Genomic DNA, 288,358 nt, shown 5'->3' on the forward strand with positions numbered 1-288,358 from the left:
CGGAACAACCGATGTTAACTGCCAACTAGGCGAATTTATAACCCTCTTCATCTCAAAGATCAGAATGGTTTCAAGCTTGCGTCGCCATGCGCGTGAGTGTCAGCTACAAATTTTTTTGGGCACTGAACTTTAGCAACGCAGGCTGAGAAGCGCAGGTTCCCTGTACGCGTCTCCCCATTCAAGGAAAAAAATGCGCGCTTATTTCTTGGCTGCTCCATGAAGAAACACCACCAACCAAATTTTTCCCACGGCAAGAGCTCATCACGCACTATCTAACGCAATCAACTTTTTGCACATTTATCTTCACAGGACGACGCAATTGTGTTGACAAGTTTTGCCGACACGAAACACGAGACATAGCCTACTAATGTTTTCGCATTAAAAAAAAGTTTCCAGCTGCGTCCTTGGTGTTGAAACGGCAGCGAAAAACGGCCACGCAGGAACGCGGGTGTGTAAAACACGTTCAAGTGCTGTGCAAGCAAACGATAACATGGGGTTCCTGCGGAACTAAAAACAAAAGCTTTTAAGGTTTAATGTTTAAGGGTGATTAACGTCCCAAAGCGACTCAGGATATATATAAGGGACGCTGTAGTGAAGGCCTCAGGAAATTTCGACCCCCCGAGCTTCTTTAACGTGCACCGACAATGTAAGCGGTTCGCAGATATGTACCGGCGTTCAGGGTCCTTGCTCCAACGAAATGGAGCGAGTAAAGAGAAAGGTTGTGGAGTAATTTCGGAGTAATGTGCGGGCTTGAGGACCTGTGCGGGGCAGGCTTGGTGTGCCGCTGCTAAGTCTTCCACGGCGTTGCGCACGGGACGAACGCGTTTCGAAGCTCCCATAAAGAACTCAAAAGCCGGCAGTAAGTTTGCATGTAGTTAAGATCACCTAGAAATCGGGAATCGGGTCGCGCACGCGAAGGTTGGCTGCGTCTCTCATTCATCGACAAAGCCTCGAATTCGATTCGAGGCAGGGAATGCTCAGAATTTCCGATGGCAGAGCAGAGAACGCTTTCATTGTCGAGCAAAGCTTAACGCTAAGACCACTGCAGTGATGCCCAGAAGGCCCATTACCGGCCGAAAATTCCTGCTACACTTCCAGTCAGAAATATTGCCTCGTTAAAGCACTACCGCCTACCCCCTCGCTGCCTTCGGAGCTGTCATCACATTATGTAAGCGAACCGTAGGCCTCACCTGATAATAAATGACGTGTCGCCGGGAGAGCCAGGAGGACTCCAAGACGCCGCCGATAAATGCCAGGAGTCCCGTCCTGAGCCTTCTGATGAAGATCCGTCTGGGACGCGGACACCGCGCACAGTGGTTCTTATGCACTGATGCTGCACAGGTGTCTTGCTCGGCAGACGGCCACGTCACCACAGCCAATCACGCTCACGCACGCGAGCTTCTCTCTCTCCGCTTACTGGTCTCGTGCTCCCCCTTGCGTCGTTCTCTTCTAAATTGGTCACGAGACCTCTGCTGGCTTTTTTCCCGGTTTTTAAGGAAAAGGAATGGAACCTCTCATCTCGCTGGAAGCCAGAACCGCGCCGTAAGGGAAGGGCTAAAGGAGGGAGTGAAAGAAGAAAGAGCTGGCGGTAGTGGAGGGCTCCGGAATAATTTCCACGACCTGTGGGTTCTTTAAGGCGCACTGACATCGCGCAGCACACCGGAGCTTTTAAAGCGGAAGGTTTACTGGCCGCTAACTTGCGATTTCGCCGTGGCGGTGTCCCAAACCCGCCGGTGAACGTATTTAGATATACGGCCAACGTGGCAGTGAGACTGGTGGGGTAGACGAACGGCTGCGAACGCTGCATCGAGGCAGCCTACGAAATGGGGCACGAGCACGACAAGAGCGGAAGGCGGCGCTAATGTTGACCACGTGAACGATATGACGCAATTCACGAGCGATACCAAGGCGAAGAAGACAGAAATAAAAAGAAAGAAAACATTCATGAAGCGCCCATTATGCATTCGTATGCTACTAAAAACTAAAATAAAAATTGTTTTTTGAGGAAAGTAAATGACGCAGTAACTATCTCGCATATCTCTCTGGTCACCCGAGGCGCGCCTAATGGGAAGGAATAAAGGAAGGAGTGAGGGAAAAAAGGAAGAAAGAGGTGGCATAGTGGAGGGCTCCGGAATTTAGACCACCTGGGGGTATTTAACGTGCGCTGACATCGCACAGCACAGGGGCGAAAATGAAAATTGGTTTGAATGCCAAAGCTTTACTAAGCTATGTTCCTCGACTTTCTCTGACCCCTCTTTGACCTTAAGGTCAAAGTGAAGGTCGCTGAAGCGACCTTCAGCCGCTCCGGAGCTGCGCCGAAACCGATGAGTGGGAGCTCTGAAAGCAAAGGCGCCTAACACAACCATATAATTGCAATAATTTTACGAAACACCTTTCGTATATTGTGCAAGATCAAGACTTTAATCAAGTGGATGCGGTGTTCTCGCCCGAGACGTGAATTCTTACGGCCAACCTTTGCAATCCGTGACTATACGTTTGTGTGTGGGGAACAGCGAAACGACAACCGAGCGGCTGGGGTAGTCATGAAATTGCACAGATGACAGATATCTTAACGTTTCCCAGCGCGTGTCTGAAACCGTAGATGCTGAAACAGCGCTGTGCCGGTTGAGTATTTCAACTTGTCTGAGGTGTTGTCGTTGTTAGTGGCTACTTATTAAAAAATAACAATGGAAGGAACAGATGTTGCTAGCCGCGGCATCTGCCATCGAAAGCTGAAGCGCCTGAGCTGCGACTAGCGGGAATAAAAGGACCGGGAGAGGGAAAGAAAGAGGGAATGACAGTAAATATGGATATGAGTGGGGGTATTATACAGTATGTGCACTGCACTTATTGAAGCCGTGCAAACTGTGGGATCATATTAGGCGTTCCGATGGAAGCGAGAAGCAGGAGACGCCTGCGCGGTGATGTGTGGTGTCAGTACACGTTGAATATCTTCAGGTTGCTAAAAGTATTCCGAAGACTATTCCGGAAGGCGCGCAACCTGTACACATTTCTTATTGTTTAAATAGTTTGTGTATATTACCTCTGCCCCTATCTTCTCTTCCTGTCCCCTCACCTCTTTCATTTCATTTCTCCACTCTTCCTGCTATCATTTCCTTTATTTCCGCCTCCCCAGCTCAGGTGGTTCAGACGGCAGATGCCGGTGTTAGCAAAAATCTCATCCTTCCTTTTATAATGATTTTAATAAGCCACTACTGGTACTGTACTGGAATATTCGGAGACCCTCCACTACGCCACATCCGCCTTCCACCTTTCCATCACAGAACGACACTGGACCGGGTTGGTCTCAGCCTCGTGGATGATTGGAGCCCATATCTGCCAACACGTGTACGATAAGGGCGACGACTGCTGGACCCGCCGCGGTGGCTCAGTGGTTAAGGCCCTCTGATCTACTGATCCGGTGTACCCGGGCTCGAACCAGACCCCGGCGGCCGCGTTTCGATGGAGGCGAATCGGAAAGGCGCCCGTGTGTTGTGCGATGTCAATGCATGTTAAAGATCCCCAGGTGGACGAAAGTCCACAACACACCTTTCTTCCTTTCTCTCCGTCCCTCCTTTATCGCTTCCTTTACAACGCTGTTCAGGTGTCCGCGGATATCTGCGAAAGATAACAAGCCCTACACCTTACATGATTTCTCTGCGCATGCAGGATCACATATATCAGAAGCCTCTACCGCGCAATATGAGCGCTAGCCTCCATCAGGGTAGGCGGCGGGCTCGAGCGAGCTATTACACCAAAACATAGAGCAACCCCGCCGATATCCTTTATGTCGACGTGGCAGAAAATTCTAAAGTAGGATTCTTCACGGCAGTCGCAGCCCATGAACACGGCACTGTGGGGGCCGCCGCCACTATCCGAACTAATTCACCTGCTGAGGCGGAAGGAGCCGCCATCGCACGATCAGGCACCCAAACGTACGCAAGATGCCCCATCGGTCCTTTATACATATCATCAAATCACCGCATTCTACAAACTCAGCCGCATGGCATTACCACCACCCCACTGTACTTTGTCGCCCTTATCCAGTGCCACATGGCGACAATTACAGACGGGCTGCTTTATTTCACCCTACCGTCTCTCATGCTTTCATCCCACCTTTTCTCCTCATTGTAACACCTGTGGCGTGCTCAGATCCACACTTTTTTACTACCTTTGGGAATGTCCTTCCCACAGGCAGTACCCCCCATGCCCAATCCCACTCAATCTTCCTGGGAGGCTGCTTTACGGACCGCTCAGCCCGCCGGCCAGAAAAGGGGATCGGAACTTACGTGATGCACAAGCCCGTGGACTCCTGGACCTGTAGGAGACCACCCTGGAAGATTTTTCTTTCCTCTTTTTCTAATAAAAGTTGTTTCCATCCATCCATCCAACCGCGACATTTCCTTTCCACAAAAAAGCTTTCAATTTTTGTTCGACCGCTGGCCCCCAGTATTGGGCAGAGTCCAAGCGGGAGAGAGCTACTGCGTCTTTAATTTGTCCGAGTTCAAGCGGGAGAGGACTACTGCGTGTTTAATTTGTCCGAAACGCATTTATCTGCAGGTGGAAGGGCTAGTGCAGGTTATCTGGAGGTAATGCGTCAGACGCCGTGTTACCCAGTGTTTCGCCAAGACGTCGCACTAACAGATACCGCTGTAAAAGATGGAGACTTCAACATAAACAGGTACAAACGTTTTTATTGGAAAGATGCCGCCAACCAATAGTTTCAGGCGAATTTTCGCCTGGTATCGAAATTGTCCCAACTTGGCAGGCTGGAATAGTCGCCAGTGGGACAGCGAAGGCGCTTTATTAACGGCGTGCTCCGAGCGCACATGCTCGTCACGGTCACTCTTCTGCACCAATAGCTTCTCGCAGAAGCCGCGCAGGCAGTCGCCGCCGGTCCTATGGTCTACTGCGCGGGGTGGCCGAGCCTGTGCGGACGAGCCCTGCGCTGCTCTTCGTTGAAGAGCCGCGCCCTGATGTGCGAGCCCATGTGCATGGCCATGATGGTCTGGCTCCTCTTGCTGGCACACGTGACATACCGGAGCGTAGCAGCGGGGAGCGTCGTTGGGATCATGCACGTATACTGTGCAGGTTGCAAGCCAGGGGGAAGGTTGGAAGTTGACTCGGCAACCGGAGCACTCGTGGATGGTCCGCTCCCCAGGCAGGACGCACTCGAGCATCCTAAATTCTGCGCTGGTACATGTGGAGTTGCTGCATGGGGAAGAAATGGGGTTTGTAGGTCAGTACGCAGTAAGTTCACATTCATAGGTTTACCCGCCGCGATGGCTAAGTGGTTAAGGCGCTCGTCTACTGAGCCGCGGAGTACCCGGGCTCGAACCCGACCGCGGCGGCCGCGTTTCGATGGAGGTGAAACGCAAAAGGCACCAATGTGCTGTGTGATACAAGTTCACGTTAAAGCAGCCGAGGTGGTCGAAATTATTCCGGAGCCCTCTAACTACAGCACCTCGTTCTTCCTGTCTTCTTTCACTCCCTTCTTTAAATCTCCCGTTACGGTGTGGTTCGGGTGTCCACCGACATATTTGAGACAGCTAGTTGCTGCGTCATTTGCTTTCCTCAAACAAATTTTCATTCTTTTAAAACAGAATCTTTACTACTCTCTTGGGTAGGTTCTTCGGCGTGTTTTTCATATGCCCTTAACAGAGGAGAACCACGTAACGTCGCCCAGCCGCAGCTGTGCTGAGACCGAAGAAGATAGGGCGCGCTTCTCATCCACTGTGGGAACGCACTCGACGTTACAGACGCCAAGCTGTGTCCACCTGCCCGATACACCCTAGGTTCCGCTCACTAACCAGGTTCAGCAGTGGATAAACCGCAGCCAATTTTTTTACACCATGGCCACAAGCCCGGCTATCGCCGCCAGTGTGTGCTAAGACACACATTACATCAAAATAAATTGGTAAAAGCCGATGAACATCGGTGAAAAAATTGAGAAATGAGTCAGTCGCATGTGTATACTCCGACGTAGCGTGCAACGCTGTGAAAGGTATAGGGAAGAAACTGGTCCGCTCGCAAAAATAAAGGAACGTGTGTTACTCAGCGCAGCAAATTGTTTTAGCTGTTTTTTCTGAACAATGGAAGTTGCTCACGTCGTCGTTCAGACAACTGCGCTTCGTGCGGAGAGACTGCACTTTATCGGCGCTTCCGATGGCACGACTTCACTTTCGAACATAGTCGCCTGAAGCAAATATACGCCAGACGACCAGTCGCGTCCAGTTGAACTGGCTGCGGTCGTCGGAAGAAAGTCGGTGCTTACCTCCACAAAGGAGGACAAGTCGGAGTCGAAGCTGCCTGCAGCTGTCCTGTGCCTGGCTTTCATTTCCACCTCGGGAGGACGGCTGGCAGCCAAGAGCGAGGCGGTGAGCTGCGGAGCCATGCCACCGGTCTTCTTGCAACGCTTGAGACCCGGCAGTGCTGCGTCGCCGGTGAAGGTAGATAGATATACGGCCAACGCGGCAGCGAGACTGGTGGGGCGGACGAACGGCTGCGAACGCTGCGTCGAGGCACCCTACGAATCGAGGCACGAGCACGACACGAGCAGACGGTGGCGCTAATGATGACCCCGTGAACGATGTGACGTAATTCACGAGCGATACCAAGGCGAAGAGAAGAAAGAATTAAAAAGAAAGAAAACATTCCTGAAACGCCGATAATGCGTTCGTATGCTACCAAAAACTGAAATGAAAATAGGTTTTTGAGGAAAGGAAATTGCACAGTAAATGCCTCACTTCTCTCGGTGGGCACCCCGACCGCGCCTTAAGGGAAGCAATAAAGAAGGGAGTGAGAGAAGAAAGGAAGAGGTGCCGTAGTGGAGGGTTCCGGAATTTAGACTACCTGGGAGTCTAACGTGCGCTGACATCGCCCAGCACACGGGCGAAAAAGTGGTGGTGGTTGTAGTGGTTTTTTTATAAAAATAATAGTAAAAAGGAAGGAAAAGATTTTTGCTAGCCCCGACATCTGGCATTCGATGAATTTCCATGAATAAACTAGAACTGAGGAAGTGGGACCGAAGACACCGCGGTGGCTCAGTGATTAGGGCGCTCGGCTTGATCCGGAGTTCCCGGGTTCGAACGCAACCGCTGCGGCTGGGTTCTGAGGAAGTGGGACCGAAGACACCGCGGTGGCTCAGTGATTAGGGCGCTCGGCTTGATCCGGAGTTCCCGGGTTCGAACGCAACCGCTGCGGCTGGGTTTTTCTGGAGGCAAAACGCTAAGGCGCCCGTGTGCTGTGCGATGTCAGTGCACGTTAAAGATCCACAGGTGGTCGAAAGTATTCCGGAGCCCTACACTATGGCACCAGTTCTTTCCTTTCTTCTTTCACTCCCTCATTTATCCCTTCCCTTACGCTGCGGTTCAGGTGTCCAATGATATATGAGACAAATACTGCGCCATTTCCTTTCCCCCAAAAAACAATTATTAAGAAAATAAATGATGCAGTATGTGTCTCGCATCTCTGTCTGGTCACCTAACCAAGCCTAAAGGGAAGGAATAAATGAGGGACTGAAAGAAAAAAAGGAAGAAAGAGGTGCCGTAGTGGAGGGCCCCGGAATTTAGACCACCTGGCGGTCTTTAACGTGCGCTGGCACCGCACTGCACACGGGCGAAAATAATAATAATAATAATTGTTTTTTTGGGGAAAAGAAATGGCGCAGTATCTGTCTCATATATCGTTGGACACCTGAACTGCGCCGTAAGGGAAGGGATAAAGGAGGGAGTGAAAGAAGAAAGGAAGAAAGAAGTGCCGTAGTGGAGGACTCCGGAATAATTTCGACCACCTGGGGATCTTTAACGTGCACTGACATCGCACAGCACACGGGCGCCTTAGCGTTAAGAAAATTGGTTTCAATGCCAAAGCTTTTGCTACGCTATGTTCTTCGACTTTCTCTGACCCCTCTTTGAACTGTAAGTCAAAGTGAAGGTCGCTGAAGCGACCTTCGGCCGCTCCGGAGCTGCGCCGAAACCGATGAATGGGAGCTCTGAAAGTAAAGGCGCCTAACACAACCATATAGTTGCAGTAACTTTTCGAAACACCCTTCGGATATTGTGCAAGATCAAGGCTTTAATCAAGTTGATGTGTTGTGCTCGTCCGAGACGTGATTTCTCCCGGTCAACCTTTGTAATCCGTGACTATGCGTTTGTGGCCTCAAACTCACCGCTCGAGCCCAGGGCATCTCCCAGCAAGCCGCGCTGCGTCTATACAATGCCGCAGCTTAGGGGGCGGTGCTCTATGCGCTGCCGCTCGTCACGGTGCGCAAACCGTGCTGGAAGAAACTCGAGCTCCAGCCCCGCAAGTCCCTGCGCGTGTGCTTAGGCCTGCCCGAAAACTAGCAGTGCGCCGCAATGTTGGCTGAGGCAGGAGCGTGCCGCTTGAGCTCCAAGCAGCGCGCAGGGCATTGAATCACATTGACCGGCTTCACCGTGCACCGGACGGCGGCTCGCTGCTGTAGCGTATGCGCTCGTACCCGCGCTCACGAATGGGCGCGGCGCTACTCGAGTATGAGCAATTGACACAAGGCCCACCCCCTACGGCTCCTGCGCGCCCGGGCCTGCTGCCTCGGAGGTACAGCGAGAGATGCTGTGCAGCAGCTGGTCAGAGCCGTCATACACGAGGAGCTCCAGGACCATCTCCACGTGTACACCGACGGCTCAGTGGCCCGCGACAGCTCCTCCTTTGCTGCGGCGGCCACCCCGCCCCCCCCCCCCCCCCCCCCGCGACTGCACAGCCAGCAACAAGCAGCCTTCCTGGGCTCCTCCACCACGGCGGAGTTGATGGGGATCCGGCTGGCGCTGGACCTGCTGCTCCCCTCGGCCCTCCGCCGCCCGGGAGTGCTCTGCTGTGCGACTCCGTCGCCGCTCTCAGCCGCCTGCAATCAAACTCCCGCGGTACCCCACTAGTGCGGGAAATTCGCTCGCGCAGAGGTTGTGCCATGCGTGCTCAGTGGGTGCCCAGTCACTGCGGCATCGCAGGCAACGAAGAAGCTGACGACCTCGCGACCGCTGCACTCCAACTATCTACCAGCGATCTGCCCCTTGCGCTGGAGGACGTGCGTGCGGCCATCCACGACCATCTCCGAAAGCAGCATCCCGACCCACGCATCACGGGAGGTGAGCGCATCGACAGTGTCACCGGCTGTCGCGCACTTACACGGTCACAACATGCAATGATCCTCCGCGCGCGCATTGGCTGCTTGTGGCCCGGGGAACGACGGGTGCGTCACGGAATCGCGACGAGTGATGTGTGTGACGGATGTGGTGCAGTGGAAACATTAGAACACCTGCTCCTTCACTGTGCCGCGTTCGCCGATGCTCGTCGCGATATGCTTGCGGCCTATAGGGTGCAGGGCATACTACCAGACTCCATCAAGACGCTATTGTGGCCGCAGGGCAGTGCGCGCACTCGTGAGCGAACTTTGGTGAGCCTCTGTTCATTCCTCTAACACACGTGCTTGACGTCCCGTCTGTTCTCCGTCAGGTAGTTACACGCAGTGACCGAACGCTCCGTGAGTTCTACCATGAACGATTAATAACTGGACGACCCACTCCAGTTGTAACCAACACAGTGCTGTGCGCGTGTGTGATTTAATTCCTCTAAAATGAACTAATCACGCGCACAACCTGGACACATTTATTATTGTGTAAATAGTTTGCACATATTACTTCTCCCCATATCCTCTCTTCCTGTCCCCTCACCTCTTTCATTTCATTTCTCCATTCTGCCTGCTATCCTTATTACCGCTGCCCCAGCTCAGGTGCTTCAGTATCGATGGCAGATGCCGAGGCTATCAAAAATCTTTTCCTTCCTTTTTACTATTATTTTTAATAAAACCACTACCACCACCGTCACTTACATCGCACAGCACATGGGCGCCTTAATGTTTCGCCACCGTCGAAACGCGGGCGCCGCGGTCGGGTTCGAACCCGGGAACTCCGGATCAGTAGCCGAGCGCCGTAAGCACTGCGCCACTGCGACGGGTGGGTATAAAATCCCGGCCCGCAATTTTGTTGTTGCGTGATGCCAGATTGATGCCAGCATGTTTCAGCTTTAGGGCGACATAGCAGTTTGCATCAGCAGCTATAATGCCTCTCGGCGCGTGGAAGCTGCTGTGCTTATCCACGAATGGTTTTTGTTGTTGACCTCACTTTTCACCAATACGGTGTCTACAAAGGTGAGTTACCGAGAAAACTTGAGAAGCACAAAGACGCAGAAAACGATGGGAGTCTCGGTAGCTGAGTTCTATATAAACAAATAGTGTCATTTGCTTCTATGAACAAAAATGTGCTGCAGTTTAATTACTGCTGAGTCTCGACAACATCACGTGACACGCCTCACACACCAACATATTGACGATCCCGAGGCCCTCATAAACACACTTCAGAACACATACACCTCTCCGGGTGCCCCCACACCTCTACCCACCTACACAGGACTAGCCTATCCAACACTCGACACAGACATCACTGAGACGGAAGTCAGAGCGCCCTCCTGACTCTGCGAACCAACTCCGCACCTGGTGCAGAGCAAATCACAAACTGCGTGCTCAGTAATCTGGACGACCAATCGATAGCCCAAATTACGCAATACTTCAACCAGTGCTGGAGGGAGGTATCCTCCCGCAGTCCTGGCGCCACGCGAAGGTAATATTCATACCCAAACCCAAAAAAACACTTACACTTCAAAACCTTCGCCAGATTTCGCTAATCTCATGCCTCGGAAAGCTCTTTGAGCATATTGTGTTAGCAAGACTCACAACGCACATGGCGGACAACAATCTATACCCGCATAGCATGGTGGGAGTCCCCCCCATCTATCCGCACAGTACGCCATGCTGCAACTCACACATGACATTTTCGACCCGCTTCTGCCTGGTCACACAAAGGCAGTCTAAGATTTGGATCTCTCCAAAGCTTTTGATCGCATCGAACATCAGGCGATCATGACTGCCCTATCTCCATTGAATGTGGGAGCGCGCACGTACGCCTACATTCAAGCATTCCTCACTGACCGCATGGCTGAGATACATTTTGGACCTCTCTCTTCCCCCTCCTACACGCTTCAGAGTATCGGAACCACTCAAGGGTCCGTCCTCTCCCCCTTCCTCTTTAACATCACCCTCATCCCCCTCGCCCGATAATTCGCAACTATCCCCCACTTAAGCACACTCTTTATGCCGACGACATCACACTGTGGACCACCCACGGCAGTGACGGCGACATAGAGAACACTTTAAAGGAAGCAGCCACCGTCACCCAAACTTATGCACAGAACATCGAACTGTCTTGTTCCCCAGAGAAGTCCGAACTGCTCCTCATCCGGCCAAAGAACCAACGCTCCCCCCGCTCCCCCATTGCCATCGAACTGCATGGGGACCCGGTACCAGAGGTTGACACCCTCCGCGTATTGGGCCTGCATATCCAGAACGATGGCAAGAACACCACCACTCTCAAGAAACTCAAGCAGGTTGCAGGCGCGATATCGCATCTCATCCGCAGAGTTTCGGGCCATCATAGAGGCATGAAGGAGCGCGACCTCTGTCGCCTCATTCATGCTTTTGTCCTCAGCCGTGTGCTCTACACTACACCATACCTAGAACTATCCAAACACGACATAAATACTTTGGATGCCTTGATCCGCAAGGCATTCAAAGTCGCACTTCATCTTCCCCTAAACACCCCCACAGACTGATTACTAGGCCTGAGCTTCCACAACACGATCGGGGAACTCGTGGAGACCCATCGACAGGCCCAATACATAAGGCTTACACAAACCTCCATCGGCCGGTATATCCTGGACTCCCTCGGAATCAAAATACCGACTAACGACCCAACCCTCCTTCCCATTCCTCGATCCCTTCACCGAGAGCTAGTCATCAAGCCACTGCCAAAAAATATGCACCCCTCCCACCATGAGCAGCGCCGCAGAGACCGTGCGAAGGCACTCCACCGAGTGTACGGCTCCGAGCGGGACGCTGTATGGATGGACGCCGCCTGCATTGGTGACGAAGCAACCGCAGCCGTGGTGGACTGCTCTTCATCCGCCCTCCTCACTCTACCTTTCCCCCCTGACACCACCCCAGAGGCTTCAGAGGAAGCCGCCATCGCAATTGCCATCACCCGCACGGAAGCCCAGTACATTTTAACAGACTCTAAAACTGCAATTCTAAATTTTGCGCGAGGCCGAGTCCACGTCCCTGCTTTTGGCATACTGGGCTCGCCCGGTGCACCCCAACACCGCCATGTAGAGCTTCTATCGGTGCCTGCGCACTCCGGGAATCCCGGAAACGAGGCCGCCAACCTTTCAGCCCGAGGTTCTTTAAACCGGGTTCAGGTGGTCTCGAATCGGGGATTCGCGAGGGAGCGAATGCACTCGTTCAGCGAGATGACGCAGGCCTACAGAGCCTCGCGCCAGCTCTACCCCCGCCCCACCCCTCCCTAGATAACAAACACGCAACACTCTGGCGCAAACTACAGACACACACACTCCCCTCACTCCTGACCCTAGCCCACTATCCCCCTCCTTCCCCACTCCTGCCTGCACCTTGTGCCCAGAACCATTCGCCTCTTCTCTCCACATCCTCTTCCTCTGCCCGGCGGACCCTCCCCCGCGCGGCCTAGAGGACCTCAAGACCTGGGAGGACTGGGAGACCCTGCTGCGCTCGGAGGACCCGGCCGTGCAGACAATCGCCACCAGCCGGGCTGCCAGTGTTATGGACCTTAGGGACATAAACACTTGAGTGCAGTGGGGTCGTGCGGAGACCCAGGGGCGTGCCCCGACTTCCTCTCCAACAATAAAGTTTCTCTCTCTCTCTCTCGTTAAGTAGACGCGGCTTGGCGTCTGTAACGTTGAGTGCACCGACCCTGCCACTCAGGCATGTTGATCGCGAGAGGTTGGTCACCCAATGAACGCTGCATCCTATATCTGCCCTGCCCCGTGTCTCCAAACGTTGTCAGCGCTAATGCATGCAGCCCACATCTCACCACCGCCACGTACTCCAAAGCGCTACTGAGGTGTCCACTGACCAAGGAAGGGTGCCAGTTATGCTTCCTTCATTTCCTCAAAATCATTGGCGTCTAGAACGTCTACGCCAGAGAACGCAATGAATGCCGATAGCTTTCGGTTTGTATATACTGGATTAGGTCAGCTAAGTTACAACCACGTGACATGTCACAGCTACGCCAGGAGTCGGAGCTGCCGCATCCCCTCCTTACGGTGCGGTTCGGGTGTCCACCGAGATACCTGAGACAATTACTGTGCCATTCTTTCCTCAAAAACTAATTTCCAATTTCTCCACGGTGGCTCAGTGGTTAAGGCGCTCGGCTATGAATGAATGAATTAATGACTGAATGAATGAACTTTATTCCCGTCACCACGGGGCCTCACGGTCGTTGCGCAGCAGTTCAGAGGGAGTGCCTCTCAGGCGGCTCTCAGCACCGGAGACCGCGGAGAGAGTCTTGTAGTAAACTGTCTCCGCCTGACGGATGATGAACGTCTTTGCTGATCCGAGCGTGGCTCCGGATCAGCTCTTCCGAGGTGGCAAGGTTTGGGATGCTTTGTGATTTACCCCCAGGAGAATCCTGACACTCCCATATTATGTTAATTTGCGGTCATTCTTTGACAGCTACTGTAGAGCTCAGGCTCCCCAGTGTATTCATCATGTAGTATAGAGTACGGAACGAATCTGTTTACCTGAACCCTCCTCCAGGCCTTGCATTCCTTTGGATTGAGTAACCTATCCAGAAGTGAGAGTCTGTTCTCCTATCGAGTCTAGGTGTTTCATTTATTTATACGTTATGAGAGGGTCTTTATTCTGCTCACAGCCTCGATCGAGAATTATACTTCCGAGGAACTCTGGAAGTTCCCTACACTCGGCTACTGATCAGGAGTACCCGGGTTCAAACCCGACCGCGACGGCCACGTTTCGATGGAAGCGAAACTCGAAAGGCACCCGTGTGCTGTGCGATGTCAGTGCACGATCCCCAGGCGGTCGAAATAATTCCGGAGCCCTCCACTACGGCACCTCTTTCTTCCTTTCTCTCACTCCCTCCTTTATCCCTTCCTCTACGATGCGGTTTAGGTGTCCCGAGATGTAATAATAATAATAATAATAATTGTTTTTTGAGGGGGAAAGGAATTGGCGCAGTATCTGTCTCGTATATCGGTGGACACCTGAACCGCGCCGTAGGCGAAGGTATAAAGGAAGGAGTGAAAGAAGAAAGGATGAGAGAGGTGCCGTAGTGGAGGGCTCCGGAATAATTTCGACCACCTGGGGATCTTTAACGTGCACTGACATCGCACAGCACACGGGCGCCTTAGCGTTTTTCCTCCATAAAAACGCAACCGCCGCGGTCGGGTTCGAACCCGGGTACTCCGGATCAGTAGCCTAGCGCCCTAAGCACTGAGCCACCGCCGCGGGTACTGAGATGTAAGAGAGGAAAACAATTTTCAGGTCCCACTTCTGCAATGCAATGAGGCGCGGTACACAGGAAGCGATAGACGGGAAGAGGAAAACTTTATTGTAGGATACTGGGCGTGCTGAAAGAGCTGTGCCCAGCATCCGATGTAAAAGCCACACTGCTGTTTTCGGTCCTCCCGACATTTACAGATCGTCATTAAGCTTAGAGATTGAGATTATGCCGGTCGAAACTGTCCAGTCCCAGCTCCTGATCGAACTCCTCCCACACAGCGCGAGCACATTCGTAGATGCGTTTTTGAAAATTCATCCGGTTACGAACAACCTGATTTTCCAGAAGGAACACAGCGCGTCGAAGTCTCCATCCTCCCAGAGAGCCGCGCGGGAGGCAAAAAGCTGTGAGTCCAGGTAGCGAGATCTCCAGTCTCCGAAATCCAGCCACGAAGCCCGAATCCTCCGCTTCATGTCGCGGATGAGGCTCTCGCGAGCTTTGCCCATCTGTTGTTAGCGCCCTGACTCGGTGGTGTTGTTTTTGATACGGTTGGAGAAATCGTCCACGATGTCATTGTACATGTCGGTGATCTCTGTCTTCAGCCGACCGTGGGCCTGGATCCAGCGCGACTTGATGTATTGGTTGATGCTGCCAAGCTTGTCGTTGATAATCTTCTGGTGGTGGTGGTAGTGGTTTTTTTTATTAAAATAATAGTAAAAAGGAAGGAAAAGATTTTTGCTAGCCCCCGCATCTGCCATCGATACTGAAGCACCTGAGTTGAGGCAGCGGAAATAAAGGATAGCAGGCAGAATGCAGAAATGAAATGAAAGAGGGGAGGGGACAAGAAGAGAGCATATGGGGAGTGGTAATATGTACAAACTATTTACACAATAAGAAATGTGTACAGGTTGTGCCCATGTTAGCTCATTTATCTATTTTTATTTATTTATTGTGCCCTCAGGGCCAAAGGCATTACAGAGGGGAGTGGGTTTAGGATAAACAACAATGAAATAGAATACAGTGAAAATAGGTATTACAAAGAAATTTCCTCCAGAATAAAACAAATAACAACATCCAGAAAACGTAAATAGTATAGAAACAATGTATACAATACAGTGAAACCGATAAAATACACAACCAACTTACTTCAGAATAAACAATATTAGCTACAGCGTTATGAAAGATTTTATTATCAGGAATGGCTGCAATATCGGGGGGAAGGTGGTTCCATTCCACAGATGTGCGGGGAAGATAAGACTGAAAAGAAGATTTGGTGTGGCATGTTGGGATGCCAACCTTGTGGCGGTGATCGATGCGACGTGAAATGTATTCGGGGGGTGACATGAAATAGTTGTGAAGCGCAACGTGATAATATAGCTTGTGAAAATAGCGTTAGGCGACCAATTTTGCGGCGAGATTGTAACGGTGGGAGGGAGACGTTAGATTTCATGGCTGTGATGCTTGTCGTACGGTTGTAATTTGAAAGAATGAAGCGAACGGAATTATTTTGGACTACTTCCAAGGAATATATGAGGTTTTCATGCGTAGGGTCCCATATTGATGCTGCGTATTCTAGTTAAGGACGTATGAGTGTTTCATAGAATTGAAGTTTAAGGAAAGAGGGAGCGGTAGAGAATTTGTGACGTAAGTATCCTAACATGCGGTTAGCGTTATTAATCACGTAGTCAATATGAATAGACCATAATAAGTTTTGAGTGATATGAATTCCTAAGTACTTATATGTTTTTACCCAATCAAGAGGAGTGCCATCAAGATAATATGAAGGAAGAGCGTTAGATGTCCGTGAAACACGCAAAGCTTTACATTTATTAGTGTTTAATTTCATATTCCATGTAGTGCACCAGTTTGACACCAAATTAAGGTCTGACTGGAGTGTGTCAGTATCGTGGACGTTATTTATTTCCCGAAATATTACACAATCGTCAGCAAAAAGGTGAATGTTAGAAGATATGGCAGAAGGAAGGTCATTAATATAGATTAAAAACAGGACTGGCCCAAGGACCGATCCCTGTGGAACACCAGATAGCACGTTAGCAATCGGTGAATTAGTGTTATTAGCATGCACAAATTGCCAACGATTTAGAAGGAAAGATTTAATCCATTGAAAGACGTTAGGATCGAGATTAAGATGGCTCAGTTTATGTAGTAGCAATTTATGGCATACTTTATCAAAGGCTTTGGAAAAGTCCAAAAAAATGCAGTCAGCGCAAGATGAGTTGTCAAGTATGCGGTACAGCTTATCAGTAAAGGCAAGTAACTGAGTTTCACAGGAGTATGTTTGATGAAAACCATGTTGCGCAGGCGTGAAAAATGAATTCTCATCGAGAAAGGTAACGACATTCTTGAAAATGATATGTTCTAGTAATTTGCAGCATGTGCTGGTGAGCGAAATGTGACGAAAGTTTTGAGGGCAGTGCTTACCACCGGACTTGTGAAGTGGAACAACCTTCCCAATTTTCCAGTCGATAGGAAAGCTTGCTGTGTCGAGTGACTGTTGAAAAAGTTTGGTTAGTATAACTGAACTATAAGCACAAATATTTTTTTAGGAATTTAGCGCTAATCGCATCAGAAACAGGTGAAGAATCATTTTTTAAAGATTCGATTAATTTGGCTACACCAGGCGGATCGACAGTTATGGGTGGCATTGTCGGGAACCTGTGGTGCGGTATGAATGGAAGATTAACGTTTGAAATGGAGGAAAAGCTTTCAACGAATGTGTCATTCAGCACGGAAGCACAAAGATCATTGGGGATAAGTTTACCGGAGGCGTCTTGTAGTCTAATTAATGGGTCGTTCGCAGGATGTATAGCGCGCCAAGATTTTTTAACACTTATTTTCAAAATTGTTGGTAATGTGGCAGAGAAAAAGTTATTCTTTGTAAGTTTAATCGCGTTGACGTAAGCGACGGAAGCAGACTTGTACTTCACCCATCGCGCATTAGATGGTGAAAGCTTCGCGCGGCGGTATAGACGTTTCTTTTTGTTAGATAAACGTCTGATGCGAGAGTTGTGCCATGGTGCTTGTGGATTAGAGGTGACGATGCGCTTTGGGATATACTTATCAGTTAGTTCGTGAACCTTCGTTTTGAATGATATCCAGTTATCCTCGACAGAGCAGCAGTCTGAGTCTGCAATAAAGTAATCAACAAATGTGCCCAGCTCATTGTTAATAGCGGTAAAGTTGGCGCGTTTGTAATCTAGAATGACTTTTTTATTTTCTTCACTTTTGGACGTGGTATATACTAATGCAAAAATTGAGCAGAGCGTGATCGCTTATGCAGTGGCTTTTGTAACTAACTGAGTTAGCGAAAATGTGGCGCATAGTTCTAAGAATTTTTTAGCTTGATGCGAAGGGGGAGATGAAGAAGGCGGCTGAGCAGTCCATAAAACAGACGCCAATAACCAATTTGAGATGACCTATCACTATTGACGCAAAACTTAGTTCTAGTTCGCTGAAGACTTGGATACATGAAGATGGAATGTCTTTGGAAATGGCAAGCAAAGCACCACCGCCACGCTTGGCTGTTCTATCGCAACGATATACCGAATATCAATGAGCGTTATGGAAGATTTCGGAATCTGACACGTGCGTTGGGAGCCAGGTCTCCGTTAGCGCTATAATGTCAGCTGAGCATGTGTCTATGGCAGAAGATAAAGAAGTATGCTTGTTAAGTAGGCTTCTGACGTTAGTATAAAGAATTGATATCGATGATGACAACTGTCCACTACCCCTCGCGATTTTCTACGGTGAAGCGGAAGATCCAGCTACGGAATCCAATGCAGACGATTCCAATGCAGAGGATTCGCCACGTGCCACGATTTCTTCCACAGTGTCCGTGGTAGGGTTATACATGAAGCATTTTTTATTGATGTGCAGCTTGTTATATCTTATCTTAAAAGAGCGAGGGCCAGCGTGATTAGATCCGAATTCAAAAAGTTTTTTTCGAGCCTGGCGCGTAGCAGGTGAGAAATCTTCACTGATAGTGATGTTATCTGTTTTAAATTGGTTACGAAGGGTTAATATCATGTCTTTCATTTTAACGTCCGAAAATTTAGCTATGATTGGTCGACACTTCTTTTCTGAAAAAACGCCGAGGCGATGTGCACGTTGAATTGGACTCGAGGAGCATACTTCGACAACCTTAGACAAGGCTTCCAGGAGTTTAGATTCAGTATCTGCCCAAGTCTCTTCCGCATCGGGTATACCCCTAAATATTAAATTTTCACGTCGCGATCTATCTTCTGCTTCATCAAGTAGAGACTGCAGCAAATCATTTCGAATGCGTTGGTCTTCTACAGATTTCTTTAAAGATAAAAGTTCTTGACCCATTTCGCTGAATTTCTTTGCCTTTTCCACGACTTCATCAAGCCTCTTGCACATGCCAGCTAACTTTGATTCAATGTTCTTCTGACTACTCCTAATGTCTTTTATATCAGCTGCTAATTCGACCTGATCTTTTCAGCTTTGCAACGTACGAGAATGTACATCCTTGAGCAGCTTAAACAGAACTGTTGGAGGAATTAAAACACACGCGCACAGCACTGTGTTGGCTACAACTGGAGTGGGGCGTCCAGTTGTTAATTGTTCAAGGTAGAACTTGCGAAGCGTTCGGTCACTGTGCCTAACTACCCGGCGGAGAACAGACGGGACGCCAAGCCCGTGTGTCCGAGGAATGCACAGAGGCTCACCAAAGTTCGCTCACGAGTGCGCGCACTGCCCTGCGTCCACATGATCTTCTGGCCGATGGTCATTCGGGTGTCGATACGGTGTTGCTTATGGGTCGGCATAGCTGTACTCCGGCGTTCTTGGCGTGGCAGCACAATCCAACGCACAGCGACCTTCGGCGCCGGATTTGTTGCAGAAGAAGGGGCGTTAGGTCCATCCCCCGACGCCTGGCACATCATTCGTTGCCGCTGGTCTGGTCGTGCGCTTATGCTTTCTCATCTGTGTAATCCTGTTCCCCCGTGAAGCGCGCAGCCAGTTCCATTCCTCCATCTTTACCCTAATCTCTTCCATCGTCCAATCTTCACGGGGACTGCTGGCTTTCGGGATACAGGAGCAGAAAAGTGGTGCCCGCTTCTCTGTGTTATTGTTGTGGTTGTTGTTGCCTTGGTCACATGGCACATACCGACGACGGGGGATTGGCCAGGTTTCAGTGGGGAGACCCCATAGAATAGGGTAAACTGGTGTCAAGCAAATGATTGTGCCTTGGGTGAAATTTCAGAGTAACTTAAAATGTGAAATTACTCTGCGTTATCCATTATTTGACCTCTGCGTCGTCGTCTTCTGGGTTAGCTCTCATGCGTGGCGTGGAACGAGTGTCACGTGGCACGTTATTATAGATTCCTAGTATAAAGAGTGCTCAGAAATGCATACCTCAGATGTATGCATGCATGTATGCATGTACCTCAGATGTATGCTGCCAAAGGAATACGTGACATTTTTCACATCATTATTGAATAAAAACGAAAAATGAATAATAATTATTATTCAGAAAAGGAATTGACGCAATTGTCTCACATATTTCGGTAGACACCCGAAACACGCCGTAAGGGAAGGGATAGAGGAGGGAGTGAAAGAAGAAAGGGAGAAAGAGGTGCCGTAGTGGAAGGCTCTGGATAATTTCGACCACCTGGTGATCTTTAACGTGCACTGGATGGAAACAGCTTTTATTAGACAAAAAAATCTTCCAGAATGGTCCCCTATTGGTCCAGGAGTCCACCGCCTTGCGCGTCATATAAAACATGCACTGACATCGCACAACACATGGGCCCCTTTTTGCGTTTCGCCGCCATCGAAACGCGGCCGCCACGGTCGGGTTAGAACCCGAGTACTCCGGCTCAGTAGACGAGAACCTTAACCACTGAGCCACCGCGGCGGATAATTATTGAGTCCAAACTCCATCGCAACTATTATACCGATTGCGACGCGTTTTGTTTACATGGCAGCTGTGCAGTATCTGTCTCATATATCAGCGGACACCCGAACCGCGCCGTAAGGGAAGGGATAAAGGAGCGATTGAAAGAAGAAAGGAAGAAAGGTGCCGTAGTGGAGGGTTCCAGAATAATTTCGACCACCTGGGGATCTTAACGTGCACTGACATCTCACAGCACACGGGTGCCTTAGCGTTCTTCGTCCATAAAAACGCAGCCACCGCGGTCGGGTTCGAACCCGGGAACTCCGGATCAGTAGTCGAGGACCCTAACCACTGAGCCACCGCGGCGGGTCCATTATCGTTGAAAAAATTGGTTTTTGGGGAAAGGAAATGGCACAGTATCTGTCTCACATCTCGGCGGACATCTGAACCGCGCCGTAAGTGAAGGGGTAAAGGAGGGACTGGGGGATAAAGAGAGAACGAGGCGCCGCAGTGGAAAGTATTGAGAGGGTCTTGAGTGGAATGACCCGGAATAAGTTCGACTGCAAACATGCTCCCTTCTGAATCCGGAAGTGCTTGCCCTCATGTACCCTGGACAGTACGACCCAAACTGCCATAAATGTGGTGAAAGGGGCACATACGACACATTCTAGGTAACTGCGCAAATGAACCGCCTCCGGTGGGCGGCCGCGCTGGTCAGCTCGGACCCCAAGATTCAAGTATGGGCAATCGAGCGGGCCACTGAGGTCGCCGCCAGCCATGGGCTAGCGGCCATCTAGTATGTGTCTCCTGCAACCTGCTCTCGACGCAATAAGTGCTTTACAATCTAATCCAATCGGCCACGTGGTGATCATTAACGTGCACTGACATCGCACAGCACACAGGCGCCTTTGCGTTTCGCCTTCATTATCGTTGACGAAGTTTTTCAGTGTAATGCTCTCCATTTTATTGGACTAAAGTTCAAGTTTTTTTCTATCCAAGAGAACGAGTGAGAGAACTTAAAGGCAAGGACAGACAGACAAAAACTTTATTCAGCAAGTGAGTTTTAGACCCAGCTGGGTCCCTGGTCCACCGCGCGGTCCCGCACTGCATCAAGTAGGTCATGCCGGGACATGACGTCGGCAGCCCGAGTCACCGCAGCAAGCTGCGATGTCGGATCTGCAGACATGAGCAGGACCTCCCAGTCCTCCCAGCTCGAGATGGCGTGCTGTCCCCGCGGGGGAGGGTCAGCAGGGCAGCCGAAAAGGATATGGGAGAGTGTGGCGTGGGGGTCACCACATAGGGAGAATGCAGGGGATGTGCCGCAATAGTGGGATAAAAGCAGAGGGGATGACAGAGAGCGGGTCTGGAGGCGTCTGAAGAGGATTTGTTGGGAGTGCGTAAGAGAGGGGTGGGGAGGAGGGTAAGTCCGACGGTCCAAACGGGGTATTTGCGTGAGCTCCGCAAAGGTGTGCGCCCGCTCCCTCGAGAATCCTGGATCGAGACTGTCCTGAGCCCGGCAAATCAGACCTCCGGCCAATTTATCGGCAGCCTCGTTTCCAGGGTTCCCAGAGTGAGCCGGCACCCACGTAAAGGCAAGGAGGTTAACAATGGGTGGTTATCAGGAAATGATAGGCGCGGTCCGAGTGGTGTTTGAGGTAAGGAAATGGCGCAGTAACTTCCTCACTTCTTGGCGGACAACTCAAACGCGCCGTAAGGGAAGGCAGGAAGGTAGGAGTAAAATAATATAGTGGAGGGCTCCGGAATGAGTTCGACCACCTGAAGATGAGATCTTTAACGTGCACTGACATTGCACAGCGCACTGGAAATTGAAAGTGGTTTTTGAGGAAAGGAAATGACACAATAACCTGACGTAGTGCTTGATGACGCAGTTAGCATCATCAAGCACTGGGGTTTAATTCTGAGCACTTTGACACCATTGAACCCCTCGTTTTCATTTTTATTTCTTCAATTAACTAACTACAATTATTTCATTAACTCGTAATCAGCTATCACACACCAATCAATCATCACTCACTGGAACTACAAATTACCATGATGCGATTTTTTTTGCTTAGCTCCCGATTATTTCCGACACGCGGTACCGACTACTACTGCTCCGACGTGTTCTCGAGCGAACGAGCTGTATAGTACACGCTATCGCGTAATATGCTTAAAGGAGAACGTGCTCTGGACCGGTTGACACGAGTGGGCAATAAAAACTTGGCATGCGTCGCGACGGGTCACGGTTTCTCTAGAAGGCTTACGTTAGACCGACACTCGAGTAGGTTGTCCTGTTCTCTGGTACCGCAAACTATAAAAGCTGAAACCCTTAGCCTTACTGGACAGACGTGCCCTACGGCTCTGCCTCGGGCTCCCAAAATCAGTTCCAAACGCGGTGCTTTACCTGAAAGCCCGTATCTGCGATCTTAATTCCCACTTTCAATTTCTAACCGTGCTTACTTTCCTCAGGTCATTTGAACCTGCCTCCGGCGTTAGTACTCCCATTTTTTTCTCACAACCACACCTGTTTTTCTCTAATCATTGGCCGCGGTATCAGAACCTCTTAGTCAGCTTCAGGGCGATCTGAGCTCCATGCAACGTGTTGGCGACACGCAGGCTCACCTTACCTTGTCTGCTATGATCACCATAATTTCCCCTCCAATGCGAAACATGTGCCCGCTAGTATTCAAAATGGTCTTCTTGCTGATCACCTATAGAGAACTTTTTCCATTACACTCATCTCTCTACTGATGCGTCCGGGAGCTGTGAGAAGGCGGCGTTTGGGACATATTATTATTATTATTATTATTATTATTATTATTATTATTATTATTATTATTATTATTATTATTATATCCGCAGGATCTGGCTTGAACTATTCCGTCTGTATCCTAGGTTACACTGCTATATTCTTTTCAGAGTTTTTGGCTGTTGGTTTGGCTCTTCTCCAAATTCCGAGGTTTCTCAGGTTCACATCCTTGCAGATTGCCTCTCTGTTTTAGTCTCTCTGGGAACTTCAGGAAAAGCTCTTTGGAGCCGTTCCCTTCGGTTTTTTTGTCCGACGCACTGTGAAAGAGGTCATTTTTGTCTGGGTACCTCGTCATTTGGGTGTCTCAGCGAGGTGGCTGATTTATTGCCAAGGTCGGCTCTCAGGTCTCTTGTAATATATCCCGTCCCTAGCTTCATTCTACTGGAGATTTCCAGTTTCCAGCGGATCCAGATGTCTCGGCCAGCTTCCGTGACTCGTTGCTCAATACCGCGGATTTTCAGCACTTTATATACCAATGGAATACCCGGCCATGTAAATCAAGGCTGTGGAGATGTCGACGACGCTCCTGCGATGCCAAGTCACCCACCTAAATTAGTATTTATGCAGATGCGGGTACGCTCCGACCAACCTTTGTGACACATACGAACAAGTTGAATCAATAGAACATTTTTTCCTCTCTTGACGGCAGTTCGCACTTCGGAAAAAGACTTATCTATTGAGGTCCCTCTTTCGAGGTTAGGACTCCCTGTGTCTCTTCCAGTTGTTCCCTCGTTCGGTGCGAGCTCCAAGGGATTCGCGTTAAGTAGGGTTTGCGGATACCTTCATGACTACGTTATTACAGCTGAAAGGTTACCTTGTTATCTGTACTTCAAATTCTTCCGCATGTCTAACAATATTTTTTCTATTCCTGGAACTTCAAAATTCTCTTCATTTCATTTCTTTAAATTTTTTCTAGTTTCAGTCATTTAATTTAGTTCTCCGCCTCATGCCTTTCTTTTCCTTGCAATTACCTATGTGATTCTCCTTGGCGTTAACCACCAGTCATTGGTCAATCCCCCACGTGGGTATGTGAGGTCAACAACAACTGAGGTCAACAACAACAATTTCCGCATTAAAAAAATATTTCAGTGTAGTTTCGAATGGGCGACCATTTGGGGCGCGGCTTGTGTCCCATCGGCTCCGTGGAATGGCTATCTTTTCTGTCGGAAAATGGCAATAGACTCTTGAAAAAGTGATTGGCATCCGGAAGTCCTTTATCCTAGATGAACGCACTGCAATAGCATTGCAGATCTACTCCACGTGCTCTGGACATGCCTTTCCTACAACGGCCCAAATAGAAATGTGGAATCCTGGGAGACCTTATTACTCAACCACTTTGCAGAGGAGCAACGCAAAGTCATCAGTCTCACCCTGACCGCCGCCAAGTCCCAAGGGGTTCCGGCCGACAGTTTGGGGAATGAATAGGGGCTTAGGCTAAACGGGAGCCTTCTCTTTTTGACGGGTGCGAATTAAAGTTGTTTCTCTCTCTCTCTCAATAATTTTCATGCATTGAATTTTCTGATCTTGTTCCCCGTTTTTTTTTCTCTTTAAATAACCTCTCACTTATTCCACAAAGCACAACAATTGGCTTAGCACCAACTTACCTTCTTCTCTTTGTCCTCGTTGCTGAACCGTGGCTAATCACCAGTCGTGGGTTATTGCAATGATACTAAGGCAACAACAACACCACCACCGACACCAAGCATCCCGTGCTCGCGTGCCCGCAGGCAAAAGAAGATTGCCACGAGACGCGGAGCTCCGCCTTGGCCGATCCTCCAGTGTGGGTATGTGCCATCATTTGAAAGGCTAACAACAATATTTCGAAGCTTGCACCACAGGGTAAGTGAGGCAGGGAGCACGGAGACCTCCAGCCATGGGCGTCGTGCCCTCCCGTCAACCCAAGCGTCGGCCGCCACCGCCCCGGGTGATCAAGTTCGTGCCCGAGGTGGAAGCCGGCCCGCTCACGACCCTGGACGAGCTCCTGAGCTACAAGGACCCACTGCTGTGCGCCGTCGAGCCTCTGAACGCCACCATCAGGCGGGGGAGGCCGGAGGACCCCAAGATCCTGGTCTGCCACGATATGATGGGCGGCTACCACGACGACAGGTGGGCACGAATCTACACGGGAGCTGTCGTCTTTTGCACGTATGCACAGCGCTACAGCTTTAAGCAAACTGGGTTTTGGAACAAACGCGAAGTAACAGTATTCTAGCTAAGTTCCTGAAGAGGAAAAAGGTGCGGTCAAGACATGCAGTGCAGACAACACATGACGTACGGTCGCTTTCCGAAGAAGGGCAAACGTATACCAGGGGCCAACAGAAGGTCTGGTATAGTCTGATACAAAAGTGTGCAGCGAAGCTCCGCCCACATTCGGGGCCGCCGCACTGAATTCCTCCACGACAAAAAAGTAGTCCGTTGTTAAATCTTTTTCGTTACCTAAACAAGAAGCTAATTACAACAACAAAAATTACAAGCTCAAGCGCATGGCTTGGAACACAAGAACAAGCACATGGCTTGTTTAATATAGTGAAACGTTACAAAGTTTATTTCTTTTATATTTGGCCAGCGTAGTAATATAGTACTCCGCGGACCGTGGCGCAGTGCTAGTAACTGCTGTCTAAATGTCTAGCTACCGGACATACAAACGTCTAGTATACGTCTTAGGAATATATTTCGACGTGTACTGGACATAGCTGCGCTGACTGGACTGCACGCTCGGGTGTAAATTGCTGCCCCTGCAGGTTCATCCACGGCGGCGAGGACAGCGGCTCGTACCGCTTTCATCATTGGCAGATCATCGACACGTTCGTGTACTATACGCACAGCCTGGTCACCATACCGCCCCCCGGTTGGATCACAGCCGCCCACCGGCACGGCGTCAAGGTCTTGGGTGAGCAGCGGCCATGTCCAGCGCGTTTTCGTGCACTGAGGCAGGCTCGCATATCACATCACCCCAAACTGATCGCGAAGCCAGCGTGGGCCGAGACGAGCTTAGCGATGGCTACGCTTTTCGAAGGCGCTCATTCCACTCTCTACATACAGTGCGATACAAGTTGAGAGCACTATCGCCTGGTCACCATGGGGCATGACTTGCACTCGTAATCATTATCATCATCATAATTAGCCCAACTACTTCGAGCAGGGCAAAGGCATCTTCGACTGACCTGCCTTGCAGCCAAGCCCGTTGTGCCAACCGGCGGTGCGGGCCGGACACTTTTATTCTTTCTTTTCCCCGCCATTTCTAATGTTTGTCTTGTGGCTAGCTGCGGCCACCGCATCACCGCAAACTAATAATCTCTTGATAAGGTTCCAAGGATGAGAACCTTATCAGGACATGAAACCCGTCTGCATTATGGGATATCGCAGTTGACGAACAGCGATAACGTAACACTACAAGTTTCGAAGCAGAAGTGTCGTTCTACGCGAAGAAAAATAAGAAGAATCACTGGATGTTTACCCTCGAGATAATATGAATTTTAGCGACAGCTGTATTAGTTCCAATTCTGATGTCACTCGGAGTATTTTGCAACTCTGGGTAGGGTTCAGGTTAAGTGCGCGTCACGCAAGGTCACACACTGCTCCATACAAGACGGATGTCCGGTGTGACAGGCGCAACGAGGGAAGTGGGCGAGGGAAAGAGATAGAGAGAAAGGCGAGGGAGCAGAAAAGGGGGACAACGCGGACGACGTCAACGACGACACGATTTCTCCTATAGCGTACAGCATATACAGCTGTCGCTGCGAAAAACCCGCCGACAGACCTATTGCCATCGCCCGATGCCAACAGGTTATAGGCGTCTCCCCAAGTCTCCTCTGCCCATACATTGATGAGGACACCAAATCCAACATCACAGCATGGCATATAGCACATGCTGATGTGCCGAAGGCCATAGCAAGCAGCGCTAATAATAATAATAATAATAATAATAATAATAATAATAATAATTGGTTTTGGGGAAAAGGAAATGGCGCAGTATCTGTCTCATATATCGCTGGACACCTGAACCGCGCCGTAAGGGAAGGGATAAAGGAGAGAGTGAAAGAAGAAAGGAAGAAGAGGTGCCGTAGTGGAGGGCTCCGGAATAATTTCGACCACCTGGGGATCTTTAACGTGCACTGACATCGCAAAGCACACCGGCGCCTTGGCGTTTCTCCTCCATAAAAACGCAGCCGCCGCGGTCGTGTTCGAACCCGGGAACTCCGGATCAGTAGCCGAGCGCTCTAACCACTGAGCCACCGCGGTGGGTGCAGCGCGATTGCAGAGTTAACTTCTTTCTGCTTTTCAGGGACCTTCATGCTTGAATCTGACGAGGGACTGAAAATCATCGAGGCGATTAGGAATGCTGGGCTTGTGGCTCAAGTTGCGGAACAATTGGCCCTCGCCGCCTCGCTGGGCAGGTTCGACGGTTGGCTCGTCAGCATTGGATGCAAAGTGGTTAGTGTCCCTTCCTCACCTTTCAGCGTAACTTTGCCTGCCGCGCTATAGTTGCCGCTGATGTAAGAATTGAGGCGTAAGATGCACAGGTTATATAGAATTACACCAGACGGCAAATGCTGTGAGATTGACTACAAATATGGTTTTATTTCTTCCCGAACCATCATGTGAAAACGGCCATGTTTTTTTGTTGACGAGAACAGAAAACTGGGCGAGTTGGAATGTAGTCATCTTGAAGCAGCGCGAAACACAAGACAAGAGGAAGAAACATGAGACGACACGAGCGCTTTTCTAACAACTGAACTTTTATTTTAGAACTTTTATTTTTTTTGTTGGTCTTAATTCTAATTCTTTTTAGAAAACTTAACTCTATGTTGAGTCGAATATAAAAATGAAGACAAATGAACGTGTTTTCCAATAGTGGAAAACATTTCTCCGAGAGTGAATATTTACTGCAAAATTTAATTTATGAAACACGGAATTTTATAAGTTCGGAAAAATTTTGGCTAAGGTAAGCTTACATCGCAAAATGAAAAAAGCGCGCAACATAACTGGATATAAAAAATACCAGTACCACCTTGAGTGTGTGTCCCCGGTCAGGAAGGTCCTGTTGCAGCGATGAGCATAACGACCTCGTTATCCGTATTCAGGGGATAAGCTGTGTGCCGTTCGTCAAGGACCTCCTCGCGGCCATCACGGAGAAGACCCACCGCGCCATTCCCGGTTCGTTGGTGATCTGGTACGACGCCGTCGACACGCGCGGAATGGGGAAGCCCCACAACGAGCTCAACGAGAGGAACTCGTGCTTCTTTGGCCTCTGCGACGGCATCTTCCTCAACTTCCGCTGGAACGAAGACATGCTCCAGAGGTCGGCGCAGCTCGCAGGCGACCGCAAGGCCGACGTCTACGTGGGGGTCGATGTATTCGCCAGAAACACGCCGTACCTCGGTGGTTTCAACACGCCCCAGGTACTACGGCATGCATGGCACGGACTAAAGAGTGCGCATTGTAAATCCTGCCATTAGCAGCATTTGTTGCAACGCAGCGGCTTTTTCCCGTCAAAGGACCCCCTTCCAGCCAATGGCGTCGGCCGGTTTTCATGACCCTCCTAGTGTGACAAAGCAGGGAGTGCATGGTCGGGGATAGACCCCTCTCACCATTATGGCGCCGCTCCCTGCATTGTCATGCAGGGCCATGAGGGTCATGAGATTCGCCTGACGCCATTGATAGAAGGGGGGTGGGTGGTCCTTTGACGGGGAAAAGCCGCTGCGTGTTGAGTTGTATCCGACTATAATACGTTCGGCCTTTCGAAGGTGAACGCATTTATACTTAATCCATGTGAAGCCTTGATAGAAATTTTTCAGGCCATAGGCTACACTTCGAGCCATGTAGCGGGCAACCTCCAGCGCCTGTGAAGCTGCAAAGGTCCTGGGGGTGAGGACCTTCCCCGCCTCTTCAGGGATATTGCATTTTAGGGGCGCTATCACAGCTCGAAGCCTTAAAAGTAAACTTCGAGGCCTGAAGACTTTCGATTAAGTCTGTTCATGTCTTCTCGTGTTCGCTTCTTTTCATACGTTCTCGTTTGATGCTACGTATATCATTATAACAGAAAAGAGGAGCACTCGCCAGAAAAAGAAAAAAGGAAAAACAATTGACGTTTCGGAGCCCGTACGGGCCCTTGTTCACAATGGCAGCGGATGGACGAAGGCGGTGATTTATGTACGGTGCAGGTGGCGTAATGAGCATGCGTAAATCTCAGGAAGGTTACCCCGCGTTCGGTTCAAAACATGTGGTGTCGTTTGTATGTAAAGTCATTCTAGAAGTAAGCGGGATGATAAATACTTCTCCGTCGCGATGACTGAAGCGTTGTTCCAATCGATGGCATGTGATGCAGATTGATAGTGTTCAGCCAAGGCATTTTCATTCGTGCGGCCTTTGGCGACATCATTTTGATATTGTTTTAAGCGCCTAATAACATTGCTTGATTCGCCGACGTATGCAGCTTTGCTTTGCAGTCCTTGCAGGGAATCTTGTACACCACTCTGGGGAATCTTTTTCTTTCAACCCGGTCTTTAACTCTGACAAGTTTTTGTTTCAGCTTACTTGGCACGTGGGCGATATGGGCGTTATAGTCCTTGAAGACCCTGGCTAAGGCCTCGCTGACTCCTGGAGCGTAGGGGATGCTTGCCCGCTTGCTTTTCTCGGTTTTCTGTTATTAAGCTCCCTCCTCGCCAGACGGTTTGGTTTAAGGGTGTTTAACGTCCCAAAGCGACTCAGGCTATGAGGGACGCCGTAGTGAAGGGCTCCGGAAATTTAGACCACCTGGGGTTCTTTAACGTGCACTGACATCGCACAGCACACTGGCCTCTAGAATTTCGCCTACATCGAAATTTCGACCACCGCGGCCGGGATCGAGCCCGCGTCTTTCGGGCCGGCAGCCGAGCGCCATAACCACTCAGCCACCGCGTCGGCTGTCGCCAGACGGGATTCCGTCAAACAGTCGACTACGCATACCATTGTCAAAATGTCCCTGGCAATGTCGTTTGTTCTACTGTTGAGTCTAGCTACCGGGCAGTAACTCCACCCCTGAACCTCTAAATGCTTAGAGGGGTGTGAGGATGGCAGTTCGTAGCGCCGTCCAGAAATCTGTTGCTTCTGAGCTATCAAAAATGATCCACATGGCCTAAACGGAGACCCTGCGTTCTGCACCACTTTTCTCAAAGCTGCGTATCGTGTAGTGGTGTTCACATGAGGCCACTATTAAACCACCAAATCATATACCAGTTGCGAAAAAAAGTGCTCCTTGTAACCAGAGAAACCGGGCATATTAAAATGATTGTAATATTAAGAGCAACGTCATAGCGATTTGTTTTTAGCACGACTAGAAGTTATGCAAATTATAGATGCATCTAACTACACGTTCGCATACGCTTTCCATGCGATGTGCATCTTAATGGTATATATCACTTGCACTCTGTGCAGTAAAACAGTTATCAAATCTGATCATTGGATAGCGCCAGCAATTATGATCAGGAGGTATTTGGTCTTGATGGGCCTTATGGTCACAGGATGGTTCCTTCTGAAGAATGCCTGTGTGACAAGATAACGTTTTCTCTCAACCGGCGCTGTGGCAGAATGCCTTATTTGGAGAAGGGTGCATCATCATCAGCTTCACCAGCCCACTTTATGTCCTCAGCAGCACAGTCATTTCCCTTTGACCTTTAGTCTGTCCCGCAATAGCTTCAATCAACCAGCAAACTTCTTAATCTCATCTGCTCTCCTAATCTATCGCACGCTGCTGCGCTTACTCTTTCCTTGAATATAATCCCTTATAGACTAAGGTACCATTGGCTATCTGTGCTCCGCTTTAGAGGCTTTGCCCGAGTCATCAAGTTGCTCTTTTTGATTTCTAGCTAGGATCTATACATATTTAAGCGATGTGTCCTTTCCAAGTCCAAAGCTGCACAAATGTCGCTCTCCTTTGTAAGGTTTGCTTTGCCAAAGTCCCGAAGACGTATCAAAGACGTCTCTTTTTGATTTCAAGCTAGGATCTATACATATTTAAGCGATATGTCCTTTCCAAGTCCAAAGCTGCACAAGTGTCGCTCTCCTTTGTAAAGTTTGCTTGCCAAAGTCCCGAAGATGTCCCATAGACGTCGTCAGCTGCAGGACGTTGGTGTTAGGAGTCGGTGATGCACAGACCTTGGTGAAATTGCTGTGGCATTCGCGACAACACTTTTACTGCTTTTTTTGTTTCAGGTGGTGAAAACGGTCCGTGCGCACGGTTTGTCGTCCGCCGTCTTCGGCCCCGGTTGGGTATATGAGAAAAGGTTGAAGACGAATTACATAAAGAATCAGTACCGGTGAGTCGTAGAGAGTGCGCAGCAAGGCGACTCGTGCTCTGAAGCACAGAGCCAGAGGACCAGCTCGAGTTAATTCATGGTCTTTTGCAGTGGATGAGCATGCGCAACAATACCGGGGGAAATCTTTATTGCTCGTTTTTTAACTGAGCGTATTGTCATGAAGAAAGAGGCAAATAGTCTAGGAAGGCATACAATTGAAGGTTCATATGTCGTCGGTTCGAATCCCTGTCGCAAGCTCCGTCTCCTAATTGACGACCACATGTAAGCTATATGCAACTAAAAATTGTGTGACTCCACCCGGAACGCTATACGACAGAACGATTGCGGGGCTTGCTGTGTGCGTCATACGGCCGCTTGATGACGTCACCCTATTTTTTCTTGCCATTGCTGGGATTTTCTGCACCATCTCACAGTACACACACTAACACATGCCTCTGGCTTTTGTCATACAGGGACTAGTAATACTTTCGCATTAAAACACCACTGCACAGCAGTGTTTACTTTAATCTGCCCTGATAATTAACACATGGCTATTAAGGGAGAAGCTGCATGTAATGGAACAGAAGAAAATGAATATTGTTACAAAAAAGTCTCTGAAATGACAGGTGAAGGCTTGACAATAATAAACGAAAGCTTTGGATTCGCATTTTACAATGCCAGCCTAATGACTCCACGATCAATGTGACTGGACATGTAGTCCTTGATGAACATCAGACGAAGGTCTGACTAAAAAAAAAGAAAAGAAAGCTTTGGATTCGCATTTTATAATGCCAGCCTAATGACTGCACGATCAATGCGACTGGACATGTATTTCATGACATATCTCGTAAGCGTGAGCCAACCAAATGGTTTTCTTGCGAGATTCTGAGGACGGGTGGGAATGGTTAGGTTTCTTTGCGACGATGCTCAGAGTATCGATATGGTCTGAAAGATAAAATTCACGCAAATAATTCGGCACAAGTTGCTGCTATATTCTTGGTTCCTGAGCGCAGCTTACACCACGTTAAGGCACCAACTAAGCCAACTTTACGCCTTGAAGTCTCACTGATTATTTATGTATTTTTTTTTGCTCCACGCTCATGCTCGTGCCTCATCTTCAGGCTGTGGGACTTGCCGGACGACGTCTGCTCCGAATGGCGCCTTACAGAGCCCCCGGTCTCCACTAGCTTCTGCCAGGGGTTTGGCAACAGCCGGTTCTCTGCTGGCGTAGTAGGTCGCTTTCGATTTTGTGTCATTCGTCATCGCCCTAGTCGCGCAGTGAGCTTCATGCGAGATTGTTTGGAGCAAGCTAGCAGCTGTTGCACTAGAAGAAACATACCTATTAGCTTTTTTTTTTGAGCTGTGCATAAGACGGCAGCCAGGGGAATGCATTGCAACACCGGCAATATATAAATACCTATTCTCGAGAAAGTCTCATAGTATTTAAGAGTTTCACTAAGTTTTGATTCATTTCAAAGACTTTGCCTAATTTCTGTGTACAAACGCACCTTCATGCGAATTCCAGCGAGTAACAAGTGATACAGCAGCCTCCCTGTCAAGTCCCCTTCTAATGAGAAGCCCTGAGCACATGTGTCGAACACTTAACCATAGTCGGTTAAGATCCATAAATTCAAGTGTCGGACACGCGAATTTAGGAAACGATTAAGACATAAATAACGAACGATCGAGAGAAGACCAGCGCAGGGGTTTGAAGTATGGCGCCAGTAATATTAATAATAATTGGTTTTCTGGGGAAAGGAAATGGCGCAGTATCTGTCTCATATATCGCTGGACACCCGAACCGCGCCGTAAGGGAAGGGATAAAGGAGGGAGTGAAAGAAGAAAGACGTGCCGTAGTGGAGGACATATGGCGCCAGTCCATTCTTGTTGTCCACGCATGTTTCGTGTCTTTTCGCGCGGTGAACGCTACTATATGAGTTTGATCGTGGACGTAAAAAATTAACTGATAAAATTGGTTTTGGGGGAAAGGAAATGGCGCAGCATCTGTCTCACATCTCGGCGGACACCTGAACCGCGCCGTAAGGGCAGGGGTAAAGGGGGAGTGGAAGAAGAAAGGAAGAAAGAGGTGCCGTAGTGGAGGGCTCCGGGATAATTTCGACCACCTGGGGATCTTTAACGTGCACTGACATCGCACAGCACACGGGCGCCTTGTACGTTTCGCCTCCATCGATCGAAACGCTGCGCTCCAAAAAGACACGTGGTCTGGGACTCAAGTGAAACAGAGCGAGTGCCTCTTGCGAAACGCGTGCGCAGAAGGAGTCCACCAGGACGTGGTTCAACCTGTCCAAGCAGCAGCTGCAGCCCCGGGACCAGGGAAACAGGCTGTGCAGCACCTGCGGCTCGGCCACCGTGTACCTGGATGACGCGTATAACGGGGGCAGCTGCCTCCGTCTGCTGTTCAGGGCCAACGAGCGGCATCCCAATGAAGAGCCCTACTTCAGGTGACACTGCCGTGATTGCATATACTCGTCGTAATATGAGGTACTGTACTTTGGAACTTCAGTTCATCACATGATAGCTCAAGCCCCGTCATGTCTGTTCAACATGTGACAGAGCAAGCCGATTAACATGCATTTCAAATGGCGGTAAGCTACTTGTGAACATTTATGACCACTCGTAAAAGCGCAATCAACACATATAAGCACATATCTGAGCCTACGAGGAGACATATTTTCCTTTTGGCCTCGCGAAATTAAAAACTTCGAAACGAGCAAAAGATATTAGTCATGCATTTCTGAAACCAAATTGTCATATTCTAAGCGATTGAAAAAAAATTAATAACAATCTACAATCACTGGTCTCAGGAGGATATAAGTGCACCGTGAAATGTGTTTAGCTGCTTAAACCGAAGTACAGTACGCAGTGAACAATCGATAGTTAATCGGAGACGAAGGACTTTTTTGCTGCGCGTACGTTGTCACTCCTTGCTGCTTTCTTTTACACACTGGTTTAACACCAGAGCAGGGCAAGTTACAACGGCAGCTGCTCACCAAGTTGTTTGCGCCAAATTCGCCTCCGACAGGCTCTTCAGCTGCGACTTCCCGGTGGGCTCGCTCACCATCAGCTACACCTTCAAGCCGGTGAGGGACGAGACGTCAGCCGGTCAGGATTTGGCTCTCATCTTGAAGGCCAAGACAGGTGCCGGAGAGGCGGAAGAACTCTCGCTCGGCTCAATGGTCACTCAGCCCGACGGGAACAACTACGTTCTCAGGCGAGAACTTTCTGGCATCCCTGACGTTTCCTCGGACGCCTCTACAGCTAAGTGGGTTACCAGGTACGCTTCCAGCCGAATGTCCACTCTCTTTGTTCAACGGTGGATGATCCTTGACCAGTGTTGTGAATGGGCTTCGTCTTTGTCGAGTTTCCATATGCCGGATACAACTAAATAACGCAAGAACTAGGCGCTCCAGCTAATGGTGTTGATACGCTAGGTGGCTTGAGTCATCGCCCGACTTAAATGATTCAGCCTTATCCGCCCGCCCGTCCGTCCGTCCTTCCATCCATCCACCCATTCATCTTGCATCTTGATCTTTCGTCACGACGTCGCGGGCAAACGCTAATTGTATTTGGCACGACCTTCATCAGGAGCACGCCTGCAGGTGCCAGGCTGCAATTGACCGCGAAGCCATGACTATTGATTGAGGCATTGGACAGGGTGTGTGAGGGAACAAACGCTGTTTAATGACATCCTAATCGAAATCAAGAAGAAATGGGCTTCGGCAGGGCACGCAATGCAAAGGCAAGAGGACCGCTGGTCCTTAATGGTAACGGAGTGTATTCCAAGAGAAGGCAAGCGTAGCAGGGGGCGGCAGAAAGTTAGGTGGATGTATGAGATTAAGAAGTTTTCAGTGATACGGTGGCTGCAGCTGGCAAAGGACAGGGTTAATTGGAGGGACACGGTACAAGCCTTTGTCCTCCAGTGGACGTAGTCAGGCTGCTGATGATTGGTTAGGAAGGTCACTTTTGAGGGACATTTGCCGCTTAGGGGTGACAATATAACTTTACGCGCACTGTAAGTGCTATGCAAGTAGCCGTAAGCGGCAGTGGCAATGAGTTTAACTGGTACAGGTCGCGCTGTTCTGCAGCATCAGCTGTTTTTGAAAAGGTATTGTTGTGGATATAGCGTCGTTCGGACTGTGCGATATCAGTGCGCGTTAAAGAATTCCAGGTGGTTGAAATTTCCGGAGCCCTTCACTACGGCGTCCCTCATAGCCTGAGTCGCTTTGGGACGTTAAACCCCGATAAACCATACCGACTTTCCCATCACGTGAGCCTGTTTGTCGACTCCAAACAACAAGCCTGTTTGTCGACTCCTCGACAAACAGGCTTGTTGTTTGAAATAAACTTCGAAACAGAAAATTCATTTCTACGAACACAGCCTGCACGTCCCAACACCATGTGACGCTTCTAAGTGAACGGGACTGCCTGACTGCGCAGAAACAAATATTGTTCGGCGAACCCACACCCCGCAAAGTTTTCGCACTGTACTGTACTACGTGCAGCACAGTACACGCACTCTGTGTGCGTGTGCCTGCGCGCGCGCGCGTGGGAAATTACCAAAGATGGTCGTTGTTTTAATAGCCGTAAACATGTCACCACAGAAAATCCACCACCTAAAGACAGGTAAATCAAAGCAAGTACAGCCATCATAAACAGACATCATGATTAGTATACAGCATTTCATTCGCCAGCTGGCACCAATGGCCTACCCAGCGAAGCCCAGTTGAGGTGACCCTTTCCAAGGAGGCAATTACCGGGCTGAGCTTCCCCATTATTCTTCCATCCCCATCCTGATGTGCCTCCTCCAATCGAGAATCACAATATCTCCGTAAAGTCTGGAATGCTGCTAGGGACACTTCTTTCGGGCATGCAGTCAATAGCAAAGAAGCGGCTTGTACCTGCGGTTCTTTCACCACTGATTGCAAGGGTGTCATCTCTCCACATCAGCGCGAAAAGTGTCCGCTTTATTAATGCGAAAGCATTATACGGCTTACGAGGCGGAAAATCCGGCATTGTCGTCGTCCACACCAGACGGTACGAAAACCCACTTGAACTCATGACGTCATCGGGAGTGCCCACATAATGAGGAACGAAAAAAAAAAGCGCTGGCCAATTCATTTGAGCACTGCGCTATCACTGAAGCACTACACCCCGCGCGCTGAACTGCGTCTCTCGCGCTGTGTTTTGGTATCGTTGTCTACAGTTAATGAAGCGGCGCGAGCAGATCAGCTTTTCTGGCCACTGAATTATAGTAGTACGCCATTGCAAGCAGCCGTCATTGCTCATGCTCTACCACACTTGTGGCTCATAATCGCGATACCGACACCCCACCCGAGCGGGCTACTGAATCTGCCAGCCTCTACTCTGGCTTTTTCTTCCGCGCTTTGGGCTACCCCGTTGTCTTATCTGCTACGTTACAATAATAACGGCTTCTCTGATACGTCTTTGCAACTCGTGCTGTATTTTTCACATCAGCGGATGTCATATCTCTGCCTGTTAATTCTGTCCTCAGGAAGTACTACGTGGAAGACAAGAGGGGCGTTCAAGGGGCTACCCTGGACGAGATAGGCGTTCGCCTGTTCTGCGCTGGCCCCAACGCCAACGTGTGTCTGCTGGGACAGCTAGACGTGAAGCGGCCGGTAGAAAGCAGCGCCGCCGAAGATCCCGATGCCGTGGCGGAACTGTCGGATGTGGACTACGAACCGGAAGAGAAGCGGTCACGAGTCCACAAATCCGAGGAATCAGTGGCCACTGCCGAAACCACCGAGTGATATTACATTTGTTTTTGCACTCATTTGGTATCATGTATTCACAATTTGTAGGAATATTATGCAGTAACCCTTATCCTCAGAGAAAATCAATTCCCAAGGAGACAACTGCATGCGTCACGCCCATCAACTCAGAAGTAACCTGCACTAGGGATAGGTGATCATTGGATACTGGTAGTTACTGTATATGCTACCAAAGGTAGCTTTGGAAACATGTACAGTAACTCCACAAGTGCTGGTAGCATGCCTCGATAAAGGCACCCTAGACACTCAGTTCGCCTGGTGAAATTATGCATTTTGGAGAAATATGCGTAGCAATCCCGCCAGGCGCTCCAATTTGGAGATCAATAGGAGTGTCCTTTCTCCGGCAGCGGATATAGCCTGGAACAGAACTCTGCATATAGAGAGTGTTGCGTTGCCGAGAAAATGGGAAAAAATATTATCCCGGATGAACTATTATTTTTCATAGAGGTACAATTGAGTGGCAATTTGCTTTATTCTATGGTTGGGTGGGGTGCTTGCTTGAATCGGCCACAATTAAGTTCGCATCGCACGCGACGATGGCACTAGGCCAAGAGAGTTTTGCAACAGCTGTACCGGTAACTCCGTTGGGGAACGCTCATAGTTTCGCTAGTGTTCTGGAACACTATACTTTCTCGTTCATCTGCTTTCCTTGTTCTGCCGCCGCTATTAGCTGGCGCTGACTGTATAACTTATGTGAAACAACCCTCTTTCGTCCTACACCATCTCGCACAATGCGGACTTTCGGCTAATTCTAACCGTTTCAGGCGAAGCACCCCACCCGTCCGTAGTATAAAACAACACTTGCCAAATGCCACCTCGTACGAAATTTGAGCCCGAAAAGAGCTTTTTTTTCCGGTTTTCTCTGGGCAATGCAGTGCTCAGTAGGATGGACTCAGCAATTGATTGCGGGTCACGAAGAGAGTCACTGTGCAAGTATTTCAACTGCCTTAGGTTTTTGCCATGCACTGAAGATTGCAGGCTGTCTGGCATTTTACCTTTACCTAAACATGGCGGCCACTGAAGGGCCAGAAAATACTGGTCAATCTCCAAGGGCTGACCATGAATGGAAAGCGCACAGCACGTAAAAACATGTGAACAAGGCTGCTACCGCTCGTTAGGATGGGGATACATAGAGTAGGTGCTCTAAACTTATCACGTTGCTTTAGGTATGGCTGACTATGTATACATAAACAGTTTTGTTACCCTGGCAAGAGAAAAACTGGCATCACAGTGCAGCACTGAAGAAAAATTGCGCTCAGGTGAAATGGGATACAATCCTGCAATTGTCCTCTTCACGGCGTCATGCCCAACAACACTTCCTACCAGCGCTAGCAAGTTGCAATTGCATTAAAAACATCCGTAGCAACATGTAACAGGCCCAATGCAAATATTTGTGCACTCAGTATTGTATTGGGTTTTATGGCGCAACACATGGCATAATTTATTTCAAAAATAGGGTGTCCTCAGCGAAAGTCCTTGTCCGGACAAGGACTCCGAGGAGCCCATCAAATTGAATGCAGGCCTCGGCCTTCTCAGGACTGAGAAAATGGATGAGGTGCGTCATAAAATGCGCAAAGGCACGGGGTAAAAATGTTTAGAATGAATATACTGTACGCTTAGCTAAACAATCAAAACCAAAAGGCTCTGTGGGTACTCATTTCACCAGCAACAAAATGCTGTCATGTGAGAATGTAGCTTCAGCCAGCAGTAGGCTGCATCAAAGCTGCATCAACCCATACAAGCCAGCACACTGGATGCCACAGGCGATGTCTTTATTCTGTTTGGAAACAATGGCCGCGATGCGGGGCTCAAGCCTTGTAGCCACGGCTCTTCCTTCGGCCACGGGCACGCTCGAACTTGCGTCCCTTCGATCGCACGTACGGCCTAGTAAGAAAGCAAAGAAAAACGACAGTAAGAAATATGCCAAACCAATTGAAAACAGAACTTGCATTCACATGTGAAACACACTCTGAATACAGTAACACCTCGTTGATACGTTCCGGGTTCATATGCTCAAGTTCGCGGCTGTTTTTTGTGGCAGTCACCCGCCGTGGTAGCTTCTCTGCAGTGCCTCGATGCAGCGAAGCGAAGCACCAGTAGCACGACCAAGAACATAAAAATTAAAACGACCCACTAGCATTCACGACTGTCGTTTCTGCGGTGACGAGATATGAAGAGAAGTGCTGAGGTTTCTTCGCGGCGCATAAGGGAAAGGAGGCAAAGCTTCTATGAACTAAAGCGATGCGCTTCTACAGTCTACAACGAATGTCGCTTCAACTAAATATTTCCAACTCCCTGTCAGCTCACCATAGAAAGTAATGGAACAAACTTTTCATTACAACGAACCATTTTTTGGGTGCGTTTGCGCTAGAACGAAATTTTTGCTATGCGAAGCTAGGTTTAAAAATCTAGCGATAAAACAAGCATATCGCCGCCCATCTGTGCACTCCCGTAGGTCCACGCTGCTTTGTTTCAGTGAACTTATGCTGGAACCAATTGATCCACTCATTCAAATACACATGAAGACCGCCATTGTTTGGTGGTGATGACAATCGGGCCGGCTGCCTTGCGACAAGGCGCGGGTGCAAGTCCCTGCTTTCTTCCAAGCCAGAGCCGCAACCAATCCATCGCCACAGGACGCAGAAGCTTGGCACAAGCAGCAGCGCATTTGCCCTAGTTTTTTCACTCGTACTTGTGTGCTGCTATCGACACGAGCATGACGACTTTGTCTAGGCAGCGGACATTCCTTTCCTCCGAGGAGCTGAGTGATGAAGCCATAATTGAGGGCATTCGCCACAGCGACACACCTTCGGATGATGACAGCGACACAGAGGATTTAGCACCACCATCTGCACTAAATGTGATGGAAGCATTTGATGTGCTCCGCAGATTTATTGGCGCTCATGATGACGATCTCGCGGTGCAACTGCTGACCGAGTGCGAAAGTCGCACCACGGCACTCGTGGCAAAAAAAATATAAAAAAGCAGAAGAAGCTGACAGACTTCTTTGGAAATAAATAATGTTTTGGGACTATGTTGTCCAACCTGACAAGTGTTCTTGGGCTGTTTCCGCCTCAACGAAATTTTTCACGTGCCCCGTCAGTTTCGTTGTAGCGAGGTTCAACTATATACAAACGGCCAGGTCTGGGAAACAGCTTAAACAAGCAGAAACACTGCGAAAATCAGCCGCCGCGGTAGCGTTCCGACAATAGTTGGGCGCAAAGCATCCAAAAATGACAAGGAAGAGAATTTGGTTACTTTCATCGCTGCCACCGATGGACCGGATGCGTTACGAATTTCCTTCCTCGCAAAGTCGGCGCGAACGCGGACTGAATTCAATGAGCATCGGAATAGGATCTGTTCAGCTCCTGTGCCAAGAAATGCCATTTGACACTTTCATAAAGTGAAATTGTCAATGAATATTTTTTTACCTCATTCAACAGTTACGTTTCTCAAAATCAGGCGGTTTGGACCGCGCCCTAAGGGAAGGGATAAAGAAGGGAGTGAAAGGAAGAAAGAGGTGCCATAGTGGTGCCCACAGCAGCCCTTGTGCTGTGTGCAGGTGGTCCGAGCCCTCCACCACTCCACTACGGCACCTCTTTCTTCCTTTCACTCCCTCCTTTATCCCTTCCGTTATGGCAGGGTTCAGGTGTCTGCCAATATACGGGACAGATACTGCCCCATTCCTTTCCTCAAAAACCAATTACCATTATTATTATTGGATCATACGTTTTTGCCGCAATTAAAAATTATCAACGAGGTTTTACTGTATATAGGATGCCAAGCAATAAAATACCGCATACAATACGAGGTTTTTCCCCATTATTAGTGTCCTAAATTTATGCCTCCTACTATTTGCGGATCCGTACAAAACTTTTCGAAGTTGCCCTCGAAGTTTGGCGCCGTTATTGCCGTGTGGCCACGGCTAAGCTTTGTTATTATGCTGGCTATGGCTTGGCTTCGTTACCCTAGTGCCACGGTGTCGTTTCTTTGTTGTTGAGCTGAGTGCGCAGCTTCACAGCGAACGTGTAACTCACTCATCCTGAAGTGCACATTCCTTTTTCCGTAGTGAAGGAGTACGATGTCTGGGCCACGAAAACGGTATTCGGCTGTTTTCAAGTGAAAGGTGATTTTAGCTGCTGAGAACATCGGCAACAGTGCGGCCTGGAGGCAGTTTGGTGTCACCGAGGGAAGCATTCGCGGCTGGCGACGACAGAAGGAAGCCCTTTTTACGTGCAGCGGGACGCGATGAAGCTTTCGCAGCACGAAGAATGGCACATTAGCCATGCGAAAGACTGGATGAACGAGGGTCTTGCCCTCGAATGGATGAAGTCCGTGTGGAGTAGGCGGCCAAGTGCACTATGTTTTTCCCGTCTATCCTCGTACTGGATGCCTTTCGTTGCCATTTGGCCGACTGTGAAGAGGCTGCTACGCAATTGCGACAGTGAACTCGTCGTGATCCCGAGTGGGATGACCTCACAACTGCAGCCTCTTGATGCCTGTGTTAAAAAACCCATGAACGAAGCAGTCAAGCGGTGCTACGCAGAGTAAATGCGCTCAGGTGAGCCTGCAGTGATGCTGACCGGGCGGCCGAAGCGGGCATTGCCAGCCACGCTGTGCAAATGGATTGTGGACGCATGGGCGACCATCCCAGAGGACTTTGTGCGCCGTCCTTTTAAGAAGTGCAACATATCGAACGCCCTCGATGGCACAGATGATGAGTACCTGTGGGATGATTTGGTGGACAAAGAAATGTCCGAAGAAAGCGCTGCTGAAGATGGAAGTGATTGAAGTGCGGGGCCTGATTTCAATAAATGCCTTCTCCGTGCTTTCATAACTTGAATTATACGCGGGTAAATCTTTTTTTTCTCCCCATTTCGGGTCTTTAAATTTTCACCTCGTATTCGGGTTAGTATTATACGCGGGTTTTTGCAGCACAATTCAACTGACTGAAAACATGTATTAAAATTATGAATTACCATGAGTCAAGAGAACATTACTATGTCTATGCGCATGCAATACCTGATCGAAGCAAGAGACTAGTACTCACTTGGTGTGACTGTGGGGAACTCCTGGAGCTGGTCCAAAGTGGCGGCAGGCCTCACGGGCATTACGAGGTCCTGCACAGATCAGAGGCCATATTTCTATATTAGACCAGAACATTTTCAGCCGTTTCATTTCACTGCACAGGTCACATGAGCTTTGTCAGGGTGCTCAAAGAAAAATTTGTAAAACATGACGTTTAACATCAGGACTGACACATGGACTATGGGAAAAAACAAAGGAGGGCTCTATTATTTTAGGACCTCAGGGTACTTTAATGTGTGCTGCCACTGCACAGCACACAGGTGCTTTTGCAATCTGCCCCCATGAAAATGTAGTTGCCACAAGCTGGAGTGAATCTGCGACACCTTGGAGTCAGGAGCCAAAGTCAAAGCCACTGAGCCACCAAAACAGGTCTACCCTAAAAAAGTTCTCCACTTAAGGGGGGACACGGGTCTTTCGGGCCGAAAAATCTCGAAAAAATCAGTTTTTAGAAAATGTTATTTTCGAAATCAGCAGCCATTTATCTACCTCTCTGTTAAATTTCTCGCCTCTAAGGTCAGTATTTTACTCACAATACCAATTTATATAATCCATGTCGCCCGAATTTGAGCTGAAATCGGCGCCGAAACAGCAGTATTTCGCAAAGCGTAGCTCCCGTTTCATGCGCGGCACCGCAGCCATCTTGGTCTCATTTGAAAAAGCCGCCTTTCGCCTTCAATTTCCCGCCACCACGGCTTCCGTTCGCCCATTGGTTGCCGAGAAAATAGCAAAAAAGAAAAGGTAGTATTCAAAATCCTATTGGCTGCCGCGGATCACGTGACAGCAGGTCGTCATCCGATTGGTGGAGCTGGCTGGCAGCGTCTGCTTGATGCGCCTGAGCCGCGGGGAGACGCGACTCTGTGCCGGACCGTGCAGTGCAAGAAACGCGCAGCGATGCCTGGTTCAGAGCGCAAGGTGCACTCAAGGCATAAATTCGGCAAGAAAAGGAAGAAGTCGCTGGTCGATAACCTCAAGAGACGCCCTGCTGTGCGCCCCGACAATGATGAAACTCCTGCGCTGAACGATCGTGTCGGCGAGGCCGCGCAGTTAGGCCTAACGCGCTCCGCAGCACGGGAAGCTGTAAGCGGCAGCGCCCGCATCCGCCGTGATACAGTGATGCTGGAGCCCTCAGATGTGCTCCAAAATAAGACGAAGACTGAACAAAAACTGCGAGAACTCGCCTCAACTCCAGCAACGAAGCGGAAGTCTCGTTGTTTACGTGACGGCAGCGCGTCGGACTGTCTGCTCGACGAGGCAAGCTTCACGATCGTTTGTTTGGAATCGCTCAACAGTTTGTTGAAACTTGTGAAGTGTAAAACGTGTGGCGGCAATGACTTGAGCTTCGTAAAAGATGAGCGAGAATACGGCCTTGCCGTTAAACTTTCTCTTCAATGTGCGAGCTGTGGAGACGCATCGCCTGCATGGAGTTCGCCGCGGGTACGTGGCGATCAGAAGATCAACCCTTTTGTGGTGAATGTGCTCGCTGCTCGTGCAATGCAGAGCACTGGCAACCAGCAGACAGCTCTAAATGACATTTTTTCATCGCTGAACGTTTCGCACCGCGGTCTCCACAATAAAACGTGGCAAGACTATGTGAAAAAAAAGTTGACACCTGCAGCAGCTCGTGCAGCCGAAGAAGTTACACAAGAGTGTGCGCGGTCGGTTCGAGAACTTTATAATGAATTGGACCTTGGGAACCCCGGCAATATTGCAGTATCATACGACGGCACTTGGATGACACGCGGCCACACATCCCACATTGGTGTGGGAACCGTCATCGAACTGTTTACCGGGCTTGTGCTGGACTATGTTGTATTGTGCAACTTCTGTGCCGGCTGCGAGCGAGGCCCAAAAGAAGGTGACCCATCATACCAGTCCTGGAGGGCTGGGCACCTATGCCAAAAAAACTCAGAAAAAAAGGCTGGAGAGATGGAAGTTGAGGCAGCCCTTATTCTTTTTGAAAGGTCGTTGAAGAAGTGTGGCCTTCGCTATACCACAATGCTTTCGGACGGTGATAGTCGGGCTTTTCTAGCTGTGCAAGAGGCAGATGTGTATGGATACATCAAAGTAAAAAAAGAAGACTGCATAAACCACGTGCAGAAACGTATGGGAACAGCGTTGCGGACTTTGTTGTCCAAACACAAAGGTGCCGAAAACCTTGGAGGAAAAGGCAAACTGACAGGCAGCCTCATAACGAAGTTAAGCTCCTATTATGCCTGGGCTTTAAAATCCCATAATGGGGATGTAGAGGCTACGCAGAAGGCTGTGATGGCCACCTACCACCACATTACTTCTACTGATGAGGCATCAAACCATAGCTTCTGCCCATCGGGACTGGACTCTTGGTGCCAGCAAAATGCGGCAGCAGCCCGAGGCGAATCTGCTCCAAAGCATCGGTACAACATTCCACCCCATGTTGCTAAAGCATTGCTCCCTGTCTATGAGCGACTGTCGGATAGGAAGCTCTTAGAGCGGTGCCATAGGGGTAAAACCCAAAACAGTAAATAAAGCCTACACTCTTTGATATGGGCCTTGGCACCCAAAGAGCGCCACGCATCATTGTTTACTGTTGAGGCTGCCGTGGCTGAGGCAGTAATGCGGTTCAACGCAGGCAGCAAAAGAACTTCTGCAGCAATATTACAGGAACTGGGCCTCAATACGAATGCTATGAGCGCAAAAAGAATGCGAGAGAAGGATGAGCGCCGAGAGCAAAAGTGCGCTCGAAAGCATTCCATTGCGGAAAATATTCAAGGAGTGCTCAAGAAGCGGCACCTGGATACTACTGGCAATCAAAAGGACTACATTCCTGGTGGCTACTAGCCATTTCCTATTGTAAATATATTACTGCACTTGTAAATATTTATTAAACTGTCCCCTGCTTGTTTTTGGGGCTTTTCTCAAAATGCATATGGTTGACTGCTAGCAGTCTTGAGGCCTTGATATCTCAGCAACCAAGTCACATAGAGCTGAAATTTCGGTTGCAATGGAAAGCCTAATGTATGCTGTGTGAAATGTTGGGAGCAGTTTTTTTCATTTTACCTTAAAAAAATAATTATTTTCGTTAATTTACCATTACTTGGTACACACATTTTTTATACTGAAATTCAGAAGGTTGTAAAATGAGTAATAATTGACATATCAAAAATCTGCTCTCAACATTTCATAATTCACTATTCTGGCTATCTAACCATGCCTTAAAATTAATTTTAGATGAAATCATTATTTTGCTATTTGGGCCTCAAACAATGGGCATTAATTGTTAATTATCTTGAAAACTAATTGGCCTACACTTAAAATAAATGCATATTTGAAATCAGCATAAAAATTTGAATAAGTCTATGCATTTTTATTAAGATTGGTCAAAAAACAACAAAAACAGCTTTAAGACCAGTGTCCCCCCTTAACACAAACCGCTGCCTGAATGCCCCAACATGCACTTGTTTAGCTTTACTAGAGTTACAGTTCCACCAAAAGAACCAGATTTATTTTTATTCTTGAACTGAATTTCAAAAGGCTATAAGGAGGAAGCAGGTGCAAGTTGGGAAAAAAATCTTGAAAAAAAAAAAACACAGCTGAAATCATCTCACTCTTGCTATGAGAAACCATTAACTAATGAAATGATCGACAAGGTTGCTCACAAAGAATCGCTGAAACGTTTCTATTATGCTCGTCAGGAGTAGACAGCATCGTTTGAAGGACCACTACACCTACCTTTCTTGCCAATATGAAAATCCGACTCCTATTCGTAGCTAAGACCAAAAATAAGACAAGTGGCTACCAGCTGTCACTTGGAAGAAATATATCCCATTGTTCGATGCTTTCTTCACAGTAACAGCTCAGATGGGTGACACCATTTTGAAAATGCCACAGCAGCATGGCTGCCGAGCAAATTCCCATGATATGCAAACACTTTGGTAAAAAGTATAAAAGAAGCTCTGGAAAGCAAGCTACTCAGTTCATCCAAAGCTGAGTCAACAAGTGAGAGAACAACTACGAAAGATTAACCAATGGTCAAGACGACTTCAGCACTCGCGTTGTTCGCCTAGTACAGAGTGAGCTGTGGACGCAGCAAAAAAGTAGCACAATGGCAATTTTTTTCAGGAATGATTGCAAGAGAATTCAGTGCGCTGTAGCAAGTTACAGCCTTGTATGAGATTGGCAGCAGCGAATCAACTAAAAAAAGAACTACACAAGCTGCTCTAGTGGCAGGGATGTTTTCATTAAAAGACAGGAGAACAGTAAAGGCGGGTTCATATGCAAGTGAACGAGCGGTTGAGTGGTGCGTTGCAGCGAAAATTTCCAACTTGTTGAAACTCGCCACTTACCGCCACGACGGTAGGGCCCGCTAGTGTTTTCACTTGCATGTGAAACAGGCCTAAGGAGCAAAGAAGCGTCACGAAACAGCTCGGAGTGGACGAGCTCCCAGCAGGCGAAGTGAGTCGGGCCATATAGAAGCGTTTTTTACCTTGCACCAAAGTGAAGCGAATGGAAAGACAGAACTTGAACACTGTATGCAATTGCACCAGGGCTGCTCCAGCTAATCCAAAAAGTTTGAAGCAAAAATGACCAACTGCATTGCATGCGTGTACAATATTGCACACGCTGCATGTTCAACAGGCAGCTACCATCAAGCCCAAACCTGAATATAAATATGAAGGTACAATTATCTGCTACGCTCACGACAGCAAAGTGAAAAGAAAAGCATGTGAGGCGGCTCTCGCCTCGCACAGATAACCACAGCTGCCGTGCACTAAGTGTTGCTGTGAGCCATCAGCCAAACAGGCATTAACGCCGAGCTCCAAATACCATCGCTATATGCAGGACTGTCCCAATTCCTATTCAGGGTAAATAGGGGCGGGATGACATTTTGCAATGGAAATAGCCTGGTTTATTGCAAGCAGTTCCTGCCAGTAACTATCATCCACAATTCAATGCGTGCTCTTCATAAATGCTCCCTCAGGTCCACGGTCAATCGATAAATGGTTCAGCAACCGGTGGGTGTGCCGACGGCGACAAGAAAGCCAGGGACGGGAGCTGGACAGCTATCACTGTAAATGTGCGGCCCCTACGAAAGTTTTATGGTAATTTCTTTTGCTATGTCAGTCACCTCATACAGAGGTCCCCACTACAAAGCTTGATACCAAACTGAACCCTATAGCAACAACGGCTGTTGAAAAGGCCCTCCGCAGCTTTACTTCCACAGTGCCCAGGAAGAGTGGTCATCCATTTTGGTGGCACATTGATGACTAGGGGTCACAAGTGCCACACTGGTGAGCGTAAACTTATCAGTACAGCTCTTTTGTGTTTTTGCGTTTCGGAGTTTTTAGTGTTCCCGAGCATTTGTGTGACCTGCAAGCGTGCACAGCCAAATGAGGATCCTCTAGCACCTAGTTTGGAGGCTAGACAGAAAAACGGGTGCCAAGAGAAACACGAAGTAAACTGGGGCCAGATGAAGGTGGAGGGTGCACAGCTGGCTCTGCTTGGACCTTTGCTCTTGTGGTTCGCAGATCGCCATGCTCTGCGATGGAAACAGCACCCTTGGTTCCATGCAGTTGAAGAGGGGAATGTTCATGGGTTCAAGCCTATACGAAAGGAACGCTGCCATATGTGAATATACGTACTGGGTTCTCTTCCAGATAGATGGCTGCAACATCATGAACGTCCTCACTCTTAAAATGTAAGTGGCAGGAACCAAGGGAAATGAAAAATCGCCGCTGTGAACACCAACCACCCTCAAAAGTGCCGAATGAAGGGCAGCAACGGCTTTCCTGAGCACTCTTTTGAAAGCAACCACACGGCAGCTTGCAGGGGCGTATAGCTGGACTGTCCACAGTGTTCTCCCCACGGTGGGCGGCAGTGGTTTTGCCGCCCACCTCTCAGTCCGACCGCCCGTGTCTCCAACCACTTGCCCACCTCTCGGGCTTAAATTTTGCTACAGTCGTGACTCGGGGGCCACTTTCTGTTGATGTGGACGCTACGAGCGCGAGGCGCCGGCTTCCACAAGTATATTCTAGTGGACATACGGTCCCTAGGGACTATAGTGGACACAAGCGCGCTGTTCGTACACGCTCACAAACTAGAGACGCAGGCTGTACAGCTGGCGGCACGGATTGTTGTTGTTGTGACTGGGAGAAGGATGATTAAAGGATATTGCACGGGCCTGCCTACTGGCTCGAGCCGAGCCACCACCGCTGCCGCGTGCAGATAGAGAAGAATTATAGGATAAGAGGAAAGAGAAAAAAGAAAAGAAAAGACGCGCGTCGCAGCAACAACCGCGCCCGCCGAAGCGGACGCTGCTGAAAAAACAGATAAGCGGCCGAAGCCGCGATCGCTGGTACGTCCGGGTACGTGACCTTCACGCACGCCGATACCGATCGTGCTGCTCACGCTTACGGCGGCTTTCTTTTACTTGATTTCATTATTGTTTATGTTTCTGGACAGCTGCATTTTTCTTTTCGTGCAATAGCACAGCGCCTATTTGTCTTCCGCATTTACACTTTCAAAACGTTCCGTTTTTCACCACAATGCGGCGCCACTGACCACTCCGCATTCGGACTTGGCTTTGTGCGTTCTAGCGCTAGCGAGGCGTCCTTAGCCCTTAGCGTTCACATGTGAACAAACCAAACAAAGTATTTGGAGTTGTGCCGTGCACTGAAGATGGGTCCGAAGAGAAAAGTTGGACAGCCGTCTGTGCTGCCGTTTTTTTCTCCGAAAGTGACCGAAAACGTTATTGGCGGTACCGAAGAACAACATGCACAGCCAATGGCAACCGATGTGGATGTTGAGCCCCCGACATCGCCCACGTCGAAGAGGCAGAAATCAAATACATATAATGATGGCAGTTCAACATCAAGCGTTGAAGCAACATGCAGTGTACCAAATACTGGCGAAGACAGCAAGCACGCATCGGTATTCAACGCATCTTGGATTATTGACCGTCCTTGGCTTTTCTACGACAACATCAAAGGTGGGATGTTTTGCAAGCTGTGCATAAAATATAATAAGAGGCCTTTCGAGAAGCCAGTGTGGAACACAAAGCCTTGCAAAAGGATCCGGCTCGAAAGTGTTCGTAAACACGAAGCGTGCCAGTCGCACCGCGACGCTATAGCCCTTGAAGCACACAGCATAGTGTCACCGCTTGAGAAATTGCAGTTGCCGGTCTCTCGCGACGCTATGAGGCACGCATTCGCATCTATGTATTACCTGTGCAAACACAGGATACCGCACACTACGAACTTCGAGCCGCTTCTCAGTCTGCTCTCGCTGCTTGGGCTTGATGTGAAAGCACAGATAACAACCGGAAAGAACGCCACGTACTGCAGCCAGAGGTCTATTCAGGAGATGGTAACCTGCCTTTCGGATGTTATTGAGGACAAAATCCTACACGAACTTCGGCAGAGTGAGCATTATGCACTTATGTTCGACGAAACAACCGACTGCGCAACACTGGAGCAGCTTGTCATCCACTGCAGGTACATGTTCAATGGGGAATTAAAAGTGAAATTCTTGGCCATGATTGATGTGCTGCCAGTGCTGGACATCCTCCAACCACATCTTAATGATGAAAGAGCATTAGCTCTCAATGCTACCAACATTGCATGTGCCGTGGAAGGTTTTATGGCCAAGAAGGGCCTGCTCTTTGACACCCTTCGCGGAATTGGAACTGACGGTGCACCTGTTATGACAGGAAAGAAGGGTGGAGCTGTGAAGTTGTTAATTGACAAGCAAAAGGCTCTAACAGCACCCCAGAGCTTTCAAGCTGTAGGGATACACTGTGCGGCACACAAGCTCAACCTAGCAGCAATTGTACAACTTTTATGCATTCAGCCCAGTTCGAACAGCTGGACTGAGTGCTGTACAAAAAATTCTGGAGCACCAAGGTGGAGGAAAGATCATTGAGCCATCTACCACCCGATGGCTAGGCGTTGGAGGGTCATGCACAGCCATCCACAGTAATTTCTCGGCCATCATAGTCAGCCTGTCCAGGGAGGCAGAAGAACGCAATGACATCAAGGCAGCAGGACTGCTCAAGTTTGTGATGAATGTGAAGTTTGCCAGCACCCTACTGATGATGTGTGAGCTTCTCCCATCCATTGATAGGCTTTCAAAAGCACTTCAGAAGTCGACCCTGCACGTGGGCATTGTGCAAGATCTTATCGAATCTTGCATAAAGACCCTGGAAGCACAGGGCAACAGTCGAACAAAGGTGAATGACTTTTGTGTTAGCCATGACATACAGCTGACAGCCACAGAAGAATCGGAGGAATGGCTGCGGACCACCAAAACAACATTTATTAACAAGCTGGTAGAAAATATCAAGGACAGGTTCCAAGACCGCCCTATACTGGCAAGTTATTCTACTGTGTTTGCCCGCAGCAACTACGAACAGATGGTGGGTGGCGCAATGGCATTGAAATTGCCAATGCTCTGGAGAAGCTGTGCCCCACTCTTGGCAAGTCCTATACCCAGGACATGCTTGCAGAGTGGATTGCATTTGCAAACTTCGTGCTTGTGTCTGAGCACGTGCAAAAGATGCCAGCAGAAGACTTCTTGCTTTTTGTGGCACATGAACTGAAAGAGCTGTTCCCACTTATGGCGCATATAGCTGGGTCGTACCTTGTTTTCCCACCACACACAGTAGACTGCGAGAGAGACTTCTCAGCTTTGAAGCTTATTAAGACTCAACTGCGAAATCGCCTGAAAGAGAAGTCGTTGGACTGTCTGATTCGTATCGCATGTGAAGGGCCTGAAGTCAACAGCTACCCATACAATATAGTAGTGGAAAAGTGGGCCAAGATGAAGAATCGGCGGCTGAAGGTGTGATATGCAAAATATGCAGAAATAAATGCATCTTGCATAGTGCGACTGTGCTTGGACGTCTGCTGTGTTGTCATTATTCTTTATTACACCCCCCCCCCCCCCCCCCCCCCCCCGCTGTCCTCAAATGTCCACCTCTCAAAATTTTCTGGGGAGAACCCTGACTGTCCACTAAGATTCCAAACACGACAGACTAAACAGTTCTGCGTAACCCACTATGTACCACATAGCCAACTCTGGGCAGACTGCACTCAACTAGCTGCACATGCTGCAATTAGGTGCCTTCAAGCCCCACAATGCATATCCACTGGCTCAGAACAGCTATTAGAGACACTGCTTGGCTCCACCCTCGTGATACAAATGGAGACATGTTACAACACAAACAAGCTGTGGCACAATGAAGAATGCTACAATGCTGAAAATGCTTGCCACTTCACCACAGGCAAGTTACTCAAATTCACGGGCACAAGTTTGCCCTTATCAGCTTTCTTTCAAATCCACTGCACTTTATTACGGTTCCACCACACCCGCGTGACTATCCTGCTGTTACACTGCAGTGGTTACTCTGATGACAGGACTGGTCACCCACCTAGCCCTGGTATACAAATGCAGTCTTACTATGCAGGCAAACATGGTGTGCAATGGCTGCTGTTGATGAGCCGTTAAGACAGGAAATGTAGGCAGACATATACGTGATGACCCTATGCTTTCGGGATGCCATCACACCTGGTACTGCCAAGGCATCAGTCGCAACACCCCATCAACGTTTATGTTGGTCTGTAGCCGACCACCCACGCAGCCACGGCAATCAAGGGGGGCCTACGGGTGCGGGGTGCTGTCGCAGACCGTGTGCCGACAACTGTGCAGCTCAAACACGCACACATTTATGCGCAAAACGCCGGACCTAGACATTTTACATATAAAAATGACAGCGAAAAAAGGTCCAAGACATACATGCTTCGACCCCAAATAGTAGTGCAGAAGTGACTAAGCGACAGGTGGATCTGCTTCTATGCTGTTTCAAAGGTAAACTCACAGCATGCATGATACAGTAATTATGCAAACGGCCTCTACTACATCGATCAGAAGTGGATGTACCAGTGTTGGAACCAAGGGGAACAGCTTGCCGGTATTGTGAACTGAATGCCATTGTTCCAGTCTATGTTGGACAAATAGCAACCGGTATAGCAGCAAGATAGCCCCATAAGATCAGGCACCCAGAAGCCGAAAGACCTATCAATTACAAATGACCCTTGCTTTAACATACACTTATACAGCAAGTTATCAGATAAAAATTAAAAAGCAAGGTTTATCACCCACACCGGGAAAAGTGAATGCCTTGAGCTTAGTGAACTACCCACGGGGAGAAAGAAGTGTTGCCACCAGCCGAATGGAACATGATCGGGCAGTGACAGTTCAGTGGTAACATTTAGTGATGATACTTAGTCATGTGACCTGGCAAGGACTGTACCTGATCATGTATACTCATCCCGGAAGCCCCACCCAAGCAACGGTGGCGGGTGACCATGCTCAGCCTGCGGCCGTGTGCATTCTTGAGCACCTTGGCCCTCTACCCCAGTAAGCAATTTCATAATCTGTTATATCATGGAGAGCATGCTGTTGCCTGCATTTTCACTATGAGTGCTTATGCAGCAAGCAACATCTGTGTTGCACTGATTGTGTGGAAAAAGTGCACACTTGCAAAGTGCAAACTGAGAAAACGTATTTTTTCAGACACAATGGATCATGGACTAGGCCATTGTTCCTCATGTTAACAAGTTCTGCACATTTTTCTTTCGCCATCGCAGTTTGCATGCCTGCATAATTAAACACTCACCTAAAAAGACTTGCCATAAGCATGAACACTATCGAATCAATCCTTGTTCGTAGAACGTCTATAATTATTCATTTTTTTTCTATCACGATCGCAGACTGGAACGCACTTCTACATGATTTTCTTCAGCTTGCCTCCGATCATTGATATGAACAGTCGGTTGGTGTTGTTGACATTGTGTATCGTTTCCTTTCTTTTGTGGCTTCTTTATGCTTGAGTGCATCTCATGTGGTGTTCTACAATTATGCATTGTCCATATCTTGTATTTGCTTTGCCAATCGGAATCTATTTTTTTCAAGGTCGGCGTTTTTGTATCATTTTTTTCTAACTCTACTGCTTGGACTGCATTTGGTCCACATAATGTGATAAATATAAGTATGTTAATGCAAATTTAAGTACACTTTTAAGACATCAGTCATAAGAAATTCATTTTTGTTTAAAATTTTACTCGGGTACAATGAGGTTAGACTCCGGAATGACTGACCAATGAAGTTCTTTTTGCTGCCGCAGGTTTGGATGAGGTGACAGGTCAAGGTGCTCGATCTTTTCACAGTTGACACTGGTCTAATACTTAGCAAACATAATTCTAACTGCTCAATCAAAGCACTGTGCTTGTTTATGTAAAATGTGCAAACGCAGTCAGGAGACCTGAAAACATTCAGTAACAAATCTAGCTGGAAAAAGGAGCCATCACAACGGCGGCCACAGCCACACCTCAAGGAACACACACACAAATGCGTTAAGACCACAGCACATGGCTGTACCATGTTGTAAATCGAGGCTAGTATATGCCACATGCACAGGCTGCCCACGGGGGGTGAAAAAGTGGCACAGAGAGGTGACCAAGGGCACCCACAACCACTCACCCTGCATGAGCACAGTGCCCTTGCCCTTGGGGGCCTTGACAGCCAGCTCGTCGAAGGTGAGGATCTCACCACCAGCCTTCAGGATGCGGGCGCGTGCCCTCTCAGTCACCCGCAGCGCACAGACCTGCATGGCAAAATCCCACACAAGGTTCGTTTGCAGTTTCTATATCTAGCAATGAAGGAAGCCCTTCCTACCCGAGTAAGCATGCATGTTCGAAAGGTAACACTGCAGGAACAGCAATAAACATTTTCTATCCTTCTTAGCGATAACCTACGGGCTGTGCCATAAACTATAAGATGTGAAATTTAGTGCCCCATACTAGCTGGCCTACGAAAACCACTAGCACTTAGTGCGCATGCAGCAACTCTCGCAGTCTGGCGATTCACTCCATCACTCATCAAACGAAAAGTGGGTGCTTGTATGATTTTGACATCTCAAACCGACTCGGGCTATGAGGGATGCCATAGTGGAGGGCTCCGGAAATTTCAACCACCTGGGTTCTTTAGCGTGCACTGACAAAGCACAGTACACGGGCCTCTAAAATTTCGCCTCCATCGAAATTCGACCGCCGTGGCCAGGATCGAACCTGCGTCTTTCGGGACGGCAGCCGAGCACCATAACCACTGAGCCACCATGGCGGCTAGGTGCTTGCTTGTGTGGCATCAAAAAAAAAAAAAAAGTGCGTACAAGTGCATACACACTCCTGTGGACTTTGAAATTCACCACAGTTAGAAGATTGAACATCGGGTCCCTTATATTACAAGCATAACAATGTACATTAAACAAGAAATGAAAAAGCCAGAATGTCATGGAGCACATTAAAGCAAGAATAGAGGCTGAAATTTGCTATACTATAATGGCTTAAAAAAAAAAAAGCAATGAAGAGCGGAGAGTGCTACTTGCAATCCAAAAATAATCCACACTTGAAGTACTGTCCCCGTTCAATTTGGTAGCTTACAGGAACTTATGTCAAGAAAGCAACAGACGAAACTCATCATGCAGGCAAGTGCACAGGCTTAGAACGGATGCCAAAGTTGTTTGAACCCGTTTGGAAGCTGTGAATCACCTCAGCTGGCTATCCCTTGCATTCAGAGAACAAAAAACAAAAACCTTCAGCTGCACTTGTCACCACCTCCTCGTCTTTGTCCAAGCAGCACACATCAAATTACTGCCTAAGCTCTGGCTCTGACGTACTCGCACATCAATATAGAGAAAAAAGTCCGAAGGCGTGAAAACAAGGGACAAACACCCACAGTAAAGTACCTGCGGAAATTGCACTACGATCAAGTTATGCTATGGACAAGTGGCACATGCAGGTGGCTACGGCACTACCAATGTGCCCATCTCATGATGGGTACGAGGCTTTGAGCAGCCCCCACAACACAGCACTGAACGAAACCTCGCGTTTATGCACCTGAATGCCAGGAGGCCGTCAAACACCGGGTGCATGAGGCGCGCAGTAAGTAGACACCGCCGGAAAGCTCGTCAAGTGGAACGTTTTTGCACACCGAAGGCGAAAACGCACGCCAAACCTCACGTTCTCCTCGACCACTGAATGATCCCCATTTAAATCCTAACAAAATGCAGTACCGTAAACATGAACGAGCACCAGCGCAGCCAATCCCGTACAAAATGTTGAGGCACGCCACAAACGGTACCGATGTTAAAGCGGCCGGAGAGGTTTGCCATATCCACATTTGCAACTGGTCAGAGAACAGAACCCCCCCCACCCCCCCCCACCATCACTGCATCCCCGACTAGTAAGTAGGCATGCGAACTGATAGGTCGTGGGTGGGATCACTTACACGGAGCTTGGGCAGCTCGTAGATGCGCAGATCGTCGGTGACGGTGCCGACAATCACGGCGATCAGGCCCTCCCGTCCGGGCTTCTTCATGAAGCGAGCCTGCACCAACAAGAGGGTCCGCATCGTGTCAGCAGCACCGTACCGGCGTGCGTACCACCAATGGCCACCGACTACCGAACAGAGAAAACACGCACCACACGTGCCACCGAGACCGACGGCCGGTTGATTCTGCTCATGAAGAGACGCTTCAGGACAACTTTGTTGAACTTTGCACCAGTCCTACGGGCCAAGAAGCGGTAGACCTGCGTAGCGAAGCGACAGTGAGCCGGTTACCACAGGGAAAACTCCTGACAAGCTCCATTACTAGCAACGACTCATCAAACGCACAAAATACCAACCATTCTAAGAGCAATGCGGCTGCACACAGGTTTAATGAAAGCAGTCTTATATTCTTTTTTAACTCACCTTAACCAGCAGGCCGAGGTAGACATTCTCGCTCTTGGGCCGCTTCCTGACGACCTTTCGGTCGTATTTGTGGCATATATCGATACCCTGCGCATGGAAAGCACATTACGGGACATTTCTCTCTGCGCCAAGGACAAGAAAGCATCATATTTGCAGAAAAATTAAACAGATTCGGTCGATTTAGAATTCACGATACGAGACGGCACTCACCATGGCGGATATACACGCGAAGAGAAAGGAATGATGGGAAGAACGAAGAAACTTATGATCTGGCTTGGTGTGGCTGTCGTTGGCCGTATCCACCCGATGACTTCTTTCTTTAAATATTACAAGTAACAACATAATTAATTGAAAACTAAAAATAAATAACTTAAAACTGTGACTATAAAGTTGTTTGTCACAAAACTGTTGTTTAGGCAATTTTTTTAGTTTTTAACACTATTACTAGGTGGCAGGAGTGTAGAAAAAAATTCAAGCAACCAAAAACATCATATTATCCACGCAACTTTGATAAGAGTCAGCATCATCAGGTAGGCTTGCGAGAGCGACGCTTTTTCTGTGCGGTTTGTTCGTTTCTCGGGCGAGTCAGCTGCGTGCATGCAGCAGCGCGTGCTTGTTTCCTGTAGGAGCGGTCGAGCATTTAGCTCTGCTTCAGCCGACCGCCGACATCGGTTTCCCATCCGTCTGCTCGCAGCCATGTCGTCTGTCTGACCCCATCACACGCTTGTCGTCTGCCACCGGAGACTACACAGCGGGAGCGCAGCAGCGCCGGCAATGAACGTAGCCAGCGCAATGCCGCAGTGGGTGCTCAAAGACACGTTCCGGCTGTATCCAAACCCCGAGGACGACTACGAGGTGACACTTTTCGAAAATTGCCTGGTGTTCGAGCCGCGCGTCAAGGGCAAGGGACTGCTGCCGTACCGGCAGCGTACCGAGGTGAAGCTCGACGATGTAATCGGCTGTCATGTCATGCGCGTCGGTGAGCGGGCCTCGGGACTCAAGAAGACGGTCTCCTATTTCTGCGTCTACGCCTACCACCTGGTGCAGAAGCGAAAGAACTGCGGACACCGGCGCCAGAAACGGACCTACGTGTTCGCGGTGGACAAGGCGGACGACTACGAGGCCAACCTGGCCGTCTCCCGGCACTGGCAGTCGGCCTTCCTCTGGCTTCTCCGAGGCGTCAAACTAGACCGAGCTGGCGGCGGTGAGTTTCGTCTGCGTGCTCGTGTGGCGTGTAACTTCGCGTTTTATTGAATTTTTTTTTTATTCGCACCGCCCTTACACATTTCGATTAGCTCCCTGCAAGTAGCAGAGTAGACGGACCTTTTCTGTATCGCGTGGCAGAACGCGCAGACAGTGCGCTTCTCGAAATTCAGACGGATGTGCTGCGGGCTTGGTGGCGCGGAAGTTGCTTTGCAGACAAAGTCGGCCGGCGAGTTTGTTTTTTTCTGGCGAACCGCGCCTACAGTCGGTTTCTTTCCTGATAAAACCGCACGTACAGCTGAAGCATGTTTATCCGCGCGTCGTTTGATGAGCGCTACCTGCAGGTTGCTGTGTTGTTTCTATTTCTGGCTCCAATTCCCCGTCGAAAGACCGGGATTTCCGATTCCCCCACGGCGTTGCTGTAGGCGGAGCCCACCGTCTTCTGGTTACTTCGTGGAGTACCGGAAAACGGAACGGTATCCGTCCTTTACTTTTCACCATCCTTTCGCGCGCTGGAAAAGCTTCGCTGAACGAGACAGGGTGTAGTCGAGTTTACCCTGCACAACACGGTCGTCGCTTACGGAAGCCGAGCCTCTTTTTTTTTCTTTTTTTATCGCCTTATCTCCTACGGGCTGCGATGATGCGTTTGCGTGCACCCGGGTGCGTTTTTCTGCAGTCATCAGCTGTGAGACCGTGGTGGTTTCGAGCCGGTACTTCGCCGAAATGCGGGAGCCTTATCGTAACCTCGCTTCGTTCTGCCATGCCACCTGTTCTCCGGCAGTTCGCGTTATCTAAGCCAGTGCACAGCTAAAAATTGATAATGCGCTATGTTCCCAGAAACTAATCGGCCGGTTCTGACAGCACCTCATAGTGCTTTATGGACACATTGTTCAGTGTATACCTTGCTGTTGCGTATTGTTTGCCAGCGATTGTCATTGAGAGCGTCGACGCGGGTTATCCGAAGGCGTAATTTAGACTCTGCTGTCTCACCTGCCCGCGAAGGCCGGAATACGACGTGATTGATTCAATGAAACGAAGAATTATATCTGAAGGCTAGGAACCGAGCCTGGGCGGCACCAGATAGCGGCCTGCTGGTTTAGGTTTTCGGTCGAATTGAATATCGGCGAGATACCATGTCGATCTCTACCAAATAGACCCGCCGCGGTGGCTCAGTGGTTAGGGCGCTCGACTAATGATCCGGAGTTCCCGGGTTCGAACCCGACCGCGGCGGCTGCGTTTTTATGGAGGAAAAACGCTAAAGCGCCCGTGTGCGGTGCGATGTCAGTGCACGTTAAAGATCCCCAGGTGGTCGAAATTATTCCGGAGCCCTCCACTACGGTACCTAATTCTTCCTTTCTTCTTTCACTCCCTCTCTTATCCCTTCCCTTACGGCGCGGTTCAGGTGTCCAACGATATATGAGACAGATACTGCGCCATTTCCTTTCCCGAAAAAAACCAATTATTATTATTATCTCTACCAAATAGAACATGTAGTTGTGTGTGGATATTCGGAGAGCCCCTGCTTGTATGGCTTGCGCGTTCATACAAGTCTTTGGGCCCTATGTGAATGTAAAGGGCGTGAACGGAAAATTTTGCAAATTCCACCTGGAATCACTGCATTGTGTTTAAAGTTCACGCAGTCGAAAAATATAGGGCATTTTTCGAATAATAATAATTGGTTTTTTGGGGGAAAGAAAATGGCGCAGTATCTGTCTCATATACGTGTCCGCCGATATATGAGACAGATACTGCGCCATTTGCTTTCCCCCAAAAAAACAATTATTATTATTCGAAAAATGCCCTGCAGTATCAGAATACTCATTTGGCACATTCCTCCCGATTGTGCAAAATGGGTATTCTGATGCTGAAGGGCATTTTTCGACGTGCATTTAAGGCGCCCGGGTGCTGTGTGATGTCAGTGCATGTTAAAGAACCCCAGGTGGTCGAAATTGTCCCTAGCCCTCCACTACTTCTTTCACTCCCTCCTTTATCCCTTTCCTTAAAGGGGGGTTCAGGTGTCCGCCGATGTGAGAGACAGATACTGCGTCATTTCCTTTCCCCAAAAACCAATTTTCATTTCTTCATTCCTCCCGCCTAGAGCAAAGCAAAATAAATAGACTTCGGCGGCAAAAACAAAGAAATGCACAGCTCGCGAGCTTCGGTCTCTTTCCTGAGCCAGTGTTTGCGAACTTGAGCGGCGACTTTCGCAAAGTGATGACGTGCAAGATCGCAGTGGAGAGCGTTTATTCTGTTTTTTTTTTTTTTTAGCGGGGAAGGTCAACGTTACTTAATTTTTAATTTAGCCGCCGCGGTGGCTGAGCGGTTACGACGCTCGGCTGCTGATCCGAAAGACGCGGGTTCGATCCCAGCCGCGGCGGTCGAATTTCGATGGAGGCGAAATTCTAGAGGCCCGCGTACTGTGCGATGTCAGTGCGCGTTAAAGAATCCCAGGTGGTCGAAATTCCCGGACCCCTTCACCTCGGCGTCTCTCATAGCCTGAGTAGCTTTGGGACGTTAAGCCCCCCATAAACCATAAATTTTTCATTTATTTATTTACACTGTTTCCTGCCGCGCCGATGCATTAAAGCAGGGGCGCGGACTGCACAGTGCAATAGATAACATCATGTTATACGATTCCAACAAATAAAAACAATAAAAGTGCAAACATATATTACGAGGCAGAACAAAGACAAGAGCAGTAAAACAGCGGAGCCCTGTCATTGCGCCCTTGCCGAGCTGCTTTCGCTATACAGCCTCGGAGAGCACCGTTTCGTCCCCCTCCCCGGTTGCTGTTCCTGTTTAATTGCCTTCAACAAGCGCTGTGCATGAAAATCTCCGTTGAGGAGACAGTGCCTGCGAATACCGTGACACAGCTGCTGCAGCGTTCAACGTATACGACTCGCCCGCTGGTATGAAACTAAACATAGTTGTATATATATATAGGCCTGGGTAAAACTACACCTCACGGAGCAGGTGGTTAAAGCTTACGCTTATTTTTCCAACGTGCACAGGAAACGGTGACAGCAAAAATGACGGCCGCAGGTTGCCATGCCCACCTGCTATAGAGAGGGCGGTATAGCTGAAGTAACGTTGATACGGGTGTTTAAATGCAACAGAAATGCACTTTAACTAGATTTGCCATGTGAACCCGCTCACAATCCCCTTCAGTTGGCGGTGAGAATTCTTTGCGACTGTCATCCGTTCGCCGGCTTTTTTAAAAATATTTTTTGTTTATGCAGACTTCTCTTCGAACTTAATTGTTTCGAAGCCTGCTCCCACATCTTGTCTGTTGCGGCTAGGCGTATAATTAGCGATGGATTAGTTCCTTTGTATTCCTCACCCGGCAAAAAAAAAAGTAATCAAGGTTACGCCTCTGGGTTAGTTGTTGCAAATACTGAAATTTCACAAGGCTCTCATCAAAGAACCATACGACTTTTGCGAACGCGCCAAACGATTTGTTTTTTTTCTTTTCATGACAAGCAAGCTTGGGTTGGTTTTAACGTCTTTAACATCCCAATGCGACTCAGACTATGAGGGACGCCGTAGTGGAGGGCTCCGGATATTCCATACTACCTGCTGAGGTTCTTTAACGTGCACTGGCACTGCGAAGTGCACGGACCTCTAGCATTTCGCCTCCATCGAAATGCGACCGGGATCGAACCTGCGTCTTTGGGTTAGCAGCCGAGAGCCATAACCACTGAGCCACCACGACGGCGAACAGGCTTCGAAACGTGTGTTTAAAAAAGGCCATTCCAATGGGCCCGCGACCGACAAAGTCACATTCAGTGCTTCCGCGGTGTAAGAAATTATGTGCAGCATTTATATAAGCTAAAGAAAATGAAAATTGGTTTTGGGGGAAAGGAAATGGCCCAGTGTCTGTATCACATATCGGCGGACACTCTAACCGCGCCGTAAGGGAAGGGGTAAAGGAGGGAGTGAAAGAAAGGAAGAGAGAGGTGCCGTAGTGGAGGTGCTCTGGAATTCTTTCGACCACCTGGGGGACTTTAACGTGCACTGACATCGCACAGCACAGCCTTGGCGTTTCGCCTCCATCGAAACGCAGCCGCCGCGGTCGGGTTCGAACCCGGAAAAAGGAACAAAAAAACTATAAAGAGCTGAGGTCGGTTTCCGTCTACGCTACGTGGTGGGGCTATTGTAACATCAGTGGAGAGTTGTAACTTTTTGAGATGTGTAGACGAGAGTTCTCCTCGCCCCCTGATTAATATTAAGGGCCGTGATGGGTATAATGGGATTAGTTACTTTCAAAGGAAACCGTGTTCTACGCGCTTCGCAATGTGCGATGGCAGGGCCCTCTGGCGGGCGTGCGACGCATAGTCCACTAGTGGTGCACGACGCATTTACTGTGACTTTCCTTTGTGGCTGAGTGTCACGCACTTTTGGGCTGAAACAAAACAAAAAAAAAGCTGTGAATGTCCCGCGGATTCATTTTTTCTTTAAATTCCGTGAAAAGGAAAGTTAAAAAATTGGCGGTGGTTTAGCCCTGGTTAAACCATGGAGTGGCACGACAGCTACAGCTGGCCGAGGGAACTTGCTCTGTTGAATTGCAAATTCAGTCTTTCGCCGCTCCGTTTCGCTGGGCGTTCCTTCTTCACCTTCGTCCCACTTGACACGGCGCATGCGCACAGCTGTTAATAATAAAAGTAATAATTGTTTTTTTGGGGAAAGGAAATGGCGCAGTATTTGTCTCATATATCGTTGGACACCTGAACTGCGCCGTAAGGGAAGGGATAAGGGAGGGAGTGAAAGTAGAAAGGATGAAAGAAGTGCCGTAGTGGAGGGCTCCGGAATAGCTGTTGCAGCTCGGTTTCGCTGGCGCGCCGCCGGCAGCAGCAGCTGCTCCGCACCACGTGACCAACCTCGTGGCTGGTCACGTGACCAGTCACGTCGCCGCGCCGCCGGCAGCTGCTCCGCACCACGTGACCGTGGCCGCGCTGAAGGCTCGAAATGCTATCGTAATGTCGCCCCGCCGCGGTGGCTCAGTGGTTAGGGCGCTCGGCTACTGATCCGGAGTTCCCGGGTTTGAACCCGACCGCGGCGGCTGCGTTTTTATGGAGGAAAAACGCTAAGGCGCCCGTGTGCTGTGCGATGTCAGTGCACGTTAAAGATCCCCAGGTGGTCGAAATTATCCCGGAGCCGTCCACTACGGAATCTTCCTTCCTTTCTTCTTTCACTCCCTCCTTTCCCTCTTCCCTTACGGCGTGGTTCAGGTGCCCAACGATATATGAGACAGATACTGCGCCATTTCCTTTCCCCCAAAACCAATTATTATTATTATTATTATTATTATTATTATCGTAATGTAGCTATCGCTACAAAAAAAAAAGCGCGCAAGCCGAGCGTGCGGTGCGACAGCGTCACGATCGGAATGTTCTATAACTACTCGTCAAGCGCTGACTTTGCTATCATTGTGCCGTCGCTTGCCGGTTGTCATCCATCGATTAGAACCATTGTTTCAACAAGGGGCACGCCGCCGCCGCTGTGGCTGAGTGGTTGTGGCGCTCGGCTGCTGACCCGAAAGACGCGGGTTCGATCCTGGCAGGATACCTAAAAAGCTCTTGGGCATAGTAGCTAAGTCTATGAGCGCCAGTTCCTCCCTAAAACATCAGAAAGCGTGGGCCTCTGGTCACTCGGGATTAGGGGGCAACGAGGTCGTGGACCCACTAGCTCGAGGACATGCCAACCGAGCGGGCTCCAACCCCGACTCAAGCTTTCTTCTCGAAGTCCCCGTCACCTATACAACACACGACTCCACTTCCTAAGGACATAAAGACAGCACTTCCCCCCTCCCCATAAGATGCTTAACGCTCAGGAAGCTCGGGAGTGGAGGCAATTAACTCCACACCGATACAGTCCCCAATATTTACAAATACAACATCGTTTTCCCCGAGCGCTACAGAGGCGAATGCCCGTGGTGCGAAGACCGGCCCGATGCATACCACATTACATGGGGGTGTAAGGGCCCGAAACCCCCGCACATCGCAACACATAGAACGAAGGAGCAGTGGGAGACCTCTCTTGCTCAGCTCGGAGCTTGATCAGCAGCGCACACTCGTTGCGCAGGCCAAGGCCAGTGGAGTCTTGAAATGAAGACACCACCCATTGTTTAGTCTTTGATTTATCTTGTCAATAACGTTTTCTACTATTACTACTGGCCGCGGCGGTCGCATTTCGATGGAGGCAAAATGCTAGAGGCCCGTGTGCTGTGCGATGCCAGTGCACGTTGAAGAACCTCAGGCGGTCGAAATTATTCCGGAGCCCTTCACTACGCCGTCTCTCATAGCCTGAGTCGCTTTGGGACGTTGAACCCCCGTAGACCAAACCTTTAAACAAGCAGCGGTTGTTCCGCTGCATGTAAGGACACTGGATCCGTTCGTAACCGTAACAAGCCACTGGCGAAACTGTGCAGATACTTCACACACACACAAAAAAAACCCATGTTCTGACTTTCGCAGACGGTCCAGCGGCGCTTCAATCGCTGTCATCACGCCGACCACGTGATACGCGACCCTCTGGCTCCTGCTTGAATCTTGCTGTGTCTATTTTTCGTTCTTTGCGATCCGTATTTTTCACAAGACGTGGCGCTCTCTGGTGAGCGGCGAAAATTCGTCTGCTACTGGCTGAAAGCAATCGCACGTGGGAGACGCAGGCAGGATCTGATTCTACGGTGAGCAGCTGCGCCTGTGAAGCGGCAAGTGTGTACTGACAGCTAGCGCCATCTGTCGCATGCGCCTGTCACTAACGCTGCGCATGCGCGGTAGGAGCTGGCGGTTTTGTTTTCAACCAGTGGAGCTGGAGTAGAAGAGGCGCGCATGCGATGGGCTGCCGCGTGAGGAAGGCTGATTCGAAACGTTGTTTGGAAGAGTTTGCTGGTCTCACAGTTCGTTCCCTTAGCCAAGCAAAGGACAACGTGTGTCCCAGCAAGAATGCACATGCATATTTGCTGCAGTCGGGTAGTGATTCCTTGTTCCGCTTGAACCAACGTGTCAAACGTGGGCGTGGCTCTCCTGTTGCGTTCGCGCGTTTGTTTTTCGTTTTCTGCGTGTTTGGGCGACCCATGTTTTCGGAAACGAATTTCCACTTTCGTTTCCTGGCTCGATAACTGAACTTTTCCTCACTGTCACTTTTCCTTGTATAGCGATAGCAGTTCGTTCTTCGAGCACTGCTTTAAGCACGACCACATGTGCTTTAATTGCTGGCACGTCAACTGATCGGGCTATAACAAATGAGTCGAGATAAACTCTAAGGGACTTTTGATTTCTTAAGGACAGCTCACGTGCACGCCGCTGAAAGGAAGTAAAGAAAACGATAAGAATCGTGTTTGCTAGCTATTACTGATACTACTACTGCGGAAACAAACACCGGGAAAAGTGAGCTGAATTTTGAAAAAAAAAAGGTAACAACCGAGCAGTACAACCCCTGCAGACTTTTTCACAAATGCCTTTTTAGGCGCAGCCATATTTCCTCTGCGCAGTGCCAGCGGCGTTCTGATCGGCGGATTTTATATAGGCATCTACTGCGCATGCGCAACGCAGTCCAAGGATAGGCACGTGCGCTTGCCTAACTTCAATATTTGAAGGCTGCCTTTCACTCGAGCGTCCGTTCGGGGCTTCGAATTGGGGCGCTTCACGTAGACAAATTGCATCTGAACATGCGGAGTATGCACAGAGTTAGATGCGGGATTGGCTATATCCTAATATTTACGGGCAAGAGGTCACGAAAGAATTACGGGAAAACGTGAATAAAACAAACAAGGTATTTGACTTCGCCGTTCGAGGGCACGGTGATCACACCTGTTCCGAAGTTTGGTTAGAGGAATTTAGCGAATTGGTCCCCATCAACGCCGAGTCGAGTTCCCTCGTATGTGGAGCATTCCTTTTTGAGTTTTCATTTTTTGGGACGCGCGACGTTCATGTTCTTCCCGTAAAAATTTTTTTAGACAGTCTATAGACTCCATTGACTTTTGTCTATAAAGCTTATAGACGCTCTTTAGACAAACCCTAGAGAACAGTCTATAGGCAAAACAGTCTATAGACAATCTGTAGATCTATGGCCATACTCCTTTAGTAGACTTTTGTCTATAGCCTACGAACAGACAAAAATAACCATCTCTACACACTAGACAAATTCTCACACTTTAGGGTGCAAATCAGCTGTCCCCAGACGAACACCCTTTTAGGTGCTAAAAAGGGTGCAGAGATCAGCACCCTTCAGGAAGGGTGCACAGCATGAAAGTTTAGAGGGCGCGCGTCAGTCCAAGGCTTTTGCTTCATGGGTGAATCAATGTGGAGCCCCCTTCCAACATGCATTAGTAGAGGTGTTATGGAAAAATAATACCCTTTCATGAGGGTGCAACCATTACATCTTTTAAAGTATCATTAAGAGCACCCTTCCTTGTGGGTGCTGATTGCTGCACCCTTTTTTAGCACCGAACAATTGGAAAAGGGTGCTCGTCTGGGGACAGCTGATTTACACCCTTAAGGGTGAGAAATTGTTTAGTGTGTAGGGAGGAAATTTATAGTCTATAGGAAGTCTATAGGCTTATATAGACCATTTTCGTAAGGGTTGAGTGCAGTTAAACCTCGCTGTCGTGAGGTGAGAGGGGTTGCCAATATTTCTTCGGTTCCACCATTGTTTCGTTACGTCCACATGCGACCTTCAGCGCGAATAGGATATTTTAATCGAGGCCGGTCTCGCGTAACGGCTGAGCGACCCCGCGTGAGGCGAAATTTCAACGGCATTCATTTCTACGCGACGTGGGCCGCATGGGTGCAGCGAACAACGTTGCATCACACCGCCAAGAATGGAGGCGGAACAGCAGTTTATGAATTCTTTGCCTCAAGAGAAAAAAAAAAAGCGGTTCGTTGCAATAGATTGTTCGGAGCGCTTGTTGAGGAACACGTAGATGTCTTCTGCGGGGGCTTTAGGCGTGCAGAGCGTGCGCTTCTTCGGTCATCATCGGTCATAATTTATTCACCCTTAAAGGCCGTAATGTTGGAACATTACTATGCACAAAGGGGGGGGGGGGGGGAGATTTGTAACATATTAAAATGGTCAACAGCAAGAGCAGCCATTGGTTCGTTGTATACGTTTGAAGGAAAGATATTCAGAATGGATAGTTGAGTTCAGTGGCGTAGCCAGAAATATTCTTGAGGAGGTTTTATAGGCGCGCCCGGTAAATAATAAAAAGTGACCTTAGTGGAGCCATCTGGTTTAAGAACAGGAAGCATTTTTGGCAACAAACCGACACTCTTCTGACCGACTCTTCTAATTTTGTTCTTAGATTTTAATAGATCGATGTGTTAAATGGTGAAAAAAAAAATGCCGAAAGGAGGGGGTTGCAGCGCTCAAAAAATTCCCTTAATTCCCCATGTTGGTGTGTTTCCTTGTGCACTGTCTTTCGCCCGTTCGCGCGGTTTTCAACCTAAAATGATATTCAACGGAGAAATAAAACGTGGCATTCACAGGCATTGTTCGCGCTCCGGAAACATATCACCACTATCGTGACCATCATCATCTGCACACGTGGTTTTGCCCGAAAGTCCCTATGGGATTGCGAGTTTCTGCAAATGAGGCTGGCGTCTTCAAAACCGCGCAAGAAGGTACTTGCGCAGGAGGGCCACGAGCGTTTCGCTCACGGTCGTGATGGGCATGACCTTTACTTTTTTTTCACTGAGCCGCTGGCACGACGGCCAGAAGGAATTCTCACAAGTGAAGGCTAGTCCGCCGCGCAAAGTACCGTCTCTTCGAGCGTCGCCGTAAAAAAAAGGGGGTGGGGGGAGACTATAGTTTGAGCACTCACCATTCTGACCTTCTGTAATAATAATAATAATAATAATAATAATAATAATAATTGGTTTTTCTTGGGGAAAGGAAATGGCGCAGCATCTGTCTCATATATCGTTGGACACCTGAACCGCGCCGTTAGGGAAGGGATAAGGGAGGGAGTGAAAGAAGAAAGGAAGAAGAGGAGCCGTGGTGGAGGGCTCCGGAATAATTTCGACCACCTGTGGATCTTTAACGTGCACTGACAACGCACAGCACACGGGCACCTTAGCGTTTTGCGTCCATAAAAACTGACCTTCTGTAAAGTCGAACCCGACCGCGGCGGCTGCGTTTTTATGGAGGAAAAACGCTAAGGCGCCCGTGTGCTGTGCGATGTCAGTGCACGTTAAAGATCCCCTGGTGGTCGAAATTATTCCGGAGCCCTCCACTACGGCACCTCAGTCTTCCTTTCATCTTTCACTCCCTCCTTTATCCCTTCCCTTACGGCGCGGTTCAGGTGTCCAACGATATATGAGACAGATACTGCGCCATTTCCTTTCCCCAAAAACCAATTATTATTATTATTATTATTAAAGTCTAAAATTGAAATTCTTAGCAATTTTGTTCCGTTTTTAGTTTTGTAGCTTTAACGTCCCAAAGCAGCTCAGGGCATTAAGCGGTAACCGCATGAGGCGATATTCCTTCGCGATACGTCGCGCGATGACGCCGCCGCTGCCCATCGCTGCCGCTGGCGCAAACCGCACGAAGCGACGGGACTCGGCGTCGGAGCGGCGCGTTTTCAGTGTTGCTCGATTGCGGCAGCTTCAGCGTTCAGTCATTTTGCGTTAATTAACGAGTAGAACAACGCTCGTAAGGCTTCACACAAGGCAAAACACAGCAAAAACATTGAAAAATATATTCAAGTAATAATTTTATTTTTAGTCTTCTATATACACACAGTCGGATGACGCAGAAAAGCGCGCCCGAGGGACGCTGCGATGCGGCGCCAGGCGACATTCCGGCGCTCTTGTGACTTATAGTGCGTGTAGGACATATCCCGCAGCACCCTTTCCTCTTGAACTTAATTAATGAGCCTTTCATTGAATTCTTGCATAGCTGCCATGGTGAGGGATACGTCGGCTGCTGCTCCGCTGAAAGCCCGTTGAAAAAAAATCGACTTTCGCGCGCAAAACGGATAGGATAGTTACGCACCCGCAAGGCCTCCCGTCATTGGCTAGTCTCGCACGGCACTTCCGGGCGATGTTCTGCAAACCCAGAACCTGGGCGACGCGATAAACGACAGTGCTTCGGCGGCCCTCAGCCCATCGCGCGGCGTGTCGCCTCATGCGGTTAGCGCTTTAGAGACTCCATAGTGGAGAGCTCCGGGCAGTTTCTGCCACCTGGGATTCTTTAGCGACCCGCCGCGGTGGCTCAGTGGTTAGAGCGCTCGGCTACTGTTCCGGAGTACCCGTGTTCCAACCCGACCGCGGCGGCTGCGTTTTTATGGAGGCAAAGCGCTAAGGCGCCCGTGTGCTGTGCGATGTCAGTGCAGGTTATAGATCCCCAGGTGGTCGAAATTATACCGGAGACCTGCACCTTTCACTCCCTCCTTTATCCCTTCCCTTACGGCGCTGTTCGGGTGTCCGCCGATATATGAGACAGATACTGCGCCATTTCCTTTCCACAGAAGCCAATTATTATTATTAGAACATATTTCTCTCGGCTACTGATCCCGAGTTCCCGGGTTGGAACCCGACCGCGGCGGCTGCGTTCTTATGGAGGAAAAACGTTAAGGCTCCCGTCTACTGTGCGATATCTGCACCTTAAAGATCCCCAGGTGGTCGAAATTATTCCGGAGCCCTCCGCTACGGCACCTCTTCCTTTCTTCTTTCCCTCCCTGCTCTATCCCTTCCCTTACGCGCGGTTTAGGTTCCCGCCAATATATGAGACAGATACTGCGCCTTTTCCTTGCCCCCAAAATCAATTATTTTTCTTTAGCGTGCGCTGAAATGACACTGTACACTGGCTTCTTTAGCAGTTCGCCTCCATGCAAATGTGGCAGCCGCTGTCAGGATTAGTCTGGTCTTTTGGGTCAGCTGCCGATTACCAAACGCACTGAGTCTCCGCAGTGGCCTCAACAATTTTGTGGTAGTGCTATTCTGGTTACATTTGAAGGGAGTCGTCTGTCTTCGTGCAGGAGTATGTGTTGAAAGCATTTTTTTTTTCACTGCAGATATATTCCACTCTTGCGTGTTGACTTCTGTCTTCCCATATATCATTCTTGTTCAGCTCAACGGTTTAAACTTCCGCATTGCGGTCATCCTGCAGCTCATCTCGCCATGTGCTCGCTACCTGGGTTTCGCGGAAAAGGGGGAAAAAAGAAATAAAGCTGGATGTATGGGAATTTCGCGGGTACTTTTATGACTCCTGTGTTTTGAAGCGGTGTAGCGGAACCGTACTGACACGACGATTCGATGCAACTTCAGCGAGCGAACTTGTGTCTGCTCGGTGAAATCCACAAGTGACGTTTATATACCGTACCGTGTAGCGTGCCATGTACCGTGTACTTTTCTGTGTACCGTACCGTGTACCTTACGCGTGTTCCGTACATTATCGTACCCCGTTTTCATATTAGACAGTTTTAGTATAGCGTATGCAAAACCTTTGCGTACGCAATAAAATAGCGTATGTAGAATGCGCAGAACGCTAAAGGAAGCTTAGCGTTTAGCGTAGGCATGCAATTTTCTGGAAATAGCGTACCGCCTCTGCGGTGCTTACGGAGGCAACATGGCGGCACCCTGTTTGCCGGCTTCGGCTCGAAAATACCTCGTCATTGCGTTATTCGGCGCACAACTTGCTGTAAATGTTGCATTCGCTTCCGCTTCTTGTCATCTCACTCGGACACAATTGTGATGACCCCCATAATGCGCAGGTCCACACGGGACGGAGAGGCAAAGAGACACCGTATGGCTCAGTTTAAACAAACAGGTATATTCAATAATTACACATGGTTAAGGTTATACATCAGAGGCTGGGGCGTCCGAGCTTACGTGCCGACGACTTCATGGGGGCGATGGAGTGGCTCCGGAGTTGGGCTCGAGCGGTTGCTGGCAATTGATGATGCCGCTGTCACGGGTCTCCGTCTACGCCGCGCCGTCGAACGTGGACCCTCGCAGCACACACGGAATGTCACACTCGCTCACCCTCCAGAAGAATGTTCTCCGAACATTTGAGTCCACGCAGCTCCCCTTGTCTTTCTGAATCGCCTCGCACAGTGCGTCCGACAAAACACTTTTCGCTGCACTCAACACCACTGCACAACACCATATGCCTCCGCTGTCAATACTGGCGTCTCCAGGGGCAGCACTGATCTTCTTTTACAGATAAACATGAAACTCAGCACCCAAGCCTCTCCTTTCTAGTCCAAACTGGACGAAATAAATTTACCACAGTTACAAAGGAGCTCCCACTTCTAGCACGATCACGGCACAGACAAAAATATAGATAACGAAAGGAAGTAGGGCAGGTTCTGCATGCGCTCCGCATGCTCTCCTGTGCAGGTGTTACTTAATGACAGAAAGGTTTAACTACCAACTCCGATAACTTAACACATAAGCACATAGCAATGTTATGAGCTGCGGCATTACACAATTCTAACCAGTTCACAACTCCGCTCTGTTTACGCCATTAGTCCGACTTAGCTTTCCGATTTCGCAGCGGATATCGGCCTTCATGATTCATACTAAGTAAGTCTGTGCCCCTTTTTCTGCTTTGGGACTCGCGAGGGCTCGTGGCAGGAGCCTCTCCTGGCGTTATCTGCGCGGCAACCTCGCGCGCTTCTTCTTCTAGCAATGCATGAAGTAAATCCGGTGGCATTCCGGCCGTCACCTCGGGCGCCTGCCGAACAAATGCAGGAGAGGGCGTTTCTTGCGAACTATCTGCGCGCTCCGCTTCACTTCTGTCCCCATCAAAATCCGCGCTTTCCCTTTCCTCATTTCGCGAATACTGAACCGGTGCCGACTTGAGGCGATTTGCGTGTATCCTTATCAAACGCCGGTTCACGTCTCGGACTCTGAAGTTTACCGGAGAAAGCTTCTCGACAACCTCGCACGGTCCTCTCCACTTCGTCTGGAACTTACGAGCTAGCCCAATCTGCCTTTGGCAGTTTTCAATGTACACGCTGTCCCCCACATCAAACGGCGCGTCTCTAGCACTGCGATCGTGCACCTCCTTCCTGCGCTTCGCCGCTTTCTTTAAGGACTCCTTTGCGATGTCCCTCGCCACTTGCAAGCGCGATTCTAGCTCAACCTTATAGTCGTCCAGTGAAGCGTATGGGACACGACGGGGGCCCTCTGGCACTTCACTAGGCTGGTCCGGGTCTCGGCCGTAGAGAAGAAAGAATGGCGATTCGCCCGTGCTCTCGTGTGCTGCGGAATTGTAGGCAAACATTGCATACGGGAGCCACAAATCCCAGTCCCGCTGGTCGCGCGAAACAAAATGCGACAGGAACCCGGCCACGGTTTGGTTCAGTCGCTCCACCGCGCCGTTGCAAGCCGGATGGTACGGTGTTGTCTGCTTCTTAGCGATCTTAAGCAGCTCGCAAACTCTCCTCATTAGCTGCGACACGAAGTTCGTTCCCCGATCTGTCAAGAGTTGCCTCGGGGGTCCATGTCGGAGCACGATCTGTTCGACAAATGCTCTTGCAACCGTGTCTGCCTTCTGATCTGGGAGTGCTACCGCTTCCGCGTATTTTGAAAGGTGGTCGACAAATACTAAAATGTACTTGTTTCCGGAAGTGGTCGTGGGCAATGGGCCCATTATGTCCATACCTGTCCGCTCGAAGGGAGCAGAAACCTCAGGGAACGGCTGAATTGGAGCTGGTCTTCGTCCCTTGGGTGTTTTTCTTTCGAGACAGGAATGACACTTCGCACAGTAGTCTCTAACATCCCGTCGCATGCCACTCCAAAAGTACAAACGCTCCACACGCCTGCGTGTCTTCGCTACGCCAAAATGACCGGCGCATGGCGCATCGTGAAACGCGCGAAGAACCCTTTCTGTCCACGACCGAGGTATGACGACTCTCTCCCAAGCGGTTTTCTCTGGTCTCCCTTTCCTGGTTGGCCTCGTGCGCCGACACAGGGTGCCGTCTTTGCCAATGAAATAACCTAGCTGTTCGGGGTGAGACGGTGCGCCCTCTAGGCTTTCGATTATTCGCTTCAGGTCAGGATCTTTGCACTGCTCTGTGCGTAATTCGGCGGGGTCGACTACGGGGACAAACTCATCTATAGCTGCCACGGCAGCTGTGCGGCTGAGTGCATCAGCATTCAGATGTGTCTTTCCTGACTTGTGCTCAACTTCAAAGCAGTATTCCTGCAGGTGTAGATTCCATCTAGCGAGTCGCGAGCTAGGGTCCCTGACACTCATCACCCATTTCAGAGGATGGCAGTCTGTGACTAGCTTGAATTTGCGGCCGTAAAGGTAGCATCTGAAGTGCTTTACTGCCCAGACAACGGCGAGGCACTCCCTTTCCGTAGCTCCGTACTTTTGCTCTGTGGGGCTCAGCTGTCGGCTAGCAAAAGCAACGGGATGTTCTTTGCCCTCGATAACCTGAGATAGCACGGCACCAACTGCGAACTTTGACGCATCTGTGGCCATAACGAAGGGCAAATTAAAATCCGGGTGGCGCAACAGCGGTGCACTCATTAGCTTCCTTTTCAGGGCCCCAAAAGAATTCTCCGCGTTTTCGTCCCAGCGAAAGGCGACATTTTTGGCTGTTAAGGCGGTGAGCGGCTTAGCGAGCTTGGCGAACTCCTCTATGTGCCTTCGGTAGTAACCGATCAGGCCGAGAAACTGCCGGACCTGGCGGACGCTAGTCGGGGATGGAAAATCTGAGACACACCTTAGTTTCTCAGGGTCCGGTCGCACGCCGTCAGCTGAAACAACGTGCCCGAGGTATTTCACCTCGTTTTTGAGGAATTGGCACTTAGAGGGCTTCAGCTTGAGACCCGCTGCTCTTAGTCGCACCAAAACCTGCTCAATATCGCGCAAATGGTTATCAAAACTGCCACTGTATATGATAATGTCATCCATATACACGAAGCACAGCCTCCCCAGAAGACCTGCCAGGATAACATCAGCGGTTCTCTGCCACACAGCAGGGCTGTTGGCCAGACCCATCGGCATTCTTTTCCATTCATAGTGCCCTGAGGGCGTGTTGAATGCCGTTTTCTCGGCATCTGCCGGATCCATTGCTATCTGCCAGAATCCCGCCGCCATGTCCACTACCGTGAAGTACCTGGCAGAGCCCAGCTGAGATAGCGTCTCCTGTATATTGGGGATGGGGTATGGATCGATGCGAGTTACGGCATTTAGTTTGCGGTAGTCCACTACCAATCGATACGAGCCATCTGGCTTTTCCACCAATAGTGCTGGTGCTCCCCAGGGTGACTTTGAGTGTTCGACAATGCCGCGATCAATCAGGTCCTGCACCTGCCGCTCCATCTCCTCACGTTGGGAGTAAGGAATCCTGTACGCACGCTGGTAAACGGGCGATGAAGTGCCGGTTTCTATCCTGTGCTTTATAACGCCACAGCAGCCCAAATCCAGGTTGGACGCGGCGAATACCTCCGAGTAGTCGTTCAGCAAACCAGCCAGAGCCTCCCTCTCCCTGGATTTTACGTGAGAAAGATCGAACGACACCTTTGGAGCAGCCGAAGGACTAGCATGCTCTACAGTTGCGAGTACCGTATCGGTGGGCTCACGTTGCTCTATCGCAGAGGTGAAGAAAGCCAATGTTTTGTTCTTGGGAAGGCTCAGTGGCTGCTGGCTACAGTTAACCACCCGTAGGGGCACTCTGTGGGCGTCATTAACTGTCACGAGGCACGCGGCTGCCTTCAGGCCATTGCTGAGAGAGTCGACCGGCTCAAGCACTCCCACGGCGCCGCTCTCTACATCTGAAGGCACAAACGCGTACAAAATGTGCTCCGACCAAGGAAGGACGACCGCCTCATCGACCAGCCTGACGGCAACCCTCGAATATACCTTCTCCAATGATCCCACTGTTTGACGGGTGTCAATATCGGTAATGCGAATCTCAGCCCCTCTCCTGTTCAAAAACGGAACTTTTGATCCGCCCGCATTAACCTCTTCCTCAGAGAATGAAACTACTACCTTCCCTTTTCTCAAAAAATCCTGCCCTAATATACCTGAAACTCCGTTTGGCAGAGACACCGTGTCCGGGCATACGTAGCAGGGGTGCTCCAATGCAATTCCGCCGAGAGAGAAGTGTAACCGGTAGAGTCCACTTATGCCAAGAGGATCCCCCGTTATGCCTACAAATTTGGTTGCCATACCACCAGACGCTTCCAACACCTCGCGGTCCCCCTTCCTTCGAAACGTGTTAAAACTGCTCTCCTTAAGCAATGTCACCTTTGACCCCGTATCTATCAACAATTCCATACAACAACCATTTAACTTGCAACGCACAACAGGGCATGCCTCGTCGGCCACACAAACTACCACCACCGCATCATCTACTGCTCCCTCCCCACGCTCCTCAGGCTGGGGAGGACTAACTAGTTTTTTGACTCGGTATCTGGAGCCCCGCTGTAGGCTTGCTTAGGGCGTGTCTCGCCTGCTTCTCTTTGTGGCTCCCCACGGCGCACGTTTTGGCAGAACCTGGCGATGTGTCCGCGACCCTGGCAAGCGAAGCATACGATTTCTTCAAAATCTCGCATACCGCGCCTGTAGCTTTGTGGCGGTCTCCGGTTTCCAGCGAATGGGCGCTGTTGAGCGCGCGCTTCAACCTGGCGTTCTACCTGCTGAGTTAGCAGCTGTTCCAAGCGATCTAACCGCTCTGTCAAGAGAGCAACCTCAGGGTTGAGCACCGCTCTCTCTATGACGCGTACTCTCGCTGCGGCTGTCGTTAACGCCTCATTTCGTTCCTCATCCAATGCGGCCTCCACGGCTTGGTCGAAATTGCTCGGCTTGCGCGAGAGCACGAACCGGCGCACGGGGTCTTGCAGACCAGCCACGAACAAAGCGGTCATTTCCTCTTTAAGTATATCCTCCGCGTATTTCTTCCTTAACTGGTCTCCTTCCTCCTCCCTGCTTAACGTATCGCGTGCTAGGCGCTGAAGCCGCGACGCAAATGTTCGCACGTCCTCCCCTACCATCTGTCCGGCGTCACGGAACCTCTGTACCCGCACGTGACGTGGTTCAGTGTCGAAATGCTCAAACGCGAGCTTCTTAAATTCCGCAAATGATTTTGTGGATTTTACTTTTTCGTCTCGCCAGGCAAAATCATGAGCAGCTCCTGCCATCTTACACCTCGCCATTCCCAGCATTTGAGCATCGGACCATCCCCCCATTTTCCCAATCTCTTCTAGCATGGAAAAGAAATCGCAGATTGGAACCCCTGTCTTATCTCCCGTAAACGTCGGAATGACGCTTCCTAATGCCAGCATGCTTGCTCCGAGCGACGGCTGTGGAGTGGGAGCTCCCTCAGATACAGTCATTTTTTTTTTTTCAAGCCCTCCAGTGCCTCAAGCCTCTCAAATGGGGGTAAAAGTCCCACAGTCAGTCCCGTGATTCCCTTTTGATTACAATTTTGAAGTCATGAATGTCACAGCATTCAGAGGACATTTGCTTTTGAGACCCCACTTCTGACACCAGTGTGATGACCCCCATAATGCGCAGGTCCACACGGGACGGAGAGGCAAAGAGACACCGTATGGCTCAGTTTAAACAAACAGGTATATTCAATAATTACACATGGTTAAGGTTATACATCAGAGGCTGGGGCGTCCGAGCTTACGTGCCGACGACTTCATGGGGGCGATGGAGTGGCTCCGGAGTTGGGCTCGAGCGGTTGCTGGCAATTGATGATGCCGCTGTCACGGGTCTCCGTCTACGCCGCGCCGTCGAACGTGGACCCTCGCAGCACACACGGAATGTCACACAATGTTATATGTGATAAGTTGTGGGTAATTTTGAGATAGCAGTCTATTTTCAAGCCTGTAAGCCTAACAGCAGACTGTTAACACTGTCGTCATGGCAACGGCCGTGTGTCATTTTTGTATGGCTTGAAGGCATGGCGTGGAGGTTGGAGGAACCATCTGCAAGTTCTATCCACCCTACGTCCGCCAAAAAAAATAGCGAACGGCGAAAAGCGCGCCCTTTGCCGTGGCTTAGTTTAGATCATATTGGCCTCAGTTTTTTTTCTGACGTGTGGTGGCGCTAGGTACTTACCAAAACGTGGCTGAACCTGTGTGTTGTTTGTCCACTGAGCGCCTGTTGCGGAACGGTGCGCAAACGCTCATCTAAAAGCGTCGTTCGCGCTTTGGATTTAGCGTGCGCAACAGTCTTGCGTCTCGCGTACGCAAAGAACGCAAACTCTACACTAAAACTGTCTATTGCTGCTATGTATACTGCTCCGTTTATCGCTGATGCATGTCGGCGGCGTGGTGTTTTTCATCTGAGGAAGCGTTGATACCACAGAGAGGCAATGAATCTTTGTGCCTAATCTCGGAAGGGGGAGGGGCTGGGTGCAACACACTATAGATATCCCGCTCCTTGCATATCGCGCACTCACGGCATCACGTACCCGGCCTCTTCGTCGTGATATGTTCCGTTTACTTCAGCGCTCCTGTATCCGTTTACGTCCCCCGTAGGCAAGCGGGGCGTATACTTAGGAAGGCCCCGTCGACCAGGAAAAAAGACGCTCGTCTAAATGCCAGTTTCGCATCCCGTGCGGGGCATGCAAACAAGCGCGAGCAGTAAAAACGCAACAGCGACTTCGCAGCGCAAGCGCGGAATCTGTTTATGCCTTCCGACTCGAATGATAGGTGGCGAACAATGCGCCACGTGTGTAGATAAAAAAAAAGTAGTAGAAAAGAAATTGCGGATGAACGCCGGGCGCTTTGAGCAAATGCCGCGGAAACGCATTGCTATTGATTGCTTGTGCGAACCGTTGTACTATATCGACGCTATCATATTGTTCCTGCGCTAATTTATCAACTCCCTATCCGAAGTTTGCACTTCAAAGGATAGCCCTAACAACATTTTTGCGGTCTCTAGACTGTACATAGGCTTTCGTCTATAGTGTCTGTATACTTTCTATAGACAAATCCTGTAGAGTAGTCTGTAAGGAATAGAAATCCTATAGCCAGTCTATAGAACATCTATAGATTTATGGCCTTGCACTTTTAGTAGTTATCTATAGAGTGTATATAGACTTAGAGTGTAGAAAAGGGAAAATCTATAGGAAGGGAGTAGTCCATAAGAAGTCTATAGAAAGCCTATAGGCCATATTTATAAGAAACCACTCCGTCCGCCTACGCGCGGGTGCAGCCATGTGTGCAGTGTATGTTTACAAACACGTGGGTGCTGTTTGTTGTTACCCAGGTGGGCTCTTGCGTTGTGGACGCTGAAGTGCTGTTGCATCGTGGATATGCGGCGTACAAGCCTAGCTGCATGCATTTTTTGCATAGAATAAAAACTAAACTATGCTTAACGCGTAATCGTTCGTTGGCAGCATGCTAATTAGATGCGGCCACCCTTTCGTACCTGTTAAGCCCCCGTCCTTGCCTAAGGGAGGGGGCGGGGGTTTCTAGGTCCGGCCGTCGCCGAAGAACAGACACTGCACCTTCCTCCCCTCATTACGGCAAACCGGACGCAGAACGGCGTCCTTCGATGACGATCGCGTCCTCCTTCGCGGCCATTCGTTTCACTCCGGCCGTGGCGAGGAGGAGAGCGCGTGTGTATGCACCCAACGACGCGCGCTGGTGCCAAGGGCGTCTCCTTTGTGTGTGTTCGCCCTCCTCTCTCTCATCCTTTTCTCTCGTGGTCTGTCTTTTTAACCACGCGTGACTTTCCCCTTCCGTGCACCTGCAGTCCGTGTGTGTCGCGGCTTCCCCGTCTTTTTTTCCTCCTCCTCTCATGTTTTGGTGCTGCTGGTCGGCCGCCTTTTCCCTCCCCTCTTGTGTATCCCTTCCCTCTCCGCTTGTGTCAGCTGTAGTGGATTGGCCTTCGGACAGTTGGGTGCAGTGCCTGTGGCCTCGTGTCGCAACGCGGCGCCTGACTGACCCCCACCGCGCCAGATGACGTGGCGGGTGTGCGGCGGGTTTTGCAAACTGGCTCCCTCCGAGTGACCCGACACGGCGTGCGCTGCTTTCGCTGTGTCGCACTCTTCGTAAAATGGGCCACGCGTCGTGTGGCAAACCATGTACCGATTTCTTGCGCTGGTAATGACAAATGATTGATCGGGTCAGAAATTCACTCTTTTTTTTTTAGCGCGATAGCGTTAATGTTCATGTTCTGTAGAAAATCGGACGTAGTCGCAGGCGTCGCGAGGGAAAAATATAATATATAATAATTGGTTTTGGGGGAAAGGAAATTGCGCAGTACCTGTCTCATATATCGTTGGACGCCTGAACCGCGCCGTTAAGAAAAGGGTAAAGGAGGGAGTGAAAGAAGAAAGGAAGAAGAGGTGCCGTAGTGGAGGGCTCCGGAATAATTTCGACCACCTGAGGATCTTTAACGTGCACTGACATCGCACAGCACACGGGCGCCTTAGCGTTTTTCCTCCTTAAAAACGCAGCCGCCGCGGTCGGGTTCGAACCCGATAAGTCCGGATCAGTAGTCGAGCGCCCTAACCACTGAGCCACCGCGGTGGGTAAGGGAAAATCCCCGGAGAAGATATTCCGTCCGTGAGGAGCTAGAGAAGATTTGTGGTACGTCGCAGCCAGCGGCCAGCTCCCTCATGAGCGTTATCCGCGAAGAGGTGCAGCAAGCTATCAGGCCTCCGTTACTACACGCCGATCCACAGCCTACCCAGACAGACTGCTGCCGCCGACGTATACGCTGACGCTCTGCGACGCGGCAGTTTTTCCAACCCATCACGACGTCCTGCTACCCTCCGTGCAGCACCGCTTTCCGAGTGATCGAGAATCCCTCAGCAGAGCGGACGTCTGGCGTGGCCCTGAACGCCGGCGTTTGTGCTTCCACTGTGGGGAGCCCGGTCACCTGTTCCGCCGGTGCCCATATCGAGAGCTTGGCCTGCAGGGTTTTCCCTCCGATGCGCCAAGTCCCCGGTTTGGCCAACGGCCCCGTGAGATTGAAGAGTACGTGACCCAGCACCTCCGCCACAAAATGTCGGAAATAGATTGCAGAACCGAAAGGGCTAGGCACAGACCGCAAGCAGTTTCCCAGCTGCAAGAGCACGCGCGTCTCTCACTTCTTTCTCCTCAAGGCGCCGGGACACCTAGCGGCGATATCTAGGGGGGGGGCACCTAGGTCACGTGACCCGAATTAGTACTCGTTGCTGGACTTGTGCATGGTTTTGGCAAGAAGACAGCGCAGCATAAACCGAACCCAAGAGAGGTGGACAGGACGAGGCGCGTTGTCCTGTCAGTGTCTCTTGTGTCCGTAATATGCTGCGCTTTCTTATGACCCAAATCACGTGGCCTTGTGGCGTCATCACAAGGCCTACGCGGTTTTGAGCGAACTGACCACCGTGGCAGGTGGGTGTTGAATTAATGATTGGTCGCCAGAGGGTTCTCGGGAAGAGCAACCTGAGTCGCACATGTCCCACAGCCACCGGTGGCAGCACCTGCCACCGCAGGGCAGTGGCGGATCGCTTAACCACAGCACCGCTTCGCCAGGAGCGGTATGGTTTTTTGTAATAGGCATCTATGAATTTAAATTTTAGAGTGACCAATTCCGCATATACCCATTCGCCATCGCGTCAAGGCGGAGCTTATGTGTCCTGTCACTAGTTATGGCGCTCGGCAGCTGACCCGAAAGACGCGGGTTCGATCCCGGCCGCGGCGGTTGAATTTCGATGGAGGCGAAATGCTAGAGGTCCATGTGCTGTGCGATGTGAGTGCACGGTAAAAGAACCCCAGGTTGTCGAACCTATTGCCGGAACACTCCACTATACGGCGTCCCTCGTAGCCCGAGTCGTTTTGGGACGTTAAACCCGGTGAAAAATAAACGAAACCAGTTTTTTTTTTGTGACTACTTTTCTTCAGCGGAAGCAAAGGCACTGCACTACGCCTGAGTGGACGCAAGACGTGAGTGAGAACAGAGGCTGCTTCATTTCTTTCTTTGGTATGCTGCGCGAAAAAGAAAGAAAATAATTTTTTTTCTTTTCACCTTTTCCTCTTAGCTGCATTGCAGCGTGTGCTCGTTTTGTTTGTTGTGTGGCGGCGCCGTCATAGGCCCCACTAGTCATGTGCGTGTTGGAGAGAATGACCAGCTGATATAGACATATGTGAGGTAGACAGATGCGCAGACGCAATGATGGACAGATATTTGGACAGTCGAAGACAGTGGTGGGACTGCAAAACGAAACAAGCAACGAGACCCGGCCCGTTCCGCAGAGTATACCAGATTAACAGGCACATATAGATCAATCGCCAGCCGCCGTGGCTCAGTAGCTACGGCGTTCGGATGCTTATCTCGAGGCCGCGGGTTTCGAATCCCCTACCGCGGCGGCCACATGATGATGGAGGCGATATGCCAGAGGGCGTCCGTGTGCTGTGGACTAAATGTCTCCGGAGCTGTCTAGACCCTCAGTGTGCATGTCACACCCTTCTTGGGGACGAAGGCGAAGCAACTTCGTCGCGCCTTTGACCCGTCAGCTTCTTCACAAGCATCTCATAGTCTGATAAACCCCACAGTACCATTTACCGGGTTGGTTGATGATAGATAGATTCAGGCGCCGCGCAGCACCACATTTAGTAGGGCAGCGATACCGCTTCGAGCGAAACGCGTCGTACAGTCTGCGACTCAGCTATGGTCGGATACAACTCAAGAACGAATCTGATTTTACCTGACAAAGGACCCCCTTCCGGCCAATGGCGCCGGCCGTTTCTCATCACCCTGCTATCGTGACACTGCAGGGATTGGCAGATGAAAGGGTATAGTCAGCTCTGTGCATTAATCGCGCTATAGCAGGTTCATGAGGATCGGCCGACGCCACTGGTTGGAAGGGGGGGGGGGGGAGCAGATCCGCTCTTGAGTTGTATCCGACTTGTAAGCCGCGTTTACGTGAATGCGACAGAAGTCGACTCCCTGCAGGCCCCTTTATGAGGGAAAGAGCAGGTTTTGAGAAGGAAATGACTCACTCCTCCTCTACTCTCTTTTCCTCAACGTTTTTTTTTTCACTTTCCCTCAAAAAGCGGCCTGGAGTCGACTTCTATCGCATTCATGTAAACGCGGCTATGCCAGTTGCTGCCTCTCTCCTCGACTGCTCTATACCCTGCTTGGTGTGCGTAGAAAACTGCGGTACATGCCTTGCGCGCTTTGTAGGTAAAATGAAAAAGAATATAAAAAGCCAGCTTGTTTTCCCTTGCTCTGGATGGATGGATGGATACGGCTGAACCCTTTACATCGGGCGGTGGCTCAAGCCACCTAGCCATGTCTTGTGAAATTTTACTCCTGTCTTGCTTTTAGCCACCAATCAGATTACCTTCGCTTGGTTACTTCTAACCTCTTAAAATCCACTTTCCCTTCACTATCCCTAAACCCCAATGCCTTGGGTAAGTCAGCCCCGCTGCCTTCCACTGTAGGGTGAAGCCCTTTACAGAAAAGTATCAAGTGTTCAGCCGTTTCCTCCTCCTCTCCGCACGCAATGCACAACGTGTCCATCTCCTGGTACCTGACTCTATACGTCTTAGTCCGCAAAACTCCAGTCCTGGCCTCAAACAGCAAAGAACTTCCCCTACAATTATCATAGATATTTTCTTTGACAATTTCCTGTTTAAAGGTCCGGTATGTTTCCAGTGCCGATTTCGTCAGCATCCCTGTTTTCCACAACGCTCTCTCTGTTCCTTTAACCTTTTTCTTAACCGATAATTGCTGATTTGCCCCGCTACTGCTGTCCAGATATTTGCTTGTCAATTTTCTAGTTCGCTTTGTGTGCGTGCGTGCCCTCTGGTGGCACTGCGCGGAAGTAAACGTGGCGGAAGTGTGTCGCCACGCTAAACGAGCGAGGCCCGCCCCCTGGCCGCCGCTTCCCTTCTTTTGTGGGTCAAGCGCCCCCGGGAGTAGGGACTTGAAAACAAACGCTTTTGTGAGTGGGCTCGTCCTCGCCTCACGGCCATTGACTGATTCGGCTCGGCTCAGTGTCGGCAAGGGGTCCCGCGTGTTGACAACACCGCCCGGGCTTTCTCGCCTTCTCAATTAAATGTCTTTGTATGTATATGCGAAGAGACGGTTGGCTGCGCCGTTTTGTTCGCAGTTAATTATCGCTGAGCGCGTCGGATCGGTGGTGCTGATTTGCGCGTCGCTGTGTCGGCGGCAGTCCAGAGTAGTGGCCACAGGAAACGAAGTTGTTGACTTCGCTCTTTCGGCGCAAACAGCGAGCTCTCGCTCGTACCATGGGCGGTTTGTTTTTGGTCGAAAGTGGATGGTAACCAGGACAGGTGCGCCCGCTACAGAATAGACCTGCGGGAAGTGGAGCGGTCGATTCTTTGCGGACGTATTTCGGAACGTGTCGGATCGGCATTTTAGCAGCTGTGCGCGGACTACAGCGGCGGTCGCGCATAGCGTCGCATTCGAAGCAGCTGGACAGCGCAAGTCGAAGCCTTTTGCATTTAAAACGCGGGCCCATAGAGAGAGCGAAATTTTTTCAATGCACCGCATTGCTTCTATCCACGTAGCAGGGACTGAAAGGAGTATGGCTTTCGCCAACTAATTACTTCAGCACAAAATAACCACGGTTCAAGTACCGAGCCTCTTTGGCTCCGTAGCCACATTAGGAAACTTGGACGCCTGGTTGGACAAATGAAACTTTGATGGTGTCGTGCAATAATGATCTTGAGATTTTTTTGCACTTTGTTTTCAAAAGTTGAGAGCACTGCAATCTTCTGCATTGGAGAAAGCATTGCGTTGTTGCTGCTGTTGCAGTGATTGGGCGCTTCGTTTGCACACGGTCACGCGACTTTGAATGCATTGCAACTTTTCCAAGTTGTCATATGACCCTTGAATAACGTTGCAACTTTATTCAAGTTCGTTGTCACGTGACACTGTCGCGTGACTCAAGTCATTATTGTCAAGTGACTTATCACTTGACCATTGGACGACGTCATCACCTTTTTCATTTTCACAAATAATCGTTAGTCACATGACACTTGTCACATGACGCTTAGATGATGTCATCACTTATTTATGCAGTTCATCGGTCGTCACACGACACTTATAACCAGATTATTCGTTTTCGTTTACACCACCGTCACAGAATTAAATCTCACACATGAGATGTACCACTTCCTGTGGACACGATCCGGACAACTTCCGGTGGCGGCTCTTCGCTCTCATGTGGCATATAATGCTTTCGCATTAATAAAGGTTGTGCACTAGCCATGCTTGCAATGAGGCAGCGAGGAGGTGTCGCAAGAGCACCGCTATGGTAATTAATTACTGGGGAAATGGGAGTCTGTTGCGCTGGCTAAATTGGACGCCGATCTGCAGCCTTATCCTACGAGCCTGCGGCACTTGTGAAAGTAATGCGACGCTATATGAAAACGCTTTTCGTCCACCGCTGTGGCAGCGCAGCGCATACGCAGTGTTGTTAAAAAAGGAAGTCTGTAAGTCTATTTTTTATTTACCTAGGTAAGCGTTTTTTAGCTGGACGTCGCAATGTGACTGTTGTCACAAGCATGTGTGTTTGCTATGACAGCTGATTGATGGTCGTTCAATATAGAAGCTGGTTTGACGCTTGCCGGAATGATAGCAATGCATTCCATCGTGCGCACACACACGCACGCACGCACTTAAATAATTTTTCTGCTAATTTACTCACGCAAAGCTGCCAACAAAAGTCAGTCTTATTCACATCATGAAGCACTGATTTTATATATATATATATATATATATATATATATATATATATATATATATATATATATATATATATATATATATCCGCTGTGGCTGAGTGGTTACTCGGCTGCCGGCCTGAAAGACGCGGGTTCGATCCCGGCCGCGGCGGTCGAATTTCGATGGAGGCGAAATTCTAGAGGCCCGTGTGCTGTGCGATGTCAGTGCACGTAAAAGAACCCCAGGTGGTTGAAATTTCCGGAGCCCTTCACTACGGCGTCCCTCATAGCCTGAGTCGCTTTGGGACGTTCAGTCTCCTATACACACACACACACACACACACACACACACACACACACACACACACACACACACACACACACACACACACACACACACACACACACATATATATATATATATATATATATATATATATATATATATATATATATATATATATATATATATATATATATATATATACCTATGAAGGGAGCTAACAGTCACCGAAACCAAGGTGCATAGGGGAATGTTTTTTTATGTGTTGTACTTATCAGTGGGCTATTATAGTACTTAGATTAATAAATCGCTTAAAAATTAATTATAAAGCAGCAGAAAAAACAACCATGCTTAAGAGCTTAAGAGGGCTCTCGCACAGTTTCCGCCCTCGCCGTTAGATGACGTTCCACGTCACACTCGCGGTATTACAGGACGTGCTACGTCCGCCGCTATGGTCGAGGGTGGCGCTGGTGAACACTCTCAAGGCTCGCTTACACCAAATAAACATAAATACCCACGAGAGCAGCAGATTAGACAGGCGTCGCCGTAGCTCAGTTGGTAAGAGCACCGGACGCAATATTCGGAGGTCGTGGGTTCGGATCCCACCGGCGGCATGGTTGTTTGTTCTGCTGCTTCATAAGTAATTTTCTTTAAGCGATTTAGTAATCTAAGTAATATCATCCCACTGATAAGCACAACACATAAAAAAATAAAAATAACGTTCCCCTATGCACCTTGGTTTCGGTGACTGTTGGTCAAACGGTTGTTGTCAAACGGGACACTCATTTACTTTACCTTGTCTCTCGCTCTACATATATATATATATATATATATATATATATATATATATATATATATATATATATATTGCCGTCTCCTTGTCATGAGCTTTCGCTTCTGGACGTTAAACCACACGATTAACAATTTAAATTGGGTTATTTAGACGGTCATCGACGCAGCGCACTCAGATCAATATAAGACACTCCGGCCGGGTGTTCTGCATACGGCGTGGTCTTCGTTTGACGTTGCACAGTTGGGTTTAAACGCTCGCCGTTGGAACCCGGCGCCGTAGCTTTGTGGATGTATCGTGCTCACCTGCGTTATCTTTTTACTGTTTTACATTTTTTTTGTCATGCGCAATACTGCCGTATGTTTAAGCTGGTTAAAACCTTATCCTATGTCTGTGTACCACCGGCTGGTTCAGTCCCGTATGTTCAGCGCCGCTTTCTGTACTTTTTATTTTGTTTAAAAGCAGTTTGCAGGCTTTTCTTAGAGCCCTCGAGCTGCGGTCGGCGGAGGGAAATATTCAGAATTTTAATTGTTGATGGTTTATGGCTGTTTGTTTAACGTCCCAAAGCTGCTCAGGCAATGAGGGACGCCGTATAGTGAATGGCTCCGGAAATTTCGACCACCTGGGGTTCTTTACCGTTCATGCAGGAAGCGGTTTTCACAGGCAATCCTTGCGCTCGAGCGCTACCAGAGAGCTCCGCGAATGATAAACGCACTAACATAGTGCCGCGAATCTTTGCACTGTTTGTGTGTTCATTCTTCAAAGCTGCGGACACGCCGCTTTATCGCTTCGCTTGCGATGCAAGACGCGACCAGATTTATCTCCGTTGTTCGCATCCAGGCAGAGCTGATTCTACCTCTATCCGGAATGTTCTAGTAACTTGGCACGCTTATCTCGAAGGTTTGCTATCAACTTTAAATTGAGCATGGCTGACAGCGACGGGCATTGTGTTCGACGACCGCCGAGCACGTTTGTTGCTACGCCGCCGCCGAGTGATTCAGTCCCTTGTTGGCGCAATTCAGCCGAAATAAAGAGTCGAAATAGAGAGTCGAAATAGAGAGTCGAAATAGAGAGTCGAAATAGAGAGTCGAAATAGAGAGTCGAAATAGAGAGTCGAAATAGAGAGTCGAAATAGAGAGTCGAAATAGAGAGTCGAAATAGAGAGCCGAAATAGAGAGAAATAGACGCCATTTTCGCTGTTGTTCTGCTCACCGGATAGATGTCACCACTTCGTGACGTCGCATAATTAATTAGCGCTAAATAAGATAACTAAGTTACGCTGAGACTAATTACCATAATTAGTGATGACATCATATGAGTGTGACATCATACCAGGTCACTTAACAGCGACGTAATGTGCCATCAAACCTAGTCAGGTGACGACACTGTAATATGACGTCACACCTACTCACGTGACAACGATGTAATTTCTCGTCATACCAGACCCCCTTCCACCCCCATTTCAAGATCCATATCGATCCCACATTACTACACATGCGCGCATGACGCATTACAAAGAGTGACCACAACGCGGTCCACATTAAAGACATTCGGATTGCCCAGCAGATAAACGCGTCAGTTCTCATGTATGACATACTGCAAAGATCATGCAACTGCACATGTCTTTGGCTCTCGAGATAACGATGATGATGATGCTAACAATGTATCCTTATGAGCCCGGTGGAGTCTGATATTCCGCTACCAAATTAAAAGTTGCCAGAATATTGATTTAATATTGTTCATTACCCAACAACCGAAGACAATTATTGTGCGGGAAAATAGGAATACCTGCAGCTAATAATTAAGGATGATGATGTTGATGTTCCTGGTATGATGTTCCTAGGAGGTCAAGACCCTCCCCCGTTTCCGCCACTTCCCTGCAGGTGGCGATGGTAATGGTTTCGAAATCCTGGGAATTCTCCGGTGACTCGGTAAACCCGTGGCATTTTGAAAGAAAGGGCTAGATTAGTCTTCGAACAATGTGCCGTCTATTAAAATCACACAGGTCAGAACAACTGGTCTAGAGTGGGCAGCGTGAACCGCGCTCTCTGTCAAGAGCACCATGGCTCTCCGCTCAAATTTCCCTGCAGCGAAATCCTTTCCCGAGCCCCCGATCCCCGCAGAAAAAACAGAAACAAAAAACGTTTAAGTACTCATACGGCTCAACAGAATTCTGGGCACCATTTCGTCAACCAGTCTGAGACAAGCTGCCTTAAGTCAATCACTTTGTTTTTCTTCAAAATTGAACTAATCAATGATACGCCAGCATCCTGGACGTTTTTATACCCGTGAGCACCGCGCGAGCATTCTGCGAAGCCAGTTAAAGTGAACCATGGGTCACTGCAATATAGTTAAAGGAAAGATAACGTGTAGTGCCTGGTCGTCTGCAAGGCAGGCCGCCAAACTAACTGATTCCATACGAGAAAAGAAAAAAAGACAATGGTTAGAAACATACAAAACAAAAATCGCACACTAAAAACAGAAACGAACAACAGTGTTCCCCATTAATCGTCATAATAGAAGGTTTGAAACAGCGACTCAGCAGCACAGCGCCAGCACGTAATCGCTTCTATTCATACGTCTTCATTGAAAAAAAAAAGGAAAATGAATCAGGTACCACATCACCATACATTCATTATAGTTTTGCATTTTTTTCGCCGCTGCAACACCGCTATGCTGGTGCGTTCGCCTCGTGTTGCAGTGTTTCGGCATAATAAGCGAATTTCCGAGAAGGAACAAGGAACCGGAGACCAAAAGAGAGGTTATTCGGAAGGATAAAACGTGAAATTATATTTGCCTTTGCTTGCATTACGGAACAGGAATTTGTATACAGAATTAGTGCGAGATTCGAAAGGGGAAGTCAGCGATCAAAAGATTCGGCGGTGTTATACATGTTTTTCTGGCTTCGTGCTTTTTTAATCAGTTCAGCAGGTGTCCATGTTAGGAACCACCTGAATCACATTCTCTCGCCTGTGCCGACTACTCCAGTTTCTTTTAAGTCGGCTTGGAATGTACAGGAGGATCCCCTTTATTCGACTAGGCCGCAGCGGTGGCTGAGTGGTTACGGCGCTCGGCTGCTGGTCGCGAAAGACGCGGGTTCGATCCCGGCGGCGGCGGTCGAATTTCGATGGAGGCGAAATTCTGGAGGCCCGTGTGCTGTGCGATGTCAGTGCACGTTAAAGAACCCCAGGTGGTAGAAATTTCCGGAGCCCTTCACTACGGCGTCTCTCATAGCCGGAGTCGCTTTGGGACGATAAACCCCTGAAAACCGAACCTTTATTCGACTGCAATGCAAGAGCCATGACGTCAGCGCCGGCAACGAGCATGAACACGAGGCAGTCCTGCTTGGTACCATCCGCGCTGCGACAAATTTATTGCGTGCTTGTCGGACTGAACTTATTTGTTTGCGGCATCAAACAAAGCTACCACTGGTCAACGTGAGTTACGTGCTTTGCGCGCTCCCGGGAGTTTGAGCCGACCGGCAGGCAGCCGTGTGCTACGCCAGCGGTGCAAGGGGGAGGGAGAGTGGCGTGCTGTGACAGTAACACTCCTTCCGGGAAGGCCAGAGGGGGGCGCCTTCCTGTAGGCTCGGACTGAACGGACATTGCGGCGCAGCACCGGAAGCTAAGAGGGAACTGTGGCATCCGGTTGTCCAAACAGGGAAACCGAATACCAAGCGTACGTCATTGCATGTACACTGCGGTGATGCGCTGCAACTCCGCTGCGGAAGCGGCACTCGTCGGAGTAAGACGTGGCAACTGCAAAACGTCCCAACCTCAAAATTTCGACCTCGCTGAATGACGACCTCACTCAACCTCAAACTCATGCGTGAGGTTGAGGTCTGATTTGCTGACCTCACTCACAAAATTTCGAGCCGTCGCCGACCTCACCTCAACCTCACCTCACGACGTGAGGTTGAGGTCGACCTCATGAGGTCGAAACCTCATGAGGTTGCCCACCTCTGGTGAGGGCAGTTCGTTGGGCTGCAATTAAGCTCAAAAGCTCGGTATGGGATCCCGGCCGCGTTTGGTTTGAGTCGGAATTCATAAAGCCGCAGCGTGTGCTGTGCGATGTCAGTGCACGTGAAAGGCGCAATGATAACAACTCCGTCTATCATATTGTTCAGAGTAGTAATTGATTCTGACTCTTCCTGGATGGTTTGACGCGATTGTCTGGCATCAAAAAACTCATTTATCGGCGAGGAAATTGAAGTTGGATGTCTTCCCGTCAGTCTATTCATATCCGTGACGTCTACACCAAGGACTTTCCACAAGTCGCCGCCGTTTTGAAGTCAATGGCGGTACACCGTAACCCATTGAGATCCGCGCAAGCATGCAATTCACTTGAGAAATCTGCTGGTGAGGGCGACACCTGGATTTCTTTTTCTGGTTTTAACGCGATAGCATGAGAGGCCCCGTTACGCAGAAAGTCAGGCCTCGGCGTTGTGAGCGATAAATAGGGTGGCGTAAGGTGGACCCGGCAGCCACCCCAGGAGAAGCAACCTAGATGGGCTGCGTAGGTTACGTGATCTTGTGGGGTCTTCACAACCTACCCACCGGATTGTGAGCAAACTAACCACCCTGACAGGTGGCAGTAAAGTTACTTGGGTCGCACACAAGACCCACCGGTGGCAGCACCTGCCATCGCAGGGCAGTGGCGCTTCGTTTAACCGCCGGACCATTGCGCAAGGAGTGGAACGGGGCCTCCCAGGGACATGACTGTAAAGTTGAATGACCAGTTCCGTATATGTGGCGTTAACTCATTAACGGTATCGCATCATATCCTTAAGGCGGAGCTCGAAAGTGTCCCCGACAATTTTTTTTTCTAGCTTATCAAAACTCAGTTTTCGGTGAGAGTGGCCTCTTCGTGATTAGATCGTGGTACACCCTGCAGACACAGTCCAAATTTTGTCGCTCCTCAATGTCCCTTTGAAAGAACGCCAGGTGGTCGAAATTTAGCCGCAGCACTCCACTGCGGCGACTCTCGTGGTCCACGCGCATTGCCTCACATCGTCAGACCCCCGCATAAGGAGCCCGAGAGGATGGAACTGGTCCGGTGTCCCGCAAAGTGTCCCGCATCCCACCTGTTGCTCTGGCCCGCAGAAGTGCACTAATTATCCGCTATCACTGTGTACCTCTTCAGTACGCGCTCTCAAAGCCGCCTCCCGCTTTTGTCTGCTGTGTTCCCCTGTACAGCTGCGCAGATTGCTGCTTGTCCTTCAGGCGAAATGACTTTGGCACGCCCTGATACACGCGTGTATGAAGGTGTACGCGGAAGAGATGATACTATATTTGGTCCTTTTGTGTTTTTTGCTTGCTTGCGCCCTAACGTACCACTGAGCCACCGCGGCGGGCGCCCGTGTGCTGTGCGATGTCAGTGCACGTTAAAATCCCCAGGTGGTCGAAATTATTCAGGAGCCCCCCCACTACGGCACCTCTTTCTTCCTTTCTTTCTTTCACTCCCTCCTCTAACTTTTCTCTTACGGCGCGGTTCAGGTGTCCAAAGATATATGAGACAGATACTGCGCCATTTCCTTTCCCCCAAAACCAATTATTATTATTATTATTATTATTATTATTATTATTATTATTATTATTATTATTATTATTATTATTATTATTATTGTTGTTGTTGTTGTTGTTGTTGTTATTGTTATGGTTGTTGTTATTGTTGTTGTCGTTGCTTGCGCCGCAATGTGCGAATGCGCCATGTGTGAGAAAAGCGTTATGACGAAATGGGCTGTCGTTATTTTTTTGGTTCTTTTTAGAGCGAGAGCTCAGCTGCTCGAGGTACAACTTCCGATTTCGATGTGAATGAGACAGTCACCTTCAATAGCTCACAAGGTCAAACCGAACTTACCTGAGTGGTGGTATGGCCCAGGCTATTGTAGTATCAGCACGGGATCATATGACTATCACCATTAGTTGCTCTTACCATGACCTTGACATTTGATTTGAGACAGTAAAGACCATGCTTAACAGAGCTTTCGCTCATATAAGTTCAAGCCACCTTAACCCCACCCATTTTTTTTTTCATTGAGTCCTTTTTATGGGTGGCTGTTCGGAGAGCCATGCTTTTTTTGTTTTTGAAAGGTGGATGGCTGGCGAATGGTGCTGTGAGTATGTACAAATGAAACTCCTTTTTTTTTTTCGAGGATGGAAGAGTAAGTTTTGTATGTGAATCGGTAGGAAGTGTTCGTAGAGCCTAGTATTGGTAGCGAACAGCAAAATCTTACGACTGGATAAACATTAAACCGAAAGTTTGGGCTAGTTCCGCAATATATTTGTAGTTCATGCGTCTTAACTTTTTTTGGAATACGCGGAACGTAGATACAACAACGGATGTTTGTCCCATTCCTGTGTATGCTGACTGGTGAACATTCTCAATTTTAAGAGCTCTCAAGCCAACAAGGATCCGGCACCTGATGGTAGCGGGTCTTTCACCAAGCAACCCTGCTTCATACATTGCCTGGCCGCAGGGACCGTACCATCTTCTCTACTGGACTTCATCAAATCAGCTAACCTTCTTCCATTCATTTAGATCATTCACCACACCTTCACTCATCATTGATGCCCTGGGGCAATAAATTTCGCTTTCAAAAAAAAAAAAGACCGTTAGTTCTTACTCATCACGTTTCTCGATTTCTTTGTGTCTGCTACCACCTCCCTTCGGCGTGAAATTTTCAAAGTCCCAGGATTCAAGATGGCCACCCCCATAGTAAATCATATAGCAACCGAATTGGTGATTGGGGACGTCATTAGTATATCGGATTGGTGATTGATTGGTGACGTCACTTATATATTCAATTGGTGATTGATTGGTGACGTCAGTTATAAACCCGACATGTCAAATTCGTATTTCCGTTGGTGTACCTCACTTTAATCTCCTTCATATCAATTCTAGTAAGCCAAACAGATAGCGCTCGTTATTTCAACGTTTTCCAGACGGTGGCGGCATCTTTTTCTTCTTTCGAGAAAAAATCCGCGTATGGCGGTCGACTCGGAAGATGCTTTCAAAGGGCGCAGTATCCGGCAATGCCTGCCGCCACATATCGTTCGCACTTCCTCCCCTCTCTTTTCTGGCGCGTTTTGAGGGAGATGCAAGATATCAAGCGCAGCTTCCGCACGCTCCTCCTCCGTGACTGCTTTGAATCCGCAGCGCCGTTGGCGTCCTTCCAGAAGCTCCGCTGCCGCAACGATGCTGCGTTGAATAGATGCTCCGCGCATTTATTTGATGGCCCAGGCTCTGTGTAATGTGCGGTCGCTGAAGCTTACGCGTAGGGTGTCTGTCTGTTTACTGACATCTTCGTTTCGATGGACGTTCCGTGCGGAAAGGGCTTCTGTTCACGTCACCATTATCGTTGGTGCGCGGGCCGCCAAATGGCGCGACGCGCTGCCAAGCTGTCCGTTTTTGTTATTTGTGCGTTGTGTTTTCGAAGATCTTGCTCGTAGTTTGACTCGTCCAAGTTCACCTGTACGCTCGGTGCAGTTACATGGCGGGCTGCACTTAGAGGGAACACTATAGCATGCTGTTCTACGTTCTAGTTCAGCGCCATCTGCTGGCACATCGCGCAGCGCTGGCGCACTTCCGCACTATCGGTGGCCGCACTGTCTACGTGAGGCGCTAATAATTAGCGCTGCGCGAGCCGCATAACTAGGGTACATGCTAAGCATGGTCCACCCTGTACGTCAGCGCACATCTGTTCTAGTGGAATGACAAAGCAGTTTTGTTGTGACGTCATCGGCAGCGCCGAGGCCATTGCTCGTGCGTAATGTGCACGCAATGTATGGTCTACCTCCCCTTTCCAATTCTTGGAACAAAAATGTGGCAGGGTTTTAACGTAGTTAAACCGAGTAGACGTGTTTAACATGGCTAATGGTTTGGCTTTGCTGGGTCATGGGCACGTCTGACGACTAGATTAGTTCGATAGTAGTGAAAGATGGTTTATTGAGACGTGGGAAGCGCAAGCGACAAACACTCTTCCAGGTCTGCAGCACAAGCGTTAGCCGGCCGCGTCAAGAGCTTCAGTCGTTGGCGCCGGCGATATTAATATTCATTCCAGTAGTATTAGTTGATGAAGACGACGATGTGCCGTGCACAGCGCCAATGTGTGTATATTAGTTCTGTAGTAGTATTAGTTGTTGAAGACACGTAACTATGTGCAGTGCACAGCGCGAGAGTGTCCATATTAGTTCCATAGTAGTAGTATTAGTTGATGAGGACGATGCAATGCACAGCGCGAGAGAGTGTTGCAGTTTAACACGAGGCGTGACCTGCTGCGGCGATATCATAGTGCTGTCGTGCAGTGACCAGCGAAGCTGGTCTGTTCACGCCGCCGCGGGCTAGAATCTCAGTCGCGGCTGTATTTTTTATTTATTTGTTCTTTGCCCATGGTCACCCTCAAGGTCATGCTTCACACAAACTCCGTGAGCCGGTTTGACCTCGTGAAGTTGTGCTTTCGGACTAAAATCGACTCATTAACATTTTGTCGTCAGCGTTCTGGATGAGCTATCAGCGGTTGCCTCGAGTGAATTGGGATCTGTTTGCTAGATTTCACTCTCGCCGCTAATAAGGATCGTCATCGTCCTAACTACCTTCAGTTAACCATGTCCTGTGCCAGCCGCGGCCATACATCTAATCACCGGAAACTCTCTAATCTCATCCGCCCATCTGACGCTCTGTGTAAGCTTCGTGCTGTCGCAGTACTGTACAGCGTGTTTAATTCACTAATGCTCTGCTGAAGAAATGCGGGACATCTGTCATGTGTATACTTTTGAAAACGAGATGTCGTCCCTGGTAGATTTTGCAACCCACCCGTGGACTCCGCAAGCGTTGGCTTGTCTTTTATCCTGGGACAATGTTATCGCGGGGTCCCGTTTCAGACGGCCAGCTGACACTCCAGCGGCGGATATGAAAGTATAGCCTTTTTGTTCCGCTCAAATATAGGCCTTTTGTAGATAGCGCTCCGCGCTTCTCGCTTGAGTGCACATGTGCACACACACTTGCTCACTGCAGCCGCGAGTTTACATAGCAAACGCAGCGGTGTGAAAAAGAAAACAACATTCGCATCCTGCAGGCGCGCATCGCCTCAATCAGGGTCTGAATATTCAGTCTACGTACACCCTGGCTCATACTGCACCCATCAGTTTGAGGCTGTATGCTAAGACAGCGATGAGTTCTGTTTTTCGCAGCGATGCACAAAGGCGAAACTCGACCCTTACAATTTTTTTTAGAAAGGCTTTAGACTGTTCATAGTCTTCTGTCTATAAAGACCATAGACTGTGTATAGACAAATCCTAGACAATAGTCTATAGGTAATACAAATCCGATACAGTCTGTAGACAATCTATCGATTTATGGCCCCACTCCTTTAGTAGACTTTTGTCTATAGGCTCTCTATAGACTACGAATAGACAAAAAGGAATATCTATTGGAAGGCGAGTCTGTAAGAAGTCTATAAACTGTCTATAGACCATTTTTATGTTGGCATAACCCACGGCTTTGCTTTGGGGCCTTCAAATCCTGTCCGTCGTCAAATATACGTGCATGGAGTTTGGTATGCTCCGTGACCGCTTTGGGGTCACAACAGTGTGCAGTAGTATTTCCAGCAAAGCAACATGTCTTCGCTATTTTGTTATATGGACGGGTTGTGGTGTGACGCGTGTATAGTATATGCCCCGACGTATTAAGGCTGTAAGCTAACTAACGCATTAATATCCCACCTCTCAAACTAACAAACTGACTCACCATCTTTGAAATCAACAAGTTAATGTGGGACTAAGTTACCTGAGCATATTGTGAGCTGTTGTGGTGCAGTCATTTGGCTAGAGTTCATAATGGGGGCGACATCGTGTTCTTTCTGTTTGTTTTTTTCGCTGCTGTTTCGCCCGTTCTAGATGGAATTAGGGCACGCTTCCAGTGTACGCTGATGCCTATTAGGTAGGGATACCCATGCCCACCCTTGTCCTCATAGCCTGAGTCGCTTTGGGACGTTAAACCCCCATAAACCATAAACCATGCCCACCCTGGGCCTACTGCGCCTCTTGTCAGAGCATTCATGCAGCTGGCGGAAAACGCAGCCGTCCCAGCGCTCTTAGTATTATGTATTATTCTCATTCAAAAGCGCCCCGCATATGCGGGTGCGTATATATGTCTATGTCCGCTGTACTAATCTACGGTGACCCCCCCCCCCTTTCTCTGTCCATCGTGTGAAGAACGTGCAGTATACGTCAAGTGGCACTGCGGGACGTTCCTTCCCCCTCCCTCTCTCGCTATCGCTCAGCTGTACATTACCTCTCAATTTGTTTCATCGATTCATTTCGGTGTGCGGGCCTCTAATTAATTCGTCACTTGCTTTGCAATTTCATCTCGGGAGCGTCGTTGCGCAACTGACAAATTGCCGTGCTTTTTTTGTTTTAAGCGCTGTTTTTTTTTTCTCGAATGCGTGCAATTGCGACAGGAGAATGGAGGCTGTAAAGAGGAAACGTCCTCTCCATCCGCCCTGTTGCCTATGTAGCTTTTTTTTTTAGACCTGCAATTGAAGCGATGGGGATAGCAACCACACCGCTTCGTAGCTGCACTTTTCATGCTGCCGTATAAAGGGTGACCCCGTGGAAGGCGCTTGAAAAAGCGACAATTATTGACTGCTCGTACTGAGCATGCAAACGAAACGCGCAGTCTATAGTGCACAGGAACAACACTTATAAAAATGGTCTATAGACAGTCTCTTATAAACTGGATTGCCTTTCTGTGGATATAGTTCTTTTTGTCTACTCGTAGTGCATAGACTGTCTATAGGATTTGTATTGCCCGTAGACTGTTCTTTATGGTTCGTCTGTACTCTTTAAACTTTATAGAATATAGAAAGAAATTTAGGCACAGTCTATAGACTGTCTAAAGAAGTTTTTGTAAGGGAAGAAGCCCATTCAGGGCCATGTACAGGTAGCTCCAACATTAAAGGAAACACATTGTCCGCATTCAGCCAGTGATTACTGATTGGGCGAAAAGCACTGTTTGTTCTAAACAGCTTTCTTTCGGACGGATAATACCCAAGAGACATTTCGAACTTCACTGCACAAGTAAGAGTAGAATTCGTTATTGTGTGAAAACTGACTGTTCCTTTCACGTTTGGGTTAGGTGAGCGTTGTGACTTTCTTGGGGTCTGAATATGCTATTTAGATGAAAAAAAGTACTTAATTGTTCTAGATGGAGCTGCAAATTGACGCCTGCGAGAGCTAACACGGAGCTGCCGTCCGCGTTACTTCGGTTGCCAGCCGTACCGGCGGAATCGGAACGGACCCTATCGTTGTTTGCAGCGTGGGCGTGGTGAAGGCAAGCAACGGCTTGGCGGCCGCGCTAATAGTGCGCTCGCTCTGACAGCGTTGTGGATTCCGTCTCTGGAGTCGATTCCGTTTCTGGAGAGTCGAGTCCGTGGCGTTCGGCGACTTCTGGGGGATTGACTCTCGGCCATGGCGGCCGCGTTGTGATAGGAAGGTAGAGAGGAAACGAGGCGCCTGTGTGGTGTCTGATGTAAGTACATGTGCCTGTTAGAGAAGTCTTGTTTGTCGAAATTTATCCGCAGCCCTCCACTACGACTTCTGTCATAGCTCATGTGCAACTCGGGGAAGTTAAACCTTACGTATCGTATAGAGTGTCGTATCGACTGTTATATCGTTTCGAGTGTCGTATCGTGTATAGTACATAGTATCGTACAACATCGTATCGCACCTTACCATATACTTCTTCCAGCTAAGTGCCGGTGTGATGTGCCGTTTCCCAATCCTGTTCCATGCTCATCGCCCTGCCGAGCCGAGTGGCGGTGGTGCTGGTGATTGTGCTTGTAGTCAGTGAGGCAGTCGAAAAGAGCGAAAAAAGCATATTTGGCGTACTGTCCTCGTATTATCCCAGCTGCTGCATCGAAGTGTCGTCCCGAAGCTTTGTCGGCCATCACATCGCGGGCGCAGTTCCTTTAGCAGTTTCATGTAGGCTTGGAAGAAGGGGGGGGGGGGGGTGAGGAAAGGGTGCGTCTGTACAGCTTGAAACAAAGCGTATTCTCTTTCAACGCGAACGTACCCACGTGAAGCAAACTAGTCTACAATGAACTAGTATATCTGAGTATAACTTTTCTCTGCTCCGTACTACGAGCCGGTAGCGGTGTAAGCATGTATAATATATTACGTTGTGCATGCGTTAGTGTATAACGATGGAGTAAGACCGCAATTATTGAGTCGACGCTGGAAATGAAAGGCTGTTTCTGCTACTTCCTACTAACGCCGGCGAGCCTGCGATTTCATTCTGCGTGGAATGCTGTATATAGTATGAGCGCCGCAGTGTGCGCTGTAGCGATTCCCCTTCTCGTGGCAGTGATCGATTGGCAGTACCAGCGGTTTGACTGACGTCACGCGCGTGTACGGCTTCTCCGTTTGACGCCGCTCATGTGGGTCGGCGCCGCATGTGCAGAGTTGGTGTCAGAAGTGCACGCCGTTACGGAGGGGATGTAGGTGGTTAAGGGGGGCGCTGGGTGGTTGGAATACGGCTTCTGTATAACCTGCGTCCCAATAACCGCTGCGTTTGCTGCAGTGGTGGTCCTTGCGTAGCTGTAGAACATTGGTTGCGGGTTGGAATCTGCTATTCGAGAAGGGTGGTGGTAGTGGTTTTATTAAAAATAATAGTAAAAAGGAAGGAAACGATTTTTGCTAGCCCCGGCATCTGCCATCGATACTGAAGCACCTGAGCTGGGGCAGCGGAAATAAAGGATAGCAGGCAGAATGGAGGAATGAAATGAAAGAGGTGAGGGGACAGGAAGAGAGGATAGGGGGAGAACTAATATGTACTGTGACGTTCCTTGTGTGTGCTACGAGGGTCCGCGTTCGACGGCGCGGCGTAGACGGAGCCCCCAGTGGCGGCGAAAGCACAACCGGACCCCCTTTCATGTTTCTACTGTATATGGCTGCAAGCAACTTGAGTGAGATTGCTTTTGGGCCTGCCGCCGTGGACCGCACGGAGACGACCAGAACGAAGGGGTTTAAGCACAACCGGATCCCCTTTCCATAGTGTCGGCACGAGTCGAACGCCGCCGCCGCCGCGGGGAGACGGGCGTTATCTTCCCCAATTGCCGTGGCCGTTCCAAGGGGGCCTCGTTTCGGCGGGCCTGGCCCCGTGGCAAGACGGCGGGCATCATCAATCAACCCTCCCGAGCACATCCCAGGACAAGGGACCACTTTCCCGGTCTTTTAGTGACCTCGCGTTCCGGCCTTGAGGGGCGAGTGTCATTTGATGGAGAACGGAGGCCGGTGACCCGCGGGAACCGACAGCGGGCCAGAGCGCGCCTTACCACAGCCGACGCTATGCGCTACCTCGACGACAACCTTCTTTCCCTCGGACTCAACACGTGAGGGGGGCGAGACCATAAGTGCGGTGGTGTGTTTGTGCGCCCAAGTGAAAGCCCTAGCCCCCCCCCCCCCCCCCCCCCCACTCCGGCGTGGGCGTCCTTACCCTAGGGAGTGGGGGGGTAAGAGGATATAAAAAATCGACAAGGAGTACCGAAGAAGCAACGCTCAGGACGACATCGTTCGCCAAGGGGGCCTTCAGCGCCGAAGCCCGAGGGCGTGCAGCTTCTGCCAGCAACCGTTCGAGCTCAACTCCGGAGCCCCTCCATCGTCCCCATGAAGTCGTCGGCACGTAAGCTCGGACACCCCAGCCTCTGATGTATAATCATAATCATGTGTAATTATTGAATATATCTGTTTGTTTAAACTGAGCCATACGGTGTCTCTTTGCCTCTCCGTCCCGTGTGGACCTGCGCATTATGGGGGGTCATCACAGTACAAACTATTTACACAACAAGAAATGTGTCCAGGTTGTGCGCGTGATTAGTTCATTTTAGAGGAATTAAATCACATACGCGCACAGCACTGTGTTGGTTAGAACTGAAGTGGGGCGTCCAGTTATTAATCGTTCAAGGTATACAACTCGCGGAGCGTTCGGTCACTGCGTGTAACCACCTGACGGAGAACAGACGGGACGTCAAGCCCGTTTGTTCGAGGAATGCACAGAGGCTCATCAAAGTTCGCTCACGAGTGCGCGCACTGCCCTGCGGCCACAATAGCGTCTTGATGGAGTCTGGTAGTATGCCCTGCGCCCTATAGGCCGCGAGCATATCGCGACGAGCCTCGGCGAACGCGGCACAGTGAAGTAGTAGGTGTTCTAGTGTTTCCACTGCACCGCATCCGTCACACACATCACTCGTCGCGATTCCGTGACGCACCCGTCGTTCCCCGGGCTACACGCAGCCAATGCGCGCGCGGAGGATCATTGCACGTTGTGACCGTGTAAGTGCCCGACAGCGGGTGACACTGTCGATGCGCTCACCTCCCGCGATGCGTGGGTCGGGGTGCTGCTTTCGGAGATGGTCGTGGATGGCCGCACGCACGTCCTCCAGCGCAAGGGGCAGATCGCTGGCAGGTAGTTGGTGTGCAGCGGTCGCGAGGTCGTCAGCTTCTTCGTTGCCTGCGATGCCGCAGTGACCGGGCACCCACTGTGCACGCACGGCACGACCTCTCCGCGCGACGCACTCGATGCGCGAGCGAATTTCCCGCACTAGTGGGGTACCGCGGCCGTTAGATTGCAGGCGGCTGAGGGCGGCGCGGGAGTCGCACAGCAGAGCACTCCTGGGCGGCGGAGGGCCGAGGGTGAGCAGCAGGTCCAGCCCGAGCCGGATCCCCATCAACTCCGCCGTGGTGGAGGAGCCCAGGAAGACTGCGTGTTGCATGCTGTGCAGTCGCAGGGCGGAGATGGTGGCCGCCGCAGCAAGGGAGCAGCTGTCGCGGGCCACTGAGCCGTCGATGTACGCGAGGAGATGGTCGTGGAGCTCCTCGTGTATGACGGCTCTGGCCAGCTGCTGCACAGCACAGAGGGGTGTGCTCCGCTTTCCCGCAATGCCGACGATCTCTCGCTGTACCTCCGAGGCAGCAGGCCAGGGCGCACAGGAGCCGTAGGGGGGTGGGCCTTGGGTCAATTGCTCATACTCGAGCAGCGCCGTGCCCATTCGTGAGCGCGGGTGCGAGCGCATATGCTGCAGCGGCGAGCCGCCGTCCGGTGCGCGGTGAAGCCGGTCGATGTGATTCAATGCCCTGCGCGCTGCTTGGAGCTCAAGTGGCCACGCTCCTGCCTCGGCCAACGTTGCGGCGCACTGCGAGTTGGGGAAACGCGAGTAGTGCGAGTACAGGAGTGCGGACCTGTGCGTAACGCCTTCGCGACTGGGAATAGGAAAAAAATACCTATGGAGGATGGTGGCTGCACAGGTAATCCCGCACACCGCCCGTTGGCTTCGGGGAACTTCGTTTCACATTTTACGAACCAGATTAGTTGCTTGTCGTGGGCCTCCGGACGCATGTACTCTTTTATGTTTTTTTTGTTACTATAGTATCTGTACAAACGACATTTTCATTGAATTTGGTTTCATTCTTACTACTTTTGCGATTCGTTATTGCCTTCTCGCTGTCGCTGGAATCGGTCAGATGGGCGAGTGGTAAGGATAGAATGGAATCGAGGGAAAATAATTGTATCACAGCGGCCTTGCGCGGACTGCATTCATTCCATCCATGCACTGCTGCGGCTGCAAGAAAACGCAAGGCGCGGTTGATGGCTTCGAGAAAACGGTGCGCTGAGAAGACGGCCTCATTGTGGTTACTTTCAACCTGTACGCACGATTAATAATAATAATTGGTTTTTTGGCGAAAGGAAATGGCGCAGTCTGTCTCACATATCGGCGGACACCTGAACCGCGCCGCGCCGTAAGGGAAGGGATAAAGGAGGGAGTGAAAAAAGAAAGAGGTGCCGCAGTGGAGGGCTCCGGAATAATTTCGACCACCTGGGGGTAACGTGCTCTGACATCGCACAGCACACGGGCGCCTTTGCGTTTCGCCTCCATCGAAACGCGGCCGCCGCGGTCGGGTTCGAACCCGGATACTCCGGGTCGGTAGCCGAGCGCCCTAACCACTGACCCACCACGGCGGGTGCTGTATGCGGCCCGAATCGAAATTCACTTTCGTTAGCCTTTGAGCTTGCACTTGCCAAGCGATGAGCGACTATATCAGAAGTTTACGTTCCTGTTAAGTGCGCGGAAGACCGTATACGTTCGCAGAAGTCTCCGCGAAAGGCTCGCATAATTCGTTGAAACGCGGTTTTTATTTTTATGGAGGAAAAACGCTAAGGCGCCCGTGTGCTGTGCGATGTCAGTGCACGTTAAAGATCCCCAGGTGGTCGAAATTATTCCGGAGCCCTCCACTACGGCACCTCTCTCTTCCTTTATTCTTTCACTCCCTCCTTTATCCCTTACCTTACGGCGCGGTTCATTTGTCCAACGATATATGAGACAGATACTACGCCATTTCCTTTCCACAAAAACCAATTATTATTATTATTTGTTTGGGCGATACGGAAACGCAGCTCACGTAACGGCTGGCAGCCCGCGTTTGTTTTGGAAGCGGAAAACGCGGAAAAGTAAGTGGCACCCATGGGGGCTACTTAATGCTTTGCGGGCCCTCGCAACCCGTCGGGGCGAGAGGCTGTGTTGCTTTCGACGCGAACAAAGTTTCGCTTTCCAGGCGTAGATAACTTCCGCCTCCGAGTCTCTGTATCGTTCTCGGCCATCGCGCGCATGACTGCTGGTCTCGAGGTCGTGTCGGCGTCCCCTTTCTCACGTGCGTACGCGGTGAGCGACTTCGACAGCAGCGACACGACAGCAAGAAAGTTGGCCTACATTTCGGGAGGTTACCTCGTCGTAACAAGCGGGCTGTTTTTACTGAAAAGCAGTAATACCGGGACAGCATTTTTTATGTGCGAATCGCCCAATAATAGTTGTTCTGCGGTTTTCTCTTCAAGTGTGCGCCCTTATGAAAAAGTCTATAGACTGTAGATTCCTTGTACACTCTATTGCCTTCCTTTAGATATTTATTTTTGTCACTTCATAGTCTATAGACAGTTTATAGAAAAAAAAGTGCATCAGAAGTGTATGGCTATAAATTTATGCATTGTTTATGGACTGTCTATAGGATTTAATTGTTTAGCCTGTAGATTAGTCTATAGGATTTGCCGATAGACTTTATATACAAAAAGTTTATGGGCAGTGTATAGACTGCCTAAAGAAATTTTTGTAAGGGTGAGATCGCTTTCACACTGTTTTTGTGTGCTTGTTTCGAAAGATTAGGAAGTTTGCAGGATGCAGCAGGCAAAGGACAGTGTTAATTGGCGAGACGTGGGAGAGGCCTTTGCCCTGCAGTGGGTGTAGTCAGGCTGATGATGGTGAGGATGATGGTGATGTGCGGGCCCCTATTTCGCGGTTCTCGGCTTAACTTACACGTAGTGAACGTTTTGCAGTAAGCAATGAGCATGCGCAGTTCGAGTTCGCGTCGTTGATCGTTGAGGCTTCCGAGCGCTGTACCTATATACGTGATTGGCGCTGTGTATGGGAATTCCTCCTTGCTTTGTCATCTGGCTGCTAAACGCGAGGGTGGATCGTGGGTTAGATTGCGGGCCATGGCTTGGGTGGAGATGAAGTTGCTACATGATCTGTGTGCTTTCCCTTTCCTGTATTTCGATTTCTGTGTACTTTAGCGTACCTATGTTGGGCCAAAACCAATCCGGCGCGCCTCGTAGCTTGCATTGCTGGCTTGGCTCGTGAAACGCCATTAACCCTTTCCATACTGCACCAGCGATCCTAATCACCTGCATACTGTCTCATACAGCGCGATGGGCTATACTTTGGGCTGATTTTACGTACATGCTGACTAATCTGTTGCGGTACTCCGTACGGATGTTAGGGCGGCCCTGTTGTTTTGAGAGCGAGTGACGTTAGTGTTAGTATAGTATTATACGTTTTTAGCATGCCGGACGCCTCCTGTGCACGCACAGCAGCCCCGCCTGTGTGCGCGGGAGGCGTCCGGTAAACCGGTATACGTCTCCGGTATGATGAAGGCGTTTGTTAATGCTTATTTGCTGTGGAGGTGACATGTATAGCGTGGGAAGAAGACAGACTGCCGAGAACTGTAAACTATAAGAGCGTGTGCAGAAATTGCGGGCAATTAACACTGCGTCTGGCGCGTTTGCTACTGGCGTCTACGTCGGCCCAGAGAACCGTATGTCAGCAGAGGGTGCCCCTTTGCGAACCACCTTCGCGTGGGGTGAATGCATTCACGTATAGGGAACGATTGCTCAAGCAGCAGAATCTCGGAAAGGTCGCGCTCTCTTTCGGATCCCCGGTGCGCATTTCATTGAATTTTTAATGGAGGCAGCGTATAAGTGGCGAATACCAGCGTGTGTCTGTGCGCGTGCCATTGCGTTAACGCTATCCGCGTCCCTGTCCTCTTCTTTTTTTTTCTTCTCCCTTTCGCAATCGACCCTGCAGTCGCCTGTCAGGCGTCGTTGGTGTAATGCCAGCGGCTCGTGTTAAAGTTGCAGTCAGACGAGCGACATTTTCCTTTGGATTTCTTTCACCGAGTGGCCATATACGACGCACACAGCTGTCCGAGCACCAGCATTTCATGCTTTCATACACACACACACACACACACACACACACACACACACACACACACACACACACACACACACACACACACACACACACACACACACACACACACACACACACACACACACACACACACACACACACACACACACACACACACACACACACACACACACACACACACACACACACACACACACACACACACACACACACACACACACACACACACACACACACACACACACACACACACACACACACACACACACACACACACACACACACACACACACACACACACACACACACACACACACACACACACACACACACACACACACACACACACACACACACACACACACACACACACACACACACACACACACACACACACACACACACACACACACACACACACACACACACACACACACACACACACACACACACACACACACACACACACACACACACACACACACACACACACACACACACACACACACACACACACACACACACACACACACACACACACACACACACACACACACACACACACACACACACACACACACACACACACACACACACACACACACACACACACACACACACACACACACACACACACACACACACACACACACACACACACACACACACACACACACACACACACACACACACACACACACACACACACACACACACACACACACACACACACACACACACACACACACACACACACACACACACACACACACACACACACACACACACACAGTTTTATTCTCCACAAAGAAGTGGAAGGAGGTGGAGGGAAAAGCCGTACATTTGTGGCTTGAAAAATCCTCCGCCCCCTTACAGTGCGTACAGCAGCAGAGCGGGACAATAGGCAGTCACATTTGTTTTTTTTTTGCCAAGAGGAAAAAAAAATAAACAGCACTATATCGCATCACAAAATAAAATAAGCCTAAATAAGAGTTTCAATAGAACACTGGGTTTGGACTCCTGGAAAAACATTTTTTTTTTGAAAAGTAAACAATGCAATGTAATTGAACATAAAGATAGACCTGTGCGTTCATTCACAAAAAAGAGTATGAGTAGCAAAATATTTGTACATATTTGGAAGAGACATATTGGATACATCAGCGCCTTCTTTTTCTGCAGCATTCAATAATCGCGGAAGGTTATACCGGAGTGTTTGTTGTCCATATGCATGTCGTTCGTCTGTATGTACACCCCACTGGCCGACTCCAATGTGGCGCCAGTTTTCCCGACAACATTTGTACCAAAATTATTTGGTTAAGGGGATTTAACGTCCCAAAGCGACTCAGGCTATGAGGGACGCCGTAGTGAAGGGCTCCGGAAATTTCGACTACCTGGGGTTCTTTAACGTGCGCTGACATCCCACAGTACGCGGGCCTCTAGAATTTCGCCTCCATCGAAATTCAGCCTGGATCGAACCGGCGTCTTTCAGGTCAGAACCGTTCGTCGTTGTAAGGTTTCTGGCGACAGCCGGTGGTCTGATTCAGCTGCCTATTCGGCCAGGACACCTGCAGCCGGGGTCCCTGCACGGCGATAGGTATTTTGGTTCCCACGCTCGGTCCTCGCGAGGTTTATTGGATTCGAGACGGAGGATTCCACTGTGTGTGTGTGTGTGTGTGTGTGTGTGTGTGTGTGTGTGTGTGTGTGTGTGTGTGTGTGTGTGTGTGTGTGTGTGTGTGTGTGTGTGTGTGTGTGTGTGTGTGTGTGTGTGTGTGTGTGTACGACAGCGCAAGTTAGGCCACGCCCAACCTGGCGAAGACTTCCTCGAACCTGGGGAATCCTAGGGACCGGACCCTTTTTAAACCGGACGACGAGTGCCGTGAGAAGGAATCCTCGATCATCCTCAGATCTTCTTAGATCCTCCGACCTTCCCCCATCACCCTCCAATGGGTTCCAAAATCTTGTAAATAATGTAAAATAAACCCCCTGTACAGTTTCCTTCATAACCAAGTCCGACAACGTCATTCGGAGAAGGGACCTGCGGCGCTGAAAGAGTCAGCTCACTCAAGGACCCCTCGTCCCCAACATCGTACAGCGTTCCGGGTTTTGTCAAACGCGTGCGAATGTGTGGGTTGTGTCACTGCAGCTATAATAGGGAGAGCAATGCTTTCGGTTTCCGAGACAAAAGCCTGTCTTAAGTGTCTCTGCCGAATTTTTTTTCGAATTTCTAGTCTCTATTTGTTTTTAATGTATTCGTAGTTTTGTATAGCTTTTTTTTCTTCATCTAGGGAATAATGTCCGTTGGTGGGGCAGGTGCGCTGGGGTTCTCTTCGTTTCGCGGCTTTCCGCCCGTTGGCGACATTCGCCCATTGTCTCCGGGCTGCTGTGTACGTCCGTTTTAATTGGCCGCTTCGTGCATTGTTTGCGAGGAGCCCTGGCCATCTGTTCGACACTTGGACGTTGTGAGGGAGTTAGAGGGTGCACGTTTCGGCCTCGCGATTGTCTTGCTTCTCGGACGCCGATCGCGCGAGTGTTTTCCCGTAATGCAGCTGTGTGTGTGTGTGGTGTATGGAGTCGTGGACGGGCTGTTTTAGTCATTCCGCTATATCTTTTCCGTGTCACCGCTACTTTTAGCACCCGCGTATTTTGCGAGGGTGGAAATGCAGAAAGAGAAAAAAAAATTGCCAGTGTCTTAGCTCGGCTGTGCCAGGATACATGTAGCGAAAGCTAAGGCATAGCTTTGTTAGCCTTGGTTAATCTTGATTGCAAGTCCAGGTTAGTCTGGTTGTCTGGCTAGTTGTTGTCACGTGGTTGGTCACGTGGGGAGGTGCGACCACGGTGGGAATGCCAGCACGGCAAAACGGCAAGTTCGTGGCCAATGTGTACCTTTTGCTACAAAACGACATATATATATATATATATATATATATATATATATATATATATATATATATATATATATATATATATATATATATATATTGTAATCTTTCTCTCTCGTCGACGAGAGGGGATGTTAGCATGAAATGCTTTGCAGTAGCTGCACTCTAAACACGAATACGCCTACATGGGAGTAAAAAAAGGGAGTGAGCTGCCCTCTAGCGCACTCCTCTTTTAGGGGCAGGGTATATGCTTCCAAAGTTCCGGGGGCAGATTTTTGATCACAAAAATATACACGTTCCTCACTGTTGGCAGCGGAGGTGAATTCCTACTGTAAAGCATGGTAACTTGATGCAGTTAGCAATGGGGAGAGGCATATTCTCTCTGCTGTTCTCGCCGCGTCTCCCGGACGACGTTCGCTTGAGTCTGCCTATAGAACGGGAGCTGAAAGAATTTCATGCTGACAAACTGCCGCCCAGAGCCTATATCGTTCGAGCTACGAGTCTCACTCTGCCATGCTTCGTTGGTGCGATCTAATTGTCGGGTCGGGTGAGAGGCGGCATCGAGCTCTCTCTCGGTCTCCACTTTCCGCGCGTTACTTCCGGATGCCGCGACATCCGCGCCGAGACGGCCGTTTTATCGCTCTCTGGCGGAGAGCATATGTGGACCTTCAAACACGGAGGCGTCGACGCCGTATCGAACGCCGCAGACTGTGGGGGCAGATGCCTGCTGGTGGGAAGAGTTGGGAACTGGAAAGGGCTCCTCCCGCACGCTTTGCTGCTCACGTCCAGTCCAAAAACCACGTGTTCCGAGGGGGCCGAGCACGTTGCATGCTTCTGTCTGTTTATGACCTCGACAATGCAATGAGGCCCCGGCATGTGTGCGTGCCAGTAATGCGCGCAGAGCTCTGTCATCATACTCTGTGACTACCTTGCGTGTGTGTGTGTGTGTGTGTGTGTGTGTGTGTGTGTGTGTGTGTGTGTGTGTGTGTGTGTGTGTGTGTGTGTGTGTGTGTGTGTGTGTGTGTGTGTGTGTGTGCGTGTGTGCGTGTGCGTGGCCTCTTCCCATCAGATGCCCAAGTAGAACGAAAAAATGAAGGCGAAGTCGAATGCACAAGCGGTATGGGAGGCGGTGGTTGTAGAAGCGAACATGAAAAAAAAAAGCGAGGTGTAAAACCAGTAATGCTCTCGCAGATTTGTTGCATCGCATCGTATACGATCTCCCGTCTAGCGCTCGGCAAACGAAACAGCTGTTCGCGTCCCGTGCCTCGGTGACGCATATCGCCGCTGACGCGACCAGCGGCCGTTGCATGCTCCATGTAATCATATCACCGCTGGGTCTGGGGTCTTGTTTTTCTTCCCGTGCCTGAGAAGGGGGAAGAAGCCCTGTTGCGTGTGCCGAGTTGCGTTGTGTTGTGCGCCGAGCGGCGCGGGCTGTGTCGAAACTCCGAGTTGTCGGCCTCCTCGACCACGTGACCTTGTGCTGGGTCGCTCTTCAGTTCGTTCGTCGCGCGCCGTATGTGCTTCTCCCCCCCCCCCCCCCCCCCCCCCCCGCATGCCTCTGTTTGTGTGTCGTACGTCGACTCCGCGTTCGAGGACGAATCAATCGTGGCGTTCATAGGTGTGCGCGCGCGCGTCCGTCCGGCAGTTATTCGCGCCGAGGGCAACATTCCTGTACTCGCAGAGTAGGAGCGTTTTAACGCCACTTAATGGGCGAGGAATTGCAACATTTCCCTGTAAGCACAGCTACATGTTTAGACATTAGTTTTTGCAACGCACACCACCACCATCATCATCGCCACCATCGTCATCCCAATCACGATCTCCACCAACACCACCACCGCCATCATCATCATCATAATCATCATCATCATCAGGGTCGGCGTAATGAAACGGATTAAAGCCAATCTTGGAAGTCGTATACAGACGCCAGGAACGTCATTGAACTGATTTTATGCAGCACTCGCGTCGGAGATGCACACACCTTACTGGCAACGTTATACGAAACAAGAGAAACTTCTATGTGGAGATGTAGTCACGGTGAACCGCATTTATATGCTTCATCAAAACCTGAGAAGCTCGGAAAAAGGATTTAACTGCGTTTCCCGATCAAATCACTCCATTTCGCACCATCCTTGATCTAAGGAAAAAAAATGCTATTGTGGACTTCACATATGCTGAGGTTGGTAGCAGGAAGAAAATGTTGTAAACCAGCAGTAGATTTTGGGTGATTGAATGCAGTGAACGCACATTTAAACCCTCTGTTTGGCCAAGGATAGCCTTGTCGCTTACGCGCCTCAACACAACGAAACCAACTAACGTAGTACACCTTCGCTTTAAAGGGATCTGCCATTAATCGGTTATTGACTCCATCCAGCGTCATCTGCGGTCACCTTATCTACGGAGGCTTTGATTTCATCCTAATGACATGCACACTTTGACACGTTATATGGAGCTCGCTTAATTCGAACTGTTCATTAAAAGTGTGCAGGCAGGGCGCTTTATTTTTCAATATTTTTTTTCTGCCCAAACAAAGCCCTCGCGAACAAATGTGTTCGTTCCATTCTCGAGTTGGAGTTAGTTCACCATATATCAGTTAGCATCTACGCTTCGGGCGTTCGCTGTGAAAGCAGCCACAGATATCGTGGTCGGCGGCGTGGTACAAGCCACGTTTTATAAATAGTTTCATTAATCTATGCATGACTTTCATTTTTCCAGTGAGCTGACCTTTAAATGGAACGCTTGTTGTCCCTGAATACGAAGGTGCTGGAACGTAAATCCTAGCGCTTTCCATGAAACGGATGCTGCCGAACATCTTGTGCGTTTATAAAGAAGCTTCATCTTATTATGCAGTAAAAGAAAAACTAATAAAGGGGGATTGATTATGAAACATTTTTCAGTGCTCAGTGGGAAGTCTTGAAGCCTCGTTTTAGCCGTGCGAGTTTGCAGGGAAGGACTGACTGCTTTTCGGGAGAAAAAAAAAAGAACTAAACCGATTCCGACCCGCCGCGGTGGCTCAGTGGTTCGAGCGCTCGGCTACTGATCCGGAGTTCCCGGGTTCGAACCCGACCGCGGCGGCTGCGTTTTTATGGAGGAAAAACGGCAAGGCGCCCGTGTGCTGTGCGATGTCAGTACACGTTAAAGATCCCCAGGTGGTCGAAATTGTTCCGGAGCCCTCCACTACGGCACCTCTCTGTTCCTTTCTTTTCACTCCCTCCTTTATCCCTTCCCATACGGCGCGGTTCATGTGTCCGCCGAAATGAGACAAGTACTGCGCTATTTCCTTTCCCCCAAAACCAATTATTATTATTATTATTATTATTATTATTATTATTATTATTATTATTATTATTATTATTATTATTATTATTATTATTAAACCGATTCCGTAAGAAGTTGAACGGCTCTTTCTTGCGGTTTTTTTTGTGGATGTTCAGCGGCAGTGCATCTTTCAGTGCAGGCTCAGTGAAGTCGCATAGTTGTTGATCGGTGCGCTTTCTTTATAATCGAAAGTGTCAGCCGAGGACGCGCGCCGCCGAAAACTCGGTTCCATCGGAGCGCCTGTCCGTGATCCATTGGTTCGAGCCGCTATTGTTTTTCAAACGTGCTTCAACACCACCGAACTACAAGTCGGGATGGAAACTTGGGTTCAGTACTGAACATCTTGTGCGCTCGGCCGCCGAACTTCTCTCAGCGAAACACGCCGGCATTTATATCGCGTACACAAGAAAGCTTTCGGAGCAGCGGCTTAGCTTTGCAGGCTTTAGTCGGCACTACCGTGAATGCTTCGCGCTTGCGTTAAAAGGGTTCTTGGACCAAGCCGTTGAACCCATGCGGTGGCCTTATGGCCGAGTTTCCGCCTCGCATTATAGGGAAGCGCTGGTTTCGATTTCCACCGGTTCTTTAATGGGCACAAGGTTTCCCCCGGCCTACTTTAGGGGTGGAATCCTTGGAAACGGGTCTTTGACCAGCCTCACCTCTTCCTCGATGCAAAATCTGCCAGAGACCGAAAACCTCCCTGTGCGGGAAAGTCTATTGTGGCGCTTTAATGTGCTAGTTAATTCATCAACTAGCACAATTCGTTTTTTGGTATTGATATTGGTATTGATATTGGTTGGTATTCTTATTCCTGCGCTCTAAAGTAACTCATCTAGCTGTGTAACAGAATCCAAAGTCTCTCACAACGGCGATGTCGCCTGCAACATTTAGTAAACTGTCTGATCGTGATGACACATTTTAATAGTTACGGCTACATGTACGAAGCGGCAACCGCTTTATGCCTGCTCTTGGGGCTCCCGCAAACCCCCTCGTTTCTTCGTGGTCCTTGATGCTCAAAAGTAATAGAATTTGCAACTCTATAACGATATTTATAATATCTTAAAATGCTCTCTAACAAACTTCAGCTCGTAAAACGATTTCAGGACAGTGCCAGTGTTGTCGAAGTGATTCTGTACCATCTTCGCATTGGTCGCGCACACACACACCTTTGGACGGCTTCGTTTTCTCGAAACAGAGCATGGGGAAGCGAATTCAGCCATAGTAGAGCATTCATTACTTTCGCGCAAAACGCTTTGTTAAGTGCAGCACAAAGCATTTCTCGCAGCTTTACGTCGAACAGATTGCGCTCCGGTCTGCCTTGTGTTTGCGCGGCAGTGTAATTGTAGATTCCTGTCCTCCTTCAAATTCCTATCAGTTAATGTATATTTTACACGAACTGCAAATTTGGAGTACCTTAGTTGCCCCGTCGCGGTAGCTCAGTGGTTAGGGCGCTCGACTACTTATCCGGAGTTCCCGGGTTCGAACCCGACCCGTGTGCTGTGCGATGTCAGTGCACGTTAAAGATCCCCAGGTGGTCGAAAATATTCCGGAGCCCTCCACTACGGCACCTCCTTCTTCCCTTCTTCTTTCACTCCCTCCCTTGTCCCTTCCCTTACGGCGCGGTTCAGGTGTCCAAAGATATATGAGACAGATACTGCGCCGTTTCCTTTCCCCCACAAAACCAATTATTATTATTACCTTAGTTGTCGCGTGATAGCCTTAATCGCTATTGTGCGCTGTAGAACACACTCGCACACAACAACACACAACTCAAAACAATACGCAAGAGTACGGTATTTACGTGGTGTATCGCGAGGCACGTTCGTCTCGACTTTGTTGTCGTGGTCCGCCTTCTTTGTTCCGCATTGTTCGCCAGATAAGCAGCGTTCGCGTCGCCCGGCAGCTGCTCGTCATCAAATTCGCTTCCATGCAGCCGCTCTGCAGTGCATCGCCCAGCTAGACCGTCCTCTGCCCTGTCGCATTGTTCTCTTTGTTGTGCATTGCATCTACTACACGAGCGAGCCGCAGCAGCGTCGTGATCGAAGCTACTGGGCGTTATTAAGGAATGAGCGCAGCAGCGCATGGGTGCAGTGCCTGTCGCGTGCTGCGTGTCGCGCAGTTTTATGCATGAGCTTCCGGCTCTGTCACTGTGAGTGTATATTTCTGCATATAACTCGCCTTCCTGACGCACCCAATCCTCGGATACCTGTGTTTTAGCGGAGCTATTGTGTGCGGGCTGCTGGGGCCGACTTGTTACTATTCCGTCTTTTCCTGCGCGTCCGCAGTTACGAATGCTGGTTATTCCGTCACATATGCGTGGCTCAGCAGTTGCGGGGTTTGGCTGCTTAGTGCGATGAGGTAGCAGAATTGGGTCCGTTGCTTCGGCTGCGCGTTTCTATGGGGGCGTAATTCAAGGACGCCTGTACAGTGTGCGGTGCGAGTGAGCGTTACAGGATACCATGCAGCATGGTGGAAATCGGGAAGCGAAGGCGAAAACTTCATTGAGATGCATCTGTCCCACCCGCTTTTCACATCTTCCCCCTCCATCCCTTTCGCATTACGGCGCGCTTTGAGTGTCGTCCAAGAGTGAGGAAGTACCGGCCCACAATAAGCCCATAGGCTTTTGAGAAAAGTGTAGTGGAATAAAGGCTTTTCGGAGAACCACTTAATGTCTTAACTTTACTCTGGTTCATCAAAATGGATGTCAGTGCGGTCGTTTCAGTTCAGCGGGCTTCCACTTATAGCGGTCCCCTTAAAGAGGCTCTGAAACGCCTTCCGAGGAGAGCACATTAACTCACTTAATCACTGCATTGTGTTGCCATGAAAACCAGAGCCAAACAATACTCTTCTACACGCAGCAGACGACCCACAATCACGTGTCAAAGTTGACGAGCCCTTCCCTACGACATTTTATGCTCCCACCCTCATCCGTCCCCCGCATCTGCGTAGACAAGGTGAGAGGTGTCCATTGGTTAGATTCTTTCAGACGTCAGGCAGCTACCGTGGCCGCGGCCAGTAAGCCGCTTAGCTCCGGCGGGTTGGGAAGCTCCGCTCCCAGAGGGGGGTCGGCGAAGGAGCGCCTACCTTCCAGCGTGCAAATAGTGACGATATGAGAGGAAAAGGCGCGAAGACGCTGCAATTCAAATTTTAGCTACAGATAACTCAGATTCTACAAAGCGCATTAAAAGAAATTCTTGCTGGACACTATTCGTGAAGCGGCGTGCGTCAATATCCCATGCATGCCGCAACTTTATTACAGCACCCTTCACAGCCCCTTTACTGTCGTTCAGGTGGTGCGCTGTATTCAGTTGTCAGAAATTGGAAAAGTGTCCCGCGATGTCGCGTTCGTCGCATAGCCCGCAGTGGTGTGGTGCGTCTTTGGGACGCCAGAAAGCCATTTTCTTCTTTGTACAGGTGCGCATACATATGCGTAGTACATATGTGGCCTTCCCAGAACGCCAGCCAATAATACATTTCCTGTTAACGATTAGTCTGGCGTCTACGGCGCGCAGCGAGTCCTGGATGCGGCCCTTTAGCTAGCGACAGCGCAAAGGTAGCCTCGAGTCTATCTCAAACAGCCGTGTGTGTCGTAATGGGCACTCTAATGTCTGTCGGGGAACGCGCTATCAGCGGAGGCGCATATCATTTCAGAAGTTGCGGCGATTTGCATCGCTCTTTCGGCTAGGCGTGCGGCGAGATGTTGGCGCCCAGGTGAAGGTGGCTTTCTTGTAAACGCAAAGCTGTGGAGCCAATCTATTCTCGTGGACAATTAATCCTCTTGGTACATGCCGGAAGCGGTGCGTAAGGGAACGCTTGTTAGCATGCAGCTAACGATTGACCCCCACCGCGCAAGTAATGTGAGAGCGCATTTTTTTTATTCCGAGCGGTTTGCATTGAGGCGCGTGATCTCTGTAATGGCCGTTCAAGGTTCGATACGAAAGTAAAAAGTTAACGCATTAAATGTACGCATTCAATCTGCGCAATAAATGTGCGCATTAAATGTGCGAACCAATAATAATAATAATAATTGGTTTTTGGTGGAAAGGAAATGGCGCAGTATCTGTCTCATATATCGTTGGACACCTGAACCGCGCCGTAAGGGGAAGGAATAAAGGAGGGAGTGAAAGAAGAGAGGAACAAATAGGTCCGTAGTGGAGGGCTCCGGAATAATTTCGACCACCTGGGGATCTTTAACGTGCACTGACATCGCACAGCACACGGGCGCCTTAGCGTTTTTCCTCCATAAAAACGCAGCCGCCGCGGTCGGGTTCGAACCCGGGAACTCCGGATCAGTAGTCGGAGTTCCCGGGTTCGAACCCGACCGCGGCGGCTGCGTTTTTATGGAGGAAAAACGCTAAGGCGCCCGTGTGCTGTGCGATGTCAGTGCACGTTAAAGATCCCCAGGTGGTCGAAATTATTCCGGAGCCCTCCACTACGGACCTATTGTGTGCGCGAACTAAGGCACGACGTGCACGAAAAAAGAACGAACAGACTTGCGCTAACTTGGACATTGCTCCTTTGTACTGACGCTCTCTTCCACGCGCTGATATCCACGCATGGCGCCAACATATTTGTAATTGATTTTAAATGTTGCCCGGATGTTTGTGGAAAACATGTCTACGTGACGTGATGAATCCTGCAAAGCGAAGTGACGTTGCTTGAGCCCATGAAATAATACCCCCTCCCGTGAAAAGTCTTCAGGCCGCAGTGTTCATTTGTAGTGGGGTTGAACGTCCCTTGAATGCTACGTTTAGCGGAGCACTCAAAGTACGCGTCAGTCAAGGTTCTCTACGGCGAGAAGAAGCCTTCTCCTTGCATTTCAACATTTAATGGTGGCTCCACTCCTGCGGCCTGAGGACTTCTGATCCAGGCTGTACATATACGAGCGGAAACAGCTTCCGTGAGCGCTCACAGCGGGAACTATATACGCACTAGAGCGTTCCTTTTTTTGTGTGTGTTAGGTATACGGAAAGGAGCCGCCGCCGTTCCTGCTTTCATGTGGAGATAAACTGCTTGCGCACGCCTTGCGACAGCCGTTGTGGTTGTGCCCCAGCTCACATCCGCATTCAGGGCGTTGTCTCTGTCTCTCTATGTACGGTCTTGCTATCACCTCTTCCTGCGCTCTTTCGCCCTCCTCAACCCTCCTATCTGGGAGAGGACAAAGCGACTTGATTCCCGGCTGAGACACCGACTTGCTCAGCTAAGGCCGTTGCTTCTTCCGTCAAGCTTTAAAAACGAATGTCGCTCCGAAACGTTGTCTTGACACCACAGTGCCGCGGAGATGCGAACTAGGCTGCGCTGTCATGATGCATTGACACTCTTGCCTTCGCCTCTGTGTATACACAGCAGATAGCGAGGACGGTACCTCACTGTGCGCGAACGTTCGAAAACTTGGACGTCAGGTGTACTTTAGAGCACGCGATTGTAAACTCTTTTGTGGCGATAGCTACTTTGCGGTAGCATTTCGAGCCGTCAACGTGGCGGTGCCGTGGCGATGGCGGCGCCGCCACCATGTGGCTGCGCCGCCACGCTGTCACGTGATTGGTCATATGACCAAGTTCCACTCTATCGCGTCACTCCAGGTTTAACCAGAGCTAAACCACTGCCAATTTTTTTCCACGCGGTCACGTGCTCCTTGTTTTTGGCGCAGTTCTTTTCCATGTCCCAAGTGAAAAGTCTCTACTCACGACTGGACATGTGATTTTCCGGAGATTTTCCGTTGACTGTGCCGGGATGTACCCGTGTACTCTGGTGTCGGTGCACGTTAACTTCAGGTGGTCGAAATTATCCAGTGCTCTCTACCACCTTTACAAAAAATGGTCTAGAGATGGTCTATAGACTTCTTATAGACTTTATTGGCTTCTTATAGATATTTTGTCTATTTATAGTCTATAGACTGTCTATCGACAAAAGTCTACTAAAAGTGTGTAGCCATAAATCTATAGATTGTCTCTAGACTGCGTACAGGATTTGTATTGCCTATAGACTGTTCTCTAAGGTTTGTATGTAGAGAGTCTATAGGCTTTATGTACAGAGGTCTATGGGCAGAGTTTAGACTAAAGAAATTTTTGTAAGGGCACGGCGTCCCTCACAGCGTAGTCGCTTTGGGACGTGGAACTGCATAAACCTAGCCTGTACCGGGGTGTACTGTTGAATCTGCAGGGCTCTGGTAGCAGAAAAAAAGAGAGAAAATAGGGTGGCGGCACCCTGGTGATCGTCACGGCGACTTTCCGCGGTGCCGGCTTGCGTTCACGCGAGCTTTATCTGTGGGCTTTGTCTGGCGCCTCCTTTGTCAGCGTGACTGCAGGTATATATACACATGTCGTCATGTGCTGTGGAAGCACAGGTATGCCACGCGATTCTTTAGGGGGCCTTCGTCCGTATCTGTAATGTTCGCGCAGCCGATATACTGCTGGCACTTTTCCTTTTGTTTGCGCCGTTATCGGGAGGCACGTGCTTTTATGGTGCCGGCATTATTGACTTCGGAGTCAGTCACGCGCGTTTCCGCCGCTTTGCCGTGTTGCCGTGGGCTGGTTTGGTTGGGTGGTCGCGCACTTGCTGGGCACCCCAATCAACGCTCCTTCTCTGCGAAAATAGAATGCAACGACAAGAAAGAAAAAAAAAGATTGGTTTAGAGTAGTTTGGCCTTCTGTAATTCTCAATGGACCATTGTTTTGATTAGATTAAATAATCTGGATGCGAAGTTTCCGCACAGGCAACTTGGCGTATACATATAGTTTGTGTTGTCAGGTATAGGTGTAGCTCCAGTGTGAGAGGGAACAATTGTCTCGCACACAAGAACGATTGCTATACTTTTACGCTGAAATTGATGGCGTCCCGTGGGCGTTACCTGTACACGGGAAACTGTCCAGAGGAAAGGAGGATCCTCGTTCTAGTCTACATGCATCCTTGTGTTACTTATGGCGCTGTATAGTAAATCTGGGAACATATATCAGCGAGGACGAAGAACCTCGGCACTTGTGAAGGTTCTTCATATTCACGTGCACAGCGAGAGGCGTTTCGAGTGTTCAGGGTCTGTTTTCTGTTGGCCGAAGCTTAACAACTATTTACACAAGATGACTTTGTTGAATCCTGAACTCCGGACCGGCTCGGGGCTTATCTGGCAAAAGCAGAGCACGGGGTCATGTTGCGGACAGGTCCGTCCAATAATAAATGGAGCGACTAGTTTACACAAGATAAAATTATCTGCTAGAGTAGAAACTGACTTCTATACGGCAGGAGGATTTAAACTAGCTGGAAAACAGGAAAAAAAAATGTGATTTTCGCACATAATTGTGGAGTAAACATTAAGTGAACTCTAAAACTTCGTTTCCTTTGATATTGGAGGCACCTGCATACTTAACAGGGTTGATTTACGTGCAGAAAAGGAACGAGATTCCACACTACGTCGATGCCATCACCTGTCGTTCTGCGTCCCACATTACCAGGAATTGGGGACATCTCCGCTAAGCTTAGCGGCCTATACCACGTTCTGTTCTGCAGCCGCTCGTTCATTATATTTCTTTTTTACGTCGCGAATGATGTCAACGCGCCATTTTTGAAAGTTCAAAACTGTACGCCACATAGTGACAGCCAAGGGAACTAGGAGCGCAGCTGTCCCGAAATCGCGGTATGGTGGGTCGCTGCTGTTTTCACATAAGAATCAGTTTGTTTTTTTTCACTTTGTTATTCAGCTCTTCATGTAATGCGTAAAAATAGGGGGTTTTTCAACGTACTAAATTAAATCAAATGAACTGGTTGGTACAAACATAGATAAAATAAAGTGCACTGATGACGCTGATTTGTACAGGTAGGTACTCGAACAAAATTCTCGTTGAAGTGCTTGGATATCAGATCTCAAGTAGGTACTATAACGTCACAACCCCCATTACTAGTGGCCGAATTCCATTTCTGTATATGTAACACCTCTTTCTTCCAACATCGCGTGGCTTGTCATATATGCAGTGAGTAGTCGCACTGGCCACCTGTACAGGTTCGTTAGTTGCGTCGTATTTGGATTTTATTTGCCATTTCTTCTTCATTATTGACAAGACACTCTGAAGCGTATGAAGAAAGCACCTGCGATGTTATCTTTTCATTTCGCCGCTGTGTCGTTGAACAGAGCTGATTGCAGAATTCCTTTAGCTTGGTCTAGAATCCTCTTTCCGATACGTGACGGCACTCCATGTTACGCTTTGACTTACAGGCGCTGGTGTAGTGTAGGTGTATAGTTACGTGGCTATCTAGGAACTAGATAACAGTGGAGATGCGGGCTCTTTCTCTGGGGAGAAAAATAAAAACAAATGTCGGACGATGCGGACACAATACTGAAATGGCCCCAACGTACACCGAAACTGCGCTCTTTCTGTCCGTGCTACGCACAAAAATATGCGGTTGGTGTGATAAGCTGTAGGAAGTTTTTTTTTTTTTCCTTGTCGAGATTACTTTGTTTTACACCGGTCACAGTGCAACGCAGCCGACCGTGCCGGAGTTCATAGCTTTTGAGACATGCCGACTGCGTAGTCGATAACATTAAACTACTTTTGTTCCCCAGTGTTCTGTGGGGTTGAATTCGGGTGGAAGCCTCATTTGAAATCCTTCACAGGGCAGTTTCAGATATTAGCGCGGGTACAGCGCTGCCGTTATCGTACAAACAAAGTATACAAGCACTGAATTGCGACGCGTCAGAGATGAGATGTTGTGCTCCCCGCCGTGCTCAAGAACGAGCAAAGTTGCGCCTTGAAGGTGCTCTTACTACTTTTTGAACATTCGCAAAGACAGCTGCGGTTGTTGTACACGTCATGAACGCTAACAACGCCCAAGGCATGTGCGCCCTTGGCCAAAAGCATTAAGGCCGGCGATTAAATTTTCTGTTTAGCCGTGTTTCTGAGCACCAAAAGGTGATGTCGTGACGATGGTTCCCTACCATCGCACAGTGTAATACCCGTGCCACACGCAAATTTAATGTCATTCCCATCGAATGATATTAGCTCCAATGCCATTAATCGGCTGCTACACGGGAATATTTAATGTCATCAGGTTGGAGTGACAATCGCCATCGAATGAGTTTGGGGAACTCATTCGCATTCGATCTCGAACCGAATGTGTACTCTGGGCACCACATACGCTGCAGAAACAAGCGACGCAAAAATATAGCGTGCGCACTGCCAGAGTTAGAAATTGTATTTATTTAGTTCTGCTAAATAAATATTAATTTTGGTGCGAACCTCTTGACACTAGAAGCTGTCGTGGATAGCTGCTACTCTCGGTCCCAGCAGCAGCAGCCAACGGCAGCGGCCGACCGTGTAGCAGCTGGGGCCTTTCTCGCGACCGCCGATCTTTTTTGGTTGCGTGTGTCTTGTTGGTTGGCGTTCCGTGTTCCTTTAGTTCGGAAGTACTTAAAGATGTAACTGAGCTCTTCACCTTTTCGAAGTCATTTCCACGCTCCGCGCGTCTGTGCGCTCCGCCGCGTCAGCCATTTTGTTTGTTTACATTTACGGATTTGTGGTTGACTTTGTACTTGGCTTGGCTTTTTATGGCGAAAGAGCTGTAGAACTGCCGGAAATAATATTTAAAGCTTATATTATTGTACAGAAATGTTCTCAGCCGCTTTCGAAACACGACATAACAATTTCAAACATCTTTTATGCGCGCTGATGTCTTTCAAATGTACTATTTTTTTTTTCACTGCCATCATTTTCGAATTACATTATTTTTTACCGTGTAGAACCGAAGGAGACCGAATGACATTCGATGCATCAAATGACATTAAATTCGCCGTGTGGAAGGGGTATTAGAGCGTCAGGGTTGCCAAAGATACTTAATTACCATGTTGCCTTAAAAGTTAAGAAAAAAACGGTGCAATGCAGTTAATGTGGCTTCAGGTTCGCACCATGGTACAGCAGCCACTCTGCACAAACGCGTATATACATCCGCTGTTTCACAGCGGAACAAGATTGTGTAAACACGTCCGGCTGGCTTCTCTTCCGAGTCTAGTCTATATAGCAGCCCCCGTCGTTTTTTTCTTTCTAGTTACGTTCACACTGCCGCAGTGTTTCATAAATTATAACCAAGTCTTCAAAACTCCCATTCTTCGCAGAAAATCCGCCTAGTTTGCGTTTCGCAAAAATTTATTTGCGCGTTGCCAAACAGTTGGCTGATTTCGCAGCCAATTTTTCGCGCCTCAGTCGCGTTCGCGTTTCCTGCAAAGTTCTACGGCGCACGAAGATCATGAAGTGAAATGAAAATTCGTACACCAGTCCGCAAGCGGGTTATGAGCTGCCCAACGCCTGGATAACGTCTGGATAACACTTGTTTTTTTTTTTGTTTTTTTTTGTGTTCCAGAAACTTCTGAGGTCACCGACGCTCACGCGAAGTTCTCTCCATTATGTAGTGCAGACCTTAAACGCAGCCACCCTCCGCAAGTGTGCTGCGAAAAGTGCAGAACATCCGACAAATAATCAACGGAGCATTGCATTGTTTATTAGGAAGAGTCGACTGCTCTGCTGTTCCTATACCGCGGCCGTTCTGCACTTCCGAGGTTCCTCGTGCGCTGCTTCTTTCCCACTCATCGATCTTCTCTCGTCGTCCAAACTCGGCGCAGTTCCTCTCCTTCGCGGCGCACGGTATTGATATAAACCTCTTTTTTTTTGTTTTATTTCGAACCGTGTTCTTCCAGGAAGAAAGGGGGGGGGGGGGTGCTGTTGAGTGCGTGTTTTGTTTGCGACGGCGCGGCGCGGTGAATGTGGCGTGACGAGCCGAGGGGAGGGAGGGGGGGGGGGGGCGGAAATCGACGTGTCGGCGATGCGTCCATCGCGGCTGCGTGTGCGCGCGCGGAACACACCTGTGCACTAACAGGCTGCCTTTGTGTGGCGACGACGATCAGTGCCTGTTGTGTGACCCATTTACTGCCGTTGTCACCCCCCCCCCCCCCCTCCCGCCCCGTTCCGTGCCTTTCTCTCCATTGATTCGCGGCAGGAGAGCTGAGTATCGAGCTGCCCGTGCCGTACACGAAGGCGCGTTTGTTCTTTTTCAGTCTCCTCTCTATTACCAAGTCTGCCTCGAAAAACGAGCAGGCACACCAATTTTTTGTTAATGCGGCGGACGTCAGTAGACATGGATCTCCGCGTGAAATAAATTTGCCCAACCCCCGGTAAATCACTTGTAATTTAATTTTTTTTTTAAATCGCGTCGTTTCGGTTTTGCTTCCAAGAGTACACCGACGGCTGAGGCGTCAGACACGACTGGACAAACCGATATTATTTCGCGTTTTTTTTTATTCCTCACGTGACCTCAACTTGTTCCGCTGCTTGATCCGAATCGGGAGCTGCAAGAAATAAGAAATTCAATAAGTATATGTACCGGCAATGGGCAAATTTTACTGGTTGTTTGCTAACAATTTATTACCATTCCAGAAACAAAAACACGTACAGTAATGGCAGTAATAGTAGTATCAGCAGCCTGTGCCTTTCCCCCACTGCAGAGTGTACTAAACCAGATTAGTCTCTTTATCCCCTCCGGATTTTTTCTTCTTTTATTGTCTAACCGCAAAGCAAATGTCACAGCTGGCGCTAAATGAATGCGAAATAGTTTAGCAATATACGGCTCCGCTTGATGCAGATATGACCTCTCATAACCTCGTACGCATGTGATGCCTTGCTTTAAATGAAGAAGGCTAAGGGGGTTAAATGACACTGACCCTTGGTGAGCTGTGCAATATCAGTGCACGTTAATGAATCCCAGGTGGTCTAAATTTATCTGTAGTCCTCTTCTTGTAGCGTCTTCATAGCCAGGGTATAGATTCGGGGCGTTGACCTTTAAAGTTATGGTGCTCGGCTGCCGGCAAGACGCGGGTTCGATCCCGGCCGCGATGGGGGCGAATTTCGTGGAGGCGAAATTCTAGAGGCCCGTGTATACTGTGCAATATCAGCGCACGTCAAAGAACCCCCCAGGTAGTCGAAATCTCCGGAGCCCTCCACTACTGCGTCCCTCATTGCTTGAGTTGCTTTGGGACGTTAACCCACTATAAACCATACATAGTATCGTACATAGTATATATCGATAAGTTATGGCAAACATCGACCGTAGGCAGAAAAAAGAAAGTGAAACTTTGGGCGAAACTCACCCTGTTTTTTTTTTTAATTAGTGCCAATGCTTGCCAAAATCACTTTTCTCTCTCCTTTGGATTTGTTGATATATTTTGCTTGAACAAAGCGCATTAGAACGTTTGCACAGACATGTGATGCCAGCGACATGTATTGAGACTAGTTTGGTTTATGGGGGTTTAACTTCCCAAGGCGACTCAGGCTATGAGGGACGCCGTAGTGAAGGGCTCCGGAAATTTCGACCACCTGGGGTTCTTTAACGTGCACTGACATCGCACAGTACATGGTCATCTATAAATTCGTCTCTATTAAGTTCGATCGCCTCCATCGAAGGGATCGAACCCGCGTCTTTCGGGTCAGCAGCTGAGCGCCATAACCACCGAGCCACCGCTGCGGATAACACAACATAATGGTATGTAATGTTATATATATATATATATATATATATATATATATATATATATATATATATATATATATATATATATATATATAACTCGGTCTTTGATAGTGCCGTAATGGCTCTGTTATGCGGCTGAAGCGAAAGGCCTTTGGCCTGAAGACTTTTGACCGAGACCCTACATGCTTCATCTCAGCACGTGCTGTCGTTAAGCGAGTCCGACAGTTAGCGGGGGTCAATGTACGTTCGGAACTATAAATTACTCGCACACTCTGATGCCTGTGCCACGCGGAAAATTGAACATAATTTTCGGCTAGTCGCATCCGCCGCTGGTGTGTCGTGCGGAAAAAAAAAACACTTAATAGCGTTCGCTGGAAACGGCAATCGCATTTCAATGAGCTCGGGGATCACGTTCGCATTAGTTTTGGTACCGGATGTGTTGTCTCAGTTTCTGCGTACTGCAGCTGCACGCGTGTAGGAATTCGAACTGAAACATAAGGAATGGAATAAGGGTCATACCTTTGGAAGTTTCATTTTAATGGCAACGATTTTGGCACCTTTGACGCCTCGCCGGTGCAGCCTTCATGCCTTGCACGGCTTTCAGCTTGAACAACGAGGATTGCGTCGTTGGCCGCCCCTAGCGTTTAGCTTGCATTTGGCGGCGTCTCGGTGACACTGCTATTACTAGACGGCTGTGCCGTACCAGGGCGAGCTCTGCGCGTGCACAAGCTTCGACGCAGGTCTGGATTGACCTTTTTTTCGTTTTCGAGCTGCTCTTTACAGCCTGCCTAAAGCCAAGCAGCGGACCAGTCCGTGACGTTTTCATTATAGGGTGTCACGTCATGACAGGTGGGCAGCAGTACTTTATGGGGAGGGGTTATTGGTCAAGAAAAACTGTGCTATAAGCGTATATACGTGCAGTGCGCAACACCTCCACTGCGCAGTATTTTTATCCTGACTGCTGACCGACGGGGCTGGGCGCTGTTTCGTGCGGTGCGTTTATCGGCGGCTGACAAGTGTCGCGGCTGCACAGCGTTCTTTGTGCTGAACAGGTAACGGCGCGTCGCAGCTGAGGCTGGAGGAAGGAAGTAGACAGACGCGGCACTCGCTCACAACTGGGGATATTTATTGCTGTCAGGCAATAAATAGGCGAAAGCGAGAACATTAAACTCGTGACATTGCAAAAATATTGACAGTGTAGGACAAAAATGGTTGTGGTCTAGCTCTGGAGTGACGCGGTAGCTATACAGCTGGCTGAGTGAAACTCGATCAGTCGAAATGCAAAGTCAGTCTTTCGCCGCTCCGTTTCGCTGGGCGTTCCTTCTTCACCTTCGTCCCACTTGACACGGCGCATGCGCACAGCTGTTCCGCACCACGTGATCAACCCACGTGACCAACGGCGCCGCCACGTCGCTCAAGTGGTGCCACGCTAAAGGGTCGAAGACGTAACGTAGTGTGGCTATCGCTACAAGAAACATAAGGCCTTCCTTCGCCCTGCCTCAGTTGCGTATAACTGTACAACATGCACCGACTAGCTCGACAAAGTTTCCTTTTGGAATACTTCTCTTGTGCTTTGTATTTATTAAGGCGATAGCCTTTAATGGCTCATACTCGCGGTGCCCGTCCGTCCGTGACACATACTCGATAAGAAAAAAAAAATGTTTGTGCACGATGGGATTCGAACCACAATTCTTCCGTTCCGCAGCTAAGCGTGCTAGCCATTACGCTACTTCCTGCCAACGTATATGCAGTTCTCCTTGTCTAGGACGCTGGAGAGTGTTCGCGGAAAGGCGTCGGATCAGATGGGTGCCTCCCAAATGCCCTCCATGCAGTGCCTCCACCATTTAATATTCACAAACAATTGTATACTTGATTAACATCTTAACCACACATCAGTGACACAAGCAGCAACACCGCGCTAAAGGCGTTCGCCTCACCGCACCTTAGGTCAACAAAGCGCCCCCCCCCCCCCCCCCCTTAAATTTTTTCCTTTTCCTTCACTGCGAGGAGCATCGGGTTTGTGGGGTGATGGCTGCTTGCGATGCTGGTGGTGTGGTGCGTGCGTTTGGTTCGCGTTGATATATACGTACAGGAATTTGCGGCATGCACTGCGAGAAATGCAGCTGCGTTCCCCGTTGCGTATTGGATAAAACGCAATACCCGTTTGACCGTATTAATCCTGCACGTGTGCCTGTCTGTTTGGGCAATGGTATTTTATTGCTATTTTGCCTACACTAATTTGTGTCAGTTTTTCTGTCGCGGCTATATGTATTTTTGGAATAGACAGGCGGGCTAGATGGTGGCGCGAATTTGAATGCATGTATTGTAACAGCGCTAGCAAAGAGGGACCCAGGACGACCCCTTGTCGGTTTTTATATTCCTCCGGTATGTTTCTGTATGATCAGCAGGCCGTCGGCTCGGCCTCTAGTCAGGTTTATAATTGCACATTGCCCAAAGCAGAAGCTGCCGCCTTAGTTCATGCTGTATCCACGTAGTAGGCGAGCGCTTCTAACAACGGGTGATGTGCGAACCACACATGGTAAAATTGCCTTTGTAAAATAATTAATTTAATTACGTTACTGATTACTTTGCTGGAAATATCGCGAAAGGAATTAAATTACATTACAAATTACTGCTCTCAGTAAATGACGACATTACATTAGTTACTTCCCAAAATTAATGAATAATGATTTAAAGTTATTTTTTAATTTCTACGCATGAAAAGGATTTACCGGAATAAAATGCTGCAATACCCGTTGTTTCTGCTGAAAATAAAAACTTTCCATCTGAAGAGATCCAGACCTCGAAGAAGATAGTTTTAATGTGCAAAACACCAATGCGCAAAATTTCGTGCCAAGTGTGTCGGTGGTTGGAAGTCGTAAAAGCGAAATACCAGGACTAGTCAGATAAACATGAGCAGCTGAAGTAGTTTTCTTTTTGGAAGATGCACATGACGATAGAAATGAAAAAAAAAAGTTTTGTGAATAACATACTCGTCGCAAAATCTGTTGGCATGACGATGGCGGAGTACATGCTGCCATAAATCTAATCTTTTTTGAGGAATGTAGCCACGTGTATTGTTCTGTGTGGCGCCTCTCGTCGCTTCCGTCAAGCGTGCCGCCACGTGCCGAGGGGACGCGCGGCCAACAGGTGGCGCCATCTGCGTCAGAACGCAACGAAGCGGCACTCTATACAAATAGCGCGGAGACACGCGGTATCAGGCATGGTGTTCACTGCGTTCGCTGGCTGGCATACAAAAAGCCCTGCGTTCTCCTCAAATGAAGAAACCAGTGCAGCACCCTCCGAGAAGAAGCATTTAGAGTTCTCCCTGTACACACTTGTATAGACCTCCTGCATGTTTGTAAACGAACGAGGTGGCGCTGCAGTCGCTAGCGAGCTCGTGGTAGGCAAAAGGTCGGGGAGTGGCGTCGCGGATAGGTGTTGAGCGCGGGTTTTCAAGGCTTGTAGGCGCGATTCCAGTTTCTGCGAATCGTAGCAATGGTCGATGCTTCCAACTTTGTAATTTGTTGAAGTACACGAGCCCGCGTTGGCCACGTGCGGCCTATAATGAGAAATATTTTGCCACTGTATTGTACATATGGTTAGCAGTAAACATGTAGAAAGCGTTCCTGCCGTTTATTTATGCGCTAGGCATTGAATAAAACAAGTTTTGACACTCTGCACTAGTGTCACTGCACTAGTTTTGCACTCTGCACTAGGACAATAGGGAGGGGAAGTGCTGGCCTTGTTTCGTCGGAGCGGACATGCGCTCATCGTCTGCTGACATACGTACGTGTCGCGCTGTGCGAAAAGTGGGGACAGCGTCGTGTCCCCGATCTCCTGTCTCGCTAGGCGCTGTTTTTAGCCGCACGACCACGCACCAGCCAGGCCGACTTGTCCTCTAAGAGTGTCAAGCTGGTCGATTTGGTGAAAATTGTTGATTTCTAGAATTATTTTTTTTTCTAGCCCTGAAGTCTAGTTTCGTGACGAAAAATTATAGCAAAATATTGAGTACAAATTTATAAATTACGCTATTTAGAAGTGTGGTCGTCAAAAATTGTCAGGCAATTTCTTTGATTTCAGTGCCTGCCGCATTTCTTTGACCAAAGCGAAAGCGAAGATGCCATAAACGAGGAATGAACTTTAAGGTTCGTTTTCTGACCTCTCACATTTTCTGCGACTGGATCACTCACCTTCGTAATTCGCATGAAAATCAAATGATTCCATTTGTCGCAAACTATTCTGAGACGTTGAGGAGCGTAATAAATCTCTCGGTTTTTTTCCCTACACGTGCAGTAAGTACTGTGTTAGTTATTTCTTGTAAGAAACGTTTTCATGTAACTATGCATGCATAAGTACTGATCATATATAGAAAAAGAACTAATCGCGTCATCGTACAGAACAGGGCTTATGTACATGCTGACATAAAAAAACTGCGCACTATCTACTCAATTATTTGAGACCTTGGGGGGACTTGACGACGGTGTTAATTATAATTACCCAGAACTGCACCAGGTATCGCTATAAATAAAAGAAGTTACTGAAACTAGCGTAGGAATTTCATATTTGCACCAAGTTTAGTTACATATTGCAAGAATGAATAACGAAAACACTTTTCATTGCCGCGTCCCTCTCAATCTCGCCACGTGTCTGTTAGTAGCACGCCTGCGGCTGCTTCTTTCCAAACAAGCTTCGCGATCATGTACTACCTCATGAAACATGACACATGCATGATGCAATGAAAAAGCATATGGCGTTTAGCACCACTAAGGTACGCTATTCTAAGCACACCAACGCGACCGCGCAAGATTGACACAACTTACCAGACTCCTTTCTACTGGAATGAAATACTTACGTCGTCATATCAAGAAACAGTTTCAAGTAAATAATAAATGTCACAAAACGCGCCATTTAAACATGGTGTGCTATTAACAAAAAAAAACGCATTCCTTGGGGGCGAGTGAACCTGTCGGCGCCCCGTGCACTCCGGCTCAAGGTGATAAGTACGTGTGCAGCTGCATATGTCTTTTTTTTCCTTGAGCAATTATCAGCCTACTATCCTGAAGTTCAGGTGAATGAACGCAGTAACTTGCATGCTATTAAGTGCATTGAGTGGCAGTGCCTATCGAATCCTAGACTTCGCGCTTTACTACCGTGGCCCAATGCCTGTTAGCCAGTTTTCCGAATGCGGAATTTATGCGCGAGAAACCTATTGAGGCTAATCTAATATTTTTATGCTACTACGCGGATCAAGCAGTGACGCAGCTGGTCAATACATGCTGCTTCTGCAGTGCACAGGCTTGAAGGAGCCGCGGGGTAGCTGCGGCAGCTGCGGTAGGCACTGGCAAGCGGAACCTGTTTTGCCTACCATGCGAAAGTCGCTGCTAACATCAGCGCCACCGCATTTTCGTGACGTCGCGGGGTGAAGGAGGTCCATACGTTTGCCTTTATAAATGAAGTCTATAGACAGCCTATAGACTTGTTATGGACTCTGTTGCTATAGATATTTCTTCTTGTGTGCCTATTCATAGTCTATCGACTGTTTATAGACTGCCTATAGGATTTGTATTGACTATAGACTACTTTTAAGGATTTGTGTGTAGAGCCTATAGATTTTATTGAAACAAGTCTATGGACAGTCTATAGACTAAAGAAATTTTTGTAACGGTAAGGCCCTTAGTTGGTTTTCCCCACAGTGTATTGTGATGACCCCCATAATGCGCAGGTCCACACGGGACGGAGAGGCAAAGAGACACCGTATGGCTCAGTTTAAACAAACAGGTATATTCAATAATTACACATGATTAAGATTATGCATCAGAGGCTGGGGCGTCCGAGCTTACGTGCCGACGACTTCATGGGGGCGATGGAGTGGCTCCGGAGTTGGGCTCGAGCGGTTGCTGGCAGAAGCTGCACGCCGTCGGGCTTCGGCGCTGAAGGCCCTCTTGGCGAACGATGTCGTCCTCAGCGTGTATGCAGTAGAATTTCAATAGTCGTCCGTTTCTTCGAGGATGGTTCACAAACCCTTCCTCTAGTGTCGTTCGGCTTGGAAGATGAACAGGAGGCGAGCTTGTAGATGATGACAGCAGAGCATAATTTTACAACATACATATACAGAGAGTTAAACTGGAAAAAGCAGAACTGAATTTACAAAAGAACAAACTTTGCACTACTTTACTCATCGACCGGGCAGGTTAGTGCCTAAGTAGCATCACATTACATGCTAAGCATGGAGCCCCAGCTCAGACTGGACTGCATCCGTTTACATGCGCTTTTAAGCACTTGATTAACAAAGGACTAAGGGCGGTCATTTTCAGTGGCCCGCCCAAAGCATCAATTCTCCAATCAAAAATAACATGCGAGATGGGGACAACCCCTTGGGTTGGGCTTAGCCTCGAACCCAGAGTCTTGTTAACAACACAAACTAAATAAACAAAAACGCCACAACTCTCTCTCAAGTGAGAGTATCCACAGTCGCTCCACCGCGCCGTTGCAAGCCGGATGGTACGGTGTTGTCTGCTTCTTAGCGATCTTAAGCAGCTCGCAAACTCTCCTCATTAGCTGCGACACGAAGTTCGTTCCCCGATCTGTCAAGAGTTGCCTCGGGGGTCCATGTCGGAGCACGATCTGTTCGACAAATGCTCTTGCAACCGTGTCTGCCTTCTGATCTGGGAGTGCTACCGCTTCCGCGTATTTTGAAAGGTGATCGACAAATACTAAAATGTACTTGTTTCCGGAAGTGGTCGTGGGCAAGGGGCCCATTATGTCCATACCTGTCCGCTCGAAGGGAGCCGAAACCTCAGGGAACGGCTGAATTGGAGCTGGTCTTCGTCCCTTGGGTGTTTTTCTTTCGAGACAGGAATGACACTTCGCACAGTAGTCTCTAACATCCTGTCGCATGCCACTCCAAAAGTACAAACGCTCCACACGCCTGCGTGTCTTCGCTACGCCAAAATGACCGGCGCATGGCGCATCGTGAAACGCGCGAAGAACCCTTTCTGTCCACGACCGAGGTATGACGACTCTCTCCCAAGTGGTTTTCTCTGGTCTCCCTTTCCTGGTTGGCCTCGTGCGCCGACACAGGGTGCCGTCTTTGTCAATGAAATAACCTAGCTGTTCGGGATGAGACGGTGCGCCCTCTAAGCTTTCGATTATTCGCTTCAGGTCAGGATCTTTGCACTGCTCTGTGCGTAATTCGGCGGGGTCGACTACGGGGACAAACTCTTCTATAGCTGCCACGGCAGCTGTGCGGCTGAGTGCATCAGCGTTCAGATGTGTCTTTCCTGACTTGTGCTCAACTTCAAAGCAGTATTCCTGCAGGTGTAGATTCCATCTAGCGAGTCGCGAGCTAGGGTCCCTGACACTCATCACCCATTTCAGAGGATGGCAGTCTGTGACTAGCTTGAATTTGCGGCCGTAAAGGTAGCATCTGAAGTGCTTTACTGCCCAGACAACGGCGAGGCACTCCCTTTCCGTAGCTCCGTACTTTTGCTCTGTGGGGCTCAACTGTCGGCTAGCAAAAGCAACGGGATGTTCTTTGCCCTCGATAACCTGAGATAGCACGGCACCAACTGCGAACTTTGACGCATCTGTGGCCATAACGAAGGGCAAACTAAAATCCGGGTGGCGTAACAGCGGTGCACTCATTAGCTTCCTTTTCAGGGCCCCAAAAGCATTCTCCGCGTTTTCGTCCCAACGAAAGGCGACATTTTTGGCTGTTAAGGCGGTGAGCGGCTTAGCGAGCTTGGCGAACTCCTCTATGTGCCTTCGGTAGTAACCGATCAGGCCGAGAAACTGCCGGACCTGGCGGACGCTAGTCGGGGATGGAAAATCCGAGACACACCTTAGTTTCTCAGGGTCCGGTCGCACGCCGTCAGCTGAAACAACGTGCCCGAGGTATTTCACCTCGCTTTTGAGGAATTGGCACTTAGAGGGCTTCAGTTTGAGACCCGCTGCTCTTAGTCGCACCAAAACCTGCTCAATATCGCGCAAATGGTTATCAAAACTGCCACTGTATATGATAATGTCATCCATATACACGAAGCACAGCCTCCCCAGAAGACCTGCCAGGATAACATCAGCGGTTCTCTGCCAGACAGCAGGGCTGTTGGCCAGACCCATCGGCATTCTTTTCCATTCATAGTGCCCTGAGGGCGTGTTGAATGCCGTTTTCTCGGCATCTGCCGGATCCATTGCTATCTGCCAGAATCCCGCCGCCATGTCCACTACCGTGAAGTACCTGGCAGAGCCCAGCTGAGAAAGCGTCTCCTGTATATTGGGGATGGGGTATGGATCGATGCGAGTTACGGCATTTAGTTTGCGGTAGTCCACTACCAATCGATACGAGCCATCTGGCTTTTCCACCAATAGTGCTGGTGCTCCCCAGGGTGACTTTGAGTGTTCGACAATGCCGCGATCAATCAGGTCCTGCACCTGCCGCTCCATCTCCTCACGTTGGGAGTAAGGAATCCTGTACGCACGCTGGTAAACGGGCGATGAAGTGCCGGTTTCTATCCTGTGCTTTATAACGCCACAGCAGCCCAAATCCAGGTTGGACGCGGCGAATACCTCCGAGTAGTCGTTCAGCAAACCAGCCAGAGCCTCCCTCTCCCTGGATTTTACGTGAGAAAGATCGAACGACACCTTTGGAGCAGCCGAAGGACTAGCATGCTCTACAGTTGCGAGTACCGTATCGGTGGGCTCACGTTGCTCTATCGCAGAGGTGAAGAAAGCCAATGTTTTGTTCTTGGGAAGGCTCAGTGGCTGCTGGCTACAGTTAACCACCCGTAGGGGCACTCTGTGGGCGTCATTAACTGTCACGAGGCACGCGGCTGCCTTCAGGCCATTGCTGAGAGAGTGGACCGGCTCAAGCACTCCCACGGCGCCGCTCTCTACATCTGAAGGCACAAACGCGTACAAAATGTGCTCCGACCAAGGAAGGACGACCGCCTCCTCGACCAGCCGGACGGCAACTCGCGAATATACCTTCTCCAATGATCCCACTGTTTGACGGGTGTCAATATCGGTAATGCGAATCTCAGCCCCTCTCCTGTTCAAAAACGGAACTTTTGAGCCGCCCGCATTAACCTCTTCCTCGGAGAATGAGACTACTACCTTCCCTTTTCTCAAAAAATCCTGCCCTAATATACCTGACACTCCGTTTGGCAGAGACACCGTGTCCGGGCATACGTAGCAGGGGTGCTCCAATGCAATTCCGCCGAGAGAGAAGTGTAACCGGTAGAGTCCACTTATGCCAAGAGGATCCCCCGTTATGCCTACAAATTTGGTTGCCATACCACCAGACGCTTCCAACACCTCGCGGTCCCCCTTCCTTCGAAGCGTGTTAAAACTGCTCTCCTTAAGCAATGTCACCTTTGACCCCGTATCTATCAACAATTCCATGCAACAACCATTTAACTTGCAACGCACAACAGGGCATGCCTCGTCGGCCACACAAACTACCACCACCTCATCATCCACTGCTCCCTCCCCACGCTCCTCAGGCTGGGGAGGACTAACTAGTTTTTTGTCTCGGTATCTGGAGCCCCGCTGTAGGCTTGCTTAGGGCGTGTCTCGCCTGCTTCTCTTTGTGGCTCCCCACGGCGCACGTTTTGGCAGAACCTGGCGATGTGTCCGCGACCCTGGCAAACGAAGCATACGACTTCTTCAAAATCTCGCATACCGCGCCTGTAGCTTTGTGGCGGTCTCCGGTTTCCAGCGAATGGGCGCTGTTGAGCGCGCGCTTCAACCTGGCATTCTACCTGCTGAGATAGCAGCTGTTCTAAGCGATCTAACCGCTCTGTCAAGAGAGCAACCTCAGGGTTGAGCACCGCTCTCTCTATGACGCGTACTCTCGCTGCGGCTGTCGTTAACGCCTCATTTTGTTCCTCATCCAATGCGGCCTCCACGGCTTGGTCGAAATTGCTCGGCTTGCGCGAGAGCACGAACCGGCGCACGGGGTCTTGCAGACCAGCCACGAACAAAGCGGTCATTTCCTCTTTAAGTAGATCCTCCGCGTATTTCTTCCTTAGCTGGTCTCCTTCCTCCTCCCTGCTTAACGTATCGCGCGCTAAGCGCTGAAGCCGCGACGCAAACGTTCGCACGTCCTCCCCTACCATCTGTCCGGCGTCACGGAACCTCTGTACTCGCACGTGACGTGGTTCAGTGTCAAAATTCTCAAACGCGAGCTTCTTAAATTCCGCAAATGATTTTGTGGATTTTACTTTTTCGTCTCGCCATGCAAAATCATGAGCAGCTCCTGCCATCTTACACCTCGCCATTCCCAGCATTTGAGCATCGGACCATCCCCCCATTTTCCCAATCTCTTCTAGCATGGAAAAGAAATCGCAGATTGGAACCCCTGTCTTATCTCCCGTAAACGTCGGAATGACGCTTCCTAATGCCAGCATGCTTGCTCCGAGCGACGGCTGTGGAGTGGGAGCTCCCTCAGATAAAGACATTTTTTTTTTCAAGCCCTCCGGTGCCTCAAGCCTCTCAAATGGGGGTAAAAGTCCCACAATCAGTCCCGTGATTCCCTTTTGATTACAATTTTGAAGTCATGAATGTCGCAGCATTCAGAGGACATTTGCTTTTGAGACCCCACTTCTGACACCAGTGTGATGACCCCCATAATGCGCAGGTCCACACGGGACGGAGAGGCAAAGAGACACCGTATGGCTCAGTTTAAACAAACAGGTATATTCAATAATTACACATGATTAAGATTATACATCAGAGGCTGGGGCGTCCGAGCTTACGTGCCGACGACTTCATGGGGGCGATGGAGTGGCTCCGGAGTTGGGCTCGAGCGGTTGCTGGCAGAAGCTGCACGCCGTCGGGTTTCTCGCTGAAGGCCCTCTTCGCGAACGATGTCGTCCTGAGCGTGTATGCAGTAGAATTTCAATAGTCGTCCGTTTCTTCGAGGATGGTTCACAAACCCTTCCTCTAGTGTCGTTCGGCTTGGAAGATGAACAGGAGGCGAGCTTGTAGATGATGACAGCAGAGCATAATTTTACAACATACATATACAGAGAGTTAAACTGGAAAAAGCAGAACTGAATTTACAAAAGAACAAACTTTGCACTACTTTACTCATCGACCGGGCAGGTTAGTGCCTAAGTAGCATCACATTACATGCTAAGCATGGAGCCCCAGCTCAGACTGGACTGCATCCGTTTACATGCGCTTTTAAGCACTTGATTAACAAAGGACTAAGGGCGGTCATTTTCAGTGGCCCGCCCAAAGCATCAATTCTCCAATCAAAAATAACATGCGAGATGGGGACAACCCCTTGGGTTGGGCTTAGCCTCGAACCCAGAGTCTTGTTAACAACACAAACTAAATAAACAAAAACGCCACAACTCTCTCTCAAGTTAGAGTATCCACAGGCTCTCCCTTCGGAGCTAATCCTTGCCCCATGCATGCATACCGCCACCCACCATCGGTCCGCGTCGCCCGTCAGCAACAGAGGAGGGGGCGAAAGGGCCCACGATGCTGCCGGGCTACCGACGGCGGGACACAGCTAATAAGCATGAAGGGGTTCGTCTGTCGCTCCGGGAAACCAGATTAAGGGTCGCCCCTGTCTTCCCACATTCTTGGCGAGTCTTGCCTGTCCGCCATGACAGGTGTCCGTCACGGCCCTCCTGGGAATGCGCTTTTGTTCACTAGCGCCTGTCTTCCCACATTCTTGGCGAGTACTGCCCGCGTCGTAAGGGGGGGGGGGGGGGGGGAGGGGGTCCGTGCGTCAAGCGACAATTTTCGTTCCCCGTATGTACTCGGGGGCTCTCGGTTTCCGCGTGTGCCGGCGTCCTGCTTTCTGCAAAGGTATGCAGCTGGAAAAGAGGGGCGGCCTTAAGCCCCAACTCGATGCACACACAAGGAATGTACCTCGTAGCACACAAGGAATGTCACAGTATTCTTGCACCGGGAACGTATTTCATAAAAATCGGCTAAAACCTGGTTTATGTCTTGAAAAAAATGAGCCTTCTAAACCATCTTTATTCTCTAGTTCTCAAAGCTGAAGACACCTTACGAAAAAAAATTTGTGTATATCTGGTGGTTATTCAGGGGGGGGGGGGGGGGGGGGGGGCGGAGTCTTTTGGTCAGCTGGGGATGTTAGCTCTTTTAACGCTTTTTTTTCACGAGGCGGATAAATTTGAGAATAAGTTCGAAAAGGGTGGTTTGTAAGAGTGGCCAAGACATGGCTACAGACCAGATGTCTTATCAGAGTCACTGTATTAAGCACTACTCAGGCTAACGACAGCCTGGTCCAGGAACGCTTAAAATGGTCGCTGTGATGTCGATTGTTTCCTCAGTGTACAAAATAAAGGCAGATAGGTCTTGCTCAGACGGGAGAGTGCTCCGTAGGAGATTGGTAACATACATTCCACTAAGCATTAGGAATAGATCATGGAAAAATCTTAATTGGTAAACATCCTTCTGATGGAAAATTTAAAATTGGTTTTTGGGGAGAGGAAATGGCGTAGCATCTGTCTTGCATATCGGCGGACACCAGAACCGCGCCGCATGGTAAGGGATAAAGGAGGGAGTGCTAGAAGAAAGGAAGAAAGAGGTGCCGTAGTGGAGGGCTCCGGAATATGCTGTTGTTAGTGGCTATTTATTAATAAAATAACAATGGAAGGAAAATATGTTGCTAGTCGCGGCATCTGCCATCGAAACCTGAAGCACCTGAGCTGCGACTAGCGGGAATAAAAGAACAGGGAGAGGGGAAGAAAGGGGGAGCGATAGTAAGAAACGATAAGGGGGGTGGGGGTAATATACACTATTCCGGAGGGCTCCGGAATAATTTCGACCACCTGGGGATCTGTAACGTGCACTGACATCGCACAGCACACGGGCGCCTTAGCGTTTCGCCGCGGTCGGGTTCGAACCCGAGAACTCCGGATCAGTATCCGAGTGCCGTAACCACTGAGCCACCGCGGCGGGCCATCCTTCTGATGGAACCTGCAATTTCCGTATGTTTTTGAGATAGCAAGAAATGGGGCAGTTTTGTCTAGCAGAATAACGAACTGTGATGTGCAGCAAAAATTTCCCGAAAAAAAGCCCCCGAACTACTGAACTTTTTCCCAGAATAACCCGATTTGCATCCGAATTTCAGCTCTCAGAATATCTCCCGATTTTTACCCGCCTAATTACGGAGCATTCTGAGATTCGCAACGCTGGCAGACAGCAACGGATGCTGTTGTGCGTCCTCCTTGTTCTCGTCCGTTGTCTGACAGCGCTGTGCTTCTGAGATGTTTCTTAACCAACTTGCCCAGCAATACACCTCGCCCTAATTCCGGAAAATGAAAAATCAAACCCGAAAGCGAAGGGTTCTATTAATAACAGCTAGCGCTTCAAAGGGGTAACAACTTTTCCGCCACTCCTAACCCAGCCTTACGGGGAGGACCGGGCGCTTTTGACATCCAGCTAGCTGCACCTTTAGCCACACAAAGAATGTAGAGCTCTCGAAAGCCGGTCGTCGGTGCCTGTTAGCGCCTTTCAGATAGCGCAGTCCGCGAGCCGCCCACTGGCTGGATCCTCTCTGTCGCCTTATCCTTTGGCGGCTTCGGCTGATCGCTGCTAACAAGGGTGTGCCAACTGAGACAGTCTTTCCCTCTCTAGCTGTGTTTCTGTGCACCTGCACAGCAGACCTTTGGACTTTGTTATCGCGGGCTTTGCGTTGAAGGCGAGGGCAACGCCAGTGTAGTGATTTCAGCTGTGCACTGCTGTTCGCTTTCCCCTCCTCCGCCCCGACTTGCTGCCACCTCCCCCCCCCCCCCCCTTCTTTTTTGTTTCCTCCTCCGTCAGCAAGTGCAGTGCACTCTGTCCACCTCACGGCTTGCAGGGGCAAGATTGTCCTTGGCTCGATAGGGTTTTTAGAGCGAATGCACTGCTTCAGGAGGTCTAGCCACCGGCTCACCGAGTTTGTGTGAAATAAGCTTGGCCTTTACGGTGACATTGGCCAAACCATAAACAAATAAAATATTGCCGCGACTGAGATTCGAACCCGCGCCGGCGTGAACGGACCAGCTTCGCTGGCCACTGCACGACAGCACTATATATACTATCCCCGCAGCCGATCACGGCTCCTGTTAATCTACATCACAATCTCGCACTGTGCATTGCGCGTCACCGCCTTCATCAACAAGTACTGCTGTCGAAATAATGTGCACACTCGCGCTGTGCGTTGCACATTGTCGTCTACATAAACTAATGCTACTATCGAACTAATATACACACTCTCGCGCTGTGCATTGCACATCGTTGCCTTCACCAACTAATACTGCTGTGGAACTAATGTGCACACTCGCGCTGTGCATTGCGCATTGTCGTCTTCATAAACTAATACTACTATCTAGCTAATGTGCACACTCTCGCGCTGTGCATTGCACATCGTCGCCTTCATCAACTAATACTACTATCGAACTAATATCGTCGCCAGACGTGCCGGCGACCCCGCAAAGCAAAATCATGAGCCAGCCAAGCTATAAACTTATTCTTTCGCACGTCTACTGGGCTTAACTATGCGTTAAAACACCACCGCATTTTTGGTATTTATTTATTTATTGTACCCTCGGGGCCAGAGGCATTGCAGAGGGAAGTGGGTTGCAAAAAAATAAACAAAACAAGGAATGCAGCACAGTGAATGTTATTGGAACACAAATTCAGCTTTCTCCCGAAGATGCAAAGTTAGCTGTTGCATCGCGAAAACATGGGTTATCTGCAGTGGCTGCAATATCAGGGGGGGAGGGGGGGGGGGAGCACTTGTCCGAAATCCAGGGGGGGAACGGTGGCGGTTTTTTTTCTTCGCTTGTTCTCCCGATCTCGGGCCTGTGCGGTTGCTACAAAGCGAGGCGCTTTGCGAGCTATTCTATTATAGTGCCCGGTCCGGTTAAAAACCTGTCCTTTAGCAGGGAGACCCCGCTCCCCCTTTGTTGTAGGAGCCTGGCTGGCCTTTCAACGCAATAGGCGTGTCGGCGGCAGGTCCTTCAGCTCAGAGGAGGAAAAAAAAAAGCTGTTTTTTGTCCCTTCAATTTATGTATGGAACGCCATTGAACAATAGGAAAACATTGGCTTCCCCTGACAAAGCGAATTCCGAGGCTTCCTGCACACAGTTTTTCTGGCCTCTCTCTCAAATAACCCCCTACTTCCTTGAAGGAACCCAAAGCAGAATGATGATTTGATTTTTAAGAGCGAAGGAGCATCTTTTTCCACATGGACTATACATTTTTAGACTATTACAAAGCTTTTGATTGTTTCCCACATAATAAACTAATCAAAATGAAAATGACAGGCATTCTAGATGACATAATTTATTGGGTCATATTTACCAAAACGGAAGCAGTTTGTCGACATCGATGGAGCCCATTCACGTTTCTTAGAGGTTTACTTATGCATATACCTGAGGGATCGGCTTTGGGTCCAGTACTGTGTAATATCTATATAAATGGCCTCGAACAAGCTCTTGAACCCTTTATGTCTGTTAGGATGTTTGCTGATGACTGTATTATATTTAACACTATAAAATCAGTGAATGATCAGCTTATTTTTAACGCAAATCTGCATCTACTAGCAAAATGGTGTGACAAATTGGAAAATGTTTACTAACTATGATAAATACATAACACAAGATAAACTATGATAGACACATTGGTAACATATGCACCTCCTCACGAAAAAGCTCGGGTTTCTTAAGTTTTGGATGGGCAGTTCCCTGTAGTACATTGAAACTGAAGACATACACATCCATTGTAAGGCCCTGATTTGCGTATGCCCGCTTTGTATGGGACCCATACACAACAGATGACACTCCAAAACTCGAAAAAAAAAAATAGACGTTGCGTTGGCTCAGTCGTTATGGCGCTCGGCTGCTGATCCGAAAAACGCGGGCTCAATCCCGGCCGCGGCAGTCGAATTTCGATGGAGGCGAAATTCTAGAGGCCCGCGTACTGTGCGATGTCAGTGCACGTTAAAGAACCCCAGGTGGTCGAAATTACCGGAACCCTTCACTGCGGCGTCCCTCATAGCCTGAGTCGCTTTGGGACGTTAAACCCCCATAAACCAAACCAAACCAAAACTTAACAAAAAGAACAGCGTCTGGGGTCCGCTTCATCTTCAATCGCTACAGTCGCGCAAACTCTCCCTCTGCCGTGTTGAAGCTTGCGAATTTGGATCCACTGGTAGATAGAAGAAAGAAAGCCCGCCTCAGCTTCTTACAGTCATTAATCAACTCCTTACAGCTCTTTAACGTAGCCTGTTTATTGTTCCCTTGCTTGTTAATGTTCCTGGTAGATGTTTTTTTTTGCAGTGAACCCCCCTCCCCCACTGTTATGTAATACCCCCGAAGGAGTGTCTTTAGGGGTATTTTAAATTATACTCATCCCGAATTGGTATCCGACCCGAAAACCACATCATCAAGGATTCCACACGAGTCTCCCGCGATAAGGATGGCTTTAGCCTGAAACCTATTTTTGCGCTTACCAGTACATAAAGTTTTCATTGTTTTCCAAGGACAGCTTCCGAGTGGAGTTCTCTACCTAACAATACCCCGTTTTTTTCACCCTCCTTGATTGATGTGTTCTTAGCTCGGCAGTTGTTTGTGTTGTCTCATTTCTTTCCCAATCGCATTATTGTATTGTGTATTATTGTGGTGTGTATTTACCATAAATGACGGAAGCCAACAGTCTCCGAAACCAAGGATCATATTCCTCATCATGATGGTAGAGCACCGGACGCGAAATTCAGAGGTCGTGGTTTCGGATCCCACCTGCGGCATGTGGTTTTTTCTTCCGCTTTTATTAACCTCCCATTGATAAAAACTTCAAAGTTAAAAAAAAGAGTACCCAGCTGAGTTTCGCAAATTTGACAATATGGCTTTGCGAAAGCCATATTGTGAGGGGTGAAAAGTTTTTAATCCAAGAGCTCTGTGATTTGAGAGTAAATGACATGTTCCATGAGTTTGCAGGGCACACTGGTCAGGGATATGGGGCGGTAATTTAAAGAACTTTCGTTACATGATTTGTGCATGGGAACGACTTTCCCCATCTTCCGGCCATCTGGCAGCAGACCTGTATGAAGTGACTGTGTGAACAGCAAACGTATTCAGCAGTTATAGAGTTAGTGTCCTTTAAGATCTCCGGGTTGATTTCGTACTGTCCAGCTGATGAGAACGGCTTCAGATTTTCGATTAGACATCCGGTACCAAAAGAAGAAAATATAATGGGTGACATAGCAAGAAACATGTAAGGGCTTAGAATGAGATGTGATGTGTCGGTTTCAGTGATGAGCACAAATTAGGAGGCAGAATTAAGTATGCTGGCGCACTCAATATCAGTTATGGGTTCGTCGTTATCATTTCCAAGAGAAATAGTACGCTTAGATTGCGGATTTATCACATTTCCGAATTTAGTAAGGTTTGCTGTTGGCATCTTTGGTAGATCAGTGTAAAAACACGAGCGTTTCGCTTTTTAGATGACAGATACATATTCGCGTTCGACCTCACAGTACACTTTTGCCATTAATGATAGTGAGAAGTGCGTTTCACAGTTCGGTAAAAATGTATATCCTTGTTACCAAACTTTCTTTTTTTGCTGATAAGAGGAGAAACTGTATTATAGGATGAACCTCTTCATTAGTTAAATATTTTGTTCCAAAATATTTGTTCCAAAAATATTTTGTTTGGTTAAAAATGACCAGTTTTCGTGCATGGAGCGATCAGTGAAAGATTGAAAAAAATTGGCAAAGTTTAGTTCAGCACCAGTAGCCGACTAATTGCCTTTATCGTAAGGAGTGATTGTTATTCTTACATCACGTTTTATTAATGGCTTAGAGCTGAAACCGCCAGGGAGTTTTTTTTTATCGTCATCGCTGATTTCCTTTAGATATAAGATCGAAGCTAGGTGCTCGGGATATGTGGATAAAATGAGGTCAAGAGTATTTGAAGTCTTTTGATTGGATTGTAAGCTGCGAAAGGTTGAAATAAAGGCTCGCATCTTTAAAGGCTCGAGTCTCTTCGTGTCAGGTAGTGGGATTAGCGCGGTCACCCCAGATAATTTGAGGCTAATTGAAGTAGCTAACAAAAATACCTGTGCATTGGGGATATTTTAAGTTGATTGATTTAAAACATTATTAAGGTTATCGGCAAATTCGACGCTGTTATTGGGCGTTCGCGGGTGTCTTGAGTGCAGGTCATATATCGATTACGGCCAAGGGTTACCTGCAACTGATCAAGGCAGTGGCGAACGAGAACGGTGTTCGATCGGATCTGATGCGAAGATTATCACCTAGGGATCAACCTGCTCGAATGAAAGTCCTCTATACGTCGTCTTCTATTCTTGCGAGAAGGCTGAACGAAATTCGCCAGTATATATAACTGCTTCGTGGGTTTATCTACTCCTAAACGTATCTTTTGGCGATAGCCAGAGTACTAGAAAAAAAAAAAAAACTTGGGGCCGACGCGAAAACGACCACCCTCACATTAGTTCTTAGCATACAAGATAATAACTATAAACGTGAATATAGCCATATTCACGTTTATAGTTATTATCTTGTATGGGAGGGGAAAAACGTCTCCGATGTGCTAAACGTCTCTATTGATTCTGACCTCAGACGCAGCTGTTCCCGATATTCAGCAGAGTCCGGATGGCAACGAGGCACCACGCTCCCTCTGTGCACCTTTGCACTGTTGTTAACAGCAGCGGTGGCTCGGTGGTTACAGCGTTCGGATGCTGACCCGAAAGACGCACGCTTGATCCCGGCCGCGGCGGTCGAATTTCGATGGAGGGGAAATTCTGGAGGCCCGTGTACTGTGCGATGTCAGTACACGTTAAAGAACCCCCTCGTGGTCGAAATTATTCCGGAGCCCTCCACTACGCCGTCCCTCGTAGCCTGAGTCGCTTTGGGACATTAAAACCCCATGAACCAAACCCTTTCACTGTTATACAGCTTGATTGAGCGAGCGTACGTGTTGCACTGTGCTGCGCAGTGGACGCCTGTATGAAATCCGCCAATCAGGACGCTTCTGGAATTATGGCTGCCCACACACACACACACACACACAAAAGCAAATGTGATAAGGGTTATGCGACAGAGAAGCCAGTTTGATTCGTAGCGGCTCTTATCTTGGTGCGTCGGTCACGCCGAAAAGCGCGTGACACGTGTGTCATATGCTGAGCGCGGACGGTTGAACCTGGAAGCGTGCGATAACGGACGAGTGGGGAAACGTATATACCACTCGGCTTTCCTGTGCGGCAGAAATTCCTGCGCAATGGCGATGACTCTGGGGCGAAACTTAGGCGCAGGTTGGCATATGCCCTGCGCGAGAAGATGGGATATAGAGATGTTCCGGCCGGCGTTCTTGAGCGGATTAAGTGTAGCATTATCACCGTGGGGGGCGGCAGGTGTTTTCGGAGATGAAGCCAACACATTAGTCAATCAGTCAGTATCTGTCTGTCTGTCTGTCTGTCTCTATCTGTCAGTCTCTGTCTGTCAATCAGTCAGTAAATCAGAGGTGATGCTTCTAATGCCGCGAAGTAAGCGTATACGCCGCCATTGTACAGGAATTTCTACCGCACAGTGAAGCTGGTAGCGTTTGCTAGAAATGACCGTTGACAATCGATGTTACCAATTGGTGTTACCAATTGATGTATACGTGTAAGAAGCAGCCACCTCTGGCGTATGCTTGTGCTGTCAGCGTTGTTTACGGCTGTATCGAAGCAGCGCTTACAACGAACAATTGTACGGCCCTCGACTTTCGCAGCATAACCGTTCCAGCAGCTTACGGCTGCGCTGCGCGCGTCTGGTTGATGCAGGCTTTCGCAATTTGCAACAAGCTGGGACCGAAGACAGCGGCGTTCCCTCCTGGCTTCGAAACAATGGAATCGCTGTGAGTGTCTGGTATACCGTTTTGTACATAACCTCCGAGATCATCCCGATTGTATGAGAATCTCTGAGGCCGGGTCGGATCGTATATTTTTTGTCGAAATCTCCTATTTTGAAGTCCCGCGCGAACCGTCGCGCACTCCGATGATTTTTTGACGTGCGATTTTTTTTTTACATATCGACTGTGTTGAGCAGCCGGGAGACGTTTGCACAACCGAAAGTCCGTGTTTAAGAAATAAAATCTTTGCTTGGGAATTTTTTTTCTGCCTTGTTACATCTGTTGGTAACAATGCCTCCATGGCCAACACCGTCATTCGAAACAGTGAAAGCGCAGCCATTTTGAACCGGAGTCGCGGTTTCGCGCAGTTGCGCTGTCATTGTGAATAGCAACACTCCTCACCTGGTTGGACGCGGCCTAGACGTGGCGTTAATTTCGAAACATGAGGCCTGCTATTTGGAGATAATAAATAAATAAATAAAATAAACAATGTTGTACCCTTACAAAAATTCCTTTAGACAGTCTATACACTGTCTATAGACAAACCCTTAGAGAACAGTCTATAGGCAATGCAAATCCTATAGACAGTCTGTAGACCATCTACAGAATTATGGCCGTACATTTTTATTAGACTTTTGTCTATAGACATTCTATACTAAAATATCTATAGGAAGGCATGAGTCCATCAAAAGGCTGTTTTCCTATAGACCATTTTTTACTAGAGTACGTCCATTTCGTGCTCCAAAACAGCGGCGGTCTTCAAGGCACTCTCTTTCGGCACTTTTCTCATTAGGATGGATATGTGCCATGTTAAGTCTGTATACCCATATATAGAATGGGCTAAGGACTCTTATCTGACCGCTCAAACATGGGAGGCAAATAAACGACACTGCACGATCTGCGCCCGTATCTTATTGTTACCGCTTTCAGCAGGATGTTGAAGCGCGGCGTCCTAGGTTTTGGAGTCTAACCAAACAAATATTTCTGATGCGTTAGCATTAGAACACCGATCGTCGCTAAATGTGTCCGGCGTTGGCGTGCGCTAACCTGGTGGAGAGGAGGCAGATGGGAGAGGGGTAAAGAGGAATGAGGAAAAAGGAAAGTGGAAGAGAGGGTGGCAAATGACAGGTGGCGAGAAGAAATGGCCGCCAATCAGAGTCGCATGTTGTACGGCGGGTCACGCTGTGATTGGTGGATTAAATAGGGACTGAACACGTCAGCGGCAGCGCCGTCCGGGGGAAACTCTAATGCTAACGCATGCTCTGCCGCGTGAATTGCATTGATCGTCAGTGATCCTTTATTTTTACACATGTGTTGGCTACCCCAGGGCCAAGGAGTCTTGGGAGTGTGCGAAGGCGGTGCCGACGTAAGTATTTGCTGAAGTGCGAACGACCAACCGCTGGCGCGCTGTTAGTGCAATGTCCCTGCTAACGCAGTGCAAGAGCCAGCCTTCAAGCTCGCCCCGTCTGCCCACTGACGTCATCGAGGTAGGGGATGCGCGGGGAGGTGTGTTGCCCTAGTCGGTTGCGAGTTACTGGGAGCAGCGATTTTTTAAAATTATTTTTATGCTGTAGGATCCACGCAGAGCTTCCAGATTTGACTCGAATACACACAAGGACAACCTGTACAAGTCTGTTGCACTAGAATGTGCCGATCGAAATCATTTCAGGGTCCCTTTAGTAGACCGCCTCCGTATTGCACCACCGACCGGTCTCTTCCTATATATATACCGACTCCACACCAGCAGTTAGGGCTCTACGGCACTTAGCGAGTCCCATGGGCATCGTTGTCGATGTGTGCACCATTGTGCATTCGTATGCACGCCCTGTCCGAGTTGTGTGCGCTCGACCAACTACGCACGATCTTAGGGAAGCGGACAATTCGTCCCATCCACTGCAAGCGGCATACCCGCTACTGAAGTTATCCGCAGGAGACGCCGTACTGCCTGAAAAAGAACATTTGCACCGCTCCATGCGCTCTTATACCTCCGGGAAGGTTGGATCCGTGCGGTGGAACTCGCCGTGAGGAGATGGCGTTGCGGAGAATCCGGGAGGGTGCTTAGCTTACGCCTGCGGTCACAGCCTCCTCAAGCGTCAGCGCAGCACCCTCCCGCACATCACTCCTCTTCTGACCTGAACCTTCTGCTCTGCTATCGCTACAGAGGCCTCGTTAGCTCACTCCTTGCTCACGTGTCCCGGACTTCGGGAGGCACACCAGCGACACCTCGGCAGTCAGTGTTACCATGTACCCTAGCCGACCACCAGACACACGAATCTGGACCTGTGGGCCCCAAAGCCTGGCTTTGTTGGCATTTACAGCATACGCAGGCCTGCCCATGTATATACGACGCTCTTATGCCGAAGGGCACATTGGCGCAATTAAAAAGAAAAAAAAGTGAAGCTCTAAGAAAGTATAGCAAGCCTTCCTGCATTACTGCAGCGTAAGGTAATCCGTATACGCAAGCTGTTCTCGTTGTTTGTCGGTTCTTTTTCCGTGTCCCGTATGTTGTTGTGCGAAGTCTTCAAGCCCCATACCTTCCGGTTCGCGGCCTGCTTCTAGCCATTAGACATCTTTAGCATACCGTGTGCCGTGTTGTCGGTACCGGAGTTCCGGGAGCCCGCGCGCAATTCGCCTTGACGGCGCCAGATGGCGCCAGGTAGCCAGCCGGCAGCTGCGCATGCTCCTGTAGCATCTGGACCAATCAGCGCGTGCTCAGCGGCGGTTCGCGGGCTCCCGGTTCTCCGGTAACGGTAACACGGTATGCTAAAGGTGCCTATTAGAGGGTTATAGCATAACGCGATCCGCTACCGTGATCCGCTTCCGCGAGGCGCCACTGCGCATGCGCAGATTGCCCTGGGGGCGCCAGATGTCACCACATGCCCGTGAGCTGCGTGCGCGCCAGACGCGTCTGGACCAATCAGCGTGCACCTAGCGGTGCCCCGCGGTAGCGGATCACGGTAGCGGATGCTATAACTCTCTATTGTTTTTGGGCTCCGCGGTGCGGCGCTGCTGCGCAGAGGCGGGAGAAGGGCGACGGCGGCGTGTTCAGGCCCTTCACGTTGACTCCCGACAAGCGGAAGAAGTTCTCCTGGCGCCGGGAGTTCCGCCTCGAGGATTGGCTCACCTCCAGCGCCGAGACCAGCGCGCCGCGGAGCCGCCGCACGCTGATGCTCGACAGTTCCTCGTGCAGCCACCAGGTGTCCACAGTACGGGCCAAAACATTGGCGGTTTGGCGCGTTTGCCGATATATACAGGGTGTTCTCACCTGACACTTTACGCACTTTTGAAGCGAAAGCTTCACTACGCTAGGTAAAGCCGATTTCGTCGTGCGTTGCCAGTTGACCTTCGAGTGAACCAGAGGTCAAGTGTGGCTATTGTTATGCCTGGCGTGCCTTCCAGCCCAAATGAGTAAAGACGCGGACTCCCCTACCAGGATTTCCAGAAAACCAAAGAAACGTGACTGCAAAGACTGGCGTTCGCGGAGGGAATGACAGGGGCAGCGACGACAATGGCGTCCCCTCGTAGTCGAGTATTCCATCGGGTCGACGAACCGAGTGTCGTCCTCTTCAGTCACGCTGGGGTTGGAAATTGACCGAGAGTTGCGCCTTTTAATAATAATAATAAACACCTTTATTTTCAGACAGCACATTTACAATTCTTAGGACAAGTCTGCCCAAGCCATAAAGGCTTGTCGGGCAGTACTCGGCAGTCGGTGAATGACATATGAAAAACAGGTGTGACAAGCAAGCAAACAATGATAAACCTTAATATGAAAAGCAAACAAGAAAACGAAAACAGATTAAATAACCGACATATGGGTTTTTAAGAAGTTCCTTAATTGTGACAGCGAAGAAACTGAAAAGATCGAATCAGGTAAAGAATTAAAAATTTTGGGTATGTAATAATTACGAGTGAAGTGGCCATAATGAGTGTAGCAGCGAGGTACCGTGAAACGGGGGTGATGTCGAAAAGAACGAACAGGAATGAAAGGAACCAAAAATTCGCTCTCCCAAAAGTGAGCACGAATAACTACATGATGGAAGAGGGCAGCTGTAAAAGCGAAAACAAATTGCAGTCAGGTGAAGCATCTGTGTTGTATGCCACGGATCGAAGGATGTTTCTTAGTATGGCATTTAACTTCATTCGCCAAGTTTTTGAGCAATGATAATATACAGTGACTCCATATCTGAGGATACCATAAATAAGAGCATGCGCAACAAGCTTGCGAGTCTGAAAAGGTAATAAATATCGAACATTGTATAGTACACATGATAAACCACGAAGCTTGTTACATACTACAGTAAGGTGACTGTTCCAAGACATATCTCTGTCAAAAAGTATACCAAGGTATTTAACACTATTTGAAAAATTAATAGGAATGCAACAACAATTAAGACAATGCGAAGAATTTAAGAACAGTGGTTCAACAGACGAAAGCTTTTTATGGGGATTATGAAAACACATGAGTTTAGTTTTTTGTTGATTAATTGAAATCGAATTATTTAAGAACCAGTCCATAACATGCACCACATCTGTTCTAAGAGCCTCCATGGCCAGAAGCAACGAAGCATTTGTTGACAACAATAACGTGTCATCGGCGTATTGAAAAACATAACATTCTGTCACAGCATTTGATAAATCATTTACAAATAAATTGAAAAGCAAAGGTGATAAAACAGAGCCCTGTGGAACACCTGCCGACAGAAATGATTCAGAACTTCGATGCCCGCTGATTTCAACAACTTGAGCCCGATTAGAAAAATAGACTTTCAGCAAATTATTAAAAGGACCCCTAAACCCCATGACATCAAGTTTCTCAAGCAGTAGGTCATGCCGAACACAATCGAAAGCTTTGCTAGCGTCCAAAAACAGACCACATGCGAGTTGGTTATTATCAAAACATGAGTAAATAATATCAGTAAAAGTTTCTAATAACAAAACAGCTCCTTTACCTGCAATGAAACCAAACTGTGCCTCTGATAGGATATTATTCGTGAAAACAAAACTGTACATAACTTGGAATAGGTGCTTTTCAAGAATCTGCGCAATCGCAGGTAGAATTGAAATAGGCCTGTAATTTTCAATATCTTTTAAAGAACCACTTTTATGTAATGGTTTAACTATGGCAACATTTAAATTGTGTGGAATGAAGCACTCAGTAATGAAACCGTTCAACATAAAAAGAAGTACCGACTGCAAATTCGTAAAATTCCGTTGGAGGTCACTCATTCTTATATTGTCAATACCTGCAGCTTTCTTCGAATTGAAGCTAAAGATTATGCTGTGAAGGTCCTGGGGTGTAATAGTCGGGAGAAAAGCTGAAGAAGCTGTGCAATACAAAGACCGTGGAACCTCATAGTGGGATAAAGGAAACTTCCTGGAAACCTGAGAGAAAAATGCATTAAACTCAGAGGCCGCAGAGGGCAAATCTTTGAAGGATTTGGCAAATGAATCGCTAATGGATTGTTTCGGGTTCCGCGTTCCGGTCATCAAACGACGAAGTGCAGTCTTTCAACCCCTGCTGGCAAACAGTCTGGCATTGCTGTGCCACATGGGCCCCCATTCCTGGGCCACATGGGCGCATTCCGGACCAACGTGGAAGCTGTGTTGACGACAACGTGACCGTGTTCTGTTCCCTTTCCATTGACCGAACTGCGAGAGAACATCAGGACCGCCCTGCCGTAGGCGGTCCCACCAGTGCCATCGCCTGCACGTTTGATTGGACATCATCCTTCGAACTGTATTCCCCAGCCAGGGATATGGGAAATATGGGAAATACGAAGGGTATTTAACGAGCTGCTGGTTTTGTACCAGAGAGCCCCTCTTGAGAGAGACCTTTTGTGTGAGACACTCCCGACCGCGAAGAAGCTCCCTTTACTGAGAAGCACTCTTAGTTGCTCTCACCTGTACAATATGTAAATAGTTTTGTATAAAGTTTTCCTTGCCCTTCTTTTCGTAACCACGTCTCCGATGCTCCTCGTCCGTTCTCCGGCCCGATTACGCTACCCCATCCCAACACTACAGGCCTTACCATGTGTGGTCCACCATGGTGTCGCACCCTTTGGAACATCGACCTTTCGATTCGCCGGTAGAGGGCGGTAGAATAGGTTGCAGCGTTCATTGGGTGGCCAACCTCTCACGATCAACTATTAATTTAACTGCCACCGCCAGGGTGGGCGCGCTGCCTATCCAGTGTGCGGAACGCACTAAACGTTAGACGCCAAGCCGCGTCTACTTGCCCGATACAGCACAGCTTTCGCTCTCTAACCAGGTTCAGCAGTAGTTAAGCAGCAGCTAAGTTTTTTTAGTCTTTTTGAGTTAGAAGATCGCTTAATATGTATAGAATTGTCAATGGTATTGTACATCAGAATTCAGCTAAAACGGGCTATTGAATAGTTATTGAATAGTTAACTTTGAACTATTGCGCTAATGAACCTTAATTACTGAGTGGCGTGCATTCCGCCGTATGTAACATCCATAGCAGCTTTAAACTCCAGTTACCCTCGTCGCTGTGGCCCAACAGATGGCAACATGCACGCATGTACCCTTATGCTTATGTTTTTAATTGTTCCGCTTTGCTTGACATCTCAGAAATAATTCTTTTTACCTCTAACTCGCATCCCGTGAACTTTTCTCTCTGGCTGCACATTCAACGCGTGTGACACCGCTGAAAACGGGATTTCGGGTGCATTGACACTAATTCTGGCTTCAGCGCGAGCTCGCAATACCTGAGACGATTGCCCTCGCGCACTGTGCCGTCGCAGGCTGCCGAGCCGGCCTCGACTCCGGCGACCGCCGAGTCGGCCACATTCCGCGTGGAGCGGCTGCTGGAGCCACCCACCAACGACCGCACCGCCGTCACCACCGAGCTGCCCATCGCGGCCGACTCGCCCGTGCTGTGGCCACGGGCCAGCAGGGACGGGTCCATCGACTGCCTGGAATGTTCGTGTTTACCGAAAGAGCTACCGGCGGCTTGCTCCGGCCGTAGTCGGATGAACTCAAGAACGCAGCGGCTTCTCCCCGTCCAAGGACCCCCTTCCAGCCAAAGGCGTCGGCCGATTTTCATGACACTGCTAGCGTTGCAGAGCAGGGAGTGGTAGATCAAAGGGGAAGATTTTTTTTCCCTCTATGGTCGGGGATAGACCCCACCTCACCATTGTGGCGCCTCTCCCTGCTTTGTCACACTAGCAGGGTCACGAGAATCGGCCGACGCCATTGGCTGGAAGGGGGTTCCTTGACGGGGAAAACTGCCTTCTTGAGTTGTATCCGACTGTAGATCTTTCGATGGTCGACCGTGGCTGTCGATCGCTTAGTCTGACAGACAATAATGGTTGCTCTTTGAAGGCGTGGTGGTTAACGGGGTTTTAATCCCCGAGAGACTAGCCCCTGCACATCGTTTAACCCTTTCGGCCTGAGAGTTTGTAGCTAGTATACTTAGTAATGAATAGGTTCGTCGTGATAAAGACGCCACTGTTGGGCGGTGGGTTACACGGACTTGGCCTGGATGCATGCTGACTTCATCGCATATTCTCGTGTGCCCCGCGCCGTCATCCACCTGCACACACGTACAGCCATTTTCAAAATGCCTGGACTGCAGCCGCGGCGTGGGAATTCATTCGCGCGTGTTTGTGTGACAGCTGCGCCGTGATGCCGGCCTCTCCTGCAAGGCTGGCTCATCGCGCTGTCGCCGTTATGCAGCCGCTGCGGTCGCTTTCTGTTGCTGCCCATTGCATATGCACGTACGTGATTGCGGCAGGGGTTTCGAGTTTCAGCACTTCTCCTACGGATGGGGTTCCGAATGCCGTCACTCCTTTCCGGACTTTGGGCGAACTCGCCGTACTAGCCGAGGAGGCATCGGCTTTCGCACCTGGCGCCAACGGATTCGATCCGTAGATTGTGTTGACGCGGCGTTGATGATCTCCGGTGATTTGTTTTTTTCCACGGTTTCGTCAACACGTCCAGCCTTTATTAAGCGTGAAATTGTTTTACCTTTGTATTCCCGGCAAGTCCAGGCGAACATGATCCGGGAACTGCGGTTAACCATGAGGTCAGAAATTAAGCCGAACTTGTGCGAAAACACGCCGAACATTTCAGATCGAATGGCATCCCCCTTACAAAGGTTTCTTTAGACAGTCTATAGACAAATTCTAGAGAATAGTCTATAGGGAATACAAATCCTATAGACACTCTATAGACAATCTATAGATTGATGGCCGTACACATTTAATAGACTTTAATCTTTTGTCACTCTATAGACTGTGAATGACAAAGAAATATCTATGGGAAGTCTATATTCTGTCTATATACCATTTTTATAAGGGCCAGTAGAAAGCAGCTTTGTTAGTCGATACGTTGGCCACTGGGCCATCGCGGCATTTTTTTTTCTTCAAACATAGTATTTATTGCAGGCCGCGGAGCAACTCTTCCTCCGTGTTGCAGGCCTTTATGGGATGCAGTAAGAGGCTGCATACAGAGACTAATTACAAAGCAGCCCTTAAGTAGCTACGTAGCATTGACGTAACAAAAGAACAAATAAATACGCCTAACTTAAGCAACTGAAAAGAGGCCGGGGGAAGGAAACATGACACATCAGCGTTGCATATCAGTCCGGTTGTTACCGGATTTGGTCAAAAATGTTCTTCAGCGGGAGCACCGTCCGATTGAAATGTGTTTTAGGAGCAACAACAGGGTCGGCATTTGGATTAAACGTGCACGTTTTCCACAAGCTGTCCATGCACTCCAAGGAGAAATATCTTATCGTACAGTTCATGATCATGTTGAATGGCAGTAAGGTATGTTAGGCTATGGGGATATAAAACGTATTATTTCTTTGGGTTCGTATTTAACACTTCCCAAAGCAAAATGCGTCTTTACGGTTGATAAAGCAGTGCTCGATCTTTTCTGGTACATCACACACACAGCAGTTAACAGTTCACAAAAAAAAATTGTCCCGTGTAGCCAGGTTTTGACGGGTAATGCCTCGGTGTGTATAGTTTATTGCCGTAAGTCCTGCGTTACTGGGATTAATGCTGGAAATTTCTGCTTCGGTGCGCGATGGTCCGCTTTTCTATAGATTTTATATAGAGTAGAGTACGATCGGTATTGGTATTCATGCTGTTTCCGCTTCCGCTGTGTCGCTTTCTATTCTTTTGTCTTGAGGGGCGTGGTGTGTGAACGCGAATGCGCAAAGTGCCGATTTTGCCTTGCTCTAAAACCTTTATCGGCCATCGCGGCCGGCTCTCGTGCGGCGTGATTTATTGATGATTGATTGAAAATTGATCATCATCGTCTCTCATCTATTCATGTCGCGCCGCGAAAAATTAGTTTTCAGAAAAAGACATGCGTATGTGTAACTGCTTGATACTTCTGGGAGGACACCTAAACCGCGCCATGAAAGAAGGTTTGGTTTGGTTTATGGGGGTTTAACGTCCCAAAGCTACTCAGGCTATGAGGGACGCCGTAGTGGAGGGCTCCGGAAATTTCGACCACCTGGGGTTCTTAAACGTGCGCTGACATCGCACAGTACACGGGTCTCTAGAATTTCGCCTCCATCGAAATTCGACCGCCGCGGCCGGGATATGAAAGAAGGGAAGCACACGTCTTGAATAAAGGGAGATGGAGCCAGCACGCGCTGCTTGGCCGAGGCCGAAATTCCTCAGAACGTTGGGACTTTCGCTGCGTGTAGTGCGCTCAGAGCACACTACGGGACACTATATACGCCGTTTCATACACCGGGAGCAACGCTGTCAACGATATAGCGCTCTTGTTTGTGCTGCCTATACATCCGCGATCAAATGGTAGTGAGCTCCTTGTGGTGAGCGATAAGCAATAAATTCTTTGCCCTGTATGTCTATTACATGACACATTTGGTTTATGGTGTGGTCTATGGGGGTTTGATGTCCCAAGGCGACTCAGGCTATGAGGGACGCCGTAGTGGAGGGCTCCGGAAATTTCGACCACCTGGCGATCTTTAACGTGCACTGACATCGCACAGTACACGGGCCTGTAGAATTTCGATCACCTCCATCGAAATGCGACCAATGCGGCCGGGATCCGGACGGGCATCTTTCGGGTCAGCAGTCGAGCGCCATATCCACTGAGCCACCGCGATGGGCATGACGCAGTCGTCACGAGCTTGATTAACCGCGCGCTGTTAGCGCTGACGACACGCTGCGCTTTGTCGTGTCTTGGACCGCTCGGCCCCAAAGCAAGCGCAGAATAACACGCCTCTCTTAATTTTTTCCCTGCGGACTAATTCCGTACCTTTCACAGCGTCGCACCTGGTGTATGAAACGTGCATTGCGCACGAGGCGACGGAAGCTGACAGCACTTTGCAGCTAAGGCTGATGGCGGAGGCTTTTCAATATAGGGGTGCAGCTAGCTACCACCATCTATGAGGCACCGATTAATGACATGCATTTCTTGCTTTACATGTGCCTTGACGACGAGATTGGCTTGCCAATTTTTTGCCAGTTTCATGCATGCGAAGCCTGTCCCGTGTACCCGGAGGTGCTAAACATACACTTCGAGGTGTTACAGCTCACTGGAAACGGGAAACAGCGCGAAGGCTTTAAAGAAAGCCTCGCATCGGTTCGGCAGAAATCGGCGAAGCACTTCCGGGATATATTCAGCTTCCTTGTGGCATTTCGTTTTGTAACACGCGTCAGGAAATCGGAAAAACGTGTGCGCCGCCATGATATGCCGACGCTTCCTGCCTGCGTTGGGAGGTAAAAAAAAATGGCACATTGGGGGAATATTGGGCCCTGATAACGGCTCTTCCAACCTTGCAGACGAGCGACTAAAGAAACTGATTTTGAAAAAAATTTATCGTGTGCACCGCAGTGATGGCCTGTATTAGTTTGAACATGCACCTCGAAAGTGGGAGGTGCGGGGTTCGATCCTACAGTGCCGCTGGGCACCCACCGGTGACGCTATGGGTGCAAGCGCTGGCCTTGTGTTCGGCTTTTTTGGGGTGAAGTTGCTTGGGAAATGGGGTCTGTTAAGCCACCTTTGTTAGACGAAGAAAAAAAAAACTTGTGCCATGGCGCTCTTTGGCCACAGATGCCCTTGCGCCATAAAAATGCTTGATCCTCACCGTAATTTTATGATCTAACCTCCGATTTACGGCTTGTATTGTATATGTATAAACATAAACTACCGGTGCGTCGTGCACGAAAGCCGCTTTTGCACCTATTTCATGCGGCTATGCGTACGGGCAGTGGGCAGTTGCCCACCCCCCACCCCCCCCCCCAATCTCCTAATTAATGCACTTAGCGCGCAGGCTGGAGGCAGATTGTATTAGTCGACTACTCCGTTTTGTGTAACTCTCGTGGCACGTATGTGTTCCTATATGTAGATGTCTGTCCCTAAAGTTGGAACTGAGCCCGCATAATTGTTCTGGCAAGATGGTGACTGTCGGCGAGAAACACTTGCTTGGCATGAATGAGCTGATGCTTATTAAGTCTGTTCGATTTCGCTAGGCGAAAATGAAAGGGGAACAGTTATCTGTCTCACCGGTTGCCCTGCGCCGTTGTGAAACCGGACGACGCGCGCAGCAACCGCGTCACGGTGACGTAAAACGTTTGCGGCGACAGTAACCGGTTTCCTTGTGTGCGTAATCAGAACGTGGGTGGGCTGCGAAAATTCCGGCCTGTCCAACAGGTTATGAATGCGACCAGCTCTAAATTTTCGGTGTGAATTTCGATGTAACTGAGGTAATTTACATTTCGTTGTGGATTTTAGTTGATAGGATAGAGGGCGACATGTACCATCTCACCTGATGTCCGCGCGGTCTCATAACATTGGTGCGGGAACGGCTTTCGGAGGCTGCTGATATCGTTTAGTTTCCAATACGTTATGCGAGCCTGTGCGACCGCCTTGTGCACTATAAAAAAAAAAAAAACGCGCGCGCTAAATTTTAACGCGGCAGCGTTGCCGTTGTCATGTCGAGTAAATCTGTATTGGTCTAGAGGGTCGTGACGTCACAACCACATGGCCTCGCGCGTGTAATTCAAATACATCCACAACGATCACACAGGGCAACGATGATGACATGGCTACGCAATTCCGCGTTGGTGTATACAGCATAAATAAAATAGAACGAAAATAAAGAAGAAAAAACGCACATAATAAAAGAACAGTGGTCGTGTTTGCGAAGTGATATGCAGAGAGGACCCTAGGCCATCGGGGGTACCCATTAACGCTATCGCGTCACGCCCTTAAGGCGGAGCTTAAGTGTACCGCCTCAGTTGTTAATTCCTTGCGCAGGGCGGACGCAGGGTGCTGCGGGGTCGATATTTCTCTCCGCTGTTGGTTTTCGGCCCGATAAATCAATCCGTTGGTCGGTGCAAAAACAGGCCCACGGTGTGCTTCGAGTCGCCGACTGCGTGGTCTTTGGTCTTTTTATTTGGAATTGCATACGGGCTGGATAGCGATCTCTTCTTCCCTTCTTTCACCTCCCTCGGTAAAACCTGCATACGCGACGGAGCGTGGCGGCCGGATAGCTTTTTCTTTCCTCTTGACTGCCAAATATGCCTGTATGAAGATTTTGCTGCTGCTGCTGCTGCCGCCGCGGCTGATTGCATAGCGAGGCTCGCACTTTGTTCGTATAAATAGTTAGAAGGGCGTCGTTTTTATGGTTACGCGTCGCGCGTCTAGTTTTTGACGTCGCCCCGCGCGTAGGCGTCTTTTTCTCTCGCCGTAGGAGGGGAAGCTCGTCTACAGCGTCTAGTAGCGTGTTAGCCGCTTCGTATGCAGCCGGCCTTGAACCACCCGTTTCAGAGGGTGTCGCTCTAACTGAGCTAGGTGATCAATGCCCCTTTATGGTTATTGGTCAATTAACGTCGAGCTCTATAGAGGGTGTTTCGCCTAAGACTTTACGCAATTCTTTTAAGATGGGCTTTTTGAGTTAGAAGAGAGCTTTTTTCGCCATAGTGTTATCGGCCGTGCAGCACATCACAGTACAGCGAAGTGCTGACTAGCAGGCTGGTTAACTAATATCGAATAGTTAGCTATTACCGTTGGGCTGCTTAATTACTGAGAGGCGTGTAGCCTTACGTACTTAATATCTATATACGTTTTCAGAATTTCGAAGACGCAGTTACCGTCGGCACTGTGGCCCCACAAATTTTGCCTACATCGCTTTTTTTGTGTGTGTTAATCGTCTTTTCGGAAAGCCCATATACGCTGTTCCGCGTATAAACGTTTTCATTTACTGCTGGTATCGTATCGTCCTGTGCTGGTCACCAGACGTGGCGTACGTAGTACTTATGCTTCCCAGCCTCTGCTCAGTCTGGCGTTCACATATCACAATAACGTTAATAATAATAAATAATAATTGGTTTTTGGGGAAAGGAAATGGCGCAGTATCTGTCTCATATCGGCGGACACCTGAACCGCGCCGTAAGGGAAGGGATAAAGGAGGGAGTGAAAGTAGAAAGGAAGAAGAGGTGCCGTAGTGGAGGGCTCCGGAATAATTTCGACCACCTGGGAATCTTTAACGTTCCCCATCTTCTTTTTCTCTGTATATACACAGATGGGGCGGCGATGGTCCCCCAGGAGCTTCCTGCGCAGCGGCACTACCTGGTCATCGTGAACCCCAAGAGCGGCCCCGGCCGCAGCCTCGAGATCTTCCTCCACAGGGTGCGCCCCATCCTGGCCGAGGCCGACATCTCGCACCTGCTGCTGGTCACCGGTGAGAGGACAGGCCGTGTGGGTTAGGCGGGAACAGGCAGATTGCCGCCGCGGTGCCTCGGTGGTTTATGGCGCTCGGCTGCTGACACGAAAGACGCGGGTTCGATCCCGGCCGCCGCTGTCGCATTTCGATGGGGAGGCGAAATTCTAGAGGCCCGTGTGCTGTGCGATGTCAGTGCACGTTAAAGAACCCCAGGTGGTCGAAATTTCCGGAGCCCTCCACTACGGCGTCCCTCATAACCTGAGTCGCCTTGGGACATCAAACCCCCATAGGCCACACCATAAACCAAATGTGTCACGTAATACACACACGGCCCATGAACCAAAAAACAGGTTTACATTTGGCGGGACCTGTGCAGGTATAGAAAATATGAAGAGGAACCCTTAGTTTGCGATCAAGAATCATTCATTTCTGCTTTTTACGCAGAGACCTGAAGATGGAATTAATTGGATTGCGCGTCTAGAGGCAAACATAAAAAAAAATTGGTTCTAAGTGGTACTTGGACAGTAGTAGTTGACATCAAGCTATTCAGCTGTTCCTTTTTGTATTGCTTGGACTTGCACCTACACGAATGTCAGCTACACAAACACGCAACAAGAGAGACAGGGAGACCATCCGGGGCCAAGCTTTGTTTCCATGGTCATGACGAAGGTGACCGCATTGCGCCCCCTTTTTTCGCAGAGCGCCAGAACCACGCGCGGGACTTTATTAAGGGCCTCAACCTGAAGCAGTGGAGCGGCATCCTCATCATCTCTGGCGACGGGCTGCTGTACGAGGTGCGTCTTCTCCTTCAGCCTTTTCCTTACGCTCGTGTTGAAGTTCGGTGCGCTGTACGCTTCCCCTACTTGACCGAGGGCAGCCTTCGATGTTAGCTAAACGTTGCCAAGGTCTCGGTTGGCAGCGGTTGTAGCTCAGGCATTGTTTTTAAGACTGGTATAGGAGGTAAGTGCTTGGCCCGGGCTGCCGTCCCCGCTCGCCCACTGACGGCATCGGCCCACTGACGTCATCGGGGTAGGGGACGCGCGGTGAGGTGTGTCGCCCTAATCGGTTGCGAGCTACTGCGAGCAGCGATTAAAAAAAATTCTAAATTATGGGGTCCACGTCATAGCCTTCAAATTTGACTCAAATGCCCACAAAAACAAGCTCTATATACTGACAGGTTGTTGCACTAGAATATCCCCATCGAAATCATTTCAGGGTCCCTTTAACGCGCGTGCCAGATGCACAAATGAGCGGATGGTGGAAGCACTGGTGGTAGAGCTAAACAGAAGCGATACCTTTAGGCTTCCTGATGTCGGCTGTGAGCGATGGGGTCGTTATCCACTGGTAGCCTTTTCTTTGTTGCTCTCGGCGGGAAAGGTTGAAAGTAAAATATAAGAAGCTGTACACCCGGATTAGCGCTTTGCCATTCGCAGCGGCGTTTACGTGCACTTTTTTCAGTGCGACTTATTTTTTAAATGCGGCCCCACGAGGCCGCAATGCGTCGTCCCATTCGCCCATTTCCTGGAGGGAATTAAGTGACTTCAGCTCGTGGAGCCTTGGGGCTGAGTGGCCAGTTCCGCGACTGACTCCTAGTGAGGACGCGGGTTTCCCCTTCTCTCACAGCCTTTGTGTAGTGCTGCCCACTTTTTATTTTTCACCGTCTCGGGTCCTAGAATACGTTTTGGTGATCCTCGCCAAAACTCTCGGTGAAATTTTTCCAAACGATAAATAAGAAATGTACCGGTCACCCTTGGCGATAAGAATAAAATAATGGTTGCTTGCTTTGGATTCGTGCAGTCACTGCATTCTGGCGTGGGAGGTGTAGGTCCCATGTCATTGGTGGTACCTGCCGGGGTATGCGACTCCCCGAGACCCTCCTGACTTCAAGCATTTGGTGGAGAGCATATGGCAGTTCCTCTCAGATCATGAATGGCAGTTTACCAATATCCCTCAAGAGAAAAGTGTTCCAACAGCTGTATCTTACCGGTGCTCGCCTATGGACCAGAAACGTGGAGGCTAACGAAAAAGGTTCTGGTTAACTTATATAAGGACAACGCAGCGAGCCATGGAAAGGAAAATGATAGTGCAAAAAACGGGCTTGGCCAGGGCATGTAATTCGAAGGCAAGATAACTGCTGGCCCTGAGGGGTACGGAGTGGATTCCAAGAGAAAGTAAGCGTAGCAGGGCCGGCGAAAGTTAGGTGGGCGGGTGAGAAAGTGAGAGAGAGTAATTTAACGAAGGGAAAGATGGAGAGGTCGGCCGGCGGTAATGTGACTGTCACCGTGGCCTGCTACTTCTCTCTGGGAAATGGAAATTAAGAGGAGAATGAGGGTGCTAATGGAGCGTGTTATGCCATAATATACAATGAGTTGCTTGGGTTGGTCTGGATAACTGAGGGGACCACGCACACACTGGGTGGCCTTTGCAGGGCAGGTAATTGGAGAGACATGGGAGAGGTTTTTGCCCTGCAGCGGGTGCAGTCAGGCTGATGGTGATGATGATGCTTCTATCCTTTGCTGATTGTCCTTGGGGGTTTTACACCGGCCTTGCTGCGGCGCAAGCAGTTTCTAAGCGTCGTGCCTCCCCTTTTTTGGGCGCGCAGGTGTACAATGGTCTCATGGAGCGGCCCGACTGGGAGCTGGCCGTCAAGATCCCCATCGGCATCATCCCCGGAGGATCGGGCAACGGCCTCGCCCGCACCATCAGCCACGCCGCCGGGTGAGCGAGGCCGCAATCCTATCGGACAGTTCGGGATTACAGTATACGGTGTGTGGCACTGCCGGAATGTGACTTGCCTGTATGGGTTCATTATTTTTTTGCTGCTGTGCGCTTTGCGAAGCGTGCGGGATCTGGGGAGATGTCAAACAAGGAGAAGAGCACTGCTGCGCAGCGTGTGCGATGGGCCGCGCAGTTGTAAGTGCGGCACAAGAATGACAGCATGGGACGTCCAGCGCCGTTGGCGGGCCGTGAAGTCTGGTGGCGCCGGTATGCTCCTACGCCTGTCAAATTGAGCTCTGAAACAAGTGACAAAAACTGACACTCGTGTGACGGTTCAATCATTTCCAGCTTCTTGCCCTTTTAGCGCGCTTCAATAAGCCCGGAATCCGTTGAGGCAATGCATTTGGACCCGCCGCGGTGGCTCACTGGTTGGGCCGCTTGTCTATAGTGATCCGGAGTACCCGGGTTCGAACCCGACCTCGGCGGCCGTCTTTCTATGGAGGCGAAACGCAAAAGGTGCTGTGTGCTGTGCGATGTCGGCGCACGATAAAGATCCCCGGGTGGTCGGAATTATTCCGGAGCCCTCCTCTGGAACTCTTCTCTGTGGCACCTCTTTCTTCATTTCTGCTCTGAGTCCCTCCTTTATCCCTTCCCTTAGGGTGTGTTTCAGGTTGCTGCCGAGATGCGAGATAGATACTGCACCATTTCCATTCCCCAACAACCAGTTTTCAATTTTCAGTGCAGTTGCCCTTGCATTGGCATGGGCAATGCCTCAAGGGCAAAAGTGGTTGCCTGTAAATATTGAAGCGAAAGCTTCACTATGCTAGGTAAAGCCGATTTCGCCATGCGTTGCTGGTTGACTTTCAAGTGAGCCAGAGGTCGAGTGTGGCCATAGGCCTTGCCACGTGTGGTCCACCATGGTGTTGCAACACTTGAACTTTGACGTCTGACCTTTAGATTTGTCTGTAGAAGGCGGTAAAACAGGCTGCACCGTACATTGGCTGACCAACCTGTCGGGATAAACCATTTATTTAACTGCCACGTGCCAGGGTGGCAGGGTAGGTGTGCTGCCTATCCAGTGTGCGGAACAAACGCACTCAACGTTATAGACGCCAAGCCGCGTCTACTTGCCCGATACACCACATCTTTCGCTCTCTGACCAGGTTCAGCAGCAGTTAATCCGCAGCTAATTTTTTTGCTTGCATGTTTTATCCTTTCCAGAAGACTCCACAAAGGACTATTTTGGCCTGCAGCAGTTTTGGCCCTGACACTGAGGCCAACTCCGTCCAAATTTTGTTTGCAGTAAAAATTGATTCTATGACTCTTTCTGGTTATGTTTATATTTGTCCAGTTGCAAGAGACTTATTAAATTGCTGAGAAAATCAGATTTGAAGATGGGACATTCTTCTGCCACCATTCGATTCCAACTCATGACGTCAAAACCAAATGCTAGACTACGTAATGAGTGAAGGAATTGTATTGATTGTTTTCAAAAGAATAACTTCATATACTCCCTGTTGTTTACAAGCAAGCCTCACAAACTTTGTTGTACTATCTTTTTTTACAGCGAGAGCTGTTAGGCGCCTGTGAATTTTTCCCCTTCTCATCTCTCCTCGGGTTCCGTCGCAGTGAGCCGTACGTGAATGACCCGATCCTAGCGTCGACGCTGGGCATTGCCAAGGGTCGCGTGGCACCACTGGACCTGATGAAGGTGGAAACTCCGGCGGGACCTCTCTATTCCTTCCTGACCGTCGGCTGGGGCATCATGGCTGACATCGACATCGAGTCCGAGAAGCTGCGTGCCATCGGCGAGATTCGGTTCACCCTGTGGGCTTTCTGGAGGGTCTTCAGTGAGCAAACCCCTTTCATGTAGTCCTCCGTTGGCCGCTTCATACCGCACTTGTCTGCAAAGCATTAATCTGTAGTGTTATTGCTTAAAATCTGCCAGATCACTTTCAGTGGCATACAGATAACTTTGTGCACCTTTGGAACAGTACGATGGCAGTTGCACCCCTTTTCGTGCTTTGCAGTTCATGGCCGTTGTGTGGCATAGGGCTTCATTACAAGAATACAGGGAGGAAGCTTGACGGGATAGTCTGCTGTAATGTCATCAATATGGCACTTGGGGCACCATGTAACAATTATGGGAAGCATCTAGGTGTAAATAGAGTTGGCTTCTATTGTATGCATTGCTTCAAGTGCACTATGGTTTTAGGTGGGTCGGTTAGAACAAATAGGACATTTTGATAAACAACCCTGACGTAACCTTTGCATTTCTAACCGGATGTTTAAGTTTATCCTCTTTGCACTATTTTTGTAGGTGAAGTTTTGAAGGGGACTAATCCTTTAGAAACCGAAACAGCTGCAGCCATGTTTGCTGGCACTGGCATAACGATTCATGCACAGAGAAGTGCACATTGCTTAATAGTTCACTGCCATTTGGTAAAGCAGTAAATTAATGTGGTGAACAGATAGTGTAGGTGTCTTATACCACCCAGAGTGTTTGATGCACATAGCACTCCTAATGCCAGCTGCCTGGAAAGCACCCTTACCACAAGCTCTGGTGGCATTGTGTGTGCAGCTTTAACTTCAGCACAGTGCGAAATTTTGTGTATGTTAGCAAATTTTTCCCAGCTTCTAAATTGTACTTTTTGTATGGGAAATGAAATGACACAAAATTAGTCAAGTACATGTCGACCAAGAGGTGGGCGCGCATTGTTTTTCAGTCACCTTTGCATGGAATAGCACTTGACAGCACAACTTTCGGACAAAAAAACTAACTGTGGATGGAACGTTGTGGTACTTCCAAGGGGGCCTCTTTGAGTTCCGACGCTTGCGTGCGGTGTCAAAAACGAGATTGTAAGTGGCCGCATACTGCATGACTGCCAATGTTAGCACGCATGCTCTCTACATGCGCATCGCGCAGACCTGCGGACGTACCACGGCCGGATATCGTACCTGCCGGCCACTGACAGGCTGGGCAAGAACAGCAACGGCATGATCCCACGGCTGGTGCCCACGCCACGCAATGGCACGTCCTCCGGCGCGCCTCCGCCCCGACATCAGTCATCGGGCGTGGACCTCACTGGGCTCTGCAGCACACAGAACGGAAGCACCAGGCTGCTCCAGAGGTAGGGAGCCTATAGGATAGGTCTTTTATACGTCCAGCGAAATGCGCTGAGGAGTTGAGAAGCTCGCTGCTTGTGGCATTGTATTTGAGTTTTACTCAGCAGGCACATGCAGAGGCTTGTAGTCATAATTCCATTGGCCACCGTGGTGGCTCAGTGGTTATGGCGTTTGGCTGCTGACTCGAAAGAGGCGGTTTCGATCCAGGCCGCGGCGGTCGAATTTCGATGGAGGTGAAATTCTAGAGGCCCATGTACTGAGCGATGTCAGTGCACGTTAAAGAACCCCAGGTGGTCTAAATTTACTACGGCGTCCCTCATAGCCTTAGTCGCTTTGGGACGTTAAACCCCCATAAACCATAAACCATCTCCTCACCCCTGAGCAATGGAAGGGTATCAACGCAGTGTGATCCGCAACCTCTTCCCAAAGGCTCCAACACTTAATGTGCAGGTGGCCCAGAGGGGTTAGGTGTGGGCGCATTACCTGCCGCTGCACATGCTCTAGCCAGTCCCTTGCAAGCAGATCACGGTGGCGGAAAGCACCTCCTAAACTCCTTAATGTGTCTGTACAGTGGTGGTGGCGTCAGGGTATCCCTACTTGTGTTCCGGAGAGGAGGGGGCTATATTTATTGCACACATTGTTCCACAAAAGTTGAAAAAAAAAGAACACAAATTGGGTGACAAGAGCATGGTGTATTCATTTTCCAGCCATAATTGAACGTAGGGACTAGACGTTTTTAAGGTACTGTCGTGAGCAAAAGTGGTATACTCCGCTCGGCGCGTGGCAGAGCGAGCGAAAACTGCATCGCAATGCCATCTACAGGCGACGTCTGTGGTCGACAGGCGATCAGGAACCCTTCCTAATCTGCAGGCTTGTCGCCTGACTCTCTCGGTTGCAACGCCCTGCAACACGCCGAAATGCTGAGCATCGCTGCTGTAGGAGCGATCCAGGGATCTTCCGCTTTGTTTTCTTTTTGTTTTCGCTGCGCTTTCGGTAGATATGTGCTGGCGCACCGCTCCATGACTGCACAGAACTTTTGCGCCCTGGATCGCTCCTACAGCGGCGATGCTCAGCATTTCGGCATGCTGCAGGGCGTTGCAACCAAGAGAGTCAGGCGACAAGCCTGCAGATTAGGAAGGGTTCCTGATCGCCTGTCTCGACCACAGACGTCACCTGTAGATGGCATTGCGATGCAGTTTTCGCTCGCTTTGCCACGCGCCGAGCGGAGTATACCACTTTTGCTCACGACAGTACCTGTTAGTGAACAAAATCAACTCTTCCTCAATGAGTGAAAAAAGCTCCTGCCCAATTTTCAGGGCCGTGCCCATCTGTTTTTGTGTGGGTCTTCAAATGCTGTATGTTTGCTGGTCATAATAAGAAACAATATGGAAGTGACGGGTTTAACAAATCCAATATTTTTTTTTCTTGTTTATTAAAATTGTATTGTTGCATACCTTATAGCCTCCTTTGCAGCGCTTCCATGTTTGTGCGAGACCTGCCTGCCTTGCTTTGAACACTGTTGAAGTGTTCATTCAACATCACAGCAACCATTTCAAACGCACAAAAGCCTATGAGTAGGATGTCGTTAGCATGGGTAGCGCTTGGTACAGTGATGGCAATAAGGCATCAATTCGGTACCTGTGTTTTGGCTTATCGCTTCGAAAGTGTACTTTTAGTTCTCTAGCTTGAGAGCTCCCATTCGCTGATTTCGCCATTGCTTATCTCTCTATAGCTACACTATGCCCACTGTGGCAGGTCGTAGTTTAATTGATTGATTGCGAGAGGTTGGGTCACACAAGCTCCATGGGTGGCAGCATATGCCATCGCAGGGCAGTAGTTCATCGCTTAACTGTTGCACCACTGGGCCAGGAGTGGTATGGGAACTACCAGCGATGTATGAATACAAAATAGAGAATGACCAATTCAGCATATATGGTCATCAACCCATTATCGCTATCCAAACAACTTCCATCCGTGAACAATAGATCTGAACCCGACAACCGAAGTGCTAGGGCACCTGGTTTGCATGTGGCATAACCCGGCAAATCGGTCATTTTTTTTCGCATATTTTCTCTCTTTTTTCCTCTGCAGGTCTGAAAGTGCGCCAGAGGGCCACACGGGCGAGTATGTGACGCCTCCTGAGGGAGCCAACGGCGGCAGCTTCGAGCATGCCACAGTGTGTGCTGTCCCGGGGCCAGCCGATCAGGTCACGGGCGAAGAATTGCCACCCGAGCTGGAGCTGGTAGCAGACTCCACTGTCGAACGTGCGCCGGGGCCCAAGCAGCAGGTACTGCATAGAATAGACAAGACCTTTTTTCCTAAATAAAGATGTACACTTTACCTGAGCACGTTTCATTACAGCTGGAAAGTGATGGTAAGGCCTGCTAAGTTACAAGGGCACTTAGGGCTGCCGTAGCCAATTTTTGCCTTTAGTGGAAATTGATTATTGGGCCCCTTGGGACAGTGTTGATGTTTGGTCAGCAGCAAAAGACTGACTTATCGTTGAAAAAAATGAATTTAAAGCTGGAACATTTGTTTTTCCCACCGCACAATAAAAACTCATGGTGTAAAGACAGAAAAGCACTCCATGATCTCCATTTGGAAGGTAAAGGCAGTGTAGCCGAACTTTAGGGGTGTAAGGAAAAAGTGTCCTGACATCTTCGCAGTCTGCTTGTGAAAATGGCCAGTGGCCGCAATACTATTGTTTCATCTTTTGACCTTTTCTGGCTGCTAAAAGTGACAGTAGCTTTCTTGTGGTTAGAACTTTGTAATCTGTTGATACAGGCCAACTTGAATTTTTTCTCACTCTCCCTTTAAGGTACGCTTTTGGTTACGTTCATGCTTTTTAGGCGTGCCAAAAATATTGCTCATGGACGACGGACAGAATAGTATCGTCTCAAATATCGTCTCTTTCATATTCTCTACCTCAATATAACACCAAATAGCAATACCTGTAAGGTATAGCAATAACTTTCTAGCGTTGTGTTATCTTCTCTCCTTTCGTCCTTGTTATTTAGCGCTACTGCTATGTCCTCTCAATACCTTAAGAGCAGTCGCTGAATCACGTTGCACAGTGGTAGCAGTCCGGTCACTTTTTTAGGTGATTTTTCCAGAAAAGTAAAGGCACACACATTATAATGGAATTTGCTTTAAAGCGAAATGCACTTCCAGCCTACAACTTCCATGTTACAACTCCTGCCGGGCGCCACTGTGTGGCTGTTGTGTTGCTCTATTCGCATGCGAACAGCCGTTTCACATGGTGGTGTCTATGAATTAAAGCGCATGTCCAAACGTTCGTGCCTCCTCCACCAACAGGAGCCCGTGCTCTCGCCGCCGGATGGCTTCCCAGCGCTCACAGACCCGGTGCCAGATGACTGGACGGTAGAGGAAGGACGCTTCATTATCTGCTACTCGAGCATGGTCAGCCACCTGGGCACCAACCTGTTCATCGCGCCAGAGTCTCGCCTGGACGACGGCATCGCCTGGCTCCTGCTCATCCGCGGCGATGCGTCGCGCATCCAGGTGCTCAGCTACTTCAAGGCACAGGAGGCCGGAGAGCACGTGGACCTTCCTTTCGTGCGCCTGATCCCCGTGCGCGCATTCCGCCTGGAGACCTTCACCGACAGCACCATCACCGTCGACGGTGAGGTCGTCAAGACCAAGGTGAGACTGCCGGAGAACACTCTTGTGCTGTTCAGGCAGTAGTTGGCTGCTGTTCTTTTAACTTCCCGTCGTGTCTCTAGCGGTCCTTGGTCCTTTTGACTAAATAGCCAAGTATAGCATTTCTTCTGCCTGCAGATTTCTCTTGATGTGGAAAATGAAATGTACCATTATTTTGCAAATGTTTTACTGAGATATTGTGGAAGCGTGATCATTAAAAAAACATCATTTTCATCGCATTTTGTGCAAATACTTGGAAGCCTTTGGATATGAAGATGCTGCGCTATGCCTCAGACATTCATTAGGCAGTGGCCTTTCCTCGTTATTCGTGAAGACCAAAATTGTGCTTACTTTTCCCTGCTTGTATTATTGTGATGCCTATGGATCTGTGGACAGGTCCTTTATATTTGGCGTAAACCTACGATATTTATTCACGTAATTTGCACAATTTTTTTAAATGGGGTGTGCAAATCAGGGGGAGATTTTGCAAACACACCCTAAAAGCTCTACAAAGTCCATTGCACGTCACACATTCCATATATTGTTGCCTATATGTCGACACCCCTTCTCGCACCCCTCACTGGTAAAAAAAAAAAAGTTGACTCCAAATATAAGTCAACACATACCCAGCCCGCCCTCCGCCCTGCCACGCCTCACGTTATGCAGGTTCTCTCAGGATAGAATGATGGCAAATGTGCAAATAAAAACAATAATTGCACAACAATACAATCACAAAGCCAGCATTCAAATGAAGATAAAAAGTGATGAAACGGCGCCCTCGCATGTGGCGCAGTTGACTAGCGGCAAACAGAAGAGCAATTGATTTGGTAGTTTGATTGTGGTGTGTACCGGCAGGATAAATGGTGTGCAGTTAGTTTTTTTTTTTTTATGAGAACCAATTTAGTACAAAGGAACTGACTTTTTTTTTTATTTGAGGAGCTCCCTATGTTTCTTGCTAGTAATGGGCAAGGGCACAGGCTCTGTGTTATTCACAGCTGGGATGAAAGTAGGCTAGACTCGGCATATAGGCCAGCACCACATACATATATATGAACCTCCAATTTTTAATTATTGTTTCTCTAAAAAAGAGTCCGCTTGCACTCGGCAGTATGCGGTATATTGTGCATTATGACCTTTGGATTCCTAAGAGAAGGATGTACTGCGATGTGGTCATTGCTGCCGTTATTTCTTTCCATTATATCATTGTTATCTCCTTTACGGCTATTTAGCTGGTGCCGACTCCTTTCCACTTGGGGGAGGCGCTGTTATCAAGGTTATTGAAGCATGTTGGTTCCCATGTCCTAATCTTGCACTCTCAACCCCCCCCCCCCCTCCCCCCCAAAAAAACTGGTCATGCTCGCAGCTCGCATGCATCAGGTATGAATGACTTCACTTTGGCTTGGCCTCAACAGTGACACCTTCCTTAGAGCAGTATGGCTGGCTTTGCCTCGCCACTCGCACCTTTTGCTTGGTTTAAAGTATGGGTTCGCAAAATATGAGAGTGAATATGGTATTTGTGAATGACATGGCTGATTCAAAAGCACCCCTGCAAGTCATATGTCTGGGAAATGTAGCCTCAGGGAGAATTGCATGATCTGCTCTTGTTTAGGTTCACTGTCTGAGCAAGTACCATATTTACTGGCTTATAACCCGCACCCCTAACTTTGAACTGCACGAAAAAAAGAAACCTCGCGTATAACCCGCACGTTTACCTGAAAAAAAAAAAAATTAGCGCCAGAAAGATACAACTGCACACTCGGTGATAATTTTGTTTTCAGAACATTTTTTCAAATGACCACCACCACGTCACTGGTTATCAGATTCCGAATTGTTGCCACTCTTACTGCTGCCATCCGAGACTTCATCGCCACTCTCAAAGACATAGCGTCCTTGGAACCATCCAAGCTGTTACTGATGGCACATTTTTTAAGAGCTTTTATGCACCAAGTTGGCTGGTATCGCCTTCCACACATCCACAATCCACTGGCACAGCAATGGAATATCGAGCTTTCGCACGTGTCCGTCGGTGTGAGGGTGTAACTTATGGCTCCTAAACAAAGTACTCAAACAGGCAAACCCCCACATTTTGAACGCGTTTTTTTTTTTTCAAATTTTGGTGCGGGTTATACGCGAGCAAATATGAAACAGTGCCTGACACTAGGCTCAACACGCTGGCTGAAGAAAACATGGTCAATTGCATGGGGAAGAATATGCAGACTATGAATGTCGATTTGGCTATGCCTTTCGTTGGCCTCTCATTGGCTTGACAAGCATCGATGACAGTGGGGATCGCGTACTACATGCGGGAGGCCGCCGCACGTTGCCGTGAAGCCCACACCTCCACCCCCTCCCCCACCCCCCACCCAAAAAAAAGATCAAAATTCAGATAACTTGCACCCCCCTGTTAAACTGGTTTTATCAAATTTTGGTGCGGGTTATATGCGAGCAAATACGGTAAGTTAGACTGCTGTGTCTGCAGCTTAGTGCTGCTGTATTGCAGGGTAAAATACAGACATAAGTACCAGTGCTCTCGAAATCTTCCCCATGCTTGTTAACAAGGTGAATTGTGCAGGACCAGACTTGTCACAGTTAACGTAATGTGAGCTCATGAGAAAGAAGATGCACTTTCATGTATAAAAACTGCTGTGTCCTGATGAAGCAACCACTTACAGTGGAGGTATATATTTTTGTCTTTTCTGGATTCCAGATTCTACAAGCTCGAGTGCTACCTTCTCTGGGACGGATCTTGACCTTCTAGGATTCTACAAGACTTCCACTAGGCACTTTATTAAGAGAAGGCACAGGCCCGTGTTAATTCCAGGGGAACGATTTATCTGGCAATATGTGCAGTATCTGTATTTTAAGCCGAAAATTTTCGAAGTATCATGTGGAATATATTCGTTTTAATGCGCCAGCTGCCAATATGACTGCCTTTAGTGCATTCCCAGTGTCGGTAGGCATGTCAGCGTGACAAGTTTGCACGAAAGTAATCTTACACGTGACTGTCACACAGGACTCCAAGTCAACCCCTGTCATGTCAGTAGGCTTGGAGAGAATTTGTGGGTTATACTGAAGAGCCTACATGCATAGCTGATTTGGGGCTGACAACGATGCAAGAGAAGGAAATGGACTCTTGTGTGTTGGTGCGTGTGCAACAATCTTCATTCCATTAGCTGGGATCAAAAACAGACTTGATCCCTCTGATCATGAGCCCATACGCGATGTATGATGTTTGACGTGGTGTGCCACCTTGGTACACAATATGTACATTCATATATATAGTCTCTAAATAGCATTTTTCCTAATATTTTCCTCTTTGTAGTTCCACTTCTGAGTCTGTCATTTGTCTCAGAGCCACTATTTTCTTTTTTGTGTGTGTGTAGCAAGAACCTCCAACTTTGTGACTGTGATGTGGTTTTATTCCAACAATCCTTCAAGTCTTCCAATCCATGTACTGGCTTTTGTGCTCAGGTTTCTTCACAGGATCCCGATTGCCATCCTAACGACCCTGGTAGGCTTGTTGTTACGTAGTAAGCAACTAAATTCAGTGTCACTGAGAAGGTGCCAGATTGAATTATGTGGCTGCTTGGTTCCCATATTGCATCTCACTGATTCAACCTTGTTTAGATTGTTCTATGGTTTGTCAAATGAGAGCTGATTGTGTTTGTTGCATCAGTAGGGCTTATAAAAACCTTCAGCACTTGCTGTATGCAGTGCTGTTTACGACTGCTATAGTACAGCAGGCATACAAATGCTTCTGGCATTGCAATGGATGGAATTTACAATGTTGCGAAGCTGCCTTGTGTAGATATGCAGCTGACATTTGCTCCTGTTTTTGGTGCTGATGAAGCTGATTGTAGGGGGCAGACTATATAACTGAAGTGGATAATGACACCTGAAGAATTTTCTTGTGAATGTAGAGACCAAATCCTTTCTTGCAGCTCAGAGACATCAATTTCGTGCATTTTTTGAGCTGCTTGTGCGAGGCATGGTTTTTGGTGCTGCAGTATTTGTAGGAGATGTCGTGTTTAATTGTGCGCATAGGTCATTACTAAACAGCGCCAAAATATAGAGGGAAGACTGAGAAGAAGACATGAGACACACATAGGTGCATTAACAATTGGTAGCTTATTCTTGTCACACAGCATAAATAACAGTAGCCAAATGATAGCAGTGCCATCATGCACAGCGCAAAAAAAAAAACGCACTAAAGTACCATTTTTTTCATTTATGCACCACACACAAAGTATGGGAGCCCCCGTTCTAAGTGAAAACTTGTTGAAACAGGGCTTAGCAGACAAATGTATTGCAGGACTTCAGATTTCTTGGTGACTATTTAGCAATTTTAGATTATGGCATTTCAGGATGTGGTAAACCAGTCACCATTAGTATTGCCAGTGTTTAAAACAGTATTTTCTACATTAATCCTGACTCGTTAACCTCCAACCGATAATTTTTTAAGGTTTTTTTTAGAGTGACCGCAGTGATGCCCAAGTGGTTGAGCATCCGCCTCGCATGCGGGAGGTGTGGGGTTCGATCCCCAGTGCCTCCGGGTACCCACCGGTGATACAATGGGCACAATTAAGCTTTCCCCGTGTCTCGTGCTCGGCTTATTTAGGGTGAAATGATTGGAAAATGTGTCTTTGACCCTACCTTGAGTAGAAGAAAAAAAACTTTGTGTCATTGCGCTCTTTGGCCACAGATGCTCTTGCGCCATAAAAATCCATAATCATCATTAAGGTTTTTAGATTTAAGTGTAAGTTCATTGCTCATACTGTCAGGTTTGCTGGAGGTTCAAGCGAAGAGCTAACAAACCTATCCTTTACTTCAATTCATCCCACTCAAAAGTTAACGCATGACACGCTTAACAAGTCGTGTATGCATTGATTGCAAAGGAGTTTTCACCATCGGGTCAGTCGTCACCTGAATGAGGTGCGTCATCCTCACCATGTGATGGCATTTGTTGCAGAAAAAAATGCTGAGAAAGCTCAAGAAACCCAACAACATTGAGCATCTGCCTCGCAAGGTGCGGGGTTCGTTCCCCTGCACCTTAAGGTGCCCACTGGTGACACAATGGGTTCAAACTTTCTCTTGCCTAAAGTGTGGCTTCTGTAGGGGTGAAGTGCTTGGGAAATGCGTCTTTGAACCCACCATGAGAAAAAGAATAACCTTGTGCCGTGGCGTTCTTTGGCCACAGACTCCCTTGTGCCATAGAAATTCATCGTCATTGTCAAGAAACCCAGCATATAGACCAGGTTCAAGCAGCAACTTCTAGAACAAGACTTGTAGCCATTCCATGTATTCGCGCCATATCCCACAGTCTGAGAAATGTGGACGAAAGGACTTGCGTCAGGATTTCATGTTCCGCTCTGAGACATCTGGGAAAGATGCGTGCAAAGGTGAACAGAGAACATCGAAAAAACAAGCAGGTTTGTCGTAAGAAACACGGCCAGAAGCATGCCAGTTGTGTTAAGAAAGCAGTGTACTATTTCGTTCCTCTGTCATGTGGTGCTACATACGTTGGACAAACTGGCAGATGCTTATACGGCAATATTACAGTATGAGCATCAATACAAGACTGAAAATCGGCTTTCGGGCTACATGGGCTGGCGCGGTGCCTCAGTCGTTATGGCGCTCAGCTGCTGATACGAAAGATGCGGGTTCGATCCCGGCTGCGGCGGTTGAATTTCGATGGAGGCGAAATTCCAGAGGCCAGTGCTCTGTCCGATGTCAGTGCACGTTAAGAACCCCGAAGGGTTGAAATTTCCGCCATCCTTCATAGCCTAGTCACTTTGGGGCGTTAAAATCCAATCAAATCCTTTGGTCCTCATGAGTGCTCACTTTGAGGCTCCTGAGTGTGTCCCAGACTTCGACGAGACCTCTGGACAAGTTTATCACTTGGCTGCAGTTATTTATTCTGTGCAACAAGAATAAATTTTCAGTTGTTAGTGTGCCTATGTGTGTCTTGAATCGTCTTCTCCATCAGCAGTCTATATTTTGGTGCAGTTTAATAGAAATGTCTAACCAGCTCACCCACCAATACGTGCTTGTGCATAGATGGCACCACGCAAGGTACAACAGCTACCTCGAACTACATTGTTTATTTTGAGTACTCCCTTTCCCAATGTGCTTTGAGTGAGCAACAAATTACGAACAAATGGCTCCTTTTAAACATTGGCACATCAATTATTTGCAAGTACGTGTGCAGAATCCTTGGGCTTTGGTGCATGCACAGTGGTCTGGACTGTTGTCGGGGCAGAGAGTATTTTAATGTAAGATATTTTTGCAAAGTGAGTACATGCCTAATGGCAGCTGTGCATAGCCAAGCCATGGGGAAACCACTGGTAACCAAGAATGTTTTTAACCGCGCACATGTATATAGAAGCGCCAGCCATCTCCTCCCGAATACAAAGGTGCCTTTTTGATGAGTGGTCTCCATTCTTCCGGCATGAACTGTCATGAGCAGCTGTATACATCAACTATAAATAAACTGAATGAAATATGCAATGCATTGTGTTGTCCATGGCTGCCAAGAATGTGCAACATTGAGAGAATACATGTCGCAAGGTAAAAAGAATTTGTGCATGTGTGCAAGCCTTTGTGAACACTTTGCTTCTGAACTTTGTAACAGAAGTCTGTTGGCACCTCTGGCACTTCAGTGCTCTGATAAAGTGAGGTGGAAACTTGTTTACTGCCTAATGAGTGTATGTATGTGTACGTACAAGCAGTTCTTTGTTTCACCTAACGGTGGTGCAGCAGATATAAGCAGTGGATGTCTGAGATTTGATTTGCTAAAGTAAAATTGCAATTCTTATAGACATGGTGTGTAATTTATGTGCTGTCATGAAAATGTATTTGCTCGGCGAGCATGATGCTAGAACTCTGAACGTGGAGTTGAAATAAATGACTGTGTATCCACGTTTCTTCGAAACCAGTATTAAATGTGTGAACTGAATTTAGAGCTGGCCCACTGCATTGGCTGCCATTCAACCCTTTGCCATAAATCATTTTCAAAAGGTGGCCCCTGAAATGCCTCTCCATCGATCACCGAGAATACCTTGGGTGGCTTACGAGCAGTGCAGTCCAGGCTGTCTTTGCAGGGTGTCACCTCCTGGAGTGTATGAAATCTGCAATAGATATGTCTTCTACAGCATGAAGTTTGTGACTGATTTGACGTATTCTGCTCGTATGTGCACCTACTGCCAGGGCCTCTTGGATTACTGGGCCACAGACTGCACGCTGTTCGGACTGTGGTTGTTCGCTTTCGCTTCTCGAGAAGGGCACACAAAGTCAATGGGGGGGAATAAGCCTCGGTGTGGAGGCTCATTTCGAATGATGGCTGAAGCTCTGACCTCCCCTTTGCATAGAATTGGGGTGGGGGGGGGGGCGCTGCATGCAAGTGTGCCCTCCCTCAGATTCGTCCGAGCATTGAGTCATACAAGCAGCAGCATGTGTAGCATGGGGAAGTTGAGAGAATGAGGAGGCTTCTTTATTTGCACAGAATGGGTCAGCAGAATCAGATGTTCATAAAGCAGTGTTGTAATTACAGTCTGCAAGCAATCAAAGGACATGCCACCACTACATATTAATGTTTCATTTAACTTCAAGGCTCTGCTTTCTTGGCATCGAGTCAATCTGTTACTGAGATGGCGATGTTAATGGAAGGCCTCCTTTGACAGGCACTTGCTGAACGGTCGCAATGCGTATTCTGCTCTATGAAAGTTAGGCATGCAATTATATTGTCAAGAACGTATAATACTTCATTTAACACTGCAGACGATTGCAACTGAATGCGACAGGTGTTATCTAAATTGCCCCATTTTCTTCCTTTCTACCGGAAACTTTCAAACTGATTTGGTACACACGGTTAGAAAGAATTGGAGCTCGCAAAAATATCGGTTTCAAAATGTTTCGTTTCGAATCTTGAAAAGGTCGGCACCTGACATGTTCTGCTGTGCCTAGCGTGCCATTCACATTAGTTTTGAATATCCCCTCCGCATTTCGGTATGAGCATACAAGGTCCGTATAATATAATTCCTTTCCGAAACGATTCCTTTTTTTAATTTCCCGCCTTTCGTTATTAGGTGAAGTCATGCCACGCCCTAGGCTTCTACCAATAAAGAGCAAACGCAGGGTGAGGCGCCAATTCTGCCGCAGATTCAATTCTGATTGTAAAAGACTAGTTGCATACACTTTGCATGAAACCATTCTCATAATTTCGCCTCTTTAAAGCTAAGATACTTCAAAACAAACAAAATGAAAACACGAACCTATGCGTGAAAAGCTTTGATGTTCGGGAGTGATGTGTTTAGAAATAAAAATTCGGAAGAGACAATTAAGCTCCGCCTATGACGCGATAGCGTTGATGGGCGAAGTCCGTATGGGGAAGTGGCCATTCTCTACGTACATTCATTTCATTTTATTTCCTTAAAGGCCCCATGACTGGGGTATTACATAAGGGGTGGGGACTAATAATAAAAAGAATTCTTACAATGGCACATAATTTTTTGCATTTTCAGTTAACTTGGATGAACAGGTGATGGTGTCAATGTCACCTGGAAGGCCGTTCGTCTGCAGCTGTGCGGGGAGGAGGAGGAGGAGGATAAACTATTTTCACCGACCAAGGTAGCAGTTAGTGTGGGGTTATAGCCCCATCAAGTGGCCATGAGCCCGTTGTGTCCGGCGACTTATAGGGCCCTTGTCACAACCCGGATCTGCGTGTCCGAGTCGGAACTAGCAATGCGGCCTCCCACTGGTCTGGATTCGAGAGCTGCAAACCTCGCGGAGTGGAGTCCTGAGGGCAAGCCCAGATAAGGTGGGATAGAGTGGCATGTTGGCCACATAGTTGACAGGAGGGAGAGTAGACGGGAAAAAAACGAATTGGTGAAGGTGACAGTACGCGAGAGTGGACGGGCAACATGAAAATGACTGGTGCGGAGTGAAATGCGTGCTGGGGGAGGGAGAATATAAGGAGCGGTGTGCATAGGGCTATTGAAGATTTTCTGGAATAAAGATAAGCTGGAAGTACGACGAAGGAGATAAGAGCGGTAAACCGGATGCCGTTTTCAAGGCGGAAACGCTAATGTAAGCATAGGATGCGTGAATAAACCTTGCCGCTCGATTTTTCACGGACTCTAGAGAATGAGATAAGCTTGATGGGGATCCCAGACTGGTGATGCGAATTCCAACTTTGACCTAACGAACGATTTATATCCTAGTCCTCACAGTCCTCATACACTAGTCCTTATAATCCTCACCACCTTGGTTTAAAACCTAGTCCTCATACTACTACTGGAGCTGTATACTTCAGCGATTAAGCGATGCGCCACAGCCTTGCCATCGCAGGTGCTGCCATCGGTGGGGCCTGTGAGACCCAGGTTTCTATTCACGAGCAACCTCTCGCGACCAATCATTAATTTAAGTGCCATCTGCCACGCTACGCAGTTTGCTCACAGTCCGGTGGGCAGGTTGTGTGACACAACCTACCACCTAGGTTGCTTCGCGTGAGTATTTTTCGTAGATTTGTCACTCACGGTCAACGACGCCAACGTCGACGCCTGGTTTTGCAGGCTCCTTAACGCTATCGCCTTAAAATCGTGTTCATAAGAACACGTTAGCGCCAGAAATTAAAGGGTTCAGGTGCGAGGACTAGTACTTATTGTTGGCCTGCTCTGGACAATATTATTGAGTGTTATACGCACACACTGTTGTCAGGGTTGTAGAATGGTTTTTGGGGAAAGAAAATGGCGCAGTATCTGTCTCATCTCCGCGGACGCCTGAACCGCGCCGCGTAAGGGAAGGGATAAAGGGACTGAGAAGGAAAGGAAGGGAGGTGCCGTAGTGCAGAGCTCCGGAATAATTTCGACCACCCGGGGATCTTTAACGTGCACTGACATTGTACAGCACACGGGTGCCTTTACGTTTCGCCTCCATCGAAACGCGGCCGCGGCGGTCGGGTTCGAACCCCGGTACACCGGATCAGTATCCGAGCGCCCTATAACCACTGAGCCACCGCGGCGGGTAAGTTGAGTTGGTTGGTTGGGTTTTGGGGAAAGGAAATGGCGCAGTATCTGTCTCATATATTGTTGAAGCACACGGGTGCCCTTGAGTTTCGCCTCCATCGAAACGCGGCCGCCGCGGTAGGGTTCGAACCCGGGTACACCGGATCAGTAGCCGAGCGCCCTATAACCACTGAGCCACCGCGGCGGGTAAGTTGAGTGCCAGATTCTGGCAATCCGTAAACAGTTTCGCAAACAGCTTTGCAATATGTTAGGGACCTGCCGCGGTGGCTCTGGTTACGGCGCTCGGCTACTGATCCAGAGTTCCCGGGTTCGAACCCGACCGCGGCGGCCGCGTTTCGATGAAGGCGAAATGCTAAGGCGCCCGTGTGCTGTGCGATGGCAGTGCACGTTGAATATCTCCAGGTGGTCGAAATTATTCCGGAGCCCTCCACTGCGGCACCTCTGTCTTCCTTTCTTCTTTCACTCCCTCCTTTATCCCTTCCCTTAAGGCTCGGCTCAGGTGTCCAACGATATACGAGACAGATACTGCGCCATTTGCTTTCCCCAAATCCAATATCTTGGGGATCCATGGTTCGAAAACAGTTATGCAGACAGGTAGCAGTTCCGCCTCAGCATGCTTTGCTGGCTACCGAGTGAGGGCGCCAGTGAATGTTCGCGCGTAAGGTGCCTCGAAGCCAGCGGCACTGTCATCGAGGCACCATATACGCGCGAGGGAAGACGAAGAGGCCACAGCCACCATAGCCACGACGAAGGCATCGGCGTAGACAGGCCGCAAGAACCGGCTCTTTCTATCAGTGGGTGAGTGATGGTTCAGTTTGCCACCATTACATTACGTTCGCAGTGGTGACTGCCTAATATCTCAAACTGCTGTCCTGGCGACCGAAGGGACTGATGTCCAAAGATGAGGCTCCGTCGATGACGATGCTTTCAGCCGTCGTCGGGTGCCACTGGCTCTTAACGCGCTTTGTCGCCCCTGTGCTGTGCGATGTCAGTGCACGTTAAAGATCCCCAGGTGGTCGAAATTATCCCCGAGTCCACTACAGCACCTCATTCTTCCTTTCTTTAACACCCTTTATCCCTTTCCTTACGGCACGGTACAGGTGTCCAACGATATACGAGAGACAGATACTGCGCCATTTCCTTTCCCCAAAAACCAATTATTATTATTATTCCTCTTAAAGCGAAAGCGTTAGGCAGCTCGTGTCGCAGAAAATCCGGCGTCGTTGGTAGTGAGCGAAAAATCCCGAAAGATTTATAGGAGGTAGGTGGGCCAGCTAGGTCAGCAGACCTTGTCAGCAGATCCTGCCCCCCGAGAGGTTGCTCTGGATCGCACATGTCCCACCGGTGGCAGCGCCTGCGATCGCAGAGCAGTGTCACATCGCTTCACCGCTGTACCACTGTGGCAGGACTGGTACGGGGCTCCCAAGAATCTGTGAATGTTAAGTAGGAAATGACTAATTCTGCATATATGGGCTTCAACCCATTAGCTCTCGCGTCACACCCTTAAAGGCTGGTTCACATGCACGCGGATGTGCGACTGAGCTGCGCGTCGCAGCGAAATTTCGAAATGTTTGGAACCTCGCCGCTGTGACGACTAATAATAATAATTGCTTTTTGGGGAAAGGAAATGGCGCAGTATCTGTCTCATATATCGGCGGACACCTGGACAGCGCCGTAAGGGAAGGGATAAAGGAGGGAGTGAAAGAAAAGAAGAAAGGTGCCGTGTGGATGGCTCCGGAATAATTTCGACCACCTGGGGACCTTTAACGTGCACTGATAACGCACATCCCACGGGCGCCTTAGCGTTCTGCCTCCATAAAAACGCAGCAGCCGCGGTCGGGTGAGAACCCGGGAACTCCGCGGATCAGTAGCCGAGCGCCGTAACCACTGAGCCGCCTCGGTGGGTGCCGTGACGACTCAAAACCAGGTTTTTGCATCGCGGCTGCAGGATTCGCTAGCGTTTTCGTTTGCATGTGAAACAGGCTTAATGAGGAGCTTAAGTGTTCCCTCCAATATTTTAATAAAATTCAGCGCCATTTAGCCTTTTTTAAACCTCCATGTTACGCCTCATCAGCCGTGTGCCACGGTACTCCGAGGAAAATATTTGTGCTACCTGGAAATCAAGCGAGCGGCCGGCCTTCGGGCGATCATATGTGCCTCTACTAGATCTACGGTTAACAGCTACCTCTTGGACGCCGCCCCCCCCCCCCCCCCCCCATGCAACACCCTCTAAATACTTTCTTCAGGCCTCTCCAGGCCCTCCTTTCCACACGCGCTACGTCACGCCAAGTGTCCGGTCAGGCTGCTCACCAAGCGCGGCTCCGCTCCGCTCGGTTGTCTCCCTCGATGTGCTCGCGCTTGCCCGGGCAAGCACAGACACGAACGCAGTCTTGCAGTGAGCGTCTAGCTGCTGCTTGAGTCTTTCAGCCTGGCGTTGGGTGCATTTCCGTTCGCTCCTCGCACGGCTGTGTCTGTTTCGTGTGGCCGTTTCTTGTGTGGCGTGCGTACCTGTGCTAGCGCACGAATGGGAAACTGATTGCCTGCCGTGTAGCGAGTGCAACTTCGTGAAACATGGGCCGGTGCTGTGTTCCCGGGTGCCGCGGGAACTACCAGAATGGTCCCAAAGTACGTGTTTATTGCTTCCCAAGAGACGAAGTACGAAGAAAAGCCTGGTTGCGAGCCATTCCACGGAAGGATTTCACACCTACAGAGCATTCGAGGGTAAGACTCTGAAATATTGCTTAATAGGCGCTGGTAATTATCTTAGTTGTGAGCTGTCGCTCCCGGAAAGGCATGCTCTCTTTGTAGGCAATGATATCACTTCTTACACTTATGTATGAATTGTCCAGGAAGCATTTAGTTCTGTGGATGTGCATAAGGCTTGTGTAAAAGCTGTGTAAATATGTAAAAGCTGTTCACTATTCAGACTCTTTTTACTTAGTGTTTTAGGCAATGGAGAGTCATGGCGAATGGCCTTGCTTCATTTTCTCGTGCAGGTGTGTGAACTGCACTTCCACGCAGGCGACTTCATTACGACGTTGTCACACCAAGATGAACTGACAGGGAAAATAATAGAGGTGAAGCGTGACAGGCTACAGTTGAAGATTGATGCTGCGCCTTCTGTTTTTCCAAACTGCCCAAAATACTTGTCCTCAACGCCTGGACGGAGTGAATCGCCAGAGACGAAAAAAGCAAGAAGGGAAAACGCTGCTTTGCAGGAGGCTATGAGGAAGTCACTTCAGTCTAATGAGCTTGAACAGAAAAGAAACAAAGTTTCATCTTACGAGGAGTTCAAATCTAAGTTGCCTGGAATCTGCAACACGAAATTCTGGACCGTTTCTGTCGATGAGCAGTGCGTTAGGTTCCTTCTCATCGAGAATGATCCTTCACCTAATGTGAAATGCGCCTTGGTAGTTCTCCCTGATCTGTCACTTTCTGTTTTCTTGAATGGAGTGAAGCTTCTGTCGCTTCCTTCAGGCAGGATTCTGCCAGCTCAAGTATGCGACACCTCCAGCCTGTCCTTGCTGCTAGAAGAACTCGAGATAGGCTTGCATAATATACCTGAGGTGACGAAAGAGTCGAAACATACTAAAGTATTGCAGTTTGTCGGTTCACTGCTTGCAGACCTCATTGAGGACAGTGATACGACGAAAGAACAGTCTTCTTTGCTGAAATTTCTGGTTGAGCAGATAGAGCTTCTCCTCGCGAAACAGCATGTGTATAGCGCAGAGCTGCTGGTATTCGCCAGTATTTTGAATTCAATTTCTCCTCACGCATATCACTTCACAAGAGCTGCATCAAGAATCATTCTGCCCCATCCTTCCACACTGCGCCGTGTTTGCTCAAATTACAAAGCTGACCCTCTTGTGGAGCAAAATCAACCGCACTGTCTCTCCTACATCCGAGAACGAGTCAAATCAATGAAAGACCACGAGAAGACAGTGACCCTGATGATCGATGAGATCCACATAAAACCATACTTCGACTACAAAGGGGGCACAATAGTAGGATCGTCGGTTCATTCAACGGAACCAGCAACAACAGCCCATGTGTTCATGGTACAATCACTCCTTTCTGCAAACAAGGACGTCATTCACATATTACCTGTGAGCAAACTGAGCGCAGAAATTTTGCACGAGCATGCTAAGAACATAATCATTAATGTTGAGAAAATGGGGCTCAAAATTATCGCTGTGATAACGGACAACAATGCTCTGAACCGCAAGATGATGTCGTTATTTGCTACAAGTCCTCAGGTGAGCATTGTCTATCCCCATCCAGCCGATAACGCTCGCCCTCTTTTCTACGTGGTCGATCCTGTGCATCTCTTGAAGTGCATTAGGAACAATTGGATTAACCAGAAAAACCCTGGAACATGCCTCTATTTCCCTGAAGTGGACTTGAGTGGAGCAATGCCCGAAGGGCCTCCTCGTATGAAAGCTGCTTCTTTCGCAGCTGTGCGGCAGCTTTATTCTTCAGAGAAGACGTCGCTTGTGAAGGCTGCTTACAGACTGAACGCAAAAGCCGTGAATCCAACCTCAATGGAGCGGCAAAATGTAAAGCTCGCTCTCGACGTCATTAATCAGTTTGTTTCAAATGCCCTCAGGACACATGGTTCCGCGTTCAAGATTCCTCAAGCTGAGTCGACTGCTCTTTTCATTGACGTTATCCTCACATGGTGGCAAATAGTCAATGTTAAGACCCCTTGCAAAGGCCAGAGGCTAAGGGACAGCATGCAAGACCCTGTAAGGTCTGTTGATGACACACAGTTAGCTTTCCTGAGCGGCGTTGTGGACTGGTTGGACGCTTGGGCAAGAATAAACATCACCAGTGGCTCGCTGACGAAAGAGACTCACAGTGCTTTGCGACTGACATGCTATTCTCTGGTAGAACTCTCGCGCTACTGCTTAGAAGAACTTCACTTCAAGTACGTACTGCTGGGCAAATTTCAGACGGATGCGCTAGAAGACCGGTTCGGCCGTTACCGCCAGCTGGCAGGATCACAGTACCACATTTCCGTGCGTCAGCTCTACGAATGTGAGAAGAAGCTTCGTCTTCAAAAACTTTTGACATTTCCACGCGAGGAAACAGAGTTTGAAGACGTAAGTGAGGATCTTGTCCCATGCAACTTTTCTGTGGCTGTCAGCGACGACGATATTACACACGCCCACTCTGACATGGATGCTATTGTCTACATTGCAGGATACGCTGCTCATGCTGCTTTAAAGAAGCTTTCATGTTCTGCTTGCTTCAGCACATTGGTGATTGAAAATCGAGAGATCGAAGCGGAAAATACTGCCATGATAGCTAACCTGTCGAGAGGAGGGCTGAAGTTTCCCCAGCCATGCACAGTTCACATGGTACTGATGACTAAACTAGTTGCAGAGAAGTTGTCTTTTGGAGCAACCGCGGAAGATTTTCTCTCCTGTAGAAATCAACGTGGTGTCGTGATTTCACAGACGATTTCCCTCCTGGACGAACACGACATTGAGACATGTGAAAATGGCCACACTGCACAAACTCTCCTGCGCTTGGTAGTACGCGTTGCAACCAACGTTGTTCTAAACAACTTTTGCAAACTAAGAAATGATGCCATACAAGACAATGCGCAGCAGAAGGCCGCAGCCCGGAAAGCAGCAACGCTTAAGAAGAAGTAAGTTTTATTCCCAAGCAATAAAAATGCTTTGCGCACACTTCATTGCTGGTGTCTCGTCGTTTTTTATTGTAAGGGTCAGATTAGCTGTACAAATACTCAACAGCGCAACATTATTGTGAGTGTCATTATTGCTGCGTGTGAAAGCTTTAAGCAAAACACAATACAGAATAAAACTAACACAATGCGCAGTAGACGGTGTTTTTTTTTTCAATGTTCACGAACTTCTACTTTAACAACTAGATATACGCATGTGCGGTCTGTGCGGATGGATTTTACCGCACGGCAGACATCATGTACGTGATAGAACCTAATAATTAGATGATTAATTGAAATTAACTAATCAATTTTTTATTATAATGACCAATAATGCGAAATTGGCGGCCGTATGCTAAATTGTTTATTATAAAAAACTGTATTAGCAGCTCGAACTTTCTTGACAATAAGGTGTTCTGCAATAAAAAAAATATATAAAGCAGATAAAATGATAGCCTAAGGCGCGCACAAACTAGCGAATTTCTTTTCTGCAGCAACGACAAAAATGAAAATGAAGGAATCACTTATAAGGCAGCTACGTACGGCAGTACCCGAATAGTGCAGACGGGCGCGGCGCGCTGAAATCGCGGAGCGCGGGGCCTGCACGGTCCCTTGGCGTGACGTCACGCGGCCGGTGGAGAGGCCTTAGCATTGAGAGGGTGTTGCCCCATGACGCCTCTGGGTTGGCTGTGAGACGTTCGTCGCTTTTTGGTGAGAGAATTGTTCTAAGTGGGTTGGCCTTAATACGCGAGGCATGCCTTTAAAAAAATTGGCTAAACTGAAAACTTCAGTCATAGCAAGACGGGCAACGGGCCACGAACACCTTGGCTCCTGCCTCTCTGTCGATGTTATCCATGCATTGCAGTCGTGTTCCTGCAGTTTTCGACTTGCATTATGCCTAGAGCAGTGTGACAGGCAACGCGTGGTGCTAGCGGTACTCATTCTAGTGCGCGTATACAAGGAGCCACCAATTACTATTTCAAGTTATTCTTAAAGCGTCTCTTTCACCCGCAGGCAAAAATGGCGGACCCTGAATGGCGCGCCGAGGAGGCAGCATCGCCACCCGATCCTGACCCTGAGCAAGCAGTTCCGAAGTCGTTAGCCAAGCTGGAAAACGCCAAGGGTTGCTTCTCTGGAGCGGACATAGACTACCGCTGTCCCTGCACAGCTACGCAGTACAACACTTGCCAGATCTCCCGGAAATTGCCCTTATGGAACGAGTTCTTGATTCACATACGCCTCCATCTAAGCTTATTACCAGGAAGAAGTGGAAATCTCTGCCTGACTCCCATCCCTGGCGACCACCTCAGCCTGCATGAGCTAGAGCAACCTCAAACGCACCGAGCTTCTACGCTTCTCTACTGGTTGCTCAGGAATCACCACTGCGTGACCTTCGTACAAGTGCACCCGCTCGCGTTGAGCATTCACGCTCACATTTTTGCCAATGCCCTGCATTCCAACACATCCGTGAAAGTACTGAAACTGCACTTTTCCCACTACTGCATGCCGGAGAGCGTCTGCACAGCCATCCCCACGCTCAAAAATTTGGAGGAGTTGGAGTTCAAGTCCAACGGCATGTGTCCACCAAACATGGCGCCAGTACTATCAAGGCTCGTCCGCACGACAGCATCCCTAGTGAGCCTGAACACGTCTGAAGCACTGTTAGATAACCACGAAGGCGAAGTGGCCTTCTTCACAGCCCTCGCAGCGAACTCGACTCTGAGAGAACTGTCCGTACGTTACCGGCCTAGAACCGACGCATACCGGCGGGCTTTGTGCCATTACTTGAAGTCCACCGCCACTCTAACGACGTTGAAGATTGTGGCAGTCCTTGAAATGAATACTCAAAGTTGGCTCAGCTCTGTTCTCGAGGGAATCGTGGCGAACAAAACCCTGTCATCCCTAACCCTTAAATATTTTAGAATTGATCGGGAGTTCGCGCAGTACTTAGCGAATATCATTTTAGGAAACAAAGTACTGCGCATTCTTCATATTGACTCATTTTCGGGGATATCGCAGTCTCAACCTCTCAACGTCTGTGACTGCTGCCTCGAGGCTGTCATAGGAAACGAAATACTCGAAGAACTCAGCCTTCCCATCCAATTCTGGCAGCCTGAAAGCTGGGAGTTGCTTTTCAAGGAACTGCCTCGTAAAGTCATGCTGCAAAAGGTGACCGTTCAGTCTTACATGTGGGACAGAGAACCGCTTCGGCACGTCTGCAAGGTGCTGAGCGGAAGCGGTGCTGAAGAGAAAGTTCATCTGGGAACTTACTACCATGACGGTAACATGAGTGGATGGGAATGCAGAGGCTTTTCAGAAGTCTGGTTTTTCAACCGCAACCTTCGCAGCTTCGAGCGCAGCACCCTACAGCGCCTGACTTCTCTCAGCTATATTAGGACCGTATGCTTTACCCTATCCGGAGATGACTTCTCGCTCGCTCCGATCATCGCCGATTACATTCGCGAAACGTTAACACTGCGCGTGCTTAAACTCTTCGCTTCACCTAATGACAGCGACCCCAATGTCCCGAATACCTGGTGGAGCGTCATTCTCGAGTCGCTGTCTGCAAACAGAAGCATAAGTGAACTGATTGTCACCGTAACTAACGTGAACCTTGAAGACGTCGAGGGCTTGGCGGACGCAGTGATGTTGAGTGCACATATAAGAAGACTCGATATGTGTCTTCGGATTCCCACTGGACCAAGCGCCTTTGTTCGGAGGCTGTCGGCGAATATTGATGCCAACTACACGATCACTGGGGTCATTCTCCGTGCCGGAATGAGGCCTACAAAGGACTGGTTTTCAGTGTTGAATGCGGTGCGGCGCAACTCTGACCTCGTGACCCGAGCTACCTTATTTGCGACGGCTACCATATGTGACAAGTAAGTCTACCTGCACTGTTGGGCATGCTCTTGCTTACGCGCAAAAATGACAGACGCTTGATTTACATGATTTAGAGAAACAATACCCTATATGTCGTAGCAACAGTCCTCATAGAAGCCTTAGCTGCTGTAGATATTGCCATAAATGACGATGCAGTCTGGCGGCGACCGACGCGTTAAGCAGAAACGCGCCACCGCAATGCACCAATGTAATATTTACATAATTGTAAAGCAAGAGACATGAAATAAACGATTAGTTAAGGTGCCATGAGTACCGTTTACGTCTGGGATAATTGTACAAGCAAAACAATGAAAAGACTTGTGCTCGTGGTTGCGATTGAATCTGAGCATATCAGTGTTCGATGTTGCCATCGACACTCATTCTGCACTTGAACTACTACTCTCCAGCGAAGTCATTTTGAGGGGCTACAGCTGGTAGTGCTTAGTTGTGTCTTGCAGTGGAGGTAAAATTTTAAGTTAAAAAGAAAAGTATGAAAGCATTGCAAACTTTGTCTTATAATATGAATTCTTGACGTGTTAACTTTCATCACTGCCCAATACCACATTCTCGCATGTTATATATTTCCAGAAAGATCGATAAACACCGAGCACTTTAGAAGATGACATCGGGGTGGGGGAGGGGGTTAGGTGGGTGTTACATTTATTAGTGAACAAGAAACGCATGCCACATAGCTTTGGGGTTTGGGGACGATATGGTGTAGCTTCCAGCGAGGTAATAGATTTTAGGCAGAGATGTGTTCTCAAATGAGCTCAGGAGCAAGTACTGGGCCAGACATTAGTGCTATTGAAATCAGTGATGAGGGCGGTGGAGACTCACTGTAAGGAAACGAAATGTCTCGCTATAGGCAGATATTAATCTCTGGCATCTGTTAAAAGTTTCGTTCCTGCGTAGCCATTTTCGAAGCTCATGCTCTGCTCCCGCGACTGGCATGCAACAACCTTCAGCCTGATACATGTGCAGTCTTTGCGAAAACTACACAGGCCAAGGGGTCTGCTTCTGAGCCCTGCAGTAAGGCTGCTCTTGAATACGTAGGGACCCCAATATCACGAAGGCGGAAGGAACTTAAGTCCCAAACCCTCCCAAGCTTGCGACTGTAAAATGTGCTAAAGAGGCCCCGCTATATGACTTGGGGTGAGACCCCTTGGACTGCATATATTTGACGGAATTGGTACTTTCGACATATTCATGCTCAACGTAATGGCGTAAACCACCTGCTTTGCAGGTTCAACGCCATTGCTCTGGAGGTGGTGTCACAGCACCCTGCCCTTGTTCGAGAATTTTCGGAAGTCTTGTCGACAAGTGAAGCCGAGGGCGCATCTATGATTCGAAATGCTCTTCTCGTCATCCAAGGCATCCACGACTTCATGCGAGTGGCTGGCGTTGTCAAAGAGCGAGTCGTGTGCCAGCCGCGTGCCGACGGCAGTATGCAGCTGGACGAGCTTGACTCGGACAGCTGGCGACACGTGAGACAATACCTGTTGGTGCAGGACATCAAGGACTCGGACTGACTTCTGCTGAAACCTTAATCTCGATATTTCCTTGAACGTTGTAGTTCCGAAGCTGTCGGGGAGTGAGTTGGTACGTGGGACACAAGTGGAGACATCACCTGCGCGTTCCAAGACCAATGTAGACAACATAGCGAGATATTTGGCTTTCCTTCGAAATTCTATCATGTCGGCAATGAAGGCTGTGATAACGTATAACTATTATGCTTACGTGCGGCACAGCGTCTTCGCGATTTTGGAAGCCCGCGTTTGGTTCGCACAAAATGGGCTGCAACTTCACAATGGCCGCGAATAGACTGCTGCCTTGACAGTGACTGTGCCTAGGGTAGGTTTTCAGGCCGTCATCAAGAGGTCATAAAAATTATACCCTAAATTACTGCCTTGCTGCAAAACGACAGTTCCTCTCAACGCGACTGCCAATGACAGCTGGCTCCCGGAGCCGCGAGTAGCCACGTAAGAAGCATCGGTGTGCGCTACTCCATGTGTATTGAAGGGGACACTATGATGAGGGAAGAGGAAGTATATGTACGAAGGTTACAAGACTCCGGAGGGAAGATAATAGGGGAAAAGGCCACATATCCCATATGGACATTAAAACTCCCGTGGTGCTCTTGCGGACGTTCAGGACGTCCGCAGGACATCCAAGGGATTTCCAGTGCCGATTGGGTAGATGGGGGAATAGTATAGCCTGGTTGAGAAGCCAACGCCCGTGAGCTGTAGTGGAAAGGGGAGCCACTTCTTGGTCGCAATGAAGAGAAAGGAGAGTTCGATGAGGATGGGAGAGACCTGTTGCGTAAAGTTTATCTGTGGAAGTGGTTATGGGGAGCCGGGGTGTGTTCACCTGAGTATGGATGAGGGAGACATGGGACATGAAGTAAAAAAAAAATGTTAAGGGCCAGCGCGTGAGCCAGTCGACTGGCTTTATACATACTGCTTTTTTCTGCTTACAGCTCTCAAATTAAACCGAGTTCTGCATCTTGTGCGTGCAGGAAACCAGAAAATATTTTCCTGTCTGGAGCTGGACATTCTTTCATATTATGCAGTGTTGTAGAAAGTTCTCCTTTTAATGTTTCTGCCACTGACTTCAAATTTTTTCGTGTTTCATAGAAATGCGATTTTTTTGTTTTATTACATACCTTCTTCCTGGACACAAATCGGACCAATAGCGTCCTACATAAATCAATTACGACAGCGCGTCATAGACATGGTCGTTTTAAGCAGAAAATTTAAAAAAAAGAAATTGTTCTCGAGAGGAGTTCATTCCGAAAATAGCTCATAGTTTACCGTGCCTTCCTCACTGTTGGCAAGCTCGTCAACCCAGATTTCTTACAGATGCTATTTTGCAGCTTGGATTGTTAGATGAAGTACTTTTTCCAGGGCTGTTCATGGCTTAAACAGCACTCAGGTGGAATAGGTAAAACCACCGTGATGGCTGTCTGCAGAAGCTGACAAGCCGCGGAAAAATGTAAATGTGAGAGAGGCAATATTCAATCGACATGCATGTCACCTAATTCAACAAAGCTGCTTAAATACGTCACCGGTGTCTGCTTAACGAGCTTCCCAACCCCGTTCTCACGAGAGAAAACACCCTCACCGAGCATTCAGCACTACATGTATAGTCTTCGTCAAAATTGTACATCCAAAGCGGTCTGCTTCTGAGCCCTGCAGCGCGGCTTCTCTTGCGTACTCAGAGACCCTAATCTCACGAAGGCGGGGGGAACTAAAGTCCTCGACCCTCCCAAGCTTAGGACTGTCAGATGCGGCTAAGAGTCCCGCTTCAAGGGCTTAGAAGCAAACTCCTTGGGCTGTATATTTTTTTACAAAGACTGTACATACGGAGCAATCGTAGACGCATTAGCTGATGAATCCCTTTTTAAAAAATTCTTAAACGCGTGTCATCACGAAGAAAGTACACGCCGAAACTGAAATAAACCAATTCTCTAACTAATGACTTATGCCATAGCTTATTTGTTAATCGGAAGGAATACTCTGTACTCTAGCATCTTAGAGCGAACTTGCTCTACAACGCCGCACTACAACTCCCAAAAGTCGTGTTTGGTGCGCGTTTGACCTCGAACCGGCGCAGCGGTGGCGTAACAAGTGACCTCATGCCACGTGACTCGCTGCGGAGAGGCGCCGCAGCTGCGTTCGCTAGGAGACTAGCCTATACAGTACCACGTGACTCGCCATGGATGGGGCGCGCGCCGTACAGATTCAGGCGCCAAACCATGCGTAACCATGCTTGCTTATCAGAGCTTTCGCTCGTATCACCACGTTTAACAAGCGCTAAACCTCTGCGAGTTTTTTACCGACCAGAAAAGTGGCGGTTGTCTGCTGCCAAGGATACCTTTCTGGTGTACCCAGGTGCCCGATTATTCATGCATTTAAGAAACAGGGCTACCTCCTGTCTGTGCTTTTTCCCCGTCATCTTTTGTACATTTCTAAAGAGAACGGTCTCAGTGCGCGAAAGGACATTGCGAATCATCTGCTCCTTTGTGTGGTTAACTGCCACACCGTGTGTCATGTATGGAAGCGTCTTAGCTGTCGCTCGGCTGTGGGCGGTGGTGCTTATGTAATGACGGGAGCAATAGCGCTGTAGAGGTTTTAATAATACCATTTGAAATAGCGGGAACGTTTTACTCTGTGGGAGGGTGTTTGTTGCAAAGGTGTACTCGCCAGGATCGCATCGACAAATTTAGCAGCCACTCTTTCTTATTGCGTTGTTACATGATTATTCCATTATGGATGGCCGCCTCTAGTGCGTTTTTCATGAACCTAGATTAGGATTGCGAGGCCAAGAAACACGATGTTCGGCGTGTCAGCCAGCCCTTACAAAACTGATCTATAGGCAGTCTATGGACTTCTCGTATACATATACATATACGTGTATAGACTCAACAGGTACGGCCACTGGCCACGATCTCGACTACTCTCCATACATGTCTCCCAAATACCCTAAAGTTGGTTGAAACATGAAAGGATGAGATGACAGCCGTGCAAATGTTATCCAAGCGAACGATCAGCGTAATGAGGAGGAATATTTCGTCAATGCGTGACTAAAAGTCTGTGCAAACTTTTTAAAACAATTTATAACTATCAGATGGCATAATGTAACACTAGGCGGGATAGTAGTGTAAATAGGAAAAAAAACCTGGAAAGAATAGGAATAGTGTTCTTCAGCGGCTAGTTGACTGCAGATAAAATAAAAACCTTTTACAGTGACAACGTATCTTACGGTAATATTTCGCCAGTTTTGCAAAAAGATTTGTCGCAAGTTATACAGCACTCCGGTTTATTCTTGCAGTTCAGACGCTCATTTTCTCTAAAAAAAATAATGCGAAATCATTCTTATTGCTAACTGGTATTCGGCATCTTGTAATTAAAAATATCTGTGGCATTAAACAACCCAAGGGCGGACGACCTTGTTATGGCCATACCTCCAGTGCTCCCGGTAGAATTTTTGTCTTCTGCAGAAAAATAGAAAAGGAAGTCATGTGTACACTACTGGACAGGCATTGCATGCTTGCCGTTGAAAATTTTTCACGAAAGCTCATTACATCAGATTTAATGTTTTTCATGTTAAATAAATAAATCCATTCATCATATATTAATAATACTTCACCGTACAGACGTCTGAGTGCAGTTTAGAAGCGAACTGATTCATGCTGGCCCTCAAAATACTTGAGTTGTGCTCCGGGCTTCGCAGCATTGCTGAGAAAGGTTTCGCCGCTCTGTGTAAACAACGAAAAACGCAAGAGGAATTTGGTTACAAGTCGGCGAAACGCTCTCAGATGTAACAATACTTTGCGCGCAGTTCTGTTATATTCCAAAGCAACTAATGAATGTCGTTCTAACTGTGTGTTGTTCCTTAGTTCGTGAAGGAACCCTTATAGGAATGGCGCCTTTCGAAACATGTCTTTAACACACCGACTCTGTTTACACAGAAACAAAGCGTGTACCGGGTGTGCTGAATGAAATTCTTAGTATTCTGTACCTCGAAAAAGACTGCTTTTTACTATCTGGTAAGCAAGCCATTTCTCAGCTCGACTGTAGGAAAACTAGATTTATCAGATGGATAATCATATAAACACTTGATTGGAAGTTCACCTTCAATTTTGTCATCACAATTAATTATATACACAGACAACACGCTACAAAAAAAAGTAAAGTTTTCAACATTTAATCAGCATTCTATGTGTCCATCTCTAAAACTATTCCACAAAATTTACCACGTCGAAGCCAGTAAGCCTGCGTCAGTGTGAAACCCAATTGTTTTCAATGATCCGTGTTTTGTAGAACATGCTAGCCGTCCGTATATTTTTTTTTAGTGTTTCTTGGCCTTCGCTTTCTCACCCTCGCCTCAGGGCCGTTTTGAGCAAGCACACGTATGTGATCCATAAAAGCGACTGCGGTGATTCAGTAAACCCTCAGCTGCTAATGCAGATCTTCGTTGTCTCCTTCCACCATCCGATGTTGTTTAGAGATTATCGACGCGACAGCGTTAAGGCTGCCGAGCAGCAGGTAATCTGGGCAACCTAGGTCACGTGACATTGTGGCGTCATCACAACCTGCCCACTGGGCGGTGAGTAAGCTGCCCACTGTGGCAGGTGGCAGTTAAATTAATGACTGGTCGCGAGATGTTGCTCGAGGAGTGCAAATTGGGTCGTACAAGCCCCACAATGACCATACAAAAATGGCCTATGGCCGGCTATAGGATATTGGCCCAAATAGCTATAGACCTTTCCTATTTCTGTCTATAGTTGTATATACAGGCTGATATATTTTTCTATAGACAGCTTAAGACAGTTGTATGGATCAAAAGCTATAGCTTTAGTGGCATATATTTTTCAACAGCTGGCAATAAGCACCTCTGTGGGTGCTTATAGACGTTCATAAAAGGCCATAGACGGATATATCTTTTTCCACAGACGCCCGTAAGACGTGTTTGTATCGTGGCAGCACCTGCCATCACAGTGCAGTGGCGCATCGCTTAACCGCTGCAGCCCTGCGCCAGGAGGGGTATGAGGATTCCGAGCGATCTGTGGATGCAAAGTCGAGAATAGCCATTTCTGTATTTATGGGCATTAAGGCTACTGCGTCATAACCTTAAGGCGGAGCTAACTATCGCCTCCAATTTTGGAGCAGGCTGGCGTAAGAGTTCGCTTGAAATAAAACGAAAAAGCTGCGATTTGTCGCTGTTTTTGCACACCTCATGAGATGTGAATGTTATCTAAACACGTCGCTGATGTCAAAGCCACCATGTGACTGTTGAAATCGGTGCACAGAGCTTGAGAAAACAAAATACAACCTTCCTGGGCTCCTCCACCACGGCGGAGTTGATGGGGATCCGGCTCGGGCTGGACCTGCTGCTCACCCTCGGCCCTACGCCACCCAGGAGTGTTCTGCTGTGCGACTCCCGCGCCGCCCTCAGCCGCCTGCAATCTAACGGCCGCGGTACCCCACTAGTGCGAGAAATTCGCTCGCGCAGAGAGGATGTGCCGTGCGTGCACAGTGGGTGCCCGGTCACTGCGGCGTCGCCGGCAACGAAGAAGCTGACGACCTCGCGACCGCTGCACACCAACTACCTGCCAGCGATCTGCTCTTTGCGTTGGAGGACGTGCGTGCGGTCATCCACGACCATCTCCGAAAGCAGCACCCCGACCCACGCATCGCGGGAGGCGAGCGCATCGACAGTATCACCGGCTTTCGCGCATTTATACGGTCACAACGTGCAATGATCCTCCGCGCGCATTGGCTGCGTGTGGCCCGGGGAACGACGGGTGCGTCACGGAATCGCGACGAGCGATGTGTGTGACGGATGCGGTGCAGTGGAAACACTATAACACCTGCTCCTTCACTGTGCCGCGTTCGCCGATGCTCGTCACGATATGCTCGCGGCCTATAGGGCGCAGGGCATACTACCGGACTTCATCAAGACGCTATTGTGGCCGCAGGGCAGAGCGCACACTCATGAGCGAACTTTGGTGAGCCTCTGTGCATTCCTCGAACACACGGGCTTGACGTCCCGTCTGCTCTCCGTCAGGTAGTTACACGCATTGACCGAACGCTCCGCGAGTTCTACCTTGAACGATTAATAACTGGACGCCCCACTCCAGTTGTAACCAGGACAGTGCTGTGCGCGTGTGTGATTTAATTCCTCAAAAAAGAACTAATCGCGCGCACAACCTGGACACATTTCTTATTGTGTAAATAGTTTGTACATATTACTTCTCCCCCTATCCTCTCTTCCTGTCCCCTCACCTCTTTCATTTCATTTCTCCATTCTGCCTGCTATCCTTTATTTCCGCTGCCCCAGCTCAGGTGCTTCAGTATCGATGGCAGATGCTGGGGCTAGCAAAAATCTTTTCCTTCCTTTTTACTATTATTTTAATAAAAATCACTACCGCCACCACCACCTTGAATTATTCAGCAGGCACAGACAAAACCCCAGTAGCGATCATGCCTCTATCTCAGGCCCCATTTCAAAAAAAAAAACAGGCAAAATTTTTTTTTCTACCTCTCCCTTAATATCTTGGTGCGTAAAGGAACATCGTAGGATCCTGTGACTGGTGAATATGTTTTCTTTGCAGGTATCGCAAAGACATGATTCCATGGCGGGAGCATATAAAGGTGGAACCAACAGGTCACAGTGTAGACATCCAAACACAGATGGCTTTGATGGTTTCGTTCAAGTGGTGTATTTCCTTGAAAACGATGGTTATTGGCTCTTAGCTTCCATCGAACTGTGTAGTTTATGGGGAGCCCGATGTAAACTTCAGGTGCATTAAAGAACGCTGATTCTAGCTTCAGTAGGAATAGACACACATAACGCACTTGAACAGAGTGAACGCCCCTTCTTTCGGGGAACCGTATCTTTAGATGTAATATGGGAAGTCCACTCACTAAGAACTTCGGATGCAACGACTGCAACCCGCGTGGCGGTCAGGTTCGTTATAAGTGGGCTCGGCTGTATACGCTTCCCGACTCTCTAATTATCCAGCGTCATTAACCGGCTACAGCACGACTGCTTCCGCGAACGTGGACGTACTCAGTGAATGTAGCATACATAAAGGGTGGAAAGAAACGATGATGATGAGTATAAGGACTTATGCACAACGTCTTTTGTGCTAGTCCTAAATGTGCACCTCGTGTTTTTTTTTTTTTTTTTGCAGCCCGGTACTGTACGAAGAGCTTCGTGATGCTTGAAGGTGGGTTTGAAAGTGTATTTCTTCAAAATGTATTTTATGTTTTTCGCACAAGGCAAGTTTAGATCTTAAATTCGTGCTTTATTTGTTTTTCAATTGATGGACAATGCTATTTGTGGTCAAGCATAGGAATCGTTCGTAGTCTTCCTGAAAGCTGCACACTGGCGCTCGACAGTAACTGCAATGGGGGAACGCCCTGGTGTCGAAGCGTTACCCAGCCATATGCGTTCCCTGATTTCATTGCTGAAAAGGAAATCTCTGAAATAGAATAGTCGGAAGCTTCATTGTGGCCGCTACCGATCACATCACTGCATTTTTCTCGCTTTCTGTGCGCGTATTTCGTTGAGATTTGGAGGCACTGAGGGCTTGTTTACATAATCAGCTCATATGAATACATTCAGGGTGTCTCACCTGATAAGACTTTACACTATTTTTAAAAATAGGCTTTTTGAGTTAGAAGAACGCTCTTTTCCGCATATAATTGAAAGTGGTGTAGTGCATCAGAATACCGCCATGACACTGGATGCGACATGTCAGCTATCGCGAATAAAACATCGGACAGAGACAAAGGAACAGACGAGATACACGCTGGACGTCAACTGAGGTTTAACACACATTAAAGAAAAGATTCTCAATTTCGCCAAATCACGTCTTACAAAGTTGAATTTTTTGTGCATGCGCAGACGAGATTTGGCGAATTGAGAGTCTTTTCGTGACTGTGTGTTAAACTTCAGTTGATGTCTGGCGCGTGTCCCGTCTGTTTTCTCGGTCTCTATACGATGTTTTATTCGCGATAGCTAACATGCCACATCCACAGTCCCAGCACCAACAAGTCCATCCTTCTTGTTTAACAGCTCAGCGGTGCTAACTAGAAGCCTGGTTAACTAATATTGAATAGTTAACTTTTGTCGCTGTTAATATTCGGCTAGTTAATTATTCAAAGATCTGTAGCTCAACGTAATCAATACCCACACTAGTTTTTAGAAGTTCGAAAACGCAGTTACCCTCGGCAGTGTGTGTGTCAACACATTATGGCCATTTCGACGAGTTACGTGCCCTGGAGAGGTTGCTTCGCCTTCAAGCTTCTAGCAAGCGCATGTATTTTGGCGTGATTCCACATAATTTGCTGGGCCACATCGCACAAGGTAACCGCGTTTCCGAAATTCTAGAAACGTACATAGGTACTATTTACCGCGCAATACAAGGCTTTTAATAATTTAATAGCCTAAATGTATTAGTTTAAAAGTTTACTAAACTTTAGATACCAGCCTGCTAGTTAGTACATCTTAGCTGTATTCTGGTGTATTACACCGCTGACAATGCTATGCCGTAAAAGCGCTCTTCTAATCAAAAAGCACATTTTAGAAATCGTGTGAAGTCTCAAATGAAACACCCGCTATATATTAAGACTTATGGTCCATGGGAGTTTAGCAACCGAAGCGACTCAAGGCTATGATCGAGGGACGCCTTAGCGAAGGCCTCCGGAAATTTCGACCACCTGCGGTTCTTTAACGTGCGCTGACATCGCACAGTACACGGGCCTCAAGAAGTCAGCCTTCTTCGAAATGGAACCACCGTGGCCGGGATCGAACCCGCGTCTTCCGTGTCAGCAGCCGGTTGCCATAACCATTGAGCCATCACGGGGATGCCTTCCCAGACTTCCGCAGAAGAGTTGGGATGCACCCGGTCCGGGTGGTGCAATGCGCGTGTGTGCGTGGTCGTAACTCAGTTCGCACACCGCATACAAGCGTCTAGGTCTTGCGTCCACGCATATAAACTTCGCCAACCTCACCGCCGTGCAGCGAGAGGCTCCGCAAATACGTAGAAAACTTTCATTCGTTGTACAAACATGGCACGCATACAGTGCACGACACACAGTGTGATTCTACATCCGTAGCGATATCTCTCGCCACTCTCCAAATAATGTATTCGCGAAGCCATCATCGCAAACACAATAAGGCGCGCTGGTTCGGTTGCGATTTTCGACCGAACCCTGCCCCCTCGAAAGGCGAAACCTCAATTCAAACCATTTTACCTTCTTTTCTTTTGCCCCGCGCAAACTTCTTTTATCAGAGTCAATAAAAGCACGGAAAAGCTGAAGTGAAGGCGCGGAAAACACAGAGGATTTTTCTCCTAACCAGAAGCACACAAGCGGCACCAATAGCTGCCCCACTCCCTATCGTCGCTGTCTGTTGCTGCCGGGAAGAAAGAAAGGAAAGTGCACAGGCCTGCTCACTCGCTCAAGCCGAGCCACAATCGCTACCACGTGCAGATAGAAGGAGAGTTGAAAGAGGTGAAAGGAAGACAGGATAGTAAAAACGTGCTGAAGACAAGGCCGATCCCGGAGGTAGTGCAATACCGGGCCAACCGTGGCGGGAGTGAAGCATCCTTCAAACTCTCCGCCACATTTCCAAAAATAAGTCCATCTTGGACCCGCAACATACTCCACGGGTCCGGGCAATCGTCGCATGTGCATGAACGCACCCACTCCTGCATTCTCTTAATAATTAATAATTGGTTTTGGGGGAAAGGAAATGGCGCAGTATCTGTCTCATATATCGTTGGACACCTGAACCGCGCCGTATGGGAAGGGATAAGGGAGGGAGTGAAAAAAGAAAGGAAGAAATATGTGCCGTAGTGGAGGGCTCCGGAATAATTTCTACCACCTGGGGATCTTTAACGTGCACTGACATCGCACAGCACACGGGCGCCTTAGCGTTTTTCCTCCATAAAAACGCAGCCGCCGCGGTCGGGTTCGAACCCGGGCCTGCATTCTCTTAAATTGGTGGTGGTGGTAATGGTTTTTTTTAATAAAATAATAGTAAAAATGAACGAAAAGATTTTTGCTAGCCCCGGCATCTGCCTTCGATACTGAAGCACCTCAGCTGGGGCAGCAGAAATAAAGGATAGCAGGCAGAATGGAGAAATGAAATTAAAGACGTGAGGGGACAGGAAGAGAGGATAGGGGGAGAAGTAATATATACAAACTTTTTACACAATAATAAATGTGCCCAGGTTGTGCGCGTCATTAGTTAATTTTAGAGAAATTAAAACAAACGCGCACCGCACTGCGTTGGCTACAACTGGAGTGATGCGGCAAGTTATTAATCGTTCAAGGTAGAACTCGCGGAGTGCTTGGTCACTGTGAGTAACTACTGACGAAGATTAATTGCTTCGAAGATTTATCCGGGCGGTTGATTGCTTCGAGATAACGGTGCGCTGAGAAGACGGCCTTATTGTGGTCGCTTTCCACCTGTACACACGATTAAAAATAGTAATTGGTTTTTCGGGGAAAGGAAATCGCACAGTATCTGTCTCACATATCGGCGTACACCTGAAGGGCGCCGTAAGGAAAGGGATAAAGGAGAGAGTGAAAGAAGAAAGGAAGAAAGAGGTACAGTAGTGGAGGGCTCCAAAATAATTTCGACTTGGGGATCTTTAACGTGCAGTGACGTACACAGCACACTGGCGCCAAAGTAAAAATTTGTTTTAATGGAGGCGAAACACTATGGCGCCTGTGTGTTAATTGCGCGATGTCAGTGCACGTTAAAGATCCCCAGGTGGTCGAAATTATTCCGGAGCCCTCCACTACGGCACCTCTTTCTTCCTTTCTTTCACTCTTTCCTTTATCCCTTTCCTTACGGCGTGGTCCAGGTCTCAGCCTATATGTGAGACAGATACTGAGCCAATTCCTTTCCCCAAAAAACAATTTTCAATTTTTCCGTTGCCCCGCCGCGGTGGCTCAGTGGTTAGGGCGCTCGACTACTGATCCGGAGTTCCCGGGTTCGAACCCGACCGCGGCGGCAGCGTTTTTATGGAGGAAAAACGCTAAGGCGCCCGTGTGCTGTGCGATGTCAGTGCACGTTAAAGATCCCCAGGTGGTCGAAATTATTCCGGAGCCCTCCACTACGGACCTATTTGTTCCTCTCTTCTTTCACTCCCTCCTTTATCCCTTCCCTTACGGCGAGGTTCAGGTGTCCAACGATATATGAGACAGATAGTGCGCCATTTCCTTTCCACCAAAAACCAATTATTATTATTATTAATTTTTCCGTTACGGCACCTTTCTTCATGAGGATTCATAGCGAACAGAATACATGCTAGTGGGTAATCAGCATGAATCCTCATGCTGATTACCCACTAGCCCGAACCCTGACCTTTCCACCTTTCTTCCTTTCTTCTTTCACTCCCTCCTTTATCACTCCCCTTAAGACGCAGCTGTCATGGTCGGGTTCCCGTATTCGAACCCAAACCGCCGCGGTGGCTCAGTGGTTATGGCGCTCGGCTACTGATCCGGAGTTCCCGGGTTCGAACCCGACCGCGGCGGCTGCATTTCGATGGAGGCGAAACGCTAAAGGTGCCCTTGTGCTGTCAGATGTCAGTGCACGTTAAAAATTCCCATTTGGTCGAAATTATTCCGGTGCCCTCCACTTGGCACCTCTTCCTTTCTTCTTTCACTCCCTCCTTTATTCCTTGCCTTACGGCGCGGTTCAGGTGACTGCCGATATGAGGCGTACTGCGCCATTATATTTCGCTAAAAAACCAACCAACCAAAAGCAAAGGAAAGGCGCTTAACTGGCGCCCTGAGAAAGTGGGCACCTCAGTGGTCACTTCTCGCTAGTGGGTATGTGCCATCTTTATTTCAGGCCAAGCAACCAACCTCACTCGCCATTTAGGCTACGTGGCGTGGCGGTAGTGACAGCTGTGCGCTGCATGCGTTGGGATTGACAACGTTGTGGCAGGACGAGGAGAGGATATAAAGCTTGCTTGTAAAATTGGTTTCCTGGGGAATAAAAATAGCGCAGGATGTCTCACATCTTCACACCTGAATTCAACGTAAAATTGATAATGGTGGTGGTAGTGGTTTTATTAAAAATAATAGTCAAAAGGAAGGAAAAGATTTGTGCTAGCCCCGGCATCTGCCATCGATACTGAAGCACCTGAGCTGGGGCAGCGGAAATAAAGGACAGCAGGCAGAATGGAGAAATGAAATGAAAGAGGTGAGGGGACAGGAATAGAGGACAGGGGGAGAAGTAATATGTACAAACTATTTACACAATAAGAAATGTGTCCAGGTTGTGCGCGTGATTAGTTCATTTTAGAGGAATTAAATCACACACGCGCACAGCACTGTGTAGGTTACAACTGGAGTGGGGCGTCCAGTTATTAATCGTTCAAAGTAGAACTCGCGGAGCGTTCGGTCACTGCGTGTAACTACCTGACGGAGAACAGACGGGACGTCAAGCCCGTGTGTTCGAGGAATGCACAGAGGCTCACCAAAGTTCGCTCACGAGTGCGCGCACTGCCCTGCGGCCACAATAGCGTCTTGATGGAGTCTGGTAGTATGCCCTGCGCCCTATAGGCCGCGAGCATATCGCGACGAGCATCGGCGAACGCGCAGCAGCGAAGGAGCAGATGTTCTAGTGTTTCCACTGCACCGCATCCGTCACACACATCACTCGTCGCGATTCCGTGACGCACCCGTCGTTCCCCTGGCCACACGCAGCCAATGCGCGCGCGGAGGATCATTGCACGTTGTGACCGTGTAAATGCGCGACAGCCGGTGACACTGTCGATGCGCTCACCTCCCGCGATGCGTGGGTCGGGGTGCTGCTTTCGGAGATGGTCGTGGATGGCCGCACGCACGTCCTCCAGCGCAAGGGGCAGATAGCTGGCAGGTAGTTGGTGTGCAGCGGTCGCGAGGTCGTCAGCTTCTTCGTTGCCTGCGATGCCGCAGTGACCGGGCACCCACTGTAAACACCCACTGTGCACGCACGGCACAACCTCTCTGCGCGAGGCACTCGATGCGCGAGCGAATTCCCGCACTAGTGGGGTACCGCGGCCGTTAGATTGCAGGCGGCTGAGGGCGGCGCGGGAGTCGCACAGCAGAGCACTCCTGGGCGGCGGAGGGCCGAGGGTGAGCAGCAGGTCCAGCCCGAGCCGGATCCCCATCAACTCCGCCGTGGTGGAGAAGCCCAGGAAGGTTGCGTGTGGCTGGCTGTGCAGTCGCAGGGCGGGGATGGTGGCCGCCGCAGCAAGGGAGCAGCTGTCGCGGGCAACTGAGCCGTCGGTGTACACGAGGAGATGGTCCTGGAGCTCCTCGTGTATGACGGCTCTGGCCAGCTGCTGCACAGCGCAGAGGGGTGTGCTCCGCTTTCTCGCGATGCCGACGATCTCTCGCTGTACCTCCGAGGCAGCAGGCCAGGGCGCGCAGGAGCCGTAGGTGGGTGGGCCTTGGGTCAATTGCTCATACTCGAGCAGCGCCGCGCCCATTCGTGAGCGCGGGTGCGAGCGCATACGCTGCAGCAGCGAGCCGCCGTCCGGTGCGTGGTGAAGCCGGTCGATGTGATTCAGTGCCGTGCGCGCTGCTTGGAGCTCAAGGGGCCATGCTCCTGCCTCGGCCAACGTTGCGGCGCACTGCGAGTTTTTGGGCAGGCCTAGGCACACGCGCAGGGACTTGCGGTGCTGAAGCTCGAGCTTTTTCCAGCACGGCTTGCGCACCGTGACGAGCGGCAGCGCATAGAGCACCGCCCCCAAAGCTGCGGCATTGTATAGACGCAGCGCGGCTTGCTGGGAGATGCCCTGGCCTCGAGCGGTGAGCTTGTGCACGGCGGCGGTGATCCTCTTCATCTGCAGACAGGCCTTGGTCGCCGCGGGGCGGAAGGAAAGGCGCCAGTCGATGTCCAGGCCAAGGTACCGCACCGATTTACGCCAAGGAATCGGAGTCCCGTCCAGTGACAGTGGCGTAAGGTGCGCGCGCGAGCGCGAAACGCAGGCCATGGCCACCGATTTGTCCGCGCTCAGCGACAGACCAAGGCCGCGCAATCTGGCATCGATTGTGGTCAGAGCTCCCTGAAGGCACCCCCGCACGCGGAACGCCTCGCCCGGTGGTCCCCGGCACCACAGATCTATGTCGTCTGCATATATGGACATGTACACATGGTGTCGCCCGCTCGTGGGGAGGGAGGCCGGCACCACCGACATGGCCACATTAAACAGAAATGGTGATAGGACAGAGCCCTGCGGCACGCCCATGTCGACCGGGCGAGGCTTGGAGAGCTTACCCCTTACTCGTACGCGCATGGTGCGCCGGCTCAGGAAGCCATGAACGTATCGCAAAAGGCGCCCGCTCACACCGGCCCCCTCTAGCACCGCGAGAATTGGTGCGCGGTGAACGTTGTCAAAAGCGCCCGAGACGTCCAGTAGCAGCAGCAGCGCGACCTGGCCTGCTGCCCTGGCATGCTCCAGCGCTGTAACAACGTCCGATATAGAATCAGCCGTGCACCGCATCTCACGGAAACCCGTCTGCCGCTCGTCAAACAAATCAGCCTCCGCAGCCCGCTCGTTCAGACGCTGCAACGCCATATGCTCCATGAGCTTACCTGCCGCCGATGTTAATGCCATTGGCCGGTATCCGCTCAGCTCCGTAGGTGGGCGCCCTGCCTTTCGGATGGGACAAACGACCGCGGTTCGCCAATCCTCCGGTAGCTCCCCGCGTTCCCACACCAGGTTGATCTGCTGCAGGAGGATCTGTCGTTGCTGCGCATCCAGGTTTCGCGGTGAACGGCGCATCACATGGACCTTCCGAGGCGACGGGCGAGGGACTGGCGTCGCTTCTGGGGCTCTCAGGAGCAGCTATGTTAGCGGCGTTTGCGGGGCTGGGCGGCGCGAACCGATCGGCAAGCCGCTCTGCCAATTGTACAAAGCTGAGCCCGCTGGAGATTGCGAGGGCGGCCAGCGGTTGACGGTTTGCCTGTGGTTCGGTGATGCGCCGCAGGGTGTCAAACAGCCTCCGCGAGCTGACATCTTCCTCCATCCGTTGGCATAGTGAAGCCCACTGCCGGCGGTATAGCTTGTTGGCGTGGCGACGAGCTTCTGCGTCCAAGCGGTTGTAGACAGTCCAGTCGGCGGCTCTGTCTGTCCGTCGCGCCCGTCGCTCTGCGCGATCTCTCTTCTCGCGCAGATTGAGAAGCTTCATATCAGGTGTGGGCTGCCCTGCCCTTACCTCTGCTCGTTGGGTGGCTGCGAGAGCGCTTCGGACTAGATTTGAAAAGAAATCTGCGCCAGTGGCCGCCGCCTCGACGACCGCCCGCCTGAACGCACTCCAGTTGGTAATGGAGTAGGCACGTTTGGGGCGCGCCTCCATCGCAGTGGGTTCAATTAGGATCGAGTAATGATCCGAGCCCCAGAGAGATGGTGATCGGCGCCATGTCGCCTCGATGCCTCTGGATGCGAAGGCAACGTCGATGCAGGAGCCGGTTTTTCCACGTCGTCGAAAGGTGGGCTCGCCGGTGTTCAAGGGGGTGAGTCCCAGCTGCGTTGCTGCGTCGTGCAGGTCGTCTCCACGCGCGGAGTGGTGCGCAGTGCCCCACGCACTATGGTTGGCGTTAAAATCACCACAGATGATTTGGCGCGGGGCACAGCACGAAGACACAGCACGAAAACACAGCGCGTTCCACGCGACAGCTGGACGCACATAAACACTGGCCACCGACGTGTCAACACCACCGACGCGCACTGTCACCACCACGCACTCCTGGGCGTCAGATGTCGCCGCCGCCGAGCCGACGAGGGTGTGCTGGACGTCCTGCCGGACGTATATCGCGCACCTTGATTTCCCGGGGCGATGAGATGTGACACAACAGGGCACTGCAGCACAGGTGGGTTCCTCGCACGTGGTGGCTGAGTGGTAGCCAATGTAGCCAGGTAGCCGCATCTGGGGCTCCCCGTCTCATATATCGGCGGAAACATGAATAAAGGAGGGAGTGAAAGAAGAAAAGAAGAAAGAGGTGCCGTAGTGGAGGGCTCTGGAATAATTTCGACCACCTGGGGATCTTTAACGTGCTGTGACATCGCACATAACAAGGGCGCCCAAGCGTTTCCCCTCCATCGAAACGCAGCCGCCGCGGTCGGGTTAGAACCCGGAAACTCCGGATCAGTAGCCGAGCTCTGCAGTTTTGGGGCATCTTCAGAGATGTTCTCTTCTTGGTTGTATCCGCAGGAGTCTTTTCTCTTGTGGCAGAAACGTGTCACTTCAGCTACAGGCATTCGTCGTTCAATGTGTTCATTGGCGTTGACACCATCCTAGACTCCAATGATTTTGAGGAGAGGAAGAGAGCATAACTGGCTCTCTGGGTCATTGTGTCACTCGCCGTCCACTGACCCAGGGAGCCAGTTATGCTCCCTTCCTTTCCTCAATATCAGCGGACGACTCAATCGCGCTTTGACGTTCGTGGTGATATATGAGACAGATACTGCGCCATTTCCTTTCCCCAAGAACCAATTATTATTATTATTATTATTATGTTCGTGGTGATGGTGAGATATGTGGGCTGCATGCATTAGCGCTGACAACGTTGTGGCAGACAAGCGGCACTGCTGCAATAGGCCGCAGCCTTGGCATGGTGTGCAACCTCTAGCGATCAACCATAACTGCCACCTGCCAGGGTGGCAGGGTGGGCGCGCAGCCTATCCAGTGTCCAGAACGCACTCAACGTTACAAACGCCAAGCCGCGTCAGCTTGCCGATGCACACAACTTTCGCTCTCTAACCAGGTTCAAGGGTAGTTTGAGCGCAGCTAAATTTTTTAATTGAACGGTTTACTGAATGCTGCGATTACTGAATGCTGCAGAAAAAGAAGGCGCTGGTGTATCCAATATGTCTCTTCCCAATATGTACAAATATTTTGCTACTCATACTCTTTTTTGTGAATGAACGCACAGGTCTATCTTTATGGTCAATTACATTGCATTGTTTACTTTTCAAAAACAAAAAATGTTTTTCCAGGAGTCCAAACCCAGTGTTCTATTGAAACTCTTATTTAGGCTTATTTTATTTTGTGATGCGATATAGTGCTGTTTATTTTTATTTTTATTTTTTTTTTAATTTTTTTGCCTCTTTGCAACAAAAAAAATGTGACTGTCTATTGTCCCGCTCTGCTGCTGTATGCACTGTAAGGGGGCGGAGGATTTTTCAAGCCGCAAATGTACGGCTTTTCCCTCCGCCTCCTTCCACTTCTTTGTGGAGAATAAAACTTGTATGTATGTATGTATGTATGTATGTATGTATGTATGTATGTATGTATGTATGTATGTATGTATGTATGTATGTATGTATGTATGTATGTATGTATGTATGTATGTATGTATGTATGTATGTATGTATGTATGTATGTATGTATGTATGTATGTATGTATGTTTCACTACGCTAAGTAAAGCAGTCTTCGGCTTGGCACCACAACGGCTTTGAACGACCATCAGCTCAACCAAGGATAGCCGTCTATGGCCATACGTCTTACAGTTATGGTGTCGAACTCTTGACCCATGACCTTTGGTTGACCCTTGGTATTGGGTGACCTTCGTGTTGACCTTTGATCTTAAGAGCATGCGATGTGGCCATATGAAGCCTCGTGAAGACATCCGATGGGGGTGTTGTAAGACCACGTGATACCACGTCACAGCCACGTGGTCGTGTGGGTATATATCGAACGGATGTCGCGAGCGTGTAGCGGATCTGCCATAGACGAGCCTTACACGCTTAGCAAGCGTGCTTTCTTTTCGCTGAATTCCAGGGTTAGCCAAGAAAAGCCAGTGCCATTTCTTGTTGCTTTATTTAAAACAAAGTTGTTACCACCACCATCTCTGGAACCCGAGAACACGCACCCAACTCAGTATATTGACTGGCGAGATGCAGGCGCCAGGGCTCTCCACAAAGTAAATGGCTGTGGTCTAGCTCTGGTTAAACCTGGAGTGGCACGATAGCTACAGCTGGCCGAGTGGAACTTGCTCAGTTGAACTGCAAAGCCAGTCTTTCGCCGCTCCGTTTCGCTGGGCGTTCCTTTTTCTTATTTGTCCCACTTGACATTGCGCATGCGCACAGTTGCAGCTCGACTTCGCCGGAGGTGCTGCTCCGCACCACGTGGCTGGTCACGTGGCCAACCACGTGACTGCGCCGCCATGGTCACGTGCCGCCGCCATGGTTACGTGCCACAGCCGCGCTGAAGGCTCCAAATGCTACCGTAATGTAGCTATCGCTGCAAAACCAAAATCTCGAACACACCACAAACGTCGACGCCGCTGAATTCAGCGAGAGCTTTTGCTTCGGCAGCTGTATCCCTATACTGGCTCCCTTGAATCTGCCACAGTTCGTACTCCCACGCCGGAAGAGGCAGTAGAATGTGTGAATGCCATGACCATAGCTTCCACGTCAAGTACTATTATTCTTAGTACTTGTGCTTTTACTAATAAACCTTCTTCCTACTACTCTTCTACTTGGATCAGAAAAGACAGCGTGACACCAGACCACCGTTTGCGGAGAAGGGTCTGCTTTCTCCACTTCACGGTGTCAAACCCAGCCAAGAATCCTGTACTTTGCATGACCTTGAGGGTGCAAAAGTAAAATACATATTGCCGCGACTGGGTGTCGAACCCGCAGCGGCGCGAACAGATCAGCTTCGGTGGCCACTGCACAAGAGCATGTTATCTCCGCAGCCCATCACTCCTCGTGTTAGATTGCAGTGGACTATGAACAATCATTTCCCCGGCAACCTCTGCGACTACCTCCGCGAAACTTTTCTTCACAGCTTTTAGCTTTCTATCTCCTGCATTCCATTCTCCTTTTCTCAACTGATACCTCATGGCACGCTTCTCGAATAAAAAATTGGGTGTGCTTTAATTAGCTCTGATTAACCTTAGTTGAATTGCGAAAGCTTCGTCTCTCGGCACGTCATCTACGCAGCGTCTCATTCTGACGCTCTCGAGAACTCTAACCGGTCTGTTCCGTAGTTGAAAATTCACTCCGGAAAGTGGCACGACTTCTTATAGCCGCATCTTCGTTACGACGCTTCTCGAATCGTGCGGCGCGTTCTTCTGGCGTCTCTTGAGCGCGTTGTCTCTTCCTCGCATCGTTCCGTCGTTGTTGCGTCTCTTCCGCGCTCCCTATAACGACTACTATACACTGAGGGGAAGTTCATATATATATATATATATATATATATATATATATATATATATATATATTGAAAGGGGGTTTAATAGCTCAAATACCACCAGAACCCGGAAGGCAGGACCAGGCGCAGAACGAGGCCTTCTAGGCGTCCGCGGTTATTCTAGAGCCCGGCAGCAGCACGCGCTCAGCGATAGCACTGCCGCTACCTCGCTGTCACATCTTCGTCTTTACAATGGCCCCCGGGGATGAAAGGAGCCATCCTGGCGACTCAAGGCGTAGTGCAGATCAAGGGGTCATTGTAAGGCTTGAGGCGACTGACATGCACCGTTTCACGGCCACGACGACGAAGGTCAGAGGAGGGTGTCAGTGGTTCGACGACATAGTTCACAGGGGAAGGTTGAGAAAGAACACGGTAAGGGCCTTGATATTTGGCTTGTAATTTGGACGACAGGCCAGAAGAGCCAGCAGGGATCCAGAGCCAGACAAGTGAGCCAGGGGAAAGGGGTACGTGAGTTTGACTACCGGAATCCCGACGCTCTTTTTGTCGATTCTGGTCAGCGGACGTGAGGGAACGGGCGAGCTGGCGGCATTCCTCGGCATGCTTGGCAATTTCAGAAGCAGTTGCTCAGTCAGATGCATCAAGATGGTAGGAAAGAATGGTGTCAAGCATGCTTGCAGGTTCGCGGCCGTAAAGAAGAAAGAACGGAAAATAGCCTGTGGTGGACTGGACGGCGGTATTATATGCGTAGGTGACGAACGGAAGAACGAGGTCCCAGTTGGAGAGAGAGAGAGAGAGAGAATGAAAAGGAAACGCAGGGAGGTTAACCAGATGTGAGTCTCCGGTTTGCTACCCTACACTGGGGAATGGTCGGGACTGATATACATGGTGAGCATGTCACCGAGTGTCCTGTTAAACCGTTCGGTGAGGCCGTTGGTCTGAGGATGGTACGCTGTGCAGGTTCTGTGAACGATGCGGCACTCTTGCAGAAGCGCCTGGACAACCTCGGATAAAAACACACGGCCGCGGTCGCTCAGAAGCTCACGAGGGGCGCCGTGGCGGATAATGAGCTGGCGGAGAATGAAGAAGGCCACGTCTCGCGCTGTAGCCGCCGGAAGAGCCGCCGTTTCAGCATAGCGCGTGAGATGGTCTATGGCGACTATAACCCAACGGTGACCTGAAGGGGTAGAGGGCAGGGGCCCGTAAAGGTCGATGCCGACGCGATCAAAGGGACGGGCAGGGCAAGGTAATGGCTGCGATGGGCCAGAAAGGCGCTGTGACTTAGACTTGCGGCGTTGGCACGCAATGCATGAGTGAATGTACTTGCGTAAAAAGCTGTACATTCCACGCCAGTAGTACCGGTGCCGAAGTCGAGTGTAGGTTTTCAAAACACCAGCATGAGCAGTCTGAGGGTCGGCATGGACAGAGGCGCAGACTTCAGCTCGTAGTTGGCGAGGGATGACGAGGAGCCATTTTCGACCGTCGGGCATGTAGTTGCGACGATAGAGGAGACCGTCATGCTGAGTTAAGTGGCGGGCTTGTCGCCGAAGTGAGCGAGAGGCAGCTGCCGTAGGGGGCCCAGACAGATGGTGCACGAGAGATGTAATCCAGGGGTCCTTGCGCTGTTCCACAAGCATTTTACCGGGCGCAGCGAGGGCAGCTCGGAGTCAATGCTCGAGATGGTCGCAGTGTCGGAAGGCAGCGGAGACCGGGAGAGGGCGTCAGCGTCAGAGTGCTTACGGCCAGAGCGATAGACGACTCTAATGTCGTACTACTGGAGGCGCAGAGCCCAGCGGCCAAGGCGACCCGATGGATCCTTCAACGATGACAGCCAGCACAAAGCGTGATGATCGGTGACTACGTCGAAGGGGTGGCCGTAGAGGTATGGTCGGAATTTGGTTATCGCCCACAAAATGGCCAAGCATTCTTTTTCTGTGACGGAGTAATTGATCTCGGCCTTGGACAGCGTGCGGCTCGAATAGGCGACAACGTATTCTGGAAATCCAGGTATTCGCTGGGCGAGCACAGCACCAATGCCCACGCCGCTAGCATCCGTGTGTACTTCTGTCGGGACGTTAGGGTCGTAATGGCGAAGGATGGGAGGTGAAGTAAGGAGTCGACGTAGGGTAACAAAAGCTTCATCGCACTCAGAGGACCATGACGACAAAGGAGTTCTGGGCTTGAAGCCGCGTCAAAGGCGAAATGATTGTAGCGAAATTTCGGATGAAGCACCGAAAGTAGGAACAGAGGCCAATGAAACTCCGCAGTTCTTTGAGAGTAGAGGGCTTTGGAAAGTCGGCAACAGCGCGAAGCTTTGCCGGATCCGGAAGGATGCCCGCTTTGGATACGACATGGCCGAGGACGGTCAGTTGGCGAGCGCCGAAGTGGCATTTCTTCAAATTTAGTTGCAGGCTGGCGGCGGTGAGGCAGGTCAACACTTGGCGCAGACGAGTCAGATGTGTGGAGAAGTCGGCCGAGAAAACAACGATGTCGTCGAGGTAGCAAAGACACGTCTTCCAGCGCAAGCCGCGCAAGACGTTATCCATCATGCGTTCGAATGTTGCGGGGGCATTGCAAAGACCAAATGGCATGACGTTAAATTCGTATAGTCCGTCGGGCGTGACGAAAGCAGTTTTTTCACGATCGCATTTGGACATGGGTATTTGCCAGTATCCAGAACGCAGATCCAGGGACGAAAAGAATTCCGCACCTTGCAGACAATCGAGGGCGTCATCGATGCGTGGTATAGGATAAACCTCTTTCCTAGTTATTGTGTTTAGGCGGCGATAATCCACACAGAATCTTATGGAGCCATCTTTCTTTCGAACCAGCACGACCGGGGATGACCAAGGGCTGTGCGACGGCTGTATAATCCCACGCTCGAGCATGTCGTCCACTTGCTCGTTGAGGACTCGACGCTCTGTCGCTGACACGCGATATGGGCGCTGTCGCAGAGGTGGATGGGAGCCAGTATCGATGGTATGGTGGACATGTGAAGAACGCCCGAGGGGAGACTGGCACGCGTCAAACGATGAACGAAATTGGCGTAACAGGTGGAACAGCTGGTCACGGTAGGGAGAAGTGAGATCTTGATCGATGGCGCTATACAGAATGTCAGAGGGCGGTGGGGGTGACAGGTGAACAGGAGTAAGAGAGTCCAGCGATGGTGGGAGAGCAGCTTCTCGGTCGTCGTCAAGTTGCAGAAGTTCAGCCGGTTCGACGCACCCAAGGCATTCACCATGAATCAGGGTCACTGGAGATGAGAGAGGGTTGCTGACGATCATGGCTGTCGTTCCGGAGGTCACCGTGAGCACAGCGAAGGGTAGCGGCATGTTCTTGCGGCGAAGAAATAACTCCGAGGGGGTAAAGAGTACAGTTACAGCAGGTTGGTTGCGTGGTGAGGAGCACGAGAGGGATACAAGGACAGAGGAATTTGCCGGGAGCTCGACATCGTGAGACAGGTGTACTTTGGCCGGATATTCAGGAGACGGTGCGGCCGGGTAGGCGTTGGGCAGGGCAGAGAAAGTAACTTCGGCGCGGGCACAATCGACGACGGCGGAATGCTCAGAAAGAAAGTCCCATCCTAGAATTACGTCATGGGAGCAAGAGGAGAGGATCAGGAATTGAATGATGTAAAAGACGTCTTGAATAACGACTCGCGCGGTGCAGGTTGCGAGCGGCTCGACCTGTTCGGCGGTAGCAGTGCGAAGAGAAACTCCCGAAAATGGCGTCATGACTTTCTTCAGTTTTCGACAAAATTTCGCGTCCATAATTGAGACAGCAGCTCCGGTGTCCACGAGAGCACAGGTTGCAACACCTTCGACAAAAACATCAATAACGTTTGTTGGTGAAAGCAGAGGCCTTGTAGAGTTCCCAGGGGACGCAGCTCTTGCTTCGGGAACTGCGCTCATTAGTTTTCTGCAGCGGAAGGGCTGGCCCGACGGCGCATAGGAGATAGGGAACGGCGCCGCGGAGAAGAGGAACGATGACAGGTGCCAGCCTGGCGGTTTGTGGAGAAGGCAGGAGGCAATGGGTCCGCTTGCACGCGGGGCGGCTGTATGTAAGACCCATACGCAGATGGTGGCAGGACGTCAGCAGGCGAAGAAGGACGTCTGCGGCAGTAGCGGGCTACATGGCCGGCTAAGCCGCAGGCAAAGCAAATAGGCCTATTGTCGCGAGTACGCCACAAACGACCGTAGTGCGAGACTGCCGGCATGAAGCGAGGCGACGGTTGTGCCACCTGAGCCCGATACGAGAAATCAGGCGGGGGCGTCGAAGGTGGCGGCGCTTGAGTGGCGTCTTGAAAAGGGCTCAAGGGATGGGATGGTGGTCTGGCAAGAACGGCGGCGTACGTAAGAGGGGCAGCCACAGGTTGCTGGGGCATTGGTGGCAGGGCCTCCGCGACTTGGGCTCGGATCGTCTGCTGAAGGATGGGAGACAGCGCTGGCAGGGGGTTCCGAACTCCAGAGATGAGCGCTAGTTGGCGTGCGATCTCCTCTCGAATGAACTTCTGAATGTCATGCCTGAGCTGCTGCCCTCCTGCGGTCTCGACATCAGCGGACAGGACGTCGGCAGGCTGTACGGTGCGACGAGTGAGGACGCGTCGCTTGCGGAGCTCCTCGTAGCTCTGGCACAAGCTGATGACGGAGGCCACGGTGGCCGGCTGCTTGGCTAGAAGCATTTGGAACGCATCTTCATCGATACCCTTCATGATATTTTGGATCTTATCAGCCTCGGTCATATCGCTGTTCACGCGCTTGCAAAGATCCACCACGTCCTCAATATAACTAGTAAATGTCTCGCCAGGCTGCTGAGCCCGTTCGCGTAAGCGCTGTTCGGCGCGAAGTTTGCGCACGCCAGGACGGCCAAATACCTCAGTGAAGCTCGTTTTGAACGTGGACCATGTGGCGATATCGGCTTCGTGGTTACGGAACCAGAGGTTGGCGAGATCAGCCAGGTAAAAGATGACGTTGTTTAGTTTCGTGGCGTCGTCCCAGCGGTTGTGCGTGCTGACCCGCTCGTAGTAAGCCAGCCAGTCCTCGACGTCAGAGTCGCCGAGCTCACTGAAGACAGCCGGGTCCCGTTGTCGAGGTGTGCCGGAGCAGACAAGCGGAGCATCTGGTGGCTGGGGAGCCAGGGGGGCGTTATTCGGCATTGCTGACGTTACAGTGCCGCTGCGGAGCTCCAGGACGGGATCAGGAGCAACCTCCACCACTTGAAAGGGGGTTTAATAGCTCAGGCACCACCAGAACCAGGAAGGCAGGACCAGGCGCAGAACGGGGCCTTCTAGGCGTCCGCGGTTATTCTAGAGCCCGGCAGCAGCACGCGCTCAGCGATAGCACTGCCGCTACCTCGTTGTCACATCTTCGTCTTTACAATATATATACACCCCGCGAGGCGACACCTCCTCTCCCTCTACCCCTGCGGAGCACATCTGGTGGAGCTAGCGGCGACGGCGGCGCCATCTGTTGGAGTGCGGCTGCAGCGTTGCTAAGCAACGGCGGCTCAAGGTCGTTCGTGGGCCACGTCACGCGGCATACGGCTGAAATGCGCCACATTCCGAAATGGCTTGCTGGCTGGCGTAGTAAAGCTATCGCTTTAACGAGAGGGTCCGCAAATACGCAAAAAAAATTACTTTCTTTCATGTGCAAATGGGGGGCGCAAAGAGTGCATGACAAAAAAAAACAGACTTCCTCTACACCCGTAGGCAAATATCTCATCCCTCGAGGTTCTGCACCGCTAGATCGCGAAGTGCAGCGCAGTTTTCGCGAAGCCATCGTCGTAAACAAATAAGACGCGCTGGTTCGATTGCGATGTTTGACCGAATTCTGAGAATTCTAGTAGCGAAAAGTGCATAACGCTGTCAGACATAGCAGATGTCACTTTGAGCAAGGCATATTTTCCCTCCTGCTTAATTTAGACACGAAAAATTCTTCTGGTCCTGATTCTATTCCAAATGAGTTCCTTAGACGATATGCCGAATGGGTAGCTAAATATTTACTCATCATATTTAAGGCATCTCTAGAGCAGCATTCTTTACCAAATTATCGGCTGCACGCTAGGATAGTACCAATACGCAAATCTGGAAACAAGCACATTCCCGATAATTACAGACATATTTCTATCACTTGCGCCTGTTGCAAGATACTTGAGCCTGTCTGGGCAAACTGCTTATCCGACTATCTTGAGGGCAACAACAAGCTAAATCCCAATCAGCATGGTTTCAGACGGAGGTTATCTACTGTTACCCAGCTTGTTCAGGATTTTCCTAAGCAATAAACAACAGGGATCAAGTGGATGCAATTTACCTGGACATGTCTAAAGCATTCGACAGTGTCCCACATGATGAATTTATTTATAGGCTGTTCGAGCTTGGCATAAACAGGAATATTGTACGGTGGATACAGGCTTATCTAACTAACTGAACCCAGTTCGTGGAATTAGGTGGCGCTAAATCAGACGTCCTGGGGGTACCCTCGGGAGTCCCTCAGGGATCTGTGCTGGGTCCCTTGTTATTTTTATGCTACGTCAATGATATCGCAGTTTCTATTCCGCCCCACGTTACAGTCCGGCTTTTTGCGGATGATTGTTTATTTTACTCGGTCATTTCAAATCGAGAAGACCAGTTACTACTAAATTCGGCATTGAGCGCTATCAATCAACGGTGCATATTATCCGGAATGGAAACAAATTATGCAAAAACTTCCTTTGTTACAATTTCCAATAAAAATAAAAATATATTTTCTTTTGATTATGAAATAGATGGACAGTACATAACTCGAGTCCACCATTTCAGATATCTAGGCGTCACTATAACTTCATATCTAAACTGGCATACACGCATCAATAACATATGCTCAAAGGCCGAAACAAAACTGCGGTTGATAAGAAGAAAACTGAAGCTTGCTTCCACAAAAGCAAAACTAACAGCCTATCTCGCGCTGGTACGACCGACACTGGAATATGCGAGCGTCATATGAAATCCGCAGCAGAAAAACCAAATTGACAGGATTGAAAAAGTTCAGAGAAGGCCGGCTAGGTTCATTTTGTCAAAATACAGATTTACATATTCAGTGACTGACATGCTTCGTGAACTAAACTTGCCTCAACTTTCAATGCGAAGGAAGGTTGCCAGGTTAAAAAATTTTCATTTGTTATATAATAACCACTTCAACTTGAACACAAGCAACTACTTGAAACAGCGTTCTTCTAGAGCTGTGAGGTCTCCTCACAAAGATCATCTTACACCCATGACGGCCCGACTCAGTTCCTTTAAATACTCCCTCTTCCCCAGAACCATAGCTGAATGGAATTCCTTGCCTCAGGACATTTTACAAGCAGACAATCTACACCAGTTTGAAACTTATCTGTCCCGTTATTTAAGCCTATAGAAACCATTTGCCATTGCTGTTATTCATTACGTTCTTTACCTGCGGGTTCTATCCTCGGTGGTCTGACGCCGAGCGTATTATTATGAACACTTACCTATCTGGCACACTTGTGGTTTTATCTGCTGGCAAGATGATTTCATATAGTTGTATAAATTTTGTACTTGTGGCTGTGTGTGCTTCTTGAGTTGTATGCATCCACCCTGTAAAGGCCTTACGGCTGACAGTATCAATAAACAAATAAATAAATAACCCTAGCCCCTCGAAAGAAGAGGCGACCGTTCAAACTGTTTGCCTTCTTTCGTTTTGCTACGCGCAAACTTCTTTTATCAGAGTCAATAAAAGCTCGGAAAAGCTGAAGTCAAGGCGCAGAAAACACACAGGATTTTTCTCCTAACCAGAAGCAAACAAGCGGAAAAGCGGCACTAAGCTGCCCCACACCCTATCGTCATAAGTGCACAAACGCGCCCACTCCTGAATTCTCTCAAGACGCCGTTTATTGTAAAGCGAAATCTTTACTGCCCGCGTGTTGAGCAGTTTCGCGTGATTCCTGGAGAGCCGTGCTGCGCATGCGCGAGGAGCAGTGACGTCACACGGCGCATTTCTCTCTATCGCTCCCTAGTCACAACTGCGCATGCGCCACTAGTCAATACCACCTAGACTAGCTCTAGGTGGTATTGCACTAGTAGCACCGAGCCACAGGTGTGTTCCACCGCTGCGCAGCGCAGCGACTTTATTTTATTTTTAACAAATATTGCAGGCCCTAAGTGGGCCCAAGCAGGAGGGGCGCAAAAAAAAATGCAGCATTGTGAATATCAATTCATCGGGGGAAACATAAGCAAAATACACTGAGACATGTTCAACTCTTACAATAAAACATTGATAAATACGAAACACGCCTATAAGGTAGACTACAAATTTTTTCAATGGAATCAATGGACATCATTACATCAGAAGGCTGCTTGTTCCATTCCTTGATAGTGCGTGGATAAAAAGAATATTTAAAGGCATTAATTTTAATTTGATACGGCGTTAAAGAATGTCACATAATGATGCCTTGTGGGACGAGTTGCAAGCGGTGCAAGGTTAAGGTCTGAACTCATGGCGAGTTGGTTGTTTTTAAGCAGGAATAGATATTTAAGTCTCTGGATTTTTCTACGCATTTGCAGTAGTGGGATGGCATTTTCTTTCATTAGAATGGAAGGAGACTCAGATGTACGATATTTAGAAAAGATGAAGCGCACGGCTTTCCGCTGTACAGCCTTCAATGCCTCAATATTCTTTTTGGTATAAGGGTCCTAGACTGTGCAAGCTTGCTCTAGTTTGGGACTTATGAGGCTGTAGTATGCTAACTGCTTTATCCGGAAAGGAACGTTTTTAAGTTTGTGGTGAAGAAGTTCAAGTTTTCTGTAGGAGGATGAGCATGTATTGGCAATATCATTGTTCTAACTTAGATTTGAAGTTATGGTAACACCGAGGTATTTATATTCCTTAACTTCTACAAGAGGATGCGATGGGAGGTTGTAAGGAAATGTTTGTAGAATGTTTTTGTTGGTGATTTTCATAACTGTTTTCATGGAATTAATTAAGCTGCACATCCCAATTACTGCACCATTTGTCAATTTTCTGGAGGCTAGAGTTAAGGAGGATTGGGTCTTTAGGGCTGTTAATTTCGTTGAACAAAATGCAATATATATATATATATATATATTTATATATATATATATATATATATATATATATATATATATATATATATATATATATATATATATATATATATATATATATATATATATATATATATAACAACGGACTTAGCACACTACCTTGTGGAACACCTGAAGTAAGTGGTAAAGAATTTGATTGATAACCGTCAATGCTAACAAAATGTACACGGTTGTTGAGATATGACAAAACGCGTACGTGAGACAAAACTCTGCTAAATGTATATGGCCATAAATCTATAGATTGTCTACAGGCACTCTATAGGTTTTGTATTACCTATTGAGTGTCCTCTAAAGTTTTTCTATAGTCTACAGACTTTACAGACAGAAATCTTTGGACAGTCTCTAGACTGTCAAAAGAAATTTTTGTAAGGGTTGTGCATCATCTTACGCGAAAGCAGCAGTAAATATCGGCAGGAAATAAATTGACAAGGCCGAATTGTCTTTTCCAGGCAGCAGGCCTAACTCGGGCGGAGGTAGTATTACATGATTCATGTGCAACTTCTTTACGTCATGCGGTAGAAGGATATGAAATGACAAGAGTTTGCTTCTGATCTAACTTATTGGCGCCCGGCAACTTCGGCCCTGTCGGGGGCAAGAGTTTCTTCTGACGAGCTCTATCCCGGAAAGGTGCACACCTCCTGTGCAAAATAAACGCCTCTAGACTTCTTTTCCTGACGGAGTGCCCCCTTTGCGCAAAAAAACATCTGCTACCAGACCCACAAAGTGACACGTCGGCTTCGGGGAGACGTGGGAGCAACAGACCCATTGTCTACTGTATAGCACTGCGCATCACTCCGTAATCGTGCGGTCGTCTTGCACGCAGGGGCACAACATTATCAAGACAGCAGCGCACGGAGTAGCGGAAACGGATCCCCGCACTCTCCGACAGGGTCGTCGAAGTCGCCGTCCGAGTAGATTGCGCACATGGGGTCCGCCTGCAGGTCCAGGCCCTGCCATATCGTGGTGTAGTTGTGTGCGTTCTGCGCCACCTTCTCCAGGGCTCGGTACCGGAAGACTAGTCCGCCGCCGCTGCCCTGGTTCTGCGGGAGCGGCAGCTCGCCTACACGGCACTCCTGGAAGTTGCCGCTGGACTCGAGCTGGCAGAACGGGCTGCGCTGCGCCATGCCCACAAAGCTGCAATGGTGCAGTGTACATACTGCCATGTTTGACGAACATCGAGAGACAACAGTCGACGGCCAGTAGAGACGCGCTTGCTTACAACGAAAGACGATATTGTCAGCCTGAACTATGACTTCATGTCCAGCCAGACCCGACATGGGGAACGGACGAGACAACTGCGCAGCGCTTATCACACGTTATACGCCGCACATTACAGGCTTCAAATTGGTTGTGCTTGGTTTTATGGCACATAGGCCAAAAGAAACAAAGACTTAGAAGAAACAGTGAATGAAGTTCTTTTAGAGCCAGCACGCTTTTCTCTTCAGGTGGCGTTATTCGCGCTGTGTAATTTCATCATGAAAAAAAAACATAATGACTAATAGCTGCTTGTCCAGCATTCAAAAAATTAACGACCTCCAAGAAAGGCCTGCTGGAGCTATGGCTACGAAAGCTCCCTAGGAGCTATTTCAGGAAAATGAACTGTGCAGTTACGATACATTAAAGTCGGTATCAAATAAGGTGATTTGCACAAGCACGTGTGAAGCTGCATATTTGAAATCACGTTGGGCATGCACTGAATGTCGTTGCCACTCTAGCCCAGCAGCAAGTGGCGGTTAAGCATTACCTCATTCGGCTCCCCTTGGCTGCGACGACCCTGGTGAACGTCTCGACGGCGGCCGACACGGGCCAGCGTATGGAGAACCTGGCGGATGCGTCCGACTCGCGAAGCCTGCGGAAGAGCGCGTCGAAGCCCGTGTCCTCGAGGCGTCCGCAGTGGTCGCCCTCGAGCAGATAGAAGTCGACCAGGTCCGCCGGCTGTGGCGGGGTTGCGGACAGGGCGACCACCAAGGGGACGCGGTTGAGCGCGGCCAGCTCGCGAAGGTGCCGCACAATCGTTCCCAGAGCGGCGTCATTTCCGGGCCGGCTGCACAGGTGCGAGTCGAACCCTCGCCAGTCCAGGTGGACGCCTGAGAAGCCGTGCTCCAACACCCACTCCAGCAGGTTTGCCGCGAAGCACCTGGACCACGCAAGTCCAGCACAGCACATACAGAGTCGTCCACTTCTACAAGGTGAACAAGTATGCTCCATGTGTCGGACCTGCGAACTAACCATAGGAATGTCTCCGCGCTTTTTTTTTTTGCGCACGAGGTGCTCATTACTCGCCTGTGTTATTCTGCGAAACTGTAATTTGACTTTTATCGCGCCCTACCATATTCACGTAGTCCTTGGCAAGTAATATACGTAAAGTGCGAATTCCTCGATTTCCCGTCTATTTTGAGGGTGCGTTTGGTTACGTACTCAATATTGTCCATCTCTTTCGTGTTGAGGAACCCACAAATAGTGCAAGCTTGTACTCAGAGGCGCACATAGGTCACATACACGCAAAACAAGAAAATTAATAGTTATTTAAAGAAACACATGATTGGGCCTTTAAGTATATACTAGGGGTGCCTTGAACTCGCAAGCTAATGTGTACAAAGTACGATTCTATCCGTGCGAGTATTTTGCATCTATTAGTGGCAGTTAAATTCCCGCAAGATCCACGGCAGTGTGGTGCAAAATTTCGCTTCACACTGTTGCTGACGTCGTCATCATTAGAGACATTACTCGCCGGATGTCGGAACTTTCAGAACAGCTAAAACAAATCGCTGCCGACATAAAATCTATAAAAGAAGAACGACTGACGTCGATCGAAGAAAAGCTAGAACGTCTAGCATGCCTTGAAAATAATGTATCAGCCTGCACTAAACAAGTCGCTAGCCTACAAAAACAAGTGTCATCACTGGAGTTAAGAATAGATGACCTAGCCAATCGATCCAGAAGATCTAACCTCATCGTGTATGGTATGCCAGAAGATGAAGAAGAAAACTCTGAATCCCTGGAACAGGCAGTGAACGAAAAGGTCATTAAGGATACTTTAAAGTTAGATGAGGTCTCAATCGAACGGATCCATCGATTAGGCAAACCGGAGGTAAACAAAACAAGGCCAATAATTTTAAAGCTGTTAGATTTCCGGGAGGAAACAAAAATTTTCCGAAGCTGTCACAAACTGAAGGGGAGCGACTACGTAACCAGCGAAGATTTTTCACCCCGTATTCGAGACATTAGGCGGAGGCTATGGGAATATGGGAAACCAAAGAAGAACTCTGGTGATAAAGTGGCTTTGGTTTATGACAAACTAAAGATCAACAGTCGCCTTTATTTTTGGGATGAAGAAAAAATTGCGGTGTCTCCCATAGTATCCACTTCTAAAAAACCAAAAAACCAGGACCCCGATACGCGCAACCTGCGTCCACGCCGCCCCCAGTGTCCAAAATAACCTTCGTTAATGTTAACGCTCGAAGTATAATTAACAAGCTTCATCCCCTCGAATCGATAATATTAAATTTTGAGCCAGAATTCATCGCCATAACAGAAACTTGGCCAACCAATGACATCAAAGACTTTGAAATAACTCCCCCAAACTACGTCATTATTCGCAAAGATCGGCCAACACGAGGCGGAGGCGTTGCTTTGTTGATAAAAAAGAAATACCGTTCATTACCTTGCCTGGCGTTGAAGGAGTTGAAGCAGTTTTTTGTAAACTTTGCCTTGTAGATACTACCATCACTGTGGGATGCATCTATCGCTGTCCTTCTTCCGATCTGATTACAATGCAATCTTTGTACGCGTATATGCATCAGCATGTGAAGGGAAACATGGTGATATTACTGGGCGACTTCAATCTACTTGACATTAACTGGCACACACTACATCATCGATCACCTTGCGCCGATGTTCTTTTTGATATCATGCTTTCTTTCGATCTAACCCGGATAATAAACGAGCCTACGCGGGTACAAGGATCTAGCTCAAACATTTTAGACTTAGTATTTCTTAGTAATCATTTGCCTATCCATGAGGCAAAATCCGAAGTGTCAGCCGGCCTGTCAGACCACAAACTGGTCTATTGTGCTGTCCCATATAATGGTTCTCTACCTTCTTCATGATCAACAATAATGTATAAATATTACAGCAGAGCCGAGCCGATGATACAGGCATCATTGATACACTATCACTCGAACTCTCATCCTTCCATCAACTCGCACACGATACAAGCACAAACATCGAATCCCTATGGCATATATTTAAAACAGTTGTGTCATACTGTGTCACTAACTACGTACCATTGAAAACTAAAAGGACCCACAAACATAACCCCTGGATAACTCGAACCGTAATCCACGCAAAAAGAAAAGTTCGACGACTCAGAAAGAGACAGAAAGACCATCCGTCACAACGAACAGTTCTAAAACTTATTTCCGCTGTTGATGATTTGAAATCAAAAATGAAGAGGGCCAAAACATATTATTTTACTCAAACACTTCCTAAATTTCTGAAAAATTCTCCCCAAAAATTCTGGCGTTATATAAACCCCAAAAAACAAGGTGAAAGAAAGACATCGCCAGAGGATAACAGAAATGCAGCAACTACTTTAAATAACTTCTTCTGCTCCATCTTTACAACGGATAACGGAGAGCTACCAGGAATGAACCCTAGCACAGGCGTGACAATCGAGCCACTAACGGTAACTGAACCAGGAGTGTTAAACCTTTAACTAAATCTGGACACTAAGGAAGCACCAGGGCCTGATAACATCTCTAACATATTCCTACATAGATATGCCGAGTCGATAGCTAAACTCCTAGTACTACTTTTTAACAAATCATTATCCACTTGCACCCTCCCTAGGGATTGGAAAACCGCCAAGATAACACCAATACACAAATCAGGAAATAAATCCGACCCTTCGAACTTCAGACCTATATCACTAACGAGCACAGTATGCAAGTTATTAGAACATATTGTTTTACAACACATAAACGCTTATCTTCAAGTAAATGACATTTTAACCCTGTGTCAGCACGGCTTTCGTAAGGGTCTTTCTACTATTACTCAATTAATTGAATTAATACATGACATATCCAAGACCATTGATAACCAGAAACAAATTGACCTTATATTTTTAGACTCCTCGAAAGCATTTGACCGTGTGTCGCATACTAAACTTATTGCAAAACTTCAACTTATTTTAGGAACTGGCCCTATTATAAACTGGATTAAAGACTATCTTAGCAATCGCATGCAATTTGTTGAAATTAACGATGAGAAATCAGCGACAACTAATGTTACATCGGGAGTACCTCAAGGAAGTGTCCTAGCACCAGTACTCTTCCTAATATTTATAAATGACCTACCAGCTTGTGTTTCACAGGATATTAAACTTTTTGAAGATGACTGCGTCCATTACAAGGAAATTAACTCTTTTGATGACCATATAGTTTTAAATAACGCCTTAACAGCAGTGTACCAATGGTGTCAGGACTGGCAGATGGACATCAATTTAAATAAATCTGTTCTTTTATCTATAACTAGGAAAAAACACATCAGCTTTTCAGTACACGCTTAATAATATTCATCTTGCATCTGTCCTTGAGCACAAGTACCTTGGTGTGACACTAACCTCTGATTTCAGATGGGATTCGCACGTTAATATCATCAAATCTAATGCACTAAAACAAGTCTTCTTCATTAACAGACGCCTTAAACTAGCACCCTCTGAAACAAAGTTACTACCATATAAAACTATTGTCAGGCCAATTTTAGAATACGGCAACACCGTTTGTTTTCCCTTTACTAAAAAGCTCATTAAAAAACTTGAAGAAGTGCAGAGAAAGGCACTAAGATGTGTATAAAATAAACACTCCCTTAGAGACTCACCAACACAATTACTAAAACGTGCAGAACTCCTAACCCTGGAGAACAGAGCAAAATTCGCAAGACTTAAAATTATGTATCAGCTAATACACAACCAACTAAAAGTGCCCGCTACAAAATACATAACGACCACAAAAACTAGATCGACTCGCCACAACCTCACACACAAATTAAACGAGTTTCCATTCCGTACTGACATATTCAAATACTCATTTTTTTCCTCGAGCTACACGAGATTGGAACAATCTAGACATAGATATTACTAACAGCTCATCATTAGATGCGTTCAGTGCCCTGGTTATAGATCACCTGTGTGTTTCCCAGTAGTTAGTCTCATTTCCACACTTTTCTGCCCTGTTTATTTTTACCGTTTTGTTTGTGCCTAGATTGAAAATACAACACTAACTGCAGCCGATTTCCTTTTTTTGGTACGCTTGTCATCATGTTTGCCGCCTATTATTTGTACCTCAACTTGAATTCTCTAACCGATTTTGTAACTATTTTTGTTATATGTTATTGTTCAAATTGTTTACTACTAACATGTGCACTACAACTGTATCATTCAGAGCCCTTCCTGTTACAGTCCCTGATGGGACTTCAGTATCAAATAAAAAAAACGACAGGAAAGCGACGGGACTACACACCTGTTTTAACACTGCAAGAATGTCTGCTGAAAGCATCGTAAGTTCGTAGAGTCCGTGTGCGGAACGCAAGAGTGAAGGGCAACAGGCTTGTAAACGAACTGAGGGAGCTCAATGTGTAGGTTTTGTCCATGCCAAGAAATTCTGGACAATTGTCCATAATTAACTTCCCGTTGAAAGAACGCACTTAAAAAACTTCTGGAAACTGTTTATGAACGCAACTTTTTCGCATATTGCAAGATGACACCATGATTAACAATCATATCTGCAGATCCCGCCTCGGGATGCTTGTAGTTTTCTTGTATTTAGTGCCAAAAATGTACCCCATTTGTTTCGAATGGCGATCTTAGCGAGCAAGATTTTGTCATGCATCGGAATGCGATACCGTTCCCATAAAAAGGTTCATAACAGTATTTTACAATATACCACAGTTGCCTCAATTAAAACAGACTTCAAAGAGAGCTGGCCTTGATGTGTCTTGAATACTGTACAGTAACTCGAGAATCAGAGAGGTAGAAACAGCATACCGTTACTTTTTGTGCATATGTTCCCTGCGTGTGATGACCATCGGATGTGGTGGCAGCGTACAGAACAATAATGAAAGCATTGAATATTTTAGCAATACCACAACAACGATGCCCCATAGTTGTCGCTTTCACGCAAGTTGCAATTTCTGCAAATTCTCAATGATTATTTTTGTGCGTGTTTAAAATGGAAGCGTCACGCGACTCGTAGCGCATCACCTGGCGTTCCCCGCCGATCGGCGGAGGTCCGTGAACTCGCAGCGGCCTCTGACGGAGACCAGAAGGGACGACGACGCGTTCTTGCCACCGGAACCCCTGAGTTGTTCGATCAGGATGACGTCACGAGCCGTGGTCTTTATACTGGCGGTCCAGCCGTCCAGCCTCATCGGTCCATAGATAACGTAGCGGCAGAAGGAGAACGGCACAGACGCCACGCCGAACCTGAAAACATACGAGTGCACCAACGGCAAGTCGTTAGCCGCTTCACTTACCTAGAAAATTGGTTTTGGGGAAAGAAAAATGGCGCAGTAACTAAGCTTACTTCTAGATGGACACCTCAACGGCGCTGTGAGAGTGAATAGAGCGGGTCGCTGAACATGAAAACGCTGGACGATTCACGTGACATCGAAGTTAGCGAAGCCAGGAGCTTGATTTCAACCGAAACTACCATTTGGATGTAACATATACCAGTAGTAATAGTGTTACTCGTTGTTGAGTACGTACCATTAAAATCAGCAAATGATAATAATGCAGGTAACAATATAATATTTTGTGGAACAAAAGAGGCGGAATGTTCCTTTGTTACAGAACACACGCCATTGACTCGCTCACGAAGGTCGGTGTGATGGCCGTACACCCGCTAAACCAGAGGTCAGCTAGCTATTTGCCTATAGACTGTTATCTTGTCTATAGAGAGTCTATAGACTTCATAGACAGAAGTCTACGGACTGTCTATAGACTGTGTAAAGAAACTTTTGTATCGGTTTTTCGTCATGTGAAGCATTGCACCAGCGTAAAAGGTGAAACGTGAAGTACAGAGAAAATGCTGCCCTATTGCCGCTTTATGCCACTTCATACAAGGGTACAAGGGTACAATGGTGCAATGTTCTATAGGCTGAGCCGACTACCGTTCAGTTCGCTTCAAGGCATAGCTTCCCACCGTGCACATACCACGACTGGCCTCCCTGTAGCCAGGTGACGCGACTCTTGATGTAGTAGCAGAACACTTGCAGAGCCTTTTTCGAGCCCGGCACCGCAGGTGCGGCTTCAAGGCCAGCGAGTTTAGGGGCGTACTGCTTGGCAAGGTCGAAGGTCAGGTTAGTCGGCTCCTCGGGCAGCAGGCAGCGCGGCGGAGCCCGAACCGCAGTCCGCTCGGGGGCCACGTATTGGTCGCGGAAAGGCAGAACCGCGACCATGGCGCCACCTGAGCGCGGGCCCTCGTCGGCGCGAAGACTGCGCACCAGGAGTAGACCTCCGGAACGACCAGTATGGCGAAAGTCGCAGAGCACACGGACCAGCAAACGAAGAACGCGTTGTGCACGGGAGGCGCGACTCGGCAGACATTGTCGCTGAATAGGAAGGAAGGAAGGAAGGAAGGAAGGAAGGAAGGAAGGAAGGAAGGAAGGAAGGAAGGAAGGAAGGAAGGAAGGAAGGAAGGAAGGAAGGAAGGAAGGAAGGAAGGAAGGAAGGAAGGAAGGAAGGAAGGAAGGAAGGAAGGAAGGAAGGAAGGAAGGAAGGAAGGAAGGAAGGAAGGCCTCAGACGTCGCTGGCACATACCCACTACGAGGGAGTGGCCAAGACACAGGCGGTTAATTACTGGATACAGGAAAGTTTTGACGGGAAAAGGAGTAATAATAGCATGTAGTCTGAGAGATTGGAAGCGGGAAGGAAAGGGGTCCAGTTAACTTGGAGATCAAAGATGGGACAATTGCTTAATGTGCATAATAGTACACAATGCCTGTAATGTTGCAATGTCGTACTGATTGAGGGCGGGAAAAAGAAATTAGAATGGGAGTCGCTGCGTTTCTTGAAGAAAAATTTGCACAGCAGAGCGCACACTCCTGTCGCTTCGTCCAAGAAAAGAAGCGCCAATGGAAAGAACAACCGCGGAAGACACAGGCAAGCCCCATTGATGAAATGGAATCTGCAAAATACTCTTCCTCAATTGATAAAAGCGGCGGCAACACAGCAGGAAGTGATCTATTGTCTCAGGTTCGGCACAAAAAGGGCACAGTGGGGAAGCTGCCAGGCCAGATCTGTGAAGGTAGAAATTTAGAAGGGGAACCCGGCAACGCAAGCGCGTGAAAGAGACCTCTAGTCTGCGTGAGCGCCAGTCTTTGCTACTCCAAGGATGCAGAAGATGCTGATATTCGGGAGATGATGTAAGAGCCGAGGCAGCAAATTCCTGAAATATTGTGTAGCTGCGAAACCTCACCGCAGCTGTATATGCACATGATGGCAGGACAGCAACAATTGGGCCGCTGAGAGAGGCTCTTGCTAAGGAATCTGCAACCTCATTTAAGTGAAAGCCCATGTGACCGGGTACCCAAAGCAACCTTACCGAATTTATATGGAGCGGAATCAGGAACTTAAAGAGGCGTAATGGCCGAGAGTCAGTGGGTGAGGATAAGGAAGAGCAAATGGACAGAGAGTCTGTCATAACCACGACCTGGGAAACTGTAGATTCTAATTTTCGTAAGGCTAAGATTACTGCTAATAATTCAGCCAGAAAAATTGGAGTGAAGTCACGAAGACGGAGAGAAAAAAACCAATCCAGTGAAGGCGAAAAAATTCCCACACTTGCCTTTTCGCGATCCTGCGAGGCATCGGTAGCAATAAGAACATGAGAGGGAAAGGACCTTAGGTGGTCCTGCAATAGACCCTGAAGAGGCGGGAAGGGCTGCAGCTTTGCATTCGATGGGAAAATATCATCGGATTCAATCTGGACAGATGAGGAGTAGTTATATATTTGGCGGACATCTGTGAAATGAATATTTATGCGATCAAGGAGGGGACTGCACGTAACACATCTGCGGGGTATGAAATCGAGACCAGGCAGCACTAAAAAAGGCGGAAGGTTGACTAAGAAATATACCGGAAGCGTGAAGAGGTGAGTCGCACAATTTTAAAAATGTTTGAACTGTTAAAAGGCGAAACCTAGCTGATAACGAAGGCATTCGCGCCTCAAGGTGCAGAACAGCATTGGCGACATATTTTGGAAGCCCCAGACAAAGGCGCAACGCCTCACGCTCCAAAAGCACAAGAGGGCGAAGTTTATAGGTCCGAATGCGAGTCGGCCATCTTCCTCTTCTTTGTATGCATGGCCAGCCCCTTTGTGGGTATGCGGCGTGCATTTCCATTCCGTCAAAGATACAACCCACCAGCTCCTGGTCTTGTCTCCTGGCAGGTCTGAAATCTTTTTGAGCGGCGATTTTTGCTCCAAGCTCATCACAATAGAACCTATATACAAGGTAACACACACCGCGACGGAAAATAGCAAATTATTTGCGGGGGGGCGCTAATTACTTGTTCTAATAAAGGAAAGGGCCAGCAAAACTGCTTTGAACTGAGTGGCTTAAAGAGCTATTTCCACTCGCATTTCAGAGTGCGACCTAAAAGCCAACAGACAACCCGAGGGTAAAATGACAAATGATTTGTGTGGTGTGAGTACTGAAAAAGAAGAAAGAAACCATTAAAGGTAATTTCGAGTAAAAATAGGATACGAAGTCTAATCCATTGCGCCACAGAAGCAACAATGATGTGCGGTGTTAACTGTCCACTTAACCGTTCTCATAAATATTCTATACTCCGCTAGGTGGCACAGCTAAGTTGGTGCGATTAGAGTTCCTGTATATGCTCCCGGAGAGAGCATGTATATCCTCCCTGCGGGAGCATATACAGGTACCCTAGGGTGCGCGTAGGGTGCCTCGATGCACTACATAGAATCACACCAGATGCGATGTACCGTTGACGGTTCAGGAACACGTTTGTACGCGCCATTTGTATGAGGCCAACGGCAACAAATTTTCCTCTCTTTTTTGCCAGCCAGTGTCAAGTAGGGTTTGCGGATACGTTCACGACTACATTATTCAAACTGGACGATTAACATGTTAATTGTATTCGAATTTCTTCCCCATGTCTAAAAATATGTATTTTTTATTCCTGTTTTAATTTAATTGTTTTACTTTTCATCGATTTTATATTATTATTTTTCCAAGTTTGAGTCATTTCCCTATTCTGCTCCTCCGCCTCATGCCCTTTCTTTTCCTTGCAATTATCCATGCGATTCTTCTTGGAATTCACCACCATAACCTTGGCCAATCCCCCCGCGCGGGTCTGTGCCGTGTTTACTGAGGTCAACAGCAACCACATTCTGCTGGTCGGCCGAGCGCAGGGCATCGCAGCCAGCGCTGGGCTTGAGACCATCCTCGATGACGGAACTGCATTAATAAATCCTCTCTCTGGATTTCAGGTGAACTTTTCTCCTAAAGTGAAATGACTAGGACAGCACGAATCGATTCAAGCGCATTTGGCACGTACTCTCAGCTGCGAACAGCCCGTTCTTGGACCCGATCTGCAAGTGATCGGACCAAGGTGCGCCGCGATTGTTAACTCGCTGGTATCGAGGCCCGACGCCTATCTCGACCCGCCGCTGTCGGGTTCATGTAAACGAGGCGAGGGACTCCCAGGATGCTTCTGCATTTAAAAGAAACTTTCTTTTCTCACAGCACGGCCTAGCTATAGTTGCCACTCCGAGTGAGACAGCAATGGTCGAGGTCATCACGTTGGGCCGACTTTGGAGTGCCCGAAGAGAGAAAGCAGAAGAGACGACTTCAAGAGGCATTAGCTGGCGGAAGCCAGAAACATGACGTAACGCTACCTCCTGAGCGAGTTTTTTTTTTTCCTCCATGCACTCTTTTTCCAACATCGTCTTTCAGCCCTATAACGACTGTCTGTAGACAACACTGCACAACTGAAATGCCACTGCGATTGCTCCAGTGAATGCCAATGCCAATGCGATTGCTGCAGTCTTCAATTTGGAGTCGCCGTTCCGAGTGCCTGGATGTGACTTGGCAGGTATGTGAGAGATAAAAGTATATATATTGACATTCTGTGCATGGAAACAGCGCAGCAGACGGGACCAAGAAAGGAAGACACACACACGGGCGCTGACTATCAACTGAAAGAAATTTATTGCAGCATCGTTAATATATAAAACCCATACATATGATAAAAGCATGAAACTAGGTCACAAGATTCTTCTAATCAGCCATCGAGAAATCTGATTTCTTTTCTTTTCAGGTTAAGAGAACAAGTGCTGACGCACTTTTCCCCTCGTTGATGTATAGCATACGCCTAAAAAAATTCGCGGTCAAGCTGGTTCTTGTAGCGTTTAAGAACCTTGGTCCTGTCCAAAGTGGCAGTGCACTGGCATGAGGTATGCTATACATCAACGAGGGGAGAAGTACGTCAGCACTCCTTCTGTTAACCTGAAAGAAAAGAAACAGATTTCTCGATGGCTGATTAGAAGAATCTTGTGACCTAGTTTCATGCTTTTATCATATGTATGGGTTTTATATATTAACGATGCCGCAATAAATTTCTTTCAGTTGATAGTCAGCGCCCGTGTGTGTGTCTTCCTTTCTTGGTCCCGTCTGCTGCGCTGTTTCCATGCAAAGAATGTACCAACTAGCCCGGCTTACTCCATTGTTGGACATTCTGTGCCACGTCTGGAGTTCGCGCTGACGCGCTGCCTCTATGCCACACATTTGACAGCAGCAGGGTAGATGAATCTTTTCTTTTTCTGTTGAAAGGGGCAAGAAAAAAAAAGAGAAGCTCCGCGGGCAACGTGACCGCAACCCCCGCCACTGTTACGGCCACACCCAGGTTTGTTTTTTTCTATTCTCACAAGGTTGGACAGCCAGAAAAACCGGACTTGGCCAGGACCGTCGTGATGCTCTGAATCGGTTCGTCCGTTTAACGAAGCGATTGCTCAGAGAAGTGTTGACGCTGGTTAGAGCGTACGAGCTTTGTAGGCTTTGCCGGCACCTTTGCAGGCTGAGTGTCCGACATTGGGTTCGCCCCCGAAGGGGCGCAGCGGTGTTTGCGGAGCCTCCTCCAAGCACACACATCGAAAGGCCGGGCGCCGGGCCGGGTGGTGGCTTGTACCCACTTTTAACCGGTGGGATTCGAACCAACCACCTCCCGCAGCCGAGGCGGACGCCCAGACCACTGTTCCACGACTGCGGTGAATGCCAAGGCGCTTCCCATGAAGCTGGGTTATTGTTAATGAGGCGTTCTGCGTAAGCTGCAGACGCGTTTTGCGTTGCACTATCTCACAAATTGCCGCATGCGTTTTCACTCATCGTTTCACACGTCCCTTCGTGTCACGTATCCACCTAGACAGCTCCCGCGGGCTCGAGGTATCCGCGGAAGTAGTTTTCTGTCCCGTCACTAGATGGCAGCACCCGTCCTAACAAATATTGCAACTTCGTTTGGTTTGCTCGCTCGCCGTGCACTGGTGTGACGCCATTTCGTTTTCTGGAAAGCCAGCAATTAAAAATTTTTTTAGGAATTCGTCATATCCCAGCTGGTTCCCGGAACCCAGCGGTCCTTACACGGCCGTCCGTCGCTCCCAAGCATAGACCACACCCCGTTTGGATGACACGATGGCAAGACGGGCGAGTTGGTGATACATACTTAAGCGAAAATAGCGCAAAGGACGAGGACAAGGAAAGAAAACAACAGAACCAGCGCTAACTCACAACTGAAGGTTTATTCACAGAAAGGAAGGAATGTAAAGGGCGCGAACAAACAAAATAACAAAACAAACAAACGTGCAGCTACGTGGAAACGAACTTCACTGTCATGCAGGCAAACCGCCAGGCTGTTAACGCACAATCTAGTTTATTTTTCCTTATTTAGAAAGCCTCCATAATCTCCCTAGTTAACTGCGTTCGGTGACTGTACAATACATCACTGTGATGAAAATTAGGGATGCAAGATTTGCAGCCTCTAGCATAATCGACTAGATTAGTAGGTTTATTAGCCTCGAAGGCATTAGCATGCTCAGTTAGGCGCGTGTTAATACAACGACCCGTCTCGCCAATGTAGACTTGTCCGCCGGAAAAACGAATTTTATAAACAACTCCTGCAGAGCATGGAGCATGCTTAGTTTTATGTTTAATTCCACAGGTACTTTGGGATTCATTTTGTTTTTCAGCCAGTCCCAGGTGAAAATTTGCTGCTGGTTTTCTGCTGGGATCCTACTGGTTCCAGTGGTACTGGTTTATAAGCACATTCTCAGCAGCTACTGGAACCAGCATCTGATGGAACCAGCAGCTGATGGAACCAGCAGCTGATGGAACCAGTAGGTGCTGGGGCCATTAGCCTCCATACAGCACCGAAACATTAATTACATTTAATTCTGTGTAGATAAATCATTCATGCAATATATCCTTTAATTTTCGAAATTTTCTGAAACTTTAAAACAAATAGTAACTTCCTAAACGTTAAGCATGCACAAAAAGAAAGAGCAAAAAAACGCTCGAAACCAACGGTAACTGATAAACTCACCCTGCAGGGCCATGTAAATCTACCCATAGTAGGAACACAAGTACAGCTTTAAACCCCACTTGAAAAGCAGCTATAGCAACAGCCCTATAATATGCATACAACTTCCAAGTGTAACCCGTACTCACATTCTAATACCATATGGCCTGCCTCATGCTTATATACCCCTCAAGATGGGTCTCCCACAAGTGTTAGTGGGGAATGGTTAATAAACAAAGCTCTCTCATTAAATTTTGACACTATTTATTCAATTTTTAGCGCTCACAGTTGAATAGATTTAGCTGCAAAATTCTGTTAGCTGAAGGATATTGCTACCATGCAAACAAACGAAAAAGGCCTCCGAAAAGAACAGCAAAAAGTCCTGATGCTGGAATTAGTGAAACCAACAGAAAACCAGTAAGCACCTTGCTGGAACCAGTACAATTAGCAGTAAACCAGTAAGCACCCTGCTGGAACCAGTACAACCAGCAGAAAACCATTACAAACACCCTGCTGGAACCAGTACAACCAGCAGAAAACCAGTATGCACCTTGCTGGAACCAGTACAGCCAGCAGTAAACCAGCAAGCACCCTGCTGGAACCAGTACAACCAGCAGAAAACCATTACAAACACCCAGCTGGAACAAGTACAGCCAGCAGAAAACCAGTAGGCACCCTGCTGGAACCAGTACAACCAGCAGGAAACCTGGTGGTTCTAGGCGAACAAGTACAAACCAGTAGGTTCCCATCAACAAATTTTCACCTGGGCTGTCTTTCCACCATAGCACACAACCTTTTAAGTCTTTTAGGAGCTGAAAAGACAACCCGTACCTGTTCGCCACTTTTTTCAGGTTATGCGAAAAGTGGTGCACATACGGGAGAACTGCAACCTTATTCCTTTCCTTCACTCTGTCTGATCAAGGCACAGCAGACGAAGTCCAGTTTTTTGGCTGTCTTGCTGCAGCCCAACAAAGTGGTATCGCGAGTAAGATGGGAACACCCTTGGTTGCGACGGAGAGTCGTAGAATTCAGAGAACCGAACCGGGGGGTTTGGCGATTAATTCCAACACCTGGCTTGAGGGTCCGACAGCAGGGGAATAAAATACTAACGCAGCGCGACGCTGCCGTGAACGATTAGGGGAGCTGATCGGGGGGCCGTGGAAGTAACGAGGGCTTCCGGTGTTCAACCGGTGCCGCAACGATAAGTCCGCGGGTCCGAGTAAGGGATATCTACACTGCCTCGACGGGGAACCATCGGAGCAGTAAGCTAGGGCTTCTGGTGGGCACCAGTACCGCATCGCTGACTCCGACGGTCCACGGCAAGCTCGGGAAGAGATGGGCAAGGCCAATGCTTCCCTGCAGCCCGGTGACTGCCGCCTCCCGTCGTAGTAGTAGTAGTAAGTGGATGAAAGGGGAAGAGGAAAGGAAAATGCACGGGCCTGTGACTGGTGTTAAAACACCACCACCACTGCCGGCGTGCAGATAGAGAGAAGGATAGGTAGGGTTTCAGAAGAAGAAGGAAGAACGCGCGCGCAGGGGCCACCTCCCGTCGCTCCCGACTGCCCTTTTTTATACCCTACGGATTGCACCACGGGAGTGAAAGAATCCGCGGAAGCCCTTGTTTCCAGGTTCGAGTTTGTGACCGTTGCTCCCCCTGCCGGACCTCATCGCAGGCTACGTTCACTTTATTTCTTCTTCCAGGGTGCAGGTGGCGCTGTTGCGCTACAATGGCAGGTGTGAAGGTTTTCAACGGCACAACTGATCAGAAGCTTACAATACAAGGCCATGAAATACCCCGAGTGGCCGAATACAAGTATCTCGGGGTATGGGTAAACAACGGGCATATGTACACGGAAAAGCACGAATAGTCTCTCATAGCAAAAGGGCGAAGAGGTGCCGGGATAATGAAACAGGGAATTGTGGGGGTACAACAGGAATGAAGTCCTCAGAGGTATTTGGAAAGGAATAATGATGCCGGGGCTTACTTTCGGAGTGCGGTTCTATGCTTAAGGGCTGCAGTTCAGTCGCGATTAGAAGTAAATTAGAGAACTGTCGGAAGATTAGCACTAGGTGCCCACGAGAAAACCACAAACGAGGTAGTACGGGGGGATATGGGCTGGGCAACGTTCGAACACGGCAAGCTCAGAGTAAAGTACTATACGAAGAACGCCTGAGGAAATTGGATGATAACAGGTGGGCAGCTAAGGTATCTAAATACCTGTACAGAAAGAGCGTTGACACACAGTGACGGAAACGAACTAGAAAGCTGGCCAGTGAGTTTGCCAGAGACGAGGAAGGAGAAAGAAAGAGCATTAAACGACAGGTTAAAAACGTCGAAGGTAAAAATTGGATAGATTCAATGGAAAAGAAGCATAGTGTAGAACTATATCGATGCTGGGAAAGGCAGATCAGGAAGAAAACGTTTTGTGATAACTCAAGAGGCAGTGCCCTCCTCTTTGAAGTATGGACCTCCTTCACCCCGCGACGTCACGAAGATGCGGTGGCGCTGATGTTAGCAGCGACTTTTGCATGGTAGGCAAAACAGGTTCCGCTTGCCCGTGCCTACCGCAGCTGCCGCAGTTACCGGCGGCTGCTTCAAGCCTGTGCACTGCAGAAGCAGCATGTATTGACCAGCTGCGTCACTGCTGTATCCGCGTAGTAGCATAGAAAATATTAAATTAGCCTCGATCGGTTTCTCGTGCATAAATGCCGCATTCGGAAACTGGCTGACAGGCATTGGGCCACGGTAGTAAAGCTCGAAGTCTGGGAGTCGATAGGCACTGCCACTCAATGCACTTAATAGCATGGAAGTTACTGCGTTCATTCACCTGAACATCAGGATAGTAGGCTGATAATTGCTCAAGTAAAAAAAAGATATATGTAGCTGCACACGTACTTATCACCTTGAGCCGGAGTGCACGGGGCGCCGACAGGTTCACTCGCCCCCAAGGAATGCGTTTTTTTTTGTTAATAGCACACCCTGTTTTAATGGCTCGTTTTATGGCATTTAATATTTACTTGAAACTGTTTCTTGATATGACGACGTAATTATTTCATTCGAGTAGAAACAAGTCTGGTAAGTTGTGTCAATATTGCGCGGTCGCGTTGGTGTGCTTAGAATAGCGTACCTTAAGTGTGCTAAACGCCATTTGTTTTTATGCGAAGCATATTAACGTAGGTTTCGGGCCTTCGCGCGACGCCCGCCGGTGGCCACCATTGACCCTGAAGTGGGGTCAAGTGACATGACGTCACGTGATGACGTCACACAGGCTGCAGATGGGGCCTCATATCGCGCCGTCGGTCGCCTCCCGGCGGTGGCCACCATTGACCTTCAAGTAGGTCATGAGGTCACGTGATGACGTCACACCGGCTGCAGATGGGGCCTCATATCGCGCCGTCGGACGTCGCCCGGCGGTGGCCTCCACGCTTCGGATCGCGCCGTCGCGCGCGACGCGGCGGCGGCGCCACCATCGCTGCATCACGTGATATGTGACGTCACGCCAGGGATGAAGCGGCGCGCGCCCGCCGTCGCGTCAGTCTCTGTGCCCGCAACAGCGCCAGCGTCTTTGCGCCGGGCGTGTATGCGGTCAAGATGCCTCCAAACGCTAAGGACGTTAATAATAGGAATGCAAAACGAAGGCTGCAGCGTGCTACGGAAACCGATGAAGAACGCGAAGAACGCCTAGCCAAGCGGCGCGCTCAATATGCGGCTCGACGACAACGCTCCGAGGGTGTATAACATGCTTCGCATCCACTGGGCTTAACCTTGATAAGCCTCCAATTTTTTTTTACTGCATCATGCATGTGTCATGTTTCATGAGGTAATACATGATCGCGAAGCTTGTTTGGAAAGAAGCAGCCGCAGGCGTGCTACTAACAGACACGTGGCGAGATTGAGAGGGGACGCGGCATAAAAAGTGTTTTCGTTATTCATGCATGCGATATGTAACTAAACTTGGTGCAAATATGAAATTCCTACGCTAGTTTCAGTAATTCCTTTTATTTATAGCAATACCTGGTGCAGTTCTGGGTAATTATAATTAACACCGTCGTCAAGTCCCCCCAAGGTCTCAAATAATTGAGTAGATAGTGCGCAGTTTTTTTATGCCAGCATGTACATAAAGCCCTGTTCTGTATGATGACGCGATTAGTTCTTTTTCTATATGATCAGTACTTATGCATGCATAATTACATGAAAACGTTTCTTACAAAAATAACACAATACTGCACGTGTAGGGAAAAAAATCGAGATTTATTACGCTCCTCAACGTCTCAGGAATAGTTTGCGAGAAACGGAATCATTTGATTTTCATGCGAATTACGAAGGTGAGTGATCCAGTCGCAGAAAATGTGAGAGGTCAAAAAACAAACCTTAAAGTTTATTCCCTCGTTTATGGCATCTTCGCTTTCGCTTTGGTCAAAGAAATGCGGCACTGAAATCAAAGAAATTACCTCACAATTTTTGACGACCACACTTCTAAATAGAGTAATTTATAAATTTGTATTCAATATTTTGCTATAATTTTTCGTCACGAAACTTGAATTCAGGGCTAGGAAAGAAAATAATTCTAGATATCAAAAATTTTCACCAAATCGACCAGCTTAACAAGAGGACAAGTCGGCCTGGCTGGTGCGTGGTCATGCGGCTAAAAACCGCGCTAAGCGAAACAGAGGAGATCAGGGACACGACGCTGTCCACACTTTTCGCGCAGCGCGGCACGTACGTATGTCAGCAGACGATGAGCGCATGTCTGCTTCGGCGAAACAACGCCAGCACTTCCCCTCACTACTGTCCCGAAGAAAAATAATTCCGGCTAGTGCAGAGTGTCAAAACTTGTTTTATTCAATGCCTAGCGCATAAATAAACGGCAGGAACGCTTTCTACATGTTTACTACTAACCATATATACAATACACAGTGTCAAACTATTTCTCTTCATAGGCCGCACGTGGCCAACGCGAGCTCGTGTACTTCGACAAATTACTAAGTTGGGAGCATCGACCATTGCTATGATTCAAAGAAACTGGAAACGCGCCTACAAGCCTTGAAAACCCGCGCTGTACACCTATCCGCGACGCCACTCCCCGACCTTTTGCCTACCACGAGCTCGCTAGCGACTGCAGCGCCACCTCGTTTGTTTACAAACATGCAGGAGGTCCATAGGTCAGGGAGTCTTAGAACGTTCATCTACAAAAAGAAATTTAACGAAGAAGATGACACATGTGCTGTGTGTGGTAAATCTAAAGAAACAATAGAACACCTCATCCTAATATGCGATGTTATCCATACCGATGTCGATGCAGCCACAGTGCAGTCACTCTTCCTGAGGCCTTAGGGATTAGAGATAACAATAGTCATGTAAATAAATCTGCGGTGGAAATTAGCAAAAAGCGATTGGAGGATTGGTGGCACAAAAGCAGAGAGGTGACATAAGTTTTAAAGTGTAGGAAGACGTTTTTTTTTTTAAGGAAACTGCGAATTGTATTAACAACTTACAGCAGAGTAAACAAAAATAAAGGAAAAAAAAGCTGCCCCGCCACGGTGGCTCAGTGGTTAGGGCGCTCGACTACTGATCCGGAGTTCCCGGGTTCGAACCCGACCGCGGCGGCTGCGTTTTTACGGAGGAAAAACGCTAAGGCGCCCGTGGTCTGTGCTATGTCAGTGCACGTTAAAGATCCCCAGGTGGTCGAAATTATACCGGAGACCTCCACTACGGCACCTCTTCTTCCTTTCTTCTTTCACTCCCTCCTTTATCCCTTCCCTTACGGCGCGATTCAGGTCTCCAACGATGTATGAGACAGATACTGCGCCATTTCCATTCCCCAAAAACCAATTAAAGAAACAATTAAAAAAAGAGCACCTCAAAAGACTTCGAACAGTACTAGACGCCATCAAGTCGTCTGGCCTAACCTTGAAAACAGGAAGTGTCACTTCGGCTACGAACGGGCCGCCGCGGTGGCTGAGTGGTAATGGCGCTCGGCTGCTGGCCCGAAAGACGCGGGCTCGATCCCGGCCGCGGCGGTCGAATTTCGATGGAGGCGAAATTCTAGAGGCCCGTGTGCTGTGCGATGTCAGTGCACGTAAAAGAACTCTAGGTGGTCGAAATTTCCGGAGCCCTTCACTACGGCGTCCCTCATAGCCTTAGTCGCTTTGGGACGTTAGACCCCTATAAACCCATAAACCAACTTTGTCTACGAAGAGCTGCTGTTTCTAGGCCACATCGTTAGCAAGGAGTGACTACGCCCAGACCCGCAGAAAACAGCTGCTATTGAACAGTTTCCATCGGCGGCCGATAGGAAAGCAGTGCGCAGATTTCTCGGACTGTGCGCATATTACCGACGATTTGTGAAAAACTTTTCGCGCATCGCCGAGCCCCTGACCCAACTGACGAAGGCAGCCGCGCCATTTAAATGGGAAGCGCCGCAAGCAGAAGCCTTCAAGGAACTTCAGCGTCGTTTACAGTCCCCACCGACCCTCGCGCATTTTGATGAAAATAATAATAATTGGTTTTGGGGGGAAAGGAAATGGCGCAGTATCTGTCTCATATATCGTTGGACACCTGAACCGCGCCGTAAGGGAAGTAATAAAGGAGGGAGTGAAAGAAGAAAGGAAGAAGAGGTGCCGTAGTGGAGGGCTCCGGAATAATTTCGACCACCTGGGGATCTTTAACGTGCACTGACATCGCACAGCACACGGGCGCCTTAGCGTTTTCCCTCCATAAAAACGCAGCCGCCGCGGTCGAGTTCGAACCCGGGAACTCCGGATCAGTAGTCGAAACTGAAGTTCATACCGACGCAAGCAGCATGGGTCTAGGCGCCGTCCTCGTTCAGAAAAGCGACGGGCTAGCTAGAGAAAGTCATCGCATACGCTGGCCGTTCCCTTTCCAAGGCCGAGGCTAACTATTCGACCCGCCGCCGTGGCTCAGTGGTTAGGGCGCTCGACTACTGATCCGGATTTCCCGGGTTCGAACCCGACAGCGGCGGCTGCGTTTTTATGGAGGAAAAACGCTAAGGCGCCCATATGCTGTGCGATGTCTGTGCACATGAAAGATCCCCAGGTGGTCGAAATTATTCCGGAGCCCTCCACTACGGCACCTCCTTCTTCCTTTCTTCTTTCACTCCCTCCATTATCCCTTCCCATTTCCTTTCCCCGAAAAACCAATTATTATTATTATTATTAACTATTCGACAACTGAGGAGTGCCTTGCCATCATCTAGGCTACGTCAAAATTCCGCCCCTACCTGTATGGACGACCGTTCAAGATCTTCAGCGATCACCACGCGCTGTGCTGGCTTGCCAATTTGAACGACCCCTCTGGCCGACTCACTTGACGGAGTCTGCGCCTCCAGTAGCTTGGCGTCACCGTCGTTTGCAAGTCCGGACGCAAGCACTCTGACGCCGAATGCCTCTCACGAGCCCCTGTATATACACCGCTGCCGGACAACGATGAGGACGCCTTCCTGCGACCCATCAGCCCCAGCTCTTTCGCTCAACAGCAACGCTCGGACACCGACCTGAAACGCCTCATCGAGTACCTTAAAGGCAAGGTTTCTTCACCCCCCGCTACATTCAAGCGATGACTGTCTTCCTTATGTGTGCAGAATGAGGCCCTTGTGAAGAACTTTTCAGTGAGCTAAACAGCCTACCCCCTTGTTGTGCCTGCTTGTATCCGCGAAGAAATTCTACACACTTCACGCGACGAGCCGACAGCTGGACATCTCGGGTTTACTCGCACCCTCCGTCGCATTCAAGACAAGTATTACTGGCTTCTACTGTCTGCCGATGTCGCACGTTATGTGAAAACCTGCCGAGATTGCCAGCGACGAAAGACCCTTCCCACACGACCAGCAGGATTTCTGAATCCCATTGAACCTCCCTCAAGGCCTTTTTAGCAGAACGGCATGGACTTGCTTGGCCCTTTTCCAACGTCAACGTCAGGAAATAAGTGGATCAGCATAGCGACCGACTACCTTAGCCGCTATGCCGAGGCGAAAGCCCTACCGAACGGAACAGCAGCAGAAGACGCCAAATTTTTTGTGGAGTGCATTCTTCTTCGACACGGCGACCCGGATGTGCTAATCACGGACAGAGGAACAGCATTCACTTCGGAACTAACGCAAGCCATCCTGCATAACAGCAAGACCAGCCACCGGAGGACAACTGCATACAATCCGCAGACCAACGGACTGGCCGAGCGCCTGAACAAAACCATCGCCGATATGCTCGCCATGTATGTAGATGCCGAACACAAGACCTGGGACGCCATCCTGCCTTACGTCGTCTTCGCCTACAACAGCGCAGTGCAGGAGACCACCCAGAGTACGCCTTTTAGGCTCATCCATGGCAGGGAGGCCACGACCGCGCTAGACGGCATGCTGTACAACGCTACAGAAGAAGAGAACGTCGACGTTGCCGCCTACCTTCAACGCGCAAAAGAAGCTCGAAGACTTGCCCGATTACAGATCAAAGATCAGCAGCGGTCCGACGCCAGACGCTACAACCTACGAAGACGCAACGCGGAATACAAGCCAGGAGACTGAGTCTGGGTTTGGACGCCCATTCGCCGCCGTGGATTGAGTGAAAAGCTTTTGCGCCGCTATTTCGGCCCGTACAAGGTTCTCCGTCGGCAAGGTGAACTGGATTATGAAGTCATCCCTGACGCAATGACTGCATCCCAGCGGCGCCGCGTACAACTGCAGAAGTTTTCCGTGTAGTCCGTCTGATGCCGTATTATGCGCGCTTATGGGCGTTCAATTTCCATACTATATTTTCGCAAGATCCGCTTTATCTCTTACTAGTCGCTATATTTGTTTTAATGCATCGGGTCGACGCTTCTTTGAGAGGTGAGTAATGCCGCGAATATTTGCAGTGTGTTCGTTTTTCAAATCTGCCGCCACATCACCTTATCGTTTTGTTTGCTACGCAAGACGCGACTAGATTTATCTCGATTGATCGCAGCCAGGCAGACCTGATTCTTCGTTGCTCCGGAATGTTCTAGTAACTTTTCACGCTTTATCTCGAAAGTTCGCTATCAGCTTTAAATTGAGCACGGCCGACAGCGGCGGGCATTCTGTTCGACGACCGCCGAGCACACTTGTCGCTTCGCCGCCGCCGAGTGATTCAGTCCATTGCGGGCGCAAGTCAGCCCATAAACAGTTTTATTTAAGACCGTTTGTCCGTCTTCATCGCTCCTTCGACTTCCGTCAAAACTACGCGACAATATGTTTTCACCTTTAAGTTTTAAAGCATTCTTCAAAGCTTTCTGCTTTTCATTAAAGTCCTGGAAAAAGATAATGACAGGTCTTGTTTTCCCTGGCTTACCAATCCTGTGGATTCTTCCTATAGAAGAACACGAGACTTCAAGTTTTTCGGAAAAATACCTTGAAGTACTTTTTGCTTAAGATCAACGTCGCTTTCATTGGGTTCTTCTTTTACTCCGAACACTAGTAGATTTGACCGTCTACTTCGAGCTTCTAAGTCATCAATCTTGTTCTGAAGAGAACGCACAGTTGCTTCCTTTCCTCTCGTACCCACTTTCGATGTTGTTAATATTTACACTGACTCCCTTGCCACCCTTAAGCAGCTTAAGTGCGTTCGGCGCACATTCCAAATCACACAATCCATTCAAAAACTCTGCACAAAATATCCCTCTCCTGTGCGTATACACTGGATTCGCGGCCATGCTCACGATCAGCATAATATTTATGTGGATACAATGGCACATCTTGACGCATCAGACATCCCGCCACCTTCCCCTCTTCCCCCTTCCGCTACCCCTTCCCGAGAGGCATGGGAGACTGCCTTCATCATCAGCTCCTCGCTTGAGTCCCAAAGGACCCTGGTGATATGGGCACGAGACGGGGCCTCGACATGGGGTGTCCCGGACTAGGGACGCAGACCATTTAGCAGGGCCACTCTGGAGCATATTTGGTGGAGCGAGCGGCGACGGAAGCGGCGTCGACGGCTGCGCCATCTGATGGAGCGCGGCTGCGGCGTTGCTAGGCAGTGGCGGCTCAAGGTCGTTCGTCGGCCAGAGCACGCGGCATACTGCCTACGGCTGAATTGCGCGACAAGCCGAAATGGCTTGCTGGCGGGCGTAGTAAAGCTTTCGCTTAAAAAAAGACTCTCGCGCTGTGCATTATTGCACATCGTCGTCTTCATCAACTTCCATCTGCGGCGCAAACAGGTCAGAGCTTATCCTGAGCCGCATATCGTAACCAGATGTGTAGAGAACCGAGCAATGCAAAACCATGAGCCAACCAGGTTAAACACTTGCTTTCGCACGTCTGCTTGGTTTAACTACGTTAAAACCCTGTCTTTGTTATTCTGGTTAGCTTCCCTTACATTAGCTTTGAATGCGGCACACTTATGAAAAAAAGCTCTTGATACAAATCCTGGACAAGTACTGAAAACGTCCCCAACCATGATCCTCTAGACATCCCGAGTATGCGCTTCGGACGGAAAGAGAGATCTCTGTTGGACTGCTTGTGGACCAATTAAGGTGAACCTGATAACATCTGAACATCCCGACATGAACATCCTCCTACCTTACTCAGGAGACGTCTTTGCATGTTCTGGGTCGTGAAGGAAAGCTGAATGAAAGAAAAGTGGCTGATGCGGAACGCTCCCCGAAACTCGAGTACGGATATCAGTATATATGTTACGCCTTACCTGCAGTGCATTTCATTCTTACCTCTACTCTCGGGGAACAGGTAGCCTGATAATGATGAAATAACTTTATTTGCACCTGTCAGAGATTCAAAGGGCGATGAAGACTTCTGTCTTGAACGCCGTAATCTTCGTCCCTTTTCAGCAGGCTGGGATTCCTTGGGATTCAGCGGTGTCCAGGGTCAGATGGATGGCTTACTTTTGGTCTTCTTCCTTCTGGCTGACCATTAAAGCCACCCAGGACTCTATATTCCTGCTTCTTTAATGTTATGGCTTGTCCACACCATGTGGATCATGCCTGAAATTTCGTTTAAACGACACGGCCCTTGATTCGCGTTTGGGATGTTAGAAAGTGTGCCTCGTCTTTTTTTGTCTTTTTTCACCTTCCACCTCACGTCATCATTATCCCCCATCGTGACCCTCCTTTTTTCTCCTCTTCCCGTTCCCCAGTGCAGAGTAGCAGGCCAGATATTCATTTTTCCAGCCAACCTGTCTGCCTTTCCCGTCAATAAACCATCCCCCTCTCTCGTTAGTGTTTACACCTCGGGTCATGGATCACCGGACGCTATCTTCTTAGTGCTAGCGGGTTGGGAAAAACCCCCGCCTGTAACTTTCTCCATATGACCTCTCCCTTTTTCCTGAGGCCCGTTGCATGCATGCTCCAGGTAGTGTCCGTCTTCCTAATCTGCAATGACTAAGAATATCTTTGTACGTGTTCAGCTCCTCGTCCGTCTGAAAGGGCTTTGTGCTCGAAGTGGCGAATATTTTTTAAACGTGGTACGTAAACGTTGTACAGGTGGTGGTGTTGAATGCATAAGGAGTCGGATATTTAGCCAACAAACTTCCATAGAACGCCAAAAAAAGTCCTGCTTGTAATTCAATGTAACCCAGTTCAATGCAGTTCGTTGCGAACAAATAAGTAGCAATGGCTAATCATTACCCAAAACACTTAAAACTTCGCAAAAAGCTGCTTGTGTGCACGGCGCTGCTTACTGTGAGCTGTACGAACCAGCTTCATGCTCTGACAATAGAGCTGACAATGACGCTTAGGTGCACCTGCTGGACATACGTGCCTAAAGACAAAGAATGCGACATCGAAAAGCAGACAGCGTAGTCATAAATTCACATGCTTATCGCTTGGGTGCGAACTGTAATATCTGCAGTTACCAATCGTATTAAAAGACACTACATCGCACATCAATTGCATTTGCGTATTGTGCATCATCTTACGCGAAGGCAGCAGTAAATATCGGCAGGAAATAAAATTACGAGTCTGAAGTGTCTTTTCCAGACAGCAGGCCGAACTTGGGGGAGGTGGTATTACATAATTCATGTGCAACTTCTTTACATCATACGGTAGAAGGATATGGAAAGACAAGAGGTTGCTTCTGATCTAACTTATTGGTGCCCGGCAACTTCGGCCATGTCGAAGGAAAAAGTTTCTTCTGACCAGCTCTGTCCCGGAAATGTGCACATCTCCAGTGCAAAATAAACGCCTCTAGACTTCTTTTCCTGACGAAGAGCCCCTTTTGCGCAAAAATATCTGCCGCCAGACCTACAAAATGACACGTCGGCTACGGGGAGACGTGGGAGGTACGGACCCATTGTCTTCTGTACAGCACTGCGCATCACTCCGTGATTGTGCGATCGTTTTGCACGCAGGGGCACAGCATTACCAAGACCGCAGCGCACGAAGTAGCGGGAATGGATCCCCGCTCTCTCCGACAGGGTCGTCGAAGTCGCCGTCCGAGTAGATGGCGCACATGGAGTCCACCTGCAGGTCCAGGCCCTGCCATATCGTGGTGTAGTTGTGTGCGTTCTGCGCCACCTTCTCCAGGGCTCGGTACCGGAAGACTAGTCCGCCGCCGCTGCCCTGGTTCTGCGGGAGCGGGAGCTCGCCCACACGGCACTCCTGGAAGTTGCCGCTGGACTCGAGCTGGCAGAACGGGCTGCGCTGCGCCAGGCCAACAAAGCTGCAATGGTGCAGTGTGCATACTGCCATGTTTGACGAACATCGAGAGACAACAGTCGACGGCCAGTAGAGACGCGCTTGCTTACAACGAAAGACGATATTGTCAGCCTGAACTATGACTTCATGTCCAGCCAGACCCGACATGGGGAACGGACGAGACAATTGCGCAGCGCTTATCGCACGTTATACGCCGCACATTACAGGCTTCAAATTGGTTGTGCTTGGTTTTATGGCACATAGGCCAAAAGAAACAGACTTAGAAGAAACAGTGAATGAAGTTCTTTTAGAGCCAGCACGCCTTTCTCTTCAGGTGGCGTTATTCGCGCTGTGTAATTTCATCATGGAAAAAATACAAAATGACTAATAGCTGCTTGTCCAGCATTCAAAAAATTAACGACCTCCAAGAAAGGCCTGCTGGAGCTATGGCTACGAAAGCTCCCTAGGAGCTATTTCAGGAAAATGAACTGTGCAGTTACGATACATTAAAGTCGGTATCAAATAAGGTGATTTGCACAAGCACGTGTAAAGCTGCACATTTGAAATCACGTTGGGCATGCACTGAATGTCGTTGCCACTCTAGCCCAGCAGCAAGTTGCGGTTACGCATTACCTCAGTCGGCTCCCCTTGGCTGCGATGACCCTGGTGAACGTCTCGACGGCGGCCGACACGGGCCAGCATATGGAGAACCTGGCGGATGCGTCCGACTCGCGAAGCCTGCGGAAGAGCGCTTCGAAGCCCGTGTCCTCGAGGCGTCCGCAGTGGTCGCCCTCGAGCAGGTAGAAGTCGACCAGGTCCGCCGGCTGTGGCGGGGTTGCGGACAGGGCGACCCCGCCAAGGGGACGCGGTTGAGTGCAGCCAGCTCGCGAAGGTGCCGCACAATCGTTCCCAGAGCGGCGTCATTTCCGGGTCTGCTGCACAGGTGGGAGTCGAACCCTCGCCAGTCCAGGTGGACGCCTGAGAAGCCGTGCTCCAACGCCCACTCCAGCATGTTTGCCGCGAAGTACCTGGACCACGCAAGTCAAGCACAGCACGTACAGAGTCGTCCACTTCTACAAGGTGAACAAGTATGCTCCGTGTGTCGGACCTGCGAACTAACCATAGGAATGTCTCCGCGCTTTTTTTTGCGCACGAGGTGCTCATTACTCGCCTGTGTTATTCTGCGAAACTGTAATTTGACTTTTATCGCGCCCTACCATATTCACGTAGTCATTGGCAAGTAATATACGTAAAGTGCGAATTCCTCGCTTTACCGTCTATTTTGAGGGTGCGTTTGGTTACGTACTCAATATTGTCCATCTCTTTCGTGTTAAGGAACCCACAAATAGTGCAAGCTTGTACTCAGAGGCGCACATAGGCCACATACACGCAAAACAAGAAAATTAATAGTTATTTAAAGAAACACATGATTGGGCCTTTAAGTATATACTAGGGGTGCATTGAACTCGCAAGCTAATGTGTACAAAGTACGTGTCTATCCGTGCGAGTATTTTGCATCTATTAGTGGCAGTTAAATTCCCGCAAGATCCACGGCAGTGTGGTGCAAAATTTCGCTTCACACTGTTGCTGACGTCGTCATCATTAGAGACATTACTCGCCGGATGTCGGAACTTTCAGAACAGCTAAAACAAATCACTGCCGACATAAAATCTATAAAAGAAGAACGACTGACGTCGATCGAAGAAAAGCTAGAACGTCTAACATGCCTTGAAAATAATGTATCAGCCTGCACTAAACAAATCGCTAGCCTACAAAAACAAGTGTCATCCCTGGAGTTAAGAATAGATGACCTAGCAAATCGATCCAGAAGATCTAACCTCATCGTGTATGGTATGCCAGAAGATGAAGAAGAAAACTCTGAATCCCTGGAACAGGCAGTGAACGAAAAGGTCATTAAGGATACTTTAAAGTTAGATGAGGTCTCAATCGAACGGATTCATCGATTAGGCAAACCGGAGGTAAACAAAACAAGGCCAATAATTTTAAAGCTGTTAGATTTCCGGGAGGAAACAAAAATTTTGCGAAGCTGTCACAAACTGAAGGGGAGCGACTACGTTATCAGCGAAGATTTTTCACCCCGTATTCGAGACATTAGGCGGAGGCTATGGGCGCCAAACCTTGCGTAACCATGCTTGTTTATCAGAGCTTTCGCTCGTATCACCACGTTTAACAAGCGCTAAACCTCTGCTAGTTTTTTACCGACCAGAAAAGTGGCGGTTGTCTGCTGCCAAGGATACCTTTCTGGTGTACCCAGGTGCCCGATTATTCATGCATTTAAGAAACAGGGCTGCCTCCTGTCTGTGCTTTTTCCCCGTCATCTTTTGTACATTTCTAAAGAGAACGGTCTCAGTGCGCGAAAGGACATTGCGAATCATCTGCTCCTTTGTGTGGTTAACTGCCACACCGTGTGTCATGTATGGAAGCGTCTTAGCTGTCGCTCGGCTGTGGGCGGTGGTGCTTATGTAATGGCGGGAGCAATAGCGCTGTAGAGGTTTTAATAATACCATTTGAAATAGCGGGAACGTTTTACTCTGTGGGAGGGTGTTTGTTGCAAAGGTGTACTCGCCAGGATCGCATCGACAAATTTAGCAGCCACTCTTTCTTATTGCGTTGTTACATGATTATTCCATTATGGATGGCCGCCTCTAGTGCCTTTTTCATGAACCTAGATTAGGATTGCGAGGCCAAGAAACACGATGTTCGGCGTGTCAGCCAGCCCTTACAAAAATGATCTATAGGCAGTCTATGGACTTCTCGTATACATATACATATACGTGTATAGACTCTACAGGTACGGCCACTGGCCACGATCTCGACTACTCTCCATACATGTCTCCCAAATACCCTAAAGTTGGTTGAAACATGAAAGGATGAGATGACAGCCGTGCAAATGTTATCCAAGCGAACGATCAGCGTAATGAGGAGGAATATTTCGTCAATGCGTGACTAAAAGTCTGTGCAAACTTTTTAAAACAATTTATAACTATCAGATGGCATAATGTAACACTAGACAGGATAGTAGTGTAAATAGGAAAAAAAACCTGGAAAGAATAGGAATAGTGTTCTTCAGCGGCTAGTTGACTGCAGATAAAATAAAAACCTTTTACAGTGACAACGTATCTTACGGTAACATTTCGCCAGTTTTGCAAAAAGATTTGTCGCAAGTTATACAGCACTCCGGTTTATTCTTGCAGTTCAGACGCTCATTCTCTCTAAAAAAAATAATGCGAAATCATTCTTATTGCTAACTGGTATTCGGCATCTTGTAATTAAAAATATCTGTGGCATTAAACAACCCAAGGGCGGACGACCTTGTTATGGCCATACCTCCAGTGCTCCCGGTAGAATTTTTGTCTTCTGCAGAAAAATAGAAAAGGAAGTCTTGTGTACATTACTGGGCAGGCATTGCATGCTTGCCGTTGAAAATTTTTCACGAAAGCTCATTACATCAGATTTAATGTTTTTCATGTTAAATAAATAAATCCATTCATCATATATTAATAATACTTCACCGTACAGACGTCTGAGTGCAGTTTAGAAGCGAACTGATTCATGCTGGCCCTCAAAATACTTGAGTTGTGCTCCGGGCTTCGCAGCATTGCTGAGAAAGGTTTCGCCGCTCTGTGTAAACAACGAAAAACGCAAGAGGAATTTGGTTACAAGTCGGCGCAACGCTCTCAGATGTAACAATACTTTTCGCGCAGTTCTGTTATATTCCAAAGCAACGAATGAATGTCGTTCTAACTGTGTGTTGTTCCTTAGTTCGTGAAGGAACCCTTATAGGAATGGCGCCTTTCGAAACATGTCTTTAACACACCGACTCTGTTTACACAGAAACAAAGCGTGTACCGGGTGTGCTGAATGAAATTCTTAGTATTCTGTACCTCGAAAAAGACTGCTTTTTACTATCTGGTAAGCAAGCCATTTCTCAGCTCGACTGTAGGAAAACTATATTTATCAGATGGATAATCATATAAACACTTGATTGGAAGTTCACCTTCAATTTTGTCATCACAATTAATTATATACACAGACAACACGCTACAAAAAAAAGTAAAGTTTTCAACATTTAATCAGCATCCTATGTGTCCATCTCTAAAACTATTCCACAAAATTTACCACGTCGAAGCCAGTAAGCCTGCGTCAGTGTGAAACCCAATTGTTTTCAATGATCCGTGTTTTGTAGAACATGCTAGCCGTCCGTATATTTTTTTTTTAGTGTTCCTTGGCCTTCGCTTTCTCACCCTCGCCTCAGGGCCGTTTTGAGCATGCACACGTATTTGATCCATAAAAGCGACTGCGGTGATATAGTAAACCCTCAGCTGCTAATGCAGATCTTCGTTGTCTCTTTCCACCATCCGATGTTGTTTAGAGATTATCGACGCGACAGCGTTAAGGCTGCCGTTCAGCAGGTAATCTGGGCAACCTAGGTCACGTGACATTGTGGCGTCATCACAACCTGCCCACTGGGCGGTGAGTAAGCTGCCCACTGTGGCAGGTGGCAGTTAAATTAATGACTGGTCGCGAGATGTTGCTCGAGGAGTGCAAATTGGGTCGTACAAGCCCCACAATGACCATACAAAAATGGCCTATGGCCGGCTATAGGATATTGGCCCAAATAGCTATAGACCTTTCCTATTTCTGTCTATAGTTGTATATACAGGCTTATATATTTTTCTATAGACAGCTTAAGACAGTTGTATGGATCAAAAGCTATAGCTTTAGTGGCATATATTTTTCAATAGCTGGCAATAAGCACCTCTGTGGGTGCTTATAGACGTTCATAAAAGGCCATAGACGGACATAGCTTTTTCCACAGACGCCCAAGGACGTTTTTGTATTGTGGCAGCACCTGCCATCGGAGTGCAGTTGCGCATCGCTTAACCGCTGCAGCCCTGCGCCAGGAGGGGTATGAGGATTCCCAGCGATCTGTGGATGCGAAGTCGAGAATAGCCATTTCTGTATTTATGGGCATTAAGGCTACTGCGTCATAACCTTAAGGCGGAGCTAACTATCGCCTCCAATTTTGGAGCAGGCTGGCGTAAGAGTTCGCTTGAATTAAAACGAAAAAGCTGCGATTTGTCGCTGTTTTTGCACACCTCATGAGATGTCAGTGTTATCTAAACACGTCTCTGATGTCAAAGCCACCACGTGACTGTTTAAATCGGTGCAAAGAGAGCTTGAGAAAAAAATACGACCTTCCTCGGCTCCTCCACCACGGCGGAATTGATGGGGATCCGGCTAGGGCTGGACCTGCTGCTCACCCTCGGCCCTACGCCTCCCAGGAGTGCTCTGCTGTGCGACTCCCGCGCCGCCCTCAGCCGCCTGCAATCTAATGGCCGCGGTACCCCACTAGTGCGGGAAATTCGCTCGCGCAGAGAGGATGTGGGATGTGCCGTGCGTGCACAGTGGGCGCCCGGTCACTGCGGCATCGCCGGCAACGAAGAAGCTGACGACCTCACGACCGCTGCACACCAATTACCTGCCAGCGATCTGCCCCTTGCGCTGGAGGACGTGCGTGCGGCCATCCACGACCATCTCCGAAAGCAGCACCCCGACCCACGCATCGCGGGAGGTGAGCGCATCGACAGTGTCACCGGCTGTCGCGCACTTACACGGTCACAACGTGCAATGATCCTCCGCGCGCGCATTGGCTGCGTGTGGCCCGGGGAACGACGGTTGCGTCACGGAATCGCGACGAGTGATGTGCGTGACGGATGCGGTGCAGTGGAAACACTAGAACACCTGCTACTTCACTGTACCACGTTCGCCGATGCTCGTCGCGATATGCTCGCGGCCTATAGGGCGCAGGGCATACTACCAGACTCCATCAAGACGCTATTGTGGCCGCAGGGCAGTGCGCGCACTCGTGAGCGAACTTTGGTGAGCCTCTGTGCATTCCTAGAACACACGGGCTTGACGTCCCGTCTGTTCTCCGTTAGGTAGTTACACGCAGTGACCGAACGCTCCGTGAGTTCTACCTTGAACGATTAATAACTGGACGCCCCACTCCAGTTGTAACCAACACAGTGCTGTGCGCGTGTATGATTTAATTCCTCTAAAATGAACTAATCACGCGCACAACCTGGACACATTTCTTATTGTGTAAATAGTTTCTACATATTACTTCTCCCCCTATCCTCTCTTCCTGCCCCCTCACCTCTTTCATTTCATTTCTCCATTCTGCCTGCTATCCTTTATTTCCGCTGCCCCAGCTCAGGTGCTTTAGTATCGATGGCAGATGCCGGAGTTAGCAAAAATCTTTTCCTTCCCTTTTACTATTATTTTTAATAAAACCGCTACCACCACCAAATAAAATAGTCGGAAGCTTCATTGTGGCCGCTACCGATCACATCACTGCATTTTTTTTTCGCGTTCTGTGCGCGTATTTCGTTGAGATTTGGTGGCACTGAGGGCTTGTTTACATAATCAGCTCAAATGAATACATTCAGGGTATCTCACCTGATAAGACTTTACACTATTTTTAAAAATAGGCTCTTTGAGTTAGAAGAGCGCTTTTCTCGGCATAGAACTGAGAGTGGTGTAGTGCATCAGAATACCGCCATGACACTGGCTGCGACATGTCAGCAATCGCGAATAAAACATCGGACAGAGACAAAGGAACAGACGAGATACACGCTGGACGTCAACTGAAGTTTAACACACATTCAAGAAAAGATTCTCAATTTCGCCAAATCACGTCTTTAAAAACTTTTTTGCGCATGCGCAGACGGGATTTGGCGAATTGAGTATCTTTTCTTGGCTGTGTGTTAAACTTCAGTTCATGTCTAGCGCGTGTCCTGTCTGTTTCTCTGTCTCTATCCAATGTTTTATTCCCGATAGCTGACACGTCGCATCCACAGTCCCAGCACCAACGAGACCATTCTTCTTGTTTAACAGCTAAGCGGTGCTAAATAGGGGCGTGGTTAACTAATATTGAATAGTTAACTTTTTAAGTGTTACTTCTCGGCTCGTTAATTATTGAAAGGTCTGTAGCCTAACGTAAGCAATACACACACTGATTTTTTGAATTTTCACAACGCGGTTACCCTCGGCAGTGTGTGTCAACAAATTATGGCCATTTCGACGAGTTACGTGACCTGGAGAGGTTGCTTCGCCTGCAAGCTTCTAGGAAGCGCTTGTATTTTGGCGTGATTTCACATAATTTGCTGGTCCACATCGCAGAAGTTAACCACGTTTCCGAAATTCTAGAAACGTATATAGGTACTATTTACCGCGGAATACACGGCTTTTAATAATTAAAAAGCCTAAATGTATTAGCTTAAAAGTTTACTAGACATTAGATACCAGCCTGTTAGTTAGTACATCTTAGCTTTATTCTGGTGTATTACACCGCTGACAATGCTATGCCGAAAAAGCGCTTTTCTAATCAAGAAGCACTTTTTTAGAAATCGTGTGGTCTCAAATGAAACACTCGCTATACATTAAGACTTATGGTCCATGGGAGTTTAGCAACCCGATTCAAGGCTATGATCGAGGGACGCCTTAACCAAGGGCTCCGGAAATTTCGACCACCTGCGGTTCTTTAACGTGCGCTGACATCGCACAGTACACGGACCTCAAGAAGTCAGCCTTCATCGAAATGGAACCACCGTGGCCGAAATCGAACCCGCGTGTTCGGTGTCAGCAGCCGGTTGCCATAACCACTTAGCCATCACGGTGATGCCTTCCCAGACTTCCGCAGGAGAGTTGGGATGCAGCCGTTCCGGGTGGTGCAATGCGCGTGTGTGCGTGGTTCGTAACTCAGTTCGCACACCGCATACAAGCATACAAGCGTCTAGGTCTTGCGTCCACGACATGCACACTTCGCCAACCTCACCGCCGTGCAGCGAGAGGCTCCGCAAATACGTAGAAAACTTTCATTCATGTACACACATGGCACGCATACAGTGCACGACACGCGCAACAAACACTGATATTCTACACCCGTAGTGATATCTCTCGCCACACTCCAAATAACGTTTTCGCGAAGCCATCATCGCAAACACAATAGGGCGCGCTGGTTGGGTTGCGATTTTCGACCGAACCCTGCCCCCTCGAAAGTCAAAGCCTCAATTCAAACCATTTTACCTTCTTTTCATTTGCCCCGCGCAAACAACTTTTATCAGAGTCAATAAAAGCACGGAAAAGCTGAAGTGAAGGCGCGGAAAACACAGAGGATTTTTCTCCTAACCAGAAGCACACAAGCGGCACCAATAGCTGCCCCAATCCCTATCGTCGCTGTCTGTCTGTTGCTGCCAGGAAGAAAGAAAGGAAAGTGCACAGGCCTGCTCACTGGCTCAAGCCGAGCCACAATCGCTACCACGTGCAGATAGTAGGAGAGTTGAAAGATGGGATAGAAAGACAGGATAGTAAAGACGCGAGTCTGTCTGTCTGTCTGTTACTGCCAGGAAGAAAGAAAGGAAAGTGCACAGGCCTGCTCACTGGCTCAAGCCGAGCCACGCTCGCTACCACGTGCATATAGTAGGAGAGTTGAAAGATGGAACAGAAAGACAAGATAGTGAATACGCGCTGCAGACAAGGCCGATCCCGGAGGTAGTGCAATACCGGGCCAACCGGTGGCGGGAGTGAAGGTCGTGGTGATAATAATAATCATAATTGGTTTTGGGGGAAAAGAAATGGCGCAGTATCTGTCTGATATATATCTTTGGACACGTGAACTGCGCAGTAAGGGAAGGGATAAAAGAGAGAGTGAAAGAAGAAAGGACGAAGAGGTGCCGTAGTGGAGGGCTCCGGCATAATTTCGACCACCTGGGGATCTTTAACGTGCACTGACATCGCACAGCACACGGGCGACTTAGCGTTTTTCCTCCATAAAAACGCAGCCGCCGCGTGGTGGTGGTGGTGGTGGTGGTGGTGGTAGTGGTTTTATTAAAAATAAGAGTAAAAAGGAAGGAAAAGATTTTGGATAGCCCCGGCATCTGCCATCGCTACTAAAGCACCTGAGCTGGGGCAGCAGAAATAAAGGATAGCAGGCAGAATGGAGAAATGAAATTAAAGAGGTGAGGGGACTGGAAGAGAGGATAGGGGGAGAAGTAATATATACAAACTATTTACACAATAATAAATGTGTCCAGGTTGTGCGCGTCATTAGTTCATTTTAGAGAAATTAAAACAAACAAGACCAGTGAGTCCCTTCAAAACAAGATCCAGTGGCGTGCTGGAGAGCTTGCCGATATCCGCAAGCTTGGAACATCAGACGTCGCGGCGCTCACCTTCGTGAGCAAGGTGGTGCCGCGATACGTTCATTACAACTCAGAAGTTACCCTTGTACGTGCAAATAAGAAAACGATCCCGGCCTGCGTGCGGTGCGGTACTGTGGGACACCGAGCGGACACATGCCCCTGCCCGGATCAAAATTGGGGCCTTTGTGGCCGTGCGGTGTCGACCGTCGACGGGGTGAAGACACCGCATGAGTGCACTCCGTCCTGTGCAGTCTGTGGGCAAGCCCCCGCCACCAACTCCCGGGACTGCACGGGGAAATTCAGGCAGGTCAAGGTGCCCGGCCGCAAGGCTAGGCGCCCAGAGCTCCCTGGAAAACAGCGACCTGGCCGGCAGCCAAGTCATCCCAATTCAGGTGCCGGTGGCGGAACGCCGCGTGGGGCTGACGCCATCGACAACAAAACGTCATCATCATCATCCTCGATGAAGTCACCGCCCGGGAACAAGACTACGCCCCCACCGCCACCGCCCAGCGGCAGGAACGCTGGCCACTTCCCGGCGCTCAAGACAAATGGCGCTGCCGGCGCCCGGGCATCAAGGTCTCAACACGGCAAACAACAGGTGAGCAGCTGGGCTGAGATCGCCTCCTCCTCCTCCCATTCCCCCTCCTCCCCAGTTACCGTCTCCGCACTCGACGCGGAATACAAAAAACAGATCGACGTGCTCCGGGCACAGAATGAGCTTTTGCTCAACAAAATTCAAAATTTAGAATCAAACTTGGCGTCCGCTGCTCCGAGCCCGCAGAACTCGGACGCAATGGAAAGCGACGCGGAGATCTCGCCTGCCCTCGTGACAGCCATCTCCGCGATGGAGGAGCGCTTAACCTCTAAATTACGATCTATGATCGAGACCGCCATGGACCAAATCTTGACCAAGGTCACATCTGCCGTCCCCGCGGTAGTATCAAAACACATCTTGGACAACCCCCGCCTCCTCCGTCGGACGGGGCCCATTAGGGACGTATCCCGTCCTTCAAAATTCAACCGTCTGATTATTGATCCGGACAATGAGGACAGCTGCCCCGCTCCTTCCATCATCACCCCCTTTATGGCGCAAGTAGCTGGATCTGGGGCAGCCAATCCCTCCTTCTACCCCTCAAGAATTTTAAATCATGGCGAGACACCTTAATCAAAGGAGTTCCGCCATCTCCAATTCGGCCATATCAACTTCCATAACACAATGGAACTGTAGAGGCTTTAAAAACCGCACTAAGCGGGCCAATTTCCGCCTCTACCTTGAAACCTTCGAGTCCCTACCAGCCGTGGTTGCCCTCCAGGAGCCAGGCCTGGGCGCCACACTTTCAAATTACACGACGTTCCAACAGGATCCCGCGTCATGTCTTCTCGCTCACAAAGCCTACACAGCCAACTTAGTGGATCTCGACCTCAAGCTCGAGTATTCCTATGTAATGGTGACTATCCTACCACTCCGCCCCAGGGACCCGCCGTTGCATATACTCAACGTGTACTGCGCTCCCAAACTCAAGCGAGTAACTTTTGCGGACCTCTTTAGCCGCGCGCTAAGAGTAGCGGGCCGCGATCCCCTGCTGATAGTGGGCGACTTTAACGCTCCCAGTCAGCTGTGGGGGTATCGCAAGGAGCAGTCGCGCGGACGTAGGCTGGCGGAGCTTGCGTCCACGTTGGGCCTCACCCTCCACACGGACCCCGTCCACCCAACACGGCTAGGAAACTCCGTGACACGGGATACGTGCCCGGACTTAACCTTCACTCGCAACATACGACACGCAGACTGGCTCAACACCGAGGAGACCCTCGGTAGCGACCACTGCATCGTTAACACTACACTACGCACACGCCCCCTCAAGCGTCCCAGAACACAAGCCCGTATCCAAGATTGGACGAAATTTAGGAAAAATTTTAACTCACTTGATAATACACCCATTTCCGCGCAAGGCTACACAGCATGGTCCCAACAGCTGTTGGAACACCTTTCCTCGCATGAAAGACACACCCAGCTCTCAGAGGCGGTCACGGACGTGGATAACCAACTTCTACACCTCTGGGCAGCCCGTCGCAGCCTCATCCGCCGTTGGCGACGCCAAAAACAATAGAAAGCTTAAAGCTCGAATTGCCGAGCTTACCCAGAAAGCGGCAGAGTACGCGGCCCAACTCGCCGACTCCAACTGGGTAGATAGATGCAACACGGCCGCGCGACAAATGTCCAGCCGAAACACGTGGCGTCTCTTTCGAGCCCTAATCAACCCAACCCAAACACGAACCGAAACACAAAAACATTTGCAGCGAGCCATGCACGCTTTTCCAGACAACACGACTCAACTGGCACAGAAACTTCGGGACCAGTATCTGTGTACAGCCCAAGACCCCCGTGGATCTGCGTACTCTTATGGAGGCAGAGAAAACACGGAGCTGGATCAACCTTTCCAGCTCCATGATCTGCGGGCGGCTCTCGCCAAAATGAAACGGGGCACTGCGCCAGGACGAGATAAGATCACCGTCAAGCTTTTGACTAACCTGCCCGACTTGGCATACCAGTCCCTCCTGGAATACGTCAATGCGATTTGGCGCGGGGACACCCCCCTGCCAATCGAATGGAAAACGGCTTTGGTTACTTTTATTCCTAACGCTGGCAAACCAATTGACACAGACAACCTCCGCCCCATCTCTCTCACCTCGGGTGTGGGCAAACTAATGGAGACGATGGTGCGGGATCGGTTATCTACATATCTTGAACACAAACATGTCTTTGCGAGCACCATGTTCGGATTCCGCCCACACAGATCCGCACAGGATCTCCTGCAACTCAATCGGGAAGTCCTTGACCCCCTCGAATGCCCCCATAATGACCGGGTAGTACTCGCCTTGGATCTTAAAGGGGCATTTGACAATGTAACACATGAGATCATACTCACTAACCTAAGTCACACCGACTGTGGCCTCAACACACTCCGATACATAAGCCAATTTTTAATGGATCGTCATTCCTACATTCGAATTCAAGATAGAGAGCATGGTCCTTACCTACTCGGCACGCGGGGAACCCCTCAAGGCGCGGTACTTTCCCCGCTGCTCTTCAATCTGGCCATGATGCACCTGCCGGCCCAGCTGGGTGGTGTCGCCGGCGTGCAGCACGCCCTGTACGCCGATGACATCACTCTGTGGGCCACACATGGCAGCACAGGGGACATTGAAACCAGCCTGCAAACAGCGGCGGCGATTGTAGACCGCTACGCCCGCCGCTGCGGTCTTCAATGTTCCCCTCAAAAATCGGAATTTGTGCACCTCCGCCCCTCACAGAAGTGCACAACTAAAATATCTCTTTCTCTCGAGAGTGGTCCCATACGCAAAAGTGATGAGATACGGGTACTCGGACTCTACATCCACAAACACAGGCGGCCAGACACTAAATTGGCCAAACTCCGTAAGGTGGGGGACCAGGTGGGCCGCATGGTCCGCCGGGTTTCCAACAAACGCGGAGGGTTACGAAGTAAGGATGCCTTGCGGCTGGCAAACGCCTTCGTAACTAGTCGAATTCTCTATTCGACTCCTTATCTCCACCTACGGAAACAAGAGGAGGACGCCCTTGAGGTCATCCTTCGCAAAATTGTTAAACGTGCCCTTGACCTCCCCATCACTACTTCCAACAGCCGGCTTATGGCCCTTGAGGTGGTGAATACTTTCCGGGAGCTCCGGGAGGCGCACCTTACAAACCAGTACACGCGCTTGTCGCTAACGGAGTCGGGTCGCCGCCTTCTTGCTCGACTCCATATCCAACACACCCCTCCAATGGAAGACAGGTTTCACATCCCGGAACTGTGGAGACGTGCCCTCCACGTGCGGCCTCTTCCAGCCAACATGTCACATGAAGACCATAATGGTCGGCTCCTGGCACGAGCGGAAGCGCTAGCCCGATATTATGGCAACGAAACAGGTGTATACTACGTGGACGCCTCCGGCCCTCACCACGGGGGATGGTACACGGCCGCGGTAGTTCACAACAGCAACACAGTTAACGGCCTCACTTTCAGAGCCCGCAGTGCAACACTAGCAGAAGAGGTCGCGATTGCTCTCGCGGCCTCACATTCCAATTCAAAATACATAATCACCGACTCGCGAGGGGCCTGTCGGAACGTCGAACAAGGCTGCACTCCCTTCCTAGCCTATCGAATATACCAAAATTGCATACGGGATACGGAACCCGCACACCGTCACCTCATATGGGCCCCTGCTCATCAGGGATTGGCAGGAAACGAGGCAGCAGACGCAGCCGCCCGCGCGCTCTCTCACCGGGCTGTTTTCTCCTCCCCACCTGATCAGGAACCCGATGTTAATCTGGTCTATACGTTCAAAAATATCGCAACCTACTATCAAGATAGCCATCGCATTTACCCTAGCCCATGTAAAGGCCTCAAGAAGGCGGATGAGCGGATCCTTCTCCGCCTCTTCACCAATACATTGCTGTGCCCGGCAGCCCTAAAACATTTCGACCCCTCTTTTAGCGGCAACTGCCCGCACTGTAGCGCGGTGTCTTCAGACACCTATCACATGGTGTGGGCCTGCCCCTCCAACCCGGCCATTCCCCCCATCCCCAACCCAATCCGGGAGGACTGGGAGGCGACCCTGCTCGGCTGCCACGACTTACAGGCCCAACAAGCCTTAGTCGGGCACGCCCGGGCGGCGGCTACCGCCACTGGGGTCCCAAACTAGGGACCTCCACCTAGTGTTTGTAAGGATCGGTCCCTTACGGGCTGATCCAAACACCTCCTGTCCGTTCTGAATAAATGTTTTCACCACCCACTGTGTTGGCTACAACTGGAGTGGGGCGGCAAGTTATTAATCGTTCAAGGTAGAACTCGCGGAGCGCTCGGTCACTGCGAGTAACTACCTGACGAAGATTGATTGCTTCAAAGATTTATTGGCGGTTGATTGCTTCGAGATAACGGTGCGCTGAGAAGACGGCCTCATTGTGGTCGCTTTCAACCTGTACACACGATTAATAATAGTAATTGGTTTTTCGGCGAAAGGAAATCGCACAGTATCTGTCTCACATATCGGCGTACACCTGAACGGCGCCATAAGGAAAGGGATAAAGGAGAGATTTAAAGAAGAAAGGAATAAAGAGGTACGGTAGTGAAAAGCTCCGAAATAATTTCGACCATTTGGGGATCTTTAACGTGCTGTGACGTACAAAGCACACTGGCGCCAAAGTAAAAATTTGTTTTGATGGAGGCGGAACACCTAGGCGCCTGTGTGTTGCGCGATGTTAGTGCACGTTAAAGATCCCCAGGTGGTCGAAATTATTCCGGAGCCCTACACTACGGCACCTCTCTTTTCATTTCTTCTTTCACTCCCTCCTTTATCCGTTCCCTTGCGGCACGGTTCAGGTGTCCAACGATATATGAGACAGATACTGCGCCATTTGCTTTCCCCAAAAAGCCAACTATTAATTACTATTATTCTTCGAACCAGACAGCGCCGCCTGCGTTTTTATGGAGGCAAAACGCTGAGGCGCCCGTGTGCTGTGCGATGTCAGTGCAGGTTAAACATCCCCAGGTGACCAAAATTATTCCGTAGCCCTCCACTACAGCACCCCTTTCTTCCTTTCTTCTTTCACTCTCTCCTTTATCCCTTCTCTTACGGCGCGGTTCTGGTGTCCAGCGATATATGAGACAGATACTGCGCCATTTCCTTTCCCAAAAAACCAATTATTACTAATATTATTAAGCCCCGCCGCGGTGGCTCAGTGGTTAGGGCGCTCGACTACTGATCCGGAGTTCCCGGGTTCGAACCCGACCGCGGCGGCTGCGTTTTTATGGAGGAAAAACGCTAAGGCGCCAGTGTGCTTTGTACGTCACTGCACGTTAAAGATCCCCATGTGGTCGAATGTATTCCGGAGCCCTCCACTACGGCACCTCTCTCTTCCTTTCTTCTTTCACTCTCTTCTTTATTCCTTCCCTTACGGCGCGGTTCAGGTGTCCAACGATATATGAGACAGATACTGCGCCATTTCCTTTCCCCCAAAAAACCAATTATTATTATTAAAAGCAAAGGAAAGGCGCTTAACTGGCGCCCTGAGAAAATGGGCACCTCAATGGTCACTTCTCGCTAGTGGGTATGTGCCATTTTTATTTCAGGCCAACCAACCAACCTCACTCGCCATTTAAGCTACGTGGCGTGGCGGTAGTGGCAGCTGTGCGCTGCATGCGTTGGCATTGACAACGTTGTGGCAGGACGAGGAGAGGAGAGAAAACTTTGTTGTAAAATTGGTTTCCTGGGGTATGGAAATGGCGCAGGATCTTTCACATCTTCGCATATTAATTCAACGTAAAATTGATAATAATAATTGGTGTTTGGGGAAGCAATTGGCGCCATATCTGTCATATATCGGCGGACACCTGAATAAAGGAGGGAGTGAAAGAAGAAGAGAAGAAAAAGGTGCCGTAGTGGAGGGCTCCGGAATAATTTCGACCACCTGGGGATCTTTAGCGTGCAGTGACATCGCACAGAACACGGGCGCCCAAGCGTTTCCCCTCCATCGAAACGCAGCTGCCGTGGTCGGGTTCGAACCCGGGAACTCCGAATCAGCAGTTCCGCTTGTATGTCACAACGTTGTCAGAACTAATGCATGCAGCCCACATCTCTCACCATCACCACGAACGCCAAAGCGACATTGAGGCGTCCACTGATTTTGAGGAAAGGAAGGGAGCATAACTGGCGCCCTGGGTCATTGGACGCCTTACTCGCCGTCCACTGACCCAGGGAGCTAGTTATGCTCTCTTCCTGTCCTCAAAATCGTCGGAGTTTAGAATGGTGTCAACGCTAATGAACACAATGAACGACGAATGCCTGTAGCTGAAGTGACACGTTTCTGCCACAAGAGAAAAGACTCCTGGGGATACAACCAAGAGAACATCTCTGAAGATTCCCCAAAACCGCCGCAGCCTTCACATGGTGAGCAACCTCTCGCGATCAACCATAACTGCCACCCGCCACGGTGGCAGGGTGGGCGCGCTGCCTATCCAGTGTCCAGAACGCACTCAACGTTACAAACGCCAAGACGCGTCTAGTTGCCCGATGCACCACAACTTTCGCTCTCTAACCAGGTTCAAAGGTAGTTTGAGCACAGCTATTTTTTTTTTAAGCGAAAGGCTTCACTACGCTAAGTAAAGCAGTTTTCGGCTAGGCACCACAACGGCTTTGAACGACCATGAGCCCAACCAAGGATAGCCGTCTATGGCCATGCGTCTTACAGTTATGGTGTCGAACTTTTTACCCATGCCCTTTGGTAGACCCTTGATATTGGGTGACCTTCGTGTTGACCTTTGATCATAAGAACATGCGATGTGGCGATATGAAGCCTCGTGAAGACATCCGATGGGGGTGTCGTAAGACCATGTGATACCAAGTCACAGCCACGTGGTCGTGTGGGTATATATCGAACAGCTGTCGCGAGCGTGTAGCGGATCTGCCATAGACGAGCCTTACACGCTTAGCAAGCGTGCTTGCTTTTCGCTGAATTCCAGGGTTAGCCAAGTAAAGCCACTGCCATTTCTTGTTGCTTTATTTAAAACGAAGTTGTTACCACCCCCATCTCTGGAACACGAGAACACGCATCCAACTCAGTATATTGACTGGCGAGATGCAGGCGCCAAGGCTCTCCACAGAGTAAATGGCGGTGGTTTAACTGTGGTTAAACCTGGAGTGACGCGATAGCTACAGCTGGCCGAGTGGAACTTGCTCAGTTGAGCTGCAAAGCCAGTCTTTCGCCGCTCCGTTTCGCTGGGCGTTCCTTCTTCATCTTCGTCCCACTTGACATTGCGCATGCGCACAGCTGTTGCAGCTCGATTTCGCCGGAGGCGCTGCTCCGCACCTCGTGGCTGGTCACGTGGCCAACAGCGTGACGGCGCCGCCATGGTCACGTGCCGCCGCCACGGTTACTCGAAATGCTACCGTAATGTATTGCCCCGCCGCGGTGGCTCAGTGGTTAGGGCGCTCGACTACTGATCCGGAGTTCCCGGGTTCGAACCCGACCGCGGCGGCTGCGTTTTTATGGAGGAAAAACGTTAAGGCGCCCGTGTGCTGTGCGATGTCAGTGCACGTTAAAGACCACCCAGGTGGTCGAAATTATTCCGGAACCCTCCACTACGGCACCTCCTTCTTCCTCTCTTCTTTCACTCCCTTCCTTATCCCTTCCCTTACGGCGCGGTTCAGGTGTCCAACGATATATGAGACAGATACTGCGCCATTTCTTTTCCCCAAAAACCAATTATTATACCGTAATGTAGCTATCGCTGCAAAACCAAAATCTCGAACACACCCCAAACGTCGACGCCGCTGAAATCAACGGGCAGCTTTTGCTTCGGCAGCTGTATCCCTATACTGGCTCCCTTGAATCTGCGACAGTTCGTACTGCCAAAGAGGCAGTAGAATGTGTTAATGCCATGACCATAGCTTCCACGTCATGTACTGTTATTCTTAGTACTTGTGCTTTTACTAATAAAGCTTTTTCCTACTACTCTTCTACCTGGATCTGAAAAGACAGCGTGACACCAGACCACCGTTCGCGGAGAAGGGTCTGCTTTCTCCGCATTTAGTGCGAAAGCGCTACTTCACGGTGTCAAACCCAGCCAAGAATCTTGTACTTTGCATGACCTTGAGGATGCAAAAATAAAATTCATATTGCCGCGACTGGGTGTCGAACCCACAGCGGCGCGAACAGATCAGCTTCGGTGGCCACTGCACAAGAGCATGTTATCTCCGCAGCCCATCACTCCTCGTGTTAGACTGCCGTGCACTATGAACAATCACTTCCCCGGCAACATCTGCGACTGCCTCCGCGAAACTTGTCTTCAGAGCTTTAAGCTTTCTATCTCCTGCATTCCATTCCCCTTTTCGCAACTGATACCTCATGGCACCCTTCTCGAATAAAAAATTGGCTGTGCTTTAATTAGCTCTGATTAACCCTAGTTGAATTGCGAAAGCTTCGTATCCTCGGCACGTCATCTACGCAGCGTCTCATTCTGACGCTCTCGAGAACTCAAACCGGTCTGTTCCGTAGTTGAAAAGTCACTCCGGAACGTGGCACGACTTCTTCTAGCCGCATCTTCGTTACGACGCTTCTCGAATCGTGCGGCGCGTTCTTCTGGCGTCTCTTGAGCGCGTTGTGTTTTCCTCGCATCGTTCCGTCGTTGTTGCGTCTCTTCCGCGATCTCCATAACGACTACCATACACTGAGGGGAAGGCGCTGGTGAACACTCTCAAGGCTCGCTTACACCCAGTAAACATAAATACCCACGAGAACAGCAGATTGGACAGCCGTCGCCGTAGCTCAGTTGGTAAGAGCACCGGACGCGATATTCGGAGATCGTGGGTTCGGATCCCACCGGCGGCATGGTTGTTTTTTCCGCTGCTTTATAAGTAATTTTCTTTAAGGGATTTATTAATGTAAGTATTATTATCCCACTGATAAGCATAACGCATTAAAAAAAAACAAGAATTAACGTTCCCCTATGCACCTTGGTTTCGGTGACTGTTGGCTCCCTTCATAAATTTGTCAAACGGGCCCCTCATTTCCTTTAACTTGTCTTTAATAGCTTAACGAGGGTATCGGTTCTGGCAGTCTTGATGCCATAAGTAGCATAAGAGGGCTCTCGCACAGTTTCCGCCCTCGCCGTTAGATGACGTTCTACGTCACGCTCGCGGTATTACAGGACGTGCTACGTCCGCCGCTATGGTCGAGGGTGGCGCTGGTGAACACTCTCAAGGCTCGCTTACACCCAGTAAACATAAATACCCACGAGAGCAGCAGATTGGACAGCCGTCGCCGTAGCTCAGTTGGTAAGAGCACCGGACGCGATATTCGGAGGTCGTGGGTTCGGATCCCACCGGCGGCATGGATGTTTTTTCCGCTGCTTTATAAGTAATTTTCTTTAAGCGATTTATTAATATAAGTATTATTATCCCACTGATAAGCATAACGCATTAAAAAAAAACAAGAATTAACGTTCCCCTATGCACCTTGGTTTTGGTGACTGTTGGCTCCCTTCATAAATTTGTCAAACGGGCCTCTCATTTCCTTTAACTTGTCTTATATATATATATATATATATATATATATATATATATATATATATATATATATATATATATATATATATATATATATACCTCGCGAGGCGACACCACCTCTCCCTCTACCCCAGCGGAGCACATCTGGTGGAGCTAGCGGCGACGGCTGCGTCATCTGTTGGATTGCGGCTGCAGCTTTGCTAAGCAACGGCGGCTCAAGGTCGTTCGTGGGCCACGGCACGCGGCCTACGGCTGAAGTGCGCGACAAACCGAAATGGCTCGCTGGCTGGCGTAGTAAAGCTATCGCTTTAACGAGAGGGTCCGCAAATACGCGAAAAAATTGCTTTCATGTGCAAACGTGGCGCGCAAACAGTGCATGACAAAAAAAAACAGACTTCCTCTACACCCATAGGCAAATATCTCATCCCTCGAGGTTCTGCACCGCTAGATCGCGAAGTGCAGCGCAGTTTTCGCGAAGCCATCGTCGTAAACAAATAAGACGCGCTGGTTCGATTGCGATGTTTGACCGAATTCTGAGAATTCTAGTAGCGAAAAGTGCATAACGCTGTCAGACATGGCAGATGTCGCTTTGAGCAAGGCATATTTTCCCTCCTGCTTAATTCAGACACTAAAAACTCTTCTCGTCCTGATTCTATTCCCAATGAGTTAATTAGACGATATACCGAATGGGTAGCTAAATATTTACTCATCATATTTAAGGCATCTCTAGAGCAGCATTCTTTACCAAATGATTGGCTGCACGCTAGGATAGTAACAATACGCAAATCTGGAAACAAGCACATTCCCGATAATTACAGACCTATTTGTATCACTTGCGCCTGTTGCAAGATACTTGAGCATGTCTTGGCAAACTGCTTATCCGACTATCTTAAGGGCAACAACAAGCTAAAACCCAATCAGCATGGTTTCAGACGGAGGTTATCTACTGTTACCCAGCTTGTGCACGATTTTTCTAAAGCGATAAACAACAGGGATCAAGTGGATGCAATTTGCCTGGACATGCCTAAAGCATTCGACCGTGTCCCACATGATGAACTTATTCATAGGCTGTTCGAGCTTGGCCTAAACAGGAATATTGTACGGTGGATACCGGCTTATCTAACAGAACCCAGTTCGTGGAATTAGGTGGCGCTAAATCATACGTCCTGGGGGTACCCTCGGGAGTCCCTCAGGGATCTGTGCTGGGTCCCTTGTTATTTTTATGCTACGTCAATGATATCGCAGTTTCTATTCCGCCCCACGTTACAGTCCGGCTTTTTGCGGATGATTGTTTATTTTACTCGGTCATTTCAAATCGAGAAGACCAGTTACTACTAAATTCGGCATTGAGCGCTATCAATCAACGATGCATATTATCCGGAATGGAAATAAATTATGCAAAAACTTCCTTCGTTACAATTTCCAATAAAAATAAGAATATATTTTCTTTTGATTATGAAATACATGGACAGTACATAACTCGAGTCCACCATTTCAGATATCTAGGCGTCACTATAACTTCAAATCTAAACTGGCATACACGCATCAATAACATATGCTCAAAGGCCGAAACAAAACTGCGGTTGATAAGAAAACTGAAGCTTGCTTCCACAAAAGCAAAACTAACAGCTTATCTCGCGCTGGTACGACCGACACTGGAATATGCGAGCGTCATATGAAATCCGCAGCAGTAAAACCAAATTGACAGGATTGAAAAAGTTCAGAGAAGGCCGGCTAGGTTCATTTTGTCAAAATACAGATTTACATATTCAGTGACTGACATGCTTCGTGAACTAAACTTGCCTAAACTTTCAAAGCGAAGGAAGGTTGCCAGGTTAAAAAATTTTCATTTGTTATATAATAACCACTTCAACTTGAACACAAGCAACTACTTGAAACAGCGTTCCTCTAGAGCTGTGAGATCTCCTCACAAAGATCAGCTTACACCCATGACGGCCCGACTCAGTTCCTTTAAATACTCCCTCTTCCCCAGAACCATAGCTGAATGGAATTCCTTGCCTCAGGACATTTTACAAGCAGACAATCTACACCAGTTTGAAACTTATCTGTCCCGTTATTTAAGCCTATAGAAACCATTTGCCATTGCTGTTATTCATTACGTTCTTTACCTGCGGGTTCTATCCTCGGTGGTCTGACGCCGAGCGTATTATTATGAACACTTACCTATCTTACGCACTTGTGGTTTTATCTGCTGGCAAGATGATTTCATTTAGTTGTATAAATTTTGTACTTGTGGCTGTGTGTGCTTCTTGAGTTGTATGCATCCACCCTGTAAAGGCCTTACGGCTGACAGTATCAATAAACAAATAAATAAATAACCCTAGCCCCTCGAAAGAAGAGGCGACCGTTCAAACTGTTTGCCTTCTTTCGTTTTGCTACGCGTAAACTTCTTTTATCAGAGTCAATAAAAGCTCGGAAAAGCTGAAGCCAAGGCACAGAAAACACACAGGATTTTTCTCCTAACCACAAGCAAACAAGCGGAAAAGCGGCACTAAGCTGCCCCACACCCTATCGTCATAAGTGCACAAACGCGCCCACTCCTGAATTCTCTCAAGACGCCGTTTATTGTAAAGCGAAATCTTTACTGCCCGCGTGTTGAGCAGTTTCGCGTGATTCCTGGAGAGCCGTGCTGCGCATGCGCGAGGAGCAGTGACGTCACACGGCGCATTTCTCTATATCGCTCCCTAGTCACAACAGCGCATGCGCCACTAGTCAATACCACCTAGACTAGCTCTAGGTGGTATTGCACTAGTAGCACCGAGCCACAGGTGTGTTCCGCCGCTGCGCAGCGCAGCGACTTTATTTTATTTTTAACAAATACTGCAGGCCCTAAGTGGGCCCAAGCAGGAGGGGCGCAAAAAAAATGCAGCATTGTGAATATCAATTCATCGGGGGAAACATAAGCAAAATACACTGAGACATGTTCAACTCTTACAATAAAACATTGATAAATACGAAACACGCCTATAAGGTAGACTACAAATTTTTTCAATGGAATCAATGGACATGATTACATCAGAAGGCTGCTTGTTCCATTCCTTGATAGTGCGTGGATAAAAAGAATATTTAAAGGCATTAATTTTAGTTTGATACGGCGTTAAAGAATGTCACATAATGATGTCTTGTGGGACGAGTTGCAAGCGGTGCAAGGTTAAGGTCTGAACTCATGGCGAGTTGGTTGTTTTTAAGCAGGAATAGATATTTTAGTCTCTGGATTTTTCTACGTATTTGCAGTAGTGGGATCGCATTTTCTTTCATTAGAATGGAAGGAGACTCAGATGTGCGATATTTAGAAAAGATGAAGCGCACGGCTTTCCGCTGTACAGCCTTCAATGCCTCAATATTCTTTTTGGTATAAGGGTCCTAGACTGTGCAAGCTTGCTCTAGTTTGGGACTTATGAGGCTGTAGTATGCTAACTGCTTTATCCGGAAAGGAACGTTTTTAAGTTTGTGGTGAAGAAGTTCAAGTTTTCTGTAGGAGGATGAGCATGTATTGGCAATATCATTGTTCTAACTTAGATTACAAGTTATGGTAACACCGAGGTATTTATATTCCTTAAGTTCTACAAGAGGATGCGATGGGAGGTTGTAAGGAAATGTTTGTAGAATGTTTTTGTTGGTGATTTTCATAACTGTTTTCATGGAATTAATTAAGCTGCACATTCCAATTACGGCACCATGTGTCAATTTTCTGGAGGCTAGAGTTAAGGAGGATTGGGTCTTTAGGGCTGTTAATTTCGTTGAACAAAATGCAATCTATATAAAATGCAATATATATATATATATATATATATATATATATATATATATATATATATATATATATTAGAAATAACAACGGACTTAGCACACTACCTTGTGGAACACCTGAAGTAAGTGGTAAAGAATTTGATTGATAACCGTCAATGCTAACAAAATGTACACGGTTGTTGAGATATGACAAAACGCGTACGTGAGACAAAACTCTGCTAAAAGTATATGGCCATAAATCTATAGATTGTCTACAGGCACTCTATAGGTTTTGTATTACCTATTGAGTGTCCTCTAAAGTTTTTCTGTAGTCTACAGACTTTACAGACAGAAATCTTTGGACAGTCTCTAGACTGCCAAAAGAAATTTTTGTAAGGGTTGTGCATCATCTAACGCGAAAGCAGCAGTAAATATCGGCAGGAAATAAATTGACAAGGCCGAGTTGTCTTTTCCAGGCAGCAGGCCTAACTCGGGCGGAGGTAGTATTACATGATTCATGTGCAACTTCTTTACGTCATGCGGTAGAAGGATATGAAATGACAAGAGTTTGCTTCTGATCTAACTTATTGGCGCCCGGCAGCTTCGGCCCTGTCGAGGGCAAGAGTTTCTTCTGACGAGCTCTATCCCGGAAAGGTGCACACCTCCTGTGCAAAATAAACGCCTCTAGACTTCTTTTCCTGACGGAGTGCCCCCTTTGCGCAAAAAACATCTGCTACCAGACCCACAAAGTGGCACGTCGGCTTCGGGGAGACGTGAGAGCAACAGACCCATTGTCTACTGTATAGCACTGCGCATCACTCCGTAATCGTGCGGTCGTCTTGCACGCAGGGGCACAACATTATCAAGACAGCAGCGCACGGAGTAGCGGAAACGGATCCCCGCACACTCCGACAGGGTCGTCGAAGTCGCCGTCCGAGTAGATGGCGCACATGGGGTCCGCCTGCAGGTCCAGGCCCTGCCATATCGTGGTGTAGTTGTGTGCGTTCTGCGCCACCTTCTCCAGGGCTCGGTACCGGAAGACTAGTCCGCCGCCGCTGCCCTGGTTCTGCGGGAGCGGCAGCTCGCCCACACGGCACTCCTGGAAGTTGCCGCTGGACTCGAGCTGGCAGAACGGGCTGCGCTGCGCCAGGCCAACAAAGCTTCAATGGTGCAGTGTACATACTGCCATGTTTGACGAACATCGAGAGACAACAGTCGACAGCCAGTAGAGACGCGCTTGCTTACAACGAAAGACGATATTGTCAGCCTGAACTATGACTTCATGTCCAGCCAGACCCGACATGGGGAACGGACGAGACAATTGCGCAGCGCTTATCGCACGTTATACGCCGCACATTACAGGCTTCAAATTGGTTGTGCTTGGTTTTATGGCACATAGGCCAAAAGAAACAAAGACTTAGAAGAAACAGTGAATGAAGTTCTTTTAGAGCCAGCACGCCTTTCTCTTCAGGTGGCGTTATTCGCGCTGTGTAATTTCATCATGGAAAAAAAAACAAATTGACTAATAGCTGCTTGTCCAGCATTCAAAAAATTAACGACCTCCAAGAAAGGCCTGCTGGAGCTATGGCTACGAAAGCTCCCTAGGAGCTATTTCAGGAAAATGAACTGTGCAGTTACGATACATTAAAGTCGGTATCAAATAAGGTGATTTGCACAAGCACGTGTGAAGCTGCATATTTGAAATCACGTTGGGCATGCACTGAATGTTGTTGCCACTCTAGCGCAGCAGCAACTTGCGGTTACGCATTACCTCATTCGGCTCCCCTTGGCTGCGACGACCCTGGTGAACGTCTCGACGGCGGCCGACACGGGCCAGCGTATGGAGATCCTGGCGGATGCGTCCGACTCGCGAAGCCTGCGGAAGAGCGCGTCGAAGCCCGTGTCCTCGAGGCGTCCGCAGTGGTCGCCCTCGAGCAGATAGAAGTCGACCAGGTCCGCCGGCTGTGGCGGGGTTGCGGACAGGGCGACCACCAAGGGGACGCGGTTGAGCGCGGCCAGCTCGCGAAGGTGCCGCACAATCGTTCCCAGAGCGGCGTCATTTCCGGGCCGGCTGCACAGTTAGAGTCGAACCCTCGCCAGTCCAGGTGGACGCCTGAGAAGCCGTGCTCCAACACCCACTCCAGCAGGTTTGCCGCGAAGTACCTGGACCACGCAAGTCCAGCACAGCACGTACAGAGTCGTCCACTTCTACAAGGTGAACAAGTATGCTCCATGTGTCGGACCTGCGAACTAACCATAGGAATGTCTCCGCGCTTTTTTTTTGCGCACGAGGTGCTCATTACTCGCCTGTGTTATTCTGCGAAACTGTAATTTGACTTTTATCGCGCCCTACCACATTCACGTAGTCCTTGGCAAGTAATATACGTAAAGTGCGAATTCCTCGCTTTACCGTCTATTTTGAGGGTGCGTTTGGTTACGTACTCAATATTGTCCATCTCTTTCGTGTTAAGGAACCCACAAATAGTGCAAGCTTGTACTCAGAGGCGCACATAGGTCACATACACGCAAAACAAGAAAATTAATAGTTATTCAAAGAAACACATGATTGGGCCTTTAACTATATACTAGGGGTGCCTTGAACTCGCAAGCTAATGTGTACAAAGTACGATTCTATCCGTGCGAGTATTTTGCATCTATTAGTGGCAGTTAAATTCCCGCAAGATCCACGGCAGTGTGGTGCAAAATTTCGCTTCACACTGTTGCTGACGTCGTCATCATTAGAGACATTACTCGCCGGATGTCGGAACTTTCAGAACAGCTAAAACAAATCGCTGCCGACATAAAATCTATAAAAGAAGAACGACTGACGTCGATCGAAGAAAAGCTAGAACGTCTAACATGCCTTGAAAATAATGTATCAGCCTGCACTAAACAAGTCGCTAGCCTACAAAAACAAGTGTCATCCCTGGAGTTAAGAATAGATGACCTAGAAAATCGATCCAGAAGATCCAACCTCATCGTGTAAGGTATGCCAGAAGATGAAGAAGAAAACTCCGAATCCCTGGAACAGGCAGTGAACGAAAAGGTCATTAAGGATACTTTAAAGTTAGATAAGGTCTCAATCGAACGGATCCATCGACTAGGCAAACCGGAGGTAAACAAAACAAGGCCAATAATTTTAAAGCTGTTAGATTTCCGAGAGAAAACAAAAATTTTGCGAAGCTGTCACGAACTGAAGGGGAGCGACTACGTCATCAGCGAAGATTTATCACCCCGTATTCGAGACATTAAGCGGAGGCTATGGGAATATGGGAAACCAAAGAAGGGCTCTGGTGATAAAGTGGCTTTGGTTTATGACAAACTAAAGATCAACAGTCGCCTTTATTTTTGGGATGAAGAAAAAAATGCGGTGTCTCCCATAGTATCCACTTCTAAAAAACCAAAAAACCAGGACCCCGATACGCGCAACCTGCGTCCACGCCGCCCCCAGTGTCCAAAATAACCTTCGTTAATGTTAACGCTCGAAGTATAATTAACAAGCTTGATCCCCTCGAATCGATAATATTAAATTTTGAGCCAGAATTCATCGCCATAACAGAAACTTGGCTAACCAATGACATCAAAGACTTTGAAATAACTCCCCCAAACTACGTCATTATTCGCAAAGATCGGCTAACACGAGGCGGAGGCGTTGCTTTGTTGATAAAAAAGAAATACCGTTCATTACCTTGCCTGACGTTGAAGGAGTTGAAGCAGTTTTTTGTAAACTTTGCCTTGTAGATACTACCATCACTGTGGGATGCATCTATCGCTGTCCTTCTTCCGATCTGATTACAATGCAATCTTTGTACGCGTATATGCAGCAGCATGTGAAGGGAAACATGGTGATATTACTGGGCGACTTCAATCTACTTGACATCAACTGGCACACACTACATCATCGATCACCTTGCGCCGATGTTCTTTTTGATATCATGCTTTCTTTCGATCTAACCCGGATAATAAACGAGCCTACGCGGGTACGGGGATCTAGCTCAAACATTTTAGACTTAGTATTTCTTAGTAATCATTTGCCTATCCATGAGGCAAAATCCGAAGTGTCAGCCGGCCTGTCAGACCATAAACTGGTCTATTGTGCTGTCCCATATAATGGTTCTCTACCTTCTTCACGATCAACAATAATGTATAAATATTACAGCAGAGCCGAGCCGATGATACAGGCATCATTGATACACTATCACTCGAACTCTCATCCTTCCATCAACTCGCACACGATACAAGCACAAACATCGAATCCCTATGGCATATATTTAAAACAGTTGTGTCATACTGTGTCACTAACTACGTACCATTGAAAACTAAAAGGACCCACAAACATAACCCCTGGATAACTCGAACCGTAATCCACGCAAAAAGAAAAGTTCGACAACTCAGAAAGAGACAGAAAGACCATCCGTCACAACGAACAGTTCTAAAACTTATTTCCGCTGTTGATGATTTGAAATCAAAAATGAAGAGGGCCAAAACATATTATTTTACTCAAACACTTCCTAAATTTCTGAAAAATTCTCTCCAAAAATTCTGGCGTTATATAAACCCCAAAAAACAAGGTGAAAGAAAGACATCACCAGAGGATAACAGAAATGCAGCAACTACTTTAAATAACTTCTTCTGCTCCATCTTTACAACGGATAACGGAGAGCTACCAGGAATGAACCCTAGCACAGGCGTGACAATCGAGCCACTAACGGTAACTGAACCAGGAGTGTTAAACCTTTAACTAAATCTGGACACTAAGGAAGCACCAGGGCCTGATAACATCTCTAACATATTCCTACATAGATATGCCGAGTCGATAGCTAAACTCCTAGTACTACTTTTTAACAAATCATTATCTACTTGCACCCTCCCTAGGGATTGCAAAACCGCCATGGTAACACCGATACACAAATCAGGAAATAAATCCGACCCTTCGAACTTCAGACCTATATCACTAACGAGTACAGTATGCAAGTTATTAGAACATAATGCTTTAAAACACATAAACGCTTATCTTCAAGTAAATGACATTTTAACCCCGTGTCAGCACGGCTTTCGTAAGGGTCTTTCTACTATTACTCAATTAATTGAAATAACACATGACATATCCAAGAGCTTTGATAACCATAAACAAATTGACCTTATATTTTTAGACTCCTCGAAAGCATTTGACCGTGTGTCGCATACTAAACTTATTGCAAAACTTCCACTTATTTTAGGAACTGGCCCTATTATAAACTGGATTAAAGACTATCTTAGCAATCGCATGCAATTTGTTGAAATTAACGATGAGAAATCAGCGACAACTAATGTTACATCGGGAGTACGTCAAGGAAGTGTCCTAGCACCAGTACTGTTCCTAATATTTATAAATGACCTACCAGCTTGTGTTTCACAGAATATTAAACTTTTCGCAGATGACTGCGTCCATTACAAGGAAAATAACTCTTCTGATGACCATATAGTTTTAAATAACGCCTTAACAGCAGTGTACCAGTGGTGTCAGGACTGGCAGATGGACATCAATTTAAATAAATCTCTTCTTTTATCTATAACTAGGAAAAAACACATCAGCTTTTCAGTACACGCTTAATAATATTCATCTTGCATCTGTCATTGAGCATAAGTACCTTGGTGTGACACTAACCTCTGATTTCAGATGGGATTCGCACGTTAATATCATCACATCTAATGCACTAAAACAAGTCTTCTTCATTAACAGACGCCTTAAACTAGCACCCTCTGAAACAAAATTACTAGCATATAAAACTATTGTCAGGCCAATTTTAGAATACGGCAACACCGTTTGTTTTCCCTTTACTAAAAAGCTCATTAAAAAACTTGAAGAAGTGCAGAGAAAGGCACTAAGATGTGTATAAAATAAACACTCCCTTAGAGACTCACCAACACAATTACTAAAACGTGCAGAACTCCTAACCCTGGAGAACAGAGCAAAATTCGCAAGACTTAAAATTATGTATCAGCTAATACACAACCAACTAAAAGTGCCCGCTACAAAATACATAACGACCACAAAAACTAGATCGACTCGCCACAACCTCACACACAAATTAAACGAGTTTCCATTCCGTACTGACATATTCAAATACTCATTTTTTCCTCGAGCTACACGAGAATGGAACAATCTAGACATAGATATTACTAACAGCTCATCATTAGATGCGTTCAGTGCCCTGGTTATAGATCACCTGTCTGTTTCCCAGTAGTTAGTCTCATTTCCACACTTTTCTGCCCAGTTCATTTTTACCGTTTTGTTTGTGCCTAGATTGAAAATACAACACTAACTGCAGCCGATTTCCTTTTTTTGGTATGCTTTTCATCATGTTTGCCGCCTATTATTTGCACCTCAACTTGAATTCTCTAACCGATTTTGTAACTATTTTTGTTATATGTTATTGTTCAAATTGTTTACTACTAACATGTGCACTACAACTGTATCATTCAGAGCCCTTCAGCTGAGTTTCCCCTTGCAGTGTCGACTGCGCAGTTGCGATCCTGTCTCGACTGCGCCAGTTGAGATCCCCTTTCTGGTGGCGATGAGAGGAAACTACTTGATGAAATCGGGGTTTCTTGATGACCCGGTGGTTCTACTCGCAAACATTCACATTACTCAAGGAAAGGAGAAGGTTAACTATTTATTTACAACATAGGTAAAAAAACGAGAAGAAAGAAAGCAAGGAGAAAACTATTTACATGACTAAATCGTGGATCAGACGAATTCAGCCCCCGCTCAACCCAGAGCGCTTGGTTTTAAACCCTCTGTCTCCGCCCTTAGCGGGGACAGCAACCAATAAGATAACAAACGACCCATCTCGCCATTCAGTGGTTAGGGAAAGGAAAACAAGGTCCGCCCACTGATCAGAGATTGGGGAAAAAGTACTGATTAAACATATGGGAAAGGAGAGGTTGCAATCAAATAGACAAACAACACAAATGCGACTTCCGTTCCCCACGCCACCCACGGCACCACAGACGCTAGAAACATGTGCCGACGAGGCGATGACTCAGGTTGTTGACAGCAACAAAGAGAAGACAGTCGTTAAGGGAAGTAGACAGTCGTTACAGGAATAGTGGGTTTCCGGTCACCCGGCTAATACTCAGCCGTATCTCGTGCGCCCCCGAAACCTCGTCCACCCCTTAACAACCACATGTCGTCAGCTGTACTTGGTTCGCGTTTTCCCGGGGGGTCATCCCCGTGACGGCGCGGCGTAAACGAGGACGTCCGCTGCACAAAGGGGAGGCAGGGACGGGACGGGCCCCTTTGTTGGGGACTTCCGACCTCGCTGGAGCGGCCTTCCTTGCGAACACAAGACCAACGAGTTCGCGGAATGGTCAGCGAACTCCACACCTCCCAACCAAGAATGTCACGCGGACACTTGCTGTCAGTGTGACATTAAAGTCCGGCCACAAGGTTCCAAGCAGCACTGCGCACACACATACACAGCCTCAATTCGTTCCATGCACACAAGGTTAGGACACCAATCTGCACATTCCAGAATCCACCATGTCAGATCGGTGCACCAAATTGGCAGAATGAGTTCTAGCCACCTACATCTCGAAAAAGAAGATGTTTCCTTTTAGCTTTGTCCACAAGACTGGACCAAAATTCCAATTTATCCGGCACGGCGCCGGTTGTGAAGGCTACCGCCGCTATCGGATCTCCCTTGTCGCTTTTCTCAAAATTAATAGAGCTTACAGACTCCCACGGGCCACGAAGGCTGCTGTTGGTATTGCGTCTGCATTCGCCCTTACTTTGAATTTTAGAATAGGGTTGGGGCTGTCATCGGCAACTTGACTTACACTTTGACATGCAGTTTCCGGCAGTGCTAGCTGTTTCCAGCGTTGACAGCCGGCGTTCTCCTCAAAGAAACGCATGCGCTCATTCGTTATCGTTTTACGATCACCTTCGCCGCCTTGCTTCCACACTTCTGCTAATGGGGCAGGTTGCTCCATGTGAAAACCTACAGGAATGGAGGCATTGCCCGCATCCACCAGTTTCCTATGTGCTGCGAAACTCTTTGCAGCTGTCCCTGTCAGCTCCCAATCTGATGCAGAAACATTTGCAGCTTCCGGATTTGCCTGAAGCTCCACTGAAGCCTCGAGTCTGTCTCGAACAGATTCGTGCGAGATTCTGAAACGCTCTTCGACATTAGCTTCCTCATTTACTTCCTGCAGCTGCACCCTTTCTGCCTGCTCTAGCAGCGAGGAAGTCTTAAGTGTTATCAACTTCCCTACACCTACAGCTACATCTGCTGTCGCTGCGCACAGTGTAAGCTCCAGCCGGATAACCAACTCATCTGTGGCAGCTAGCTTACCATCACCTGCGAGGAGTGTGCCCGCTATCATATCCTGATTTACCTCTTCCTCGCGCGTTCCCACTGCTTCAGAGTTAGCTCCGACCAGCTCTTGCGCAATGCTGAACTCTTGTTCACGAGAAGTACACTCCTGCGCCTCCTGGTTGTGCTCTATATCTGCTCGCTCTGACAGCGCGTGCTTCACAGGTGTGACTAACGCCTCTATGCATTCAGCGATCTGTTCTGGCACGGCACACAACGTTAGATCAGCTTGTGCTCTTTGGAGAACCGCACACTGCCATTTTGTAATTTCGGTCCCTGAATCCACACAGGCTTCAGAATTTTGACCTTCGGATTCCAAGTTGCGGCATGCCAGATCGTCTACCCTATCTGGTTGACTGACCTTATCAACAGCCATCTCCGACTAGGAACTTGGTTTATCAGGCGCCGGTACCTCCACCTGAGCTACTAGCTCGCACACCTCTCTCCTCACCGCGGGAATATCTTGTTCTTGCTTTTTCGAGCACTCAATCATCGAATGCCCAAATTTCATGCAGACAAAACATTGAACTGATGCGAATAAGACCTCGCTATCGACTTTCGCCTCCTGTCTTAATTTTAATTGCATCTGTGCAAGTTTTTTCTTTTCTAGTTCAATTTGGAGTTTCAAATTTTCAATTTCACTCAGCTGTTCAGCCTCCTCCTGCTCAACACGTCGCATCCTGCCCTCCTGATCATACCATACGGCAGCCATATCCGTTTTCCGTGCTATCGTTTCTAGCACATAAACACTACACCTTCATGGTGAATTCGGAGAAAGCAGAAAGGTCTCCTACCTTACTGGTTGCTCTCTGCCCCGGTGATCTCGTCGTCCTCCGTGATGACGACAGGCTCCTCGATGCGGACGACTTGAGCTCTGGATCTCTCAGCAGCTCGCTGACTTCTGCCTCGTTTGACTGGCTTGACATCGTCGCCTGGTTACTTTTCAGCAGCTCGCTGACTCGAACCCGTTCGATGTGGACGCCTGGTTCTTTTCAGCAGCTCGCTGACTCGAACCCTCGATGGCTTGTTGTTGCCCGGCTCCTTCAGCTCCTAGCTGACTTGAGCCTCCGACGTCCTCTCAAACTCGACCCGTGATCCTGAAGCTTTCGACGTCAGTCTTGCGACGCAGCTTCACGTTTTCTCCTTTAGAACAAACAGCTTGTCCACCGACTTGTTCTTCTCACCTTCCGTCCAATGCCTTGAGTAGAAAGAATTTGCGATCCTGTGTCGACTGCGCCAGTTGAGTTTCCCCTTCCAGTGTCGACTGCGCCAGTTGCGATCCTGTCTCGACTGCGCCAGTTGAGATCCCCTTTCTGGTGGCGATGAGAGGAAACTACTTGATGAAATCGGGGTTTCTTGATGACCCGGTGGTTCTACTCACAAATATTCACATTACTCAAGGAAAGGAGAAGGTTAACTATTTATTTACAACATAGGTAAAAAACGAGAAGAAAGAAAGCAAGGAGAAAACTATTTACATGACTAAATCGTGGATCAGACGAATTCAGCCCCCGCTCAACCCAGAGCGCTTGGTTTTAAACCCTCTGTCTCCGCCCTTAGCGGGGACAGCAACCAATAAGATAACCAACGACCCATCTCGCCAATCAGTGGTTAGGGAAAGGAAAACAAGGTCCGCCCACTGATCAGAGATTGGGGAAAAGTACTGATTAAACATTTGGGAAAGGAGAGGTTGCAATCAAATAGACAAACAACACAAATGCGACTTCCGTTCCCCACGCCACCCACGGCACCACAGACGCTAGAAACATGTGCCGACGAGGCGATGACTCAGGTTGTTGACAGCAACAAAGAAAAGACAGTCGCTAAGGGAAGTAGACAGTCGTTACAGGAATAGTGGGTTTCCGGTCACCCGGCTAATACTCAGCCGTATCTCGTGCGCCTCCGAAACCTTGTCCACCCCTTAACAACCACATGTCGTCAGCTGTACTTGGTTCGCGTTTTCCCGGGGGGTCATCCCCGTGACGGCGCGGCGTAAACGAGGACGTCCGCTGCACAAAGCGGAGGCAGGGACGGGACGGGCCCCTTTGTTGGGGACTTCCGACCTCGCTGGAGCGGCCTTCCTTGCGAACACAAGACCAACGAGTTCGCGGAATGGTCAGCGAACTCCACACCTTCCTGTTACAGTCCCTGATGGGACTTACAGTATCAAATAAAAAAAAACGACAGGAAAGCGACAGGACAACACACCTGTTATAACACTGCAAGAATGTCTGCTGAAAGCATCGTAACTTCGTAGAGTCCGTGTGCGGAACGCAAGAGTGAAGGGCAACCAGATTTCTCGATGGCTGATTAGAAGAATTTTGTGACCTAGTTTCATGCTTTTATCATATGTATGGGTTTTATATATTAATGATGCCGCAATAAATATCTTTCAGTTGATAGTCAGCGCCCGCGTGTGTGTCTTCCTTTCTTGGTCCCGTCTGCTGCGCTGTTTCCATGCAAAGAATGTACGAACTAGCCCGGCTTACTCCATTGTTGGACATTCTGCGCCATGAATCTGGAGTTCGCGCTGACGCGCTGCCTCTATGCCACACATTTGACAGCAGCAGGGTAGATGAATCTTTTCTTTTTCTGTTGAAAGGGGCCAGAAAAAAAAAGAGAAGCTCCGCGGGCAACGTGACCGCAACCCCCGCAACTGTTACGGCCACAGCCAGGTTTGTTTTTTGTATTCTCACAAGGTTGGACAGCCGGAAAAACCGGACTTGGCCAGGACCGCCGTGATGCTCTGAATCGGTTCGTCCGTTTAACGAAGCGATCGCTCAGAGAAGTGTTGACGCTGGTTAGAGCGTACGAGCTTTGCAGGCTTTGCCGGCACCTTTGCAGGCTGAGTGTCCCACATTGGGTTCGCCCCCGAAGGGGCGCAGCGGTGTTTGCGGAGCCTCCTCCAAGCACACACATCGAAAGGCCGGGCGCCGGGCCGGGTGGTGGCTTGTACCCATTTTTAACCGGTAGGATTCGAACCAACCACCTCCCGCAGCCGAGGCGGACGCCCAGACCACTGTTCCACGACTGCGGTGAATGCCAAGGCGCTTCCCATGAAGCTGGGTTATTGTTAATGAGGCGTTCTGCGTCAGCTGCAGACGCGTTTCGCGTTGCACTTTCTCACAAATTGCCGCATGCGTTTTCACTCATCGTTTCACACGTCCCTTCGTGTCAGGTATCCACCTAGACAGCTCCCGCGGGCTTGAGGTATCCGCGAAAGTAATTTTCTGTCCCGTCACTAGATGGCAGCACCCGTCCTAACAAATATTTCAACTTCGTTTGGTTTGCGCGCTCGCCGTGCACTGGTGTGACGCCATTTCGTTTTCTCGAAAGTCAGCAATTAAAAATTCTTAGGAAGTCGTCATATCCCAGCTGGTCCCCGGAACCCAGCGGTGCTTACACGGCCGTCCGTCGCTCCCAAGCATAGACCACATCCCGTTTGGATGACACGATGGCAAGACGGGCGAGGTGGTGATACATACTTACACAGGGTAAGGTAAAATTAGAAAAAAAATCGTTTTTTTTTCTTTTGGAATTTTAGAAGTTCAATTCTTTCTACACATGTTCCATGATCGCACTTTCCTCAGAAAGCCATATTTACGGCTGAAAAACGCTTTTTCCGAAACCAAGTAGTGAGCGGCCACGCCCCCTTTCAGTATTAACGTCAATTTTTTCAACCAAAAAGTCCACCTCCTGATTTCAAAACTTGTCTAAAATCAGCTACATATAAAAATTGTCTGGCAACTATTGTACAGCTCCTATTTTTTAGCCAAGATAATCCTGAGACGCTTTGCACGTTTTTTCCACGTTTCTGCAACCTTCATGCAGCTGCGTCCGAGTGCTATCCCTTTCGATCAGTATTGTAAATTGTGCCGGTGTTGGTTGCTGCTGATAATTTGAGATGCCCAGGGCAAAGAAGGCCTTCGTCAGGCGTGAATTTCACGGCAACCGCTACGCTCATCGTGAAAAAGCAAAAGGATGTCCACGACAGAATGAGATCCCGAACGCCGAACGCGCCAGCTCCTCGACATCGAAGCTTTCAAGATTTTCTCTGTGCTTCCAGGAAGAGGATGTGCTACAGAGCAGCAGCCAATATGCCTTAATGGACATGGACGGAATTTGTGCCGCAATTACACAGAGTTGTGTGTGCAGAGAGTGCGGTGGAAGTGTTGAGCTCATCGAAATTGTGACAAAACGGGTAGGTGTTGCAAGCGTTTACAGTTTGAACTGTGAAGTGTGTAGTGCCGCACAACAATTTGAGACGTCGAAGAAAACTACTTCTGGCCTCTATGAAGCCAACCTCAGGTTAGTGTATGCCTTGAGGTCCATTGGTAAGGGAATGGCTGCAGGAAATATACTCTGTGCTATGCTAAACCTTCCTAAGCCGCCGACAAAGTTTGCGAAATACAATCAAGAGCTTCTAGGTCACATCGAAGCTGCTGCTCAGGAGTCGATGAAAAGGGCAGCTGACGAAGATGTGCAGCTGAATGAGGGGGATAAAGACATCGCAGTTGCTCTTGATGGAAGCTGGCAGAAGCGAGGCCATACTTCCAATAACGGCATAGTCTCTGCGACCAGTGTAGACTCTGAGAAAGTGCTGGATGTGGAGGTTTTGTCTAAACGTTGTCCAAAGTGCAGCATCAAGGGTACAAACAGTGACCCCCTTCATAGAGAGGTGTGCCAAAGCAACTACCAAGGCACCAGTGGTGGAATGGAAGTCGCAGGAGCACTGAAAATTTTCGGCAGGAGTGAGGAGCTTCACGGCGTTCGATACGTCAAATACCTTGGGGATGGTGACAGCAAGGCTTTTATGGCTGTGAAGGCACAAATGCCATATGGTGATTCCGTTGAAATATCCAAGGTTGAGTGCATAGGGCACGTGCAAAAAAGGATGGGCACAAGGTTACGAAGGCTAAAAAAAGGAAACAAAGCAGGAAAACTCTCTGATGGAAAGAGCCTCTCGGGCCCAGGCCGACTGACTGATGCAGTAATAGACAAGCTCCAGACGTACTATGGTTTGGCCATAAGAAGAAATGTAGGAAACCTGGATGAAATGCGAAAGGCCGTTTGGGCAACCTTCTTCCACTTATCGGCCACAGACGATGACCCATGCCATGGACTTTGCCCAAAGGGACCTGATACGTGGTGTGCCTTCAACAGAAGTCAGTCAGAGGGCAAGCCATTTTTCCACAAGGAGAGTTTGCCTGCATCTGTCTTGGAGGCTATTAAACCCATTTATAGGCTATCGAAGGCTGAGCTCCTAGAGAAGTGCCTGCATGGGCGAACTCAAAATGCAAATGAGTCGTTCAACCATGTTGTTTGGGAACGCGCGCCAAAGAATGTGTTTGTTAGGCTTCGGACCCTACGGATGGCAACACTGGATGCTGTTCTTTCATTTAATGATGGTAGCATCGCACGGGCCAACGTTTTGAAGGCGTGTGGATTGAACCCAGGGAGCAACACCATCAAGTGGCTGAGGGAAGCTGACCATAAGCGCATGTACTTTGCGGACCGAGCAACACGACAGCTTACAAAAGAGGCCCGACAGTCAAAACGACAAGCCGAAAAGCGAAAAACTGACGGCGACAGTGACTACGAAGCAGGGGGCTATTAAACAAATTACTATGGAGGCGTTTCTGCGAATAAAAATTGGTTTTTCACATCTTTTTTCTCTTTACGCTCTATTATCTCAAAACAGTGTTTTTTCTTACAAAGGTACCATTATTCAAAATGCCTTTTGAGACAGACGGCTGATTTTTTTTTCTAATCATCTACATAAGTGTTGCCAACTACTGAACTAGAATTAAGCAATTTCACTGAGCAGTTATTATGTTACGAATTTTGAAATGCGCAAAGAAAGGCCAGATTTGTGTACTACCGGAAAAAATTTTATTAAAAATCGAATTTTTAACACATTTCAAATATTCTAGTTCAGTAAAAAGAGCACAAAATTTGGCAAACAATGATATATGTATTATTAGGCTACTGGTATTAGTTAGTGATAAACATGTACCTCAACATGGCCTAAAATGCATGGGAAGTATAGGGCTTACCCTGTGCCCTTAAGCGAAAATAGCGCAAAGGACGAGGACAAGGAAAAAAAACAACAGAACCAGCGCTAACTCACGACTGAAGGTTTATTCACAGAAAGGAAGGAATGTAAAGGGCGCAAACAAACAAGATAACAAAGCAAACAAACGTGCAGCTACGTGGAAACGAACTTCACTGTCATGCAGGCAAACCGACAGGCTGTTAACGCACAATCTAGTTTATTTTTCCTTATTTAGAAAGCCTCCGTAATCTCCCTAGTTAACTGCGTTCGGTGACTGTACAATACATCACTGTGATGAAAAGTAGGGAGGCAAGATTTGCAGCCTCTAACATAATCGACTAGATTAGTAGGTTTATTAGCCTCGAAGGCATTAGCATGCTCAGTTAGGCGCGTGTTAATACAACGACCCGTCTGGCCAATGTGGACTTGTCCGCCGGAAAAACGAATTTTATAAACAACTCCTTCAGAGCATGGAGCATGCTTAGTTTTATGTTTAATTCCACAGGTACTTTGGGATTCATTTTGTTTTTCAGCCTCCCAGGTGAAAATTTGCTGCTGGTTTTCTGCTGGGATCCTACTGGTTCCAGTGGTACTGGTTTATTTGCACATTCCCAGCAGCTACTGGACCAGCATCTGATGGAACCAGTAGGTGCTGGGGCCATTAGCTTCCATACAGCACCGAAACATTAATTACATTTAATTCTGTGTAGATAAATTATTCATGCAATATATCCTTTAATTTTCGAAAATTTTCTGAAACTTTAAAACAAATAGTAACTTCCTAAACGTTAAGCATGCACAAAAAGAAAGAGCAAAAAAACGCTCGAAAAAAACGGTAACTGGTAAACTCACCCTGCAGGGCCATGTAAATCTACCCATAGTAGGAACACAAGTACAGCTTTAAACCCCACTTGAAAAGCAGCTATAGCAACAGCCCTATAATATACATACAACTTCCAAGTGTAACTCGTACTCACATTCTAATACCATATGGCCTGCCTCATGCTTATATACCCCTCAAGATGGGTCTCCCACAGGTGTTAGTGGGGAATGGTTAATAAACAAAGCTCTCTCATTAAATTTTGACAATATTAATTCAATTTTTAGCGCTCACAGTTGAATAGATTTAGCTGCAAAATTCTGTTAGCTGAAGGATGTTGCTACCATGCAAACAAACGAAAAAAACCTCAAAAAAGAACAGCAAAAAGTCATGATGCTGGAATTAGTGAAACCAACAGAAAACCAGTAAGCACCTTGCTGGAACCAGTACAACCAGCAGTAAACCAGTAAGCACCCTGCTGGAACCAGTACAACCAGCAGAAAACCATTACAAACACCCTGCTGGAACCAGTACAACCAGCAGAAAACCAGTAAGCACCTTGCTGGAACCAGTACAACCAGCAGTAAACCAGCAAGCACCCTGCTGGAACCAGTACAACCAGCAGAAAACCATTACAAACACCCTGCTGGAACCAGTACAGCCAGCAGAAAACCAGTAGGCACCCTGCTGGAACCAGTACAACCAGCAGGAAACCTGCTGGTTCCAGCCGAACAAGTACAAACCAGTAGGTTCCCATCAACAAATTTTGACCTGGGCTGTCTTTCCACCATAGCACACAACCTTTTAAGTCTTTTAGGAGCTGAAAAGACAACCCGTACCTGTTCGCCACTTTTTTCAGGTTATGCGAAAAGTGGTGCACATACGGGAGAACTGCAACCTTATTCCTTTCCTTCACTCTGTCTGATCCAGGCACAGCAGACGAAGTCTTCAGTTTTTTGGCTGTCTTGCTGCAGCCCAACAAAGTGGTGTCGCGAGTAAGATGGGAACACCCTTGGTTGCGACGGAGAGTCGTAGAATTCAGAGAACCGAACCGGGGGGTTTGGCGATTAATTCCAACACCTTGCTTGAGGGTCCGACAGCAGGGGAATAAAATACTAACGCAGCGGGACGCTGCCGTGAACGATTAGGAGAGCTGATCGGGGGGCCGTGGAAGTAACGAGGGCTTCCGGTGTTCAACCGGTGCCGCAACGATAAGTCCGCGGGTCCGAGTAAGGGATATCTACACTGCCTCGACGGGGAACCATCGGATCAGTGAGCTAGGGCTTCTGGTGGGCACCAGTACCGCAACGCTGACTCCGACGGTCCACGGCAAGCTCGGGAAGAGATGGGCAAGGCCAATGCTTCCCTGCAGCCCGGTGACTGCCGCCTCCCGTCGCTCCCGACTGCCCTTTTTTATACCCTACGGATTGCACCACGGGAGTGAAAGAAGCCGCGGAAGCCCTTAATTGTTTCCAGGTTTGAGTTTGTGACCGTTGCTCCTCCTGCCGGACCTCATCACAGGCTATGTTCACTTTATTTCTTCTTCCAGGGTGCAGGTGGCGCTGTTGCGCTACAATGGCAGGTGTGATGGTTTTCAACGGCACAACTGATCAGAAGCTTACAATACAAGGCCATGAAATACCCCGAGTGGCCGAATACAAATATCTCGGGGTATGGGTAAACAACGGGCATATGTACACGGAAAAGCACGAATAGTCTCTCATAGCAAAAGGGCGAAGAGGTGCCGGGATAATGAAACAGGGAATTGTGGGGGTACAACAGGAATGAAGTCCTCAGAGGTATTTGGAAAGGAATAATGAAGCCGGGGCTTACTTTCGGAGTGGGGTTCTATGCTTAAGGGCTGCAGTTCAGTCGCGATTAGAAGTAAATTAGAGAACTGTCGCAAGATTAGCACTAGGTGCCCACGAGAAAACCACAAACGAGGCAGTACGGGGGGATATGGGCTGGGCAACGTTCGAAGCACGGCAAGCTCAGAGTAAAGTACTATACGAAGAACGCCTGAGGAAATTGGATGATAACAGGTGGGCAGCTAAGGTATTTAAATACCTGTACAGAAAGAGCGTTGGCACACAGTGACGCAAACGAACTAGAAAGCTGGCCAGTGAGTTTGCCAGAGACGAGGAAGGAGAAAGAAAGAGCATTAAACGACAGGTTAAAAACGTCGAAGGTAAAAATTGGATAGATTCAATGGAAAAGAAGCATAGTGTAGAACTATATCGATGCTGGGAAAGGCAGATCAGGAAGGAAACGTTTTGTGATAACTCAAGAGGCAGTGCCCTCCTCTTTGAAGTATAGGTCAGGGAGTCTTAGAACGTTCATCTACAAATAGAAATTTTACGAAGAAGATGACACATGTGCTGTGTGTGGTAAATTTAAAGAAACAATAGAACACCTCATCCTAATATGCGATGTTATCCATACCGATGTCGATGCAGCCACAGTGCAGTCACTCTTCCTGAGGCCTTAGGGTTTAGAGATAACAATAGTCATGTAAATAAATCTGCGGTGGAAATTAGCAAAAAGCGATTGGAGGATTGGTGGCACAAAAGCAGAGAGGTGACATAAGTTTTAAAGTGTAGGAAGACGTTTTTTTTTAAAGGAAACTGCGAATTGTATTAACAACTTACAGCAGAGTAAACAAAAATAAAGGAAAAAAAACTGCCCCGCCGCGGTGGCTCAGTGGTTAGGGCGCTCGACTACTGATCCGGAGTTCCCGGGTTCGAACCCGACCGCGGCGGCTGCGTTTTTATGGAGGGAAAACGCTAAGGCGCCCGTGTGCTGTGCGATGTCAGTGCACGTTAAAGATCCCCAGGTGGTCGAAATTATTCCGGAGCCCTCCATTACGGCACCTCTTCTTCCTTTCTTCTTTCACTCCCTACTTTATCCCTTCCCTTACGGCGCGGTTCAGGTGTCCAACGATATATGAGACAGATACTGCGCCGTTTCCTTTCCCCTGAAACCAATTATTATTATTATTAAGGAAAAAACTGAGCATAGTGGCAACAACCACTGCCCCGTTTCAAAAGGGACGCTCCTACCTTCCATTCATCCATCGGCATAATTGGGTAACCTGCATCTCTTATTCTTTCAGCCTGTTCGTTGAAGGTCTTCTTAATCAAATGGTGACAACATTTGGACAAAGCAGAAAACAACGATGAGACAACAATTCCGGTTTTTACTGTTTTAGAATGATGTGACTTGTAGTTCAACAACGGCATGCCGGCCCTTGGCAAGTATTCCCAACAAATAGGTCCCCTCTGAACTTCCAGGCTCAAATCTAAAAACTGCAGCTTTTTATCGTCAGTGACCTCTGTGCTGAAATGCATACCTCCAGCATTTTCTTTAAACACTTTCAGAACATCAGTCATATGTCCAGAAAAGTTAGTTTTATCAACAAAAATTAAGAAGTCGTAAACGTAACGGAAAATCCGCGACGCTATCCCGGCCAAGTTTGCTTGAATACCCCGATCTACGAAGGATAAAAACATGACACTTAACACCGGTGTCACCCTGGAACCAATGGAAAAACCCGCTTATTGCGTGAAACGTTTACCTTCCCATTCAATGAATGTAGCGCCTTTACACAAAATGGCAGTGATTCAAGGAAGCTAGCTACTGATATGCCACTAAACAATATAAATTCTTCTTCATCGTTGTCTGCTGTGATACATTTTTCCACCGCACTCATCGTTTCATTTGGAGGGAGAGAGTAAAATAAATCAGCCACGTCGACACTAAATACACTACAGGACCCTGCATTATCATGCTGAAGAAATTTTACGATGCTCTCAGAGTTGTCTACCCTAAAAGGATCATTAATAGCCAGGGAAGCCAAATGCTTCGGCAGGTACCCGGAGACTTCATATTGCCAAGCACCTTTCTCCGTCCCAATCGCACGAAATGGCAGAGCTACTTCATGTCTCTTGACAGAGAAAATGACTTTTAAACAAAAGCATTTCGCTTTTTTCACTCCTGCTCGGAGTCGGTCGAGGTTCGGTTCTGCAATTAAACGCAGGGCCGCTGTTTTTACTTGCACGGGTTTAACCCGGATCGGAACAAAGTGCTTCTGGACAGCTAGCATCGTCTTAGCCGAGAACACTGTTTCAGGCAGGACCACAAAACAGCCCTCCTTATCTGCTGCCAGTAGTCTCGACTGGTTCGATACTAGAAACATATAACCAACGAGTCGTACCCCTGCCTATATTTGTAATCGCTTACATGTTCTCCTGGCCAAAATAGCAGTACAGTCATCAATGCACTTCGGTCGGTAGTCATCGTGCACAAGACGCGAAATTGACCGGGCGAGTGTCACCTTTTCCTCCTTACGCAGGTGCTGCTCGACGGAGAACTTTGGTCCCATTCGCAGAAGGTCCACGTGCTTCTTCGGAATTTGCGTATCCCCTTGGATGATTACTTTTTCCGGTGGGCAACTATGTCTTCTTTCTTTTTGGTAGTTGGGGTCGTAAATTTCTCCACAGAAACTCCTTGTACTTATCAGTCGTTGCGCTCTTGTCCCGGAAGACCCGTTGGTGCCGTGGGTAGTCACCACCAAACTCACTAGCCACCCGAAGGCGGCCTTTGAAGAATCGCCCTTGGCGCCACCATTCCGACGCAAGGATTAATTTTACACCTATGGCGGGCGGGAATGACCCTTGGATGTCTCTACAAACCCGCACATCAACTGAAGAACTGGCGGACACAGGCCTTCCCTCGCACACCACGAAGCCACACGAGCATTGCACACACACTGAGCTATTAATGAAGCCAACAGGGCCTTGTAATCCAGATAGGGTAGAGGATAAGTGAAAGTGCCCGAAGCAGAAGAAATGCAGTCAACACGATGGCAAGACGGGCGAGTTGGTGATACATACTTCAGCGAAAATAGCGCAAAACATGATAGGCCAAGGAAAGAAAACAAAAGAACCAGCGCTAACTCACTACTGAAGGTTTATTCACAGGAAGCAAGGAATATAAAGAGCGCAAACAAACAAGATAACAAAGCAGACAAATGTGTAGCCACGCAGAATCGAGGAAACGAAGTTCACTGTCATGCAGGCAAACAGACGGGCTGGGAGCGCACAATCTAGTTTTTTTTTTCTGTATGTAGTGAGGGGTTATGGCGCTCGGCGGCCGGCCCGAAAGACGTGGGTTCGATCCCATCCGCGGCGGCCGAATTTCGATCGAGGCGAAATTCTAGAGTCCCGTGTACTGTGCGAAGTCAGTGCACGTTAAAGAACCCCAGGTGGTCGAAATTTCCGGAGCCCTTCACTACGGCGTCTCTCATAGACGGAGTTGCTTTGGGACGTACAACTCTTTTAAACTAAACTAATTTGGAGACTGAGGGGGCGCTGCCCACTCTAGAAAAAAGTCTTTTTTTTTTTTTGGGGGGGGGGGGGGTCTTTCCCAGAGTGTCTTGGTGTGACTTGCCAGGAAAGTGAGATATCAAAGTATATATACTGATATTCCGCGCTACGAAGCTGGAGTTGGCACTGACGCGCCGCCTCTATGCCGCACGAGCGTACGAGCTTTGTCGGCACTGCAGGCACGAGGTGTTCGACATTGGGTTTGCCCCCGAAGGGACGCAGCGGGGTTTTCGGAGCCTCCTCCAAGCACAAACATCGAAAGGCCGGGCGCCGGGCCGGGTGGTGACTTGTACCCATTTTTAACCGGTGGGTGGCCGGCGGCGGGATGCGAACCGACCACCTCCCGCAGCCGAGGCGGACGCTCAGACCACTAGGCCACGACTGCGGTGAGTGGCCAAGCGCTTTCCGCGGTTATTTAACTGCAGTGAAGTAAGGTTATTGTTCATGACGCGTTCTGGAACAATTGCAGGCGTGTTCCACTTTCTCACAAATCACCGCATGCGTTTCCATTCGCCCATTCAGACGTTCCTTCATGTCACGTAACTACCAAGACAGCCCCCGCGGGCTAAAGGTATCCGCGTAGGTAGTTTTCTGTTCGTTCTCTAGATGGCAGCACTTGTCCTAACAAATAATAATTGGTTTTTTGGGGAAAGGAAATGGCGCAGTATCTGTCTCATATATCTTTGGACACCTGAACCGCGCCGTAAGGGAAAGGATAAAGGAGGGAGTGAAAGAAGAAAGGAAGAATAGGTGCCGTAGTGGAGGGCTCCGGAATAATTTCGACTACCTGGGGATCTTTAACGTGCACTGACATCGCACAGCACACGGGCACCTTGGCGTTTTTCCTCCATAAAAACGCAGCCGCCGCGGTCGGGTTCGAACCCGGGAACTCCGGATCAGTAGTCGAGCGCCCTAACCACTGAACCACCGCGGTGGGTCCTAACAAAAATTGCAAAATAGTTTTGGCACGGTGGCTAGAGTGGTCAGGTGTGAAAACAGGCCGGGGAAGCATGACCTCGCAGCGCGCCGATGCCGTGTGGCGGCGCTGACGGCAGAGGCGCGGTAAGGCGCGCAGCCGAAATGAGCGCATCGCGTAGGCTAAATTTTTACCACTTAGTACAGTGAACTAGAATACTATCCTAGTGGCGTGAACGGAAGGGCGCGGGCGTGCCGTTTGGCGTAGAAACCACCCGGTGGCGCCACTGCAACTTTTTTCTAGCGGCGTCGTCGCTGGAGCTTCTGTGTTTCTCCGAGTCGTTGTTCTGGAGTGGTGTACTAATACGCCTGTATAGTTAATAAGAATGCATGCCATTTGCTTCAACTAGCTTCAACGTAACCTCATAGGCACCTGTTTTTCCCCCTTTGAGCATTTCGGCGATGATGAAAAATCGCGTCGTCGTATGCCGTCTGCTACCGACAACGGGCGCCGGGCAATGAGAGAGGCTCACGGATTTTCCGGTGGATGTTAGTTGTCTAGGTGCGTCTTTTGCCGGGCTGATATTGTTTACCTGCGATTATAGTTTGGTGTCATGGGTTTTAACGTCCTAAAGCAACTCAGGCTACTAGGGACGCCGTAATGGAGGGCACTGGATATTTCGACCACTCGGGTTCTTTTTAACGTGCACTGACATCGCGTACAGTACACTGGCCTCTAGCATATCGCCTCCATCAAAATGCGATCAGCGCGACCGGGATCAAACCGGTGTCTTTTGAGTCAGCATCCGAGCACAATAACCACTGAGCCACCGCGGCGACTTAATTATCGAGAACTACACCGCTCATGCATCTGTGCGCGCGCCTACGTGTGATCTAGTCTTACGGAAATCAGTTATTTCCTGAGACTGTTAAGCGGCCTCAGAAACGCATTTTGTTGAGAAAATTTTGCCCATGACTGAAAATATTTCCAACCCAATTTTCGGAAAATTTTATTTGCAGTGTATGCATTACGTAAGCCAGGCTGATAATACACAGGAGGTGAGCATTATACTTTTATTGGCAAGTGGGGATATGTAAAAGAAAAACTGAAGCAAATATTGGTTTGATGGCAGGCACATTATTGGCGTAACCAGCCTAAATTAGGCTACATAAAAATTTCATCCGTGGAAACATGGCTGGGCTTGCAGCTACCCTTACAGGGTGCTTCGAAAATCTAAGTTCATCGACTCATTTTCAGGGACTTAAAAGCTTGGCATTTCCGGTTGTTGCTGCTATTGATGCTTTCCATAAAAAAGTGAAGGCAGGTTGTTACGCAAAAGCAGTGAGCTCGGCAACAACATTCTCACAGTGGTCTGGACAGCCAAGTCGAAGCTCTGTTTTTGCCTTAACCACATCTACAATATCAATGATGCTGTCTGCATGTAGTTCTAGGAGGCTAAAATATGTTGTGAAAGCATTTTCTAGGTCAGCTACAAATTTTTACAGGGCGGCAGCGGGATACAGAAGACCACCGTTGCCTTTCATGCGAGTGAACTGGCTAGGTTTAAGTTCCCAGTCGCCTCTTTGGTCAACAAAAGCAAATTGAGGCAGCTTTCACAGCCCGTCTTCTGGACACATTTCCTGACCACATAACCAGCTATATAAAATATTAGCCGGCTGTCACTTGATGCCACAGTGCAAGTGGAATGGTCTGGGGGTATAATTTCGGAAACACTGCATTTGCTGCATCTATGTTGCCTGCATCTGGCAGTTTATCAACAAGTTCCTTCCTGCTACTATGGGAGCTTTGCTGGCCAGCATCTGCATCCAAAAGGGAACAGCACGGATTTCTCGTGAAGAATTTCAAGTTTGGTGTCTCTTCGTATCGATCTTGTTGCGAAGAGCACGCTGGCGCCACTGTCGCTATTTATCCGGCACCAGGTCTTTGAGGGAAGCATCACACCTCGAAGCATGTTAACTGTGAAGGGCCCACTCTCGGTGGGGCCTGCAGCTTCATTTAGAGCGTTCAGCTCGGAAATCAAAACATCGGTTATAGGCTGACGAAGCGCTTCCTGCGCGACATCTGCACTTTCATTCTGTGCGTCCTGTCGTGGCTTCTTGCTGGGCACCGAAACGCTTGCTGTTGCTGGCCTTCTTTCTGGCCTCTGTTTCGCTCTTCGGACATAAAGGTAAGACGGACAGTCAGGCAGGAGGGTAGGCACCGCACCATGTCCCAGTGACGGCTTCCCACGGGGAAGTCGCACTTCGGAGCCATTTATCATGTGCATGTAGTCCCGCAATATGCACTCGTGCTCAAAGTGGCGCTCACAGACCGCTGAGGACTCAGTGAAAGGTTTGTCATCTCTTCGCAGGTTGCGCTCCCACTTCTTCCTAAGTTCGTCGTCCGTGGGAGCGGCGAACAAATTAGGAGCTCCTGGATAACCGCTCCGACAGCCCGGGGCAAAGCAATGGGAGTCCGTCTTCCTTTTCGGCATCGTGCCTCTCTGCAGTGTCTTTATAGCACGAACTTCACACACGCAACATGATTTTCTACGGATCACTCACAGTTTACAGCTTGAGGAGCCACGCCGAAACGTAGAACGCAGACAAAACACTTCGTTTCAGCCAGTTCAGCGCCTGGAGAGCCGTTCCGAATGTGAGAAGCAGCCCGGCAGCGCGGGGCTAGTAAAAGGCGCAGTAGCGCCCCTTGCGGCGAGGAGAGGCGTTTTGCCTCAGCTGCTACGCTGCCGCGCGCCTCCGTTCGCGCCACTAGAGAGGTATTCTTGTTCACCATACCACTGAGGCAAAAATGAGCCCGTTTCGCTTACCGCGAGTTTTCTGTGAGTGTCAAAGAATGAATATTTACCGTAAAATAATGTTTCGTAAAGTCGCATTACTATTCCCGTGAAATATGCTGCTTCACAAGCGCGG

General features: G+C 48.8%; 5 protein-coding genes, 1 long non-coding RNA gene, 1 other non-coding gene and 1 pseudogene across 12 annotated transcripts; 5 read left to right on the top strand and 3 right to left on the bottom strand.

The window, feature by feature from the left end:
* Positions 1-4,958: 4,958 nt before the first annotated feature.
* Positions 4,959-6,456, bottom strand: LOC144100439 (uncharacterized). Its single transcript, XR_013307654.1, has 2 exons — positions 6,275-6,456; positions 4,959-5,211 (listed from the first exon to the last, which is right to left on the bottom strand). It is a non-coding gene; the product is annotated as an uncharacterized LOC144100439 (long non-coding RNA).
* Positions 6,457-24,840: 18,384 nt separating this feature from the next.
* LOC144102498 (cytosolic endo-beta-N-acetylglucosaminidase-like) lies at positions 24,841-37,172 on the top strand. Its single transcript, XM_077635761.1, has 9 exons — positions 24,841-25,210; positions 25,846-25,994; positions 27,390-27,538; positions 28,189-28,506; positions 31,298-31,401; positions 32,502-32,610; positions 33,655-33,842; positions 34,424-34,675; positions 36,914-37,172. Exons 1-9 carry the CDS (start codon positions 24,978-24,980, stop codon positions 37,170-37,172), a joined length of 1,761 nt encoding a protein of 586 aa, XP_077491887.1. The 5' UTR covers positions 24,841-24,977.
* A 1,776-nt stretch (positions 37,173-38,948) lies between these two features.
* Positions 38,949-56,385, bottom strand: RpL18 (ribosomal protein L18). Its single transcript, XM_077635130.1, has 7 exons — positions 56,277-56,385; positions 56,067-56,153; positions 55,796-55,903; positions 55,602-55,700; positions 53,796-53,919; positions 42,244-42,313; positions 38,949-39,077 (listed from the first exon to the last, which is right to left on the bottom strand). Exons 1-7 carry the CDS (start codon positions 56,277-56,279, stop codon positions 39,002-39,004), a joined length of 567 nt encoding a protein of 188 aa, XP_077491256.1. The 5' UTR covers positions 56,280-56,385; the 3' UTR covers positions 38,949-39,001.
* Positions 42,324-51,186, top strand: LOC144101907 (zinc finger protein 862-like; annotated as a pseudogene). Its single transcript, XR_013308098.1, has one exon. The product of XR_013308098.1 is annotated as a zinc finger protein 862-like (transcript).
* A 201-nt stretch (positions 56,386-56,586) lies between the features above and the next one.
* Positions 56,587-171,746, top strand: LOC144101906 (sphingosine kinase 1-like). 5 transcript variants are annotated; one of them, XM_077635125.1, is made up of 13 exons: positions 56,587-57,270; positions 141,993-142,066; positions 143,388-143,426; positions 145,078-145,266; positions 148,825-149,002; positions 155,595-155,753; positions 156,435-156,529; positions 158,338-158,453; positions 160,083-160,303; positions 161,380-161,584; positions 163,671-163,866; positions 164,895-165,242; positions 167,947-171,746. In XM_077635125.1, exons 1-13 carry the CDS (start codon positions 56,841-56,843, stop codon positions 167,995-167,997), a joined length of 2,301 nt encoding a protein of 766 aa, XP_077491251.1. In that variant the 5' UTR covers positions 56,587-56,840; the 3' UTR covers positions 167,998-171,746. The 5 variants fall into 5 exon arrangements, with proteins under 5 accessions (XP_077491251.1, XP_077491252.1, XP_077491253.1 ...); XM_077635126.1 differs by having other exon boundaries at positions 145,078-145,257; XM_077635127.1 differs by lacking the exon at positions 143,388-143,426.
* Positions 84,699-84,772, top strand: TRNAL-CAA (transfer RNA leucine (anticodon CAA)). The gene has a single exon. It is a non-coding gene; the product is annotated as a tRNA-Leu (tRNA).
* Positions 171,747-175,855: 4,109 nt separating the features above from the next.
* Positions 175,856-186,538, top strand: LOC144100440 (uncharacterized). The gene is made up of 3 exons (XM_077633396.1): positions 175,856-176,059; positions 181,965-183,832; positions 185,077-186,538. Exons 2-3 carry the CDS (start codon positions 181,971-181,973, stop codon positions 185,360-185,362), a joined length of 2,148 nt encoding a protein of 715 aa, XP_077489522.1. The 5' UTR covers positions 175,856-176,059; positions 181,965-181,970; the 3' UTR covers positions 185,363-186,538.
* Positions 186,539-208,419: 21,881 nt separating this feature from the next.
* LOC144102499 (uncharacterized) lies at positions 208,420-209,664 on the bottom strand. The gene has a single exon (XM_077635762.1). The coding sequence runs from the start codon at positions 209,662-209,664 to the stop codon at positions 208,420-208,422; it is 1,245 nt and encodes a 414-aa protein (XP_077491888.1).
* Between the last annotated feature and the right edge of the window lie 78,694 nt (positions 209,665-288,358).

Source organism: Amblyomma americanum, chromosome 8 (assembly GCF_052857255.1).
Source record: "Amblyomma americanum isolate KBUSLIRL-KWMA chromosome 8, ASM5285725v1, whole genome shotgun sequence".
Lineage (NCBI taxonomy): Eukaryota > Metazoa > Arthropoda > Arachnida > Ixodida > Ixodidae > Amblyomma > Amblyomma americanum.

What these genes read in the sequence shown, in the direction of transcription:
- LOC144100440 (XM_077633396.1), top strand. Translation starts at nt 181,971, where the DNA reads ATGGCGGACCCTGAATGGCGCGCCGAGGAGGCAGCATCGCCACCCGAT. An exon ending in ACGGCTACCATATGTGACAA is followed by an intron (nt 183,833 to 185,076) that starts GTAAGTCTACCT and finishes CCTGCTTTGCAG; the next exon opens with GTTCAACGCCATTGCTCTGG.
- LOC144102498 (XM_077635761.1), top strand. Translation starts at nt 24,978, where the DNA reads ATGGGCGTCGTGCCCTCCCGTCAACCCAAGCGTCGGCCGCCACCGCCC. An exon ending in GGCGGCTACCACGACGACAG is followed by an intron (nt 25,211 to 25,845) that starts GTGGGCACGAAT and finishes CTGCCCCTGCAG; the next exon opens with GTTCATCCACGGCGGCGAGG. An exon ending in GCCGGTTCTCTGCTGGCGTA is followed by an intron (nt 32,611 to 33,654) that starts GTAGGTCGCTTT and finishes ACGCGTGCGCAG; the next exon opens with AAGGAGTCCACCAGGACGTG.
- LOC144102499 (XM_077635762.1), bottom strand. Translation starts at nt 209,664, where the DNA reads ATGCCGAATAACGCCCCCCTGGCTCCCCAGCCACCAGATGCTCCGCTT.
- LOC144101906 (XM_077635125.1), top strand. Translation starts at nt 56,841, where the DNA reads ATGAACGTAGCCAGCGCAATGCCGCAGTGGGTGCTCAAAGACACGTTC. An exon ending in GCACCTGCTGCTGGTCACCG is followed by an intron (nt 155,754 to 156,434) that starts GTGAGAGGACAG and finishes CTTTTTTCGCAG; the next exon opens with AGCGCCAGAACCACGCGCGG. An exon ending in GTGAGGTCGTCAAGACCAAG is followed by an intron (nt 165,243 to 167,946) that starts GTGAGACTGCCG and finishes TCTGGATTCCAG; the next exon opens with ATTCTACAAGCTCGAGTGCT.
- RpL18 (XM_077635130.1), bottom strand. An exon ending in ACCTCGGCCTGCTGGTTAAG is followed by an intron (nt 55,904 to 56,066) that starts GTGAGTTAAAAA and finishes TTCGCTACGCAG; the next exon opens with GTCTACCGCTTCTTGGCCCG. An exon ending in GGGCACTGTGCTCATGCAGG is followed by an intron (nt 42,314 to 53,795) that starts GTGAGTGGTTGT and finishes TGATCTGTGCAG; the next exon opens with GACCTCGTAATGCCCGTGAG.